This window comes from Hirundo rustica, chromosome 2, assembly GCF_015227805.2.
Source record: "Hirundo rustica isolate bHirRus1 chromosome 2, bHirRus1.pri.v3, whole genome shotgun sequence".
Classification (NCBI taxonomy): Eukaryota; Metazoa; Chordata; class Aves; order Passeriformes; family Hirundinidae; genus Hirundo; species Hirundo rustica.
In genome coordinates, this window is record NC_053451.1 from 96,783,881 (window position 1) to 97,072,238 (window position 288,358).

The window sequence follows — 288,358 nt, forward strand, 5'->3', positions numbered from 1 at the left end:
GGAAAACTTGCTATTTTCTTCAGCTCAGAGGAAGGACTACACTCTTGCTACGTTTGTCTTAGAGTTCCATTTTTCTCTAATGCATTTATTCCCACTGTTTACTGATTTTAGGTACATAATGCTTTGTTTTTTATGATAGAAGTTTTCTAAATTATGTTCAAGTGGTTTTATCCATTAAGATTTATTTCCAAAGGTTTTTTGCTGTTGTTATTGTGGGTTTCTTTCTTTTCTATTTCTTTTGTTTATATCTAGGCATGTTGAAAACCTATTAAGCAGTTAATTTTTTTCCCATAGTTCTTGCAAAATACGTTGTATAATAGCCTAAAGTTAATCTAATTTTCTCAAAACCTTATTTTTAAAATGTGTCAAGTTTGATTACAATTCTCAAATCTTCTCATGTTATTTTAAATGCTTTTTCTTTCTTTTCTTTTCTTTTCTTTTCTTTTCTTTTCTTTTCTTTTCTTTTCTTTTCTTTTCTTTTCTTTTCTTTTCTTTTCTTTTCTTTTTTTTCTTTTCTTTTCTTTTCTTTTCTTCTTGTGTCTTTAGTATTTCCTTTTTGAATGGGACCATTTGGGATACACTATGTTGTTGGGTTTCTTTCAAAGGTTTACAGAAATACTATGGACAAGGTCTATAAGTCTACCACCACCACTTTCAGACTCCTGGTCTCTACATACTCTTTATCATCTGATTTCTGGGTTTGCATGGAATTTCTGTAATGCAGCTAAGAAGGCTACAAAGGCACCGACCAAGATCCCTGTCTAGGGAATCAGTCCAACAAGGACTCTAGGACAAAACAGAGCATGTTTTCAATTTAGATCAGTTTATGCATACTGTAAAGAAATGGAGACCATTCTCCATTGTTCTATTTCTATAAAGAAAGAAGGTTCATCAAGTTGTTATTATGTATAAGACTTCCTCATGCATGATAGTTACTGATCAGATATATGTGGAACTGGCAAGCTCAGCTTTTATCTCAGAAACTCTTGTCTTAGATTTTTGGTAATGAAAGCACTAGAATTCTCTGCCACTTCTTCCTCCTGTGTGCTCACTTTTTATTCGTAAGCTGTAGTTGGTTTATAATACCTTTATAGTACCTTTCAGTTTTAAAATAGATATTTAATTAGAAGGACAGATAGATCTGATTTTATATATAAGTATATTGTATGTTTTTACTTGTCCTCTAGACATAAAACAAGTGATAAAACCAAACAAATAAACAAAACAAAAAGACCCCCCCAAACCAACAAAACTGCAAATCCACATTTCAGTGGAAGATTTAGAAAATACTTTTCTACAGCATTGGTCTATCAATTAATGTTTATATTTTGTACAATTAATTGCACTTCCAGCACAGACTTCAGCATTTAATAGTGTATTTCTTGCAATCCTTGATACAACTAGAAATAAAAAAAATTAATGCTAATCATTTAAGTTCTTGTTTCTTTCGGGTTTTGTGGTGGTTTCTTTTCTCAGATGAGTTCTGTTTAATATGTGCCTGAATAAGCCTGACTGATCTGGTTTTACTTACAATTCTAAAGTGGACAAGGAATTTAAGTGGTTAGAATAAATACTGTCCACTTTATAATGAGTGTTGTGGCAAGCAAACAATTTAAGTATTAACATAACTCAACTTCTAGTTCAAGATTTGTTTTTCTCTGTTCTCAGGAAATCCTAATGATGGAGTAGTAGAAAAAAATCTTTGCCCAGGAGTTTGTAGAACAGACGAGACAATGCACAGAACTCTCCTCTATCTGAATCAACTAATTTATTACTATGGTGCCAAGAAGGGCTAAAGAAATCACACTGGCTGGGGATGTTTTCCATTATTTCTTCTATCAGACATCTGCTATTAGATTTAATAGAATCTTCTCCAAGAGCAATTTACCAACCAGAAAATTGTGTTACAATTTAGTAAATGTTGTTCTTCCTCAGTTAATTCATTTTGTAACCTTCTTTATTCGTTATTTTTAAGATTTTAATCACATTTGCATAAATCCTAGAAAGGTCAATAGGAGAAATTGAAAATTTTTACTTTATTCCTATCTATCACTGAAGCCAAATCACTAGCAAGATAGAGCTCTGTGTAAAAACTACCATTTTACACTGGTGTGTTTTTTTATTCAATGATCAATTTTTCCTAGCTGGCTTTTACACCAATATACAGAATCTGTAATTTTGGCACTACCCCACATCCAAATGTCCCCATACAACAAATAATCACCCGCCCTGCCACAGTGGTTCATGATGAAATGGGGTTGACTGCTTCAGAGCCTGAGTATGGCTTGTTTAACTCACAATCCCTCAAGTGGTGACCATGCTGTCAGAAGCATCTTGTAAACTGTTTTTCTACATGTCTCTTATTCAAAAAGAAGTTTTCAAATAACAAGGGGGAATTATTTTAAAGAATCATTGACAAAATAATTTACCTACCCCAAGGGAAGGTTGTCATGCAGTGTCTTTAGCTGTCTCCCATAGAGATCCTTCTCTCAGCCCCCTGACACGTCAGTGGTGTAAGAGAAGGTGCGATATGGTAAAGAATGAAGCTCTGTCTTTGCCAATTTGCAAGTGAGAATTAATTTAATCCTATTTTCCTTATTCCATGAAGTAAGAACAGAAGACTGGCACTAAGAAGGTAAAGTCCTAATGGCATCAGCCTCTTGTCTTCCTGTAAAATGCTGAACATGTGTTCTAAAATGTGCAGCTATACATATTATTAAATTATTAAATTGAATTGAAAATGCAGGAAAAAATTAACTTCCTCAACCTCTTTATTTACTTGTCATTTAATTTTATATCTTTAATTGGCTTAAAGGGATTAATGAAGTATTTGATTACAGAAATTTGTGATTCAGCAGCTTTATAAAGCTGGAAAAAATAAATAGCTTTGAGAAGCAGGAGGAAGATGTCCATGTAACCTCATCATTATTTGGCACTCATGACTGTTGCAAGGAATTTGCTAACTTGCCAGCAGGCTTGAAGCCCTCCCTTTTGTTGTTTGTAAGTGTGAAGGGACAAGAGAATACATCTGGACCGGAAATAATTTCAGAAAGTTCCATTATACACATTGTCCTCTGCACTCTGGTGATCTGCCCAAAGAATCTGTGGACCAGTTAATACAGTTCAGAGCTGGATTAATTCTAAACACTGAACACAATGCTCTTCTGTAACTAAAAGGCTCATTTTTGATCCAACAGAGTTAAGGAAAATACTCCATAACAATAGAGATGCTCATTATGGGAAAATGTTCCTGCCTTGTTGCTTGGGAAATCAAACCTTGTACAATCAGGCCCTGTACTTCTTAAATTATTAATTTTCATTACACAAGTTTGATCTCATAATTTCTGCTGCTGGGTTTTTTTAATTGATAAATGCATCTACAGTAGCAGTATCTGCAGCAATATAATTTTTAAGGGCAAAGTTTTTGGGTTTCAAATGTCTTCTACATATTTTGACTGTACACATAGAGGATGAATGTATCTTGAAAGACTTTACAGTAATATGATATCACTTGTTTTCAGTAATAGTTTCATAAGCATGGTAATAAAACCTGTGAGTATAACTAGGTTTTGTCAAGTACTATCATAAATTTTAAGCCTAATACATTCATAGATTTTTGTTTTGCTTTGTTTTTTTGGGTGGTTGTGTTTGTTTTAGTTTTGTTTTTTTTTAATATATGTGTTGTATATATCAAGGATTATCAAATATTATATCTAAACTAGTGGGGAACCAATGGAGGCTTTATATAAATTTGTATATCAAAGCTGCCATATATAAATAATTAGATTTTTTTTCATTTTCTTTTTTTTTAGCTGCCAAAAATGCTAATAAAAATGAAGCAGAACTTTTACTGAAGTGATTTTTCAGGTATTGTAAAAAAATAGTCTGGGAAATTAGAATGTAACAGCATTTTGGGTTTGTTTGTCTGGAATTGAGGCATCTAGAAATATTAAGTAGTGCTTTTCATTTAAGCAAAGGGCAAGGACTAATTTGCATTCTTCTATGGCTCTTCCTATGAGCAGATCAACAAAGCAGTGTTGGCTTCAGTCCTGAGGATTCTGGCTGATGGCCTCACTTCCCTGGCTGCCTGGAGTGTGACTCATACATTTGCTAAGTGTATGAGGGATAAAGGGATTCATCCTGCACCCATTGACTTCAGTGGGACAGTATCAAACACAAAGACCTATTGAAACTCAATGGGACTTAGAATCCTAAGTAGCTCTGTACAAGAAACTGATTCTTTGGTTGTGCCACTGAATTTTTTAAATTAGGAATAAAAGAGGAAAAACTGGGATGATCAGAAACGTATCTGTGCTAATTTTCACAGAAATATCTAAGATTAAACAAAGAATTGCATTTTCCCTGAATACGTTCTCATTGTATAAGGGGAAAGAAAACATTTTTTTTTTTTTTTTGCAATTTAAAAATTTCAAACAGAAATATATGTTAAAAAAAGATAAATGTTTCACCTTGAACATGTCAATGTCAAACCCTCAATTATTTTTTTCTTACTGAATCTATTGATGAATTGTTTCAGTTTCTCCAGATTTCATATTTTAAAAATAGTTTATAGAAAAATGTATTATGAACCCTTCATACTACATTCCACTATCAAATTGGGATATACAGATTTGTTTACCAAGTAGAGCTGATTTGAGGTGAGGGTTTTTCCTTGTTTCACTGTAGTCTCTTCCCTTAGACATTCCTATTCTTATCACTAGCTGACTTCCAAAAATGTTACTGAAACATACCACGTTTTTAAAAAGAAACATGCACAGACTTTTGTCTTAATTAATATCTCAGGCTGTTAACTGTGCTAATTCAGGACTTCTCTCAGACAAAATGGATCAGTCTATGCAAGAAACAAGGTGGAAAAACCCAGGAGAAGAGGGGATAATTGGAGACACAATGACTTGCACTCTCACTGGATTTTCAACAGGACATTTTTTGTGAGTCAGAGCCTTAGAGCAGGTATTTCAAAGATGTTTAGTTAAATATTCCCATGGATTACAGTGGGATGTACTGACAGGTATCCACAGTGTGGTCTTAGACCTCAAAAGTCTTCACAGCTTTGTAATTTAAATATCTTTAATATTGGAGTCTAGTTGAACTAAGTATTTTTTTTCTAGCTTAGAATCCTCTCACTCCCCCTATTCTTGGTCTAGGAAAACATCAGGGCTTGTAAGTTTCCACTGGACTGGATGGGTTAATTTACAGGAACAAAGGCTTTTCATGACTTAAAGTCACCTCCGCCACTTTTTGTTTGGTAACTGCACTCATACATTACTCCTTTGAAAGAAGTAAGAACAGAGAGTTGGTATCTGGACCTTATCACAATCTCCTTGTAAAATTAAAATCAGTCAACTACAAAGTAAAACCTCTAAAAGACAAAACACTCTCAGTCATTTTTTATCCAGATTTAGGTTAGACATTTGACAAGGCATTTCCCAAGGGATATAAAAAAGATACTGCCGAGTTTATGAACTGACTTGGAACATCCTTCTAGATTGTCTCTTCTCAAGCTAAGACTCTGATAAATAGCTCTGATTTCAGAGTGTATCAGATGAAGAGATAAAGTGTTAAGAGACCTGTGGCATATTACTGGTTTTAGAAAATCTTTAATAAAAATAAGCATAAAATGCATTAACTAGTTTTTATAACTAATTTCAGAACAGTGTAAGAATAATTACCAAAAATAATAAAAAAATCTTTCATACTGTAATCTTCATATGAAAATTTAAAAAGTAAAAAGACCACTTACTATGTATGAATTTCTACATAATGACAAATTAACTACTCACATAATTAAGCAATCTGCTCGAAGTTCTCACTCTGATTTTTGAAGTGCTTGTAAAACTAAATTGCTCAAACCCAGGAAAGAAATTGATAAATGTGAGATGTTAATTAGGTGAAGACACGGATTTAAAGGAGAAGCAATGGGACACAGGGATTAAAAAAGAATAAATAAATATTTCAGTTGGGAATTAAAAATAATAGACAATAAGAAAGAGAAATCAAATAGGAATGAGCTAACAATATATAAATTTATTGTCCCCAAGTTACTTTAAAATATAAGATCTCACCTGTTTTAAGGTATGTTGCTGAAATAGCTCTATAACTTACAATTTACTGTAAGATGTTGAAAATACTGCAGGTGTTCAGATCTGCTAGGTGGCTCCATATCATCGTAGACATCAGGGATGAGACTCAGAACCAGGCTTCTGGAGCATAAATTTATGGGTAAAATGGCTCTGTAAATGTTGTATTCAAAAGCATATCATTGAAGGCTGAAAAAGCTCCTCAGGTGACCAGTGGGCTTATTTAAGATGAATACGCTGGTTCTGTAAGTTCAGCTGACTCTGTCCTAGACAAAAGTCTAGATGTGAATTCTACAGTGTAATGGAGCCTGATATTACAAACATCTACATTTAAGTATCTGATACTCAAGGGGAATTTCCATCCCTTTTTCCACTTGTTCTCAAAGGATGTTTGCAGAACATACAACACTGTCAAAATTAGCCTTGCATAGCAGATCACAGAAATACATGATTGTATTCTATTTCCTAAATATTTCTGCTTAATGGCCCTTAATATTTAATATACTTCTGTGCCCAGGAGGCTGGAGTATGAAGGACAAGATATATGGAAACCTTCACACTTGCAGAATGAACATGCCATGTGGTTGGAAAATACAGTGTCTCTTTCCTGAAATTCTTTTAGTAAAAGAAAAGGAGGTACAGCTGTTTGCCTGCTCCAGAGATGCACACAACTCAGCTTTCAAGGGCTCTTTACTGGGATATGCAGGAAGCACGTTCTGCTCAATTGCTGATTTTCACCATGTTTGACCCCAAGACATCCCTGTCATGTTTAGCCAGCCCAGCTAATGCTGTTTCCATTTCCTCCTCTAAAGTTCACTTTCCTTCCCTCATGAAGGCTTTATTTTTATTTTTTTTTCACGTTGTTATTCTGACCAGAGGTTTATGATCCACAATAGTCACAAAGCAATCTAGAACCTTAGACTGGTTTCTATGTGAAAAAAAAATAAAGAGGAACATATATATGGAAATGGGGACATAAAGAAAAGAAATCAGTGTAAAACAACAAAAATGTTTTACCAGAAAAGTATTTTTCCAAATAGTTTCTGTTTGGCAAAAAAAAACATTCAAAAAGTCACAGCTCCATCCATTCCAAGGCTCCATTCCCCGAATTTATAAAAATAACTGCTTTGAAACAGTTTGTTATCATCCTTGCCTACAGTATATCTGAATGCTCATCTCAGCCACACAGCATGCCCATGCATGTTGGTTGGAAGTTTTATCAAAAACATGGAACATTGACTCGCAGATGATTAACTCCTTCTACCACCTGTCTGCTGGGGGATAAACAATACTGCCCAGAAAATAATGTTCCTGCAAGTATGACTAGCCAAATGGAGTGGGAAGGACTTGCTACAGTGGAAACAGGTTGGAAAGTTCGGCAGTTCTTTCCATAAAAAGCTCATTAAATGCCTGATCCTCATGAAAAAAAGTGTATGTATGAGTCAGGACAAAATGAGTGACCTGATTTTGGAAATATTTTGGAGAAACATAATGGACTGGGCCCTAAAATAAATGACAGTATGAAAAATTAATGTCTACTAAATAAATTTAAATGTATTAATACATTAGAAGTTGCATGTTTTCAACTGCTTATTTCCTAGCAATATGTTTTTACACAAGGATTAGAAACAAGAATGATTCATAACATGGTTTATTATTAAATTAAAAACAAGCTGCTATGTTCATTTGCTATGAAATTTACTATGAAAATAATATTTAACATGGGGAAAAAAGCAACTAAAAATATGGTATTGTGGTGTTGTGTAAGTATGCTACATATCACTAAATCAATGCTGTATGAACATTTAGTATTTTTTGGTTACTCTGCTGAAAAAATATATTGAATATTTTTATTTACCTAGGAATAGGAGTAAAACCCTATTGAATGCTCTTTCTAAAGGAGAAATAGTGTAAATTACAAGATATCATATTTTTGATATTTATTAGAACTTTCTTTTTTAATCAGAAGTACTTTATATTCACAATTGCTACAGGTTGATTTCAAAATAGCAAATCAAAAAGTAAAACTATAAAATCCTGTACTTTGAAACCGATTTTTTTAACCTCTTATCTTTCCATCAGGACAAAATAATCATCAATCTGGAATGAGATGAGGGACAAGATGAGGGGTCAGATGTTCATCCATTTAATTCAGAACACTTTCAAAAATTTCAATTTTTTGCAGTCTCAAAGATATTTTTTTATAGGAAGCAATAGCTTGAGTGATTTGTATCTTTATTCAGAAGAAGGTACTTTATTTGTTTCAGTGACTCTTTTTTCTGTTTTCTTTGCCTGAGCAGCAGTAGTGGAGTTTATATTGCATGATATTAGTAGTTTACAATGCAAACTAGCATGATTGCAAAGCAGAAACCCAAGGCAAATCTGATTACTTTTGCAGGAGCACATTAATACTTTAACACAGACAACTTCAGAGAGGTAGGTATTCATTGCCATGTAAGGACAAATTATGAGAAACTACAGTAACAAGTAAAATGGTAAATGTAATTATGTGCAAAAGAAACGACAAAGCAAGACATCCTACTGATAAGATATATTGTTAATCTTTGAATTCCCAAGGGAATGAGACTAAAGTCTCATTGATCAAGCCACGTGATATTCAATCTGACAATATGTTAGTAAATACAGTATGAGAAATTATGCAGGATGGATTCCCTAGGGAATCTAACAAGATTATTTTTGATTTTATACTTTGTTGTTTCACAAATGTAACGGTCATTACAAATGATTTGTTTAACAGAACAATAAAACTTTTCTCCTGACAATCTATAAGGCTTTGTTTCTTTTTAAAATTGTTCTTCCTCATGCAAAAGACAGGAACAGAAATTAGAAGTTTGACAGTATCACTGAGAATATTCTTTATCTTTGTGCTTCTTTTGACTAACAATTTCTTTTTTAATATAAAAAACAGAGGGAGAGACAATCAGAATATTTTTACTTTCTTCAATAGCTGAACCATTACAATTTCTTTCTTCATTTCTTTTGTTTTGAAGAATACAATAGGAAGAGAGGAAAACCCTTCTGATGTTTTAATTTATTCATGATTTTTTAATAGTGTCTTGTATGGCAAGATAGCTGAAGGATAATATCTGAATGCATATTAAATTCTGGGGCTATTTTTATGTAGTTCCACAGAAGCAAGGTCTATGTTCAGTCTATTTAAATTCAAACCTTTAATTCAGATTATAAAGAGTATCTTGTATTACTGTAAAACAAAGATACAGATTGAATTTTCAGATAATGGAATTGATCTGTTTTAACATCAGACAATATATCAGAGAACAAAAATATCATGAAAAGAAAGGATTTCTGAGAGAAATGCATAGATAAGTCTATAATGTTTCTAAGATTCATCAAGTTTTTCAGTTACAGGCCTTACACAGTATACTCCAAAAGTGCTACTTGTTTTTCACATATTTTAAGTTTTCAGCAATACTGACAAGTTGAAGATTAGAGATGTGCTTGAGACTACTCAGTTTATTTTCAGCGAAGAAAATCAACATCACTTGCAGATATGTAAGTCTGATATAAAAAGGGTGGTTTAAGATTGTCTTAAGAGAAAGTTAAAAAGCTGAGAGGTATGGAGATGAAAAGAAAATAAGTTTCAGATTATCTAAAATTACTTCTTATCATCTATGGGTAAATGATGACATTAGGTTGTGAAGACTTTTTTGTCTTTTTCAAACATGAAGAATGATGGGTCACAGGATTAATGGTATTCATCAGCTGAAAGAATGAAGCTCTTGTTGCTGTTCTTATTTTACCATCACAACGGCTCTGCACAGATCTTACCGTCAGGGCATTGCAACAATCTAGCAAATTGCAAAATGCAACACAGCAGTGAGAAACTTGTTGGTGGTATGGCTTATCTGAATTGTTTGAGGGAAAGAAAATGAATAGAATGCAGTAAATACAGAAATCCTTTTATTTGTTTCTTTCACAATTAATAATAAATTTGTCTAAGTCCTTTAATAAGGACAGTGGGCTCTTAGGGGATTAAAAAAATTACAGAGTTTAATAACAAGGTTTGATTGCATGGCTTTGCTTCATTACTGACCTTATCTTAAGATACAAGTTTTAATGGTCCAAGAAAATTCAATTCCTTGCTAGAAATTACAGCTAACACATATCAGACTTGTAGGAGACTCTAGTAGTAACATAAGAAGTAGTCACTGTAAATTTGTAAGGAAAAAGTAAAGGACAAAATTTTAGAACTACAGGTCAAGGCACTGCTTTCCCAAATTCTCTCTGCCAAAGAACCTGGCCTTAGTAAAAATAAGCAGCAGTGTAACATAGTGTAGAATTTATTTGTTCAGGTAGTTGAAAATTTCTTTGAGAGAAAAATGATCATTGGTTTCCTTTGGAGACTGTGAAACAACCTTTGGAGAGGAAAGAGAGAGATCCTTTATAAGTAATGGACCAAATCCTGAAATATCCTGTGGTACATGACAGAAAGGTGATAGATACAAACCAAGGGGAATACACTGAAATTAATGGGGTTTTTTTCACTCTTATGTCTATTTTGGTGGGGTTTTTTTCACTCAGCCATCAGGTGGTGTCTGTCTCAAAGCACAGTGTAGAAATTCCATTATTTAGCACCTACAAGAAGCTTGATCTCCTTCCTTCTGGGGAAGATAAAGTATAAGTCTGTGTGAAGAAAACTGAAAGAGATATTTACAGATACAAACAAAATTTTCTACCTGGTTTTCATGCCTATGTTCTTCTGTATTCTACTACAAAGCACATGACCCTGAAGGCAAGCCAGGCAGACTTCTTTCTCCTCTAAAAACTTTAAGAAGTCCAGGAGAGCTGACATTTTCAAAACATCTTATAGGTCTCAAATGGGAATTAATTTTAATTTCTTTCCAAAGAAAAGCTTCTCAATAGGATGGAAAAGGGGTAATACTCCTGTTTTTTCTTTAAAGCTCTGTTTTTTCTTTAAAGAGTGAAGGTGCCAGGTTAACCAAATCAAGTTAATTTCAACCTTTCTATGATCCTCTGATTCTGTGAAGTGCAGGAGCAGTTTGTAGCAAAGATTCAAGTAGAATATACTTGCCCCTAAAAAGCAGATTATTTTATTAGGAAAGACTTGCCTACTTTGAGGAAGAACTGTAAGTCCTCAGTACTGTGAGACCTGAAACTTAGATGCAGAGAAGGACTGGAGAACAAACAGAGCAATTACTTTCATTCTGATATAAATATTTATCTCCTGCCCTCAAAGCAGGTTGTTTGGAGAATGGATGGTTATTTAGCAGATAACTATAGCTTGATATGATAAAAACCATGTTGTGGGTTTTTTTGGGTTTTTTTTTGTTTGTTTGTTTGTTTGTTTGTTTTTGGGTTGGTTTGGTTTGGTTTTTTTGTTTTTTTTTTTTCCCCCTGCTGTGATTTCATGCTGGAAACCTGATTTGAAGTCAAATAGTAAGGCAGTTGAGGGGTTTGGAGAAGAGATTATGTTTTATTCCTGAAAGAAACTGATTTTAGAGAATGAAAAGTGACTGAAAAATTGCTGAAATAGCACTAAAATAGCAACTTGTGAAACATCCCCCCGGGGGGGGGGAAAAAAAAAAAGAAGCCAGATAAAAAGCCTCCATTACTGTATCATGCATGATGCCAGTTACAATATAGCAGAATAGCCATGTAACAGTGAAAAAAATACCCCAAACCTGCTGCTAATTGGAGAGAAGAAATATGTGGCAAAGTTCTTATATGTCTGGTTAAGCTGACTTTGTACAGGGAAAGAAGTGTGGGGGAGAAAAAAAAAAAAAAAAAAAAAAAGCTCCTTGTTAAGAGCTATGCATGTTGTCAGTTGAGCTTCATGTTGCTTTATAGATTAATATACATCAATGAGCTACATATTACTCACTAAAATTGCCTCTCACTGGTGAAACAGAAGGGAAAACTGCCCTGAGAATTATAGTACTATAGGAAGTTGGGAATTTTCTATTATTTGCTTATGTTGTTTCAAAGCATAAAATAGAAGCAATTCTACTTTTCATTAACAGTAAGCAGATAAAAAAAAATCCAAGAAAAATTATGTACAGTAAATACATGGAAGGAAGAATGACTGTGACAAATCTTCACCCACCGTAAATGGGCAAATTCCACTTATTTCAATGGAGTGATTTATCCTATTTCAGTATCACAATTAGAAAAGTCCTGGGTGCCCTTCTGTTCTACATCTATACTAATTGTTATTGGGGCATAAATGTCCTTATCAAATCAAACCCACCTTTCAACATCCTCTGTCACATAATAGGCAAAAATGAATGATATTATTCTCTAGTATATGAGGACAATTTTTTTTTAGATATGTCACTAGTATGTAGAAAACTTTTTTTTTTTTTTTTTTTTTTAAATCAACTGGGATTTATTGCAGTTTTAAATACTCTTTAAAAATTGTCTTACTCACTTTGAAGGCAACAAATATTTAACACTAACATTAATACCATGGCATTTGTGATTTCTCTTGTTTTGTCCATTTATAAATTAATTTTTCAACTACAATTTGATGAGATACACCAACTACTTTATGTATTTTTTTTCTTTGTTCTTTTTGAGTTATATTGAAGCTATTAAGAATTCACTTGTCTATAAATCATGGTATAATGTGGGTTTGTTAATATCATGTTATGACTGTGATTTTGTTTCCTTGGTACTCCATTTTACTCTTTTATTAATGTTGCTTAATTCTTTGGGCCAAATGAAAATGTTTTGTGTATGATCCACAGGATAAACTGAGCAAATTTCTAGTTCACTGATTTTGGTCTTTTTTATGTTACTTTATGTCTTTATGCTGTCTCATGTTGTTTAAAAAAATAGAGCTCTGTTTTTAAAAAAAGTATAAAAAATAAAGGTCACGCTGATTTAATATTTTTTCAAAGATAACCAAATTTTATTGGTTTATTTCTGGAAAAAAAAATATACTGAAAATTTCAATATGAATACAATTCAATGGAAAATTTCTAGTGTAATAAAAGTTCAATCATTTTATCGTTCCCCCTTCCCTCATAGGAAATTCTTACAAACAACTACATGTTATTTATATGTGAAAAGAACCTAAGTGGCAAAATATAGACACTGACAGAAGCAGATTGATATTAAAATTTAAAGTTACATTCAATTTGCCTTTTGTCTAATTTTGTGGGTTTTATAACTTTCCTGACATGTTAGTCATCCCACTTTACTACAAATTAGAAAAAGTGAGAATTATGAAAACATACCAAACAAAGATATTACTTTTATAAATAGGAAATCTTTCTTACAGAAATATAAAATCTTTGACAAAATACAAAAAGAAAAGAAAAAAAAAATCCAAACCAAAATTCTCAAACAGAAGTTTTATTAGCACTGGAATATAATATTCTTTTGTGTCAGGGAAGAAGTTTAATGAAGTCTAAAGAACTCTTCGAAAAATAAGATTTTACCTGAGGCTTAATTTCCTTTTCTGAATGTGGTATTTCTGTAGAACTTTATCTAGCAAAGTGCCCTCCAAACTGAGTGTTATTTTGTAACAATCAACATTGTTCCCAATTGTCAGCGACAAATTATGACTCCAACATGACTTAAGTTTTGTGAATTCATATATGAATACCACTTGTAATGGATTCTTACTATTCTTAGCAATGGATTCTTACTATTCTTAGCAATGGATTCTTACTATTCTTAGCAAATTTTCTTACTAGTTTTATTAGAAACTTGACTGGTGTGTGTTTTAGACAGATGCAACTAAATCCTCCAAAGACTTCTTAACTGTAAATTTCTTTCTAGGAATAAGCTAAAGTTTGAATGTATCATGAGTACAACACCAACAATTTTTTTTTAGCTTCTAACAGAGAGGAAAAAACACACAAAAATTCCCTGTATTAACAAATGCAAAAGCAACTGCTACACATTTGTCTTGTTTTTAAGAAGACATGAGTATAGTTTTTGATTTACATTGTGGAATTCAGTGGAAATATTGCTATTGGTTTTAGAGGGAAGAAATTTTTAGGCCAATATGCACATCTGTGATTAAAGAACTATGGAAATTAGAGCTTTTCAGAAGAACACAGTGTGCTTTTCAAAGTTACAAACAGGCACATAGCTCTTCCAGGCTTTCTGTCTAAAAGTTATTTACTCATTTGACCTCATATGAGGAAACATTATAGTGACTGAATAAACAAAGATAAATGTTTTCTACAACACTTAATTGACTTCACAAGTTAATTTTGATGCAAATGCTTGCAGTATTTCCAAGTAAATTATACCAAATTATGAAGCACATATTTAAATGTAATATAGAAAGACGGGGGTCATAACAAAGGTCAGGTATTTTAAAAGGAGTTCAGTTTGAAGAATTATGGCTTTTATCCTCTTAGGGAGCGAATGGAAGAATTTTCTCAACTACACACTGTGGCCAAGACAGCCCTTGACAGACCAACACAGGCATGTGACATGTGGCACTGGGCCAAGGAGCACCTTAGGGCCTATTTAATAGGCATCTTACAGTAATGGTGGCTTGACAATGAACAAGCCAGGTCATGTATATTTTGTCCAGGCTGCCTCTGGATGTGTCCCTGGGTTTACATCCATGCTCAGTCTGACTAACCCAAGGCTAGATTAAAATGCATACCTGTATGTGTATGCAGAGAGGAAAAGGAAGAAAAGGTGAGCAAATAAATACTAGATACATAGCATAGCATAATGGGTGAAAAAAATAAACTAAAAAGAAATGCTGATTTTATTATTCACAAAGTGTGTGCTGGAAAAGTTGACTTTCAATAGTACTTAATATAGAAGGTATTTTAATTTTAATATGCTACAACTTAGAAAAAGGATGAGACTGTGATGATGACACATTAAAGTACACTGTATGTTTAGAAGAACAACTCTGAGCAGAACACAGTACCTTATTTTCTAGAGAAAGCAAAATTTCCTTTTACATCTTCTGGTTACAGTCTGGTTACAGTAGGAAACTGTGCATTTGTGGACTCACCAACCTCACCCATATGCCAATAAAAGCCACATGTTACCACAAGAAATAAGGAGAAAGAATCATAACAGTGTGTATGTGCATCCATTTTGCACAATATTATTGAATTAGGACCTTCTCACAAAATATGTGCTTCACCAGCCTCTGCTGACCATTAACGTTATAGTTATTACATACGTATCATATATACTTATTACATAGCTCTATGTAACATTTACACAATATTTGTACCTAAATGTAAGAGAAAGAATGCAGGAACTTTCTTCAGCCCCACAGTTTATCTTTTGCTGTTCTGTTTATTTCTAGTTTTCTGTTCTTTTTGTATATACTCTTTTCTACTACCTATCTCCATCATGATATCTCATATAGTATTTCATTATTCTGATTTGGGATGCATGGCCATTATTGTACCCTGTACATATAAACCCTGCTTTCACCTATTCTGAGGTTTTATGTCATAGTTTTTTCCTATCTTTACCCCCTGTCCCAACAGCAGTTTCTGTTCCTTTGTGAAGTTTCAACACAAGTACTGAGCTCACAGAATGCTGCTTCTGAAATTCTTGATACAGGCTGTATCATACCTTATCTTCCATTTTCAATTTCTCTCCCAAAAGTTCTCACAGCATTTAAATTACTCTTGGTGTAGTGGACTACTAGAAAATGGACTCGCTGAGTATGCAAATCATTGAGAAAGACTCCAGACTTAGCTTGTTCTGCTGAAGACCATGCACACTCAGACTGGTCTTCTAGATGAAGTCTCTGCATTACTTATCACACTTTCTGCTTACTGCTAGAGAAAACCACTACGGATATAAATTTACTTAAAAATATCTAGACAGTGTGGTTCTTGTCCCACTCTGCATGCACTTGTATCTTAGAGCCTTTAAAGATTCAACTCCATGTTCCAATCAGAGCCGGCCATGAATGTGATTTTTTTTACCTTCTGGAAATACATAATTTTGATTATTTATAGTTATATGGAAAAAAAATTAGACATCTTCACAAGTAATGTGATTTCCATTACTGAAAAAGATTTTTTTACCTAAACATCAAGTCAATGTTGCCCTCTGAGCTTCTATATCAGATCTCTCTGAATTTACCAGCTCTAGACCACAGTCTTTCACCTTTTCCACATCTCTTTCTCGGAGCCAAGTGATGTATCTATTTTGCTCCTACCTCCTCCATAGGTGTCTCTTCTCCCTAAGAATTACTATCCTTGCACATTTTTCTGTTCTTCCTTTTCTACTAAATAGCTGAATAACTCCAGGGTGGCAGAACTTCCCTGACACTCTCCATTCTCTATCCCATTACTATTTCTCTTTCCATTACATTTCTATTTGGTGTTAGTAGGGTACAGCTGTTCAATTTTGTTGCTTGATTTAAATTTGCTTTATGTAAATGACACTTTCACCCCTGGTATTCCTAAAATCTTGCATGGAGAGACAGATTTGCTCTAGCTTCCTCATTTACAACTGAATTAAAAACTCAAAGTGGTTATATTAGTGCAGGTTTGTGCATGTTTTTTTGGTTTTGTTTTTGGTTTGTTTTTGTTTTTGTTTTTATTTTTTTTTAACAAGTATCAGTGGAATTTGGGTATAAATTCATGCAATTTTTCCAAAAGTATGAGACATGGTAACTTGATGTACCCAGTTGTACTTTAATTCTTTAGACTTAAGAGTGATTTTCAGTAAATATTTTCTTCTGAAGTTTCATATGTATAGGAAGTTCTGAGAGCCTTTAAAAGTATAATTATTCAATAGATTATTCATTACCTCAAAAATTATTTTTCAGTACCTTAAAAAAATACCATATTCAAAAACTTTTATTTTAATCAATATTAATATCTATCTCAATCAGCAAGGAGAGTTTAATTTAAAAATGATGTTGATGATTTGTACTCCTGAAGTCTGTAGAAAATCTGTCTTAAGACTGCCGACTACTCAGCGTTAGTTGCAAATTTCATTTTTTCTGAGATTAGTGTGCCCTCTATAGATTTGTCCCCCATATATAGGTAAACATTTTTAGTTGGTGGGTTTTTTTTGTTTTGGGATTTTTTGTTCAAAGAATTTTTTGCTATTTAATTTATGGAATGAAAGAGAAATGTTTCAACATGCCTTTAAATTGAGAAAACCTCAAAATTTAAGCATTGCAGTACATGATGAAATATGAGTTCTCTCAATTGATGTGATAACAGAACTGTCATGGAAATATGGAAAGGATGTTGTGTCCCTCTCCTAGCTAAAACAGGGTCCTTTAATAGGACCTTGTAATAGCCAAGACTAAAATAATAAAATAATAAAAAGCCTAACTTTGACACCAAAATCCTTACTATGTCTGGTACAAAAAAGAAACCATAAACATATTTGTTTGGTTTTTTGGCAGAGCAGATTAAAAAATCTACTGGCTATGCCTGCAATATTTATTTAGAAGATATAAGCAGGGAAGAACCGTGAAATCACACGGAACTTCCTAATTCCTCCCACCATACTTTGTAACTAAATTAATTGCCAAATTGAGTATAATAGTGCTTCCAAATAGATTATGTTTTTCAGTGCCTAGATTTCACAGTGCAAAAGGATTAAAATCAAATGGGGCATTCAAAACACAAAACCCCCTTAAAATTGTGAAGTTCTTTTGTTTGTTTTGTCTTCTTTATTTGTCTTTTATATTGTTGGATATGTTCACTCTGAACATCTTCAAGTGTTTGGCATTTTAGGTCAGTGTTAGGAACATATGCCATAACACCATGGTTGCATATTCTCCCACTAAAACACTTTTAAAATTATTTTAGCTTTTTAAGAGGACAAAAGTAAATTTCATTGTATTGCTGAATCCTTAAACCACCAGCAGCAGAATTAGTTTTAGTATCAAGTGCATGCTTTCTTTATTTAAAAGAGAAAAGAAATATCCTTTCATCAATATTATCTACAAAGTCAATGGTGGGACCTGCCTTTTCCCTTTTTCATAGTTGTGAGCAGAATTAAAAAAATGAGCACGTGTTTTGTAAATGGTTTTAGAACTTGGCAGTTTAGTATGCGTTTTGGGACAGAAATCGAAGGCACTGCATCATGAACTGAACTTAGACAACAGGATCAATCAGCCTTGATGCAGTGGGAAAAGACTGTCATTTTTATGCCAGAGGCCATATAGCTGAATTGCTAGTCTGTTAAATAGAAGAGGGACCAAGGCTGATGCCAGGGCTGTGGGGGAGTGTCACAGTATTGTTTGCATCCACAAGGCTCAGTGGCATGCCTGGAGGCACGGGATGCATTAGTAGATCATAACTTTCAGTATATTCCTGCAAAAGGAATCCATCTCATCTGCTCCAAGATTGTTTGCAATGCACAACAAAGTTTAGTTTGTGAGGAAAGTTTAATTAATGGGGATTGGCATATTTCCTTTAACAATACATTCCTGAACCAAACAAAAATACGAATGTAAAACACAGCTTGGCAGTTTAGAGTTGTGTCTTTGTCCTGTGCACTATTTTCTGATCTTTTATTATCAGTATTATGGATTTTCTGGTTATTTTCCTGGTTTCTGGTTTATACTTTTCCTGAGTTCAGTTGATCCAGACTCAAACCACTTCCTGGCTCCTCCTCATGTGTCCTTGGTTAATGGCCACAATTCTTCTGCAGCTCCTGCCATCCTCTTCACTTATCTTTGTCCATTCTGCATAACTTGCTTTTACTCACATTTCTGTAACCTCATTTTTTACAGATTAATGGGATTTTTTCTTTTTTTTTCCTGAGGAACAACGTAGGTCTACATTCTGCAACAGAATTTTTGCAGTTGGGACGTTATTTTCACCAAGTGAGTTTAAATAAACAACTTATCTTCCATCTTTCCCTCAGCTGCATTTCTGTGTGAATCTTCAAAGCAAAAGCTTATGTAAACCTATGAAAAAAAAAAGGTTTTAAAAGAACCAGATACAAAATATCTGTAAAATGCATTAATATTTTTTGTATTCTATGAATTGTAAATAATTGAAAATAGCTCTTATAATATGACACTTAAAACTGGCAGTCAAGGAAGCATATAATAAGCATATATATATATGTCTTAAATAGATCTTCATATATAGATAGATGTAGAAACACATCCCAAATATCTAAATATGTAGACTTCTAAACTGAAATGCTAGCAAAATTCCTATAAAGGTGATGTATTTTCACATCCATCATCTTACTGCTTATTAAAACAATTGAGATGGTATATCTACCAAAAGCCTTCTTTCCCAAAATTACGTATCCTACAAAATTATATTGCTATCATATTTTCTTAATATTTCAAGGCTTGCAATGCAGAAACTGCTCTGAAAATAACTGCTAAATTTCTAATCACTTACAGTCAGAATTACAGATTTGGACAATTGTAAAAATCTGTGTGCTCAAACATACAGTCTCTCGACTTTACTGTCTTTTTCAGGCAATTGTTGAGATAGCTGAAAAGTATATATTTTCCCAGTGCTAATTATTCTATTTTTAAGGAAAGAGAGATCACAGTAGAGTAGAACTCCCCAAGTTCAGAGTGCATAAACTCCACAACTATCCAAAAGAACGTAAAACCAAATAATTCCAGGTGACAAATAAAGCTGAGATCAGATCTTGGATTAAAAATGGAGAATTATAGCCAGTTTAGTACAAATGCACACATCTGTGCAACAGTAAAAATGTGTACCTATTCCCTCCAGCATCACCTGTGCTTTCCAAATTATTTGTTACATGCCAGATTCACAAGGTTTTTTGGAAATTGGTGAAGTGCTTCTATATCACAGTGACCTTACTAACAGGAATTATCTTAAATTCTGTTTTGTGGTTGGTGTTATTTCTTACATGGTACCTAATGAATAGACTTCTCTGTTTCTGACCAGTCACCTATTAATAAACTACTGAGTGCCAAGGAAGTTTATAAACCTGATCTACAGAGGTCAGTGCAGTCACTGACATGTTGCCACCACCCTGAGGAGATATGTTTGTTTTCAATCTATTTTAGTCCTTAGTTACATGGCAGCCTTCTAGAAGAAGAAGCAGTTATTCACAAGAATAACACATTCATTACACATGAAATCTGGATGTAGTTTTGGCAGCCGGAACTGAAGAGGACCAGGTTCCTAACAGAAGCCTGGTCTCAGCTATCCAAAGTTCCAACAACTTCTGTCTTCATTTATCTTCAACTGTGGGCTGCAGGTCTGAGAGCTTCTAGAAGTTGTTGTGTGTGCCCTTGGTATACTTTACCTCACATTCTAAAAACTCAGCAAGAAAAGGTAAGTAACTTCAAACTTACTATTTATTGAAGCAGCAATGTGTGGAGCTGTTGCAAATGGAATCCCACTTTCTACCTTTGTGCATATGCACATGATGATTTATTCTCCTGCCTCCACCAGAAATCTCTGTTGTGTCTGATTTGGAGGCATAGTAAAACATCTGCAGTCAGATGAGAGGCTTAAGGTAATGCTGAGTATTACTTCTCTCACACATACTGGAGCTTTAGTTTTGATAGTTAAATTTTTATTTGATTAATTTTTAATCACTTTCTTACTGATTTTCTGCTATATTAATGGTGCAGAATTTACAGTCTGGGGAGCAGCATAGATTATTTTAAATTAACCCATTATAATGGGTGAAAAAGAGACTTTCAAGCCTCATGAATCAAGTCAGCAGTTGATTGTTGCCCATCTCCTGCAACTCCCTCACAGACCACTGCTCATTGTGTGCCTCCATTGCTTTTTTTCCCAGTCAGCTGAAAAGTAAGGTGCTTGGCTGGCCCTTCCCTGACTGCTGGGGTAAGTTAGCTGCACATCAGTCTTCACCTCTTAACTCTTTCTTATTCTCGTTCACCAAGAAGAGAAAAAAATTACTAATAAGAAGTAAACTGTTCATATTCCTTCTTTCTCAGTCCCAGTTCCAGCTTTGAGGAACCTCTATTACATCAGTTGTTGGTGATTTTAGAGGGCTCAAGGGCCTAGTGGAAAAGAGAATATTCCAAGGACATTTTATCCATGCACTCAGGAAAATGAAGAAAAAAGCAGATTTGAAACATGATTCCTCTCTTGGGCCTACATGCAGGGTGGCTATCCAGGCAGGACCTGCACCTGGCCTGTACTGTCATTCTTCCCTGGTTTTTTCAGTCTGTCACTTCATCTTACATAATTTCCTGAGAAATGTGCACATTTCACTTTTCTGTGTTATCTACAAAGGCAGCACTGTCTTCTGGTTAAAGTAGGGCATCTTGGGATCTAATTTTACTCTTCTCAATACCCAGATGAACATTGTAGATTATGTTCTGCATATCTAAATCCATATGGTATTCCTTTATGACACAACATCTCTGTTCAAAATTCCATTATAGTCTCATTTTCTGCAATGATTTAATTTGACTAGTCCCTGTAAAAAATTATCCTTTGAGATAATTTTCATTTTTCTATTGGCCTTTCACACAGAAGAAATCCATCACATTACTTTAAGGTCATTTCATATCACATAGTATCATATTTCTTCCTGTCAAATTAATTTAGAAACAATTTAGTTTTGACTCCTATTTATTTTAAAACACTCTTCCTGCAGTTTCTTTGCTGCTGCTGGTAGGCATTTTGAAAGCAGAAACCCCACTAAAAATACTTTTTGCACAGTCATCTTCATTTCCTGAAATCCTCAAATTCCAGTCTCGTTTCTGAAGTGAGATATCCATTGACTAAAGTGTACAAAGCACTCCTTCAGCTTAACCTGCAAATTGTTGCCTATGCAAAATAAACACCAGTGCAGGATACTAGTGCATTTTCTCTGAATTTTACCTTGGGTCTTGCTCACCGTTAATCTGATGTAATGAAATTTTGATGCATGAAAATGCTAATTGTATTTATTTTCCTGTGTATGTGAAACAAGTCCCCACCAAGTGGAAGGCAGCATAGCATGAATTCTTGTCCTACAAGGCTGACTGTGGCAGCCCCCTGTTCGTTTGCACCGATGGTAGAATCAGGAAATGTAATAGCTTAGAAAGGTTTTTATGTTTTAGTGGAACAATGCAATTAGCTGTATCTAAACAAGAATTACAAAGAACATAGGGTTTGACAATTCTTGCTGTGGAACAGAATGACATACTAACTTAATTTACCTTGGAGTAAAGATCAATGGAGAAAAGAAACAAACGCCAGCAGTGAATAATAACAATAATAAAAGCTGCAGAGTAACAGGAGAGCTGGCTGCAAGCTGGCACTTCCCACTAAGACATTCACCATGTCAAAGCAAAGCTGTTAGGCTGGCACAAAATGCAGTCATGGCGATCGATGCATTTCAAGGATGAAGAATACTGTCATGTAAATACCCCTTCAGGAGAACTTCTTAAACGCTAAAAGCAGCAAGGAAAATGCCAGATGAAAATACTCTCTCACAGTCATACAGTGCAGAACAGAACAAGTCTGAAGCCAAACTTAAATGTTGTGACAGAAGAAAAACCCCATGAAAACATTTCTGTATCTCTCGGAAAGCATCTAGCACAAAAAGAGATAAAAGATATGAGAGGACATGAAATGTGTGAGGGCTTTGAGTTAGGTACAGCAAAAAGCAAGATATCAGACATCAAAACTTGGGGGGAAAAAAAAAAGGTCTCTAGAAATGCAGCGTTTTAAAAATAAAACATAGAAATGCTCTCTTCTGTTTTTGTACCACATCTTTGGCTCTTGGAGAGAAATACAGCTGTGCTGCCTAGACTAAGTCAAAGCCAGTAGATGTCAGTCCTTTGTCTAGATTTTCCCTTTTGTTTAAACTTGGGGCCCTTGGAGTTGGGCTACTCTGAATACTGAATAGAAGGCACTAGAGGAAGAACATTTTATGTTTTCAGCACTTGAGGATCTTTACGTAGAGGAGAAAACAAAAAGAGGTTATCTATTTCATCCCTCATTTTCATATGTGGATATTCCAGAAAGTACTGTCTGAAAGGGTTTTGTTAGTTTATGTAGAGAAGGGGTGGAAAATGAAGTTAGTAAAATGTAGGTGTTGCAAAAATTTGTAAAGTTTCCACTATGAAAAATAGAACATACCTTATTTATTAGATGTTTATTTTACATTTGAATTGTTGGGCTATTACTGCATATTCTCTTTAATTACTACTGTGTCTTAGGGGAGTTGCAGTTCACTTGGTTTATGACAAATAATTCTGGTTTGGAATTTCTGACTGGATTGTGTCTAAGTCATCCCTGAGTGATCTGACTTTCTTTACATGGGTAAAAATTGTATGAAATAATTTGGCTAGGCAACAAAAGACTAAGCATAACTTCTTTAAAACATAACAACTTTTACAAGACACAGTGAGAAACTTAGTGCTGACTCTGGAACACCAAACAAAATGGCTTGAATCAAACCTTTATCCAAAAGTAAAATATTATTTATTATACTACAGCTCAAACAAGATGTTTAGATATTTTCCAAACCCCTTATTTATTTTTAATTTAATTTAATAAAAAGTTATTATCTTACTTTTCAGGCTAATTTGATGTGTTGAGGAGCTTTTAAAATATTATTATAATAAATTTATAATATCATAACTTCTAGTTTTTACCAGCTGCTAATGACCTCTGGAGAGATTCAGGCTGATGAGGCTTGTGATGCCAAACAGCTGTAGATGAAAATATGAAACAGTAGACAATAATTAAATAATACAAATGTAAAACCACAAGCACATAATTGTCATGGTATTATTTCATATGATTTTTATGTGATATTAAATACCATTAAATTGTAATACTCATAGCAAAGCCAAAATAGGAACATACTAATCTGCATATTCATACTTCAGGCAGTCAAGGAATAAAATAACACAGTGTTAAGTTAGAATGAACAAAGTTCTGAAGAAATTCTCTTTTTGAAATGTGAAACTCATTAGCTGAAAATAAGCTAATTTACTGAGTTCACCCAGACATTTAAGGGGAACAGAAATGGCACAATTGTAAACCCTTTTTGAGTGTATGAATTATCACAAGAAAGGTGTGGAATTTTGAAGTGTACCTGTAATTAGACATATTTGCTGAAAAACTCTAAATCTGCAGTTTATTTGCAAAAGCTTTATATACAAGTTCAACATTCAAAATTCAAGCTGCTTGATTAGGTCAGTAGGCGCATGTTTCTATCTCAGATGCTTGATTCTTCATATCAAAATTTCAATATGAATACTCCAGACTTTGATTTTTCAAATACTCTTCACTAATATGCTCAAAATTCATTGAAATTATTGTTAGTACCTCTATTCAGAAGAATAGTTACAGAAAGATAACAATACCCAGTTCAAATTACTGAAGTGTCTACATACCTTTCCAGTGAAAGGAAACCTGGTTGGATAAACAAAATCTGACATCATAAAAGAAAAATCTATTTACTTACTCAGCCTTTGAAGGAAGAATGATATTTACATCCTTGCAATATATGTAAATACTTTAAATGCATATGGGTCACATATGGTGTTATTCTTACATATTTTTTCCTAACAAAACTCATTCCTTATCTAAATTTAAAATATAAAAATGAAGTACATTGACTTGTGGAGCTTGACATATTAGATGTATCTGCATTGTTTTGATCCCTAATTTGGAAGATATATTTTTTGCATTTTTTAGCTGCTAAGCTATATACTAACATGGAAAACTGCTTACCCAAGATTTTTTTTTTTTTTTTTCCCCAGTACCTCAAAAAATAGTAACAAAACAATTAAACCATTACTTCAATGGGAATTGCAGTGCATACAAGTAATATATGGAGCTTATTTTCTTATATCTTTGTTGTCTGAGTTGTTTTCCTTTTACTGGCAGGCTTATAGAACTACAAAAGCCATGAAAACTCAATGCTAACTTAAAAGTGCAACCTCTGTTACTTTAATATTTTATACTGAATATCAAGGCATTGTTTACAGTAGATAATGAAATGGAGATAGGGCAGAAAACACACCTCTGAAAGACTTTCTACACAAAAGGATGAACACGTAGTTATTTGCACAAAGCATTAGAAAATACCGTGATATTTTATTATTAAAAATGCTGCTGAAAAGTTTATACATATGTGTCCAGCCATATATATCTTCTATCATTACTTAAGGCAAAAAAACCAAAAAAATTGCAAAACAATAACAGAAGAAATCATTGAACCCTGTGTGCCTCTTAAGGACAAGAATATAAGCCTGGGAAAGTATTTTGATTTTCTTTGACAGTTTCAAAGTATAGTTTGATATCATTATTATAGAATTCTATGAAGACCTTATAAATCTGTTCCCTCTATAAATCATACATCAGTCCAGATGTATCAAATTATTAAATCAACTTGATTGTAATTACTTTTAAAAGCTAAAATCATTCACTTACAGGAACTTTTTTTACCCAAATGTCACAAGCCTGACACAGTACTGTACATATTGCTAGCAGAAGACAATTGGAAGTACTAAACAAATACTGTAATTCACATTACAAACATACCCAACTGATTATGATGCTGTGCATCATTACCTTTTTTTACTTTTTTTTTTTTTTAACCTTTTTTTTAACCTTTTTTTTTTTAAGAGTTATGAGCTGCTGCATCTCAGCTGAGGCATTACATAGCTGGTGGAAATGGTCTAATATAGAGTCAGCATTAATATATAATGTGATGGATCAGTGAAGAAATAGAACAAAACCATTTTCCATTTTCTACTAGTTGTACTGTGGGGTTACTGCTTCATCACATTCCAACCTGAGCTGCCAGATCAGATTTATAGCACATTTGCTGCAGATAAAGATTATATCAGCCACATGTTGCATTTTTATATTTTCATTATCTTTTTATTTCTTTCCTTCAGAATTTGCTTTACTGCCTGCTACAACCAAGAGTTGTGCAGATGAACAGACCTCATTGAATAACTTTGTCTTTGATTTTATTTGTAGGGGTGACTATTTCAAGGTATTTTGTTAGAAAACAAAAAGTGTAGAAAACAAGAAGAGGTACAAGGCATCTTGTGTTAATTGTTATGGGATGTATGATATTGATGCAGTTTAGTTGTGAATTAACAATATAAAATACATCTGGAACAGTCACGTTCAAGTGCAGACCAATTTGTTCAAAGATCTTTGGTTACTGTTTCTCAATGATGGAGTAACTTTCAAAGACAAAATATAAAGCAATCTTCATCTGCAAAAACTATTTTCTAGCTTTTCACATTCAAATCAGATGTTTGAATCAAACTGCTAAGTTACTTTGATAGCTCTGCTTGGCCCCTGTTTTTCTAGTGAAGGAAAGGTAGAAGGGAATAACCAGCTAATAATTTTGCCTTTCCTGAGAGTGATGCTCTCTGGGATTTTCAGTTTTGTTCAAATGCAGAACAGCTGAGGATTTCTCTGCTTCTTTCTCCATAATGCTCACTGACTGTGGGACTGTGCAGTGAATCAGCAAATAAGAATTTTCTGACAGGTACACTCTCAAGCACAAAACAAGCTACTAGGCTCAGAAGTTCTTAACATACTCATCACTCTGAACAGTTTGAAAAACAGCAAGACAACCAACCCTGCATTTCCCAACTTTCAAATTGTAGTTTTATTTTTTTAGCAATGCTGGGGAGATGCTTTCTCAGCTGAGATTCCACTGCAAGTGCTGGTGAATATAGAGCTAGTTTTCCTTGAAGGAGGCTGACTAAAACACAGGCTTTCATTGCTTTGTCAGGGCACAAAACTCTTCCTAATGTATCACAATAACCAAGAACTACAAACTGGACTCCAAATATATATTTTTGGATGTTTCTTGGTTCAATTCAACAAGCTTAAAATAGTAACACTTTTCTTTTGTCTTTTTTCTCTTTGTTTTCCAATCCATTGCTGTGTTGGAATTTAACAAAGGCTAACACAAAATTAAATTATAGAAAAAATGTTTCAGAAAAGAACAATTGCCTATGAATACTTTAACATGCACTAGTGTAACCTGTAAGAGAAAATACACAGGTCACACAGACAACTGTATCCTCTGCATGACACCATGGCCTCATATAAATGAAACATGTTAGAAAAAACTCATGGTTTTTGTTAACCACTAGTAATTAAGAAGAAATTCCTCCTTTGGTCTTGGAGGAAACAGAGGTCATATGACTAATGTATATACACATAGGTCACAATTGAATGCACAATCTTTCTAAAAGCTCTTTTCAAACTGAAAACATCAATAAAAGCTGCTTTTTTTGTTTGTTTGTTTTTAAACTCACAGCTATGTACATTTTTACAAAGTTTCTTTAAATATAGTTCAGGCTGGCAAGTCATCTCTTTGCACAGAACTATACGTTTTACTGCATAGTCAGTCCTCTTCTTTTTTTTTTTTTCTCTCTTTTTTTTTTTTTTTTTAATTTTTCTTTTTAATAATAAAATTCTATTTTCCCCATCTGAATTACAGCTTCATATGTTGGGTAAAAGCCCATGGTGATGTCTTTGTTTTATCAATGGCCATTCATGGTATGGCACATAAAGAATATTTTTATAATTTTATTTATTAAAAACAAAACACCTGTACAGTCACTGGCTCTGTGTTCCAGAAGACTCTGCTTTTCTTGTTACACTTAAAACACCATTTTAAATTACTTCTTCTGGCCTCAACTTTCAATCAAAGTGGCTGAGATCTTAAAGCAGTATCGTAACAGCAATGTACACTTTTCACATTTCACAGGGTTTGTAGATGATCTTTAACATCTGTGAGTTTCTGTGGGAAGGATCAGTAAGAAAATAATGACTGTCCTTCTCTTTTACTTATTTTTACTGTAGATTTTGACAAGGTGTTCAATGGATGGTATATAACTTTTTCCTCTTCTTTTTTTTTTTTTTTTTTTTTTTTTTTTTTTTTTTTTTCTTTTTTTTTTCTTTCTTTCTTCCAAGTGGCTTGTGAGGGTTGATGGGGAAGGGCTGAGCTATACCCTAGTGGTCGAATGTCCATGGGGCAAATTTGTACTGTTTTGTCCTCCACTGAAGGTGTTGAAAGTATGCAAGGGCTGCATTCCTGTTAATGTATTTGGGATCATGGTTATGGTGTTGGGTGTCATTAGCGGGATGTCATCTGGGGACCTTCTCAAGGTGAGTGTGTAGTCAGGTGGACAGGTGAGCCTCAGTGTGTCATGGGCTTGCAGTGATTCACACTCGTGGTCATGTTCTAGCTGCTTCATCTGCAAGGACATGATCTCTTCATTTTGTATGTGTGCTATGTCATTGGTGGTGTTCCTCTGGGGGCTGGGGCGCCTATGAGTCTCATGACGCCGTTTGTCCTTCTTGTAATATAATGCAGCAAAAGCTAAAATATTGAGGAACAGCAAGGAGGCCCCCACAGCAATGGTGACACTCAGCTCTGTGGAGTAATCTCTCTTGTTTTCTATCAGAACTGTCGTATCCTCTGGAGCTGTTTTATGTGTGTCTTTTGAATGTTTGGGATTGTTGGCAGGTGTCATTGCTGGGCGTTTGGTGGCTGGCCATAATTTACCAGGAGAACGTCGGGTCACATACGGAAATGAGGTCATGTCAGGAGGGGGGACTTTAGTTGTTGTGGAAACGTACTGAAATATTTCATTCAGGTTGTGAAGGTGTGGTACGAGCTCCAACCAGAAAGCCACTTTTGTTGCTCGATAGTGATCACGAACTCGGGGTTTCAGGCCAATATGTAAATAAAGTTGGTCTTTAGGATTGTATTTGGACCAGGCCACTTCTTCAAAGCGGTTGGGTTTTGTGTGGATGAACTTTGTGTCCTGTGGAACAGGCTGGTTTGGATCTCTAAAAGAAAAGAAAGCAGACAATATTACGGCCATTAACCTTCCCACAAAAACCCAAAACAAAACAAAAGCAAACAAAACCCTCTCAGTCTTACAGTTAATAATTTATCCAATACTTACAGTAACCTAAAAGCAGAAGCTAAAAATCCTCCCTAACTGAAGAACAGCTGTTAATAATCAAAAGAAACTTACTGTACAGAGCATCTCAGATACTAAGATTTTTTTTTATTTTTTTTTTTTACATGAAAATGTAGAAACCATAGTGCTTCAGTTCCCAAAAGGTCATCTGAAGTTCTATGATCCACATAATTCTCCAAGGATTGTCTTAGAGACATACCATTTTAGAGAAGTACTAAATACTTCTTCCCATAGTAAATGTGTAGGTTCAACCCTTCTCCAGGTTTGACACTAACTTTCTCATTTACAGTACCACTACTTCCACTGCTGTAAGTAGTAAATATGGACACCTAAGTCCTGTGGCGATATTGGAAGTCCTTGTGAACACACAAAATTATACTGGCTGTGTATATTACAGGGAAAAATAAACCTCTTCAAAACTTGAAATAACAGGGCTAATACATGTACCTGGGAACATTTCTGATGGTTTTCCTTTACAGAGCTATTAGTTCTCCTGCATTTAAACATCAACTTGGGGAAAAAAAGCCCCAAATCTTTGAACTACATTTGTGTCACAAATCTTTCCATCATTTCCACTAGCAGATGACTATTTGAATGTGATCATTGCTGTGAAGTACTGTGTTTGGTGGCCAAACCAAGATGAGAAATATTTTAGTTGAGATCAACCAATTTTGTAGTACTTAAGCTGTAATAGAGATAAGAGTCAGAGTCAGAGAGAATTTCAAAATTGGTAAGCCAATTTTTTTATTTCTTTTTACTACAGGTTCAGAATAAAGTAAAGCCAATGCCACAAAGAGCATTAAGACATAGTTAATATATGCATAGCCTTATAATTTTAGTAAAAATTTAAAAAATAGCATGAAAAAATGCCTAAGGTAAAATTACTAAGTTTAATAGTAAGTTGCACATTAATTTGAATCATCTTTTTTAGCAATGAGTACTTTCTGTGACTTTGTGATATATTATACTGAGGGTACATTATTTATTTCCTGTGCATTACCCAGAACTTTTCATTCTCTTTTTTTTTCATTCATACATGTTGGTTTACTTCCTGTGAAAACAATTCTAACATTTTTCTTTTCTTCCAATATACAGTTATGTATATTCTGGAAATACCAAACCCCATCTTTATACATTTTAAAGTATCTTTTTTCTTTTTCCATTTTCAAAAGCCTGTGAATCTAATGGCCTACTTTAGCATTTCTTTGCTGTACATAAAGAGTTTATGCTCTTATATGTCTTAGTTCTTAAATGAGACAAGTAATTTGACTTTAATTATCTTATGAATCTTATATTCTTTTTTACCTGAAAGAGTGTATCTTACCTTTTTGGAGAGAAAATAATATTTTTTATATATAATTTTGGTATTTTGTCTTATTTATTCTTGTGGTTTTAGCATCTGGGTCTTTTTAGAGTTGTTTAGTGTGCTGAATTTTTTTTTAAATTATTGAAACATATCTAATCATTCCCATTTCAATAAGATATAAAGAATACAAACAAGGCATTCTGAAACTGCTACCACTTTCTTTCTTTCTTTCTCATTCTTTTTTTCTCATTCATTTCTTTCTTTTTTTCTTTTCTTTCTTATTCTTTTCATTCTCATTCTTTCTTTTCTTTCTTGTTCTTACTTTTCTTTCTTATTCTTTCTTTCTTCTCCCTCCTTCTCCTTCTCTCATTCTTTCACACTTTCTCTCTTTCTCTTTTAACAGTTAGCCAAATTGTGTAAGTTCAGGGAAAAAAGAAAGATAATTTATTCGTAGTTATTCATCCCAGTTCAAACTAGAGAAGTAATATCCCCTTCTAAGCAGTACAGAAATAGATGTATGCTGCTACTTTGAGGGATTCCAGCACGTACTGAAGAAAGAAATAAAATTATTTCTTTTGTTATTAAAGAACAGACTGAAAGATCTGGAAAATCTAAACACAAAGATATTGGCCCAATTCAATATATCTATTTTGAAAAACCTTTGGGGTTCAATAGATAAATTCTAAAGCAAATTAAAAAAAATCAACAAGTTTATCAAAATGCAAAATATTTTTCTTCTCAGAAACTCAAGATATTGCAAGAGTTGTGGCAAAAATCTTGTGTCATCCCCCCTTGCTGTTCCAATTCACATCCCAAAAGACTCTGGGAATGGTCCTAGAAAGAACTGATTTCTTAAGTTATCTCTTGTAAATGAGTTGCAGTTGCTACATGGTATAGGAGATGAAGAAGCTGACCACTCATTTTAAAAAGCAGCCAAGTTAGACATGCACTTTTAAAATTTTTAGTGGTCCTATATAAATGATTATTATCATCATAGCAGATTTTAACAAATAACTTTTTTTTTTTTTTTTAATTAACATTCTCGCTGTGGTCCCTTCCGACCTTACCCATTTTGTATCCTGCGATTCCTTCCCCTACATAAAGCCTACAAAACAAGTAAATATCAGCCTCCTCTTCCTTCTATTCCATCCTCTACTTCCATCTGTCATTTTTAACTATATTTATTTGGAGCAGCAAAATATGCTGCCGCCTCCTCCAAATGCAAGGGAGAAAATAACATTACATGAGTCTGGGCTTGTATTTGAATATTTACATGGCTCTGTGTGGGAGTGAAGTTGTCCATTGAAACACGGAACAGAGAAAAATCAGCCATCACTACAGACAAGTAATTACTTTGCTGAGGATATCACAGCTCTGCCATTGACATCAGCTCTAAGGTTGATCATAAATAAAATAGTCTGAATATTTTCTCTGGATTTGTAAGATAATTATCTAAATTATTTTGAGGGTTTTTTGTTTTTTTTTTTTTTTTAACAAGAAGTGTTAATAACTAAGTCAAATCCAAATAAAGGATCTAATAATGACCTTAGATCTTGGTTTTATAGACTGATGATCATTTGCCAAAAATATTTAGTAGATATAAACAAGAGAATTTTTACTTTCCTCGGTCATCCTACTATGTACACTGCAGAAAATTAATGAAGTTATAACTTATGACTTGTTGAGTTTTTTCCTGGGGTAGTTGGGCAGCTTATCCTACTATGAGCTATGTTCCAGTTTTATTGTTATACATAAAATGTAGATGTAGACAATCATTTCTCCTATCAAATCATCTGTTCAATAAAATTCTTGATATGTTTCTTTAATTTCAATTTTTCCCTTGCCTTTATCAAACTCTCAAAATTCCTTTGTGTTTCTAGATGCTCTTGAGGCTCAAGTGTGCAATTTTATAACAAAGGCTGCCAGGAAACCTTCCTTTAAAAATCCACTGCAATCATGATGGTAACAGTATAATCTGAACAATATATTTCCAGATCTGTACTTCTCACAGTATTGGCTCTTATAGGGGGGAGATTTCTTGTTTCCCAATTTGTCAGTTGTTAGGGAGGATTTTTCTTTTTTCATCCAACTATTATAAAAAGATTGATGATTATTGTTATTTTGCTCTCTCATTACTTATTTTTATCACCTTTTTATCACTAGAATTAAAACAGCCTATCCATAAAAAAATGTCTCCATCATGAAATGCCTGAACTTTTTTTTTTTCCTTTTGAGAGAAGATTGTGTCTTCTCTATGGTATATTTTTGTTAATGTGCAGAATAATTCCATTTCACCTGTCATTTTTTTCCTCCCACTTTCAGTCTGCACTAATTTTGCACAACTTAAGATGTTTTTGTATCTTGTCATTAAATTCACACCACATGAGCTAGAGATGTAAAGTCAAAACATCAGTTTTTTTCTGAGGTGATCTAAAGTAAATATTCCTGCAATGGATGTTAACTGAAGAGCAGCACACACTCCAATTCACAAGGCAGATTAATAACTGACCTGGAGGGCAAATGAAAGAACTGAGTATTTCATATCTGTTGACATTTTCATGGGAAGAATGGCGAATTTAAAGCTTTCTCATATCCCAAATTTCTTATAAGATGGTGAAACGCCATTTGTGTTTTAACTACTTCTGCCACAGCACTGATTATCACCCAGGACAATGGAACTGTTACATTAACATATTTGAAATATTTTCATTTTTCTGTCCTTCTCTATCTTCACTGGAGAGTAAAATGTCTTCACAATTAGATAATTCTTGCTTCAAACACTCTGAAAGTCCCCTAGATACTTTATTGTCTTGCAGGTGTAGTCTTTTCTATGATTTAAAAAAAAAAAAAAAAAAAAAAAAAAAAGGAGAAAAACTGGCTTTTCTTCATTCTTCTGTTGATTCTTTTCATGCTGTCACAATACTAATAATGACACAGCCATTCCTGCTTGAAGGACTGGTACACAGGCATATTTTCCCTTACCTCCTTTTCTGCTATCACCAGGTCCCACTGTTGCCATGCTCCCTGTCAGCTAAGGACTAATACCTAAGGACTCCTTATAAGAACTAAGGAACACAAGCCATAACTACACTGTTTTGTTTGACTAACACAGATTTGCCATTAGAGACAGTTATTTCTTCAGATGAGAACATCAGAAAGAAATGCAACAGTCTCATAAAAGAGTTAATTGAGAATTGACTTGAAAGTACACTTTAATAATTGCTAGTTTAATCATGTCTTCTATTAGAGACCCAAACTGCATATGAAACACAGACATTCTTAATAACTCATGTTTGTTCTTCAGAATCAATGGTAGCAAAATAATTCTGGAGTATTTACCTGAAATACAAAGAAAACAAGGATATATCCTCTAGACCTTAATCTTTCCCAATACCAGCAAAGGTAGAGCTGGAAGAACTGGAGCAAAAGTAGAGTACTGTGATTCCTCAAAACCAGGGCAATTTTTTGAAACCTAATAGATGCCTCTAATGAGAGCATTAGTGTGAGAGTATGAGAGAATCTAGTATGTGAAACTTCAAATCCTTCTTCACAAGAGCATAGCTGGCAGAGTATCTACGAAGGACTGGCATACATCCCCTCATGTTGTTCACTCTTCCCCTGCTGATGTGTCTACAAAGGAGGTAACATGACCCTAACAAACAGAACACTCGGCATATAAAATTACCATTACAGTTAGGAGAGAACTACTGACAGCAGACTGAAGCTCCAAGTGCACCTCTTAATGAAGCTCTCACATATAATTCTATGCATTGAGGAATTCAAAACTGTATTTTTGTGTCATTTTTGTATCCCAAATGTAGTATCTCAAACTTACTCTGTAATAAATTGTTTTCCTAGTTCTAAGACATGTTGGAAACACAGTTTTGAAAAGGTCAAGTGAAAAACTCTCAATAATCATCATCATCATCATAAAAATAGAATCATAGCTAGGTAGAGAATGGCGGATTAACAAAATGCATCTTCCAGGCATTCATTTCAAGCACAAACTATTTGCCATTAAACACTTTAATTGTCACCTCCTATTTGCTAACTTCAATAACCTACTTCCGAGTTAAACACAATAAAAGCACTGTACCCTGTGCTGTGTCTTTCACCTACTGATTTTACAAGATTGACCTGCCCTCCAAACGCAGCCTTGGCAGTGGGCCCATTAAAGAGTGTGTCCTTTTCATCAATGGATGGCCTGTCATTAAAAGTCTGGCAAAACCATCTGAATGATGCACCATCTGAGCCATAATTATACAATAAGTACCTGGATGCAGCCTCTGTGGGAGAGTAATAGAGACTGGAAAAGTCTCAAACACATTAAAAATAAATAAATATATCTGCAGTTTTAATGTGCAAATCTTACCTACAGGGAAATGTGAAATAATAAAATCTTCCACTTAAAAGATTTTTTTTTATGTGTTGCCATGGGTAAAAACACAAAGCAAGACAAGTTCTATCATAATAAGGATGGGAAATGATCAATAAAAAATAGGGAGGGGAAAAAAAAAAAAAAACCAACAAAGCAGAGCCCCCAGCAATGCAGTCTTGAACTATAACACTCATCTTGAGAGTTGAAGGACCTGAGTGGGTACAGAGATTCCAGATTGCAAGTGAATGAACAGAGTGGAGAACAGTTACCCCAGAGATCCCATTGCTCTAGGCTTTAGATGTTACAACCTTTGACTTTCTGTTTGAGGAACCAGAGGTGCAGAACACATGTAATCTTAAAATATTATTTGCCTCCAAGTATTCTCTTGTACTATTCAGAACAATTAATCATTGCTCACCAAAGCAAAGAAAAGACCCCATCAAGGTAATATGTATTGTGTTGCTCTTTTCCTTTGAAAACTGAAATTTTACAGCTAGAGGTAATTTCTAATGACACATCTTTAAGACTGCCTGTAAGGGAGTGAGTCTGTAATAGAATATATACTCGTTTCCTGTCTCATCAACAATGGAAAAGTTTCAGAAATGACTAATAGCTCTCCCAAAGCACCTGGTTTTGCTTTTAGGCATAGTATGACAATGGCTTTATAACCAGAGAACTTGGTATAGCCTGCTGAAATTAGTTTTCAAGTAACAACAGCTGGAAAGTGCTTGAAATTATGAGTAATGGTGGCAGCTGGGACTATGAGAAGCTCCTGTCAGCCTCAAAAATTGCTTAGATACAACTTCCTAATCTACAGGGAATAGTGATAAAGTAATTGCAAACAATAGTGAGACCATAGAGATCTTTCATCTCCATGATAATTCCAATGAGGTATATTTGTAAGGACCTGAAGTCCTCCATGTATATGTGGCAGTTCATCCACCAAAATAGACAGATTGATGGTGTCATCCTCTCTGAGCATGTGGTACAGCCATCATGCAGATTTGTCTGTCCATGAACCAAGATTTCATCACAAAGTTTGCTCATCCCAGTACTGATGACTTCTTGTTGCCAAATACTCCTAAATATTATGCAGTTCATTCACTTTTCTTGTTGAACTCCAGAGTTCCTGCATGTTTTTGTACCTGTTTGTCCGATATGCAGTGCGACAAAAGATTTTTTTTTTTCTTGTAAATTGACCTGAAATATTTGATTGGTTTTTGCTCAATTTGTGCTTGGGGTTCTTGTTAAGACTGTAGAATCTCTCTCCCTTGAACATCATGTAGATTCATGGAAAGCTACAAGGGCTGCTAAAGCCTCTGAATATTTCACAATAGGCATCTGAGTTTTTCTTATATAGCTGCACACCGTTCACTGCAGTGCAGTAAAGCTGCAGTTTCCAGAGCCCAATCCTGCCATTAAACATTCAGCGGAAAGATTTACAGCCCCTTTGTGCCACAAGTATCATTGTTTTAATTCAGTACTGAAGACTCAAGGTTAACAAAAAAAGCCCTTGCCGCTGAAGTAAAACACTGCAATACTCTTTAAAGGAATGTTATAGGAAGAGAACAGAATTTATTAATATTGCTCAAAGATTAAGCTGTTTTAAAGGTTGTTTCCTTGATGTTTACAACTCTATTTCAGCAAAATATTGATATTTTTATTTTGTTTCATAAGCAGAATTAATTTAATTTTTTAACCTTCTCAAAGCAAAGTTTATATCTAAGTCTCTTCTTCATTCCAGTCAAGTACTTATTATTGCCGTTATAGCCCTCAGAGGGAAAAAATTTTCCAGTGTCTGCCTTTCTGTCCTAATTCCTCCCTGAGTCCTCATCCCTGTGAAGGTCGCTGAAAAACAAGAACTTCCTTTCTTTTGTAGCAGATAAGTGCTATCTGCCTGACAGTTCTTTCTTCAAGTAGCAGACATGTTGCCTCTGATTTTTCAGTATCTTAGTGAACCACCTTTTCTCCAAGACATGTTTTTGTCTTAGTAATTGTCCTATTTTTGAACCAAAAATATAGTGTGTTATTATTCTCATTGAGCTACTGAAAGAAAATAATCGTTTGCGGGAACATACTAATTAAAAATCTAATAAATATGAATAGGCTTCATCTACCTCCTATCTTAACACAAATATTTCTATACTACTACTTCAAAATCAGATTCTGAGGCCACTAGAATGGGATACTGACTGTTTTAGAAGTATGCTATCAACAAAATGAATGCTGGGGTAAGACTTACCCAGTTTTGGCAAAGTTAGTCCAGTATGTCATAACAACTGCACTGAGCATGACATCATTCTTGGAAAAGTTGCAGTTGAAGAGCTCTGTAGGACCAATCATAGGGATCCCAAATACATAAGGGACTTCATCACCATGAGCTGAATCAGCCCAGCTGGGTTTCATTTCACTTTGGCAATGGTGATAAAATGCATAGAAATACGTTGGCGATCCATACTGGGCATGCAGGTCAGCCGTGGCAACAGCTGGAGCAACCCACTGGTGATCTGTAAAAAGAGCAACCAGGGTCTTCCGTCTTGTTTCGGGGTTTTCTTTGTCTGCCCAGTCAGTGTACATGAATTTAATAGTCTCTCGCAGTGTGTCTTTCCCTTCTGGATAACCGTATAGATTGTCCACAAAATTGGAGACAGAAAAGTCAAAATCATTGGGAGAAACACCATCTTCATTGTCTACAATGCCATCCACAAATTTTAAACCTTCCCCTTGATTCACACCCAGCATTATATCATAGTTAAGGAATTCCCCTTGCTCCATTAAAATCTGAGGGTCATCTGGAATCACATCTCCATCTATCACAGGCCCAAAGGCAATGTGGTATGTAGCTGGAGTGATAGTCTGTTGAATTAGTTCCTTGTAATTCTTATTCCGCAGACATTCAACCAAATCAGTGGTATCCAGCATGTCGCAGCCCACTTTATCTGCCAATATCCGAGTGTACTTGGCAGGCTGATAGTTCACTGCCCAGCTGGACAGGGCTGTTCCACTCTGTATGATTGCCTTTTGGAACAAACCTGCAGGTGAAAATTGTTTAAATACAGATCCAATTAGAAATTTGGGAAAAAAAAAAAAAAGTATATAAGAAAAAAAATTAAAAGTATTTCTTAGTAAGGAAAAAAAGCTTTGATTATTGAATCCCTAAAGGATACATACAATGAACTTTCAAATCAATTTCCATAGATCCTTCTCATTGCTCCCTTCTTATGCTGTGTAGAATAGGCTAATAATTAAAATCTCTCATGTTTTTGATGCTCACACACAAAAAGCATGAAGGTTTCAGGTTACTGTTTCAAGAACAAAGCTCATTCCTGTACTGCACTTTCCTTGTGGCTTTGATGGAAGTCCTCTGGCTTTACCACATTAGTACTCCTGTGAAAATTTCTTTGAAGGACTGGCATCTAAAAGCAATCAAATGCTCTTTGCCATGTAAATGACACTCATAAATGCGCCTTTCAGTAGTTTAAAGGTCAAATGAAAATTACACGTTCTCATTTCCTTCAGAAAAGCTATGCATTATACTAACTTGAAAAAAGCTGCTCTATTAAAAGCAATTTCATACATTTGAATCTTCTAGTCTGACATTATTTATTTACCATTTAATTTTTCAAATTTATTATTGTGTGTATATGTTAGCACTGTCTATATGTTAAATTTTGCGTGTGTGTAACCCTGCCTATATGTTGAATTAAAATATATTATTAAAATTAAATTGTTTTGCCAGAGAGGAAGATGATATTCAATGGTTCTTTCTAGTTGTTTATGTACACTAATATAAAGAGAAATGAAAACCCAGTGTGAAGAGTTTTGTTTTTTAAAGCACTGAAAGGCAAGGATAGCTTGCTGGTGAATCTGTCCCATCTGTTTTTCTGTTTTTATTTTTCTGATAAGACCACTAAAATGGCCTATTTTATATTTAAACTGAAATACTTGGGTGTCTTCTCCACACGGTTTCTACCTTCCAGTTCTCAAAATGTGAAAGACCGCAACAGCTACAAAAGAATGTGGGGTTTTTGTTGATAAACCTTTGAAGATGATTACTGAATGCACAAACTACAACATTTCCATTATTTGATCAGTTAAGTTTTTCATGGTTCCATCTGCTTGATTTTGGCATGGCTCACTCAGCAGTTATTAATTGAAATTTTATTTGGATCAATAGACAGAATTATCAGGCGTAGTTCTATGTATTTCAAAATTATGTGTCTTCCAGCCTCCCTGCTATAACTTCTGACTACTGCTTATCTGTTACAAATTTCTGTCTGTTTTAATGCAATAGAAACAGCATGGATTATTAAATACAATAGATACTTTGATGTTGTCTTTTATCAAGTCTTTGTAGATTTGGTCTTATCACCAGGAATATTTATTGTTTGCTACTGGTGCTGTACATTCTTGGAGTTTGGGTTTGGGTTTTTTTAGAGGGTGAGGTGTTGAGGGTAGTAATTCTATAGCTCACTTACCAAAATATAAGAACACTGTGCGGGATCATACAGTACTTGTAGGGAATTAAATACAGTTTTTAGTAAAGCTTAGTTATGTTTTTACTAAATAAGGAAAGCATCTATATATATGTTGGAAGTGCAGCCAAGAGTGTACAAAAAATCAAAAAGGTCATTGCTCTTTTCCATTTTAATTAGGGCAAATTCTTTGATAGAGGAGTCAGTGGAATCTGTTGATAAAGCTAGAAAAAGAATATTGCCCATGGCATGTGTTGCATGAGATTTATGCAGTAATAGCATTTAGTTTTCCTTATAAGGATATTTGAGTTGACTAATAGAAATCCAGAATTCAAACTAGCAGGTATTTTACAAAAATTATGTAATTCTAATTCAGCCTATCTTGTTTGGCAGTTTCACTACAGTTTAACATTATTAAAAAAAAAAAAAAAAATTGAAAAGTAAAGTACTTTGCCTAGAGGATTGTTACCTTCTGAATAGTGGGAGAGTGTCAGGAGACTGACACAGGATGCTCCTGCCCCAGATCCAAAAATAGTAACTCTCTTCGGGTCTCCTCCAAAAGATCCAATATTTTCTTCAATCCAACGTAAAGCTTGGATTTGGTCAAGCAATCCATAATTGCCTTTTGCAGCTTGGTCCCCAGTACTTAAAAAACCTATAAGGCAAAACCCCATAATTTTAGTTCACCAGATACAGAGTTAGCTACAGGGTATCTACATATTCACAACACATCTTCCCATATTTTCATCTTCTATGCTTTTTTTTTTTTCTTCCTCTTTTTAAAGGTCACAGTCCCAGTTAAATGTCTCCAGAGCAAGCAGAGAAATTCATTCTGTGTGCTGTTTAGCTTGAGTTTGTTTTCCCTTACTTCATAGGTCCCATTTATGAAGTATCACTGTTTCCTTTTTGAAATATTTCTGTAACAATGCAACAATACAGAAAAAAAATTTTAAACATTTTATAACTGGATGTGAGTGGGGTACAAAATCTTAGGAAATCATTTTAGGAAAAGATGTGAGACAACCAGTCTATAACTGAGAACAATGCTTCCTAACACATTAAATTAATTACTTCTTACCAAAATTTTCCTGAACTACATAGCGCTTTAAATTTCTGCACTTGTGATATGGATAAATGTAATCAGAAAGAGAAAAAAGGAAGGCTGAAGTAAATAGTAAAAAGAACATGAAAAAACCTAGGAAAAAAAATTACACTTCAATTTCACAGAGGACACATTAGGAAGATAGCAGGTAAATCCATGGCAATATAGCCTTTGCTGAGGAGATTTTATCTGAACAAATCAGGTCTTGTCGTTCTCTTTGGAAATTGCAGGAAAACTTCTGCCGCTGTTTTTTGTTCCTGCACTGTGCTTATCAGATTCTAGAAAAAAAGCATGACATGTTTGCTGCTTGTCTTGCAGCTGAGAACAAAATGACCATAAGATTAAGACTGAGATTAATTTTGTGTTTTTGAAACCAGCTAAGGTGAAACACTGCAGTTATCCCTGCTGTGTATCATTCACACTTAAGACCTTGTGCTATGTCCAAATTACCACATTGAGCCATGCACTCACAGTCCTCTCTTTAACTCCCCAAGACCTTTTCCTGTTAGACAGCTGCAAAGTCAGAAGTCTATTAGAAATGCCTTACAGTACATGGAAGTTTTCAGATAGACATTACTGATTTAGGCACCAGTGACAGCCGACAAAGACAAAACAAGGACATCGCTTGCAGGTTTTTCCAGATAATTATCAGTTCAGAAAAATTGGCTAGAAGGGGGACTCAGGTGATCCATAGGTCTTGTGCAGTTTGAAAGGAAAGAGTGTTGTCATAAACCACCTGAGCCTGCTGTAACAAGACCGCCATGCTCCTGACTGGAAGGTGAGCCTTAAGTCCCTGGGGGAAAAGAGACATTGCAGTACGTTTTCCAGTCTTTGGCAAAGGGTAACAGATTTCTTTGCACTTGCTGTAATAATTCTTTTGCTGATAAGAAGAATGAAAATACACAGGGTCAAAGGTATTCACAATTATGAAGGAAGCAGAATAAAAATCATATCCATATTGCTAAAAAAGGCTTTTTTAAAAAAAAGGTACTAATGGCAAGCACAGTTGTAATAATGGCAGTAACCTTTTTTTTTTTCTCTTCTATACAAGTGGAGAAAAAATAAACACTTAATCCATAATTGTCTCAATTTATTTTTTTATTATCTTTTTCAGCCTGTCAAAGAAAGAATGACCCACTTGCTGGCTTTGTTGCTGCAGCTCACTGCAATATTCTATAATATTCTATAATTAAGGCTTTATTTCATCAGAACTATGACATCCATTGGATAAAGAGAGTGTTGTAACCTTTAAAGCTGGATGATAATTAATATTCAGAGCTTAAACCTGCTTTAGTTCTACTAGCAGCATCAAACTAAAGCTGTTTGAACTTTGTAATTTTGAATTCTAACCAAATGTACTAAAAGGTGAACTGGATAAAACTGCAGTCAATGAATATCTAATGTTCAACAGATGAAGTTTTCTGGTTTTTTTCTTTCCACAGTTGTCTGATGATTCTCATTAATTGCAAGAACATATTTTCTTAATTTGAAAACTAATCACCATGGCAAAGAGTTAGCCGCACATTACACAAACTGAATTCATAAATCTGTCTTTTCTTGATGAGTATATATTTTCTTTAATGCTCTGAATACCAGATCAAAATATTTCTTCAAAGCTATTTGAAGAAATTCAGGCTAATAGTAACTATTTTTCCAGAAATACCCAACACTAACATTTTTTTGGCTTTTTTTCTATATTACTTCAGTGAAGAGAAAAAAAATGTTTCTTTAAACTGAAGTTCTTGAAATAACTATTTTTATTTTTCTCTGACTCTATGAAGGAAAGCTTTCAAGAAAAATTCTTTAGTTTTAAACTACCAGATAGCAATAGTCAAGGAGAAAAAGATTAGAGGTGGAAATTGCTGGGAATTTTCCCGGGCATCTTCCAGCTGAGGCTCACCTGAAAGGGTCTAAGCAATAAGAAACTCTCTGCAATGTGAATGAATGTGCAAGAAGTGATGACAGTACTGAGATTTTCTGTGGAAATACACTCTTGATCTGAATTAAAACACTAGTGGGAAGAAATGGTCAGAATCAAAACCATATTTTCCCAACCACAGAACTTAAATCTAACATACACAGATTTAGGAAGAAATAAAGGCAATGGAGAAATTACCCTAAAATACCTTTTTGTTAAAGATGGTAAATTATGATCTGAGAACTATGACTTCACTCTTAGAGATAAATAAAATCACCAAGATAACTGCAATCTTGTAGCCATTTAATTTTTTTAAATTTATATTACCTTCTTTCTCATTATTTTTAAATTATATAAAAAAATATATATATACACAGCTTTCTTTTGACATTTTGCACACAGTAATACCCAATATTACATCACTGCAGGAAATGCCCATTCTTAATATTTTGGCCCCATGGGCCTAATGCATATCAAATCAATATGATAGCTGGCTGAAAGCCTAAATTTCAACTGTGAATGTTCCTCCACTGCTTTGTGCATTTTTCTCTCCCTCCTTTCCAACCCCCAAGCTGGAGGACAGCTTCCCACTCCAGGTGGGGTGAAAAAAGTAGGAAAATGCAAAAATGCAGCATTTAGTAAAAACTCCATGCCTACTAGGTTGCCAAACATCATGAACCAGTTAGAAAAGGAAATGTGATTTCGGATAGCAGACTTATGCAAGGACTCACAACAGGGAAAAGCATGTGCTTAACACATGAACATTAGCAGCAGTCTCACTTGTTTCTGTTCCATGGACAATCCTCACCCTCTTACACACAATTTTCTGTTGCAAGACAAAATCAGTTACTTCACTGGATTGTTTTGCTTCCTCTTCTCAGCTATATACAACCCCCCTTTTTTATTGCTTTCATAGCCTCAGTGATCCAGTCATTTAAACAGATATCAGAATATTTTAAACTATACTAAGACTATTCTAATTTAAACAACTCTAGAGAAACACCAAGCAAAACATCTATATCTATGATGTTTGCCAGAAGACTTTGACAAAGTGGGGGCATAAATCAGGCAGGTTTGTTTTTTTTTTTTTTTTCTTTCATAGTCTGAGACATTCCTTCAGCTTGGAAAAAAATATTGAAGAAAATAATGTTATGCTACAATCAATGAAAACATGCAGTTGCTTGATTGTTTTAGCACATTTTATCATACATTTTCTATAAAGCTCTGAATAAATCTGAAAGATCATGATCAGACTTGTCCTATAACATTATCATAACAGGTGAAATATTATTTTTGGTTTGTACCAGTTTTGATGATTTAAAGGATTTGACTGCACTTCTTAGTCAATAAAAGATTTTACAGGGCATTCTGTTAAGCTTATTCTCAAAAATGCTATATATATGCATAATTCACAAATATATAAAATAGACATAAACAACAATATAATCATTAAAATAAATTAGCAGGTGGAAATGGCCACTGTTCTATGAAGTGTGGTCCTGATGGGAGACTGTCCTAATCATTGTTCAATTTTTATTATCTGGAAGTATTTTTATCTTTCTATGTTATTCTTCATGTCATTAGGATATAATTTGATTTTAAAAGTTGTAATAACAAGGGAGCTAAATAAAATAAGATGAAAAAAACAACATTTAAATTTTGGACATTTTAATGAGTCACTTGTTGGTAGCTGAGTTTGCAGTACAATAGCTATCATTTCATAGGCACCACACAAACTTTCTTAAGTGGTATGTAACAGCTTCCTAATAGAATTACTTACTGGCCTTAGGGAGGAATTAGATTTTCAATTATTGCATTCATAATTTAGAAAAGGAAATGTTGATTAGATTTGTTTAATTTAATGTTCCAGGTAATGTGGGATTTTCCTCACTAATATATTTATTCTTGGGTTTGGGTTTTGGTGCTTTCTTCTGTGCTTTTCTGATTAATAATTTATGTTTTATAGCACTAAATCATTATAAAGGTTAACAGTAATGAACTATTATTCTCCTTCTTATTTGTTTGGGGGTTTTTTTATGAGCCTCAGGATACACTTACTTTGTCCAGGTAGTAGTAATGGTCTCAGTTATTACACTGTTTATATTTAAATATCCAAGTAGTAATTTGCAGACCATGTGAGAAAACCTGAATAAAGAACACTTGAATAGAGAGACTAAGATAGATTGATCTTTGAAACAGTTTGGGGATTTCTAAGTGTCTCCAAATTATGCTCTAGCTCTCATTTTTTTCTTCAGGAAGGATTCAATTTTGGTGATTTCTGAGAGATCACTGGAAATTATGAAGTGACAATTCCCAAGTGTCAGATATGATTTTTAGGTATACCTTCCACCTTGTCTCCCCAATGCTCACTGCTGTTGTACTCAAAATAATATCTTTCAAAAGCAAAGTAACTCAGTCCTTAATCAGTTGCCAGAAAATATTCACAACACTATCAATAATTTGGCCTCTCAGACAGAGATATGAATTGTAGAAGGACCCTACTCACAGGGGCAAACTTACAAACTTTTGTAAAGGAAAATGAGTCTTCAGAAGATCTTCTATTATAGACAGTGGCAGGAGAGAAAGAAAGAAAGAAAGAAAGAAAGAAAGAAAGAAAGAAAGAAAGAAAGAAAGAAAGAAAGAAAGAAAGAAAGAAAGAAAGAAAGAAAGAAAGAAAGAAAGAAAGAAAGAAAGAAAGAAAGAAAGAAAGAAAGAAAGAAAGACCCCAAACCAAAACAACAACAAAAAAACCCCAACACAACCACCAAAACCACAAAACCACCACCTTTTCTAGAAGCCAAATTAAAACACTGAGTCACAGTCTTGCTCTGATAGGCCACTAAGTCATCACTCTTCACAAGACAAGACAAGTTTGATAGGAATAATCTTTAAGGATGTGACAAGCACCACCTCATCTCCTCCTAATATGTGCCATCGGGGGTGCAAGGGAGGCATCCGCACAAGGGTGCTCCAGCAAGGTGGCATTGGAAGAGCAGGGAAGAAGGTGATGAGTTACTTTTTTTCTAAGGAAAGTACAAGAAAGTTGGAAACTACAGAGATCCCACTTGGGAGCAGTGCAGGTCAGAGGGATGGCTGGACAAACTGCTGTTCTCTGTCAGGGCAGAGCAAGGTTGTGACAGCAGTTCACATGCTTTGCTAATTTGTACTACCCTTTCTAAGAAAATTAAACATGCTATCAAAATCTTCGACATCAATCTTATTCCTGTGGAATCTGCCCAGCTCTCCTGGCATTAGCTGACATGCACTAGGGGCAGCAAATACTCTTGATTCACCTGCATTCAATATACCACTCCAAAAATTGTGTGTCTTTGCTAAATTCTACTACAAATGATCCTCAATGTGTTTGAAGGCAACTGAGATCCTCTATAAAACAAGCAAAGCTAAGAGGTTTCAGGGCTCAAATTCTATCAAAGTAGTTGTAAGAATATGATAATTATCAACCAGAAGCAGAAGGCATAAATGTTGAAGAAAGAAATCAACCTGCAGCAGAAGAAAATATGAGTGAATTTTATAAACTGGTAATATGACTGTATCCAAACTTTACTTTGGTTACTCCAGTGAGGAAAAGACAAATCTTCTGAAATAATTCTTCATAGCAGATGTATCTGAGAAGCCTGAAAAGCTTTGATTTAATTTGTTTATAAAGCCAAAAATATTTATTTCATAGAACTATTCAGATGCTTTCAAATTCTTTAACATAGCAAAAGACTAGGAGAGACAGTTCTAAAAGATGTATTAAATATACAGAAAAGCCCAAATTGCTTCTGGATTCGCACATACGTATCTTATTTTATGAAATGCAAATGCTGAGTATACGAACTTTGTTCTTTTCATCCTGAATTCTTCTGGTTATGAAACAGATGTTATTTGTGGAGAAAAAAAATATTAGACACTGCTAAATATTCATGTTTCGAATGTTTCAAAATAGTATTTGAGACCCAATAATTTTCTATTTGTTATTTTCAACAAGTGAATGTAATAAAAATAATCATTTCTTTAGAAACTAGTTTTGAGGGCTAGGAATTCCCATTCTGCAGTTTTGGCTAAGCTTTTAGGTTGGGTTCTATATCTTCATACTTCATATTTCCCTCTATTATCATGTATTCAAGAACATAATCCCAAAATTAAGAGTCTTGGTCCTCTGAGAGCTTACCAAAAAAACCCCCATTAACCACATTAAAAGCACTTCTGCTGCATGTTTTCTGTCCCTAGATTAATATTCAGCAGAATGAAGAATATTTAGGAATGACCAGACCCAACTTTTTTTTTTTTTTTTTTTTTCCCCATTCTATCCTGCTTCTAAAGAATACTGACAAGAAATACAATACAATGCTGCAAAGTATTAAATTAACTGAGGGGAAAAAAAGGAATTAATTTTTATATTTGGATCCCCAGAAGTTGCTGTTTCTCATCTGTCTAGGTAAAGCATTGATAGGAATGAAATTATTCCTCCCAATGAAGAAAAGCAAAAGTGAGGGTGACTATGTACAAAAGTTTCTTCAAGTTACACCATTAGAGAAAAAATCAAAGGATTTTTTCCTATATAAGTTTGTACTTTGTTGAAAGTTTTTAGTAAATCTAGTTATTGTTGACCCTTTATTCAAAAAAAAAAAAGTAATTTTTACTTCTCTTTCCTTTTACAGAAGGGTAAACCAGTAATTTATTTCTTCTGCAGTATGCACCTGTTTAAATGATTATTTACGTTCATACTTTAGTATTAAAATGGAGCAATTTTGTGTTGCCTAGATACAGATCAGAAGGCTACTTTATATAACTAATACACATGAACAAACAAAGCAATCACAGATGAAAATAATTCCTTATTCTAGTATTTTCTTTAACCTTCTTTGCCCTTTTTTGTTACCATTGCTTTGACAATAAAAACATTCTTACTGAAGATACCTACAACTCCAGCAGGATTTTATAGTCTTTTTTTCTATATTCAAAGCATTTCACTAGCTGTTTCTGAAATGGATTATTGTGCCTATTCACCAGATTGTTGGCACAAAGAAGACAATGAACTATGGCAATCAACATTTGTAGCTTTACTTACTGGTTTGGATTTATTTGGATGTAAATATGATGCAAAACATCTTACATCTTGCATCTATGCAACACATACGATTATCTAAAGTTGTATTTTCCTATTTAAAATTTATAATTTTAAAGAAACACTTTTTTTTCCAAATCTGTTCTTATTTAAAATGGCCATCATAAAGTAAAAAGTAATAGATTAATATATTATTTCATATATGTTTGCAGAACTTCATAACTTATTACACAGAAATTTTAATTCCATCTCTTCTTTTTAATTTGAACTATACTTTTTTTCCATGTGTTCCTCTACATATTGGTCTCCAGTGGAATTTTTATACGCAATAAATAAATAAATAAATAAATAAATAAATAAATACACAAGCACACACATGTGTTTGTGTATATGTATTTAGTGTTCATTAAGTACAAACTGAAAAATACAAATCTGTCTTTTGTCAAATATTTCAACTCCCTAAGTGATAATTATTGCTAGGAAAGTAGGAAAAAAAAAAAAAAAAAAAAAAAAAAAAAAAAAAAAAAAAAAAAAAAAGGAAACAAATTGCTAAATGGGAGAAGGTTGCAGAATCTACTTTCTGGGCTGTCACACAGTTTTGCTTTTCCCGTGGGAATTTAAAGAATAATGCAAATGAAACCTAAATAAAATGAAATTGTTTGCTCTGTTCCAATTATTTTCCCTTCTCTGAAAGTTTTCAATTATTCATGCACACAGCTTCCTTTTGCTTCTTTGTCTGATGGTCCCATGATTTTTCTAGCCTGTCTGAAGTCACCTCAGCTCACCAGAAATGAAATTCTATCTTCATTTGGAATATCTCTTTTGAGTAAGTTTGTAAAAGAGGTTTCTACATCTTGTATGAATACTATCAAGGTAAGATGAGAAACAGCTGTTTCTTCACACTGCCTGCTCGTGAATGCAAGCTTTACCAGCTCCTAAGGGGAAGGCTCCCAGCAGTGTCTGCTTCCTGTAGGATGGTTGCTTTGTCTTAATTAGGAAAAACTTGAGTAAGTAAAAGTCAGTTTTTCCTATGGTCTTCAGAGCTGCCTGTCCTTCTCCACTGACTGCCTTACTAATAAGCACCTAATTATTGTAGAATAGACCCTGAGTATGAAGTCAGGCCTCTTCAGGGACCACAGAAATACTGTTTGAGTTGAACATCTAATCAAACACAAGTAACTAATAGGCAGTGCTACCAAATAAGCATTCCAGCATCTCTACAAACATCTAAATTAAACTCTCTAGAAAGGATTTCCAGCACTTCTTACTACAGATTTTTTTTTTATTTTTATTTTTTTTCAGACTGTTTTTAGAAAGATTGTTTTAGAGCCACACACTTTGTGATGTAAAGAGGGCTTTGCTTTTGCAATGTAAATATATACAGAATACATGAATAGAAGTAAAACAGGTAGTGACAATTGGTATTTTACCTAAAAATTAATTAAAATTTTAATGTAGCTTGAATAGCGTATTCTTTTATGTAAACTGGTGAGTTGTTTGCCACCATTTGCTGAATTTGTTGTATTATGAACAGACACAATTTTGCTTGCGTGCTACTTTGGAACCAAAGCAATGACTCACAAGCACTATTTGTCTGCTTGCGACAACAAGTCTTTGTACCAATGCTCCTACTGAAGATTTCAGGGCTCCCAACAGGATGCAGAACTTTTTATGGTTCCTTTATCATTCCCGAACTATTTCATGGCAGGTCACCAAATATGTTTTTAAGTGGGTCATTCAGCCCATTCACAGTTTTTAAATTTTTTTCCTCTATTTTTATCCAAGATTTTTAACCACATCATTATCCTCCTGAGAAAGAGCTTTAAAGACACAACTTCAGTGCAGATACATTTTCTGTGTAGTTTGATACCAAGCATAGTGTCTGAGAATGAAGACTAGAAATCAGGAAAATACCCAACCTCCTGGACAGAAGTTCAGCACATTTTTAATGTTTGCTTGTTCTGAAATATTTAGCATACACATACACAAACCCACAAACACACACACATATTCAACACCCCCCCCCCCCCCCAAGAGCATATATCTCAATATACACAGTCTTCATTAAAATGAGAAGAGAGATGGATACAAGGCTCTTCACTTTCACAGGATGCTTTGAGAATGTTTTACTTCCTTGTTAGTGCCTCATTATTATTCCTTCTAGGGTCTTAAACTTTAGGTAATATCCATTCAATTTAACAGAATTTTTGAGCTACACAGAGGGATAGAAATCTGAAAGTTGCCTTGTACTTCCAGGCTCACAACTTTCTAACTTCATTGGTTGGATGTAAAAAAAATCCCCTTTTAGGATTTTAGGACCTAAGACCCATTTCATATCAAGCAAAATAGAGTATGTGAAATTGGGTAAAAAAAAAAAGACCAACAGACTTTTCTTTTTTGACGGATTAGTATCAAGGGATCTTTTCTTAAATTACCGGAAGTCTATGTCAGTGTTTCTTCTGTTATTGCTCAGATAATTAAGGTTGCAATAAGTACAAGTGCAGGAATCCCTACTGCTTTGCTCTTCTGGAAAAGGAACTGGTGGAAAAGGTGTAGCAGAGACATACAGCTGTGTATAAAGTGTTCTCTAGTCAAACTAGCCTCTGCTGAATGTAGGTCAACAGAGCAATTCCTGTGATAGGATTACTTTTGTCTCGCCCCTGCCTTCTCTTCACCTCTTATCTTGTACCAATGTTTTTTAAAATTTGTTTGTTTGTGGTTTTGTCTATTTATTTTTAATTTGTTTGGTTTTGTTTGGTTTTGGTTTTGTTTCATGTCATGGTACTTCTCTGAAAGAAAGAAAATACAATTATCCTTATTTTGCAAATGAAGAAAATGTAGAGAAACTGAAAACCCAAGAAACAGAGAAAACCACTTTTAGAATGAATTATAGGATAAAGAAGAATATGGCTTCCAGTTCTAATTCAGCATGATGTAAAGCAAATATTTTCATCAATGAAAGTAAATAGAAAATCACAGATGATAAATCTTACGGACAACTGATCTAAAGGGGATAAAATACCCAGGCAGCAAGCTACAAATACACTTAGTATTCTTCTCTTTTTCGTTCATACAAAAATTCTTTATCCAGAGCAAAGCACAGATTTATACAGGAGCATGGAATGGAAGCCATAGCTCTGGAATGTATGTGAATGTGAGAGGAGCTAGGGGCAGTAACCTACAAATCAATGAGCAGAAAAGCACCAAGGAGCTGGGGGTTTTTTTAGAGCAACCAAAGAGAAGATTCAAGTTTGGGTATTTAAGGAGGAAGCAGTTTGTAAGAAAAGAGAGATGACTTCATCCCTATGAAGAACACGATAATCCATTCTGAGGTTTTTAAGAGAGCAACAGTGTGAATGAAGGATGAGCCAAAAAATGCAGGATCTTAGGAGAATAGAAAAAAAAAAATAAATAGATTTCATCTCTTAGTTTCAAATATTGTCAGTGTAGAGAGCTGAGTTAGATCTCTAGGTGTCTCTTTAATTTTAAGGGTAATCAGTATCTACTACATTTAAGGCAAACCTGAGACATGACTTTAAAGAGTTAAGATTTTAGCTAAGGGTTAGAAGCAATTTATATTGATCAAGATGTAAGTTAGATTAGTAAATGATAGGTTAATGATCATTAGATGCCCAAGCTAGAGCTAACTGTCATATTATGAGCTTGTTTATAGAAAAAGTGGAGTAAGTGAACCGTCATAAGAACAGACTGAAACCAGTAAGAACAATGGCCAGCACCTGGACTTGGTATCAATCAATCACGAAGCAGGGGACCTTGGACAGTGCCAGAGGGTCACAGAGACCTGATGAAGACTCTCCTGACTTCATCCTTTGAGACCACTGACCCAATTCGAGACCACCGACCCAATTCGAGAGAAGAACTGCACACACGTGAAGGACTGATAGCCTCATTTTAATACAGAGCAGGGATGGGAGGTGCTGGGGTTATGCATATGTGTTGTATGTAAGATCTTGGAAAATAAATAGAGAGCAAAGAACCTTGTTCAGGGCGGCCACGCCTTTCGGAGATGACTCCTGTGCCACCCGCCGGTGAATAAACATACCACTTTCTAACTTTAACTAGTTAGAGGGTCTTTGTCCGTGACTATATCGGTTTTCAATGACTCAAACACACTTAATGAAATTCCATTCTTTAGATTTTGGAATCCAAGTCTGCTGAGGTTTTGAAAAAGAAAATTGAGACAGAACTTAATTGCAATGTAAAAATACCTTTATGATCACAAAAACTGTTGTGCAAGTATTGTTGATACTTTGATTTAAAGGTGAATGCATGATCCTGATACAACCCTTCTAAGAACAGATCTAGTAGCATAAAATTTATGTAATTATTTTATTTCAAAAACACATATCTGACAATTGAAAGGCAACTTTGAAGATGTTATGACTATACTATCATATTTTCAACACACACAGAACATTTTTTAATCCACTAATAAAGAAGGGAAGTGAAGTTTATATTCCAGTCTAGGATCAAGAGAGGATTCATTTAGATTACTGCAGACCCATTAAAAATTTTATATAAACCCCTATGTATAACTACTGAATGTTATAACTAACTATGAACTCACCAGCATCAGTTACTGGGGAATATCCTTAGAGTGAGAATTAGATTGGCAGCACTAACCAAAGTAATAGAATAAGAAATCCCTCATCAGATTTTACCTTTTTATTAAGTATTTCACTTTCATACATAGATGAAGATTTTTTATTATAAAAAGTAATTCTTATTTTAATTACTTTTTTTTTCTATTAATGTGCAACTATTTCATTTTTAAGCTATATTTTTTCTCACCAAATATTCCTTCCCTTCTACTATTGATCATACGAGAGGCCAGCCACTGAATTATATATTCAGTTTCACTTTCAGAAGCAGAGGTAGATGATCACAATGTTGTGAATGGTTACTGCTGTTGTTCTATAAAACAGTGATTTTCATATGGCAACTTCTAATTACCTATACAACAAAACTGGATAGTTTATCCATTCACCCTGTCCTTTTTTTAAGGTGACAGTTCAGCTGCCTTACATTATGCTATTAAATGAACAGTTCTATAAGAAATTATGCTTCTTTCAAAATCTCAGAGATGTTGCCTTTTTACTACAGCAATAAAAAACCAGTAATTCCATCTAGAAGGAAAATGTCATGTTTTATAACAAAGTGGATATTAGCTTTGCCCATGATTTCCTCTGAATGCATATTACAGCTAACCCAGTTTTCCTGGTGTCTTTTACAGGGACTCAGGGATTCCCAACAAGTGTAGCAGAGGACTACTTTCTTCTAATGATGACTCAATTTTTCTAAAACATGTATTATGTTCTGAGAAATAAAGAGAAAAAATCATAGACTAGTTTTTTTAACACATTTCAGGATGATTGGGGGAGGGAATAGAAGCCCATATTCCTTTCAAATCAGTAAATTTTGTTAATAGAAACACTGTAACACATTCTATGTTACTACTGAGCTGTGTATACACCAGAATTAATGCATATATTATTGATATGCTATGCATGTTCCTATTTATATGTTTCACCTGCCACTGAGGCAAACAAAAATATTTTACAGAGAAATTTACCCTTTATTAGTAAAATTTTTGAGAAATAGGACTTTAAAATAATTTAGTTTACACAAGGCACAATTATAAAGACAGCTAGACCACAAATGTAAATCAATGAAAAAAATATGGTTCAAATCTCTATGTTAAACTAGATTTCAACTCTTTCAAAGAAACAAAGGACGTAGAGACATGTCATGGAATGAAGAACAGTGAAAAAAGAATTACTTTTTAACCATGATTTTCAGTGTCTGGTTAATTAATTTCAAGAGAACAGCACAAGTTAATCTATCACAACCTTTAAGCTGAGCAGTTCATAGCAGAACTTCCTTGATTTTATCTACTTATTAGTGTCTCACAATGTTTGTGAAAAGGACATTGTCACAAGAATGCAAAACAATAAAATTAAAACAGAGCACAAAACAAATAACAGATTCATTATTGACTTAATAGGCCTCCTGTGTGAAACAAAATGATGAAATGTAGGATTACCTTCACCTTTTTAGCTTAGAAGAACTACAATAACTAGTTTGGGTTTTGTTGGCTTGTTTGTTTTTAAGGCAGAAAACATGTTTTAATTCCTGTCTTACAAATTCTTATGAAAAAGGAGCACTTTGCACCTATAATTAGGTCTTCTGAAATCAATGACTCCTCCTCATATTCATAAATGTTTGCAAAATCAGACCACATGTCCTGTAGGAGCCGTTTCCCAAATGCAAAATCCAGTAGCTGCAAAATTAATGTTTACCATCTGTGAGGAAAACAGATTTTATCTGAAAATACCAGAGTGCGATGCACTTTTCTCTAGACAAGGTTTTTTTCTATTACTTATTTCCCTGATTAGTCTAAAGCTAAATGAAGTGAAACTGTCTCTGCCTGTTGCAATCACATGTATGTAACAGGAAGAACATCTGTCTCAAATGGCAGCCTGTTTATCAAACCAAAGGAGGGTTAACAAACGGCTCTTCCGGCAGTAACCAAATCTATCAGACCTCAGGAGAAGCACCACAGCACAACATTCTTTTCAGAATAAACTTTACCAGTCTAAAAAGTTTCACAGGTAAGTCAATGAGATCACAGGAACTAAAGAATGAGAATTATTCCTGAGAAACTGACCCAAACTTGAAAGTTCATAAAAAGTAATGTTAGTATTAAATGAAAAAAAAATTAAAAATAATACTGCAATCATAATATATCAATGCAGAATACCTTAATTATATATATATACATATATAAATATATATATAAAATATCTTACATAAGATGTATTTTACATTTGACATAAAGACATTTGTGATATTTCTAAATTGCCGTGATCAGCCCTAAACAGAAGCAAGTCAATGGGAAGGTCAATATAAAATCAACAATTTGTAAGCAAACTCTGACAAGAGAAATAACTATAAATAAATCATGCAAAAGTATAATTAACAACACATTGAGGGTTTTGTACAGATCCCGTTATAGATGAGAATTATATCCCTCAAATTTCTAAGGAAAAATTCTTGCAAAACTACTCCTCCCGAGTGGTAAGCAACAATAAATTATATTCCAGATCTGAGTTATGGGCTAAGGGGAGAACATGGAAGAACTTCCTCTCACCCACAGCAGTATTAAAACATCACTTAAATTACAAAACTTATAATTTTAATCATGGTGATTTCATTTGATTTTGCTCTCTAATGGATGCAGAAGTACAGAATAGATGGGATACTATAAACTGGACTTTGAGGCAATAGGCACTGTCATTGGACAACTTTTAGTGGCCTTTCATGTGTGTTGTTTCATGTCTCTCTCTTTCTCTCGCTCCTAGTTATTCCCATGAAAGGCTAGTTTCTGAGTGTTACTAAAATGATCTAGAAAACCCTCTCTGAGAATAGCTTTTATTGAGAACTGAAAGAGATTTTGCTTCTTAAAGGATTAGGCAGTACCTGAATGGGGATTTCAAAAATAGAAGTTAGCCATTAATATTAATACTTACCTGCTTTAAATTGCATGCCTAGACTTCAGACAGATAAATTGAGCAATTTGTGAGAGAAATTGTAATCACCTCTCTATTACAGAAAAAGCAATGAGACATAGCTGTGCAACACAACAAAACTGAACTTTGGATCCATATATCCTTCTGTAAATAAATCCAAGATCAAGCGTAAGTCTGCAAATCTATGGAATTGAGCCCTATTCTGTCAGGCTTCACTGGAAGGGAGTTCTTCAGTGGCATAAATCCCACATCCATGCAAGTCCCTACAAAGATGCCCATTGACTCAAGAAGACATGGATAAAATAAACAAAATAACAGATGTAGTAGTTTTCATTCAGAATAAACTTCCTTAAAACAAATGAGAGTTTCATTCAAAACAATAAACAAAAAACATTAAGGACCATAAATGTTAGTAATATGAACTAAGCACAGGGACTGCATAGAATTATCTATCGATAAAGAGTTATCATATTATTAGCACAGGACTATTCCATTAAAAGGTGACTTTAGAGCTTTAACAGACTGTTCTATGGCCTTAATATTTTAAATGTCTCTACAGCCATCAACAGAAGACACAGGAGTACAAAAAAGCTAAACATCATTCATCAAAATGTCAATGTCAGCTCAAAGCCCCATAAAGACTGGAAAAGAAATTTCTTGCCTTGAAAATTGAAAATATGAGTCTGTTCAAACTTAGTATATAGTTTTGATGTGTTCTCAGTATTTTGGGGATGTACTTTTTGTTTTATTTCCATCATTTTTAATATAGAAAATGAAAATCAGATTGGAAATTTCATGTCTTCAATTGTCTTTTTTTCAAATTTTCACCATCCTCTTCTGCTTATGACTTTTCTATGCGTACTGAACACACACAGAACAGCAAACAATGAGGGTGCAGAGCTGAAATCCCTTCTCTACAGTGGACCTCAAAGTGCTCAGAGTGATGGAAATGATGTGTCTACCTAAGCTCAAATGAAGGTATTAAGGTATTATAAGAGCTTAACCAAACTTAGAGACTTCAGGGAAGATTTTAAGAATAGGATTCCTCTTCATCTAACTTTACTAAGGTTAAGAACCTTAGAGAATCTTATCATCTAGCTTTTTCTTGCAGCCAGTCAATGGAGACTGCCTAATGACAGCTCTGCCTATTTTTTTTTTTTTTTTTTAGCTGGGATAAGAGTTACTAGCCTTTGTTTTAGTTCTTCTGTGCTACAGTGAACAGCAAGGGATTACTACTAGATGCTCAAAATTTCTGAAGTGGATGGTGGAGTGAAAATACACAAGTGCTGTATGAGCATCTGCAGTTATAAATGTAAAATTTATACAATGAGTTCTATACAGGATCTTCAGAGCTCTCACAAACTCCTCCACTGGTCACTACAGCTGAAGGATTGCCAGCTGTAATTTATATGTATATATACATATGTATATATACATATATTGATACATCTTGAATTATGTTCTCTTTCACATTCCTGCCTGCTACACAGGAAAACAAGCAGTAGAGTAGCATGCTATGTAATCAGTGCTATAAAAAGATATTGTTTTCTTATCATCATGACTATGTATGAAAGAAATTGCTGAGTGTCCATATGATGTGTGGAAAAAGCAGAAAAGAACAAATGCAAGAAAAAAAAAAATCTTGAGGAAAATTGAAGTTGTTTGTATCATCTAAATAGGTAAGAAGAAAGAAGCTAAATATGCCTGCACAAAGATTGACTGGATGTTGGTTATAAAAGCTCTTCAGTATCTCATTCAAGATATCTCCCTGTGCAGACCCATTACCCTGAAATGGGAGTGGGGCTATTCTTTGCAATTGTTGGGTTTTTCACCTTCACTTTAGAGTTACTCTTATATCAACACAAGTTGTCTCACTTAAGAAGATGGGAATACAAATTTGTCCAAAAAAAAAAAAAAAAATCATTCATGCATTTCAAACCTGGAAATAATTTTTGCTGCAAGAAATAGATGATTTTCTGAGATTGTTGGTAAAACTGCTGTGCTCAGGGCTAGAAAATTATTTATACTATGTACACTGGTCATTATCAGCAACATTTCTCACTCAAGTCTTAACTAACACTAGAGAATACTAATATACACACTTAACAATAATGACATTTGGATGTCTATTTAATATCCATTATTAGAGGACTTAAGCTAAGAAGTAATTTTGTTCTTGCTCTACTTATTTTCTCTAGTAAAAATGTTTATTTCAAGTTCCATTTTATTTGCTACTTAATCCCTCACAAATACTCATGGTCAGATTATTTCTATATTTGACTGACTTCCACAGAAAACAAAGCATTACCAATGTCCTCTGATTAATTGTAGTATTGTGCTTTCAGAGTGAAATTGCTAAACAAACCTAGATTACATCAAAGTTTAAATGAATGTAAAGTTGACAGGACTTTTAAAAAACATATGGTGGGAGAGATATTATTGAATTCTCACATTATCTTTCTAAAACTATTTTTGTACAGGAGACTCTTAGAAGCATCTTACAAATTATTAATTATTATATATTTTTCTGATTAAATGGACACAAGAGAAATAGCAAAGTTTTCAGGTTAACTGTGTATTTGAATTCTTATAAAAAATAATTACTTGTAACTCCAAAAGGAAACAAAGAGAATCCTTGAAACAGAGAAGAAAAATTACAACATGAGAAAGACTTACATTTATTAAATCATTCATAAGTGAAAAAAAAAGGTCATATATTACTGTTATAAGAACAAACAACTTGTATCTTTCTCAAAAAACCCATGATGCTATGGGTGAGCAACTGGCCCACAGGACGGGCACTAAGTGTTACAGTGAATGGGTGATGTCAGACCAGTGACCTGTCACTTGTGGGGATCCACAGGACTCCATCATCAGCCCTGTACTCTTCATTGTCATGACTTGGATGCAGGACTGGAAGGGATACTAAGTTCACCGGCAGTGCAATACTGGGAGGAGGTGTTGACTCCCTCAAAGGCAGGGAGAGAGGTCCTGCAGAGAGTCCTCAACAAATTAGAGAGCCGGGCAATCACCAACCATAAAAAGTTCAACAAGGGAAGTGCTGGGCTGGGCACTTGAGATGGGGCACCCTGGCAGCCAGGACAGCCAAACCTTTACTGGGGACATCAGGCACAGCATGGCCAGCTGGGCAAGGGAGGGGATTCCTCTGCTCTGCTCTGGGGCAGCCCCACCTCCAGTGCTGGGGGCAGCTTTGAGTGCCACAATAAAAGGAAGACATTAAACTATTGGAGAGTGTCCAAAGGAAGGCAATGAGGATGGTGAAGAGCCTTGAAGGAAAGGCATATGAGGAGCAGCTGAGATCACCTGGTCTGTCCAGCCTGGAAAAGAGAAGACCGAGGGCAGACCTCATTCAGTTACAACCTCCTCGTGAGGTAAGCTGAGAGGCAGACACTGATCTCTTCCCTGTGGAGATCAGTGACAGGACCCAAGGGAATGGCCTAGACTTGGGTCAAGGAAGGTTTAGGCTGGACATTAGAAAAACGTTCTTCACCCAGGGAGTGGTTGGACACTGGAACAGGCTCCCTAGGGAAGCAGTCACAGCACGTAGCGAGACAGAATTCAAGAGGAATTTGGCAACATACTTGGGCACATGGTGTGATTTTTGGGGTGGCCCTATGCAGGGCCATGAGTTGAAACCCATGATCTTTGTTGGTCCCTTCCAACTCAGCAAATTCTGAGTGATTCTGGGTGATTTATCTTTTTTCACCTCTTGGTTTTTGGTGTTTTTTTGTTTTTGTTTTTTTTTTTTTTTGGAAATGTGTTTAAAAAATAGTATCTTGTTCTTTCTTCGTCAAGTATTGTTATATGCGAGCAGCACTGAGTTTTAGTGGAAGCCATATTTCAGAAACATCTAAATAGCAAAGATTTAATGTAACACTGAAAAAAAAAAAATTGATGAACCATCTGTATCAAATAGAAATATACTTTGTTTTTTCTTTTTGGTTTGGCAATATGCAGTAGTTAGCTCACTAGCATGTTATGTTATTCCATTACATTCCTATGCTATTTAGTCTTGATAATGATTTGTTGGTCTACAAACAAGACACTGCACACAGAGAAAAGACTGAAGAAAAGGACTAGCTGAAATTGGTCAGAGCACAAGAAACCAAACAAAAGGCTGCACTGCCCACAGACTCTCCTCCCACTGACAATCTCTTGAGGCAAGCTACTAAGACTCTCCCTAGATATAAAGACATTAAATGACCTTGTCCTTGGTCCTATGCTTGTTCCAGGAAAGCAAAGACAATGAAGAAGTCAGACTAGTAGATGCTACAGGTATGTAGAAATCAAATTTTGGGATGTAAATTATAAGCAGTTTTTGAATGAGATTTCTTTATCTATATATTTGTAAATTTTCTGCACCATTTTCACTTTTCTTAGCTGTCCTTTCTTTAGCACATTTGCTTCAGTTATCATTCTTTGTCTATTTCTTATTTCTTTCTGCTAGAATATCCTCCTAAGAATGATTTATCTTCAAATAAATTATCATCCATTACTCCTTCACCATATAACTCTGCTATCCTCTTCTCATTAGCCTGTGACTGCCTGTCTAAAATAACATTTTAGGAGAGAGAAATCCTAATGCTCTGTAGCTGTCCATTTACTAACAGGGCCAGGTATTATTTCTGTAAAGTCCCACAAGAATAAACTGTTATTAATCCTAAAGTCCAGTGATGCCTAAAGGAACCACAAATATCTGACACCACAATGGTTAGCCACATTCCTTAGCATATATTGAGTCTACATACAAGGATTACAGAAAAAAGAAAAAAGAAAAAAGAAAAAAAAAAAAACAAAAAAAAAAACAACAACAAAAAAAAAACAAAAAAAAACCAACCAACCAACCAACCAACACCACCACCACCACCACCACCACCACCAAAAAAAAAAAAAAAAAAAAAAAAAAAACACCACCACCCTCTAAAAAACCCCCAACCAAATCCCAAAGGAAAAAAAAAAAAAAAAAGAAACAAATACACAAAACCCAAAAAAACTCCCAAACCAACTAACCAAAACAGACAAAAAAAACCCCAAACCAAAACCCCAAATCAAAACCAGCAACAACAACAACAAAAAACAACCACAACAACAAAAAACAACCACAAAAAAACCCCACTCTCCAAAACCAATGACAAAGACAACCAAAATTCCTGCTTAGAGAAACTGAAGAAGAAGAAGTTATTCCATCCACTTTTTAAAAAGATTCTCAATCAGTTCTGTGGTAACTATGAACATGACATTGTCATTACTAAGAATATTGTGAGTCAAAGTCTTACATAGAAGGATATAAAGCAAAAAAACAAAGTAGATTTTTGGAAAATAGATCATCTAAAGGATGAATCTCTGACTGAATTATTAGAGGAATGCATACAGCAAAATTTATAAAGTTCATATACAAAAAAGAACTGCACTTTCAAATCTCACAAAAAATATTAAAATAGCATTTACAGCATTTACAGCTCTGACGATCAGTAGAATTTAATGATGCTTCATGTTTGTGAGAAATAGCTTCCTTGCCAATAGCTACAATGTGTTGTGCATGAAATCTTGCATCTTAAAGATATTAAATTAAATTTTCTGTGATAACGGAAATCTGTGTACCTACAACCAAAATATTACAGTTTAAGTAACACTATATAGCATTAGTAATAGTAACAATAGCACTATTTCAGTAGATTCTAAGTAAATCTAACTTCAGTAGATTTTAAGTAGGTTTTATTTAGTACAGAAAAGTATTTTGTTGCTTTTTGTCAGGTCAGGATTTTACCCACAATGTTTATACAAAGTCATGCAATTTCTTTGACTTAGATATTAAGAATGTTTTGATATGGTTATGAAGGCATTTTATATATTAGGACAATCAGTGGAAGATCTATTTATGTAAAATATTCTAGGGAGTGGGAGGGAAGTAATATTTTTATATACATTTTAGATGTTACTCTAATCCCACAATTTTTTCATGTCACAGTCCAAAGAACCATTTTCAGTTTCCAGGTAGCTTATTTGATCATTTTACTATATTGTGAATTTTTTTTTCTCAATTATCACAACAGTAAATTACTCAAAACTGTTTTGAGTAAGTATACTGCCGAAAAGCTGAGATGAACAATAGGTACTCATGAGTCAAATTTGAAAGCCACAGTTAAAACTTCAATGGTTCTATGCAATAAAAATGGAAAATAGGTGTGAAAATGAGTGTATAATCTGAAGAATTCTTCTTTATAGTGCTTAATATTTTATTTCAATGATGGAGAAGCACCATTTTCTTATAAATGAATACACATCCACTTTAAGCTTAAGGGCAATTTAAAGTTTAAATGCTGACTAATTTCAATGGGTATATTTAATTTGATTTTATATAGAAAAAATTCTTTTTTTTTTTTTAATAGAAATTCCTCATGATTTATGTTCACATATTCATAAAGAGCTTATAGATGGCATAAAGAGTTTGTGGATATTTTGCACTGTTTCTGAGGGGGAGAATCATGCAACATTTCCTTTTATGTAAAAGACGGAGGCTGCAGAGTAGCTGACTGTATATAATGATGAACAGCTGCACTGACAAACTGCTCTGGTGGGAAATCCCTCTACTAGGAAGCACCATTTTGCTGAATATTGCTAGCAGGTATTCTTCATGGATTCAAAGCCTCAGACCAACACCCTGTGCAGGTAAATTAGTGACTAATATAATTACTAACTCTATGAGGGCTTTAGATCATCATCTGATAAAGTGAAGGAGTCAATAACCTTGCATGCCTTAATAAATCTTGTAACATATATGGCTGAATATTTGGCCAAATTTTCTGCTGATGTAAATAATAGTATTTCAGCTACATCAGCCTAGTTGTTTTATGATACTTTGGCAGAGAATGTTGTTCCTTTTGCACCATCATAAGGCAAAGGTCCAGTGTACCTGTGCCAAAGTAATGGAGTACTAATGAAAAAAAAAAAAAAAAAAAAAAAAAAAAAAGGAGTAAACTGGAGTAGAGTTGGTGGCAATAGTTGAGTCAGGGATCTTTTCGAAGCAACATAAATAATATGTGGATTGTGAAACAACATAATGGGACTTCTATATTCACATAGAATTCAAAATAATCTTTAAAAATCCCCCACAAACCACCAAATAACAAAATCCAGGTAAATAGAGAGGGACATCTCTATCATATCAAGTGAGTGTATTATAAGTATTGGATTTCGGTATTTTCCTGATATATCGAAGAAAATGCCAGTCATTTAACTAAATTATCTTTCTGGGTCAAGCTATGGAATATATAATGGACCCAGTACTTCTGTCAGATAGACTGAATTCCATCCTTCTATTTCCATCGTCTGTAATCCATTGGATGAACCTCTGCAGTCTTCAATGGAAGCTGAGATGCATGTCAGAAAAAAAAAAGACAAGCTCTCTCTCTGATTCTCAGTTCTGCTCAACCACATAGGAACTGAAATTCCATTTCCTACACTACTGTAGAGTGTCCCAGTCCAAAGAGCATTCTAGAAAAAAAATCCTTCTTACAGAAACAGTTTTCCTACTGACACCAAGCTGAACAAACAGGAATACAAGAGGCAGGAAGGAGACTCGCTAGAGCAAGAGAATGGAATAAACAGAAAATGTTCTAAACAGCTTAGATGTCTAATCCATTTGAATATATTTCTATCTAGGAAATAAAGTATTAAAAATCAACTGATGCACATTTTTAGGTGTGAAACAGACAGACTTGCACACATTACTGTGGCTGGTGTATTCTCCCATAAATAAAATTTGAAGCCTAAGTAGGCCAATCAACACAGTTTCAAAATTATTACTTCAAAATAATCCTGTGTAAGACAAAAAAAAAAAAACAACAAAAAAACAAAAAAACCCAAAACAAAACAAAAAAAAAAAACAACAACCAAATCATCGCCCCAAATACTATCAGTCGAGGCTAATTATGAGAATTTTTGACATTTATTACAATACAATTTTGAAATCAAATATTATTTATGATCTTGACATTCTATGATATTTATGAAGGATAACTGAATCCTTAATCTGTCTGAATACTTTTGCTGTCTAAACTGCATCTTTGCATTTTTGAGGGAAAATGATTATTTAGCCAGGAATAAGAAACAGGCTCCAATCTGAATCTTTACCACACAGTGATCATATTTTTTTTTAATTTTACTCAATTTGGTTGTTTAAGTTGATTTTATCTCAGGAATTATCTGTATCTTATACCTGGTTATTGAAAATGACCACATGATTTTTTTCACTCCATTAATATCACAGAATATTTATGTGCACTTTATTAATTTAATATAAAAAAATCTAAATTCAGTTCTCTACATGCCCAACCTTTATGAAGAACAGTATGATGTCCTGCTGGTTTCTGATGTGAAAAAGGTTGTAAGGGAGGTGCATTGTCAGAGTATTGCTCCAAGCTGGGCAGATCACATGCATAATCAGGTTTAAGATGTGATGAAACATAAGATTGATGCAAAGAGAATCTTGTTCATGAAGACATCACTTTCAACATGCTCATACCATTTATAAGCAGCTGTTAGCTCCTGTAATTTATGTTGGCTGCTTACATTGTTGTCAAGTTACTCCTGCAGACTAGGATTGACAGTGATGCTTGGTATTGCCCAATGTCCTGCACTTGTAGACAAAGATGAAGATGTCTTCAGAATCAGAAATATTCAAAATCTCATTAATATGCCCTGCACATTAGTATTTAATGGAGACACTGATGACTTTTTTTCTGTTTCTTTCCCATTTGCTGACCATCTTGAGATTATTTTAGTGTATTAAATGCTTTGCATAGCAATGCTGTTTTTAGTTAGAGCAAAGTAAAGAGCAGTGAAGCTGTAAATGTCATCATTTGTAAATGAAGAATGTCACCCATTTTCTTCAAGAGTATAATGCACTTACATAAATTTCCTCCAGAAATCTTTTGGGTAAAAAAAAACTGTCTCACAATTGTGTACACATTTCAATAAATCTTGGTAACAATCTGTCTTGGGGTATGTAACCTAAAAATGTGTATTCTATTTCATCTGGTGAAAGCTGTTGGGGAGAAGTTTTTTCCTTATCTCTTGTAACTCCAGGGGGGATACCTTCTGATAATGGCCCAGCCGTTAAATCCAGGTGGGACAGTGTTTCTTATCTTTTTCACCACCCCTCCATCCTCCAGGGGGACATCTTCTGATAATGGGCCATTAGGGCCCACCAATGACATGACACATTCCATCATCCCATTGGGAGATGCTCCACCCAGTGGGGGAGGAGCCAGCTGTTCCCAGCTAGATAAAAACTGGGATTGAAGGACACAAGGTATCCGGGTTTTCTGCTGGATGCTCAGAGGAAGACTGGACCCAACTCACCACCCCTGGACTTTCTACAGGACCACATCTGTTACTCCAGGAGGATTTAACTAGACTGCTTCTAACACCCTGACCAACAAGGTCTCAGGTCATATCCCTGACTCTGTCAGGTTTTTTTCCAGGATTTTTTGTTTGCTTGCTTGCTTGCTTGCTTGGTTTCTATTGTACCACAACATTTGTGGGGTGTGGGGTTTTTTTTGTTTGTTTGTTTTTTTTTTTGTTGTTTTTTTTTTTGTTTGTTTGTTTGTTTGTTTTGGTTTTTTTGTTTTTCTTTGTTGTTTTGTTTTTGTTTTTAATATTCCTAGTAAAGAACTGTTACTCCTGTTCCCATATCTTTGCCTGAAAGCCCCTAATTGCAAAATTATAATAATTTGGAGGGAAGAGGGTTTGCATTCTCCATTCTAAGGGAAGATCTAGCTTTACTGGGAGACAACTTGTCTTTCAAAACCAATACACTATCAATATTTATACAGAAAAATACATACAGATTTATCAATCAAAATTCAATTTCAGTCAAAACTATATGAGTTTTTAAAAGAAAATTGTCATGATTGAGATTCATCACTTTCTTCCATTTTAAAGGCCAGTCATCTTGGTCTGCAAATTCATTAGAATTCAAAATATCTCCCCAAATTGGAGAAAGGAGATAGAGTTTGAGTGCAGCACATAGTAGATGAATTCTATTAGAATAACTGAGGACAAAGAATTAAATGTATATTAAATTTATCACAGTAGCTTTTATGGAAGAAAACAATATATATAAGTAGGTACTTTATAACTGAAATTATCTCAGATTTGTGTGAAAACTTAAATTAGGTGTCTTAGAGAAAAATCAGACTATTTAGGTACTGCTATATCTCATACATTCTACTTTTATTTATTTAAAATACTGCCTTGCATTTGAAGGACAAAAGAAATGGCAACATTTTGTGTCCTTTTCATGACTCTAAGTTGCTATTTTCACCAATAACTCCATTTTCTTCCCCATTGGGACATAAGAAGATAAATCAATTTTAGCAATTCCAGTAATTAAAAACTGGACTTAGGTGGTCAAACTAACTTACAAAGAAATTGAGAAGCTAAAAGATTTTGCTTGTCTAGGGAAAATATTTATTACAGAAATGAAAACAAGTACAACCTGCTCTATATAGAATGCAAGTTATGAAAATAGCCACAAGGTAAAAAAATGTGTTCCTGACCCTCTTTTAGTCCAGTTTTCATTTTCCATGAGCTGCTCCAACATATTATGCATCAATTGAATGTAATAGTTAAACTACTTTTTACACAAAAGTATTTTTGAGGTGACTTACACTACAATACCTAATGTCATCTGAAAGTCATGCATGTAACATCTCAATGAGAAACTGAAAATTGCTACACATTCATAACAAAATAGGAAAATGATGTCTTAGATATATAATTTTATTATTCTGTCCTATTGCCTTTAGATATCTTTTCAGGACCTTTCAATAACAATGGAGATATTCTCCTCTGCTATATAAAGAGTTCTCTTGTTCATTGGTTTTATTGCAATACATCCAACTTCCTACAAGACCATTATGTGAGTAAGACATAGCTGCATGTGTGGTCATGCAAAAAATAAACTCCTTTTTTTTGCTTTCAAAGTATATTAATCTTTATAATATTTTTTAATATTCTATTTCTCTGGTATAATGTTTATTTGACATGTAATAATATAAATTGCCACATTTGGAAGGACAAATAATGAAAACCTAGTTTATCTACATATTTGTGTCCTATTCTGCCCCACATTTGATCATGCTGAAGGAAACGGTGACTCAGTCATCCCATTCTGACAAGTTCCTTTTATTCTTTGCATTTAATAACCCAGGAGGTCGACTTTTTTTTTAAGGTCAGATGTCATACACTAGAGCCTCATCTTCTGCTGTCAAAGCTGTTAGTGCTGTCAGGTCTTCTCCTTGTTTCTGAATTGGTGTGCAGTGGTTGCATTACCTGTGTACATTTCCTCTGTGAGTTGTGATTCCTTTTATTCAGTGTGTCTTACATTGTAAGTGACATCACTGTGTGTATCTCTATGACACTTCTATTTGGTGTTTCATGAGGTAATGTCATTTTTATCTCCAATATATCTACATTTCTTGTTAAAACTATTCCTTCAATTACCTCAGGGGAGAATACAAAGCTGAGCAGGCTGGTTAACAATATTGGATGACTATTGTAAAACAAGATTCCATGTTCTTTGGAACCTCACTTAACTAGTGCTTACTAGATTATCAAGTATTAAAAGAACAACTTACTCTAAAATAACTTACAGTTTTTAAATATGTTTGCATATTTTGCTCATTTGATTTGTTTTCTATTTGAAAATGATAAATCATTTCTTAAAAACAGAAACCACTTACTCTAATAATAAAAACCAACTTATTCTGGAGACTTCATCAGAAGTAAATATGTTTTGATTCTACATTTTTCAACCAATGTCTTTCTTTTCAGAGCTCCAAAAGTAGGAGAGTTTGTATTTCTAGATTTTTTTATTCAAACAGGTCAACAGTTCAAGTTTGAAAATAAACACACATTATAAAAAATGCAAAAGGTATTATCAGAGTTATAAGATCACATCATAATAAGAAACCAAAAAAATTATATCTGCATACTACAGTACCAAGTAGTGACATGGCTCAGTTCACATCATAGACAAAACAAATATTCCATGAGGAAAATGAAACATTTTCTTCAAGTTTTCATATTTGATAATCCATCAAAACATGCTGGTTACAGGGTTTAAAAAATATATCAGAACTCAAAAAACATATGTTTAAACAGCCAAAATAAGAGATAACCAGTCTGAAATACTATTTTAACAGTAGCAAGTAACAGCACGTCGTTCCTGTATCCCGAGAAACTCATCTGCAGTCCTTACTTACCCTTGTCTTGGACATTACACCTACAAAGAAGCTGAAAAGAGCTATCATGTCCAGTGACAAGACTGTGCTTTGAATTCCAGTACACACATATTGTAATATCCTAAACATTTCAGATCTTTTCAAGTTGTCTGGAGTATGGTTTTTCCTAGTTCAAATAGTTCTATCATTACTTGAATGTTGAATCAAATTGCTGGTTGCCATTACTTGAAAGTCACAGTGCTAGAAAAAGGGATTTTTTTTAACAGCTTTTAACAAGCTTATTATCTTTTAATTCCATTTAATATGATAAAAATACTCTCTTTTTAAATAAACATTCTGATTGCTCTTTTAATATAATCAGTTTTATCTACTGTAATTATGAATTTCTTAATAAGTTTCCGTAAGAATTCTAAAAAGTCAGTTGATATAATTTTAGCTGTTTTCAATTCCTTCTGATTAAAAAGGTCAGGGTATGTTTTAAAAATTATTTAAATTTATTTTTAAAGTGCTATTATTTTCACTTCTAACAGTTTTTTAAAACCCTTCAGGAAACAAAAATTCACTAGAACTGAGGTCATGTTTTGAATTCATGACAGCCAAGCTTCAAACATATTTTTTTTCTTAAGTTATTATCTGGCAGTGAAAGATCACTTTTTAAATCACCAGCTCCTAGAAGCTTTAAAGACTGGGCTTTGGTTATTTTTTTTGTTTGTTTGGGGTTTTTTTTTGTTTTGCTTTTTTCTTTGCTTCTTTTTTTCTTTGTTTTTCCTCTTGCTTCCTGAAGATGATAGAGTTATCAAAAAGAAATTTGTACTAGTGGCAGCAGTATAGAAGACATTGTTTTAGAAAAGTCATTGGGTCTTAAACGTGCTAAATATTTTCTCACAACTGACAATAATAATAATGGTATATCTCTTTCACTAGCAATTTTATGATGCTATGCACACTTCAACTTCTACTGCTGATTTCATATGAGCTACATATTCTTAAAAGTCTCAGTAACATAAAAAACAAAATGAAACAACAGTTTTATAGAGTGCATTTGACTGTACAAAAGCAAAATAATTACATTGCTAGCGTTAATTCATGTCTAAATGACGGGACTGAAAAAGAATAAACAAACTTGTAGAACACCAGTGCTACTAAAGTTTCAATTATTGAAAAGCATGCACAAAAGTCCCTGAAAGCAACTTCAAAACACCACAAATGTTGTAAATAGACACTAGATTAGACTCAGGAGAACATTTTGTGAACTTTCCGTAATACTACAACAACTTCAAATAATTTTTGATGGCAAAAAACAGTAAAGAAAAAATATGGTTTTAAAGAAGGTCACAATATTTAAGTGGAATATTATTTGTTAATACAAGGAAGGGTTTGCTAAATAACATCCTTTACATCTCAGAATCACAGAATTGTGAGAATATGAAGTTCTCTCTGGAGATCATCTAGCAACCCCCTTTGCTTAAGCAGGTTCACCTTGAGCAGTCCTCAATCCACCTCATTTTCCACTCATCTAACTCATGCGTCTTGACCTTACCAATGAGGATGTTATGGGAGGCAGTGTCAAAAGCCCTTCAGAAGTCAAGGTAGATGACATCTACTGCTCTCCCCAGGTATCTATCTCCCTGGAATATCTGAGCTGCCAAGACTTTATTTGCAGTAAGTTCAGAGAAGAAAGCAGTTGTAAAAGTTTGCCCACTTGTTAATTTATTGCTTAAAATTAATCAGATTAGTTTTACCTACCTCTACTATGAGGAGAGGATACACCCCATATAGATATATATCCAAGTTATGTAAGTTCCCCGTCTACTTAATGAGATGAACTCCCAACTAGACTTCACCTCCCAAGTCCCAAGAAGTGACAGTGTTGCCTCATGTAGAAAGTATTCCAGTGTCATCAATTACAGGTACAATTAACATCATTATATATTTGAGTAAAATTATTTTTAAGCAGGAACATTGAAAATTAGTAATTTTGAGAATCACATGTAGTATAAATGACTAGATGTTCTGTCAGAATTAAAAGGCTCTGCAAATTTATTTTCCATTTAATTCTCATATTTTCTTATTTAAACTTTGCACAGGTAGTCTGTTACGTCCATTATTTGACAAATATTTAACAAATTATTTAACAACCAATTTTTATTCATTCTGATTGAAAATCACTTTCAAAGGCAGGTAGTGTAATCTTCTGTCTTTAATTTAATATCTTAAGCCATTCTCCTAGATTCTGAAAGGTGATCCAGTCTACCCATGAGCCTTAACCACCAAGTATAGGAAATACCAAGGAATGTTATTTACTTCAGTCTAAGGTAGGAGGAAATGAAGTAAAACAAAGCAGTGGTTTCAGACAATGCAAAGGTGACACCATGTTTCCAGAAGTGTCCTATCCACCAAGACACATTAAATGCTTGCACAGGACTCTCCACTGTTTCTCTTCATCAAGCTGAGAAAACATGCAGCTGAGAATATGAGAAAAGGAAGAGTAGGCTGAAATTTAGGATAGAAAATATAAGAAACACACCTCAACAGAGAATTGCTGGTTTCCTTTTCCCTAAAGTTCAGCACAGGTGATGATGACCCCAGTTTCACTTTTCTGAAGTAACCATCACACTATTATCCAACACAACGACCAGGTCAAAAGAATCTAGTTTTAGGCGTGACATTGTCTGGTTTCTGCCGTGTCCCAAGAGATTTAGGTTCTCAGATCTTTATCCAAGACCTGCCTGTGTTGTATCTCAGTGCAGCAGGTAGGTAAGGAGGCAACATTTCACCCACCCCCTCGACCTCCAATTAGTCTTAGGTTTTGTGGTAATTATTTCCTTCTGTTCTTTCTCCCAACCTGGCTTGTTTGCAGTAAGAAAAGCAGTGAGTTTAAGCATGCTCGGGGTGGAGGTGGTTAGTTATTATTCAGTGTTTTGCTAGTCAGTATATTTTTCAGCTTCTGTTTTTTCTGTAATCTCTCACGTTCCCAAGAACTGAAAATATAAAAATATTATTTTATTTAGTGCTAGTTGACCTTTAGAGACTTAGCCCTTCCTTTTTGACTTTCCTATCACGAGTCTAGATAGACTTGAACCAGAAAAATATTCTAAATCAGAGAATCAAAGAACACATAATTAAAAAATTTGTTTCATGTTTACATATTTCAATAAAACAATGATAATACATAGCTGCTATATAACCTTTTAATAGAGTGATCTTTCAAAAATATTAGGTAAGAGAAGGCCCATTTCTGATAACAACAACTAAAAAAAGGGGGGCACGCAAGGACAAAAATATCTTCCTACCTAATTTAAAAAAAAAAAAAAAAGAAAAGAAAAAGAAAAAAAAAAGATTGAAAAGTTGTTTCAAATCAAATTTGCAGCAACCCCTTGCAGGTTTAAAAGAAAATCTTTACAAAACATAAAATGATTCTCTGAATAAATGAATCTTCTATAATTGCATCAGTGGGTTTAGAGGTTGTTTAGGTTTGGGATTTTTTTCCCCTTTTTATCTAACAATGAGTTCCCAGCATATTTTTAACAGACAGAGGTCTTAATGAGACTGAAGTATACGGGAGACATTTTGCTGAATCAGAGCAAACTGCTCAGCACTTCAGAGAATCAAGAGTCAAATTATTTTATTTGGTTATTGAGCCTATCATTTTGAAAAGAAAAGCTTTATATCTTTATGTGTAGTTTATCTAGTCTCTTTCTCTGACACAGCTGACTATGAATCAGCCTTGGAGAGAAAAAGAGAACAATTTGCCTTATGTATATATTTGTGTCTACAATACCAAGCATTTCTTGGGCCCTGCCAATCCAAACAGTCAGTTCCAGCTTCTGTGTGGTACTGCTCTTTTCTTTTTGATCAACTTGTTATAGAGATGTTGACTTTTTTTAGTATTTAAAAGAAATAAAATATAATACCATATCAGAAGTTCAGTGTATTTTAGACCAAGTCATTATCATTTGGACAGGACTTTTGCTTCCTGTTACTAATTTAAAATATTTTTCTGCAATTGTCTACCTTATATTTTCTTTTGTCTCCATTCTTTTGTGGTTTATGTCCAGCATAGCTGTCAGAGAAATATCAAAGCCTATGGAAATGTTGTCATTATCTTTCACTGCATTTTCATATCCCATAATCCTTCTCCCCCATTTTAACAATTCTTAGCTCCTATCAAATAATAATAAAAAAATAACAAAAGAAACCCACCAAAAACAACAGAGGACCAAAAGAACTGCATAGAAGTAAAACATTAAGTTTTCTTTTAAAGATTTTTTTAAAAGAAGAATGCTTGATTTCTTTTTATGTGAATAAACTAAATTTAAGTATTTCTGTAAGGAACATAGGGAGGTTTTGCTTTCCTAATACTGTTAGTGAGATTTGAGGGCTCTCCTAGGAAGAGCTTCACCTGAACTAGCCTCCTGCTCTGGAGCACTCCCTGAAGGAATCCCTTTTCCTTGCTAAATGCTTACTGCTTACAGAGCCTGCTGAGAAAAGGCTTCTGCTTGCACACCCTTCCTGTTTTCCAATCAACCCCTGGCTATAAAGTTACTGAAAGCCATAAAGGGGATTTCAAAATGAATCATGGTTCATGTTCATAGAAAGACCAACTCTAATTTTATGGGACTACTATTGTTCATACTTCAACCCTTTGGGGGACATAAAGAACTGAAAGACTTTCTAGTGGAACCTTAGATATATCCACAGAGAAAGTAAAAATAAAAAATTGTGTTTCAGAGTTTTTCTATTTACTCAGCAGCCATTTAAGGGCTCAGGAATCCCCTATAATGCACGTGTCCTCTGTCTTATCAGCAACCTCTTCCACGTCGTCTTGTTTCTGACTTCGGTTGTGAGACCCAAGGCCTCAGCCACAGTCCATTCACACCCACTGTCTCCTTTATTTTAAAGAACAAGTTGCCACCAAGGATCTTTAACGTGCACTTCTCCTTGGATTCTGTTAGCTTACTCTTCTGCATTTAGTTCCACTCAGTGGGATAAGACCAACCCTCCAGTCTTCTCGGCTAGCATGGAGATAAGCTCATGAGGCTCCCCATGTGAATAAAGGTATCTTGGGTAGAAAACAGAGTACATTATTGATGGCAAGGTAAAAGGATAAATTATATATTCTTCTACATTAAAGAAAATTTTAAGAAACTTGTCATATTACTTCTTTCTTTTTAGGCTATAATATTCTGTCAGTATTCATAGCACTGAAGAAGACTCTAATACACAACTTTTCTCTTTTTGTTCATACAGCAGTGTTCTCATAGGTAACATTCAGTGTAGTTTTTTCTGTTGTGTTTGAAGGCTCAGATTAGATTTTAGGATATAATCTGCACTCAGTAAATAAGGATCAATAAAGGTTAGAAAAGAATCTAATGTATCAATTCAACACATAAATTAGAGATAGACAGATTTTGAAAAGGGCATTTCTTCAATGTATTTAAATGCAATTCTCTTCAATTTGATCACAAAGACAATAATGAACAAACAAGCATGTATCAAGTTCTTATTCAGGTTTACCAAACCACTACTTCGAATAGTCATGGCTTGACTATTAAACACAGCTGTGATAGGTTTTTTTTGTCTGTTCCATGACCATAAAAATGTTCTGTCTTCTAAAGGCACCACTGAAATCCTTACTTCTTCATGGAAAACTTAATGTGCAGAGTTTGATCCTTCAACTTTGTGTTAATATTTACATGGGAAAAAACCCACAAAAAACAGCAAAAATTCAAAAGACAAGGTCGTTTATGGCAAATATTGCAGAACTATACAGAATGTGCTTAGAATGCATTTTAAAATTATTAAAATATCTTAATGCACTGATCTTTTGTATATCATGCAGTATATAAAACTGTTTTTTATCAATAATTCTAATTTTTAATACCAGTGAGGAAGGTAGTGATTCTCCCTGCACCAGACAGGTGCTTTTTAGAAACAGGCAACTGATTTTCTTCTATTGTTTCTCAAAGTCTTTGACAAGATTTTCTTTTCTATGAGGAAATAAATGTATGTTATGTCAGTCTATTCCAATACAATAATTATCATGGTATTTGTTAAAATTCACATACCTATCTGTGTACAGATGGTAGGCCAAGAAATATAGACGTGAAATTTGAGTCCAAAAAATTTGGTAGATAAGGATTAGAATCACTTAAGAAAATATATTACTGCTGAGAAGTATACATAAAAATTCCATTTTCCACATTCATGCAAAACCTAGAACTTGCTTACACAAAACCTTGATTTACACTATCGTGAATTAAGTTTGAATATTCTTATCTGGAAAATGTCCAGGGGATTTTCAAACAGATGATTTGAAGAAAAATGCAAGTACCATTTATAACAATGTAATTAGACTATGAAAAAATAAGGAAATCTCTCAAACATAACTAAACACCAGTACAGGCATGATTTCAGAAAAGTTAATGAAAAAGAAAATATATGCATGCATAATGTGTTGTTATTTATTCTTTCTTTCTTTTTAGAAAGCTGTTTTGAAAGTAAATAATATTTATTTATTTTTAATGTGTTTTTTTTTTTTCTTGGCACAAACCATGTTTTCCAGATCAGGCTATTTTCTAAACACGAGTTTCTCTTTTACTGGACAAGTTGGATGTCAGCTTAGTGCTATCTACATGTACAATACCTCTGTCAAAAATTGTAAGCCTTCCCTTCAGTGTACACTTACAGCTTTCATTCAGATACTCCTGTTGCTCAGCCTCTGCCATATAAAAGCACTGAAGCTTTAAATAATTAATAAATTAAAAACCAAACCAAACCAAACAAGCAAACAAACAAAAAATACACAACAAAACAATTGGGGGCAATCCGTGTAGAAAGTTAAAGGGCAGGATATTAAAAAAAAAACCAAACCAAACCAAACCAAACCAACAAAAAACCACAACCAACCAACCAAAACAAAACCAAACCCAAAAAAACACACAAAAAAAGCCCCCACAAAACTTAATATTTAATAACTACTCTAGCAATTGGAGGTCCTTTCTATTTAAGCCTTATCACCAAATTCAGCCTCATTTCCACATGGTGATTATCTAGTTCAGATTAGGTTGTGTCTGCCTATTTTTTACCTGGAGCCTGAGTATTTTATCTGTTCCTGGCATTAAATTTTGCTCTTTCCCATTTTTGTTTTAATTCTATTTTTAGAATTCAATCCCACTTTTAAACATAACTGTCCAGCCAGTCCATGTACAAAATACACAGCGAGCTTCAGAAAATGATTGTGGCACAATGTGCAATCAGACCTTGAAACCGTGTCAAAAGTAACCTTCAGCCCTTTCATCCTTAGGCAGTATGCAAGAACGTCTGATGCTCATACATACAAAACAGTCAGTTCTGACTAAGAGGATTTGAAGGTGATTTCTGGGTTACAAGGAAGAACAAAGATACATGGTATAAATAGGAGGAATACATGAAAGCAATCAACTTAAGGGAATATGGCATTTCATGTCCCTGCATCAATGGGTCAAAGATTACTGCTTTATGTGGCACAGGAGATAGAATACACTAAGGGCTAATGGATGAAAATGTTGGTGACTTTTAAAATTTTCTTTTCCATTTTGCACTGCAACTGGTAAATCCACTATTTAACATGGTCTGAGTATTACTTTGAAAACACTACGCAGAATAAATATATTCAGTGAAGTAATTAAAGTATAGTCAGATCTACAGAAAAAAATCAAACTGTTTCAAAGATGTCTTTTCATTTTTTACAAGTTTTACATTCATGATAATTTTGATTGCATTTGAGTAAGCAAGCATCTTTTCAGGGATGTGCACAAACTACCTTGTACCACAAGAACACATTATAAGAAATATGACAGTTACATGACAGCAGTATCTTTCAGAAAAAGTGATATAAGCTGGTGATCAAAGAATCTGATGACCACATAACATGGGTTGCACAGTTTCTGATGCTATCATGTTTATTTTCAGAAATTTATATTTATTATATTGGAAGCATCCAAGAATGGGACTCTTATCTATTCCTTTCATGTTATTTCTAAACTTCAGGCTACAAAACACCATTCCTGTTCTCTTGCATGTGCCAGTTCTGATTCAGCCATAAGTAAAATGGAGGAGTTTACTGGAGTTTACAACTATGATCTGCAGAAAGTGCTTTCAGTCTGATGTGTGAAATGCTTTCTCTCAGTTCAGAATTGCATGTTTGCTAGAACCGGTTGAAATAAGGAATTTTACCTCTGATTTACTCATTGCACAGTTTAAGGCAAGTTCTCCCAGTTCCCTATCCTGCGTTCTAATCTATCATTAAAAGGGAAATGGGAGAAGGAAAAATTCAGGGGTCAAAGATTTTGCAAGGATTTCAAGTCAGTAAACACTTCATATGATCTGAAATTTCCAGATAAAGTCATAAACAAGATATAACTTCTAAATAAAGCTGAATATAACAATAAAAAAGAATATGGAGAAACAGAACAATTACTATTTGAAATTACTCTTGTTGAAGGAATTGAGAATCGGGAATTATGGCTTTACATAAGATCTCACTCTTACACTTCAGGATGGAACAATTTTGGGGTTTTTTTATCCCCTTGAGCTAAACAGTGAATAATGTTAACTATGTTCCTTAAATACACATAAGTTTGGATGATTCCAAATATAAGGAATACTTGTCACCATTCAGTAATTTCTTGTCTTACAGGATAACAAATTATCTTTGCAGTAGTCTTGGATGCTTCAATATTAAAAGTGCTACTTTAATGAGGAAATCTTGAACTTTACAGGACAGAAAAGAATAAGTGCCCAAGGGAAATGTCCATGCAAGAAGAAATTTCTTGTAACAGCTGCTCTTAGAAATGTTTGACCTTATTTCCACTGTAGAAAAAATTAGGGAACAGTGTAAAACATAATAAAAAAAAAAAAAGTGTAGCAAAAGAGTAGCATAGGAAGAAATTACCATTCTACTCAACAGTTCTTCCCTTCTTCTCTGTTCTCTTGGCTATTAGGATCATCATTATTTTAAAGGCCAGTATTTTAATAATCACTGTATCTGCAAACCATACATTCTGCTTAGCAATATTATGTTATTCTGAAAGATAATAATTTAAAAAATGTTACAATTTAGGACTGCAAGAGATATAAAAAAGTTGGGTCTATTTTGTCAACTAGTCCATATTTTCCTAAAATTATTTGCTTTATATATATATATATATATATATATATATATATATATGAGGATATTCATTGAGAAATGGCATAACTCACACCTGCAATTTCTCCAAAAATTGTATTTTCTTAATTAAAAAATATACGATTGTTTAAAGTAAGAAAGGCTTATTATTTAATAACATACTTTTATCTATTTTAATATTCCTATCTTCAGGAATCTGACTAAATTACTAATAACAACTTTTATCTGCTTCTTATCAATTTTGTAAAAAAGAAATTTCTGTTCCAGATAAGCACCATTTTATACATACCAATTTGAAAAATAAACTGTGTACATTCCAGCAAATACTTACTTTTCTGTCTAGTAATTGAACAGGATGGGAGAAAGGCAGAGAAATATTAAAATATTTCCATTGTTTTTAAGAGTATCTGTTCTTTGCCTGGCCAAAATTGGAACTTCTTAAACTAATTTCCTGTTGAATTAAATAATCCCATATTGTATAAAAGGTCACCTATGGATACTTTATTAAAAACAAAATAAATATGTGTCCATTTTGACTGGGATAGAGTTAACTTTCTTCATAATGGCACTGTGTTTTGGATTTGTACTGAACAAAGGTTAATAGAGATGTTTTTCTTATTGCTGAGTGATAGTTACACAGAGCCAAGGCCTTTTCTGCTTTTTCCACAGCCACACTGGGGAGGAAGCTGGGGTTGTAAGGGAGACTGGGAGGAGACACAGATGGGACAGATGACCCCAACTGAAAAAAGCGATATTCTAGACCATACGACATCATGCTCAGCATATAAAGTGGAGGGAAGAAGAAGGGAGGGACATTAGGACTGATGGTGTTTTTCTTCCTAAATAACTGTAATGTGACGGCTCCCTGCTCTCCTGGAGATGGCTGAACACCTGTCTGCCCACGGGAAGCACTGAATTAAGGCTTTGCTTTGCTTTTGTGTGTGATTTTTGCTTTCGCTATTAAACTGTCTTTATCTCAACCCATGAGTTTCCTGGCTTTTATCCTTCCCGTTTTCTCCCTGATCTTACATGTACAGAAGTGAGTGTGGCTGAGTGGGGCTTGATGAAACCATGACAACATACTGAAATCCTTTATTTAAGGTAATTGACTGTCCATTTTTAAAGGAATTTTCCATACCTTTTGCGTTGATCATGTAGAAGGCTTCTATAACCGCGGTTTTCAAGTAGTCATTACTTATTACAGAATGTACTAGCCCAGCATTCAAAGAATGACACTTGTATTCTTGAATTCACCAGTGATGTTTTGAATGAAGTTATCAATTCTTGCTACTTCATTACTTCTGCTCCTTTTCAACATGAGTATACACATTTCTCTGTGAGGAAGTTCAGTAAATGAACAGCTTTATCTAAGATGATGTAGTCTGATTCCTAGTCCCCTGAGTGATACACAAAGTTCACAGGTCTGCTTAAATAAACCTCTTTTTTGTCTTGAAGAGTAAATTATACTTCAAAACATTTAATAATTTTCCATCTCACAACCACTATAAACAATAGAAGCAAATATGTTATAACTTTTGGGGTGTCTAATGTTCAAAATTCTGCATTGCCCCATAAACTCTAGCTCACAATGTATTCAAGAAGACGAAAAAAGTAGGTTTTGTCTTTAAGGACTGCTTCATTGATTTTTTATTTTTAAAGCTTAAGTTCTGGCAGCACTTACAGTACATCTCCAATACATTTTGTAAATATTTCAGACTATTGTCTTGCATGCCTAGGCAGGAGAGAACTGTGCAACTTCCCACACTTTAAAAGAATCTATGCATTTAGGATTCAAGTTGCATGGACAAACTGCCTACAGTCCTTAAACTAATGTTTTAGAATGTTTTGTAAATTCTGTAAAATGTCTCATTTGCTAAAGTACAGGTAGTTGCTTACAGGCAAGGTAACCAAATTTGTTTAACATCTGCCAGTCAGACTTGCCACATGTAGGATGACATAAGTGATTTTGATTGATTTTGATTGATTATTCTATTTCAGGGAAGTATCAAGAAAAATAAACCAGAAGAAATGGAAAATGATTACTTAGAATATAAACTTACAGCACACTGAATTGGATGTAGTTTTTTTGAATACTGGTATAGTTCAAGATCATCCTGCAGGAGTCCTTACAAATTAAAAACAAGGAAAGTCAGAAAATCACAATTTGCTGACACACGCTGACTCTAACTTTTGTTATTGTACTCTTCAGTACAGGAACTTTTTCTAAACCTATCTGCTTAAATTACATTTTTAACCAATGCTATGTGGTAGTAATCACTGTGACCAACCAAGGACTCTGCTCAGAATTTTTTAATGCAATTTTGCTTTTCCTATAATCAACAGTAAGCATGTTTCATTTTATCAGAAAAAAGGAGATGGTCAGTTCCTTCCTGAGTAAAATAAATTGTAAACATCTCAAACTACATTTGACAACATCACTAGTTCTTATTTTCTCAGCTCTGCCAAGAATGACTTAGGGGTGCTGGTGGGTGAAAGAATGGAGATTACCCTAAAAAGTGTGTTTGCCTTTCAGAGAGCCAGTAATATCATGGGCTGCATCAAAAGAGGCATGACCAGCAAGCTGAGGGAGGTGGTTTTGTCACTATACTCTGGTCTCTGGTGAGACCCCCCCTGGAATCCCCAGCACACGAAAGACATTGAGCTTTTTGAGTGAATCCAGAGGAGGGCTGCAAGGTTGATTAGAGGTATGGAGCACCTCTCCTATCAGGAGAATTGGGATTATTCATCCTGGGAAAAGGAAGGCTTTGGAGTGACCTAATTGTGTCCCACAAGAAAGATCTAGAGGGACTGTTATGAAAGCATGAAGTGACAGGACAGCTGGGAATGGTTTCAAACTGAGAGTAGGTTTAGATTAGATATTAGAAAAAAGTTCTTTACTGGGGATGGTGAAGGACTGGAACAGGCTGCCCAGAGAAGCTGTGAATGCCCCTTCACTGGCAGAATTCAAGGCCAGGTTGAATGGGGCTCTGAGTAACCTGGTCTAGTGGACGGTCTCCCTGCCTCTGTCATGGGGGTTGGAATGAAATGATCTTTAAGGTGCCTTCAAACCCAGGCCCTTCTATGAATTTATGACTGTATGATTTTTCTGACCTTGTCTTCTATTTACTTCTTCTTATAAATAGAAATTTGCATAGGTGATTAATCAGAATTTCTAAAGCAGTATCTCTCTACATATTATTTCCCTAAGACATCAATTTCATTTCCCTTAGGCAGGGTATATCAAAGTCATATATTCTGAGTACTGCCTTTGGTAAAAAAATTAAAATGTGGAAAGTGTAAAATGTCACCAATTTAGAACTTCTGTGTTGACTGGTCTTTTTATGTTTCTAAATGAAATGTCTCTTCATTGAGATGACATGGAAGGTGTTTCCATATATGAGAATTTTAATATATTCTTCTTTATGGTATCATCCTTTGGCAGGTACCAAGATGCAGGCAATTTTTGCTTCATGATTCAGCTATATAGCTAAATGATTACCAGACTGAGATACTTCTTTGTTGGAGTGATTTGCTTGCTCTTATGATCTTTGCAAATTATTGCAGATTCAAGTTATTAAAATAAAAGGAAGACCTTCTCTGCAATAAGAGAAGATACTGCATTTTATGGAAAACAATGTGAAGGTGAAAACTGGATACCTTAAATTGAAAGGCAAAAGCCCTACTGATTCAACAGCAGTAGGATTTCATCATGAATGTTTGAAAAAAATTGTCCCACAGGTTACTGAATATCTTGCATGCTGTTATGAAGAAGAAATAGTAGATCAAGGTCTGTGTTATTTTAGCAGAAATGCACAATGGATTTTTATCTTGCACATAAAGTTTCTCTTTCAGAAGACTGTATTTGAAGTAAATCTCTGGATTATTTTCTTGTAAGTGTTATCCATTTATATAACCTGTATGAAGGTCATAAGAGGGGCAATGTATTTTTAATAAAAAAATTGATTATGGAGATAAATTATTATTAAATAACTTTTTAAATATTAATAAAGGTGCCTAAGAGGCAAAACTTATTGAAAACTTATTGTTACTTATTGAAAAGTAGAAGTCTAGCTAGATTTTATTATCTCCTATCTGCCACAGGCATGACTAACTGGCTTCAATTGAGCCTTGACTAGAATCACAGGAAAAAAACACAGGTATACACTGGGAGAGGAACATCTGGAGAGCAGTCCTGCAGAAAGGGGTATGGGGATGCTGGTCAGCAGCAGGCTCAGCAGGAGTCAGCAGGGTGTCTGGGCAGCCAAGAGGGCAAACCCTACCCTGGGGTGCATCACCAGCTGCTCAAACCAGACAGTTATCCCACCTCATTCAGCCTCACCTTGAGTACAGTTCTGGGCCCTGTGATTTAGGAAGAAGGTGAAGGTCTTTGAATCCATACAGAGGATGGCATCAAAGCTGGTTTTAGGGCTCAAATGCATGAGAGAAAAGGCCCCTTTTTTCTTTTGTCATAAAATAACCAAATTATTTAAATTCTGCCATACTGAAAAACAGCAGAAACTTCCATGCATGAAGATAAGTGATTGAAATCTTTCTTTAAAAATGGATTTGCAGCATTTGAAGATGCAGATAAGACATTTTGAGAAAGAAACAATTTGTAGAGATCATGTTCATATATCTATATGCAGATACAAAGTGCCATGAGCTGGCTGTGCTTGCATAGAAAAAAAACATTTATTTTCCTGTCATTCTACTGCTATGAGCAAAGAAGGTGTTTTGGTTTTGGTTTTTTGGTTTTTTTTTTTTTGGTCACTCTCTAATCCACATTAGCAGAAAAGAGAAATCTTTTGCTTCGAGAAGTCATCAATTGAAGCAATGTAATTTCTCCCAAGAGCAAAGGAAAAGTAAAGATGAAATTAGGACCTTATGAGTCATAGCTTTTTCTCTCTTCTATTTTGGGAGCACAACATCTGTAAGCTACCCTTTATTCAAGGATATTCAGAATTTAATTCCTTGTATTTTTATCAAGGACTAATCCAAGTCCTTGATTAAAAACAATTAACAATCTAGGGCAGACTGTGTGTTTGATTCCTCCTACTTCCCACAGTAAAATAAAAATGACACACAGAAAGTGTGGGATTTTTTTGGGTGCTGGCTTGGTTTGTTTCCCTTCTGTCCAAGAAACCTGAATTGTTTTGATATTTTCTGGTAAAAGGAAAACTATACTGAATATAAGGAGCTTTGCAGTCAAATCTCCTAGAAGTTGACAGTAGCTAAGTCATCTGTATCAAAAACATAAAGTTTTAATGGCAGTATTTCTCCCTGAAAGGTTCTCAACAGAAGAAAATTTTCGCTGATTATGTCTTGCTGGGGACTAATGCAATCCCACTGAAAGTATAAAGGCATGAAATTTTTCTTATGATTAATTAGTCTCAGTGTGGTACTTGGTTGTGGGCTAGACAATCTCTGTAAATAAATGCTTTATTTGTTACCTTCTTATTTGACTGAAGTATCTTCTGATAGAAACTCAACTAGTCATTGCAGATGAGATTATAGCAGAGACATAATGCAGTTTGATACTTACTTGCTGTTAGAATGTGGAAATATTTTCAAGGAGCACAAATATATGCAATCAGACAAATTGTTTTACATGGAACACAAGTGAAATGTGAAAAATCATTAAATCATTAATTTTTTTTCAAAAAAGGTCACACCTGAGTAAGTGTTAAACACTGATTTAACAGTTCTAGCAGCAATGAAAACATACACATTTATTATACTTACTGAAATTGGTCTTGTTTCTTTACATCTCTAAGATCTGACATTATGCAAATTAAGATTGCATGACCAATGAAACTTAGGTACCTTTTGGTTTTATTCTTGTCTCTTAAATTCTTCTAAAGTATAAGTATTTATTTATTTTACCTTTTCCCCAATGCCAGAGGGGGTGTACTTAGTTTTAGGAAACATATGTAATACAATCCACAGATGATGTGAAAAAGGGGAGCAGAAAAATGGAAAATTCTTAAATAATTTTGTCCTTCTCACTTTTTCAACAGTAATTTTATTAAATCCATTTAATTTTATTAAATGTTGTGCTTTCTCCTAATCATTGTGAGCTTTAAATTAACAAGGGCTATCACAGGAGACTTTGCACTAATGAAAGCCAAAAGGACATATTATTTTCATTTCCTAAATGGAAACCATAATTTTCAATTAGGAAGCAGAAGTAAAAAGATGAAAATGGATGGCCTTTCTCAGCTGTTAACTTTTACCTGCAGATATCTATTGAAGAATGCACTTAACATCCATCCCCAGAAAAGCTTTATTTATTCAAAATTCTCAGATATTTTACAGAGGTTTTTGGAGATATTAAAGCAAAAAAATCCATCTTTTCTAAAATGAAAACTCCAAAACCACACTGGAAGCATGTTTTTAGCTCTCTATACTGTGTATTCATATACTATGTGAATAGGTATTGTAAAGCAGTAAAGGTATTTTGATCCTTCAACATCTGAAAGGCTGTCATTGAAAGAAATCACATGGGAAATATAAAATAATTCAGGAAAAAATGCATTTTGTTTTGTGCTATCCTTCCAAGAGCTGGTGCAATCATGCAACTTTTAAACTCTTTTGCTCCCCTCTCTCCTTGTGAGCAACATAATGACATTTACCTCACACAATCATAATTGCCATCCTGATTATGTTAACATGCTCATTTCCAGGGGTAGTTAGATTGAGTTACACTTCTCTTTTTTTTTCTTTTTTCCTACTAATTTCTGTATAAAATATTATCTCTTACAAAATGATAGGTTTAACATGCATTTCTTTAGGCCAGCCAGAATCTTCATAATAGTATTAAAAACATGTCTCTCACAGTATCTTTCTGGATAGCATGTCCAGCACACAGCTGGGTAAACACATCATGCATTGAGTTAGTAACTGGCTCACAGATCAGGTCCAAAGGATCCTTTTACACCGCCTTGTAGCTTTTTGTTCTGTTTTATATATAGGTTATGGTGAAAAAAAATTTGTAAGACTATGTTCTGCTGTCTTAGTCAACTGGGTCAATCCATCAAGCCTGGAGAAAGTGGGTTTTGCTGCACTTAGGGAAAAGGAGCTCTGTCAAAATTTTGACAATTACATTTCAACAATCAAACCTAATTTTCAAAGCTCTATGAATGTCTATGAGCTCACATAGCTTCTGATAACACTGTAACTTAAGTATTTGTTGCTTCTGATATTTGAAATGGAAGAGTCTGAATCAAGTGGTATATGGATACAGCTTACGAGCTGCATTTGCACAAATCTAATTTCTGAGACTGTAATACTAAAATAAAAATATGAGAAAAATGTAAGTTTTATCAAAAGAAAAAAAAAAATAAATATCGTATCTGCAATGTCTGCAAAAACATGTTGATAGTAGTGGGATTAACAGGTGTCGTTCTGGGAATTTAAGAATTACACCAAACTAGAAAATCAGCTGTGAAAACTGACATTAGCTAACTAACTGTTGGCCAACTGAGAAGAAACATGAGGAATCAAACTGGCTAGGAAATCTGCATGAAGCTTAGATAGATAAGTGAGGCAATGTAGAGAAATTTGTATTGGCTTCAACAATAGAAACAGTCACAATAAGCTTAAATTAGTCTAAATAAACCTCTTTCCTGTGTAAGCATGAAATTGATTTACTTAGCACATTCCAGCTCCTGGGTCATTCCCCATGTTTTATTACCTATGGCCTTTTCTACCAGGAGACCACCTTTAGGTTTCCAGTATTAGTGGAATCACACACACAGGAAGTAAAGAAGGGCTGTCCAGAGGCACAAAGGGAACAGATATCCGTATATTAAAATTTAAAATAATGAGTAATTCTGTACAGCACAATTGAAGATAAAGTTCAATGTCTTGTAGAATAATGTACACAAGACAAGAATCTGGCCCACGGGGTCATATTTTACTTGTTTTGATTGCTGCAGGATAGGATAGGACAGGACAGGACAGGACAGGACAGGACAGGATAGGATAGGATAGGATAGGATAGGATAGGATAGGATAGGATAGGATAGGATAGGATAGGATGTAGCTCGGTTGGAAGGGACCTATAATAAGCTGCCAATTCTTAAGCAGTTCCTTTACAACATACACTTTGTCAGAGTTGTAACTCGCACAATCGGCAGTCAGTGAAAGAGAACAAGCTGAGGTTCTCACTAACCTGAAGATGTATGGAGCTTCCTTGTAAACTTGATTTATATTGCACTAGATATAATTTCAGCTAAAAGGAAAGCTTCTAGCCTTTTCAGACAGAGTACTTAAAATGGATGCTTATTGCCAAAAAGGCAGATAGACGAGAGATGGTCTATTCTTATCTGTATGATTTAGAATTCTAAGAGGAAGAAAATGTTAAATTGCAAAGGGTCTCGGAAATGCTAAGTCAATTTTACAATTCTGAACTCTTAATGGGTCTCATTTTACTGCAGTAGATGTTTCATTTATCTCTGCCTTCCAAAATACCTCATTCATATTTCTAGAATTTATCTTACGTTTTGCATTTCTTGTTTTTCTGTAATAAGATTCTAGCTTCCAAATGCCTGATTCATTTGTCTAGAAATCATCTCTGGTTTTGTCTTCAATAGGTCACAGAAGAATATTCCTCTTTGAACATGGCAACTTTTTTGAAGAAAAAGCTTTAGCTTTTTCTCTTGAAAATGTGTAACACTGTGATTGAATTTAACTGCATAAAGAAATATTATAGGACTTTGATTTTATTGATTTGTGGTTTTGTTTTGCTTTTGGATTTTTTAAAATTTATTTCTTTTTCTTTTTTTTAGGGAGGGTGAGTTGTCATGTTTCCTTTCTGTTGTTAAAAAATCTAAACAGAGATTCAGCATATAGAAATCTCACCATGAGACAGATGATTCAGGTTATGTCTCTGTAAAACAATACTAAATATAAATCCCTTTTTTTGTATTTTTCCTGCCAACATAATTCTGCAAGAAGCACTAAAAGAGTGTTTATAGCTGTGTTGGAAAGATGTTGCTACTTCTAAAAGCATATCCACAAATACTAAGAAGGTAGATAATAAAGAGGAATTGAGCAGTATCTAGATTGAGTGAGTCAGGTGATTCAAACCATTCCATTTTTTGTAACACTAGAACATACTTTTAATTAGGATGCCAATTTTTCTTCTCACTCTCATAAAAGTCCATTATTTTTGTTAAATAACTCTCTATATAGCTTCTGAATTTTGAAAATTCAACTGAGTTTTTGAAAAACTTATTTGTACAATAAATTAGACAATGCTCGAAGCATGTAATGAGGGGTGGGGACCACCATGGGATTTACTACTTCTGTGTTTTTCAGGATTGAATTTTTTGATATACAGGAGCATTGCCTCACATTGAGACAATTTAGCAGCTTCCTCTAGCTCCAGCAGCATCTTCAGTCAGCAATGCGGTGAGGTATGAGTAAAACCTGAAACTGCCTAGCTAGGCAAGGGCAGGATACTCCAAAGCCTTGAAGTACACAAGAAGTTAAACTCAGCACCACAACACTCTTCAAATAGTGCCCACTACAATAAGTAGAAGAAAATGTTAATATTTTTATCTTATTGTCCCTAAAGTATCTTATCCATGGAATGCATTTTTATAAATGCATATACTTAAAGGGAAAATATGGCCTCCTAAGTAACAACAATCCATATTACTGCTGCACGCATTCTTGGGGATCTAGAAAACAGAGGAAATTCTAGAACTCAAAGGAAAGAAAGAGATAATTACAAAGCTGGAAAGTTTTGGGCCCATCTGTCTGCTGTTTTCTCATGGTGCTACTTAGAGAGAAAGAGAGAGATGTAGAAATTATTCCCAGAGTATCTCTGCAGTCCTTTACAACAGGGAGTATTTTGGAGTTACAGATAAGTATTGTTCAGCGCACAATCTAAACACTTATATTTTAGTCATATGCAAGGAGAAAAGATAGAGATGAAAATATTTATTTTTATGTTTCAATTAAAATGTTTTATAACCTCAAATGTCATGATGTTACAGCTACATTAACAAAAAGGTTTTTTCTGACTCTGATGACTATTTTCATTTACTGAAGACCAGAATTTTCCCTTTCTCAGTTGTAGTCATACTTTGGAGAAGTGGAATCAGGGACATATATCCTATGAAGAAGATAAAGATGCTATACTGATGTGTGGGGATGGAATCAGAAAAGCTAAGGCACAGCTGGAGCTGAATTTGGCAAGGAATATGAAGACTGACGAGAAGGACTTTTATAGATATATTGCTCAGAAAAGGAAGATGTAGTTCCCACAATAAGTAAGACAAGAGAACTATTTAAAAATGCCATGGAGAAGTTTGAGGTACTAAAACTACTTTTTTTTTTTTTCCTCCTCATTTGTCACTGGTAATCTTCTCTTCTTACATCTGTCAAATCCCCAAATTTTCAGGCAGAGATTGGGGGAATTAAGTCTCCACCATTGTAATAGGTCAGTTTTCAGATCACCTGAGGAACCTGAGCATACAGGAGTCTACGGAACCCCCCCAAAAAAAGGTCTTGAGGGAAATAAAAGATGTAGACATTAAGCCAATTTCCACCATATTGGAAAAAACAGGGAATCAGAGCAAGGCCCCAGTGACTGAGGGGATGCCACATCTGTTTTAAAAAGGATACTTAGGAGGACCATGGGAAGTACTGACCAGTCATCTTCCCCTCCACGCCCAATAAGATCACAGAACAGATCCTTATGGAAGTTATACTGAAGCCTGTGCAAGACAGAAATGTGAATAGAGACAGTATCATGGCTTCAGCAAGGGCAAATCACGCCTGGCTAATCTAGAATAATAAGAAGCCATGTACAATAACGTGACTCCATCAACAGCAAGCAAAGAGCAATCAGTGTTATCTGCCTGGATGTTTGAAATCCAAATTCTTCTTATCAAAGAAATTTGATAAGATTTCCCCATAACATTCTTGACAATAAATTGAAGGAAATAGGAGTTTTATGGATGGACCATTGGATGGATAAGGAACTGGATGAATAAGGATAAGGATAAGGATAAGGATAAGGATAAGGATAAGGATAAGGATAAGGATAAGGATAAGGATAAGGATAAAGAACAGTACTCAAAAGTTGCAGTCAACAGCTAAATATCCAAGTGGAAACCAATAACCAGCAGTGTACCTTAAAGGCTCATACTGGGACAAATACTATTTAATACCTTCATTAAAGACAGAGATAGTGGGATTAAATTCACCATCAGGAAGTGGGTGGGCAGCACAAAGATGTACTAGAGGGAAGAGATGACATGCAGAACGACTTCGAAAAGCTCAAAAAGTGGACCAGTGGGAACCTCAAGAAGATCAACAAAGCCAAGTGCAAATTACCAGACCTGGAAGAAACCCCAGTATTTTACAGACTAGGGATGAATGAGAGGGCTCAGGCATAATGGTGGATGAAAATATTGGACAATTGCAGCCCAGAAAGCTAACCACATCCTGGGCTGCATCAAAAGCAGTGTGGCCAGCAGGTTGATGGAGGTGATTCTGTCGCTCTATTCTGGTCTTGTAGGACCCCATCTGGAGGGCTGCATCCGGCTCTAGGGTCCCCAGCACAAGAAAGCCACGGATCTGTTAAGGTAGGTCCAGAGGAGGGCCACAAAAATTATCAGAAAAGCTGAACTGGGACTGTTCAAACTGGAGAAGAAAATGGTCCAAGGAGAGCAATTGTACAATTGCAATGTACAAAGGGTGCTTACAAGAAAGATGGAGAAACTTTTAACCTGGCCTACAGTGGCATGACAGGGGGCAAAAGAACTTTTTTTATTATGAGGGTGAGAAGACACTGGAAGAGGTTGCCTAGAGAAGTTGTAGATGCCTCATCATTGGAAACGTTCAAGGTCAGGTTGGATGGAGCTTTAAGCAACCTGATGTAACAGATGTCCCTTCCCATGACATCAGGGTTGGACTGGATGGTCTTGGAAGGTCCTTTTCAACACAAATTACTTATTGGTTCTATGATTTGTCTATCTAAGATCATCCATTAGTTAACTATGTGGTCCTAATACTTTTCCTATCTACTGCTATTAATGGCACACTGAAAGAAAAACACTGACACTGACTGAAAGAAAAATAATTTAATGTGCCTCAAGAACAGTACTCACATTGATAAGAGAGTATAAGATCCACTATTCATGTCTCTTCAAGTTACTTTTCCAGAGGAATTTAGTATTTCCAACAGTTCAGCACTGTGATCAATTTGATGTATATTCCTTCATTGCAGGATGAGATAATAGTGATAGAACTACACACCTCTGTCATTAACAAGAGGTTTGTATGTGACCTTGTGTATGCACTAACAAATCAAATGCCATTGAAACATACCAGATTTATGGAAATGTGACCTTCACTAACACAGACTACAAGAAATGGACACAAATATTGTTAATATTCCAACTGTATGTCATAATAATGACACTACTTTTTTAACTCTTATGAATAAAAAAATAATAAATAAAATAAAAAAAAAATTCTGTTTTCCACATGGTTGTTTTTCTGAAGAAATTTGTGGTGTGGGGTTTTTTTTTGTGTGTGTGTGTTTTTTATGGGTTTTTTTTGTTTGTTTGGGATGTTTTGTTTTGTTTTTGTTTTTGTTTGTGTGTGTGTGTGTGTGTTTTGGTTGCTTTTTTTTAACTTATGAAGCAAGTCAAAACTACATGGAATTCATCTAATATCTTCAATTGGCCAGGGAGAACCTAATAAATTCTCAATGATCACATTTACATTTCACCCACCAAGAAAAAATGTAAATATGTTCATAAAACACAGTTCCTGATTTTTAAGTGTGTACACATTTTCTGAATATCTTCTGGTGTTCTAATTCAAACATAGAATTCTGCAATAAAGAATAAATTCCATGGAGTCTTGAAAGTTACATTTGCCACTGTTGAGAAACAATATTTAATGTCAAACATTGTATTTTTCCTAATCCACTTAAAATCCTGATGACTATTACTTTTATGTTTCTCATATAAATGCCCATTTTGTGCCTTTTTTCCTCAATGCCACAATTTCAAAAAATGGCATTCTGACTATTTCTTCTATTTTGTTTGTTTTCAATATAAACATGTAAAATAGGAGTTCACCAATGCAAATACTAAATGTTTTCCTTTAGATTTATAAAATGCAGAGGGACAATGAAACATTTTAAACAGCTTGTAGTGGTTTACACACATCTGTATCTTCAACAATGTTCATTTTAAGAAACCAAGAGAAAACCTTTTAAAGAGATGCATTAAATAACCTTTTTTTTACAGATAAAAAACTATTACCAAGATTCTGGGTATAAATGTTATTTGACAACAACCAAAACAACAATTTGTTTTCTTGTGTCTTCAGTTCTTCCTTTTTTGCCTGTTTGTTTGTCTTTATTTGTTTGTTTAGTTTTGGAGGTTTTGGGTTTTTTGTTTGGATGTTTCTTAGTTCCAAGACTGCATGCATAAATATACTGAGATATCTTTTTAATATTTTTGGCTTTAAATGTAAATCTGTTTCCATCATAGAAAAAAATACTCTTTTGCATTCAAAGAATACTCAGAATTAGGGACAAGAAAAAAATTCTCAGTACTCTTATGAACTATAGAGTTGTTGAAACACATGAACAACATGAACAGATAACTCAGCAGAAGAAGACTTCTATGTTCCAAAACAGTACATGCCATAAATATAGATCAGCTTTGCTATTAAGAAAAACAAGATCAAAAATCCCTGTAAAAAGATACACAAACAAAATTACTGTGCCTTACCCTGTGTATATAAAATGCCAGAAATATGAACATTTGAGCATTCTGTATGCTGTTCTATACAAAATATAAGGTTTTTTCTTATTAAGATAACAAATGTTTCTAATGTCTGCCATTATCTGCCATTTTTTAGGTTTTATTTTTCTACGGAAAAGCAGAACACAAATAAATTAATAAACCTTATTTTGGACAAAATTTAGTAAATATTGTGAACGAGGATTATGGAGTTTCTTACATTTTTGAAGATAATGTCACTGTACTCCTTAAAATGCCTTGATTTCTAATTATGTGCAATACAAATTCCATCAGTGTATATGGCCTATTTTTTGTATGTATCTCTAAAAACCATTTTCCACATCACGCAAAAAAAATTACAGATAAATAGTAACAATTTCTTTCTTCTTGCCATTACCAACTGTTTTAAAACTGTGAGGACTCTTTCTTGATTGATTTCCTCTTTGATTTTTTTTCTTTTTAACAACGAATAGAAATTATTTAAGAAAAAGATACCAGTTCTCAAAATATTATACATTTCCAGTCATTTCTCTCTAAGGTGAAGGCAGTTGTCAAAAATTATGTAGTTTAGCCCAGCTTCCATAATAAATGAAAATGGACAGAATTCACAATCCATCAATGAGGTTGCTCTGTTTTAAAATCAAAAGCAAGCCAAATATTGATCCATGGAAAAATTCAGCAATCAAATATTTCCATGCAAATATTTCTATGCAGAAAAGAGTCACTTACCTAAAACACCCAGCCTGTAATTGATAGTAACAACAATGACATTTCCATAACTTGCGAGAATGCTGCCATCAATCATATTTCCAGTACCCTCCATGTAAGATCCACCATGGATGTAGACCATGACGGGTTTCTTGCTGTTCTGATCATGAATGTCTGAAAAAATTCAAGTAAGGAAAACACAATAAAATAATAAAAATATAAGGAAAATGGCATTAACAACTTTTAACAGCACTAAAAATCTTTATTTCTTCCTATGATTTCAATGTCACCAACACTATACCCGCTAGTTTATGCAATTTAGTATCATCCTACAAGTCTAATATTTAAAATTTCAAATTTCAGATTTCTTCTAAAATGGTCTCAGAACACTTCAAATGCATTCAGTATTAGAAGAAATTTAATTTTAATAGAAATGTCTTAAAGCATAAAAAAATATTATTAAGTAATCCTGGTTTCTTTAGAATACTAGTGTTCAAATATATATCAATTTAGAAGTATCTGTGCATCTCATAAAAAAATTACAGTAATGATCCATACTTTCTTATTTCTCATATTTCTCCAAATCATTGAAATTATATTCCCAGTAGTTCAGTAAGAGATAACATCACAAAATCTAGCTGTTCTGGTAGAAGAAAACATAGTGGACTGTTCCTTCTTTTAAACAGCCTAGGACTTAACAAACAGAGATGATTTATGTGTATTCATGCCTCATTTTTTTTTGTATTTAAATCAAATTTTGTCTTTTGTGTTGCACTTTTCCTGGTCTGGCAGGATCTAAGTCTCAAAGAACAGCCTTGAGTTAATAATATTGTTAGTCTTTTCTATATGTAGAAAATTCTTGATTACTTTAAAAAAGATAAACAGCTGGGTCTTTATCTCTAAAATAATGTTAAATGAAACTGACAGAATTAAAAATATTTAAAAGAAAGTTAAATTAATATTACATATTTAATAATAAGTTATAAAGATGTGCTAATCAATGGTTGGGATATATTTGGGATGAGATTAATCGAAAAAGTTCAGCTCTTGATGTCAGTGATGATTCAGAATACCTAAATCTGGAACAAATGATGCCTTAAGTTTTAGCTTTCACGCTTTTCAGATTCTGTGCTGCCTAGGTGTGTAGTTCTGAGCTTCATATTAAGTGTCAGTAAGCTCTCGTCACAGAGTAGGTAGACAAAACAAATCCTTTTCCTGCTGGAGACCAAGGACAATGGGTATACAAGTTTTCAGGCCCAAAAGCACAAACAGCGGCGAACTGAAGAGAGAAACAAGAAGGATGGGACTTCATAATTAAACAATTAAACCCCAACATGCAAATGGACCAAAACTTATAAAAAAGTGAGACCTCATGACCAATTGTCCATTTTGTGACCATTTGGGTCCATCTTGGGTGTAGCCCTGGCCAGGCTCTCGTACTGCCCACGGTGTATCCTTTAAGGCCTTTTAATAAATATCTACTTTATTTTCTTAGCTCTGTCTAGTCTCTGTTCTAGGTCAACCTTATCAAGGCATCATTTATGTTCTCTACAAAAACAGTGTGAAGACAGGCTAAGCTCCTTTATAAAGTAGAGGGCAATTCAGCAAGCTCCCATTAGGTATACAAATCTTTTGCAAATAATTCAGTGTATCTGCATGGAATTAGAGCACTTTTTTCAAGTATATAGCACAACACACAAGGAAAAGCAGAGTCTGATTATTCAACCAGGTTTTGAAAAAAAATCTTTTGGTTAGATATTTCTTGAAGAAAATTCTGACCTAAATACCTACAGGTGAAGGATCTGGGTCACCTTCCCTCCCCTCAGTCTTATTAGGAAATACTGAGACAAAAAATGTGATCAGCAATGAGGTACAAGATCTTCAGAGTTTTATATATGTGGAAATTATTAGAGCATACTTGAAGGTAAATTTTGACTGACAAACTCTTATGTCCCACTTTTGCTTTACTCATATGTATACACTACCTTAAATATCACAAATTTCCAGTTGAGTTCAGGAATTTCCAGGTTGCAATGTACACCTATTTACTTGTCAGAGTTTAAGGCTTGTCATTGATTCTGCTTCTTTTCTACAAAAAAATACATCCTTACACATTGTATTTTAAGTGTAGTTGAGCAGCAGAACAAAAGTTTTTGTGATGAGATCTTTTTAATTGTTGTGACTATAAGAATAGTATGGCAATTAAACAGATCATTTAAAGCAATGAGGTGCATTCTATTGGACTTTTTTTTTTTTTTTTTTTTTTAATTGACAGCATTTTCAGCAAAGGACATAAAAGTGCTTCTTCTCTGAAAGCACAGCTAAGCCCTCAAAAAACCTGAAAGCAGCAATTATTTAACAGAATTATTTGTGTTGCTGGATTACCTTTCCCTTCTCTCCTCAAAGTCTCATGGCACGATATTATGTATTTAATCGTTTCCTTATTACTTAGTTCTACCTCAGGGTTGAATCTTTCACTGATGAAGTCAATAGAAAGTTTCCCCTTCCCCTTCAATAAGAACATGATTATCTTTGACATGAAGGAAATTAGGTGAATGCTTTATATGCTTAGATCTAAAGTGGCTACCCTCGTTAATCATGAAATCCTACCATTTTAAAATTTTTTAAAAGGCTAAATTATAATGTGATCATATTCAAGTATTTATCATTACTTTTAAAGCAATTTTGGTTTTGCTTGTTATTTGTCCTTTACTTTAAAATTAACTTCAGAATCTGGTATAGAAAAGATATCACCATCATCTGAAAAAAGCATGTGTTGCACAGGAAAAGGAAGGTGATAATTGAAAATAACAGAGTAATTTTAGAGTACTCTGCACAGTATTTCTGTGCTGTAAGAAAAAGTGTAATTCATCAGTAAAGGTGGGGGAGTAGAGGGCAAGTGTGAATCAAAGACCCTGAGGTTTTTATTATGGTATTTTGTATGTAGACAGAGCAGCTACGACAGACCTGAACTCCCAGGAAAAGAGGTGATAGTATCCTCACTGCAGTGTGTATGATTCTAAGGGAAATAGGACATATTTTTCAAATCATTTGAAATTTTGTCAAATGGGAGAAAACAGGGAAAAAAAAAAGACATGGAGTAGCATCTTGGATTGGCCAAGCATGAGAGGATTAATAAACATGTTGCTCTGAAGCCAGACCAATAAACTACCAGAGTTTTTATCTTCTCATTTAATTTGAAAACACTTTTTTCTTAATTTGGTAAATTCATGTAAACTGACAATGTAACTTTAATGAAAAGGAAGGGTCAAAATAGAGGAAGATTTTATGACTTCTTTCTATTTCGGTGCATCCTAAATAGATTTGTTGTGTCAAGGAAAGGAAAAAAAAAAAGTGTTTCCATCTAAAACTTTTTTGAGGTGCTTCACTGTGAACTTTTAGCATTTCTTTTCAGGAAATCAAATCCAACTTTGAAAGAAGTCAATGAAAATGATTGTTACTGATTTCAGTGGGAATGTGGTCAGAGTCAGAATGAATGTGTCTCAGAGGCTAGCTGATTACAGGAAAAAAAACCAATAAAGCAACATCAACAACTTCCTTTATTTTTGTGTCCTGAAATAAACCACATCCTGTGAGGGAAAAAAAATAAATAAGTAAATAAAAATAGCAAAGACAAAGCACAATTCAACTGCATCAATGTACAGCATGTGCACTGGGGAAACGGTGGAAGTGAAAGGAAGGATATGTGTGATTTTTTTCATGAATTTCAAACAAGTGAATATACAAAATAAGTACAAGGGAAAAGAGTACATGCATGTTTTTAAATTCCATTTTCTCAACCTAAGAAAGAATAGAGGTGAAAAAATATATGGTTTCAAATAACATTTATGTTACTTCACACATATTTAGGAATAAACTTTACACCTATGTCACGGAGGAACTGCAGTCATCTATATGCTAATTTAGATTTTAAAAAGAAAAAAACAAAGTAAATTCTAAAGAAGAAAATAAAGAAGCACACTGATGTGAGCTTCTACAAATAAGAGATTAAAAATCATGTTGAAATAACAGCAATAATAATAACAATAATCATTCTTATTATAACAAAAATTGAAAAGTTTATGTTCATGCATCAGGGTCAGGCTTTGAAAAAACAAAAAATACCTTCATCTTCACCACGATCATTACTGGTTATATCATCTGCGCTTTTCTTTGTGTTGGCTCCTGGGTTCATATTGAGGAGGAGAATAAAGGGAAAAAAGAGAATTCAAAACCAGCAGGTTCTCAAAAATAAAAAAAACACTAGTACAAAAATGTAACAAAAATGTCAAAATCTGTTACATTTGAAATTGAAAAACAAAAAAGATGCAAACTGCACATAAACATAAAATGTCAAGAAGAACAAATTGAAAATATTTGAAAAAATGTATCATATTCTGTGACAATGCAGTACTTTAGTTAAAAGTGATTTCTCAAAAAAAAAAAAAAAAACCAAAAAAAACCAAATTAATGTGCTATCAAAAAAGAATAATACAAATAATAAAAAAAATTAGTTAAAAATCACCAAATTATTTTTTACATAAGAAGGCACTTTTTTTTTAAATTCTGTTCTGTAACCCTGAGGAAAGATTACCTTCAATTACTTTCTTCAATGACTTAACATATTATTCATCCTCATTAGAATTTTTGAAGAAATAGCCACCACCTGAATTCTGGGTGGAACTAATGCAAATAAAATTATCACTTGCGTTTTACACAACTTGACTGGACCAAGACAAACCATAAGGATCTCCTTAGAATTTAATCTTGCTTCCCATATGAGCAAAACTATATTTGAAACAAGACTATAACCAAAAGTGAAGCAGTTGATTCGATCTCAGACATGAAATTGGCCCAAAACCAGCCTTGGTTCCAAATATCCCACATTTCACGCTCTTTGGAAAAACCTAAAAATTGACTGAAAATATTTACTTACCATGATAAAGAACTTGCATTTCTTTATTAGAATATTTAACAAAGAATGTATTTTAATTTTCAATATGTTTTCTTAAAATACTTTTGAGGTGTACATATGCAGACACTCACAGAGGCACGCACACACATAAACATTTATGCTCATACATATCATGGCCTATGCTAATGGAAGCAAGAGGAAATAAACACAGTTTTCACCTTCCCCATCTTTGCGCAATACTTCTATTTTGTGACTAAAAAAATAAAAAAATCACCAAGCTATCATTGCACCCAGCATCCTATTATACTGTGCTTGCTCCTGTAGGAAGTAGCTCTCTGTAATGTAAACAGTTACTTGATAAGGAGTGAAACACCATTAGGAAACACAATTTATAAAGTAGCTTAGAAATTAACATAGCTACTAAAGAAATAAAATGGTCCAAGCATGTTATTCATTATTTTCTTGACTTTATTTTGAAGTGCCTTTTCAAGATATGCTGAAAAAGAACAGTATACCTTAACTTGTTCATGTCTGAAGTCTAAATTTGTCACAGACACATCATATTAAAATAAATATTATCTACCTCTTTCATTTGCCTATTTAAATTCTACTTTTAAACTACATTTACATCCCTCAAAATTCAAGGTTTCAATTATATCTTAGTCCATGATTGTAAGACAGAATATCTTCATTATTATTAAAGTATTTATGATTTTTTAATATATACAGTTTTGGGATCAGTGTACTAGTTTTTCTGTTTTCTAGATACACATTTTCTACAGGTATTTTTTGGAAGCACTGCCACTATATATGCAGTGATGATGATTAGTGAGTGAAAATGTGAAAAGCAGTGACTGATACTCTATCTCCACATAAAGCCTCCATCTTCAGTGCTGTTGTACAAAAGACATTGTTTATGCAGTACACCAGTGGATTCATTATATATATCCAGTACATAATTAACTGGGTAAAATATCTCTGTCAATGAAGTATAGATGCTCTCTAAAGTCTAATTTCTTTCAGAAGTAGTAGATACAGGCTCATAATCTAAGTCATCATCTGTGTTTTGTCTTTTTATTCAATATTGTTCCAAATCACTTATAGCCCAATGAAGGTTGAATGATTTCTCAGGTGATATGAAAATAAAGTTAATTTTTTATTTAAATAAACTAAGTACTCAACCTTGCCCTTAAACTATTTTTGATTCTTGTAAAAGATTTATGAGAAATAGTTATTTATTGTCAATGAATACATATAGACACAAGTTTGAATGCGCATAACAAATTTCAATGCTAGTTTCCAAAGGGAGCTAGTCTTCTAATTGTTTGAAAAAAAAATATTGTCATCATTTGGCAAACATAAAAACTACCACATATTTTTTATACCTATGAATTAAAAAACATCAAAATCTGTGTGACTCCATATATGCAGTACCTGTAGACAAAAACTGTGTGTACAATTATTAGGACTGTAAACCCTCTTTCAAGTATTTTTGAGTGAAAGGAGTCCCAAAACATTTTAGTTTGGATACTATCTCATCTCAAAATCTTCGATACACATATCAATAACATATTGCAAGGATTTTCTCTTTAATGTGCTTCCCAATGTGACTCTGGCTCAGTGTACTTCTGAAAAAAACAACACAAGTGTAATAAGAATTTAGAAAATGTGCTGAAACCATGTTGTTAGATGTATCACCTAACAAGGTGTGTGACATAAGGTTAGCTCTAATATTTGAAACATTCTTTATTCCTTTTTTATGTTCTTCAAAGATGTAAAATATCAAGATATAATCCATTTTCAGAATAAATTACTATAACTTAGTATGTATTTATTTAAAATGTGAGTGAGAATGCTGTTTCTACTACATTTTGTGAAACAATCATTTGCCTATCAGAAACTGGAACACACTTTTGTAACTAAGTTCTTGGGTTTAAGAGGATTTTATATTAATTTTGAGATTTGGTAAGATAGATTATATCAATGAGTTCTCAAACCAGATTTCTGTGTTCCTATCACATTGGATTGCTTTCATACTATGAATACCAGCCCCCAAAAAATAATGTAATCATGATAAGGCTGAAAAACATCATCAAGTCCAACTCTGGTCCTATGTGCCATATCTACAATCTTTTAAATTCCTCCAGGGACAGTGACTCAATGACTCCCCTGCACTGACTGTTCTAATGCCTGACCATCCGTTCCATGAAGAAGTTTTTTCCCCCAATATCCAATTTAAAAACCTGCTTGTGAAACTTGAGGCCATTTCCTCTCACCTTATGCCTTGTTACTTGGAAAAAGAGACCAAACCCCACCCGGCTACAAACTCCTTTCGGGTAGTTGTAGAGAGTGGTAAAATGTCCCCTGAGCTATTCTGCAAGTTAAACAATCCCAGCTCCCTCAGTTGCTCCTCAGACTTGTGGCCAGATGCTTCACCCCCCCTGCTGTCCTTCAATTACAGAGCAGAGCCTTAATGTTCTCCTTGTATTGAGGGACCCAGAAATGAGCACAGGATTTGAGGAGCAGCCTCACCAGTGGTGAGCACAGGAGGAACATCAGTACCCTGGTCCTGCTGACCACACTATTGCTGATACAAGCCATGTGGGTAATATTGTTTGCATGAAACAGTCTGAGGAGAACAGACATTATTGTTGGAATTATTTCAGTAGCTCCAAAACCACCTCCTAAATGCACTCAGGAGCATTGCTTAGAAAAATTATATGAATCTTTCAAAAATGTAAGTTTCCAGAAATATATGATCTCATGCAGAGAGCAAAAATTTGACTTTTCCAACCATGTTGTGTTTTTCTATTAGAAATATCAATTAATTTTCCTTAAACTTCTAAAAAGATGATAAACCCTGTCAGAAGATAAAAAAAGTTGCTATATCTCTAAGGTTAGTTTAAGGTTTCATTAATCTAGGAGACTGAATGGAATTATACCTCAGAAACTCCCATTGCTCAGAAAAACTGCCTGTCTGCAACAGCTGATTGTCCCACAGATCAACACTTGCCTCTGATTTGGGGCTTCTTGTGGGAGTGTTCATAGTTGAGTCAATTTTTTCCTCATATTCTCATTATCCCAAATCACTGCAATTTTAACCTTCCGTTCCCATACACCAAGTAAACACTATCACTCTATTACAGGATTTCGCCCTTCTAGAGGCTAAGAATGTTTACTCATTCACCCCACATGAAACATGGATGGTAAACTTCAACAACCCAGGATCCAGCAGCAGCAGCAATGATCTAGTGCACTAACGACTGAATTCCCTGAGTATCTCTATTGACTAACCTGGTGTTTGACCAGAGTTCTTGGTTTGTAAAGTTTGTGTTTCACTTTCCATGATACTGAAAAGTAACAGAGAAAAATGTATCAAAATGTAAAAATGATGGGATGGTCAAGGCTAGGAACTATTTAATTGCATATCTTAAATATGCTGTAGATAGCATAGCTCTACTGAAGAATACATTTGTATAAAGGTTAATGTTTTAGAAAAATATCTTACTGTTAATGATAATTACTAGAAAAATATGTGATTTTGTAACACATATATTAAAGGCCAGGTAACCTCTTTCTGTTTGTCCTATAATTCCATTCACTGCTGAGTGAAAAGAGCACAGCGCAATGTATTGCTGAACTTTGTCAAACCTCTTTCACAAAGGATTTTTGTCTGCCACAAATGTCTCCTTTTTCATATATATATACACACACACACATATATATGTATATATACATATATACATATATAATCTGCTTTTAAAACAGCTCCAGCCAATATGGTCATAACAAAGAAGGGGGTTTTGTGGGCTACTTTTTTTCCTCTCTAAGAAGCACTGCAAGTGATACAGTTATAAACATTTAGTCAGCAAAGATGTCTGAAAGGTTTTGATCTTGAAACAATGATCAAGGTGTTAATTAACTATTAAAAAAAAAAAAAAAAAGTTGATTTCATTTATCTATGGAGATAGTCACCTTGTATTCCCAGATTTGTTCTCAATGCCATGCACAAATCTATCACAAATTAAGAAGTCACCCTGATGTAAGTGTGTCCTCTGGCTCACATTTCCTTTGCATAATGAATAAAAACTCTCATTCAGAAACAGATTTTCTGGTTTTATAAGTTGTCCCAGTTGTATTGACAATTTATGCTACATCTTCCTCCATTCAGATATTATGAATCACATATATCTAGTATAGGCAGGTCCCACGCATGCAGTTTACCAGGCTTGCGTATTAGGTATTCACTCAGAAGCCTCTAATGGCAGCAAAAAATCTTCCACAACTGCTTAAGCTCATCCCATTTCTTTGCAGTTTATATGCAATTGCTCCATCTGTCACATAGTATACCTTTTGACCCCATTTAAATTTGGAAAAGGGCTCAGTTTTCAGAAATCACACAGCATATTATTAGTTGTATGACCTCCTAGTTTCACACAGCATATGCTTAACCTTCTGGAAATTTCCAGCCCAAAACAGATTAATACAGGATTTAATAGCAATTCTCTCTGTGATATGTCTTATTTATACAGCCATTTTAATAGAACTCTAAAGCTTTTGTTTTCCCATCCCATGAAAACTATTTTAATTTTACAATAAAATCAAGTCAAGTCAACAGTTCATTACAGTCTCAAAACAGCATTAGAAAAGCAAAATTTCCTTTCAGCATTTCTCCTGAGAGTGGTGGGATAACTTAGCCTTGAGTCTCACCTAGTGTGTAAGACTTGAGTCATTTCATGCCCAAGAAGAGGGGTTCATCAGTGGGGCAGTTTGGCTGTCATGACTCTACCTGGCTCATCCCTATGGCCAAGCTTCTATAGCTACCTTCACAGTTGTAACAAGAGGTTCTAATTTGGCAGCTGAAAAAAGATCAAATGAGGCATTTGACACTTCAAATAGAGTGGAGGAAAATGATTGTTTAGAATTTCAGCTTGTTAAAGTGATGTAGAAATTGACTGTGGAACCCCTATGTCAGGAAAGATCACAAAGGTAGGCGATAGATCTATATACCTGTTGTTTGGATGTCTGATTATTTAATCAAAGAAAGAAAAATATATTCATATTGCCTAGATTTAAATAAGTATTATTCTTAACTCTTTACTGAATAATGGCAACGTGTGTCTGTAACTGTGTGTGGGTGTACATATATAAGCAAGTATGTACAAATAAATGCACATGAAAAATCTCTATGCAGCTAATCAGCTTCCAGAAAGAAATCAGTTTTATTTTCTGGTACTCACTTCCCATAATCATGTTAGGATTAAGTTATAATATGTCAATAACAATGTGCATAGCTCCAGAAAACAGCAATGTTTATTGATTTCAGTGCAGTCCTTAGCCATAAATTAGACACCTATCTCTTTCCTAATAATATGAAGAGTTAGATTCCTACTGTTCTAGGTAGTTTTCAATGTGAAACTCAATGAAAGCTCTGAAATTTGCTTAAGTTTGCCTGAATGAAATGTTTTTAGTTTTGTTTTAATTCCTATATTATCAGTGAATAGCAGAAAACACATGATTCAAGTAGCCACTATTCTAATGCCATTAATAACAACCAAACAAAACCTTTTGGGTTGCAAATTCTAGCTCTGTAAAGCAGCAACATTTAACTAAGGAACATGGAACATAAGTGAATTCTTAATGTTCTTAATGACTCCAGATGCAGCACACACAAAAAATTTTGGGGATTCCAGAGAAAGCACATAGATGTTGTTGTATATCCAGGAAATGTTCCTTTTCAAGGAAAGAGAATTAAAGAACATTTTTGTGTGATATCCATAATTAGATGGACTGTAAGGAAGATCAGCTGAAATCCCTACAGTTTTGTGTTCCGTGCATTAATGAGGACTAAATCAGAAAGAAAATGCTGTTCCACAAGTTTTTCAAATAGTTTCAGAAAGAATAAAAAAATCTATTGAAAAAAAATTCTGAGGTTGAAAAAGAGGTTGTGTAAAAAATATGGGATTGTTATATTGCCTCAACTCTGTACTCTATGTTGCCTATAAGGTTTCATTACATGATTACACAAGCTTTTTTTTTTTTTTCCAAAAAACCCCCACCTTCTTAGCATCATTCTGGGCATTACATTTTTCCATGTACAATGAAAGTGGGATGATATTGTACAAATGGCAGTATGCTGAATATGAATGCTCTCTTTATTCTTACCAAATAAAAAAAAGAAATAATGACTAGACCATGCTCTAAATCAAGTGCTTCCCACAAGATGTTTTCCTGGACAATGGTAAATGCATTAAATCAGTCCATCACTCAGCTTCCCAAGCTTTAAATGAGGTTTTTATTTTTCAACAAGTTAATACAGGGCAATGGACTATATGAATTTTCACACAGAGTGACTCTAAGGTCCCATATAGTTCTACAAAAGACCACAAGTGCTTTTCAGAAGTAGGGATTTTCTGAATGCAATTATTCACTATGATTTAATAATAGTTATTAGATCTGTGATTGATATTGGAGTTCCTTTCCTTCTAAGTTTATTCCAAATCAGTATGCTGATATTGCTTCCACTAATGAAGAACTTATCCCACAGATTCTGAGGTAGGGAAAACCTTTAGACTATCCCTATAGATGATATGTATTTTGATCACTAGTTAGGACCAAAAAGAGCTTACAAAAAAATAGCAGCAACAGTTATTACTCAGGAGAGATGTTACATGAAGTTTTGGCAGATTGATTATATTATTCTCTGTTAAGCAAACAACTCATAATAGCTCTTATTCCATGTAAAAGAAAAAACTTTAAGTTATGTAACTGGGAAAATCAGGTTTCTTTCCTTTTCTTCAAAGTTTTCAATATACTTCAAATTTTTCCTCTATACTTCATTTTTGGAAAGCGAGCGATGTATTTTAAGAAGATTGTTAAAAATAGGTCTATGACAAAGATAAACACTGATGCTTATACTGTACACATGTTATGGTTACTGAAAGAAACACCTAAATGTTATTTCTTTTCTTTTTCTGAAAATATTTGCATTTACTTAGATTGTATTTATTCATCCTGGAAAAGAATTTATAAAAAGAATAAATATTTCAGCCCCTGTTAATTAATTTTTTCACAGTTTTTACCTCCTAAAATTGCTTTGAATAAAAATTACCAAGAATAATAATTTTTAAAGCAACTGAATTAACCTTTATTACATTGTTTTCATTCATATTAGTCATTAGTAAAAATATTGTTATTTTAGAGGAGTCATAACTAAAATAAAAATTAGGTTGCCACATAAATTCACTAATAGTATTTATAAGGTTTTTTGTCATACAAGTTACACCATAACTAGAACTTGTCATATTTGAAATACAGTACATTTCTCTTACAAAACAATCCATAATGGCTCAAAAGAAAGAGGGCATTGTGAAGCCTATCCTTTCAATGACCTCCTACAGATAAGAGGAGTGTTTCGTGCACTTCCAGTGTAACTGAATCTGCTTTATTTGACGGAAAACCAGACTAAGCCTGCAATTCTTACTGATTCAATAGTGAAAAATTAATTAAAATCATAAAACTATCATATAGTTAAATTAATTCAGAAAGAAGCACATATTTTTCTGTGCAAGCACACTGTCAGTATGAAAGCATAGCAGTGACCTCAAATAGCTGACATTTCTCTGCTGAAGTGATGCACTTGTGAAAGTGTGAATGTAGTAAAGCTGTGTCCTAGTTTTAGTGAGGATAGAATTAATTTTCTTCATAGTAACTTGTACAGTGTGATATTTTTGAATTTAGTAGAAGAATTGCTAACACACTGATGTTTTAGTTCTTACTGAGTAATACTTGCCCTAAGTCAAGGACTTCTCAGTTTCCCATGCTGTGTTGATGCCCAAGAAGCCAGAGGAGCATGGCCATATACTGATAGGATCTATAAATCCCACTGCAAATTTTGTTCAGAGTATATTAATAGTGCACTGTCAAGTCAGAGAGTGTAAGACAAAAGTTGAGTGCAATTATCTGCAGAGTGGAAAAAGGTTGTTGGCATGATGAGTATACTACAATTAAGTTGCTGATAATTACAAGATAATTCAACATTTATTAATAGTCAAAATTCCCACGCCTAGATGCAACTACGTTCTAGTTAATGTATACAAGTAGAATTTGCAGTAAGAATTCAGTAATGTTGACTCATTCCTACCTATAACTAAAGGGTGATTACTCTCAAATACACTTAAAAGAAGTAAGTACCTATGTGCAATTTCAAATGACTGTAAATGAACTCTTTCTGCATCTAGCAAATGCTGGTGAAGCTGGTTGTGCAAATTCTCCCTTTGGACATTTGTAGGACCCACTGGAAGCTGTGAACTGAATAATCAATTCTAAAGAATACATCTAATTATTTGATGCAGCTATTTAATTCCTCATTTTGAAAACTAGTTTGATTTGTGGTTGCCTTTGGAGAATTCAGGAAGTTATTTTGTTTGTCATGCCAGTGGATCCTGTGAAACTATAATTTTATTCCATTGTGATAGATAATAGTTTGGCACCCTATTTTGATGTTTACTGGACCTTTGTGGCCCATGTTTTTATCTGGAAATCTTGGGAGTGTTAGTTACAGGTAAATAGAAGGTCCATATGAGACATCCAACGGAAATAAAAAAATTGTGGGTTTGGGGTTTTTTTGTTGTTGTTTGTTTGTTTGTTTGTTTTTCTTGGTTAGTTTGGTTTGGGTTTAGCATATAGCTATGTTTTCAGATTTCTTTTTGTCTACTATATTTTAATGACATCTTCACCTACACACAACAATGTATTAAATCTTACTGGAATTTATTATACCAAGCCAAGTAAGCAATTAGTTTATCAAATAACTAAGTTGTTAATAAAAAGAATATAAATCTAAAATATAGAATAAAATATACTATAGATATTTCTGGGAAAATCAGATCTAAGTTGTGTATGATTAAAAGCTTTACAATGGGAAATAAGAATATATAATTATTCTAATACTTCCCAAAATAATACAGGCACATAAAATATTTTCCCTAGAATTGAAGAATAGTTGTATAGGAAATAAGACAGAACCTTGAATATAAAGTTCAGGCAAATATTTTGTTCATTATTACTCAGTATTGAAAATGTATATGGGTTTTCAAAACATAAATTAGTGTCCTTATCCCAAACAACTAGCAATACCTTTTTGTTATCAACTTGGTAAGAATTTTTTGTTTTCACAAAAAAATATTAGAGAAGAGGGATGAGGAACGGGAAATCACAGATGAAGCATTCTGTATTATTTACAGTCTAAATGCTTCCAATAATTAGTATTAGGCATATTATGAAGCTGTGATATTTTATCTACAATATTAAAGCAGAGCACAGACCATATGGATTCATACATGCTAGACAATTAATAATTACATTAAGCTAGCCTCAAAATTGGGGGTATGAATCGTGATTTAAACTCAAAATTCAGCAACACAGCAGTGAGCTCACAAGCATTCGATCCATCTAAACTCTGTTATTTTAAAATATCAGCTGGTTTTCAATGATTTGTGGATTATATACCTGTGCTGAAAAATATTTTGTCTAATGAACAAACTGGATGAGAACTCATATTTCATTTTGGCTTTCCATTTTGCAACGTTCCAAGCATAATTTACCTTTTGTACTTTCAGTGTTGGGGATGATGTTTTACTCAAAATTTAGAAAGGAATAACAGTGGCTTATCAATTATAATTAGCTGACAAAAGTAGGAAATTAGAACCAAGAAATAAAAAAACCCCTTTTTAATGTAAATACCACATGCCATGTGCCATTTGATATAATACAATATAAGAGAATGATATAATTTCAATATTGTATAATATTATTTACTATTCCATCTGAAGAAAGGCAAGTTAAATTTTGCTTTTCATAGGAATTATATATGAACTACATAGAATTAGATGTGAAATGATACAGCTTATGTATGCAACCACTTCTGAGAAATTGAATTCCAGTCATCTTTGACTAAATATAAGTAGCTCTTGTGAAAAGGAGCAGGTCAAGCTTTTCTTCTTTTGATGTATTTAAGCAATATTATTGTAGATGTGCTGATGTTATTTGTTGTTATATGCACCTTCAAGTCCTACAGACAAAAAAATTAGTTCTGCATTTGTATTCAGCTGTAGATGGGAGCTCAATGTTTCCTTTTCTCAATCAGTGCAATTTACAATTTAAAACACCTACCATCTATTTGAGGAAATTAGCTATAATTGGCAGTTTTGCTTGGGAAAATAAGCCACAGAGCTTGAGTCTGTTGAAGGTCACTGACAAAGTGATTTAGTGAGGTTGTCTGAAGGTAAAATTGGCACAACATCAAAATTATACTTGATTGTGTGCTGTTTTTACTCTGTCAGTCACACCAGGACTGAAATGCACTTACACGAACAAACCAGAAATAGTGGCACCACAGCCAACTTTCCTACCTCTAATGGCAACAAGAAAAAGGTATCAGAATTAAAAACACAGCAAAAACAGATTGCTGTGGTCAAATCTGTCAGGGTTTCTTCCCGGCACCAGCCAAACCTCCTGTCCAGGCTCAAAGCCTTCTGACAAAAACCACATGGTGCAGCAGATGAACTTACCCTATGCCTTTAAATGCTCCCCTCCCCTCTAAAGAGCACTCAGTTTCTGCCAACTGGTTTTCTCCTGAGGCCTAATTTGAAAAGAACAAAAGCACCAGGTGAAAGGTGATTTTTGTAGTAGTTGTTCCTCAGCTGGGCAGCTGCCAAAAGGCAAATTCCATTAGTTCCACTGTATGTGTATGTGGTTGTACATGTGTGACATTTACCAAGTTCTCACACTCTTTTTAAGCTTTCATGCCTGTATCCTTTAGCAAGAGAGGAAAAATCTGAGAACGTTCACTGTATTTTGCTTTTCAGGCACCACTGTGGGTAATTTCATACTTCTTACCAGTAAGCCCTAATAAAATTGGTTGTAGAAAATGGAGAATGGAAAAGAAAATCATCTGTACGTTATGCCTCACTAACCCAGCGGTCTTCCATGATTATCATGGGATAAGGGAAAAGCTATGGATGTTATCTATCTCTGCTTCTGAAAGGTCTTTGATATGGTTCCCTACAACAATCTCACTGATAAATTGGGGAATAAATATTTGATGGAAGGGCTATTTAGATGGATTAGGAATTGACTCCATGGCTGCTAACAAAAACAGTCAACAGCTCAATGTCCAAGTGGAAACCAGTAACCAGTGGTGTCCCTCAAGGGTCTGAATTAGGACCAATACTATTTAATATCTTCACCTACAACACAGTGTGTTGAGTGCACCACCAGCAAGTTTGCCGGCAGCACCAAGCTGTATGGTACAGTTGACACATGGAAGAGAAGGGCTGCCAGTCAGAAGGGCCTTGGCAGGCTTGAACTGTCAGCCAGTGTAATCCTCACGAAATTCAGTAAGGCCAAGTACAAGGTCCTGCACCTGGGTCTGGACATTCCAGTGTCAGTAGAGACTGGTAGATGAAAAAATTGGACATGAGATGTCAATGTGGGCTTGCAGCCCAGAAAGCAAATCAAAATCTGGGCTGCATAAAACCATGCATGTTCACCCTTACTGAGGGCTGTGGGTGTAATTTCCATGTTTTCTAAAATCTATGACACATTACGTTTGGAACAAGTTTAATAATTCTTGTACCAAATCTATGATGGGACATTCTGCAAAATTGCATATAAAGTTCAGTGTAAACAACTTTCTACATTTTAGCATTTCAAAATAAACCCCTGCTGTCATCCATATTTTAACTGTGGTGATATAATTTTCCTCATGTTCAAAGAGCACTGCCCTTCTCCATCCCATATTGACTTTACTACATTTCATTTTAGTATCTCATTTCACAGGTCTCTAAATAGATTTCCCTTGGAAGCTTGTTACAGACTTTTGTTAAAAGCAGCAATTCCAGTAACAACCCTTAATTTGTGATTCAGACTCTTGCCTTTGAAAATAGATTTCGAATTCATTAATATCAGCAGTATGGTACAAACAAGATCATTAAAGTAATTGATAATGTTCCCTTTCTCAAGAGTAGCTCTCAGATTTTCGCACCAAGAAACCAACATCATCCGACAAGTCATTATCTTCCGACTCTTCCTACTTTCCTTTGCGTGTTTTTGCATCTTCTGACGCCATTCTTTTCCTTCACAGTGGTTAAGCTTTCTGAAGTGATGTTCTTCTCTTTCCCTTACATGAATTTGGTTCTTCTTCTCCCTCATTTTTTTTGTGTCATTATGTTTTAATTTGTCCATAAATTTTACCCAAGGATCATGCTTATCTACCCACAATATGTACTTTACTACTCCCGCACACTTTGTTTGGGGTAGAGATAATTTTCCCTCCAGTAGCTTGCATGGGTTGTGTTTTGGAGTTGTGCTGGAAACTGTTGGTAATGCAGGGATGTTTGAGCTATTGCTGAGCAGAGCTTGCACAGAGTCAAGACCTTTTCCACTTCTCACCCCACCCTAGTCCACCAGCATGGGGACCAAGGATGCACGAAGAGCTGGGAGGGGACACAGCCAGGGACAGAAGAGCCCAACTGACCCAAGCGATACCCCACAGCATATGGTTCAGCATATAAAGCAGGGCACGAAGGAGGAAGGCAGGGGCATATTCAGTGGTGACATTTGTCTTCCAAAGTTGCTGTTACACATGATAGAGCCCAGTTTTCCTGGAGATGGCAGAACAACTGCCTGCACATGGGAAGCAGTGAGTGAATCCCTTGTTTTGTTTTGCGTGTGTGCACAGCTTTTGCTTTATGTTAAACTGTCTATTTCAACCCATGAATTTTCTCACTTTTACCCTTTCAATACAATCCTCCATCCCACTGGGGGAGGAATGAGTGAGCATGTCGGTGAGCCAGCTGGGTTTTACCATGACAACACCCTAGAATATCAAAATTTATTCAATCTCCTGCTCTCTTGAGTTACTCTCCATCTTTTAGCATTCAGTAATAATCGAATGCTATTTCAGTTTCTCTACTTAATTATTTTTAATATCACTTGTTCTACTCTCTTTTTCTTCTCTAGGTGTCTAGTTTTTCAAGAAGCAACAAGAGGATATGAATTTCTCTTAGAGTAGTCAGGAATTAAAGATGCATAAAAGAGAGCTAAACATGCCATATTTTGATAAACTGAACTGTCAGAATATACCACCTATATCCTTAGATGCATTAATTATAAGCCAGTATGTTATTCCCAAAAAGGGGATGAGAATAAAATTGCTGATTTCCCGGTGAAATGCTTCAGTGTTTAATTAAAATAAATTACTATAAGACATTATTGGGAACATATATGTGTTAAAATCAAGGCAAAAAGTTACTGTAGCCTAAGGAAAACAATAATTAGAAGCATCATAAAGCATTTACATGCATACACAGAAAATAAGCCATTGCTCTTTTTAAGGAACAAGCATCACTCTTTGATCAGCTAGAAATTTTGATTTTAAAATGTTGATAAAATTTATTTGGGTTTTCAAAAAAACCCCCAAACTTTCATTAACCATTTTCCATGAGATACTGAGAACATAACTTTCACACGGAAAGAGGTGAAGTAATGTCATGGATTAAAAACAAGCTATACAAGGTCAGAGGTCAATTTTCAATCTAGCATAAGATTAATGGTCTAGTGAAATATTCTGTATATTAATCTGATGTTGAATATTTTGTTAAAGATCTAGAAAAGAGGATGAATTATCACATTGTACAATTTGCCAGGCACAGAAACTACATGAGCCAAGGCTAGAAAGAATATGAATATCTTCAAAGACAGTTTATAAACCTAAGGAAATGAGGGAGCTATGTTTTTTAAACTTAAGGAGCTATGGTTTTTAACTTATGTCGCGCAACTACATGGCTGTGAAATATGAGCTATTCACTCTGCAGCCTGTTGAGATAAGCAATGCCTGGACCACTTTGAGACAATTTCAAACAATGTCTTGATTTCTCTCTTTCTTTTCTTCTTTCTGAATAAAAAGTAAACAGTACAGAGCTGGATGTACTTCTAAAGTAGTATGTTTAAAAATTAATAGTCATGCACAGTAGAAGCAATAACTGGAGCCAGATACATAATTGTTAGTTTCCAAATTATCCATAATTTACAAAGAAAAAGGCTTGGACATTACTCTAGTCGTAACAATGAGAACCTTAAAAAAAGATTGCCAAGTGCAACACTCAGAATATCTAAGCACAGCATGAAATTATTCTGGAAATACAGAAATATTGTACACTAATATATAATAAGCAGGTATAGCGGGTTTTATCAGGAATGATGCATTCACATCCATATTCTTTTTTTGCCCAGCATATAGCAGAAAGTCTTCCATCAGTACTCTATAATTCTGGAAGACAAAAATGATTTTGTATGTGAAGAGATTCAGTTATAACCCTCAATTACATCCAGAGAACAGAAAAAATAACAGGAATTATAACATCGTTGAATTGGTCCTTTACACAGCTCATGTATGCAGTAAGCTGACTTTTGTGTGATAACAGTGTTGAATTCCTCTAAAGAACTGAATATATTTAAAAGCTATCAATCTTTAACAACTCAAAACCAATAAATGCTTTGAAAAAGTGACAAAGACATAATGTAATAAAATACCAAATATTTATTAGCATTTAGTGGTTTTATTAGCATTTAATCAGTTACACCACATGGCAGGCACCAATAACTCAAAAAAAGGCAAACCACACAGTTATGTCTAATTTAACTGAGATAAGTGGCACTGATTTATGTTCAAAATAAAATCGATGGTAAGACTGAAAACCACCAGACTCTCTGGGAAGAAATCACAGCAAAGTTTAGCTCACACAAAAGTCCCTTGCACCATTATGATTCCTTACCCTGATGCATGTGAGGACTGACACTTTGAAAGAAGGGAACAGGAAAAAAAATATTTTGTGTGGTCCTAAAACACTTTCAACCTCAGTTTTTAATGGTCTTGTGGAAAAGTTTGACTTTTGTAACAACATAATTATTTAGGATGCGGTAGCAGTGAAATCCTGATTTAGCACATGCTAAATCGATATTAGGATTAAAGAAGGACTAGTTACTGCTCCTTGTTCGCACATGAGGTCAGAAAATCCTAGAATTAAGTTTCCAAAAGGGTTGCTTTTGTTCTTGTTGATTTTAATCAATCTTTAAAGTTTGCTGTATTATTTGATCATACTCTGTTCCATCTTTATGATCATAAAATGAATAGCATTTTGTTAAGGGATAAAATGTGGGCCTCTGTTCACCCTTAGAAAATTACATGTGCTTCATATTTTTCTTAAAATAAACTTCCTTAAAGCATCAAAGTCAATCACACAATTACTTGTACACAAGTACACAAAAGAATTGCATCTCAGTTTCTAAGGTGAATTAAAATTTGCAGTATATGTTCCTGCTAACCTAGTTTCAGAATGGACACAGTAATAAAAGGAACATACAGAAGTCTGTCCTGAAAGCAGCAATAACAATAGGAAACAATTGTCGCAGGACAAATCACCCGAACATCCACACAGAAGACAGGCTGAACTGATTTAGAACTGCAGTGATGTTGCCAAAAATGAACCAAGTTGTAATAGAAAATATTTTTTTAAAAAAGCCAGGAGCCTGGTACAGCTTCCCACATGCAACTGTCAATACAAATCGAAGGTATTTCAACCTATGGTTTGGCTACACAACTCAAAATTGGAATAAATAATTTTTACCCTTCAGACCTGTGAAGCCTTTTTAAACACAGCACGACTAATTTTCTTTTAAATTTCCATCAAAAATCTATGATAAGTGACAGAGAGCAACTGTACCTATATATGTACATAGAATTAAAGTAACATCTCTTTTAAGGATTGAGGCTGCATTGTCCATAATTAGAAGGGAAAATATTACTATAACTAAGGAAAAGATTTAGAAATAATAATAATAATAATCAAATAAGAAGAAGAAGAAGAAGAAGAAGAAGACGAAGAATATGAAGAAGAAGAAGAAGAAGAAGAAGAAGAAGAAGAAGAAGAAGAAGAAGAAGAAGAAGAAGAAGAAGAAGAAGAAGAAGAAGAAGAAGAAGAAGAAGAAGAAGAAGAAGAATGAAGAAGAACAAGACATGAGCTTTCACAGACTCATGAGAGGCATTGGTTATTAACTACTAGACCATGAAAGAAAGTACATTCCTGGAAATGGGCAGAAGGAGAGAAGAGAATGCTGATGTTTCTGTAAATCTCCAATGTATCACGACGCTTACATCATGCTGCGTTGGGTTACATCATGTTACGACTAGTGATGTAACCCGTCGCAATGCAATGCACACATCGCATTCAGTCAGCACTTTTTCAGCTTGTCCACATGACCACCGTGGCCAAGAGTGGTCTGCTTGAGTTAATTAAAATTGTTGTATTTCTGTGGTATTTATGGTTAGTCATGAATAGAAACTTTCTTGGCTTAAGAAAATGCAGGAAGGAAAACAGAACTAGAAAGCTTCCTAAATATAAGAAAGACAAATGTGTAGAACATGCAGGAAGGCGTGTTCTGAGGATGATGCGAAAAGCCAATCACATGAATATATTATATTGTAAACGTAGGAGCAAGTAAATGAGGGGAGAAATATCAGATGGATCACTCTCACTATAAGCATATTTCCTCTTTTAAGATAAAATACATGTATGTGTTCAGTCAGGGGTGTTGTGGTTTTGCAGGGGGAAAGTTTTTTTTTTTTTTTTGTTTGTTTGTTTGTTTGTTTGTTTGGGGTTTTTTGTTTTTTTTTTTTTTTTTGGAATGGTGGTAAGTAGAACTTTAAGGCAGGATTTAAGGGTAAGCTTTTCCTACATGGTGTGGATGTTGTGCTCTTGTGCTCCCAAACTAGGCTTCAGCTTAGGTGAAGCAACAATTTCTACGTGGACTCAGGCTGCTGAAGCTAAGAGCAGTGTCATTGCCAGTGTCTCCAATGCACATTCTGGAGTCTGCAGCAGCTAAACTGTGGTTGATGGTGGAGCTGGTGCCCAGCAGAGTATTCAAATGGCTGGAACAGAAGCAGCAATTGTGATTAGAGCCAAATATTGCACATCAACCATAATCATTTGCCTAATTCTTTAAGACTAAAGCCAAACAAGTCTAATCTTTGTCTCACCTTATTCCTTCATTTCTTTTCTTAGTCTAGCCTTAATGCTAGTCCCTAAATCTTGAGCAGAAGCATCAGAATATAGGTATGGGCAATTTTTACTAGTATTGTCATTTTCAAAATATGACAGATATTTAAATGCATGATGGAAGCTTTTCCTTTTAATAGGCCACGGTAAGTTTATGTCCCACTTTTTTAGTTTTGTTTACACTATCCCATGGAAAGCACCCTTTTTTTCTAAATGCTTATACATAGGAAAGATAAACAGCATACTCACAGCATACTCAGAAAACCACTATTTTTTTTTATTAATCCTGTACTTCTTAATATTTATTTTTAGATGTAGAAATGGCCATGAGCATAGTATGCAAAAAACCTGGCCAGGAGAGTATGATGTCATATACTAGTACACTCTTTGTTTTTCTCTTGTAAGATTTGAGCATAAATGATGTCAAATTATGTTTATTGAAAACTTTGCATTTTCACTGTTGTTTTTATGTTTGGTTAATCTTTCTTCCATTCTGTCTATCCTTGCAGTAGGTATATACAGAAGATGCAGAGCCCTGGTAATTTTCCACTCTGCTCTCCACCCTGCACACACAGCTTGCTCAAACACACATGTACACAAAAAATATCTATTTCTGTCAAAGAACCGAATGTAAATGGAATAATTTTTTAAGGTTGGTCTTCAGTTTAGATGTGAAGAAAATGCATTCTCTTCCACTCTCAATTATAGTCAGGAAAGCATTTACCATTTCTTGACTAAATCCCACCCTTTCTGTCATCTGCTTATAGCTGTCTCCTTGCTAGAAGCTAATTCAACTGCACATGTGATTTCTTCAGAGCTCATCTCAGACAAAAATGTGTCAAGTTAACAAAGAATGACTCTTTAAACTGATAAAGCTAAAACACTCTGACTGAAATAGGTTAGGAGACAATCATTTGACTAGTTTCACGAGCAGAGGCAGGAATTTCTCTATTGAGGGTGGCAAGCTGTGATTTTCTTGGCTGGCACAGCTGCAGTATGAAGAGGATACATCCACTTCTCTGAAATACTTAAGCAGGTGAGAAGTTATTGGCAGAGAAGGAAGGATTAAGAATTTACTGAAGAAAGATAAGCACCAATTCAATCCCTAAGAGTGAAGTTAGAAAGCAGAGTGGTACTATGTCATCAGGAAGCAGGAACCACAATTGATAAAGCAGCTGTTGCCAATGAAGGCACTCAATACAATTGTTTTTCAAAAAATTTGTAACTCCAAATTGCAAAAGAAACATTTAATCTCATTTATCTTCATGTTCTTCCTAGTCCTTCACCTCTAATGATGAGACAAATCAAATTCCCCTATAGTAAAATAATACTAATTAAGCACTTGGAATCAGATCACAATACAGTCAAAGTGACTAACTATAACAGACAGAAGAAAGAGAAAGACATTTCTGGAATAAATCTTGATCCTGGTACTTCAGAAAAGTCTATATATGTACCAGACATATGGCCTCTCTGAAATAAGGCCAAACTACAGTTTTACTGCGAGTAGAATAAGAGTATAAAGCATTACAATCTTAAATGACCCATTCTAAAGGAAAACAAAACCAAAAACAATGTAAATGCAGTGGTGTAGGCAGAGTGATTGTATTAATATTGGTAGGTTTACATGGAGAATCTTTACATGGCATGTTTGAACAGCAATCGATTTTTAATGCCATTGTGTTAAAATAACTAAATCCCTGAAGCACAAAGTGAAGAAAAAGGAGACTGAGCTTGAAGGTTATTCCTAAGGCACTATACCTTCCAGGGCTCCTTCTGGGACAATGCTAATTATGAATCAGCTTTCACTCCAGGTTTTGCCTAAAGGCATAATCTAGCCATAAATAAATATTCATATCATTGAATCCAGCAAAGAATCATTTTTTCTAAAGCAAGAATGTTTCTAAGCAACTCTGAATGAGGTCAGAATCCCATAAACATCAAGTAAACTGAAAAAGCTTCCTTTGTAAATTATGTAAAGCCTTCAAGGGAAAAAATTAGATTTATGGATGAACTCACCCTAAGGCTTATGCTAAAATATCTACATTTCCTTATAATCCGTAAGACAATTTATCCTGTAATTTTCTACTATCTTAGTGAAAAGCATTATGTTCTTTCTGCACCCAAGGAGCAAGGATTCACAAAATGACAAGCTAAGTTTAAGTAATCAGGCTTCTGCTAGTAAGGAATAAGTGGAGTATTTCAGCAGAATCAAAACTTCAGCAGTTTTGTCACACACAAGAGAAGTTTTTGGCAAAATGATGCACCCTGGCATAAAAAACTAATTTATGAGTAAATAAGTATGTGTTGGGGGTTTTTTGGTGTGTTTTTTGTTGTTTGTTTGTTTACTGATACACAATTTTACAGATATTTGTTTATAGGCACAAAAATATATTTGCAAACTAACCTCACAGTCAAATTAATTGAAATTGAAGTACCTAAATAGTTGAAGCAAGTCCATGTGGAATAAAATGATGCCTTTAAAAGTTCCAGTTTCATGTAGTTTTGAACCCACTACATATTTTTTGTGTAACATGATTTACTATCTTGAATGCTGTAGATACACACTTATCACCATGATTTATCCTAAATCATTACACTGTCATTATTTTCACTGCTGTTATACTGAAGTCCTAACACCTATTTAAAACATGACAATCTTACTGTTCATTGCATTTGTAGAAATGCATCTTCACATAAGCAGCAAAGCAGCCACTGACTTTAACACAGGCAGAGATTACATTCAATAGCATTATGAAACAATATGTCTTGTTCTCATGCAAAATACTGTTAATATTTTGTGTAGATGGAGTGACTATGACAATTTTGTTGATCCATTTGGAGAAACAAGGTAATATTGGAGAAAAATGACAGCTTAGAAAAAATGAACTAGAAAAGGAAAAATTTAGCACATTAACAATTTGCCTTCTCAACCCTCATTAAATTTAGTATCTGCTCTTTTCTGGAACAGATTCTATTGCATGTGCAGATAAACGTGTGCTTGTGGATCCTAAAAGTTCTGAAAGGGCCAACAGGTATCAGGCAAACAGGTTATTTCATCTTTATGTTTCATCATACTGTGAGTAAAGCAAAGATTAATGTGAGCTTTTCTGTAAGACCTGTTAGGGTGACTGCCATATGTACTCTAAAAATGTACTCATTTCTAGAATGGCAGACCATAAGCATGTATACAGGTTCTGCTTGTTCCACTGCTTACGCACATGCTGCAAATGTAAAACTGGAAATGATACGAAGCGAAGCATGAGATTGATGGAGATCTATTATCTCAAATGCATCAAAGTGTAAGCTACAGTATTTGCATCCTCCTCACCTGTACTGTTCCATTCTTATTGCTCAGCGTAAACATACTCATTATTTATCTGTCTGTATTACTTTCAGACAGGTTCAGATCAGTGAAGTCCCCAAAGCCACACTCTTTTGCTATTCCTCAGTAACAACCACAGTGGCTTCACAATCTCTTGCTGTAATTACACCCTCCCACAGCCCTGGCATGGAGCAGTTCCAGTGTATGAACCTGCAGGGAGCTCAGTGGTGAAAGGATCACGGGTGGGCTGCAGGTGCCTGGCTCCTGCTCTGAGCCATACCCACGTCTCCTGCCCCGAGGCTATCTACCACAGCCAGCTCTATCTAGGATGGATGTCATGTGCAGCTCATATGGGCAGTCGTTTCTAATGTTGAGACTTTCTGATGTATATTCTTGGGTAACAACAAACAAGTCAACTATTCCAGCTGGTTAGATACAATTAAACAGTAGGGAAGGCTTGCCACAGATGCTTGAAGGACACAGATCTGACATACGCTCTTATAAATCCAGTGTCCTGCTTCATCTGACTTTGACTACCATTAAATTCTGTGGAAATACCTGCAACATTAGAGCTGAATATTTATACAAAGCTATCATACTAAGCCTTGAAGCTGGTATCGCCACAATGTTTTGTTTGTATTTTTGCTAGTTTGTTTTCATACTGGGTGCTCGTTACAAAAAAATCTCTTTTTTCATAAAAATCCTGACATAATTGCATCATTGGAATTACTGTTGTGTTCAGTTTGGTCAAAACCAACATAATAATAATAAAACACTAGTTCTACCATATCTTTTACCAAAATAGATAATAGTAAGCAAAATCCAATTTTTAACAAGAATTTATCCTTAGATCATAGTAAATATTTTATACAGGAAGTCAAGAAGTATTTTCTTACTGTAATTTCGCCATTAAAATTTTTTTCTATGCAAAAGCGTTTACTCTGCTGCTTTAATTAAAGCCTTAAATGAGAAAATAAAAGTCCTTTCAGCTCTATTCTGTATCTAATGTTGTTATCCATGTGATAGTTTTGTTCTTACATCACAGACAGAGAATAAATTTGTTCCATGAGAGTTCTGCTGCTCTCAGTTATTAGTAGTAATCAATACTGCCTTGTGTTACATGCATAATTGACAATTTCCTGGTGCTCTTTTGTACTAGATTACATATGCTATTCTTTACAAATAACACCTCTTTCATCAAGCAACTAATGTTTCCTCTGGGGAAAGCAAGGATTGACTCAGGAACTCTGCCTTCTCTACTACAACAATTGGCAGCCCTACCAGCACAACTGTATCAACCAGTGTAGACCAGCTGGTGTTAAAGTCAGGACTACCCAAAATTAAACCACCTCTTGCTGCCTTGAATTGTCACGTAGGACACAGAATGGTCTGTGAATATCGTGAAAGGCAGGGAGTCAGAGAGACTGAGTAGGAGACCAAATATACAAATGTCTAAGAAATGAGGTGTTTTGGTTTTTTTGGTACTCAAATTATTATTATTTATACAAGAGCTCTCATATTATTAAATATCTGAGAGGGCCAGTGAAGGGGCACAGAGAAGTTCTGCTCTCATAAGTTTCATCTGTTAATATACAAATTAAGATATGGTGATTCCTCAGAACCAAGTTAAAAGCAAGTTCTAACTTGTATTATGAAAAGCTTTTCATTTTTTTCTTTTATATTTTTCTTTTTATACACACTGGCAGTAGTGTTTTGCTCACAGAATTTAGCCCTTGTGGTCCACACAACAGCTGTTGGGAGTAAATAAATTATACTGTTCACACAGCCTGACTTCCTCTTTTTTGGATGCACTGCTCTTGTTCAATAGAAAAAGAAAGAAAAAGAAAGAAAAAGAAAGGAAAAAAAAGAAAAAAAAAAGCTTAAAAATGCAATAGATTCCAAGTATATAAAACTGGAACATAAATCTGCCAAGTCACATGACTACTAATAATACTAATTATTACAGTACTGTAATTATTGGCAATGTACATCCTTAATACAAGTACATTCTACTGAAGTAGATCCTGCTAGTTCTGAAGTTAAATTTAGACATACTGCTGTCAACAAAAAAGATCATTATTGACATTATATGCTGTATAGTTTAAACAGAAAATAACTGGAGGGAAGGAGTATATATATATTGAAGAAGTTTGCTTAAAAAAGACAAGAATAAAATAGAATTATATAAAGGCCTTCATAAAAATGGCTAAAACTGTCATACAACTTGAATGGTGCTCTGCAGGCTTTGAGTATTTTAGTCTGCTAACATACTCAGGTTTAAAGCTAATAGCTTTAAACACATATATTGTTCATGAATATGCTGCGCTGACAACTCTAATGGCAGAAATAATCTATTTATCTACAGGATGGGTAGAGCAAAAGAACATAAGTTTGATTTTACTGAGTCAGATCAAGGAGTGGAGTTTCTTACAGTGAAAAAATTCGCAGCAGTGAAATGACACTTGCAGTTTATTTCTCAGTAGTTATTTCCAATTACTTGCATGCCTGTGTTTGAAGAAATGGAGGTAAAAGAAAGAAATAAGCAAATAATTATTAAGTTGACTAATATTAACTAAGATACCTATTTTACAAAGGTATAAGTGTTCTTTAGCAGTCCAGTGGAATCTCAAAGACTGATACTGAATCCTCTTGTAAATGCAGTGCTGTAATTGGTAAGTAGGCAATCAAAGGGGATAAAAGGGAAAAACCTTGATAAGTTGTTTTATTTTCTTTTTTTTTTTTTTTAACACAAATATTCATTCTGTATTGTTAGTAAAGAAAAGGATGAATAAGTGGCTACTGATGTGCAACAGATAGACAGGTAGCCACTGTGTTCAAGAAAGGCCAGCAGTACTATTTCCAAATGGTTCAATCAGAAATTCTGAAAAAGAAGCCAATGAATTGAGGAAAAAAAATGTCCAATAGCAAATATGTAAGACAAAGCTTCTCAAAACTCCAGGAGTTACTAATGTTACTATAATAAAGTTCATATGAGATATCAATGAAGGCAAACAATTAAAAAAAAAATCATCTAGTATATCCTGCATAATACTACAACAGAAGAATAATGAGAATGAAAAATTCATGAGAGAATATGCAAGATGCTTAAAAGTTCAGAACATGAGAAGTTTCTAATCACCTGGTCAATAAATGGTCATTAATAACTGCAAAATTCATACATTCAATGCAAATGGAAGTAGGCTCCCTTGAATCTGTTCTTTACTGTGAGGGATGCCCAGAGGCTGTGGTGTCTCCTTCTCTGGAGATACTCAAAACCCACCTGGACACAGTCCCGTGCAACCTGCTCCAGGTGACCTTGCTTTAGCAGCAGTTAGACTAGAAGGTTTTCAGAGGTCCTTTCCAATCTCAAACATTCTCTGATTCTGTGAACTACTCAGATTTCATGAATCAAAGGAGTTATGATCTTCTCTCAGATGGAAATTTTGCTCCAACAATGAATAAGGTTGCAACTTCCTTTAAAATTTTTTATCTCAGTTTACTGAAGCATACACTAGATAAGAAGGAATTTTACAGAAAGTTATTATTAATTTATATGTACATATGTGTGTATGTATATACAAATACATGTGTGTGTGCATGTGTGTGTGTGGGTGTGTTTATACACTTGGGATATAGTAGATATTGTTTCCTCATGCAAAAGCCGATTTCAACTGTTCGTGAATCAAATACATTTGACCTAAGACAAAAACATATTTCTACTGATTGCAGCCTATTTAAAGTTTCTAAGCTTGACAAAATTCTTTAAAAGTCAATATTGTCCTATGATACAGCTTGCTTCAAAACTAACCACTATGCACATAAAATCCTAAGAAAATATAGCCATCCTATTATAGAGTAGATTATGACTTTTCTAGATAAAATGAATATACTTATGGCTAAACAGAGGATTGCTTTGGGCCTGCTCTAAAAGATGAAATAAAAACTACCAATTATGCCTACTCAGACTTGCGAATGTAAGTCCAAAAAGGGGAAAATAAAAAGCTAAGAGTTGATTCAGAAAAGTACCTTATTTGCAGAGGAAAAAAAAAAAAAAAGCAAAACAGATATAGTAAATGGAGCATAGCTAACAAATAGTGAAGATGCTGTGCTGCTTAGGAGAAAAAAGTGGGAAAGGTCATAATAAAATGTATGTATCCTACCACAACTGTTTTTATCCGTTTGTCCTCTACTATCTGTACTGTTATTTCTGGGAAAATGTAGGTAGGCTTTCTTTAGCAGCTTAGATCTACTTTGCCACGGTCCAGTCTCACCAGAGAGGATTAATGATGCTCTCTGTGTACTCTTTGTTCTGGTAGGAATTCAGGCCAGGCTTCCCTGTGATGGTGAAAATTGCTTTTTTTGCTGTCACTGTCGCTTCTTGCTTCAGCAACCTTGTCCAGCAAATCAGTCCTGCTCAGTGAGGTCCAAACCAGAGAAATGTATTGTCATGACCATTTGCTAAGTGTTAGCATTTCCCCCTTTTGCTAGAGCTTTGGATTGCTCCCTAAAGCAGCTTTCTCCATCATTAAGCCCAAGTATTTAACTTGGGCACAAAGCATGACTTGCAATCAGATATACCTTTATTGGATGTTCTGACAGCAGACTGAGCAAGAGTCCACTTACTGTCTGCTGGCCTTAAGAAAACAAATACAGTGTTTATATATCTAACAGAGCTTACAACTCCTCCCATGAGGGCTGCTGCACCCAGCAGAAATTTTTCTTTAGGTGGGGACTGGTGAAGTCTACCAGCTTCCATAAAATACTTTCCTCCAAGCTGAAACACTGACAGCCCTTGTAAGAGAAGAAAGGAACATTTTATTTTTCTCTACTCATTTCTTTAGTCAGTGACTTTATCTAAAAAATGTAACTTTTCAGCAAAAATATAGTTTGTCCTTATCTCTCTTACCTGAGAGCTTATCTATGGTACTCTATTATGCACATGGAATACTGAAGTACAATGTAAATTATCAGTGTATACAGGTAATTTTTCAGGAAATTTCAATCAAATATGAATGCAATTTTCAAAGCAATTATCAGGCAAAGAGGTTAGTGCATTTTAACTATTCATGAAAAAAATGCCCAAGGGTGTATATAATTTCTGGGCTACAGGCAAGCCAACATATTTTTGGAAAACAGTATGTAAGGCTCTTAAAACTCATAAAATTCAGGAATTATCGCAGGCTATATTTGAGTGGCATTAAGCATGCAGGAGTATGTAATGCTTTGTGCTGCTAAAAAAGAAGTGTTAATAAATTCAGCCCTAAAATTTCCACAAAGAACATAGGAAAACATAGGTACAATCTACCCGTGATTTCCAAGTTATAAAATCATATTATTGATTAAAAAATAATCCCAGAAAAGATTCTCACTTGCCTGCCAATATGTCACATGGGAGTGGCGCTCAACATGACTAATATGTCATTTTATGGTCATGAACATACAAGGGTGCTAGCCCTCACTGTTTTATTCTGCTTCACCTGTAGTTCACATTGTCTTCAGCTATGGATGGCATAGAATTACCAATTATATATTCATATGTTATCTTGATTATTAAAGCTGACACACACCTAAATTCTCAAGGTGTGAACCATTACCATTACAACAGATTAGATAAACTGGCTGTTCATAGTGTGTGTGCCTTAGATTCACAACTTGGATAAAATCCATTAGTTTAAGCATCCTCCATTAGGTTGTTTTTTTGTTTGGTTTGTTGTTGTTGTTGTTGTTGCTGTTTTTATACCTAGGTTAAAAGCCAGGGCATTTATAATGGACTAAGAAAGTGCATAGTCAACTCATGCAGCTATCTCTTATCCTGCAATAGCCCAATAGTGTTTGGAATTTTTTCAGTCTTTCTAAGTTGTGGGGAAGATGGAGAAATGCTCTTGCCAGTAGCAAGGGGACACATCCTCCATGGAACCATTTAGACTGTGGAATTATATCAAGGTTACAGACAAGGTTACAGCTAACTGATCAGGGGAATAAAGCCAGGGAATACACAACCACATGCTTTATCAAGTTAATGGGAACTGGGGAAAGGTGGGATATTTTTAATAAGACCTCCTGGGTTATGTACAAACCAAACATATTCTCGTTCAACACAAAGTGTTGCATGCAAAACATAATGTCTTTGAAGAATTAAACTCCAAAACCGAAGTAGTTGGTTGCTCCTTCAAGAATGGTTTAGCAGCCACAAGAAAGTAAAAAAGGTCCCTATGGGTTAGGGTCTTTGATCTACACAATCTTTGAAATGATTGAAAATGGCACTAAACAAGTTCTGTACATAAAGAATGCATCTGGTGTTCCCAATGTTCTGGACCCAGTGTAAAAGTATATATCCCATTAGGTCTGTTCTCAGGAGGGGGCTTGTAAGTCATGCAACGTTTTCATTTCAGAATGGTCTACAAGGGTTATGCCAGCTAGATCATAACCATCTGGCAGATTTATTAGAGCAAACACTTAATATTGTACTCAAGAGTAATTTCTTTATTAGTTTAGAGATAATGAAGAATTTTTAAGGACTCACAAAAGCATTCCAAGCCATTTGTTGCATCTGCAGAGAGCATACATTTTTTCCAAAATCCACTTTTGACTTCTTGGTTTCAGTAAACTTTATGAGAAACCTATTTACTCTGCATCATGTATTAGCAACAACTTTTTTTCATTCCTCGGATATTTAGCTGATCCCATCTGAGTTTAAACAGATTACACTGAGAGCTTATACGCCTTACCCAGTCACAAAGTTTTCCCCATCTTTCAGTATTTAAATACCTTGGGATTTTCTTCTGGCATAAATCCTATTTCCTTTTTTTTTTTTTTTTTCCTTTTAACTCTTGGGAAAATTCAATCTGCTGTCTCATTTCTAATTACTCTACAAATATTGAGAGTAAAGTATTAAATGCAAATTCTGATAGCAAGGCTTCAATCTTCCATCAGTACATGACCCACATCAATTTTGAGATGCCTTTGTTTTAAATGTCTTTACCCAATCATTTAAATTCATCATGATATAATGGCTCCCAAATCTATTACCTTTCAGAGTTTTGCTTGGAGGTTACAACACACTGCAATGATATGCAAAGCACTGCCAGTAAATGGGTCACCAAGGGGAGTAAGACAGATCCTAAAAAAAGCTATGCACACACACAAAAAAGGAATACAGTCTTTTAGGTTATAAATATATGGGAAGTAACTTGAGCCTTTTGTCACCCAGAGGCATTTCTTTCTTGCAGTTGTTTCTAATCTTAATCTGAAAAAACCCTAAAAAAAGCCAAAACCAAACAAACAAAAACCCCTCATTTTTTAAATGGAAAACCAAGGCACAAAGGCAACAGATGATCAATCTCACATCTCTCTCTATTAGACTTCAGAATGCCTCAGTGCCAGTGCATCTAAGCAATACAGTGGTTTTGGTAATTTATTAAAACAAAACAAAACAAAACCAACCAAACAAAAAAACCCACCAACAAACAAACCCCAAAAATACAGGCAATTTTACTTCACATCTCTGTATTAAACAAAAAGTCTTGTAATAAATTTATACAAGAAACTGAGAATTTGGTAGGTAAAGTGGTAGGTGTTTATAGTTCAAATTTAGGCTTAGAAAAGTAACAGAAAAGTCACAAAACAGAAAAAAAAATAAAGTTACTTGTGCTAAAATAATACTTTTGCTTAGTACATACTGAGAGAAAAAATGCTTAAGCTAAGTCCACTTATAATACAGAAATAACTGTTTTATAATTGGTTTTAGGAATTAACAGTGTCTATCTGCTCATTTGTGTTGAGACAAAATAGGAAAAAGATCACAAGAAGAAAAAGAACATTAATATAGACAATCAAATACAAAAGCTATATATTAGAATTTGAAATAATCAAGTTCATAATCCCAACACTAAGCCATTCTGATTTATTGTATTACATATGCAAAACAAGCTTGTCAAAGTAGCCTGCATTTAGAAGTTTGATACAGTATTATCAAGCAACAAATCCAGAAGTAGCACTCAAAAATGGAATAAACTATTAATTTCCTAATCTTTTAAAAAATGTGATACATGCTGGTACTTTCTAAATTTATAGTTATATACTAAATTCTTCATTTATTTAAGAATAATAGAAAATTAACTTAAACATTACAGGCCACACTTTCAAAGGTGCTAAAACCTGAAAATTACTCCTTGAACTAAAGCAGAATAAGGGTTACATGATGGAAATCTTTCATGGTCTTCCTAGACACTCAGGCAATTTTATACAAAACTGTATGCATTTAAAGAACAAACACTTAAGAAAACCCTCAAAAGTCAGTATCTGAACATAATCCATCCCCCTGTGTCTTGCAATATCCAAAATACTTTCTGGGTATATTTATACATGGAGTGTGGGGTGAACACTTCATGATGACAACTAAAATTCCACGAAGAACTGTTCAGCTAAAAATGAAAAATTGAAACAATAGCAAAGAACAGGTAAATTAAAGTAAACCCCAAATTACTACAGCAGGGTGCATTAAGATCCCCATGTACTATCCTATAAGCCAAATGCAGCTTGGTGAGCACAGCTGAGCATACTACTAAAGGAGTCTGGTACAGAAGGACTAATACATGAAAAATATTCAGGCTTTCTTTCTTTGTCTGATCCTTTCACATCCACTGCATATTGAATACATACAGAGTTACCCTTCCTAAAATTATTTAAGAATTATACCTGTTGTTTTCTCACCTACTGCTGCTTCTTGCGCGTGACTTCGATAAAAAAATAGATAAGGAAGAATATCCAAATAACACCATTTTTGGAAATGGAAATTGAGTTTACGCTTACTTTATAGTATTACTTTGTACAGTGAGCAAAGGGATACATTTATAAAATGATAGTGGCCAAAGTAGATAAGAAGAAGTGCTTACAAGGGATAGTGAAACTGGATAGAGAAGAAATAAAGCTTGAATATCTCTCAGGAGTTTATTGTGAAAATGGACTCAGTTAAGAAAAAAAAATTACCTATTTAATCCATCTACTGCAGTTTACCTCTGGGAATAACACTGAAGGCCTTATTGATAACCCCATGAGAATGAACATAAAGAATAAACTGCACAGTATGAATTTTAGAAACTTATCCCTCTCTTTAAGTTCACATTACTGCATTTATTTATATTCAGTTATTTCTTCAATTTGTTTTCACTAAAGTATTCCCACCGAGATTGTCGTATGGAGCTGCTCCTTTTGTGCAATGTTGTGTCATTTTCTTTGACTTAGGTATACTTTCAGGTAATTGTTAGTGACAAGGCATGGCAGTTAATCCATAGGGATGGTTTTATGCATCATCACAGTAAAAATCTGATTTGATCCAACTCCCAAGCACCCACCCTAGACATCAATTGCAAGTCAGCCTATTGCATCTAATCCCTGAAGGCAGAACAAGGTCTACGGTTTAGGTAAATGAGAAAAGAACCTCAAATCCTTAACACCATAAAAATACAGGTTTTTTGAGTCAGATACATTAATAAACTGAAAGCAAGGTATTTTGGAGGGGAACCCCCCCCAGCATTTGTGTAATTTGGCACTTTGTATGACATTATATAGCTTAGTCATATTGTTAATTCCAAGAAAGTGATCCAAGCAAAATCTTGAAAGATTCCTGAAGTTAGAATGAAACTTCAACATGCTTAACATTTTATCTCAGAGAAACAGAAGGAGGCAAAACACATTTGGCACTTTACATGATTGAGCTGCATAACTATAAAGCAGAAGATGGAAAGACAGCGGCTTTTATTAAAAAAAACAACATTCTTCATTCTTTATTTTTTGGTGTTGAAATCAAAGGACCAAATCAATACATTTTAAAGAGAGATATTTGTACTAACTCACCACAGCCAAGCAGATTGAATTCTCTACTTTGGAATCTTCTCTGCCATTGAATGCCTGGCGAACATTGTTCAGTTAAAAACTGTGCACTTTTAGTATGCTTATCACCCAAATATTTATTATTTTACAATAAAAATAATAGTTGTGTGTAAATTTGTCAGTGTGAGTGCATGTTTTGCTTGGAAAAATTCTATTCTCTTGTATAAATTCATCAGTTCACAACACCAGAATCAATACTGTCAACTTAATTATCTTTCAGCTTGGGAAAGGTGGAATCAGATCCCTTCCTATCTGTTTAAACAGTAAAAACGAGCACCTCTTTGCATGTTTTACTATTGCATTCACCAGCATGATTTGTGTCTCTTTCAGTGATTCCCAGGGACAGAAAAAAAGTAGTTTGCTGGAAACTTGCGCTCCCTCTGGTGTCTGAATCAAGCATGAAAAGCCAGCAAAAGCACTAACATGGGGTCAGTATTACAAGTGCAGAATGAATTTTTAGATTTCCTGGCCACCCTAAAAATGTTACATAAAAGATAATTTGATACCAATTTATTTGAAAGAGGATGAAGTGTATATATTTGGATTGGATTTTCATTTGCCCCACTGCATATTTAATAAAACAGACAATGTATCCATGATTTCCAGCTATGATGCCTTGTAAACATTACCAGTGACTAATTGAATAGTCATTTGAATCTGCACAAAGCAATTTCCCTCCGTTAGAGCAAACATGTCACATCCTGTCAATGAAAAATCTATTTAACATCAACCCCAATTACAAGCATTTTGGAATGAGGCACCAGAAATCTATTTGTAACTAAAAATCCCGGTATGTATAGTGTAGGAATTTGGCTTAACAACGCAAGTAAATTTATTCTTCACTAAAATTTTGCCTACAGCAAAAACTATAAAATAAAATTTTTCCTTCTATTATAATGGACTTTTAACACATCAATACCAGATAGCTATAGGCATTAGTTAATTTTCACGGTTTCATAATAATTATTTCTTATTGTTTGTCTCTTTGGGTACCAAGAGCGAGGTCCAGATTTAAAAAAGCCTTAAACCCCAAGAACATAAATTCATCCATATTCCTTCAGATGATAATATCACAAACACAAATGAAATTTGCTATCATTAACTTTCTTTATTTTTTTTTTCTTTTTTTTCCCCTTTGTTCTATTTGGATTACAACTAATACATTTAACTAACACTATCCTAAAATGTAAGCATGCATAATTGATTCTATGCCATTCTGAGAATTTTATCTGGACTTGAAAGCAAGAAGCACTGAATAAAGGCCAGAAACATTATTTCCCTTTAAAAATGATGGCAAACCAAACAAACGTGCAAAAAGCTGTCATGTTTGGGAGAAATTCTTGTCTTTGTTTCACTTATCTAGGAATCCTGGGGAGGAAAAATGAGCATCTGCTTTATTTCAAACATAGGTTAATTTATTTTGCAGATACCTACATATTTGTAGAAGAGAATTGTAAATTTTCCCAGTTGACAAACTACCTATGACTATCACATTGATGTGGGTACAGTTCCTTGAAATATTTTCACAGATTTGACTGATTTATGAGCCTTGTGATTTAGCTGAGCTATTCAGCACACGTCAGTTTTGTTTAAACCTGCAATTAATGTGCAAATTAAAGGAAACTGAACCAAATTTGAGTGAGGAGATACAAACAGCTTTCAAAACTTTCAGACCAATGCAAAAAATACCTGAAGGTAGACCAATGAGATCACAAAGCTTTAACAGGAAGTCAAAGCTAATACAAATGGTGTGGGCAAGACTCTGATCAGATCCGACTGCACATATTCTGCACTATTCACCACTCAAAGCCTGCCAAGGAGCCACTGCGCTGCTCTAGGACAGAGGCACTGCCTCAGTGTTAGCAGGTATCACACTGATTTGTGTTTTCACAGCAAGTAAGAAGACACGCAGAGAACAGCAGCAGCGTACAAAGGCACGATTTGCAGCTGTGAAGAGGAAAGTTGCATTTGAAAACAAAACAAAGTAACAAAACTCTCAAACAAAAGAGAAAATAAACCCCCAGCAAACACACATAAAAAAATCCAAACCAAAACAAAAAGCACCCTGAATAGACAAGTGGGGGTCAGTGGATAAAATGAAGTAAAATCTTATCCGTATCACTATCCTCATAACCAAAGACCTTTTTCTCTGTGTCACTGAGCCAAATGACCCAGCCTCCACAATTCCAAAGACACCATTCTTTAACTAAAAAGATAACACTGATTTGCCTTTGTACAAGAAATGTTAATTCATTGTGGTTTAAAGGCCATCCGCCGCCGCCCCCCATTCTGGCAGGTTTTTCAATATGAGGTAATGATGAGACTCTAGGAAATGGTCCTAAAAATCCTGTTGGGATTAAGTAAAGTCATACTGAATGCTGTCTTCTTGCTAGGCTTCACTGCATATCAGTTCCTGAGAAGGCCATTTGGGTGCAATCCTGTAAAGTGCCTGTGGATTGGGCAGCTCCTGGGGGAAAGGACAGCAATTTGAAATTAGCAACTAAATCTGAATTTATCTCTAAGGATTTAAGAACTTTATTTCATCTAGATTAGAGTCCTGTTCTTTGGTGTCAGAAGGTATTTGCGACTGTTAAAAGCAAGAATGTCAAATAAGGGCCTGGATTACCCACAGCTTTATCCTGGTAGGCAGAGAACAGCCAGACATATGCCTCCTTCTTTCTCACAGATGCCACAATATTTCTGGATTAGGAGGAGGGGATATATTGGACCCTAACAGTGAAAAAATTGGCTTGAGGAAGTCTGACACAACAGGGAGTTTATCTTTCACAATGGAGAGCAATTTTGTCTCTCATGCTAAAAAGTATATATTTATGTTCAACTGGTAGTATATGTAATAATTTCAACATTGTCATTTTGTATTGTAATTATTATCTATTGTAAATCCTTCTCACTCTGGAAAGTAATACAATCATTTTACAAAAGGATATATCTTATATTTTGTAATTTTTATATGTGTTTTTATAAGTTAAAATGCATTTACATAATACAATTTTAATAATTTTTAGTATTCCAAAGTAAACAAACTGACTGAATGGGTGTGGGTTAAAAATAAACCAGTCACTGATAAAACCTATGAAACTGAAAACAAAGTTTTATTATATTTCTTGGGGTTTTTTCAGAAGAACATTATTTGCAATATGAAACTGTTGAAACATTATTATCTACAGAAGTCCAAAGTATGATTTAAAACAGATTTGAAGTATTTTAGATGTAAATAAATATATTTAATTTGCTTTTAAAAAATACTTCAGAAAACATAAGTAAATCTTTATGTTTCTCTGCCAATTACTGAAATATGTAGTAAAATATGTAGTAAAAATTTTGAGGAACAATAAAAAAGTGTAAATATATAGACAAGAGATACTGAATTCTTAATTCCTTAAAGCTATATACATAAATCCTTGCTTTGATTTTTTAACTAGCCACTTAGATTTACAACAGTAGTGAAGAAATAATAGGACAATTAAAATTTTAAGATTAGCTGAAAAATATCTGATATATATCTACTGAAACCTAAAACTACATACAGTTTAAAATAATCTATTGTATAGAAAATTGAGTTTATTTGGAAATTTTGAAGTTTATCATGAAAGAAATACAAATTAAGTGTCTTTTCTAGTTTTGTGTTTGTTTTGGTTTTTTTTCTTGTACTTTTTTCCTCGGTTATGATAGGAGTTAACAATCTCCTTCAGAATCCACAGATTCAAATGATAAAGGCAAGGGATTAAGCACAGCCGATTAACAGTCTGTGTCCTCTTCAATTTAGCATTTCCACTGTAGATAAACCCATATTCAGACTGAAGTTATAATAAACACATTGTCCTCAATATCATTTCCCTAGATGACCTCCTCAAAACTGACATTCAAGTATTCTTATGGAAAATTACAGCTCACAGTAACAGAAAAAGTAGCCTAGACAATATACACCCACACAAATAATATTGCAAATTAAGCCAAATATGCAGAAAGCAAATGGATAAAATTATAGTTTCACTCTAAGTGTTTTATTTTCTTCAGTTCTGAGTAATTTATTATTACTATAGGTTTGCCATATAAAATAAATGAATTTTCTTTGATTTTCTTTATTGCTTGCATTGTAACTGCATTATTATTTATACTTATGACCAAAAAAATACAAAAAATCTCAATGGATCACAGTGGTTGCAATTTTTTTTCCCTTTCAAAGGCAAAAAAACCCCCAAAACCCCAAGAAAACAAACACAAACAAACAAACAAAACAAAACAAAACAAACAAACAAACAAACAAACAAACAAAAATCTCAGTGAAATTCTACAGCTACCTTAGATACTCTGAAATAGAAGTATTGCTGTAAGGAAAGGGATACCAAAAAACACTTGTCCAATGAAAAACAGCAAATGAATAAACATCTACATGGACAGAACTTCAGTAATATTCTGCTAGGTATGACTTCTGCTAGGTATGACTTTATGATTTTCACTTAAAATTTAAAAAGACAGCCCCTAAAAAGGAAGATAGATTTTGCTTTGTAAGGACATTTTAACATGGGGAATTCTGTCAGGATTCTCCTACTATCTCACATTTGAAATCCAGAATATTACGGGTGTAAAGAAATGCTAGTATTAATACAGACACAAACTGTGTAACAGGTTATATTAATATCTTAACCTGGAAGCTCAAACTATTTTAAGGAACTATAGATTTATATGTTATTTGACTTCTTCAGACAAAAACAGTAACACTTTCTACTATTTTATTGTAACTAACTAAACTCATCTACCTTGTTAAAGTGACTGTATTCTACTCTTATTTCCATTAGTTTATCTAATCACCACCCAGAGAAGGATTCCAGTGAAGCAATTCTGAAATAGGATGGAGGGATATGTGCATTTATTTATCAACTCTTTGGCTAAACTACAAAAATAAGAGACAGGTCATGCTATATACTGAAAAAGAACTGCAACAAACAAAACAAAACAAACAAACAAACAAACAAAAACCCACACAAAACCCCCTGAGCTTAATTTTGGTTAGTTTTTCACTAGAATTTATTTGAAGTAAGCATTGCAAATGACTGCAGTTAATTCATTTTTTTGTTTTATTGTTTTCACCAAACTTAAAAAAATGGTGCAAAAAATTATTCAGAGTAAGTTTCATAATCAGAGCATTTATTAGGTTTGGATGATCCCAGCCACCTTTTCTTCTAGAAACCAGTTTCAAAACTCTTTTAAATCAATCTGTACTGAAGAAAGAATTGAAAATATTAATTTAACCCAAAAACACTCACTTTGAAGTATTGCTTCAAAAACTAATTTCATGGTCTGTTTCCATAACAATGTAGATTATTTTTGTCAGCTAGGACTCATATAATGAAGCGTAACATCTTTAATCAGATTATATGGACTACTATTTAAGACTGTTTAGAGTGATTTGGAGACACACAAACTTACAGCATGTGATTTGTAGGTCAGTTTTCCTTAAGCATCTTTATGGGCAGAAGGTCACATATATTCCTCACCAAAAAAGCCACTGTGATTTACTAATTAGTGATAAGATATACAGCATATAATTAAAACATCATATACTTAAGTTATTCATTCTTATGCTTGTTTCCCAATAGAATCTTTAAAAAATGTTTATCATATTGTAAAGGAGAAACCTTACCTTCAGCTTATCACTAATAAAAACCTTGTCTTCTCATTCAGCTACATATTTTTATGCATGTGTTTATATTTTTATATTATAGAAGATATAAACCAAGTAGATACCATTTACATGCTATTTAGAGTAAAGAAAACCTAAAACCAGGAAGTGCAAACCACGCTTTTTGCAAAAGTAAGTGGACAAAAAGGTCTACAGAATGTAAAATTAAATTTATCAGCCTTTTCTTACTTTAAATCTAACAGCAAATGCCATTAGCTTTTATAGAAAGTTGAATGTTATTCATTGCTAGTCACTCAGCCCACAATATTTTATTATTTTTCATTTGATATCAAATATTCTTTTCCCAGACATTCACATATATTTTTCCATGTCTAGTTTCCTTCATTCCTTAATTAAGGAAACTTCTTTTTATTAGATTGGAGGAACTTATTATTTATTAAAACTGGCTTCTAAAATAAGACTGAGTTAGCGGAGCTGATGTTCCTTCAGTGAGAACAAATAAAATATTAACCCCCAATGCCCTCTCAGGGCAAGCTTACCCCAGTGAGTAATTAAAAGATGAAGGATAAAATCCAGAATATAAACAAATTTGGGAAGAAATTATCTATGTCATTATCCATGTAGTAAGAAGGAGTCCAATGAGAAAGGAAGAGGGAAAGAACAGAGTTGTTAAGACCCGCTCCTTTCTGTGCACACAGGGGTACACTCACACACACACACACGCACACACACTCGTGCACACAGAGCCACCATAAATATGGTTTTCCTCTCACAGTACTCCTCCTTTAAGCAGCTTGGTTGTATTTACGTTTGCAAAGCTCCCAGTATTCCCAAACCTTACCCCTTTATTTTTAGCTTTCAAGTTTTTGCTTCAGCTGATGAGAACAGGAAAAGAAGGTGGTATGTTTATTGCTGGCAGACAGCTTGGAAATTCTGAGTAAAGAAGCCAATCAAGGCAGAAGGATTATAAAAATCAAAGTAGAAAATTTGCATATTTAGAGTATGGTTACTGAGAAATAACAATGCCTTAATTGTGTAAATCAAACCCCCAGCAAAAGTGAAGGGATTTGCATATCTGGGAGAAATCTATCATGTTATACATCCATAACTGCATCCTAATTAGCAGAAAGCACTAGTTTTAGTGGAATATTAAATATAAGTACTAGTTGTGTTTTTATTTTCTTGTGAAATAATAGACTTAGCTTGTTTGGGGCCTGATAAGAACAGGTTTTCTTGCCTGCAGGAAGCAATACTATTCAAAGCGACCAAAGATATGTCATGCCATACAGCTACAATCTTTAAGATTAGGATTATATAAATGTTCAAAGAGTTCTGTATTACAAATTGTGTTCATCCTTTGTCTATAGAAAGTGGTTTAAAGAAGCCCTCTTGAGAAAGTATTGCACACAACAGATGAAAGTTTAAAGCCACCTGATTAAATCCGCATAATAAATCACCTTGACTTAATTTTAAATATAGTGAATGAAGAAAAATAAGTTGGACTGAAAAGTTTCACAGGCAAAAATCCTAAAAAAAAGCCCCTTCTGACTGAATTACTATAACGATTTTCTATTATCTATTAAAATCAAGCAAAGTTAATGGTAGACTCAGAAATTTTACAATAGAATAAAGAAAAAAATTAGGTAAATTCTCCTTTAAAAATTATCATGTAACTATATTTGTACCATTCATGCATGGAAGCAAAAAAACCCCTATATTACTTCAGATTAAAGTTTATTTCCCCTTTCCTCTCTTGTGAATGATTCTCAGCAGAATTTTAGATTAAACTTAAGGCTGGCTGACATATCCTGGCCACCACTTGCAATCAAGTGTTGCACTGAAATGTAAGAGAGAATCCATGCAAGCATATTCAATCTACAAAAAATTACTAATAATGCATGTTCAGAGGAATTATCCATTGCCACAGATAAAACAAGGATGAAAATCAGTCAGATGCTTTGAAGACCTAGGCACTTCTCATAGGCAGAACTGGTGAGCACACTGCAGAGAGGGTCTCAGGGTACTTACCATCCTCTGTGGGCACATAGATATTCAAATACAGACAGTCTTCATTTTGATCTTGAACATATGTCACCACAGTATCCAGATTGGCTGTAAACCAGACTGGCAGCATATCGTTGAGCAGTGACCTCTCATCCAGGTACTGCGGGCAGACAGCGGCGAACTGTGTGGCGTTGCGGACACCCGTCCAAGACGATGGTGGCTCCGGGGGCTGAAATCGCCTTTCTCCAGTTGGAGGAGAAGCATAAGGAACACCTAAGTACTGCTCCACTGGACCAAGGATCTCATTAGGCAAAGGTGTTCTTAAACCACGTATTTTGCCATAATTCGTAGTAACAACTGGGTATTGTGCTTGGCCATCAATGAGAGTAAATCTTATAGCTAGTGCAGTTATCCACAGGAGGAAGTTAGAATTCAACATGACACACACTGGTGTGAAGATCAAAGGCAGCCATAGGAGTCCCATTGGTTTCGACATTATTTAAATCAACATCAGCAGGGCTCTTTTTTCCGCAGCCAGGAGAAATTAATCAGTCAAGGAAAATGAAAACTAGTAAAAAAGTAGTCAAAAAGAGATGAAGTGAGGGAAAATGTTTCTTTGTTCAGGAAACAAAAAAACAAAAGCTGATGTGTGGTAGGTGCCTCAGCTGACTGGCTGTAGACAAATCCCAACGTCAGAAGAAACAAGGGAGTGTTTGCCCCTAAGGCCCATCCCAGACTTCTGTGTTGAATTAATTTTGGCAACGCACAGCACTTCCCAACAAGTAGAGTGGTGAGAGATCTGCAGTTATTCCACTGCCCCAGTGAAATGGCTCCTTCCAGTGAAATCCAGCCCACTCAGTCAGCCTGAGGCCAAGAGAAAACAAGCAATTCAAATCAACAGAGAAATTTATGTTGGCATAAACCTTAAAAAAAAAAAAAAAAAAAAAAAAAAAAAAAAAAAAAAAAAGATAAAGATAAAGATAAAATGCCACCCCAACATTATATTCACACAGTACTTCCATGCCAAAGCCCACAAATGTTTTTATGAGCTTTAGACATCATGGTTAGCTATGTGTTTGCAATGAAATGTAAGTTAAGAGAGCTAAACCTGAAGCCACAATCTCGTCAGAGGTTATACCACAAAACAAATGTTTCTGCTTCTCTGTATGCTTCCAAACCAAACCACAGCCCAAACACTTCTGATTTCAGGAAGAGTATCACATTTAATTGCTAGCTTGTGGATATTTTCTGCCCTAAATAAACAGAATCTTCATTTTTAAACATATTTGCGCTCTCACAGGAACAATTCATTACTTTTGTTTCCTGTATTGGATAATCTTTTTACTGTGAAATTACAAAAATACTACAGAATATTTTTCACAGACATGACTTTTTTTCTGTATAACAACCTAACTTACCTCCATCTTATTCAGAAATTCCAATGAATGCAATAAATAATTAGTTCAAATCAAGTGTGAGAACAGTCAAAATGAGATACGAATTTACTGGGTTTCATATCTTTTTTCTGTGTCTGACAAACAGAACAATGGAAAACTAAAAGAAAAAAAAAGCATGATACAATCTCTTAGGTCAGCTTTTGGCCTACATAGTGTTACAATTATGTAACATTACCTGCTTGCATTCTCCTACTTTTATTTTTAAATAGAAGGCAATTCATACAATAATTCTGTAAATTTTTAATGAAATACAAGTCACTTGCATGTCTATGTTAACCATTACAAAGTGTACAAATAAACACACATCAACATTCTTCTATATGTCCAAAGAAATTAAGGACTTGCTTTTTACCCATTACTCAACTCAAAAGCACATACAGAAATTCCACAGGTGAAATATTCCACAGGTAAAAGATTCCTTGTTATAGGAAGCTGACACTGATACCTTATATTTGGTAGGATAAACACAAATCTATATATCAAAATTAAGTGGACTAGCAAGTCCTGTTTTCAGTCAGGATTCAGACATGGAAAATAATTTGAAAGATATTTTATTCTCTCAGAAGTCCTGGAATTCTTCAATTACTTAATTTTAGCACTCTTACCACAAAATCATTGAAACACCAGAACACCAGAGACCAGAAAAATACCAGAGATATTACTTGTGATGGACCCAAATTTCTACCGGCATTTTCTCTAGGACTTGCAATTTTAGCACAATTTCTGAAGGACAAATCATTAAGAGCTCTAATTTTCATGTCCCCAAGAGGATGACCAGGGCCATCGGTCCCTGAGTTATGCTGCAGGAAGCCCTATGCCCAACCTCACACCCAACCTGTATCCTAGCCTCACTGAGCCCCCAGGTAGACCTTGGACCTGACTCCTCACCCCACCTGGCCTGATGATTATTGGCAGAGTCCTGCCCCTGTTCTCAGCCACACTCAAGGGGGGGCCTTAGGAGTTCAGAGTCTTGCCTGGCCACCTCTGTAGTGCCCACAGCTCTTGGGTGATCCTCCCCCATGGGCAGCCCCACTTCAGCTGCTCCCTGGCACTCAGAACAGTCAGCCAGCTATGGGTCACTCAAAATTCCTTCTCAAGTGTCACTTTCTCATCTGATTTTTGCTACCATCTTTAACAATGGAAATCAGTACCAGGTGATTGATTTTGAGTAGTATTCCTCTTGCTCTGTCCCATCCTGATTTTGGCACACTTTACTGATCAGGCAGCACAAATCAGTTTTTCCAGTTATAGCCAACTGAGGATTTAAACCGCGCTTAGGGAGGAGCAACAGATCTTATTGCCTTGACACTCACACTGCAGAACTTTGTAATGACATTCTAAGAAATGTGGAATACAGCACTAAGAAAATTGACAAGGTGGAAGGAAACACAGTGATCCAGATGATGAATAATGGGTAGAGAAAAAAAAAAATTCTGGGCAAACAGCAAGCAAAAAAAGAGGAAACAAAACAAGAAAATGGGAACAACAAATAAACAAGAGTGAACACATTACCATCAGGGAGAGAACCAAAAATGACAACATGAAGGAAATCCTCAGCTGATACAGAAGAGATAATATACAATTGTAAAAAAATGTGACATACTAAACAGCACGGCTTTCTTTGCCACCTGGGCAGATGCTGGCTCATATCCAGCCAGATTTCAGACAGCATCCCTAATTTCCCTTCAGCTGAGCAGCTTTCAAGACACTGTTCCACAAGCCTGGAGCACTGAATGGGGTTTTTGAAATCCAGCTGCAGGACCTGACTCTTGGCCTTATTGATCCTCATAGAACTGGTCTCAGTCAATCCAACCTGTTAAGTTCCTTTTGCAGAACCTTCCTATGCTCCAGCAGATTAGTACTCCCATACGATTTAGTATCGCCTGTGAATTTACTGAGGATGCACACGATTCCCTCATCCAAATCATCAATTGAGATATTAAACTGACCCCAATACTGAGCCCTAGGGAACGCCACTGGTGACTGGATTTAAATCGATTCACCACCGCCCTCTGGGCCTGACTATTCTGAGTTTTTCACCTAGTGAAGACTGCACCCATCCAAGCTATGAACATCCAGGAGAATGCTGTGGGAGACAGTATCCAAAGCTTTACTGAAGCCTGCATAAACAAACTCCATAGCCCTTCCCTCATCTACCAGCTAGATTACGTTATGACAGAAAGAGATCAAGTCAGTTAAACAGGATCTGCCTTCCGTAAACCCATCTGTGAGTATCATCTGGGCCTGATTTGCTGGCTGTCCTTCACACAGCACGTGATGACACTCAGGATGATCTGCCATGACCTTCCCCAGTATTGAGGTTAGGATGACAGGCCTGTAGCTCCCTGGGTCATCCTTCTAACCCTTCTTGTAGATGGACATTTGCTAATTTTCCATCAATCTGACCTTCTCCAGTTAACCAGGACTGCTGGTAAAAGGTTTAAAGTGGCTTGATAAACTTTCACCAGCTTCCTCAGGTGCATCCCATCTGAGCCCATAGACGTGTGTGTGTTTAATTTGCTATAGGTCAGTAAGTAGCAGGTCACTCCTCGATTAAGGGGACTTCACTTAGCTCTCAATACTACCCCACTTTCCAGCTCTGGGAGCTGTGCATCTGGAGGACAACTCATTTTGTTATTATACTGAGGCAAAAAACCCAGACTGAGGCAAGAAAAGCAAAAAAAAATCTTGTTTAGGGTGGGATTCCTGCCCAGTTAGGCAGAAAATTTCACACATTTCAGTTCATTGACATTACTAGAGGAATTACCATTTTCCTAAAGTTAGTTTCACATGTGGAATGTGTACAAGCTCATACACAGACAAAGACACACAAAATAATTTTCAGTAATAATATTGAGAGGTAAGGAAAAAGGCACGCCACCTATTGATTCGTGAACTTTGACGACTATGCTATGATGTTAGATACATCACTGAAAATGTTGGAAGATGGAAATAGACAGTCACAGATTTCAATTAGTGTTTAATCTTAAATAGAAAACCTATACGTATTATACCTATTATTAATTATACATATACAGTCAGCTATTTAATATACCTTTACATACTGAATCTAGTTGTCATGCCTTTGTTTATTATCACTAATAGTGTTGTACTTCTTCCATATTCTCTTTTACTGCTTCAAATGTTAGAAAATGCATACAAGCTTACTTGCAAAATGTTCCTAGTTGGAAGTATCGCTCACTCAATCGAAAACAATCAATCCAAGTCAGAATATACAGTTTAAAATGACAACTTCTGGCAGCACACCACACAAAGAGAAGTCAAGGAACATCTGAAATCACATATGTTCATACATGATTTTGTTATTGACAGAAGAGTGTAATTTGAGGCTAATGGGACGTTTATAGTCTTTGAAGAAAATACAGATTGAAGTTAACATGGATGTGTGTCTGGAAATACCACTTATTCTTGTTTATAAATCTGTGCCCCAAGACACTCTTAGAGATGCTTAAATAGGCTATGAATCAGGCCTTCAGGGCTGAACTGATGGTTTCCAGGATCTGCGGTTACCACTTTTTCAACCTGAGGAGAAGATTCTCAGTAGCTTCTTCTGTAGCTGCTTGGGAAATAGAAGACATGGCTTAGAAGTCCTCTTTTCTCCCATGTAGAATAGAAAACTAAAGTGATTTCAAGCTTTTGTTTTGTATTGAGGTTTTTGTTTTTTTTTTTTTCAAATCATCCTCTTGTCCAGGTCATAAACAGTTACAAGAAAACTAAACAGAAATATAAACTATATGAACACAGTAAACTGAAGACTCTGCAGATATCTTGGGGTTTCTCAGGCTTTGTCTAAAACAATTAGTGCAGAACAGTACACCTCAGTTTTAAGTCACTGACCACTTTGATTCTCTGTCCCTCCCTTCTGCTCATATTCCCAACGAGTTTATTGGGCACCTACATAGTTCTGACCTCAACAGGGAGTCAGGGTAAAAGACTCACATTCCTATCATTAGATATACACTCTGAAAGCATACAGTCAGCTTGACTAGCTGAAATGTAAGAGCAACCAGCTAGTCAGTAGGAAAAAACCTTACAAATTTTATAATCAATAAAATTTCAGATTTTCCTCATACTGACATTTTACTAAGTATTTAACGCATTTCACAGAATATGGGAATTCAAAAAATACTTCATTTACCAAGAACATGAGCTGTGCTTTTCTTCTTTCCATTTCCTTTGTCACCTTGAAATAAGAAATTTTGAAAGCTATTATGTGAAGTGGGTAAATATGGGGGTTTTCTTTGTTGTTTTAGCCTGTGTCTGTGTGTGTTTAGATGATTCTTTTTAAACAAAAGCAATTGAAATATTATCATATTGTAACAGATATAAATCTATTTAACAAACTAATGTTCTTGTATGATACTGGAAATAAGAACTATCCAACGCACAGATTTTTTAAACAGGCCTACAGTATTAATTTTAGCCATATGTGCATATAAATTGAAATATTTGCAGAAAACTAACTACATAGTTGTCTTCTGTAAAAGCTCTTCCCAAAGCAGGTTTAAATGCACCTCTACCTCATAATCAGCACTACATCCTCTTAATAGTCAGCATATTTAAATGTTCATTCAATAACAAAAGAGCAGTTTTTCCACATATCAGTGAATGCAACTGCACAATAAAGCAGAAAACTCCCTGACACATGGTCCAGTGTCTTTGTTCAGCCTTATGAGAACTTACAACAAACATCGTGCCCTGTACTGTGGCCATGAAACTTAGCATTATAAACTTCGCTAGGGATGAGTATCTGAATAATGTCTCACAGAATCACAGAATGGTTTAGGTGGGAATTACAACTTATTAATTCACAGTCAAAAATTTCCTCAAGATTATAAATTTAAACTGAGAAGAATGTGATGCTAATTTAAGAATTATGATGTATTCTTGCTTAAAGTGAAAATAAACACTAGCTATATAAACATCATGATTGACCTTGAAGTATGTCTTAGTTGTATGATTAGAAGTCAGTGAAGTCAAAGATATATTTTTTAAATAAATAATAATAATTTTAAATAAAGCCTGAAAAGAAATACAAATGGCATACAAACATTGAATTAAACAGGTTTTTGGTTTTGGGGTTTTTTTTGTTGTTGTTGTTTTTGGGTTCTTTTTAAGAATATGCTGTGTTTACCCTTCTATGAATTTCTCCAAGTGAGAGAAATAGGCTTGGACAGTGTCAGTAGATCCCTCAGGTTAGAAACTACAATCACCATTTATTTTTCAGAAAATGGGCACATATTTCTTTCATATCATTGCTTTTTGCCTGGAGCTACCACTCTTATTCTGAATTTTTAAGTCTCATACACTATCAAAAAGAACAACAGGATTATAAGAAAAACCTGTGTGGTCCCCACAATGTTTTTGAAAACTGCGATTCTCTTAATAATGAAAATGATTTGAAAAGCAAGCAGAGGGAAAGAAAAATGTGATGATCATTCCTTTCCAAGAAAAAACAAAGAAATTCACCTTAGCATTCTCAAAATATCACCTGTTTTGATTTAATTACAAGAGGTGGTTGTTGAACAATCACAGATATTATTTCCCTTATTTTTTCTGTATTTAAAATTATAAATAAAATGTATGGCCAGAAGGACCCAAGTCTAACTGGGAATGCTCAGTCATCTCACTGACTTCTTGAACAGTAATTTCAACTGCTATTACAGATAAGTATAGAAGAATTCCAGTGGTTAGACAATTTTCAGTACGCTTGCTGTTTCTTAGGATAAATTGATGAAGATTGCAAAAAAACATGAGGTTTCAATATTAGGAGGGAAAAACACGGCATAAAGTCCTTACAAACATAAGCCTGAAATAAGAATAATCCCAAAATTACAGGTGTGTTCCATTCAGCTCAAATTGTGGTCCGAATTTAAATTTCCCATGACTGAATTTACACTGTAGCTTTCGGTTGTAGTCTAATTGCAGCTGTGAAGTCATAAGAAAATACTACATTTCTAGTACATACGCTAGAGAAATGCACAAAAATTAGCAGCAGTACAGTCTAGCACAACCAATGACATCATTTCCAGCTTTTACTTCTGATATAACCTTGTAGAAGAAATGTAACACACTCTGGATCTCTCTTCGTTTCTTCTATGCACTTCTCTTTGCTTAAATTCAGATGTGTTACTACAAAAATAAAAAGATTATGATCTGAAACATAATGTTCAGCCTTGAGTTTCTTAAAGGCAAAAGCCCCTGTAGAGTAAAATCTCTTATGCACAGAGCAAACCCCTAATTTATGGATATGGAAAAAAAAAAAAAAAAAAAAAAAATGCACACAAAAATCAGTATTTTATACATTAGGTTTACAAAGTAGGTCTTCATAAGTTGAATAAACCCACAAAAAAATCAAAATTCACTACCCACTACCACTATAAGACCTCCAAAAGAATGCATTTGTAACATGGAATGAGTCTTATCTCCTCTCCAGTAAGAAAGGTCAAATGACTGAAAAGAAAAATTCTTAAGGAAGTCTAACAGGTTTTGTCTAAATATTATAAAAAGAAACTCACAGGTCTCAGTCCCCTCCTTCTTGTCTTCACCATTGAACTTAAGTGTATGCCCTTGTCAAGGATGAAAGAAACTAAAACTCTTGTCTGAACCAACTGAGAAACTGTCTAAGGGACTGATTGATATGCAATGTGATCTCTTGAGGCTATTTAATGATTAGAATTTGATATCTCCCTCTAGGTATTCTAGTCTCAGAAAGGAGACATTAAAAGAGTTACAATAACCAGAAACAGGGTGGAAAAAGCAATTTAAACCAGCTGGTCATGTGAACACACACAAACATATACACAACACACACACCCATAAGGTCATAACATATTATATGGCCAAAAAAAAGGTTGCTGCTTTATTATACAAATTCTTAGAACTTAATTACACAGGAGACATAAGCAGGACATTTTCATTGCATTACCTGGTTCAGTTAACCAGGTGGTGATACTGCCTTCATTCATATGATAATGTCACAATTACATATTCATTCTGGAAATGGGGAAGTTGAGTGGCTAACCTCATTAACCTGAAGAAATCTAAACCCACTACTCCCTCTTTCAAGTTACAAACATTAGCTTTCAAATAAGGCTGGGATAGCTATGAGAACTTTGTGAAGCATTATTCCTGAACCACAAGAGATTCTTCATTCTGAGATCCTTAGCCTTGGATTATGAGAAAACTCTAACATCAGATTCCTATAAAGTACAAATTTTCTTGGACAGGTATTCTCACTTTCAAGCAAGCCTTATGCAGTTTTTAGGAGAATTATTTCATAAAATAAAAATTGTGACTGGAGAATATCTTTACATCACCAAATTTTATCAAGTAAATCTTCCCCTTAAGTTTTCTTTATTTGTTTGAACGTGGACAACTTCACAAGCATAAGAGTGTCCTCCAGCTTCTCTTCCTACGTGTCTCTCCTCCTAACCTAGCGGGCTTTCACTTTTTAAATGCCGTCTTGAACCCCTTATTTAAGAGGTGAGAGAACATGCCTCAGCAAAATAAGTCTTCACAAAATATTGTGAAAAATGAGATCACCAAAATCACTCACTAGATCAATGTGCTTGATCAACAAAGCTGGTGAAGGGGCTGGAGCACAAGTCATATGAAAAGTGGCTGAGGAACCTGGGGTCATTTCACCGGGAGAAAAGGAAGCTGAGGGGTGGTCCTAATTGCTCTCTACAAATACCTGAAAGGACGCTCTAGCATGGTGGGGGGCAGCCTCTTCTTCCAAATAACAAGCAATAGGACAAGTGGAAATGGCCTCAAGTTGGAGTGGGGGAGGTTTAGATTCAATATTAGGAAATTTTTTTTCACTGAGAGGGTTGTTAAGCACTAGAATTAGCTGCCCACTGAAGTGATGGAATCACCATCCCTGGAGGCATTTGAAAGGAATGTGGATATGGCACTTAGGGACACTGTTTAGGGGTGGGTGTGGCAGTGCTGAATCCTAGAAATCTTTTCCAACTAAAAATATTTTATTATTTTATTATTTTAGACAACATCCTTGTTTAGACAACCATCCTTGCGCTGCCTGCTGCCTTCCCTTCTTCCTGGCAAACAGTTTAAAAGCTTGCCTAGAAGAGAGTCTGAGGCATATACTCTGCTTACTGTCCTGTCTATGCTGAATTCAATAATGAAGGATGAAATTCTTAACTTTCTAGCTGACATAAGTACCGGGAGCTGTGAATTATATTACATACTATGGACCCCTAAAAGCTAAGTATAATATTACCATACAGAAGTCCCACTATGGATCCATATCTTAAGCTGTTTTCAGGCCAACACAGTAAGCACTGGAATTCAGGGTCTAAGTGGTAAACTAGATAGGGCTAGAGCATGGACTCCAACATTGTCCTGCCCCAGTATTCATACCACCCAGCCAATGCACAGACACAAGAATATGCCAGAGGTATTCCTCAACGGACAACTCTTTTTAATTTCTTTTTAGTAAGAAAGATTTTCCCAATATGCAAGCTCTACTATGTTATATGGCCTCAGGGCCAGAGAACAGGACCTGGACCATTTTATTGACTAAGATACAACCTCATGGATAGAATCAGAGATACCTTCCCTCACCACTGATGAACATGCCAAAAAAGCAGGAAAGCTAAACTTGGAAAATATATCAAATCTTTCACAGGCAGTTTTCTGTTCAGCTAAAAAGGTCTTCCATTTCAAATACCACACTCCCAAATGATAAAAATCAAACCATCTTTCATGGTCTTTTAACAATTCCAAGAGAAAACCTAGAATAATACGTGATGCTTTTCTCTAAGGGGAAAAAAAAAAATTCTCAAAATTATCTTCATGACAATCCCTATCATTCTACTACATAAGAAACTTCAAAGCTATCTCACTTGTAATTATATTTTCTTGAATCAAAGGGTTTTCAGAAATCTAATGTAATCATATCATATCATATTTGCTTTGTAATGTGTAGAGTTGTATCTGAGTAGGAAATGGAAGCCAACAAAAAACATAGAAATTACTGTTTCTCCTCCTATTCAGTCAGATGTTCTGTCTATATCAGAAGCATAAATTTCAGGCAGCAGTTCTTCCTACTGTAATGTAGGTATTTAAAATCAAACATTAGTTGAAGTCGACCACTATGAAAGCATCCTGAAGATTATGTTGAAAAAGCCCAAGTGATTGCTGTCCTAGCAAGATGATTTTTTTTCACCTCTTACCAATATATACAGAATTATCTTTATAAACACAGAGCTAAGATTCTTTTAACTTTCTTGTTTGTTTCATACATGAACAAAGTTCTCACAACTAAAATCAGGAAGAGCTTATTCTGCTATGTGTTTCTTAAAGGTTTTCATCTGTTCCATCACTAACTGTGCTGACAGTTTATCCAATATGACATAGCATTCATTGGTAGGAAATTCAGTATACAAAGTTAAGACTAAAATTCAGATATTTTCTCATCTACCACTCAGTTAATTTTATTTTCTGGGGCTGTTTTTATTATTGTTGTCATTTATATTGTTATTCCCATAGCCACCTTCAAGTTATTTTAAAAACTCTTGCAATGAATCCTCCCCGGTGTAAAATCATATCTCAGAGAACATGTTTATCAATTTTTGCCATCTTCACCTGATACTAGCCTTTACCAACATATAACTGATAGGCTTGTGGAAAATGAGTATTATGTTACAAATATTTGGGTTATTTATTCTTAAAAAACATGTTTCCCATGATTTTTACTTGCAATGAATTGCAATTGAATAAACGAAACCATTTATGAATGACTTTCTAACAATACACCTAAATTATTATTACTATTATTATTATTATTACTTATCATTATTATCATTATTATTATATTATTTAGCACACCCTACCTGCTTTCAAAAGGCTCCAAAACTACATTGACATTTTTAAATATGAGGAAAAATATTTTTTAACAATATGATTCCATGACAAAACATCATGCCTGGGTACCTTTCCAAGACCCATCTTACTCTTGCTCTTCCCTGCTTGAAAATATCCTCTTATAAAAGTACCTTCTATACTTTCCCTCTTTTGCACATGCCTTCTCAGTTCTTTTCTAATTCTCAAATCTTTCTCATAGAGTGTACACTGCTAGTATGTTCTTTTCTCCAAATCATAATTTTTTCCTGTGACTTCCCTTCTCCTACATTGTTTTTAGGTTCCTTTTGTATACAGGAAAAATAATATGCCCATCAAATCAATCAATGTAAAATTGATTTTAATGTGTAGAAGGAATTTGCTTAACTTCTTTTGTAAAGGGTTTCTAGGTTTCTTTGTTTATTTGGTTCTGAGTTTGTTTTTTTCTCTTTGTTTTGTTGTTTTGTTTTATTTTTTTCTTGTATCATATCCATATGGGATAATATTGCAAGAAGAAAACAAAACAAAACACAGAAGACAATTTCCAGCTGCCAGGTTGACTAGGAAGGACTGATCTATTTTTTCCTGCCCTCGGTCAACTGATTTAGGGCAGGATTGAGAAAAAATATACCTCGTCACATGGCAGGTGTTACAGCTTCCTGTGTGCTTCTATTATATCATCATAAGAAATCTCACTAATAAAACATAATACCAACCAAAAATATCTACCACAAACTAATGCAGTCAATTAATAGAACAGATGGATGTCAGGATGGACAATTAAATCCCTTTGACAGAGGAAAAGATTATTCTACCTTATATTGGAGATATGTCAGTAATTCCTGTGTGATCTGACTTACACTTTATTCTTCAAAATAATTCCTTCCATAATGCCTTCTTTGGCATGAGAGAAAAAGATCTATCATCTAAAGGCCTTGCTTGAGGCTGCATATAATTATTTTTAAATGGTGGGAAAGTGCACACATGTTTTTTCAGCAGTATTCTTACTGATTCTCATAACAAGCAAATCAAATCTCCTTTTTGCCTTTATTTAGATAGCTGCTGCTCCTTGAAGTCTACCCCTCAAAAGGATGATACAGCTAGCACCTTGGCAAGGTGCTAACAACTTTTTTTGGAATTTAATATTGTCTTCTGTAGGTATCAAAGATAAAAATCCAGGAGTCCTGATTCATTATTTCTCTGGCCCTGAATTTCAGTATATTTGCAACAATTATCTTTCCTAAAGTCTTGCACCAAGATGGTTGTATTTCTGGACATTGGAGCTACACAGCCAATAATACAAACTGCTAAGAGTTGTTGCCATATTCTGGCAATATTGATTACTTATTTTGTGTTTCAAACTAAAAAGAAACTGAGCCTCTTTTTTTTTTTTTTTTTTTTTTTTTTTTCCCCTGATTTTGATGATTTGCATTATATAGATTTGAAATTATAAGTCATAAACAGCTATAGGGAAAAATTCTTCAGTTAAGGAATTAAATCAAGCTACCCATGACATATTTTTTTACATTAAAAAAAAAACCTCTGTACCAAATGAGTTCCAATTTGTTTTTTTGGTTTTTTTTTTTTTGTTTTGTTTTGTTTTGTTTTGTTTTTTAAGTCAACTCAAGTTTTGATAACTCTTTAACTCTTTTTTTTTTTTTTTTTTTTTTTTTTTTTTTTTTTTTTTTTTAAGTTATCCTCATAGCATACTGTGGTAAAATTTAAATGTCAAAAAGCTTGGGAGAAAGTTGCACTAATATTATACTAATATTTAAAAGCACTAAAAATCCATACTCCAAAAGACAATGAAGCTGCCAAGAGAGTGACCTGTTAGTGTAATTGCTCTGCCCCAGCTTCAATTTTCATTGGTGAAATTCTGATACATCCATTTTCTTTGTCAAGCCCATCTATTGAAACTCCTGCTTTGTAAATTAATAAACTCAGATTGCCTAATTACTGCACCGTCCTAAAAGCTTTGTTTTTCAGATACATATGCTTTAATGAATCCTGATTTCAAACTAATCTACATCTGATGCTGAATATATCAGATCTGAATTTCTTGTACCCTTATGTAACTTATTGTCTCATTGTTTATACATTTAATTTTGATGGCTTCTAACAAAAACAGATTATAGTTCTGCCATTGCTTGAACTGCATATTGCAGCCTTACACCATGCCACTCAATGAGTTGCATTTAACTAATACTTTATAAAAAACATGAAATAAAAACAATTTCAGTGGTCTTTAAAGTATTTACTTCTGTTTCATTTGGTCAAATAAAGTATATTTCTTTTAACTTTCTTCCTTTAAACAGAACTGTATTAAAACCAGAAATGCTAAGTCTCTAATTATTCATCACTTAACTTTTCAAGTGACTCAACATCATCATTTAAACTTGTAACATAACTGTTTTGGGTTTTTTCCATCCTTTTAAATACTTCCAAATAAGGAAAGTGAAAGGGTCAGAGTGTTATTATTTTAAATCCATGGAAATAAAAATTTAATTGCTCTTAAATGAAGATCACAGGTTCATAGATCGGCTGAAGTTGGAAGGGACCTCTGGGGTTCATCTAGTCCAACACCTCTGCTCGAGGAGGGATACCTGCAGCCTCTTTTGGTGACATTAAGTCACTGTTTAAGTAAGAACACACTGCATCTCATTATTCACAGCTAGTTTTCAAGGATTTGCATCTCATCTTTATGAATCAAATTCATGACCTATGTCTACCATTAATAACACTCACAACGGTACAATACAGCATAGGAAATACATTCCCTATGTACCCTTAAAGCCAAGCAAAAAGCCTCAAATGATAGAAGCAACAAAATTTTCAGTATAATTAACTCCATTGACTACAAACTACATTAGAATTAAATGGGTGAATTAGTGCCAGATAAAAAAGCTTTGTTTTCATCATGGAGAGAAAAACTATAATTTTAATAGATACTCAATTGCAGGTAATTGATTTCTTACACAAAGAAAAATATGCAGATTTTTAAGATTATAACTAGGCACCAAAATTTTTCAGTTACTTCCAGAAGTCATAGTGAAACATAAAAATTCAGGCTGTTTTTTCTAACATATTGTGAATAGTTGCATAAGCTTTAAATCCATGTTCATGCTGTCAGCGCAGAAACGCAAATCTCCATTGCTACTAATACAGCTGCAGCCAGGTGAAAAAGAGAATAGTACTACTTCATACATCTTCATATGAAATAGAGCCTATAATGAAAGCTGACAGAATCTGATTTTACTTAACTTGAGTAGTTTCACCTACACTCAGATATTTTGAGGGGTTTTTAAGTTGTGTATAACAATATTACCATATTTTTGTTGTGTTCTCTTTCTCTGTTTTTTTCCTTGGAAAAGAAAAATTTAATGCAAAGCAGTATACATGAAAGGAAATGTGTGGAGGGTGTTGATAATAAACCTGGTAGAAAGAGTGGTGTGATCGGGATACGCAAAGCAATCACACGGAGACGAGAGATTTCACAGGGCAGAGAGTTCCTCTGAGCGAGCTCAAGGCTGAGCCAAGGCCGAGAGCCTCTCTGCCTGTTTATTTCTTACTTTTTATACATTTGTGGGTCTGGCTGTGGATTGGCTTCTGGAATTATCACCTCCGAGCCGAATGGCCAGACCAACAGTCAGTTACAATTGTCTTCAGGTTAGAAATATGCAAGCAAAGGACAGAGAATGAAAAACAAAGGATTTGTTTATGTTACATGTGTGAGAAAGAGGCAGAAACTGCTCCTAATATTGTACAGTAGCTAAAAAGCCTGACTCCATTTTATGAACAATCAAAAGGCTTTAAAAAACTCAGAAAAACCAGGGCAAAAGAGTGGTTTAGATACTTTCAGCTTGCACACTTAAGATCCAATAGAAAATACTATGTGTGTGTGTGTATATATATATAATGTATATATTTTGCACAACATCAATAGAAAATAAAAAACAAAATAACACTCTAAAAATATTCTGTACCATACCAGCTATCAGGGTCTAAATTGGCATGCAATTAAAGCTAAATATATTTTATATTCATACATACAAACAAACATATTTACCTTTGGAATCAAATAGTGATTTTCAGTTCTAAGTAATTTCTACAAGCAGTTTGACTTCCTGCTGGCAAAAACATTTTTTTTTTTTTTTTTCCTTTCAAAAAAAGAAGTATGCCATCATCTTCCCTAGTCACTCAACAGATGTGTCAATTTGTTTTCAGGGCAGTGATTAGCATAATTGTGGTGGATTACTCGCATTTAGCATAGAATGGAATTCATTCAATATTTTAGCAGATACAGCATAGAATGTATGGGATATCCAAGCCCTCGGGAGTGGTGCTGGAAGTTTTTTTCCTAAAACTGTACTAAAAGCTTATTTTTAAAAATCCAAATCTGTCTGAAAGAACCAAAAACCTTAATCCATCTGATGTGTTGTTTGATAAACAATCTTTTACTATGTCTAGGGCACACAACCATTAAATCAGCTGCAAATAGCTACACTGAGGGCATTACTCAGAAGGGTTTCAGTGTGATATAATTTCTTTCTAAATCAGAAAAAAAAAAAAAAAGAAAATCAGAATGTGATTCTATTTATTACTTGTTTTCTACTTTATCTCCAAATTCCAATTACAATGCTGAGGTGCATTCAGCACTACCTTTAGTGCTACATGAGGGTTAAAATTGATCCATTATATATACTCAGCCAACGTTAATACTCTTGCAAGATTTACAAACATGCATAGACAGTCATTGTATGATATTATACAGAAATATCATAAAATTATAAAATGGTTTTGGCTGCAAGGGACCTTTAAGACTATCTAGTTCCAACCTCCCTGTCATGAGCAGAAATGCCACATACTAGATCAGGTTGTTCAAAACCACCTAACTGGTCTTCAGCACTTCTGGGGATGGGGCATCCACAACTTCTCTGGGAAACTGGTTCCTGTGTCTCCCAACCCTCACAATAAAGAACTTCTTCCTTATAGCCCCTCTAAACTTATACTTTTTTAGTTTAAAGTCATTCCCCTTTGCTCCCAGTCAGTATAGGCCCTGATAAAAAGTCTCTCTCCACATTTCTTACCACTCTTTTTTTATGTATTGAAAGGCTGCAGTAAGGTCTCATAAAAGCCTTCACCAGGCTGAACAACTCCAACTGTCTCAGTCTGTCTTCACAGGCAAGATGCTCCAGCCCTCTGATCATCTTTGTGGCCATCCTTTGGACTCACTCTAACGTGTCCATCTCTTTCTTGCATTGAGGACTTCAGAGATGGATGCAGCATTTCAAGGTGGAGTTTCACCAGAGCAGAATAAAGGGACAGAACCACCTCCATAAACATGTTGGCCACTTCTTTTGATGCAGCCCAGGATACAGTTGTATTTCTGGGCAGTAAGCACACATTCATCACTCATTAACAATTTCTCATCCACCAGAACCCCCTTCTTTGCAAAGTTATTTTTAATCCATACACCAACCAGACCCTGATGGTAATGGATATTGCCATGACACAGGTACAGGACCTCGTAATGGTCTTGTTGAACTTCATTAAGTTTTCATGGATCAGAGGTAGCTCTGGATGGCATTTCTTTCCTCAAGTGAATCAGCTGCACCAGTCATCCACAGACTTGCTGAGAGTGTATTTAGTCCCATTGTCTATGTTACTGATGATGATATTTAATAGCATTGTCCCAGTATGGACCTTTGAGAGACATAATTCATTACTGTTTTCCACCAGTAACCAATGTAGCCCTTGGTTTCAAAACCTAGATTGCAACCTGTATAAAAACCATTGTATGATATCGTCATCCCCTGTTATAGAAGCTGGTGTTTATGATCTCAGAAATTATCTTCTGTCAGTTGTTTCTAAAAGAAACTTCAGGGTGCAAAGCTCAAATTAAGTCATGGAGATTCCAAAAGGACACAAGATTTTGTTGTTACACAGGGTTTTTCCTTTTATATGAAAACTGAGGGAGATAACTGCTGAACAACAGGTAAAGGGATATTTATTAACAGATACAGATGGTCTTCCTTTCCCATCAGCTACTGAGTTGTCCAAAAAAACCAAACTGTGATCTTATGGTTAAAAATGAAGATGCAGTATGTTTTGGATCATGAAGAGGACAATTGCTTGCCTGTAATTCATTTACAGGGGAATCTTGTTCTTAAAAGCTTTATTGTTCTTAGGAAAACAAACAAACAACCAAACAACACCAATGAGTTATTATGAACTTCTCTTTAAGAGTTAAGAGTTCCCTGGAGGAATAGATATAATAGATATAACATCATTACCTGTTGTTCAGTACAGTAGATTTAAATTATACTAGTCACAGAGATGAAACATTTTCAAGTTTAAACACTGAGATCGTAAAATTTGCACTCCAGCTCTTTGAATTGAACAGGACTGAACTTTAAATGAGCTGTCTGTGCAAAACAGTGTGATTATTTTTTATTTCACGTTTACTTATTGCTTATGATGTTATGATTCAGGGAACTCCCATTATCCATGAAGTCTGTATAATGTCAAACTTACACAACTTTAACCATTCTCTGTTATTGTTGTACAATACTTTGTGTAATGTTATGTTAAAATTAATTTTCTACAAAATCAATTATATTTCTGGAAGCATTACTTAGATAAGAACATAGTGTATGAGTCTTAAAGATTTAAGACAATCATGACTCATATTTTTATAAAATTGTTTAATTATCTTCCCAAAGCTTTTAATGAAGATAATGAACTTAGGTAGAAAATTTTAAATTATTCAATTACACTGCCACCTGAAAGTAAATTTAATGACCTGAAAAGTTTTGGTCTTTGCCATTTCATATTTGAGTAATAGTTGAAAAATGCTTCATATTTCAATTTCTCACTTGGATTCTTAAGAAATTCACATACTGGTGGAGATCATTAGTTTACCTACTTTTAGATACTTTATGTCAGTCACACAGAAATACATAAATAAATGTTGGAATAAAAAATTAATGGATACATCATTTAGAATTAAAATGGAAGCAAGGAATTATTTATATTCATTAAAGAATCTCAATATTTTGTTTCCACTATTCACAGTATGTCTCTACCTTTAATGGAAAACATACCCTTATATTAGTGATGTAAAGGTTTTGTTAAGATTAGATTTAACAGTAACATCTCACAACAAAGCAGATGATGCAACTTGATTTATTTTTTCTAGATCAACTGAGAAACAGTTAACTACACTGGATTTAGGATTTCCGAATACTCTCCCTGGAAAAAAATTTGTAGATGCATAGAGAGCTGTGGAATATCCTATAACAAAATCTAGACAAACTCTCATTAAAGTCTGGTTACATTTCCAAACAGTAGGTGTTAAATTCAATTTACACTACTGGAATTTCTTGAAGAAGATACAGTTTCTAATTTGGAAACCTACTGAAATGGTGAGCATCAGCCTCAATTAATTGATGACATGATCAGACCATCAGTCTGGGTTCAGCCGGTAACTTCATTAGTCGCTCCTGTTTATCATTCACATTTCAGTATTGAAAACACACCTTCTATCTTTATAAAAGGGAAGAATTTTAAACTGAGTTCCTTCCTTCCTTCCTTCCTTCCTTCCTTCCTTCCTTTCCTTCCTTCCTTCCTTCCTTCCTTCCTTCCTTCCTTCCTTCCTTCCTTCCTTCCTTCCTTCCTTCCTTCCTTCCTTCCTTCCTTCCTTCCTTCCTTCCATTTCAAAATTAAGATCATTGGTAGAAAGAATGCACACTGTAATGTCAGCAGAGCCCATGTATCATAGCACAGGTCTTAGGAGCCTATGTAACTGATGAATTTCCATGCTAAAATTGTGCAGATATTTCACCAAGACAGAAAAAATGTGAGGAGCATTTTTGTTCCACCTAAGAGTATAAAATCAGTGAGAGACTAATAAGAAAACTGGAGGAGTTAAAGGCATTGATTTACCAGAGGTTGGACTGCTCTGCTAAGAGTACTTTCATGTACAGCCATAAACCCTGACAAGAGGAAGGCAAAGATTCTTACCTGAATCCCAACAGCTGAAAAGTAAACTGGGGAGAGCTGACAGCCCTAAGAATAAGAATTGCATTGTGCCCTGATTTTCCTTAGAGAATAAAGAGTTGATCTGTTTCCTAAACTCCCAAGAGTAAAACTGGAACAATTTATTCCTGCCTTCCAATATAAAGGTTTTATTTTTCCTTCACATTTGTTACCATAAATGATACAAGACAGAAGGTTTGATCAGAGTCTGAGAACATGATCAAGAATCTGACAGTATGTGGCTACATCAAAGGAACAACACAGCACTTCACAGACTACCACAGGGCCCCATCTGCACATTCAGCTGTCAGGTTGAGATCCTAGAATGAAATCCCACCATTTAAACTCGCTTACCCTTCTGATGAAAGATCAAAATCTGAGGACAAATCATGGGCCATTTGTTTGCTTCAATTTTTAATACTATATTGTTCATTTCCAGGAAACATATTGCATACTCCAAACATAAACTGATGCTTTCCATTCTTGAGAAAGATTATGGGTTTATCATGCTGAGGAATTTTATCTGGAATTATGCAAGTAAGCAGTTAAAGTGTTCAAGATGTAGGAATTTCCTTCTGTATTTCTCTTAAATATAAGAGTACAATATAGCCAAAGTAATACAATCTGTCTAAACTACCATCCCTAGTTACATTTTAAATTTTTTTTATTCTGTTCATCCAAATGAATACCTATTGTCTGCTGAAAATATAACTTCGAGGTTAGTTTGTCTTGGATTATGGATTATCTTGAAGTCCTTCGGATCCATTTCTATTTGTCTCCTGAAAAAATTCTCAATACAAACCTTTTCTGGACAAAACAAGAAATTAAAAAGTATTTCTGTATTTCAGTTTTGCATTTTGGAGTATGTCAGGGTTGGTAGTTGAACATAAATATTTGTTGCTATTTCAGAAAATTAGCAAGCAGAAAAGCAGAAATAAATTTTATGCTGATTTATAACTTCCTTTTTTTTTTTTTTTTTTTTTTTTTTTTTTTTTTTTTTTTTTTTTTTTTTTTTAATGGATAGTCCAATTATCACCTCCCAGGAACAAGAAAATTTTCAAAAGGCGCAGCTGGCTTCTGATGTTCACTAACTTGCAGTGTGAGTTAAAAGCCAGACATCAATAGGCTCCATCTCACTTTTCTGTTTTCATGTTGATTGCCTCCTTTTCTTCTCCTCCCTAACTTATCTGCTGTGCGTTATGAAGAACAAACAAAATGATGAGAAAACAGAGAAAAATAAAATCCCTCCATCCTTCAGTTTCCCCTTCAAAATCCTCCCCCCATCTTCTGTGGTCTATCTCAGCATACTGTGATAGATCTAGAGATGAGCATTTACCTTCTTGGAAAATTGGCTGTGGCTTATTCTAGTGCCAGCAAATGTACTACGAATTGTTAGTTCCAAAGAAATTAAGTTATTACTTCAACTTTGACTTCAGCTTTGCATGAGCCTTGTATTCTTTATATCAGTTGCTTGCCTCATTTCTGAAAAAAAAGTCAGGAGTTGTCTGAAGCAGAGTAAGTAATTGAATTCTATGTATGGCACTCATGCATATTGTCGTTCTCACTATATAACTCCTTAGAGTTCGGCTATTATCACAATCAGTGTGGATGCTAAACTGTTAAACAGGCCCCTGTTCATAAAGTATTTTTTATTCAATTACATGTTAATTGTTACAAGTTGGAATAAACATGGTTCAGTGATGCAAAAATCACAGGAATTTTCAAAGCTGTTATTTTCTTTGTCTGAATTTTACGCTTCACATAATGGTATCCTTGATTCTCATAACTAACCTGTCACACTCTGAGTTATTGCTTATTCACAGCTTTATTTTCACATCAGATATATTATTATTCCTTCTCTTTGAATTTAGGTCCCAGTGTCAAGGCAAAATGGAAACGTCATTGTACTAAAGCTAGTTCAATGATTACAGAAAAAGTCACATCTGCTTCGAAGTTCATGGATAATATAAAGCAAAAAGGAAGAAAGTGCACCAGAGAAACTTTCCTGGTCACTTGTACATCTCATTCCCTTCTCATTAATCAATATGTCAGGCACAGTATGAAAGAATGGTAATTAGATTAAGGTGCTTTATAAATGGAATATATTCTATGTATAGCTTTCTAATTTCACTTTCACTTTTCACATATTTCATATTGATATAAGAATATTTATATATCTGTGAGCATTTATGTACACATGCATATAACTATATGTGTTTATCTGTGCATATGCTGTGCATTAAAATATGTTCTCTCATATTTTGCTAACTGAGAGGAAAATATAGAACTTTATGGTAATAATATGAAACAGCAACAAAGCCTCTTTTTTAGTACAACCATATAACCCCTGTAACCCAACCTTGTCTTGCAAACCGAAGACAGTCAGCTCTGTCTGGTACAGTGTGGCCTGGAACCCCCAAACCTTACTGAGTAGTAGTGTCACAATAGCCAGGTTGAATCTCATATCTTTTAACTACAAACTGATTGGCATCATTCAACACCCATAGAGCTGAAAAATAATAACAATTCATGCTTATCATGAGCAAGCACATAAACAATGTTAATGCTTAGAATGAACAGTAGTCCACGTCCCATTGGATGAACGCACAGTAAACAAACATTTTAAATGGATGTATTTATTGCAAAGATATTTCAAGTACATTTAAGAACATCAGCAACAGAGACTTTACTTTTTTTACATATTTTTCCAAAAAAAAAAGGAATTGCTAAGAACATACTTTTAGTACTTACCACTGTGTTGCGTTTTTGAAAAGGCTTCAGCATTTCCCCATAGGAGGCAGCATGATGTCATTTTAATTATAGCAGAAATTTTTCCTGTTAGGAAAAAATACATAGTGCTCTTCAGCAAATTAAGAAAAGAAATGCATGCTTATGATTACTAATGGTAAAAGAAGAGCTTACTTAGTAAATCACCAGTAACACTCTTTTTCAAGATTACAAAAAGGAAATCACAATATTAATAACGACACAATAAATACTTTAAGCATAGTGTAATGATTTCTGTCATAAAAACTACTAGCAATATATTCTTTTCTTTGCAGATTGAATACTGCTACAAAGACAGAATTGTCTTTAAACCTATATATCGCAAAAGTTTACATTTTAGAGAACCCGTGAAGGCAAGTAAATATTTGAAATCCAAGCAGAAGTCATGACAAAACACTTTGGTTTTAAATATTCCTGTAAATATATATTAAGCATACCAAATATAAAATTTGAATAGTCAAATATATTAAAATATATTTAATTTAATTGAAATATAAATTTAAAAAATCAAAGCCATTTGGATATTGTTTCTTTCCTATGTGTAATTCAAAACTATAGTTTATATATCAAATGACATTTCAATGGATAGACTATTTCTGAATAACCTATCCATTGTAGATAGACTATTTAGAGAGATTAAATACCAGTATTTACCAATAGTCTCTTCAGTCCAGAGTATCTTGAGACATTGTGATTTAGAACTCAAACACTACTAATTCTAAGAAAGGTATTTCAGGAAATTTTAATAGTTTTCAAGACGTTAAGACCTTAAATACTTCTCTTCCCTTGAAAGCCAGCAGATTTTAATGGGATTTACTTATTCCCTGCACACATTTTGCAGGGGAACCATGCACTCTGTTGTTCTCTGTATGGCTCTTAAAGGCACTTCTTATCATTTATTCTTATTTTCATTAAGTTGATCAGCACACAGATTGTAGATTCTGCAATTTGAATCACAGGGAATACTTCCTCATGAATGGTTTCACTCTACAGCCAAACCACTCCCTGTAAGTGCAATTCACTGTAACAGCTGCAAACACGGGCTTCAATTATGTGTAAACATAGGGATTATGAGCTGAAAATAAGTACCAGTGGAAGGCTATGTGAATATGTGTCTGAAAAGGAGAAATTCTGAAATATGAAGAAAAGCAGGATACCTTATGAATAAAGAATTTGTGAAACACCCTAGCTAAACTGTCAAAGTGTCCATTTGCTGCAGGGGACACTGAGGGTTTTCATACACCCATTGAGGACAATCTTAATTCCAAGCTATAGTAATGTCTTAAATCTACCCATATGACAGTGGCAATTTACTGGAGATTTCACTGTTCACATGGATGGGCAGCCATTTCAATTCTCTATCAGTAGTATGTGACTAAACCTAGGATATAAGAAATAAGGAATGGCTGTCAATGGCAGTGAAAATCCACTAATGCTAACACAACTTCCCTTCTCAGTTATTTTAAACCTCCATTTCTTTATTTCAGTGTTCCTTTGTAGCTTAATTACTGCTACAGGAAGAGAAGAGAAAAGACAAGAGAGGGGAACTCAGCTTTACTGGTAAACACAGGCATTGCATTTACTGTATCTCCATGGTACCAAAATAATCCCCATTTTTAAAGCATAAAAATAAATTAAGAAAGTGCAATTTATGAACAAGTTTTTCCAAGTTTAGCTCTGTACCTATGTGCTTATCCTTTTCACCTTCATATTACCTTACACTGTCTTTTAGTTGTCCTTGGCAGACTGAATTTGATTGTAGATGACTAAGTTATAATTTAAACTTTATATATTTTAGTAAACCACAACATGTTTTTTTTACAGCTCATGTTTAGCATTTATCTCTGCAATAGTCAATTGCTTTCAAAAAAGCAACAGCTAATACCGCACTTCCTTTCTATCAGGAAGCATTGGCACACATTAAAATACAACTTCAATTCTAAGACAAAATATAGGCATTGTCTACACACTTTTTATCTTTTTTAAAAGAGCTATTTTGTCTTCATATCCATGACAACTGATTCCCTCATATTTTTAATAAAACTATTATGGGAACCTGGCAGTCCCTCTAAGCATATTTTTTGTGAAATATATAACAGGTTTGCTTACTGTTCCAAAGATGCATTTGTAACTTAAATCTGATGGTACTATAATGGCCCTGGTTTTAATGTTAACCAGTTTAAGCTTAATTACTTGAGTAATTTCTCAGATATACCACAGCTGTCTCTGACAGGGTTTTCTTTAGATGACACAACAAGAACCCAATAATACTGACTTTCTGTCATTATGTAAAGTTATCTTAGTTTACTTGAGTAATAAAATCTCTGTCTCATAAAAAAAAAAGCTTTGTTTTGAACATAATGACCCACTCTCTCCAGCTATTCCCAAAAACTCTGACAGCTCCTGGCAATACCTAAACATAAGCTAGAAAAATTTAGATATTCTTTGATGCTCAAATTTATTCAACACAATTACTCGACTATTGTAATTAACTTCTGTTTGAGCAGATAGTCTTATGATGTCTCCCTTATAAAATGTACCTTTTTGAATTCGATCATAGCATCTTTAAATACACCTTTACACATGTAACTTTATACACTCTTCCCTTTCAATTCAGTTTCATACCAAGTTCTTTCTTTTGAAAATTTTCAAAATAAACTCTCCCCACTGTTAAATTGAAAAATTTCATTTGTAGCAACAAATTTCACAGCAATTACATTTTTGAACTTTTTAACTGTAAAAAGAAAATCAGCGATTAAACAATGGGCAACAGAATATGCTGAGCTGGAAGGGATCCATCAGGATCATCAAGTCCAACTCCTGGTCCCATACAGAACACCCAAAGAATCACACCATGTGCCTGAGAGCATGGGCAAATGCATGCAGGCAGTTCTGTGATATTCCCTCAGTATCAATAGTCTAGAAGTCAGAATATCAAGTAAGCAGATGTTGCTATTTCAACTCTTTATTGCCTGGAGAGTTTGGGAGGAAGGCACTGTTCAGAATAGGAAAGCTAGCTAGAGCAGACGTCATAACAAGCAACAGACACAGACCAGCTAGAGGAGTATTAGAGCTATGCAAATGAAATGTTTTTTGGATTTTTTTTTTTACCATGTTAAAGTATATGAAAGCAAAATAACTAAATCTGGCCATAGGCTTCATTTGTACTTTACCAGGGGGAAAAAAGGCATTCCTGAACTGTACAAGACTTACTAATCTTCATGAGTCAAAGAGTGTGGGCTTCAAGTTAGAAAATGAACAAACTCTTCATATATACCAGCTGAGGTAATGTTGACTTGGAGATATCTAAGAAATGAGTTGTGGTATCTTATTTTCTTTACTTGAACCAAATATAATTAAGTACCAAAAAAAGCGCCAAGGTGGTGAAATGTAACTTTTCCTTTGCTGAATAGGCAGTAACTCTCTGCCTAAAGAGAAGAAATTCATCCAGGAAGAAACCTCCCATTTTGCAGACCCATTTTGCAACTTTAATCAAAAGCAGCACACCAGAAGACAGGATGCCTCTCACCCATACACTATCCCTCAATGTACATACTCTGAGTTACAGTCCTTGTCTTCAAGCTGATCAGAAAGAGATGTGAAACCTGTGCTTCTTCTTTTTCCCTGTGACATACATTCCTCATGATTCTCTGCCATCTATTTCTGTTTTAATAACTGAACCTCTGTACATTGAGACTTGATTTCTGCTTGTTTCATAAGGATATCCTTGTGGTAACAACAGTCAGAGAAAGCAGGAAGAAATAAAAAAAATTTACACTTCTCTGAAGCCAGAGGTGAAGGACTGTATCTTCAGCTACAAATAATTAAAATATCCCACAAAACAGGTGGTTGGCTTCAGAGAGAAACTACAAGAAAAAGAAAGATTAGGATTGTATAAATCTTGGCAAGGTCTAAGGGCAGGAAAAAGTCTAGCAGAGACCAAATATGAACAGAGGAAGTAGGCAGAACAGCCTAACACAAACAATAAACAGAGACTGCTCTTCAGAGAAAATGGGCTGCTACCAAAGATACCATGGCAGCAGCAAAGGAGCAATAGCACAGAAATGGAAAGGCTGAGGCCATCTCCACAGGATGCAGAGGGAGAGGAGAAATGAAGCTGTGTGTAAGGCATGATGGCAGCTAGAAACAAGTGATGTGAATTTGCAATGATGCTTATTTTTTCCATAAACTACTAACATTTCTTGAGAAATCATCTTGCCTTCAAAATTATTTGGATATGAATTTTTATTAATACAATTGACAAAACACAGATTAATTTCTTATGTGGGTTATATCAGAAAAATCCTGAACCACCTATAGAAAAAAAATATATAGATATATATTGTGTGATATAGCAGATAAAAATGATTTAAAAATCCTCCTCATCAGGAGAATAAATTAAGACAAGAATTTGAATAGATTATAATACATATTTCATTACAAAACAAAAGATGAAAGGATGACAATATTGGTGCAATGAGGTTCCCAAACAAACAATATAATTCGTACTACAGGTCAAAACCTGAAATTTTGCCAGAAAAAAAAATTATGCTGAGGGGGGAGGGGAAAAAAAAAAAGAAAAAAAAAGAAGAAGGCCAAAAATACAACAAGCAGGCTGGAAACAAAGACATTAGACTCAAAACAAAACAAATCCTCTGAAGAATTTGCAAACTGCTATGAGAAGTCAGGAAGAATTAAACTCATGAAGCCTAGACCCAAAACAGCGACACAGACCAGAGAAATGCTGGAGATGCAGAAGAGAGTAATTTTGCCATGTTAAGGAATTCTGAATGGCAAATGGAACGATAAATCCCCTTAGGGAAACTCCAGGCCAGAAAGTAACAATGCCAAAAAAAGCATGTAGAACAAGACACAGAAAAACTGGAGGACATAAGAAATGTTAAGTCTAAGGTCAAAGAGAAGTGGAGAGTGCCAGCCCTGTGTCAAAAGAAAAGGTTGAATCTCAAGCCATGGATAAGAGAAAGGCCAAGCCTCAGATTAAGGAGGAGGAGGAAAAGGAGGATGAGATACTGCTAAAGGAGAAAGACAGCAGAAAGCAGAGGGGAAAAGATCAACCTGAATTAAAAAAAAAAAAAAAAAAAATACTAAGGACAAAACTGAAGTCAAAGAAACAAAATCCAAAGAGAGCTTCAAGACCATGCTGTGACATATTGAAATTAAAGATCAGATGGAACAGCAAGAGCTCCACATAATAGCCCTCAAACTTATCAAGGTACAGCATTCAGAGATTGCAGATAGGGAATAAGATGAATCGGAGAGAGAATAATACACCCAGTGACATGGAGTTCACATCATCTTTCGGTCCTCACTTCAAGTATCTAGTTAAGTCTCCTTGGGCCTTTTAATATTATTTCTGTTTCTGAAACTAACAGCAAGAAATGTATGAAAAGACATTTAAACAGCTATTACAGCAAGGCTCTTGCTATGCTCGAGGTAATGTTAATTATCTCTGTCACTTCAAAGTTATTACTGGTAAAAAAATTACCTTTGATGAAATTATATATGCCTCTATGTACGAGCAAACTCTGATAAATATAACTTTCTACCTTATGACTTTTTTTAAGACCCTAGTGATTCAGGAAAAAATTCTCATAAAGCTTTCATAGCCGGAAAGACTGGAATAACTAAAAATGTGTTCAATAAAAACTCATACATGAAAATTCTCATAAGTGGAAAAGTTTTCAGCTTCCCATAGATGATGTGTCAGATACTACTATTGCTGGTTAAGCCACTGAGCTTGTTTTCACACACCCCATAAAAATGCAATGTAAGGTAACAGAAATTGCAATCTCATGCATCAAGGTGAAATCAGTGCATCAAAATCTGCCTTCACTTAGGTAATTGCCTACCTAGCTGCATAAATTTCCATTCCTATACTGTTGAACCACCTTTCCAATGGACAAAACATGCACAGGGAGGCTATTCCAGTTCAGTGTTGATGTAACTGGAAGTTGCCAAGGATACAAAACACAAGAGCCCGACTGACAGCAACAGAGGTTCTGAGACTTTCCTCTCTTGAAAACCGAGGTCTTACTCATTTTCACCTCCATGATGTTTACCAGTTCTCCTGAGCGAACCTAAAATGTCAGTAAGTAATTTCAGGGAATGTGACCTGTCTATACTCTCTCTCCAGAATGAACATTTTCAAAAGGCCTTTTAAGGTAGCACATCCCTGAGGACACCACCAGTGTCCCGGGACCCCGTCAGCCCCAGCCCGGCCGTGCCACAGTAGGGCGGGGCACAGCTGCTCACAGCCCGGCCATGGCCCCGCCGAGCCGGGCACAGCTCCTCACAGCCCGGCCATGGCCCCGCCGAGCCGGGCACAGCTCCTCACAGCCCGGCCATGGCCCCGCCGAGCCGGGCACAGCTCCTCACAGCCCGGCCATGGCCCCCCTGAGCCGGGCACAGCTCCTCACAGCCCGGCCATGGCCCCGCCGAGCCGGGCACAGCTCCTCACAGCCCGGCCATGGCCCCGCCGAGCCGGGCACAGCTCCTCACAGCCCGGCCATGGCCCCCCTGAGCCGGGCACAGCTCCTCACAGCCCGGCCATGGCCCCGCCGAGCCGGGCACAGCTCCTCACAGCCCGGCCATGGCCCCGCCGAGCCGGGCACAGCTCCTCACAGCCCGGCCATGGCCCCCCTGAGCCGGGCACAGCTCCTCACAGCCCGGCCATGGCCCCCCTGAGCCGGGCACAGCTCCTCACAGCCCGGCCATGGCCCCGCCGAGCCGGGCACAGCTCCTCACAGCCCGGCCATGGCCCCGCCGAGCCGGGCACAGCTCCTCACAGCCCGGCCATGGCCCCGCCGAGCCGGGCACAGCTCCTCACAGCCCGGCCATGGCCCCCCTGAGCCGGGCACAGCTCCTCACAGCCCGGCCATGGCCCCCCTGAGCCGGGCACAGCTCCTCACAGCCCGGCCATGGCCCCGCCGAGCCGGGCACAGCTCCTCACAGCCCGGCCATGGCCCCGCCGAGCCGGGCACAGCTCCTCACAGCCCGGCCATGGCCCCCCGGAGCCGGGCACAGCTCCTCACAGCCCGGCCATGGCCCCCCGGAGCCGGGCACAGCTCCTCACAGCCCGGCCATGGCCCCGCCGAGCCGGGCACAGCTCCTCACAGCTCAGCCATGGCCCCCCTGAGCCGGACAGACAGTCGGCCGATGGCCCGGCCTGGCCTCGACCCGCCAGAGAGGTTCCTGATGCTCGGGGCTGAAGCTGCCCCGGTGCCTTTGGCTATCCCGCTCCTGACTGGGGGGAACAGATCCTGGCTGACAGGCTCTGCCCTACTGCCCTCCATGAGGAGCCTTTAACATTTTTGCACCCTGTGATGCCATGACACAACGTTACCAAGGTGAATTAAATGTTCACATGGCAAAAATCCCTAACTGTGACCACATTATGACAGATAAATGAGGAACATATCCTTCTTTCAGCAGTCATCATTCCATACATAACATAATCAACAAAATCTGCATCTCCTGAGCCCATAATATCTTTCCCCAGTCACCATCATGACAACTATGTGGATTGAAGCAAAAATAGGAAAATAAACCCCCACCAACCACTGCAGCAGAAGAAACTCACACAATCTCTTGAGAAAGGAAACTAGTTACCAAGGATTTTTATAACATATCTTTTTCCTGTTTCTCCACCCAGACTACCACCTTTGAAATACATTACTAAGCACTAAATTCCTTAACTCTGAGTACTCAAGATTATAGATTCCACAGAGAAGTGAGTCTTACTCTTGTCTCTATTCCTCTTCCTCTTCTTTAGAGAAGCTTTCATTTTTTATGACCTATTTTCCCTCTTTTTTTTTACATTATTGAGACACCTTCTCAGCACTTACGCCTGCCACAGAGGTACTGCTTCTCAAATTGTCTAATTTGTAGATAAATATGTTGTTAAAGATTGAAAGGGGATATATATATATTTCCTTAGGAGGTGCTGCTTAGAACATTTGTTGCTAGCAAGCTGTCACTGTAAAGTTCACTAGTTTGGTTTCAGCCCCTTAGGAAATGGTCTTCTGCATCCAGAAGTTCAATATTTTATCTAAGTTTGGGTTTTGGTTTGTTTTTTCTTTTTAATTAAAATGAGTGATGGTAACTCTCTTTACAAACCTTGCTAAACTTTGAGATCACCTAACTGAAACTTTAACACAAGAACATGTCTTAAAATTTAGCAATCACAAATGAAATAAAGTAAGAATGGCTATTTTCCTAGTAGAAAGCATTATATAAAGAAAGAACAATGAAGTTACTAGTTCAATCATTCTGCATTTTGCATTAACTCACTAGGTAAAAATAAATGTCCAAACCACAATGATTGTATAGAGGCATCATCACTGGACTACAGTCTCAGATAATTTAGACATTCACCCTTTTGTTTACCTTGGTATTACATCTCTTTCCTTGTCACTGTCCTATAGTTTTCTAATACTTCTCAGTACTTCTCAGGGTCCTGCCCTGTGAAGGGTAAATGGCTTAAATCACATAATGAGATAACTTCCCTGGATATGCTTTGTAAAATAAAAGGTTTAATAACAAGGAAAATAATAAACATAAACAGATAAAGAAAACACAGGTCAAACACAATCCAGAGACCATTCTGACACTCTTATGGCAGTCCCAAAAAAGCTCTTTGTTTCTTTTGGGTAATCTCTTTAGTACTTACTAGTCTAGGTGGGTTCCACTGGTAAACTGCCAATAAGGAAAGGTACAGACTTTAAAGGACAGTGACAAGGTCCAAGAGGTGCTTCTCTCTTGGCATTGAGCCAATTTCAAAGAGAAAGACACAGAACTTTCTAGTTTGGTTTTCTTATATGTTTCAAGTAAGCTGAAACCCTTTTCCTTATACAGAAATGCTCACTTGGGAGTGGGGAGTGCATGACTACACTGTCCCTTCTCCTTCCAGAAGGTACTTAATAGTTTGTTTATTCTAAGCAGTATTTACCTTTGTAGAGATTATCATCAGAAACTAGGGGCAGACACGACCACATTCTACATTGACCTTATGGACTACAACCCACATGATTTTAGCTGCAAGAAATGTGTTTTTTCAACCTCCTTACTAGTCTCAAAATTATTGGTGAAAAAGAATGAATGGTATTTTCACAAGAAGCAGCTTGTGATGAAGCTGGGGAATAGAGACAAACCCAAAGTACAACAGCAGTCTGATAAGATGATTTTTAAAAACAATCAGTGTGATTAGAAGCATTCAAATATTGATTAAATAGATTCCTCTATAGATCTCATCTTTTCTCAATTCAAAATTTCAGGTACTGAATGGTGCTTAGTAACAGGACTGTAAGCAATGGGCACAAACAATCACAGGAATTTTCCTCTGAATATCAGGAAAGGCTTTCCAGTTGTGAGGGTGATCAAACACTGGCACAGGTTACTCTGAGAGGTTGTAGGATTCCCCTCCTTAGAGATAGTCAAACATTGTCTGGACACAGCCCTGGACAATCACTGTATGTGTCTCTGCCTGAGCATAGGATTTGAGAAAATGATCTCCACAGGACCCTTCAAAGATCAGTTAGTTATTCTATTCTCCTGTAAATACATGTACATTTTTCAAGAAAGACAGAATATGCTACCAACAGGACTGACTCAAGCTAGACTCCAGTTGCAAAGGTTATAGCAGATGTTCAGTGTTGGGTTTTGTCTAATTCATGCCAGTGAATCACTTCATCAATTACTCAGATCATTATTGCTTCTTGCAGAGCAGTGTCATTTAATATTAGCAACTAAAGAACAGCTTGAACTATAATCTCTGACATCTCAAGTGAATATCTTTTGTGAAAACTGAGCAAAAGCCTGATTGAAGTCAAGTAGAACAAGGATTGCTACAGTCTTATATCCTCAAGTGTTGTTCTATTCTCAAGAGACAAGGGAAGAAATTTTAAATCTTTCCTAATAGGTTTAAATCATCATACAGAATCACCTGCCTACCAATGGAAAGTCACAGAGTCAGAACAACAGAAAAGAAACAACTCCATCTTCTTCCAGGACCACAAAAAATTTAGTGATATGAAATGGGATGTAGGCACCCTTACACCTCTTTTAGCCTCCCTGACAAGAAGATAAAAAACACTTAAATCTCTATTCGGCAACCAAAACCTTGTGGGCAAACATAAACCCATATGTGACCCACAGGAATTTCACTCGATGTTTATGAAAGGCCCTCTGAGCTTGCAGCTTGTCTATCTCTATCGCCTTCATTCCCACAGTTGTCTACATCACAAAGCCTCCTAATAAAAACACAGTTCTCCTCCTTTTTGTATGTGTGTGGGGGGTTCCCTTTCAACAGATAAAATAACTCTAAGTAGGAGTAAACAGAAAGCCATGAAAGTAACTACTGATCTGTTCCAGATCATGGCTCAACCTGGGTCTTTAGCTGAGCCTGCCCCAATTGTTTCAAATCCTGCCCCAATTTCACAGTCTAAATACAGCCAGAATTTCCTTTGGTAACAAAGAGCAACAAGAGAAAATTGCAGAGAACTTACATCTTAGTTTCCAGTTCCTATTCCCTCAAATTCAATAAGGAGAAAATTCTTTCACTGGAAACCTTTCCTCCTCTAACTAAATTCCATTATGGTTTATTTGGGCTGCACTTAGAACAATCAGTTTTCCCTTCTCAGGGAAGTTTTGGCAGTTTACCAAAATCAAAGTATATAAAAAAATCAAATATTTTAAAATGTGTTTCCTTTTTTAGGGCTAAAATGTGACAGAACAGCAATAATGGCAGCCATTACTATTATGTCAGGAGTGCATGAGAAGACTACAAGAGAAGGGATCCTGTCTTGAAAGGAACCTCACGATCAACCCAATTCTTGATCTCGAGAAGCAAAAGAGGCAGTGACAGGGATGGATGGAAATGGATTTTTCTGGACAGAAAACTAAACTAGGTTCCCTCTACAACTGGAGCATGGCGCCTGCATTACAACCTCCCTGTTCACTACAGATTACTTTATTGTCAACTGAATGGTGTGAAGTCCTGTAGCTCAAGCAGCAATAGACCATATAGTCTTGAAATTTTGACTTAAGGTGTTTTACAGAAGGTGTGGTAAATGTATTTGGCATTGTAAGAGTTTGTTTTTGGTTGTTTTTTTTTTCTTTTCTTGTAACTTCAAATAGTCTGTGAAGACCACAGAAAAAACCAACAGAACACTAAAGTCAAAACATATATAAAAGATGAGAATGTGGCCTTAAATCCTTTTGATTAAGTTTAAGGCATTCAAAAGACCTTTGTGAAACAAATGCAGTTTGTTTAATGCTTCTACTAAGAACTGAGTCAAATGCAAAAAGTTAAATTCATTAATTACAACTTATTCATTATAGTTTTATTGTGCTGAATGAACCACGTACCAAATGTTAGATAAAGGTTAAGAGTTATGAGAGGTCCCTGGAATACCCACAAGAGAAGCATTAAAGCACGACAATGGATTGTGTCAATCCTCAGCTAAATAACAAACACAATAATAAGAACCTTCACATTTCCCCAATGCAGGAAATCAATATGTTGGTAAATTTATTTAAATACCATTACATGAACTGAGTAAGTTGCCTAAAATGTTTCAAGTGTCTTGGAATATTTGCTGAAGATTCTAAAGCTTCCCAAAAGTCAGAGAAATCCTCTCTTGTCTCCCATCAGAAAGAGAAATGAAAAGATTTCTCTCACTGTAGGGCTATACATAGAGTCATTGTTCTGTGTTAGAACATTCTGTTTTCAGCTAGATCTTGCTTGCTCTAGGCAGTCAGTTATCTTTAGATCTCCTGCCTATAATAGCAATAGGTTATATCATATGTTGTTGATTACAGGTCATAACAACCCCAAATTTATGATTGTCATGAGTATAATATCTCTACTCTTTCCATTTATCTGGTTGAGAAGTCAATTGCTTTTCTCTACCCTGCTGCTACTGGGAAGAATAAAGATATTCATGAGTGAATGAGCTATGAATATTTTGGCCTTTTACTGTTTCAATGTTAAAAATTGAAGAAAGGCTGCAGTTGCTTTGAGCAGAAACTGAGATTGATCCAGAGCCCTTCAAAGCCAATAAAAGTTCTCATGAGATCATTAAACTGCAGAAGTCAGTCCACATATCCAAGTCTCATACTTGCTGTCTCATACTTGACTGCAGTCTATTGGACACATAATTTTTGGAGGAAATTCTGACAATGGCTGGTAGCTGCTACTGGAAAATTATAAATCACACATAAAAGCATGGTTGTGACAGCAATAACTATTGCAAGGTCTCAAGCAGACCATTAAAGAGAAACATTTTAGAAATCTCTTCCACAAATGCAAAATTCCTGTCACTTTGCAAACCACAAGACAAATTTTACCTCAAAAAGCTCTAGGAAGAGATGATGTGGCATAGTGAAACAAAGATAACTCTGACCAAACTGGTATGTCACAATACTGCATTGTAGTGCTATGCAAAGACCATGGTTCTTATCCCAGAAGACTTTCTGCCAGAGCAAACCACCAGCCTCTGGAGGGCTGAAGAGCACTGTCATCTTCAGGTGACATATCACTGTGATGATCATGTCTTCACATCACTGTGAGGATGTGTACTGATCCAGTAACTTGAAGTTGTTGCACAGTGCTTTACAACATTTGTAGAAATACTCCTCTGAGTACACACAGACTCTGGAAACACACATATGCAGAAGTTATAAGCTGGAAGGATAATGACAAAGTGTAAGCTCATACCAGGCACCTAAGTGGCCTGTTCTTCAGGAGTTTGAAAATCTAATAGCTCAAAAAACCCCTTTGGTGACAAACCCCTGCAGCAATAAAATCCTTGTTTTTCTCAGGTACTGAAAGCTCTAAATGTTCTGGGTTTGGGGTGTTTGTTTGTTTGTTTGTTTGTTTGTTTGTTTGTTTGTTTGTTTTTAATAAGTAATTCCTTACTCGATAAAAAAAATTTCCAACCACAGGTAAATATGTTAATAAAGGCATTCTTCATGCAAGTAACAATTTGAAGTTTCTACAAAAAAATTAAATATTCCAAAAATTAAGTAATCCTTAAGTAATTTTTATTACAATCACTTACAAGCATTCAAATTTGCAGCTCTTTCTCATTCATCTTTTTTCCTATTCACATGTCTAAGATGAAATTGATACCCATAGATGGCTAAGTGATACATTTTTGTTGTAGTCATCATCTGGTTTTAGTTAATAGTTCAATTATTAGATTTCCTGAGTAAACAACAGGATATCAGAGCAAATATGTTGTTTTTAAATACTGTTAACTCTTCTAGGAGTTTTTAAGTAGAGCTTTTAACTTTTTTTTTTTTTTTTTTTTTTTTTAAATAATATTCTCAAGAGTTGAAAATTACCTTAAGATATCAAGAAAAAAATATCTTTGTGGAAAACACAGCTCATATGCTTTTGAAATTAGATTCTTGCCATGCAAGCACTTCCAACTGTGAACAGAGATTATCACAATCTGATTACTGGTGTATGACAAAATGCCAGTGTTTCACTCAAGAATCCACCTGCAATGCATGGCCTCATAAAAACAAACATCCCCTAGATGGTATTTAAGTGAGAGTTGTTCACAATAAAAGAATAGTTACAGATAATCTCTTTTTTTTTCTTTTTTTTTTTAAAAAGAATTTGAGTTTGCATTTGTTTCATTATTTTAAAATCTCTCATGAATAAAGGTCTACATTAAGGCCATCAAGATTATCAAGTGGACACATGCAATCTTTTTCTAGACAATAAAAAGCAGCAAACATTGAAATTAGTTGAAGAATACATGTACATATACATACACAAATTCTATTTTTATTAGAACCTGATTTTTTTTATTAGAAAAATATTTTTAACATGAGTTTCAATTAAAAAAAAATAATTAATCCATATACATCTAATTTTTTAACTCTTTCCATGTGAGAAATATTAACAGTTGCTGCTGAATGGAGAAACTTGTGCTGCAACAATGACTATATCAACTGTTCACTAGTACCCTTCAGTAAAATATTGAAACAGAATTATTTGTCATTAGAGTTATATCATGTACTCATTATGTGGAATGAAGCTAGTCTTCTGCTTCCAAATTTTCATACTGCAATTCATAATTCCAAAAAGAGTAGAGGGTTTAAAATATTCAGTATTAGCTAAAAATGAAAGCTTCTGGTTTTATTGTTGTTTTTGTAAGTTTAAATTTTATGTCTTGTGTTAAATACATTTAAGCAGGCAACCCACATGGATATTTTCCTTCTGAAATACATATGAAATTTCCAGTGATCATATTGTGAACTTAGTCCTCTAAATGTAAGTATTCTGCATTGCATTTCACCACCCCCAAAAAATTCATCCACATCTCCACCTTTTTCGGCTTAGCAAAACATCCAAAAGAATAAGAGATGATAGTCTGAGTCCTTAAGCTCAGCCACAGTAAAACATATCTATTATAATTATTTCAAATAGATGCTATACCCTGTGTATTTTTTTCACCCCTTTTACATTCAAAATAATTGAAAATCCTGTTAAACTCCTCCACACATTTCTTCAAAAGGTTGTCTCATACAGATTGTACTTGGAGGTAACCAGCGTAGAAAATACTCTATTTCTTTCATACATAACAATTTGCATATATCAAAACTGAGTCATTGATATTTTTTTACATACAACTAAAACCACTCAATGACAATGTTGCATAGAAGAATGAAATTTCCTGACACCAATAACCCACAAAAACCTGTCAAATGTGTTAGCATGAAGAAGTTCAGGAAGGAATATAGTCTAATGATTCAGGACTCTGCTACGTACAGTGATAACCTAAAATAAGGCTAGATCCTAGACTATCAATGGCATTCAAGTATATCAGACATGCAACAATCCCACAGCTTCCTATGGAAGTTCTGTTTGAGAATAAGGCAGGTATTCAAACATCAAGAAATGTAAGCCATGAAAACATCTTAAAACAAGACCTGTAACTTTATATAAATAGAAATAACAATAAAGCAATAAGTTGTAAGGGACCTTTGCTTCACCAATAATATAGATGTCTCAGACAGGCCTTAGAACAGGAAAGCAAATAGATCATAGTTTCTGGAACGAAGTAAAATTACCAAGATCCAGTTTCACCTGATTAAATTCATTTATTCGTTAATCACAAATGCTTAATCTCATTCTGAAGAAAACCTTAAAAAAAGTCAATTGCATCCCAAAATTCTTAATTATTCCTGTAAATTGCATTGAGCACCTAAAATAACTAATTTGAACACAACTGTCTTCAGTTTGAAAACAGATTTCTGGTATGCACAATGAACCAACTCACAGGGGACTCAAGCAAACACTATCCTTAAAATCTCAGAAAACTCTTACCAATCATCTGCATATACTCTTGATAATCCCACTAGACAGTTAATCTGGTCAGCATCTGAAAGCATCTGAATTGAAGGATGAGTAACAAATAACTTTAGCTATATTCTTTCAAAGCGAAAACCAAAACCTACAGCATTTCCAAGAGATTCAGAACTATAATTTTCAGCGGCATCAGAGCTAAACTAGTAGTAAATACTAGCAGGAAGTAAAGACCACTGGAGGACAGATAGTCCTCAGTGATCTGATAGGGATGTCTTTGAGAGAAAGATGCTCATCTAGTAGTAGGAAAATCCCTGAAATCCAGAGGTTGCTGGTGCCTTACTAAAGCTGAACCAGCTGTAGAAAAAATACAACATGAATTTTTTGTCATAAAGCTTAGCACGTGTGGGTATGAATTGATTATCTAGAATATGTGGACTAAAACTAAAATACATTCCTCTCTAGTTCTCCTAGTTTGTGCAATATATTCAGCAGACATTTGACAAAAAATGTTAAACATGGCCTTACTGAACAGATACAATTCATATTGGGAAACAGAGTAGCAACCCTCTGAAGATCTTTCATCAACCACTAATGAGTTAAGCATATGGTAAAAGAAGGGGCTTTGTTGGTTCTTTCTTTAGGGGTGGCAGGTGAGGTGGTGGTAGTGGGTTTTTCCCTATTTCTTATAGGAGAACAGTCCAGAACTAACAGTCAAATTTCTCAGCTTCTTCAGTTTGCATCAGCCAAACCCTAAGAATAATAAATCTGACATCCAGCCACTGAACAACTGATCTCATTGTCCAAAGTTGTTACCTGGACTGTTGAGGAACTTCTGTATGTTTTCAGTGTTTTGTCAAGAAAGAAAACTGAAGCTATGCTAAAAAAAATGTGATGAAAAAAAATTTTCCAGTGTTGAGAATAGTCTGAAAGACTGAATCAGTTGGTAACCACATCAAGAAATTCTGTGGGTATTGCTGTTTGCCACCAAGATCATCATGGATAACACTGTACTACCCGTTGTGGTACCTCATCTCCTAATGAATTTAGCCATCTGATTATGAAACATCATTCCTCAAAGTACAACCTTCTGAATGTGGCATTTCTGGGAGCAGCACCAAAATATGACAGCAATTACTGTATGTGTTGTTAATGCCTGTGGCTAGATTTCGTATTTTGAAATACCTTGAGGCATTGGGTAATGTGGATATCGGGCAATTCTTGTGATGATTTACAAAGTCATAGTACATCTAAATGTACCATGGCAATTACTGCTTGATAAATGATGTAGTCTTAGGAAGACAGGACATCCTTCCTTCCAAAGGATCTATTATGAATAATGGAAGTTATAAAGGGATACAAAAGTCACCTAGTACTTCAAAATAGCATACAAAAAAAGTACTGGTATTTTGATGAATATAGTAAAACATAAAGAAAATTATGGGATTGTGTTTTAAAAGATCACTACATAGTTTAAAAATAAAGGTACTTACTGATACACTACTTCTTTACCTAGAGCAAGGTAAAGACAAAAAAATACCCTTAGAATTCTCTATACCCTTCCTTTCTGAGAAAAAGAAAGTATCTGGGCAAAACCTCTATGTCTACATGATCCTAATTTTTACATCTCTGATGTTAGGTTTAAGTGATCCAATACAAATTTGGCATTCATGAACGCTGTTAAATCATGTTTTGCCTTGAGTAAATTAGTGTCTCAGCCTCAGTAATGTTAAGGGTCTGCAATTTGCAGCCCTGTAAGCTATCATCTAAGCTACCGGAGTGTTTTCCAGAACCCTCCATAACATCACTTTTCTTTTTCCCTTGAAGTTCTCACACTTTAGGTCTTGTGCTGTTATTATCACAGTCTTACAACTGCAAATACCACGAGTGTTGTATGGTAGGTAGTTGTGGGAAAAACCATCGCTACAGTGAGAATGGTCCCTCTTTTGTCCACCTTCCTGCTTCAGCTTTCCTTACATTTTGTTTTGTAGACTTTTACTTTACAGTACAGAAGGCTCATATGTAGTGCACAGACATGCAACACTTGAACCTAAAAATTACCACACTTCAATTGAACACTCTTTGTGTAACAATACATACGAAAATCTAGAATGAAAATTCTTTCCTCTTTCTACGCTGAAACCCTACATGGGGTTGTTGTGACTGAAGCGCAGGACCCGGCACTTCATTTTACTGAACTTCATAGAGCTGGCCTTGGCCCATCCATCCACGCTGTCTAGATCCCGCTGCAGAGCCTCCCTACCCTCTAGCAGATCAAAACTCCCACACAACCTGGTGTCCCCTGCAAACTTCTGAGAATGCACTTGATCATCGATAAAGATATGAAATAGGACTGGCCCCAACACTGAGCCCTCGGGAACACCACTTGTGGCCAGCTGACACGAGCATAACTCCACTCACCACCACACTCTCTCAACCCAGCCATCCAGTCATTTTTCAACCCAACCAAAAGTGCACCAGTCCAAGACACGGCTGCCGGTTTCCCTGAGAGAATGTTGGGTGACACAGTGTCAAAGGCTTTACTGAAATCCAAGCAGACTACAACTTTTCCCTCATCCACTAGGCAGGTAACCTGGTCATCAAAGGAGATCACATTGTTCAAGCAGGACCTACATTTCCTAAACCCATGCTAGCTGTGCCTAATCTTCTGGTTTTTCTGTATATGCCATGTCATGGCAGTCCATGAACATACAACTTTCAAAATCATGGAAGATAAGCAAGAGTGATTCCTGGCACGACATCAGCTACATCCAGATCAGAGAACCCCAAAGGATTTCCCAATCTAAGTGCTGGAGCTACATTCTGATTCTTTATTTGGACTAGACTCAAATCTTTACCTTCTACTCTCCTTCCCTACAGTGGCCATTTTGTGCATTTCTGAAGTAAAATTGAGTAGTGTTGCAGGCTGGGGTATATACCAGTCTTAGATATCTGAAATTAATTTTGCCTTATACAGTACATTAGCCAAAAAAAAATCCTAAACAAAGAAATAAAAAAGAAACAAAAATAAATAATAAATTAATTCCTTTGTTTCTTTCCTCTCTCCACCAAACAAACTATTCTCAAGATGTATGAAAGTCTCTGGATAGCATGTAACAATCTAGCAAAGCCTATATTCTTTATAGTTTTTTTTATTTTTTTGGTGAAAAAAAGAAACTATGTTTTTTGCAAATAAAGCCAATATATTGTTCTAGAAAGTTGAATTCTTCAGCCAAACTTTTATTAAACTTCCCTAGAAAACTACTACTAGTCTGAGATATCTTCTTATAGAAAATTCAGTGCTTATTTATTCATGGAAAGTATGTACTAAAAATAATCAATCCTGGTATACATGTCAGCAGAAAAAGAAATTGCTGTAAAGGAATAAAAAATGTTGTGATTAGGTTTTTTTTATCCATTTTCTTCCTTCTGTACCTGCAACTTCCGATGACTTATGTTTGTCTAAACATAAAATCTGAGTACATACTAGCGTGGATTAAGAACTAAAATTCTGATAAAAGATACTATTCCTGTTTAACAAGAATCATCTAAAGGGGGTAAATAAATTTAAAATATAAATTTATCTCTAAAAATCACTTAAGTTCTAAGCTTATTTACACACAGTAAAATGTGCATCCTGTTCAAGAATCTAATTTTCACCACCTCCTGTCATTCACCTCATCTTAACTTTTCAGAGTCACAATGTCAAGAAGGTTAATGCACTTACATGAATTTGTGATGGACAATTTCACTCAGATTCACTAAGGCAAACACATATAGCTGGCTGGTAAACAATTTACTCCACAGAGAACAAATTCTTCGTAGCTGAAAAGAGACACCTCTGCCAAATCAATACATTAAATGATGAGATATTAGCTGCAAAAGGAGGGGAAAATCCTGGAAAATTACTATCCTTTTTTTTAAGCACTAAATACTTCTAGACACTCAGATATTAGGCACAGTGTCACTGAAGACAATGGTATAAACCAATGCAACAGTGTTAATGAGATCTTAGACATGCTTGTAATCTTTTAAATACACAGTTCAAAGCAAGCAAAGAAAAATTGCTCTCAAAATCTCTGTTGTATGCAATATGTCCATTTATATAGATAGGGGAAAGTTGCTTATTAAGAACTTGAAAGACTAGCACTCTGAAACCTCTGAGGAAAAACTGCTTTCTTCTGTCTGCTTTACTTCTTAGCAAATTTTGAGCTAAGCAAAGTATATTCATTCTGTTTTATGAAGTGATCAGAAAAAAGTTTTATAACTATGAAATATAACTTAGATGTGAAATAATTGTTAAGCAGCAACTGCACAGTCTTTAACAACAATTACATTAATATCTTTAAGTGACGTATATGAGTAGGATGAAGGCTCATTTTACTCTAATTTTCTTTCCCTCACCCTCATGTACCAGTGACAGAACCATTAAAACCCACAGTTTATTAAGCCTACCTTTATATAATTCCAGGTAAATTTCTTCACATCCTTCATGCACTTCTCTGCAAAACTAGTTTCTCTGAGAAACGGCAAATTAATAGTAAAATTTGGCAGGTGGGGGTGAAAAAATCCAAACAAAAGCACACAGGCAAAAAACAAACAAACAAACAAACAAACAAAACCAAAACCAACAAACAAACAAAAAAAACCCACCCCAAAAAAACTCAACAAAACAAAACAAAAATCCAACACTCCAAAATGCTGAGTATGTGAAATGAAACAAAAAAGATGACTCTTTATAATTCTTGGGATAAACAGCATTAAAAAAAAAAAAAAAAAAAAAAAAAAAAAAAAAAAAAAGCCAAACAAGTAAACATTCCCAGCTAAAAAGATATTCATTGGTGATACCACTGGCTATGGTTTCTGTAAGAAGAAATGGCTTTATTTCATTAAATACTTTATTAGGGAAAAATAGAAATAAAATATTATTCAGAAGAAAACAGACTCAATTTCAAAGCTTCCAATCTAGATTTTTACAGAGGGATGATGATATTAAAAATTGTATTTTACCTTGACCAATAATTTCTACATTGTACCTCCTCAGACTAAACCAAACCCTCATGTCCAGAATCATCAGCTCCTGTTGTAAATCCAACTTGATTTATATGCTCCTTGTTTAAGTTCTCCAGAACACAGTATGTGAACTGCCACTCCTCCTGTTACTATACTCTCTATGCTCTTATGTGTGTACTATCCCTGTGTGTCATCATGTTCTTTTTCTTTGGAAGTTAATCTGTTAGCCTTCCTTTGAAACTGGTCATCAGTCCATAACTCAGTGCCTGTTTACAGACTGTGACTAGGATGGGGCTCTTGAGGCAGTAATAAACAAGAGAAGGAAAACCCCCACCATGCTGGGGATGATAAGTAAGAGAGGGAGAGGCTGGGTCATTTAGGAAGCATCCTCATCTTTCACAGAGAAGGTAAGAACTGGAATATGCAATCTCCTCAGCCTAGACATGAATATGCTTAGTGCTTAGCTTTCAGGCCTTAAGAGCTAGAAGTGGTGTTACAAGTGCTATCACTGCTGTTAAGAAAACCGTTTGCTGTCTCCCAAGATAGAACTGCCATCTCTCCATCATCTTTATTGATGTTTCAGGCTCCAGACAGTATCTTCTCCAATGTACATGTTTTGTTTCCTCTTGAAAAAACCAGTTCTAATTGGTTTCAGGAAGCAGTGAAGTATCAAGCCTCACCAAATGACCACTCTCCAGGGGCAAACAGAAAATTAAATCTACCACAGAAGGATGTTTCTGTGAAGTGTTATTATCCAGTGATCATTTACTTATATACAAAATGCAAGGTTTATTTAGATGTCCAATCTTACCTATTTAATAGCTAAGAGAATTCAACACATTGGCACTACTACAACTGCTTCCCATCTCCTATCATTTCTACAGCATTGCTAGTTTAACTTCTACATTGCTAATGTAATTTTCACTGCCAGAACAAGAAATCCTTCACTAAAAGACACTCAAATTCAGCATAAGAGAACTGCTAATGCAAATCACCCAAGAGTTAACGGGGTTTCTACTTTATTGATCAGCATATTGACCAGTATTACACCTTTATTATGTCATGAGTGGAAAACATTTCTAGGATGATAAGAAAACAAAACAAAACAAAACAACCAAAAAAAACCCCAACCAAACAAACAAAAAATTACAGAAAACAAACAACAACAACAACTTGCAGAAAGGGAAGAAAGAAAATAAAAGATTTTAACTGCATGCTCTAATTTCAGTTTTCTCAAGCTGAAAGTTTTATAGACAAGACAGATTTGGACAAGAGGACAATTCACTAGAACAGCTTATTTCCAAGGCCAACAGGAAAAAAGAAAATACAGATTGAAAATTACAAGGACAAATATACATTTGCTACTCTTCAGCACAAAAGAGGGTCAGTCAGCTTTTCTAGAGAGGAACTTTTGCTTCTGCTTCCATGCCTCTCTATGACCATAACAACTTGCTGTAAGAGTAATGGCACATGCTAACTGCACCATTAATCCCCTGCATTTCAGTAACATCACACCTCTGTACCAGATCAGGGCAGTTAAATCAAAGCAGCATGCCTTTCACAGTACAACAGTATAAAAAGTTTACTGGTTCTTCTAGTTTTTGTTTTGGGGGGTTTTTTGGGGGTTTTGTTTTTGGTGGGGTTTTTTTGTTTTTTTGTTTGTTTGTTTGGTTGGTTGGTTGGTGTTTTGTTGTGGTTTTTTTTGTTTTGTTTTGTGTTTTTTTTGTTTTTAATTTAAGTCCCAGGTGGCCTGCATCTCATATTCCTAAGGTACTGTATTTGAAACATCTCTGTGTAAAGATGACATCAAGCCAATATAAACAAGAACCATTTGTCTTCAAAAACACTAACAGTTAATTACAAGATCTTGAGAAAAATAAAGATATAATAAATATAAGATTAAATAAAGCAATGTATTTTCTTAATAGTTGTTAAGAGTCTTTAGATTTAAGCAGCAAGTCCACCTGCACTGTAACTTGTGTAGCTGATCTAAGTAAAATATTACCACAATAATACACTAGCTCTCTCATCCAGCTCCACAATTAATTTCCAGTTATGCCAACTGCTATTACTTAATACGTCAAAACCACTGGATCTACATCATCTGTCCTCAAATTCACCACCTGCACATTTGAAAACTACACAAACTGAATATTTCTAATTCAGGAAGCAGACCTACTGCTGGCTGTGTTAATATAAATTCACAGCCTCAGGCACCATAGCTCATCTGTCCGGCTGTGCATAATTTGCAGAAAGTTCTACTTCCCCTCTCACCATTGTGTACTGAGAACTTATCTTTGCTTTCCTGTAGATGATATAAAATGCAGTAGGCAGACATAATAATATCATTGGTAGAGATATATTTGGATTGGGAAACTATAGAAAGCAAATCAGTGACTACATATCTGACTTAGAAGAAACACTATGATGAATGCTTTCCTGAATTGCTGCATTGGATCATGTGCACTAATGTTTACATGAAGGGTAAATGTAAACATTACATTTCACACAGCAACAACTCACTAGCTGCTTCCTCTAGTCATTGCTATAATCTTTCTTTCATTCTTTGCCTAAGATATCCCATGAAATCCAGATACATTCCTACTAATTAAAAAAAGTCAGAGAGTTTTGGTAATGGCAGATGTCCCAAAGATTTACACAGGCTTCACCTCTTCTTGCATAAATCTTCTTGAATCCAGGAGAGGATTTTTGCCCCTTTTTTTGTCACAAATCAGCTGTAAAATAATAGAGAAATCTATGATCCAAAAACATTGCAACTGAACATCCAGGAGAATTATTTATCAGTGTTAAAATGCTAGTTTGGAGAGCTGGCAAAAACTTGAGCATCACCACAACTAATGAAATAACTAAATTAAAAAGTGAACAGATCGGATGTGAATAATTCATCTAACACAAGCCCAGTTTCTTTGACAAGCAAATCCAAGAAATTTCAGAAAGAAATCACAGATGGAACCAAGTCTGTATAACTATATCTATATATATATTTGTCTTTATAAACACAGTCACCAATAGTGACTTGAAATAGTGCATGGTCCTATATCATCTAGCATACTCTTTTAGTGTGCATAATCACCCATGCTTACAACAAGCTCTTCAAGGTAGGGAGGGAGATGCATTATTTTTCAGAGCCTATGCTTTCTTTTTTATTTTTCAAACAAAGGTTTGAAAGCAATTTCATTAGCAGAAGCTAATGGGAAGCTGGTAGAAAACTTATAAGCATTATATATGATATTGCCAGCTCTATGGAAATACTTTATACCATTTTATCCAAATACTACTTTCTCCAAGAACCTGACCAAAAGTGCCCTGAGATTAACAGGTATCTTTACAATGAATCCAACAGACCTCACTGCATGACACTAATCTGTTAATGGGTCATTTATCTTGGTCCTGTTGCACAGGTCTTTTCATGTTAATGGTTTATGCTATTTCCAGTAAAAAAAAATGAGTAAAAAAAGTATGGAACTTTAGAGAGCATATGGCTTATACCTTATATGGTGTTCTACATGAACAATAAATTAATTTTGTTTACTTGAAAAGATATATCTGGAAAACATTTGCAAGAGATCAGAAAAGGTGGAAACATGTCTCAAAGAATAAATATATTTGTTATACAATTTCAAGGTAATTTTTTCTGTATATGACCAAGTCATATACAATACCTCAAAAGACGTATTTCATGGATAAGTGATAAATTATATATATGTTGGAGGAAAGTAAATAAAGAAATGAAGAGAAAGGGGGATTGAGGGGGGAAGTAAAGCCTATTTATTTTAAGATAAAAAATTCTTAGTTGTATAAGTAAACTACTGATAATTGTTGAATAAACTCCTGCTCTTTTTCATTGCAGAGTTCTGTGTAGTGTCTGCAAAAAACTTTATTTAAGAGGAAAAGAACTGTCTGGCACATCTACTTCCAAGCATAAGATGTATGCAAAACGTAAGTCTAAAATCAGTATCACAAAAATCAGCATTAAAAAAAGATATATGGATAAACAATAGAAATTTGACTAGATTCAAAATTATTTTATTTTAAAAGAGACTGTCAGCTTTGTCCTGGTTTTTATTACATTTGGATGGATACAAAGTAAGGCTTTCATATATCAGAAGTCAAAATGTGATGTATTATGTAGTATTTGTTTATTAGAAAAGAACAAACAGATATTTGGAGATAATTACAGCGAAATCTGTTTCAGAGAAAAAAAATATACCAAGCAGGAGATTTATTGAAGTCTGTCCACTTACTTTCCACCAGTTTAGAACTGTAAAAGAAATCCAGTTACAGAAAATATAACTAATTTATTTGAGCATTCTCCATGCTATTCCTCTAAACAAATTTTTGAAAGACTTGGCATTAAACTACATTATCTTCTCGCTAAGGGTCCAAAGTGATGTTAACACATCAAGAAGCTTGATCACTAACCCAGCTTTGTCTGACATCAATATCACAAGATCACCACATGATGGCACTGACTAAGATCACTGGTCAGTCCTGGAAAGACCGTTAATCTGACAGCAACACTACTACAGAGTTTGAAACTCTGTTTGTTCTAGGTCTGTACTGGGCCTGCAGCCCACACAGACACTACAGTGACACCAATTTTCAAAATAATCAAGCCATTAGACCACTTCAATTAACACTTTGAGTCAGAAATCCTATTCATGATTGTCCTCTTTCATTTCTGGCTGCCCTAGACCTCTCCTAATTGGCGATGACTACCTCCAGTTGGAGGACAGAGGAAAGGTCTTACCTCTGAACTGTCTGAACAGAGACTCAGTGGTCCACCTTGTTTTGTCTACTGCATTCAACAGAAGCAAATCTGAAAAATACTGCTAGATGGAAGTTTGCTACCATCAAATCATGCCAGTATCATTTTATCTGTCATCTGTTATGGTGGAACATTGAAGGGGCTTAATCTTAATGAGTAAATTAACTGTGTAACTAAATCTCAGAAATTTTTTCAATTTATTTCAAAATAAATTCATAGACACACTAATCTCTATTTATATTCATACTATATATGAAATTGTAACAGTAACTGCAGAGTCAGTAAGAGTGCCACTCATTTTCAAAGCTTACCTCTCTTAAAAGGCTCAGCCTTCCCATCAGCACATAAATAACAGATGAGAGAAAAGCATGAAAAATCCTAACCCTCCACTCGAGCTCGCCAGTGGTATACACTTACTGAAATACGTCCTATGAAACTGAGCGGTGTGTGAGCTCAGCCCAGAAGAAAGCTGAAAGAATCATACATTGTGACATCAGTGACTGCAATTTATTTTTAGATTATTACAGTACAAATCTGAGCATTCCTAGCTAGGGATTGTTCCAGCATGTGGTAATGCATTCGGTTCGAATTAGCTGTGACACTGGTAAAGCCCCACTGCAGATCTCACAGGATAAGCCAGTGTTCTACAGGGGCTGATTCTGTTCAGACTCTCATGTCAGCTATGAGTGCAGGCCATAAAGTAACCCTGTGTCATATACAGCTTATTTTTAATGTCAAAACTCATCCCCGTTTGTTTACATGGGTTAAAAAACTCTGCAAACATTTCCAGAACAATTTCCTACTTTTTAAATTCAACCACTACTGACTGTCTATAATTCATCTTTCAGTTTTCTATTCTCTACCCATATATCCAAGTTATGAAAAGTTTATTACCATTGTGCCCTATCTTATTGCTAAAAATTTTCCAAGAATATTGCCAATAAACCTTGTTACTTGCTCTTCCTCCACTAGACAGCAAAGTGTTTTTTCTCATTGGTGTTTGGGGTTTTTTTATTGGTACTTTTTTATTTTTCTTTCAAATCCAATCTGGGAACTACTAAAACAAACACAATAGAAGTGGAGAACTATTAAAAGGTGACATAGTTGAGTACATAACCCTGTCAGATGTGAGGATAAAATGGCTCACAGCATAAATGCTTTACAAACATTGCTTGAAGGCACCAGAGTTGAACTGTGACAGAGGATAGCTGCAGCTGGACATGAGATACTTATATTGATTTGTGCAGCTTGTGTTTATGTTTTATTAGATTTTTATTTCTATAAAGACTCACAGCCTTGTAATTCTGTGCACAAAACTAACCAATTTACTCATGCAGAAAAGGTCCTGAATCCTGATGACAAGTCTTCAAGCGACAGAATGACTAAATTATATGCTGGTTATAGCATGATGCTTATTCCTGTCCTACCCAGGTGGAGCTGTTCTTTACACTATGTGATTCAGCTATCAAATAGCAGTGTGCATGTTTGAAAGGCCAAGAGGAGGCTGTATTGAGAACCTGTCAAAAACAAATGTGCAAACCTCTGTGTAGCAATCAGCAAGTGTTGCTGATTCAATCTTTTGTTAAAAAATAAAGGAGGCCAAAGAGATCCTTGTTTCTATACAATATTTTTAATACCAAGCTTTAGTTAAATGGGTTTTCTTTCTACCTCTTGCCTTCATCTCTGCGTGACAGGTCTCTAGCTGAAGGATGCTATTAGGATTGACATTTTTATCAAATGTAAGCATTTTCAGGTGAATGATCCACCCAAGAACATGGAATCAGCTAAAGATAAAGTATTTGGAAGACTACAAAATATATATGCTAGCATGGCATCTCCAGTAAACATACCAGTTTTATCACTTGTCCTAATTTAATCCAGTTGGCCTGTTCTGTTCACGCTATGAGGCTTGCTTTTGTTTGCTCGCATTGTGATGACTTTAAAAGAAATCACACTGATCACTGTGCTTTGCTGATCAAGACAAAAAAAATGAGAATTCTTGAATTTACAGTCTGCACTTCCGTTATACAGCACTGCATTTTAAAACAAGAGTGGGTAAGTAATCACTCCCTCCAGAAATGCAGAAGGAAAATGTATTTTCTTATCTATATCCATGTACTCCAGTAGAGATGAAAACTAAGGGATATTACATTCAATGAAAAATTAAAAACAAAGTAAATAATTCTAATTAGCTCTGAGTTAGCTTGGTCCTCTTGAGAACAAAGCTAATTCGGAGCTAATTTGAATTCTTTTGTTTTTTTACATTTTTCATTCAATATAAGACCAAAATGTTTTGGGTGTCAAACTGAATTTCAGTTTTAGTATTTGGCACAACTTAATAGGTTGTACTTGCACACGACCCACCAAAAATAATTGGAACTATACAATATACTGGCATATGAAGAGAGAAGAGAGAGTAAGGGTAATAGTAGCTGTATTTATAGACTAAGGACTAATAATTTCACAATTATAAATATTACATCAAAATTAAATTTCTTTTTCTATTCTTCTGAGAATAATATTTGCCCCCATAGACATTGCTGTTTTGAGTAACCAGAAACTGCATGACACGCTTTCACGGTTTCCAAATCTTAATGATTCATTGGAATATGGTTCATAAGACAATGCATGCAACCCTCTACTCAGCAATATAAGCAAAAAATACTCGGAATTTCCTGCCTTAATGCACATCCATACAAAGGCTACCTATACAGAAGCCTACATAGCTAACAATAGATGGAATATAAAGTACATATTTTGTAAGTAAAATGAAAATAAAATGCGGAGTTCATTTGACATATGAAATCAGCTTTTTTTTTTTTTTTTTTTTTTTTTTTTTTTTTTTTTTTTAAACAATGCAAAGCAGTGTTCTTACCTAGGAATTAAAACTAGTGGAAATAATTGCTTCTTAAGGTGACTAATAGTTTATTTCTTTAGTGCTGACGATTTATACGTCTAATAAAACCGTGATTTTTGACTCACATGATATGGGAAAAATATTACTCCTTAATACATGAGATATGCATTAGCAGTTGTATTTATGTTTTAGGAAGAGAAGAATAGCAGGGATTTCCATTATATTGTAACTGTAAATTCCTCCAATTAAGCTTTGAATTCTAATCTCCTAAACACACGCACCTATGTCTTTAACGTTTTTAATTTAAAACCAAACTAGGATTTTATCAGTGCTTCCTTCCAACATGGATCAACCATCAGGCTAAAGGGGTGTTGTGAGGGGTGGTGTGGGGGGTGTATTTTGGGTTTTTGTGGCGGCGTTGGTTTCTCTCCAAATACCAAACATCCGAACTTGGCCGTGCGTTTGAGCCATCCCTACGAAAGGCGGTAACTCCAGGGAGGCTGCAGGCGGGCAGCCGGGCACACAGGCACTCCGAAGCACGGCTCAGGCGCTGCCGTCCCTCCCTGCTCCCCGCCCGGCCGAGGCTCCTCACACCCGTTCGGGCCTGCGCTCGGCCGCCCGGCGCTCCCGGCGCCCCCCAGGCCCGGCGGCGCCTCAGACTCGCGCTCGGACCGCGGCGCGCGCGGGACGGCCCCGCGGCGGGGCGCGCGGCGCTGCGGCGCGGGGGGCGGCGGGCGCGCGGCTGGAAGGGCCCGCACCGCCACCTGGCGGCCGCGCCCCGCCTCTGCCGCCGCGTCCCCCGCAAACTTCTCTCCCCCCCAACGCCGGGCGCCCGGACCGGCCAAGTTTCCCGGCCGCGACGCCATCTATTCTTAGCTCCGCTCCAGGCACGACGGCGGGACGCCCGCCCCGCTCCGCTGCCGCGTCCCGCGTCCCGCGTCCCGCGTCCCGCGTCCCGCGTCCCGCGCCCTTCCGCAGCGGCTGCGCGGGACGCGCCCTGCCCGCCCCGACCCTGCGCGCCCGCGAGATGCGTGCGGGGGCGGGCGGGCGGAACGGCGGCTGCTCGGCCCCCTCCGCCAGGGCGGCTGCGGCGGGGCCGCCCCCGCTGCCCGGGGCGGTGCGGGGCTGCCGACGGCCTCTCCCGCGGGGAAGGGGCAATGCACGGCGGCCCCGGAGGCGCCTCACGCCGCCGGCCCCCGCCTCGCCAGCCCCCGCCCCAGCTTTGCAGAGAAGCCGATTTACTGCCGAGCTGGGGAGGAGTGTGCGTGTGGGGGTGAGCGGTGGCGGTGCTTGTCTCTTTTTTTCTCCTTTTCTTTTTCCCCCGCCCCCCGCCACCGGTCCGCGCACGCTGGCTCTCCCCAGCGCCAGTCCCCGCTCCATCACGTGCGGAAGCCCATGCCCATCACAAAAGCGGGCATTTTACCCGTGCCCGGAAAGGAAATAAAGAAAGAAAAAGAAGGGAGAAGGAGAAAAGAAAGAAAGAAAGGAAAGAGGAAAAAAAAAAAAAAAAAAAAGCGGGGGGGGGTGGGGGGAGGGTAAAAAAAGCCACCACGGAATAGCTTAAGCGAAAGCGGGTGAACCGCTTAATCCCGGAGATCCAAGATTTCCCCTGAGCAGCCGCCTCCCTTGTACCCCCCGCCCGTCCCTGTCCCTGTCTCTTTTTGATTTTCGTGGTTGTGGTAGTGGCAAGGAAAGTGGTTAACCAAAACCCTACGTGTTGGTTTTGTGTTTCCCTGAAAAACCACAGGCTCACACAGAGCATGAGGTACCGCTCCTGACCCTCTTCGCGCTTGCAAGAAACTGTGGCTTCGCTCTTTCTTTCCTCTGCCTGTATTGCAGATATTTTTCCCTCCTCTCCTCCACACTCTTCTGTTTATTTCCCTGTAAGGCAAAGCTACTTTGTAAACATCTCACACAGAACCTCAGAGCCTTTCCAAATAGCTGATTGCAGCAAAATGCTTCCAAACAAATTATGGTGCAAGGGGGTATAAGGGACGAGACCGAAGTGGGTAAAAAAGAAATAAATTTGCATAAATATGCATATGTGACAAGAAGATCGCGTATGATGGTGGAAATGTCAGAAAGAAAGTATCGCTTTATCATGATGGGAAAAGTAAAAGCACAGACGACTGCAGCAAACTGCTCGCCCTTTGCCAGAGTACCAACTGCAACACCTCTCCCTCTCTTCCCCCACCCTCGCCGAGAAAAAAAAAAAAAAAAAAAAAAAAAAAAAAAGGGGTGGGGGGAGTAGAACAGAAAAAACAACAGGGAAAAAAAAAAATAAAATGAACGATAAAACTGCAAAGCCGGTACTCCTACCTTAACACTGGGTAAGCTGCAGAAGCATAGGGGTCTTTTTTACACAGCCAGAATCTTTCAGGAAATCCTCTCGGGCTATCATGCAGCCAGGATTATTCACATACGGTTCCTGCTCGTCTTTTTGGAATCCAATGCGATCGGCTTCTCCAAAGGAATGCAACGACCACGAAAGGGGGGAAAAATTAAAAATAACAAGAAAGACTACAACACTGGATTTGAAGGAAACTCGTGTTCTCGGTTGTAAGCGACCTACATTCAGCCAGAAAATTCATTGCAATCAGTGCGAGAGGGAGAGTTGAGTCTGCAAGTAGGAGCTGTGATTGCCTGTGCAGAAAGACCGAGCCGCGGAGAGACTGATCTGCAAGGCAAGGCGAGCTGGGAGAGAGAGGGAGATGGGGGGGGGGGGGGGGAGAGAGAGAGAGGAGGGGGGGAGAGGTCCAGGCTGTACCAGGCGCTCTCCTCCCGCTATTGGACCAAACTGAATGAAATTCACAAAGCCGCCAGCCAATGGCTCCCCGCAGAAACCAGCCCAGCGCTACAGAAACCGCATCTCCATCCACAGCCCCCCGAGAAGGAGCGGCGCATCCCCGCGCGAAGCGGCGCCGGCAGAGCCGGGGCGGGCACCGGGGGCTGGACAGGTGGGCAATGCGCACACGGAGGAGTGAAGGTGTCCCTGCGTGTGTCCCTGTGTGTGTGCGTGTGTGTTCCGGAGGATCACACAATTCACACTGCCGATCTCTCTGCTCCGTGGTCATGTACAGCAAGTGCAGTCTTTGTTAACCCTTTACAGTAGCAGTTTCTACAGTACCAGCCTGTTGTTGCCATATTCACCCACATGCATTTTCGTGGAGCTGCACCAGGCGATTTTGTTCCTGTTCCCCATCCTGCCAGAAAAAAAAAAAAAAAAAAAAAAAAAAAAGCAAGCCACCAGCAAATAGACATTTGCCCCATGCACAATCACTTGAAACAGATTTCCTATTTTTTTTTCATAAGACCAGTAATTTGATGTTCTTATTTTAGTTAGCTAGCTACTAAACTAAGTAATGGTCAAGTGGGAGCCCTGTGGTTATTGTCATGGTTTCAGACTGAGGGTGGTGTAGCAAATATGTGCTTAGGCCTCCACAGATAGACCTTGTTCCACTCCACAGCATGTTTGCTTGATCAGTTTAATAACAGCACTTGTCACCATCCAAAGTGCAAGACCCTGCATAAGAACAGGTGAGCATTGCCTGACTTCACTGAGAACAGAGCAGAGAACAAAATAAGGGGGACTGAAGATCTTGCCATAATTTGAAACAAAAATCACATTCATACCTTTATGATATTTCCTTACACAAGAGTTGTGTTAGATTCCATAAACTGAGTTTTTGAGATTTTCAGTCCTGAAGAAAATAAAAAAATAATATCTGCAGCTCTTCTTTTCTAGATGCTTTGTTTCTGCCCCCATGTCAGATCCTCAGTAGAGAGCAGATAGTGCTTTGAATTCTCAAATCTGAATTGTGTGCGATATTTGACTTATCAATCACTTCTATGCTGTCTTGCTTCAAATGGTGAAGAAATACATACTATCTGATCTAGTCATCTAGGAGACAACTGTTGTGTGTCCATTCTTATATTTTTCTATATGATATGAAGGATACTTCCTTAAGTCGCTTATGGTATGTTTTGGTTTTAAATGTTGTAAATTTAAATACAGTTGTAATTCACTGACTTAAAACCACTTTAAGAATTGCAATAGCCATTGTTAACTTATTTGTCAGTGAAGTAATTATATTTATATTGCTTAATTATATGTTTTGGCTTACTTATATTAAGTCACTCTAACAGCAGGTGTTCTTCCAAGTGAATTTTACTGCTTTTGTTATTTTAATAATGCACCCACAATGTGCAACCAATCATATTGCTTGAATGAGTGAATATTTTGACACATTTAGAAAAGATGTCATCTTGCACTGCCATCTGTCCCAAATTTTGCAGGACAGTCTTTATTTTGATGAATATGTCATGGATTTTATGAGATTAATTTGGATGATATTGAAGTGTGTGCTAGTTCATCTGAATAATGATCTTCCACCTGTGTTGTACTATGAGGAAGCAATTTGTTACAGGTTACCACAGGATCATCTGTAATGTTTGCAATTATTATTTGCAACTATAACTTAAATATTCTAAACACAGCAGTAAAACTAAACTTTCCATAGACTGTACGCAAATTTGTGATCAAAGTACGTAAGTAAAAGGCCTTTGTTCGGAACAGCAGAATGTACTTTTCTCCTCTTACAACTTTCAAAAAGCTAAATGTACAGTTGGAATCTGTGGCTTATCTGCAGCAATCCACTGCATATTTATAACTCCAAGCAGGAGTCCAGGAGCAGTCATTCAGAGAGAAGGATTCCACTTGCTATACAACACCATCACTTCTTACAGGGTCACATTGTATTCTAGTATTAACCCATCTTTACTTGTTTTGCTGGTTTTGTCTGGAATAGAGTTAATTTGTTCATAGTATCTATCATGGGGCTATAATTTAGTTTTGTACTGGAAACAATGTTGATAACACAGGGTTGTTTTAGTTGTTGCTGAGCAGCTTCTTATCCCACCCCACCAGGGAGCAGGCTGGGGGTACACAAGGAGTTGAGAGAGGACAGAACAATGTGCTGACCCCAAAGGGATTTCCCACACTGTATGGCATCATGCTCAGCATATAAATCTGGGGAAGAAAAAGGAAAGGGCTTCAGGAGTGATGGTGTTTGTCTTCCAAAATCACGACTATGCGTGATGAATCTTGGCTTTCCTGACTGAACACCTGTCTGCCCATGGGAAGTCATGAGTGAAATCCTTGTTTTGCTTTGCTTGCATGTGCAGTTTTTGCTTTACCTATTAAACTGTCTTTACCTCAAGCCGTGAGCTTCTCACTTTCATCTTTATGCTTCTCTCCCCCTATCCTACATGGGGAGTGGGGGAATGGATGTGTGGGGCTTAGTTGCCAAATGGGGAGGGGGAGCATCTCAAATTTGTTTCTTTGGTTTTTTATTCATTCCAAACAGTTCATATTCAAAATTAACTAAATGGAACTAAATACATCTGGCAGCCGGTCACTAGTGGTGTTCCCCAGGGCTCATAATTTTGACCAGACCTGTTTAATACCTTTATCAATGGTTTGGACAACAGGATCATATGCATCCTCAGTAAGTTTGCAGGTGACACCAAGTTAGGTGGGAGTGTTGATCTGCTTGAGGGTGGGAAGGCTCTGCAGACATATCTGGGCAGGATGGATTGATGGGCCAAGACTAGCTATATGAGGTTCAATAAGGAAAAGTGCCAGGTCCTACCCTTGGGTTATGACAGTTCCATGCAGAGCTACCGCCCCAAGTAAGAGTATATTGAGAATTGCTCAGAGTATGGCCAGCAGTACTAGGAAATTTATTGTCCCCCTGTACTGAGCACTGGTCAGCCGACACCTCGAACCCTGAGGTCAGTTTTGGGTTGCTCACTTGAAAAAGGTGGTAAAGTGTGTCCCTAGAAGGGAAATAAAGCTGGTAAAGGGTCTAGAAAACATGTCCCATGAGGAGTGACTGACAGAGTAGGAGTGTTTAGTCTAAAGAAGAGGAAGGTCAGGGAAGGTCAGGGAAGACCTCATTGGTCTCTTCTGCCATATCTCAAGTGAAAGTACAAGAAGAATCGCCTTAAGTTGTACCAGGGGAGGTTCAGATTAGATATGAGGGGAAAAAAAAAAAAAAAAAAAAAAAAAAAAAAAAAAAAAAAAAATCACTAAAAGAGTAGTTGGACATTGGAATAAGTTGCCCAGTGAAGTGATGGAGTGACCATCTCTAGAAGTATTCAAGGTGTCTGCATGTTGCTTGGGGATATGGTTTAGGAAGAATTGTAGTGGTGCTGGGTTGATGGTGAGACTGGATAGCCCTGAAATTGGCTCAGTTGGTTGGAGATGGGTGAGAATAATGCCAAGTTTGTGGTCTCAATCCCTGCACGGGCCATTCACCCAAGAGTGGGGAATTGATGATCTTTGTGGCTCCCTTGCAACTCAGAATGTTCCGTGATTCTGTGAAGATGATCCTGAAGGTCTCTTTCAATGTTGCTCATTCTACGTGTGAAAATACTAACCTAATGCAGGGCAAGAAGGGCTTTCTACAATTGTTTGAACAAAAATTGACTCCTTACCCCTCTCTATTTCCTGTTTGATCTTCTTACTCCAATTTGTATAGTGTCAATGGACTTAGGTTTCTTTTTATGCAAGGATGAGGCAGCATGGTCTTGATACACTTTATGCAGGTGTAGTGTTATATTTCTCTAGCTTCACAGTGCAAAAGGCTCATCTTCAGTGGACCAGAATGAACCCCATATGAGTATGGGGTGAGTTTGCTTCCTGGGTGCAAGGTGATAACACACAGCAGACATTGTCCTTTATAAGATAAGACTCCAAGCAAATAAGAACTGCAAAAGAAATTAATGCCAAGCTGCAGGACATAAAACAAATTAAAAGCAAATAGAATGAGTTCACCATGTCCACCAAGGAAACAAGAAATATCCAGAGATTATTTTGAAATGGACATGCAGAAAACTAAGATTTGGGAAAAATAATAAATATCTCCTAGTTGAGTAGCCTCAAAATGGTGCTTATTAAATTTTAAGAAAGAAATTTAATAATAGGGCTTATCCTCTTACAATTTGCTCATGAAGGAGAAACTTGATTGATAACTATTTTCACAGAAAATTACAAAAGTAACAAAACTACTACACAGAAAAATCACATCTATATTTTCAAATTCAAAATATTTCATTTATAGTAAAATTAAATGCTTACTGCACTGCTGACTTTGCTACATGCCAGATAAATCAAAAATACACTGTAGAGTCCTACCTGTATGGCCAATGAGATCATTTCAGGGTAGTGTAATGTGAGAACTAATACACACTAGAGTTTCCCAAAGATATGGTATTTGTCAGGACACATGCCTTTCTAGTTACATTCTAATTGCACTGTCCTTGAAGTTTTTCACTAAAACTTTTAGTGTCGCTTTCGTCTTCTGTCAAAGGTCCAAAACCAAAACATTGCAGACATAGAAAATAATAACTAAGACCACTTCATGTATTTAATTTTTTATAGAGAACAAAATATGGGAATTTGTACTAAAAAGCTTCTGAGATGCAACATTAAGCTGCATGAGGCAGGTATAGACATTGACTTTAACAAACACAGTATTTCAATTCTGGTGAAGTGGAAGGAGTCCATGGGCTCTGGTTCACCTTGTGTAAAGACAGAGTTTAAAGACATGATTAAATTATCTACTGAGATGTTTAGTATCATTTGGCCCAAGTGTTTCATCTGGTTTGTATTTGGTTTGGTTTGATTTATTTTTTGATTTTGGAGGTGTTTTTTATTTGTTTGTTTGGGGTTTTGTCATTGCTTTGTTTTTTTTATGGAGCCTTTTACTTATTGTTGAACTAAAGTGAAAGAGGTCTTTTTTTTTTTTTTTTTTTTTTTTTTTTTTTTTTTTTTTTTTTTTTTTAAAGAGGTAGATATTTCTCATTGTGCAGAATCTACAATACCTGAGTAAATTTAACCAGTACTTAATTACTCTTACTCTTAAAGTCCCATTCCTGGCTTATAGTTTTAAAAAACTGAACTTCATTTTGGCTCCATACCTTCTTCTTTCAGCTTACATACTTCACAGATCATGATTAGCCAGCCTTCTAACCTTCTTATTGTTGAGTTAATCAGGTTCAGTTTTGCTAGTCTCTTACTACAAAGCAGGCTTTCCAGAGTATGATTCACCCTTGTTAGGATTTTCTCAACCTTCATCATTTATCAATATCCTTTTAAAAGTGTAAACTCTGGAAGAGGGTATGAAATTGTCACTGGACTCACATTAACACCATCTTTTACTCCAGATTCTTAGTTTTATTTTTAAAAGGAGCATGTTTGATCTTGGCCTTTATGTGAGCTGAAAACTCATGTTCTTAGTTACTAATTATGATTTCAATTCTTTTTTTTCTTGAGTTACAAAAAGGCAACTCTCCTCTTAAAGTGTGATCTATGTTCTCAGTTTTAACACAGTGTTCTGGCTTGAAGGCAAAAACCAGCAAGAGTCAGAAAAAACAATTTAATGGGAGAGGAAAAAAAAAGTTAAAATAAAATAAAATAAATGCAGTAGTACAAAAGATCACTGACAGAGTCAGAATACACCCTGATACGCTGTGGTGGTAGCATTCCAGATGAAGTGGTCTTGTTGAAGCAGTGGTCCTATAGAAAGGTCTGGTAGCTCTTGTCCTCGGGGAATCCAGAGGTGGGTAAGGCTGCCTGTGCTGTCCCAAATCCCAGGTTATATCCAGGTGGGAATGCTTGGCTCCTCCCCCTGGGCAGAGCATCTCACAATGGGCTGATATCATTCTGTGAGTCATGCAATGGGTCCTTGATTGCCCATTAAACAGAGATAGCTCCCAGAGGGAGTTATCTATGAGTCATGCAGCAGGGCACTGATGGGCCATTAACAGAATATAGTCTGGAGGGAGGGGGCGAGGGAAACAGTGCACAACTTAGTTTCAACAGGTCACGTAGATGGTGATAGAATACATACTTTGGACACATCTTACATTGCAACCTGTGTTATTCTATAAAGATATTGATTCACAGGAAGGTTTCCTAACATCTATAGAAAACTAGCTGTCAGTGATATTTTTCAGTAGAGATAGTATTTGCAAGCTTTTCCTGCAACTATTTAGCGTTTTTGTTGAGATCCTTGCTAAGATCTTACATGCTTAACCATTGCTGATTTTTTTTTTTTCCAGAAGAAAAAGGGATAATAATTTAAAAAGCTAACATTTGTTTTTTGAAGATCCTCCCTAAGTTAACAATGTGCTTTTCTGAACTGGAAACTGACTCCTGCTTTTGCATACCCTATCTTTTTTATTGATGAGCACTCAAAACAAGGTTCTTGCTTGCATCTGAAACCAGCCCTTATTAAGGAGTCAAACTTCTGATCAATATCTAACATTACCACAATACCAGTATTTCTATAGTGTAGCATCTTTATTTTTCAAAATACCATTCAGAAAAAGAAAAGTTAATAGTGGGATGAATTTAGTGTTTATTTTCATTTTACATGTTTGGATATATGCAAAAAGGATATACAGTGAATTTCTGTGTGATATATTCTGGACAGTTGAAACCTTGCTGTAACCATGCAATTTTTGCAGAAACCACAGCATCAGATCAACACAACAAGAGGCCTGAGGTGATATTTATAGCTGTAGTGAGTCAAGAAAATTCCTCTGCACTGTCATGGTCTACATTCCTACTGCCATTTAGGTCTGTACCTCTGCAGGATGAACCCACGTATCTTCTGAAATAGGCATTGTACAGGTATAGTGTAATCAGCCTCCTTGAGTGCTGTGGTAGTGAATATGATTAATAACATTAAGAAGCTTATACCTCAGACAAACAGATAAAAACATTCAATAGCAGGTCTAATTATTCCCTGTGCTAATATAATCATCACATTTTGGGGAGTTTGTATGGTCAGATTTTGATTCAGATTAATACTTTTGGGGCAATTCCTTGTACCACTTACATGGTAAGTGAAGTTTGCCCTACATACCCAGGGAAATCTTGATTTGGTCTTGACAAATGTGGTCAATAACTTTCATTGATATGAAAGATGATTCTAACTGAAGGCTACTAATCCATCCCCGCTTCTATTGTCTTTGAGATTAGAAATGTATACAAAGTACCTTGGAATTAATTTTTACAAGCTAAGTGCAAACTTTTCATTTTTAAAGTGCAATGCAGACTAATGAGTTATTAACATTAGAAAGAATTATTTATAGCATAATTTAAGGAGTACAGAAAAACATATGCTTAGTGCCATACCGGTTTACCAGTAAATATGTGGATCTGTAACTGCACTTGAATAGCACAGGAAGGAGAGCAGAAATAGCATTAAATTAAAGCAGAGAGAAATGAAATGAAGTGTCTAAATATCTGAGGCATATGTCACAGCTCGCATTCATTCACAAGTCAGCTCTCTTCAACAACTTTTAATCTACAGCCAATATTAAGAATCTGGATGTTCAAAACCAAATATAATAGCTCTGCAGGTAATTCCTTTGACAACTTGTGGTCTGTAAGATGTTGCTCATAGACCTGTGGACTTCAAAAGAACACTAGAGCTGCAAGCTTTAAACAGCAAGTAAATTTTCTGAAAAAATTATTCTTAGAAGCTGTTAGAAAATCTCTACCTTTGCACTACAACAAGAGGCAATTAGAAGATCAGAAGTGTTGGAACTATTTTCCTGTTTGCAAGATAATTACATAAAATGCGATCTCCGTAGTAGGTAGTGATATCTATTTCCAAATGCTTTTCTCGCTGGGTTGTATTGTTCATACTTTTCCTAGGCAAAATTATCCTGGGTTTTTTGCTACACAAAGTACAGTTTCAGCTGGAATGTGGAGAGTGCTTTCTACCCAAACTAGCATCTATTGTACTGCAGTCTATTGAGAATGTTTTTGAAAGTCCACAGACGGATGAAGGCATTGAATCCAAGTCTCACAACTTCTCTCACTGAATACTTCAGCAAAAAGAGCTACTACATAGTGACCAGGCAATTCTGGAAGCATTTATGTCTCTGACAGTGTTTTTATAAGAAGATATGGTTACACATAAATATTATTTGAAATGCTTCCAGTAGCAAGTCCCTTACCAGACCTGAGTGTGAGTTCCCCAAGCTGTGAGAGTGCTGTCAAGTTCTGCCTCTCAGCTGAGCCAGCTACTTATCAATACATTGTTAGCCCATCCCAAATGTGGGGCAATTTTCTTCACACAGATTTTAGGTGTCTTACTTTGTAATTTAAAGAGCTAAAGGCATTTACAGGCAAGCACTAGTGAAACTAACTCCAGCTTTAGTGCCATACCTCTACAGAGGTCATAATTCCCTGAAATTAAATTAGCAGAAGAAAAGTTTGCATATGCATTAACTACTTATCATAAGGCAACAGACTAGACTAAATGAGCAGTGAATAGGAGTTTAAACTAACCTGTAGGAGAAAAGGAATATTTATTCTGCCACACTGACTGCAAAGGATGATCTTCAGCAGCGGAAAAAGAGCAAACAATTTGGTATGTGGGAATGTCTCAAACTGTGTCTGTTGGTACTGTTTGCTAAATAAAAGAAAATCGGAGTGCTAACAGAGCACACAAGCTCAGCCAGTGTGATGTGGGTCATTAAGCCACAGAAATTTGGTAATATTTGTTTGTGTGCCCACAGCTAATTCTCTGGGGTTCTGGCCGAGTTTAGGAAGAGTCAGGTACAAGCCATTCATGCAGAGTCAGTCTGGAAAGACCAGAGGAAAACTCCTACATCTAAATGGGAAGTACCTCAAGAATTTAGGTACTTAAGAGTATAGGCAAACTCTTCTCAATAACAATTCTAAAGGTGTCTGACTTCCTCAGAAGCACTATGAGTCGTTTCTTTAAAAAAACTATTTGTCCTAATTTCAGATATAAAAAGACATAGGATTAGTTGACTGAAGAAGAATTTGAACAAATAACTGACATAAATAAACAAGCATATCAAAGTTACTGAATGGGTTAAATTTGTTATGTCCAAGACACTGCCAAATCTTGAGCTAAGAACAGAAAGTTTATTGGCAATTTGCTGAAAGAGAAGGAATCCAATCACAAAATGTGAGCCATTTGTCTTCCCAGCCATTAAAGGAAATTCACTTTAAGGATTTTTCTGGAGTAGTTGCTGCTGCTGCTGTGCCCACTATAATTTATCAGTATGTCTGCTGGTAATATTGTCATCAGTAGGAGCTCAGGTGGACTTCCATTACTGCTATCATAGTACTCATTGTCAAAATATTCCATTGACCTGGACAGGATATACCAAAAACTTTCAAAGTCTTGTCTGCTGTGAATATTTTTTTCTGCTAATTATTTTCAGCAATTGTGTAAGATAATTCCTCAGGATGAGTTATCTAGAGAAAAGCAGCTACAACAAACATAATTAAGAAATAAAACTGTGTCAGTCATCATCATGTTCATTTAATTGTAGGCCATAGCCTTCTCAACTTTCATCTTCTTGTGTGATATTTAGAATATAAACTCTCTGGCAGAGATAATTGCTTCCTGATCTCCACTCAGGTCTTATCTTTTACTGGCATCTTTAGACACCATCAGAATACACGTTTAAAACTAATATACCTATATGCAATAAATGTTACTAGGCACAGTTATTTAAACTTATGTTACATTAGTTTTATGGCTCTGTTGCTTGCTTTGACTTACAGCTGTGTTAAACTCATGGCAAGTAATGAAAAGTGGAGATTGCCTGGTTTCTTTTTCTTACGTAGCAGCACAAAGGAATTCCCGCCACTCCAGCCAGTTCACTGGCAGCCCACCTTAAATGCCTCTATGCAAACATAAGCAGCCATGGAGCATAAAAAAGGGGAATTAGAGATGTGACCGCACCTTCAAACTTATTGGCATTATGGAAATATTGTGGGATAGCTCCTATGACTGAAGTGTTGGAGTGGAAGAATACAGGCTCTTTAAAAAGGACAGGAAGGGGACACAAGGATGCGTCACCTGTGGTGGTGCAGAACTGTTTTATTAGGTTTTTATAAGAAGTTTATGTTATGGTTCATTTCACTGTATCCCCAATGTTGTAACCCTTTTTGTGTTGTCTGCATAACAAGGTGTTTTGTGTCAGTCCTCCCACCCCCCTCTGGGGCAGCTTGTCTGTCACTTTGAGGAGCCCTCCCAGGTTGCGAAATCTCAGGGAGAGGGCTTCAGGTGATGGGCCCCCTGGGGGGGAATTCCTTTAGCTTTGGATTTTAGTGGTCCAAGGCTTGGGGGTGGGCACACCTTGTTACCCCCTGAATCCCCTGATTTGTTGTCTTGTGGTACCCCCCTGGAAACCCTACCCTGCTTATAAGGGGTAGGAGGGAGGAAAAAACTCTCTCAGCATCTCTCTCAGCGTCTCAGCCTTGGAGCTCTCAGCTCTCAGCTCGGAGCCGCTCAGCTCCTCAGCTCTCGAGCTAATAAACATCTTTTAACCTGCAAAGCTGAGAGCCAGCCTTTTCTCTTCTGCTGCTGTTGCTGTCACAACACTTTTGGGGTCCAGCTGCTAAGCCGAGAAGCCGAAAGGAACCGGGACCTTCTGTGGCTGTGTTGACTCGAGCTAGCTGGAGGTCATCTCCCGCCCGGTGCGGGACGGAACCAGACACAGTCACCCTCTCTGTCAGTGACGACCTGGAGTTCATGGAGCTAGGCTTGGGGATGGATGAGGAGATGACTGAGACCTTGTGGGACAGGTTTAAAGGGAAGGCAGAGGCAGGTGACATTACAGGGGAGTCTGCTATGGCTGCCTGACCAGGAAGACTGAGTAGGTTCAGCCCTCTATGGACAGCTAGGAGTGCCTCACATTCACAAGCTCTGGTGGGTGGTTTCTGACCACCCCAATATCTGTTGGAGGGACAACGCAACTGTCTCTTAGCAGCTCTTGATCACTCAGTGGAATCAAGAGACCTCAAAGAAGGTAGTGGATTTCTATCACGTTTTTTCATAATTTACAAAACATTTTGTACCTTCAAAAGTTTATTCACCAGGAACAAAGGTGGGAAAAAATAAAGTTTTCCTCTTTACTTCAACTAACTCAGTAAAGCTAGCAAGGTGAGAAAGAAATGCTGCTCTGCAGTAAATGCTATCAGGGTGTGCATGATTTTCCTACACATTTTGAACAATTGTTGATTCAATACTTAAAAAAAGTTTTTCTTCTGCTCTTTTGGATAGTGATATATATAGAGATTATAACATACAGAACTATTTTCTTAAACTTGTATTCCTTGAAATATAATACAACAGGTAGCATTGCCACTGCTACTGCTGTTGCCTCCGCATGGCTTGATCTTCGCGGTTTGGGAGACCGCAGTGAATGTGGTAATTCTGTATTGATGTTCCATGTTAGAAACTGGAATAATCATCAAATAATTTGAGGGAACTACAAAGAGAGACATGACCTAGCTCTTAGTGAACTACTTTGTTAGTCCTCTTTAATGTGCAGAGTGAAATCAGCATAGCTGTGGTTTGGGGCACCTATAGGAATATAATAATAATAATAATAATAATAATAAAGTTGAAGACCCGTGTTACATGGAGTGACATGTGACTTGATAAGGTCACAGATTTTTTTTTTTTTAAGTGTGTTCACAAATTCTGCTTGATTTGGAGGAATCAGGTTTTCAGATAGGAGCTGATACATCTGAGTTATGCTAGCAGCTCTTAAGGTATAGTCAGAAGGTAATTTCGAAGTGTTCTGTCTTACAAGATCTGATTGTTCAGGAGATTATCACAGGTCCTGCCACTCTGTGAGGTGCTGACATATCATAGCAAGGTCAACAGAATGGGTAGCACATCTGGTCCTCAATTTTCAGTTAACTGTTTTTCTTTGTTATAAGTAACAACTTTTTTTTTTTTTTTTTTTTTTTTTTTTTTTTTTTTTTTTAACAAAAGTTTAAAGCAGTTTACCTGTGAATTGGGCTGTGAATGAATAATGCAAAAACCGCCTATTTATGAATCCCTTTGGACTTGACTTGACTTGCTGCAGGAACATTACATTCTTATCACAAATATCCATTCTTATCTTTAATCATTCCAGGCTTTGCCCCTCACAAATACAGCTTGTTTCACTCTGGCAATGTAAGGGAATTGAAAGATATCTTCAGGCAGGAGTATCTCAATGCAAGCAGCCATTGAATTTTTGCCAATGCCAGACATTTTAAGGATATGTCAGAGGTGGAAGGGGCTTGAGCAGTGGGCATTGGGTATTCCTTTCTGGCAGAGCAGGTCCTTTGGCATTTGTGTCTGTCAGTGCAGATGACATAAACCTGAAGGTTGTGCTAGAGGGCAGCCAGATCCAGACAGTACTCAAAATCTAATCTGCACGTTGAACATTGTGCATGGTATGGACGTGCCATGTGTGTCTACTGTTTGCCTCTACTGAGTAATTTCAGCCATAGGCAACTTTTCTGTTCTAAATACACACAAAATAACTGAAGATGATAACAGATTTGCTGGTTTGCCACAAGCTAACACATCTTCATGACTTTTTTCATGGTTTGTGCTTTCTAATCGCTCTAATTCCAGCTGAGAACTCAGATTTGTAAATAGTGATATAAAAATAATCTTATTTAGAATCTGTGCTACATTTGTCAGTAGCTGACTAACCTAATAACACACAGTAAGCAATATATGTGAATCAATTGACCTACAAATATTCAGACTTACAGACAAAAGGCGTATTATTTTGTTAGGTTATTATGTTACTTTCTCAGAGTATGGGAAAAAAAGAAAGAAAACCCAAAATCTAATATACCTTACAGTAAATATTTGGTACTAGCCTGTAAACAAACTCCAATATACAGGAATCCTATGGATTAATTACAAGTCTGAAGTATTGCAAAATACTTTTATTTGAACAGCCTTTCTCCTGTGTTTCATTCAAGCCTTTGTTAGAAAATAACCAATGGGAATCATATTAGCAAAGAAGCAAGAACGTTACAGTGTCAGACAAAACCATGTAGGATTACCTGTTAAACTGATATCGCCACTATTAAAGTCAGTATCAAGGGCAAGTTAATGAAAAACAGATTGGTGATTCAACTATCACAGAAAAGAGGAAAAAAGAATGGAAATATTTTAAGGCGCTGCTATTTATTTTCTTTTTCGTCACATAAGCCACACATTTGATTGAAAACCTGCTACTATTTTCTATGATAAAAGTATCTGTAGTAAGTAGTCAAGATTGACATCATATTTGCTTTGCGTGGTCTATACCTAACGAAAAGACAATCCCTATCCTAAAATCTCTATGATCCAACAACCTAATGCAAAGAGTAGTGGAAAGATTCCTTTTGACTTTAGCACACATTAAATTGTGCCCTAAGTATGGCTGGAATGTTTGACCATTTACTGTGCATGCTTTGGCAGGCCTGTGAATATGGACTGAGCAAGAAGACATTCTTCCTCCTAGGTCATGAATAATTATTACACTTCAAATATTTTCACTTGTTCTTTTGTTATGACTGTCAAAAAGATAATAGTTCTGTGCACTCAAAAAAACCCCAAAAAGACAAGAATATACAAATTAGTATCTGTGATATTTTATCATTCATTCTGGATATAATAAATTATTTTCCACCAGCATATTTCAAAACATTTGAAAAAACTTTCATATGGGAATCACTCATTTTATAAAATTTAAAAGCAATGATGATCAACTAATATTTATGATAGGGATTTGGTGATACTGAAGCTAAATACATACCCCAATCAATAAGTCTTTCATTTCACCTGATAGATCTAAGGTAATTGAATAATCATTGCTCAGGCAAAGCAAGTTTAGTCTTTTAATTTTCAGCTGTACTCTCTTCCTTTTTCAGAAGTTTCCAAAAGCTGAGATAGAGGATTGACAAAGGAAAACAAAAAGAAGATTGGTCAGATCCATTCAGTAGATCCTGCTGTGGCTAATTACTGTCACAAATTAAATAAGTAAAATGATAAAGTACTGGTTTTTGCTGACATCTTCTGTACAACGTACTGTGGTGGTTCTTTTTTTTTTTCCCCATTCTTTAATTTTGGCAATGGGTGAGTGCTAAATGACCATCATACTTAAAATTAAGGAAGTTTTAGAGGAAGGTTCATGACTGTTACTATATTCAACATATATTTGTGATCCTACAGGCTTACATTGATGAGATATACTCATGGGAAATTTAGTGATGTCCTCTCTTAATGCTCCTGGAGTCCAGATTTGATGAATAAATATATTTCATCATCAAATCTCAATCTTGAAGCAAGTATGATTGATCTTTTTAGATGAGTAGATATTGAGAATTTCAATCTTTGCAATACCCCAGCATTTCAGATAAAAAGCACAGTACGTGTCACTAAAACAGAGAAAATATAAAATTCCATTTTTGTTGCTTGCTCATTATCAAAGTGATCTATTATATTTCTTTAGTTAAAATATTGCACTCTGTGCATGATCATTCAGCATATACAACTGAGTCTGTGTGAAGAAATATTTACACTATATTAAAAATAAAATCCTGAAATATTTACATTTCTATTCATAACACTTAGAAACTTTCAAAAGTTGTTTGACAAGTATAGATATTTTGCACTGATGAAGGAATCTCATTTACTGCAATACTTCCCAATTACACAGAGTGTACAGGGCATTGCTAATGTTTAGAATATTCAGAAATTAAAAACAAACACAAGACAGTTTCCATTCTCTCTATTTTACAGCTGTATCAGAAGATAAAATGCTGACTTTTCAATCAGCCAAATGGACTAGAGAATTCATAGCATGTTTCTGATTCCCAGTTTGGAAATATCAACCTAAATTTGCCAGCAGCCTTGAGTCAGTGTGAATCCACTACCATGACACATGCGTTTAAGTACACAGGAACATCTTTTTGAGGTTAAATGACTTCTTTAAGGTCATGCCCCTGAAATAAATACTAAGTTGGTGAGTCATTGTATTATAGGCTAGTTCTTAAGGGCATATGATTCTCTCTTGGTCACTCACACTGTTTCAGCACAGGCTGGCTTGATATTGCCCAGCCCTGAAAATAATAAATAGAATAGAGTGAAAACGAAAGGCAAACATTATTTGGAAAGAAATGGAACCTAGTTATATTACATATAACATAAATATACATAACATGCATATTACAAAAGGAGCTCCCAGATCAAAAATGTGGTCCTTAGGATGCTGTCTTCAGAACAAGCAGGTTCTACCCATAAAGATATTCAATCTATTACTGAGTTGGACAAGCAGAAATATGGACAAATATGAATGTGTATATATATATACACACATAGACTTGTTTATATATTTTATGTATGAGTAGCATGATGGATACTCATGGTCACTATTTTTATTGCTCCTTTGTCATATGAAGAAAAGATCTAACATATTAGTTATATTAAGGTAGGAAATTCAAAGGATAATATTTTGAATAGTTTTTTTAATGAGATATTTTCATTAATTTAAAAACAATTATATACATATTTTAGATATGCAAGAATGTGTGTGGGCATATAAACAAACTCAGAATTGCACCAATTTTGTTTCAATTTTTGAATGTAAGATAATCTAACTATTCTGAATCTTAGTATCGTGTCCTGTGTCAATTAATTTGATTACTCAGTAAGGGTAAGATATTAATGCAGAAAATCAACCAGATAAAAAAGCAATTAATGTTTATTGTCTGAAAAGAGCGAGAGTCTGAGTTATAATAATTTCACCTCAAACAGTAGGTATATGTTTGCTGTTGATCACAAAGAGTAACTCTAACAAGGGCAGTATTTTTCTTTCAGCTTTTAATTTTATTTTTATTGTGAATACTAATTTGCCACATGATGTCCATTATTTTTCATTCTGAAATTATATTTTATACCTAGTATGAAATTTCAGGGATTCAAAAACTTGTCATCCCTATCATATAATACAGCATTTCTTCTTAAGGACATGAAAATATGCTTAAGCGAGGAGGATAAGTAAACTGATTTCAGAAATTTTTAGAAGGATTTCTGTGTATGGTTTCAGAAACTTTTAGGAGGATTTCTGTGTATGACTTCAGAAATCTTTGAAATACATTGTAGAACCCTGTAAGACATGGAATGTACCCAACTCATGCCTTACCCTGTCACAACCAGAGTGTGTGACTGCTGGTCCAATCTATGTAGAAAGAGCTGACTGGAGATGCATTGGTAGTAGGACATACAATCTTCAATTTAGCAGAATCAGAGTTGTGTAATCAGCAGCAGCTGTTAAGAAAATCTTGCAATTAGTTTCTGAAACTTTCCTTCAGTAACAATTTCATGATGTTACACTAATGAATTTATATGCTAGAAACAGAAATTAGAAGACACTACAAAGAAAACTTTAACTAAAAATATTGCAAAATCTTTAAAAGCCTTTTAAAAGAGATCACATTTCCATACTTTTACACTGCTTGGTGAAACATCAGCCAGACATGGCCTCAGTCCGGAAGGATTCTCTGCAAACTCAGAACAAGGGTTAAGTACATGACAATTGGAGCAGTGATACCTATGCACAAGTATGTTGCAGTATCTCTTTTTTTATCACCTTAGAGACATCCCAAATCTCATAATTGCACAAAGTGGAAACATAAATAAACCCATCAACTTAAATTCCACATGCTATTGAGTGTATTTCATGTGAAAAATGACAGTAGAATTTGTCTGGAATTTAAGAGAGCAGGTTAGACAAGACAGCAAGATAAACTATTGTCTGTTGCACAAAACCCCACCATTGCATGAAAACATCTGGACAGGTCCCTATTCTTACACAGTTAAAATCAAATATGCAAAGCCAATGATGAAAGTAGTATAGCTGTATCTATTATACATGTGGAAGAACTTTCACACCCTGCAGATGAAGTTACTATTATTATATCTTCTAGATATGTTAACAGTCTTACTCTTATATCAGTTAGAATTGCACTGTAGGTCTTAATAACATGGTAAATATTCTTGGCTGTAATATAAGACTGGTGATTGTCAGTACAAGATACTGGGTTTTTTTGTGTGGTATGTATTTCATCAATAGAGTTATGAGGACACATAATACCCTCCATATGTTTACTTCTAAATTATAAATGAATACATAAATATGGTAGCTGCATACAATAAATATCCCAGACCCCCCTGCCCAAGTCCCTAACCCTCCAGAGCAACCAAAAGAATGCCCTAGACTCCAACAAAAGGTGAGTGGAAGGAAATATTTACTGGCTACATTTCTATGAACAGAAAATAATTTTGCATCAAGATGGTACATTCATCTAAAAAACAGAATCATTTTTCAGTTTAAAGCTGTTGATTTTCTTTCAGTCAAAGAGCTGATGTAGTATAAAAACTAGAAACTACTACAAAATAAAACCTACAGTCTTAACTGAACTTTTTGTTTGAACAATTTTCGCAGTTTCTTTAAAAAAAAAATCAAAGTATGAATACTTGATAAGTTTAAGTGACAAGCATATGTAGTGCATTCATGAAAGGGGAATTAAAGAAAATTCCTTAATACCTTATGTAATACCTAGATCATATTTTCTTATGTAAGACAGAATTGATATTGGGCATATTAATGGGAAGAAGCTATACATAAAATAAGGAAATGCCTTACTGGGTCATCCCAATAGTCTCTGTAGCCAAATATTCACATCTGACACTAGCAAGAGGAAACTCTATCTAAACATATGACTGTGGTCACTTGCTGTGTTTCACTGCCTTTGTACTTACCCAGAATTTCTGTCTGTTGTGTTTGACAATCTAGATAGGTCAGCGCAGGCTGGTCCTTTCCATGTCCGTTTATTGATCTGCTGCACACAAATTTTTCTAGCCGCTTTATGACCCTCCTGATCACATCTGTCACCACAGTGGCAATAAAATAAAATGGAGGTTTTATTATAGTGAAAAAATGCTTAACAGAAAAATCCCAGTACAGTCTTGGGAATATAGAATATACATAAATCACTTGGTAATCACAGGTATTAAACCTTACCTAGAGCTCTCCTGTAGATGATGGGACTAGTTGTTCCATGGCCATATTTTTCTTCCTAGGGATTTGAAAATGCATCTTTTACAATGCAGGAGGTTTAATGCAGTTCAACTTTTTGAAGTGTTTTTGGATGCTACAGAAATACTAAATATACAAGTAAATACAAGCAAAATATATCCCCTGTTTTCCTTTCCGTGTTTGACCAACATGACCCCTTTGCTTTGGAAAAGGCTAGTGGACCGTATTCAAGATAACTTACTCACTAAGAGTTTAACTTAACGAGGCAAGAAAGAGCAAAAGGAAAATAAATCTGGGACCTCCATTTTTGGTTCGGAAAGATTTGCTCTATAGAAGCAAAACAAAGACTTTAGATGAAAATTGCAACACAGCAGCAAAGCTATTACTAAAGCCATTTGTTGTTAGATGATGAAGAAAGGGGAATGAAATATGGTGTTGCTAATAGGAAAATATTCAACAAATTTGTGACCTTTTTTTAGCAAAATGAAATGTTATTTCACCAAGAGCATTAATTTAGTGTTAGTATTGTTTTCAGTGTATGGTAACTGAACTGTCGAGGTTTAGAATATACACCTAAAGGAAAAATTCTTCATATTCGCAAAGAAGCATGGATTAGAGAAAAGATATAGGCCAAATCCCTAAGTCCTTACTTGGGCAAAGCTCCCATTTGTCTCAGCGCTGTTGCTACTCTGATAATTGTTGCATGCAGAGATTTTAATCTGATTAACGAGGTATGGAAATACATGCCACAGTAAGGCAGATAGACTGTCATAGATTTTCTGATTTCAGCACCAAAAATCAGGGTGGATAAGGGCTTCTATCACTTGGTATTATGCATTTACGTTTTCATATAATTATAGGTGTAAATGGCACGAACTTCAGAAGAGTTCCTTTAAAAGTAATAAGTTTTCTTCTATGACGGTATTTCAGCAATGCCTCTGTTACCAATTAAGACTGTATGAATCTGCCTCAGTCAGACAATAAGTGAATTAACCTGAACTTGTGGTCAAGTTCACATATCCCAGCCTAGACAGCAGCCAGTTTCTGTATTCCATGAATACTCATGCCTGTCACAAGCTGTCTGCATCCAGTTTCTGAGGAAATTGGTGCACAGACTGGCTCATTCCATATTTAACGCTAGCTTCAGCAGTAATTAAAAATTAGGAGAGATCTTCAGGAAATCAATTAATTATGCATGCAAAGTGCACCAACTAAATTTGGACGCACAATTACACGACTAATCATAGATTAAAAGGTTGAACATGGCAGTTGCACACTTAAAAGGATGTTGGTGACCAATTCTATCCCAGGTGCCCGTCCTTTCCTCTTTAGATCTACTAAGATCTGCTAGACAGATATTTGACACACCTGTAAAAACAGATAATGCCTGAAAAAGGTTTACACCAGCAATACCAGCAAATGTCAACATCAAGAGTCCAGAAACTTCAATATTCGAGTCTTTTTCTTAATAATAAGAATATCCCAAATTTTGCAAATGTGTCTCCAGAAACTTGTGCTTTTAATAAATCACTATTATCGAAAAATGAACTTTCATTTGAGCTGACATGCAAGGTTGTATTTATGTACATGAAACACAGGGGGGAATGAAAAATTGCATCTGTCCTGAAACTATTATGCCATTTCAAAAACAGTTATTTAAAGGAAAATATCAACAAATTTAGGAATAAACTGTTACTTCCAAAGCTGCATGTTCTGCTCTATTTCCCAGGGTGACATCACAACATGTTGATTTCTGTCCTTTGACAACTGTAATAAGCTACTGCCTAACCATCTGACTAACTGTCTTGGTTTTGAAAAGACAGGTGTCTGCTATGGAGAGGCAGGCCTCTCTAGGAAATGAGGAATTTGAATCTTTCCCTCCGTGTTATTATAATTTGGAAGATTAAGAATAAAACTTTTCAGTCAGAGCTATGGGAAAAAAGAATAACAGTCCTTTACTAGTAAATATAACAGGACAGACAAAAAAAACCAACAGCAATTATAACAATAGTAGAACAGAACCAAGAACCCCAAGGGCAAACGGTGGAGGCTCCGGCGCTGATGGCTGGAAGCCGGGCGCGGTGGACTGTCCTCCGCAGGCACGGGGTGTCCTCGGCAGGCAGAGGTGGCAGTGCCGGAGAAGCCGCAGCGGCGGGACCCGTTCTCACCCAAAATCCAGCAGGACAGTGAAGAAACTCCGAATTCCTGGGCACTTCAACAGATGATAGAATTCCCAGGACCAGACTCCTTCGTTAACTGTGGACTCTAGCAGCCAGCCGTGGCCCGATCCGTGCTCCCCCCCGGAAGAAGAAGAGCCCCGAGATCCCCCCACCCTCAGCTCTCTCCGGGAGCTTTTTTCCCCCTCCCCCAAATTAAGTTATCAGTTCTTTTGTCCAGGTTGAGCACTCAGCACTTAGTCTCTTAGCAACTTGGGAGGGGGAAAAAATTCTACAGGAGACTTAAACCTCAACACTAACTCACCCCAGAATAATTCCAGTTTTAACTTTTCAGGGATAACTTAATCTTCTGATGGAAGTTCCCAGTACAGTTAAATTTGGTTTCCATGAAAACTTCTGTTTTATAATATAATCAGTCTTGCCAGTTCAGAGGCTCTTTGAACATTTTTTGTTCTGTTTCACTTTGTTGTGTTTTGTTTAATAAGCCCATAACCAGATCGTTCAGACGCAGTGGAAGTGTGTCATTTCTCACTGTGTAAGTGTAGGCATGAAGTGCACAACAGCTGTCATCTGCGGTTAAAGGGGTTTCATTCAGCAGATTAAAGACACAGAACAGGGGTTCCTCAGGTCACAGAGCAACTGAGTGATAAGAGTGATGGCTAGCACTCCCTTCTCCCACAGTATGTTTCAGCTTCCACTGCTTTTCTACAGAAGAAATAGCTCTCTCATACATCTAACGATAGGAAAAAAAAAAAAAAAGGGCATGAATACTAAAAGGAAACAAACAAACAAACAAACAAACAAAAACAAACAAAAAAAACCCCTGCAAATAACAGAGCAGCAGGTTAGTTTTTTTGTTTTGGGGGTTTTGTTTGTTTGTGGGGTTTTTTGGGTGGTTTTTTTTGTTTGTTTGTTTGTTTGTTTGTTTGTTTCCTGGTAGTTTTGGTTTCACTGCTTTTGAAATCACCTGACATAACACCTGAGAAATATAGCCCTGAAGGGAGACTATGTATCTATTTAAGGAATTGTAAGTCACATTATATCCCAAAATATGATAGAGAACATCATATCCCAGTCAAGTGACTAACATCTGGGTAGGAAAAAGTGAAATTCTTAGTTTCACCGTTTGGCTATAACTATCTGTGAAAAGTATTTCCCATGAGAAATATCACTCTTGGTGTGATCAGGCTTGCCATTTTTGTGGCCTCTCCCTCCCTCCCATCAAAATGGAGAAGTATTAAGGACATAGGCCAAATTCCCATGCTGTAATCTACAACGAGTGGTATTTGACTATGAAAGTAATATTTAGTAATCATATTCTCTTGAATGGATCAATTTGAAAATAAAATATCAGCCAAGTCAGTCAGAATCTTTCTTTCTCTTTAGACAGAACAATGTTTCTGCAAGATCAGTGTTAACAAGATGGGAAAATTCCTTGGAGAAACCCCTCCAAGGGCATCTTTCTGCGCTATCAGAAATCTACCAAGTTAAACTGTATCTTTTTCACCAAGGAAATTTCATAACCTTCCCAACAATGTAGAACAGTAGAGCACAGGAATAAATTGAATAGGGCCATCAAGATCATATGTGAAGTTATTACAGGCAGGATATACAGAATCAAAATGCAAAGGATGTGAAACAATACACTGGGTGGATAGTGATTCCCTTGGTAAGGATTTTTTAAATCTCATTCTATTAAACATATAAAATCATATTAAACTCTATCTAATTCATCTTCCATCTAGAAGCTGAGCACAGTGACAATGTTGTGTTAGTCAATTTTCCATACCATATATGAGTCATACTTGTGATGTCCTGCAAATATGACTGAAGGCCCAAATCTGTCTCATTTATGTGCTGTGTTATTCTCCTCTACAATTTCCATGCAATGCAGTTCTGTATAATAAGGCAGATAAAGATTATTCACTTAAAACTTTCACTTAATGCTTTCTTTAAGGACTTCCCATACACTGGAAAATATTTTCATGGATTTTTATAAACTGAAAAAATGTTCTGAACACTTTAAGCATGCTATAATAACTTTGTTTTTACTAGTAACTAGAGCAATGGCAGAAGAGAAAGTAGACCTCAATATTTCCTTCTCCTGTATTGTGTGTGACTGGGGGGTTCCAGCAATGCCACTTAAGCACTGCTTTATTCTACAGAAAAATTTTCACCAGTGAGATGAAGTGCCTTCATCTAGCACATTTCTGAGATGTACATGTTTTTAATGTACTGACACCTCAGATGCACTACTAGTAATAAAAATACTTATACTTCTGTCAAGGTTGCAGAACAAAATAGTGTCAGACCATAAGACATAGAGATGCAGTGAAACTATTTTTATAGGGATTTGTTTGCTTCAAGCATTTTGTTACACTTTCAGTCTTCAGAAAGGCATATTTTACAATTTATTCTAAAAAAAAATTAACATCTGACTTAGGTGATTATCATAAAAGTCCAGTATTGCAGGCATATTTATTATTTTGGACTGAATGTTCAATACAGAAATGATGAAAGGAACAAGATATCAGGTAACACCTAAAAATTTCTGGCTGTACAGCACAAATAAAAGACAAATATTAACATAATGTGTACTTTAAAAATACCATTTCAAAACCCTTGGGTTTTCTTAGGTGGTTCTAGCCCATTTTTGTGGAATTTACAAGCAATTTATACTGTGGCTTGATGCTGCAAATTAAATAGATGGCAAGGACTATCAGTCCCACTACTATCAGTACCACCGCTATCTGTCCCTGATACGTTATTCTTTGCAAATTAAGTTGATGTTAGAGAACACTCTCCAATAATAAATGAACAAGAGTGCCAGACAGCCTTAGTGCAGCCCACAAGCCACTGTCTTAGCAGCACACTTACAGCTCGCGTCATGTGCCTTAGCTTATGCATGCCTATATTTTTATATATATCTATAGATACATATACCCCTTTCAGTGTTTAAATCTGTTCAAATTTAGATGACTAGAAGATATACAGCATCTGAAGAGATGACAAAAAATAAAAAAAAAAAAGATAAAACCAAAAAGCAGGGTACCAGGTGGCAGCCTTGTGGTTGCATCTATCTTACAAATAATGTGTCAAATTTTTTTTCTGTAACAAGCACATTCTGTATTGTGTGTGTCCACTCAGTCATTGATGGAATTTGTGTGCTTTTCCAATTTCTCACAATGACAATTTTTGATGCCATGATCACAGCTAAGAGCAGAAGTCACCACACTGCCTTCTAGACAACAATTTCAGGCATAGCAAAATAAAAGATGTGTCCATTTGTGTTTCATTGTTTTGGGAAGCAGGGGTTTCTTTTTTGTTTTAGTCTAAGCGACAGGCTTTCTGGGTGAAGCCACTCACCACCCACTCTTCCTCTTTTCATACACTTTGTGATAAAATTATATTTAGTTTTCCATTGTTACTTTTACATGCTCAATAGTTTAATTTGCTTTTTGTTCTAAAATGACAAATACTGCAAACTATTTTTATTTGCTATTGGCAGCATTAAAAAAGAAGACAGTCCTTTCTACTGTACCTTACCAAGGACTGTGTAATGGAACTTTGAAATAAAAATGGAGGGGGAAAAAAAAAAATAAATGTTCCCTTCTTCTTAATAACACATTGCTGCTCTTATCAGCAGCAGAGATAAATCATGGTATAAACTTCAGTAATGTCCACAAAGTTATTTTCCAAATATGAACAGCAGAAATTATCTCTGATATGCATTCATTTTTCTTTTCTAATTCTTTCTAGGTTTGCAGCACTTTGTCTTTCTACATAGCCTATAGTTAGTAAAATTAACTACCTCAGTCTCCCATTTGAGACCATAAGGTTCCTAATCTAAATTAATACAAAGTGAGCCTTTAAAGAGCCCCTGTTAGTTCATGTCATAGTCCTGAGATGATAAAAAAGATCAGAGGAAGTATATTTTTAATACTAAAATACTGATTAAGTCCAAAGTTTCCCTACAACCCAGTGATAGACCCTGAAATTAAGAGTCAGTAGTGGCAATGGATGTTCTGACATTCTTAAACAACCCAATCCCTTCCTATCAAGGTAGGATTTCCTATACTGTTTGTAGAGCCAGGTCATGCCATGATAAAGCAAATTCAGAAAACTCTAACTGACAGGTAGATCTCATTGAAGTCTTCCTACCATATTAATATCTTAATATGTTTGAAACCCATATAAGTATATGGGTTAATAGTGAAATATAAGATTAATATGCATTAAAGCACAATTTATTTCATCATAAGATGTGATAAACACTGATCAGAAAAAAAATATTTTTTAATTTCTGCACAACATATGTAATAGGTATAATAGGCACATATGGAAGAGGTTATTTAAACAAGCATATTTGATTAAATATAGCAGGAGCAGAGGAAATCAACATATTTTTACTATATGCTACTTCCTCTTTGGTCTCAAGTAAAAGTTATCCCCTAAATGTGTTAAATCAATTACATGAATATTACTGACCAGGCTGGTTTTCCTTCTTATTCTTCCTTAAGCTGAAAAATTGAAGCTTAAATATACCTCCATCAAAACATTGATTTATGCATGCACTTTCTGCCTCCTTTCAGTACAAATCTCTATCTAAACCTCCTTTTTAGCCGCCATGAAATCTGATTTTTTTTCTCCATTAGAAAGAGAAATAAAATATTTCCCATGAGAATTTTATTCATCAACTACTACATAAAATAACATTAGGCCCTTAGCACAGTATCTCTTTTAACTTCTCTTACATATGAATGTTCAACAAATACATGTAAACAAGTCTGAGTTACTTACACTGCATATCTTTACTCACCATCTTGGCCAGGATGCAGTAAAGCCCACAGAATGATTATTAATGGCTTTTTGGATCTATTTCTTTTCATTTGAGCAGGCTCATGAAAGAAGTATGAAACAGACAGATCTCCTTCAATGGCCAAATTTTTCCTTTCCACAACAAATGCTTCTTTTGCCTCCCTCTGAACTCAATAGTACAAACACAAAAGTACTAGACTTGTCCTGAATGTAGATAGTAGATATTTAAATGTTTTAGTAGATATTTAAATAGATAAATAAATGAATTAATTAAATCAAATTCTTATAAGAAATATAAGAAAACAGAAGAGACAGTTCAGAGAAAGTCTTAGACTTCTATTGAAAGCAACAAAAAGCAAGCCAAGTTCCTGAGCTGTCATTAGCTGTGCTAATGCAGGTAAAGCACATTTTAGGCTATTGAAAGTATCAAGATCAGCAGAGAGCCATACCAAGGCAGCTTTTCTTAGGAGAATTTTGTCTTATGAGAACTGAAGAAAAAGAGTGCAAAGAAAATTAAGTGACATACCAAAACAGAAGAAACTATAATGCTTACAAACTCTTAAATCTAGATCAATGCCTCTGTTGAAGAAGCTTAAGAAATACACCAGATTTTCCTTTAACAATAGGGCTGATCTTCTCTGCCAGAAGATACAATAGCATTTTTTACTACTTTAAAAAGTCTTAAGTTATGTATATCTTGCCGATTGTAATATTTTTGGCTAGATATGGCAATATTCCAAGCAGTGTGGGATTACTAGTGTTTGTTCAACGAATCCAAGTGATTTCCTTGCTGATACAGATTTCACAGTGAACATTTAAAATATGCAACATAAACAAGTATATGAGTAATTGCATACAAATGAAAAGAGTTTCCCCTGGGGAAAAAGCTATCCCTTTTCTAATACAGAGAGGGAACACATTTAAGGCTGCATCATTTTTATTCCAAAATCTAAAGTACCCAGGTTATTTTACTTCTTCGGAAAATAAAAAAGAACAGATTTCTGAGAACTCAATGCAAAAACGTCTTCAAAATATTTCTCCAGATGATTATGTTTTTAAAAATGTGATGATTTTCCTTGGTATATGAATAATGAGGAAGGAAAAGAAGGCAACTCCATCTTCTACTTCTCAGGGCATGCTACTGTGGGCTTTGATGAGTGAGGTGTTTATGTGGCTACAAAATAGCTCCTGGTCCTAAGGCTGTCAAATCAAGCACTTCCAAAGAAATTATGCCCAAAAGCTCTTTTGTTTTTTTCCTTAGTGGAAACCAGAAACCAAATGGAGCTCACATTCACGTTAATAAACTCCAAGTGTGCTCACAGCAGATGATTTTGGTGCCTTGCTGTGGTGTGATTTATGCTATTTTATCATATACATTCTTCCAGGTTCAAAATGCATATGATTTTTCATAACAATTAGCATAGGGACACCACAGATCCAACTGGGCATTTCACTCTGTTATTATCAGGTATGTTTTCAAAGTGCTATTTTATCTGTAAGGTCTCTGAAAACTGAACCTATCACCCCCACCACTCCTCCCATGCCCTTCTCCTTCCTCCTCCATTCAGCACCATGCTTCCTGAACATCTGTGGACAGATCCTTTGGTCCTTATTATTGCAACTTAAGCCTGGACAGTTAATGTCGTAGTACTCCGTATGCATGTACTTCTTTGTAGCTTATTAATGACAGCATTTTTCTTCTTAATATTCTGCCCATGTTCCTAGTCACAGGAAGGCTGAATGATGTAGATTGTTTCTTGAAATCTTTGCCTTGATGATTTTTGCTTTCTTTATTCACACCAACATGAGGTGCAATCAAGAATAAAAGCCAATTTTTGAGATATTGATAGGAACCGAACAGCGCTTGCCTCGTCACCCTTCCCTTGCAGCCTCTCAATTTTCTTTTTGGAACAAATGATAATTTTTATGTAGGTTTTTCTTTGGGAATCAGATTGATTTTGCCTTCCCATTCAGTGCTCATCTGTAAATCCTACCAAAGGGAAATCTGCATACAAGTCATCTTCTGAAAGTTCATTCTTCTTCTGAAACCTATTTCCCAGGCTTCTGCTTTTTGCAGGTATTGCTCTGCAGCTTCAATTTCCTCCCCACTCCCTCCCCACTGAAAATATGAAAACTATGCAACTGTCATGGGTTAGTACAGTTTGGTTTTTTAGTTATAGAAGAATGTAGAATAATTCTCCAGGTCAGGACCTGGGAATTGCTTTGGAAGAGACAGCAACCTATCAGAGAGTTAGTTGGAATATTGGCGTCTGTTCTAACCACTGAAATTGTTAGCTGCGACTTTGGGAAGTATCATATAAAACCCCGTGAATTTCCTGTAGGTGGGTCCTTTTTCTTCTTTCCTTTGGCCGGAGAGAGACAGGTAACATCGAGCTGGGCCTGCTGCTCCCCCCTTTTGGGGGAGCTGGCCTGAGGCCTGGCCGGATTCCATCGGCTCCGGGGTGAAGGGGGGAAGGAGAGGTTGCTGTTTTGTAACAGCTACTTGCTTCAGACTTCTCTAGAGCAGGGAGAGATCTCTGCTGGGCCCCTGATGGGAGCTATGGGCACCATTTAGGCTGAGGCCACCCTGGTTTGCACTGAGGGGTGGGCTGAGAAGGCATTTATGATCCTGCCTATTTTTTTGTAATTCCAGACTGCCCGGGTGCTGTGATCTCTGATGTTTCTGTGAGTTCTTCCTCCCTCACCAGCGCGGCCTTGAACATCTAACACCATGAGCTACAGAGAGAGAAAGACTCTGGGCAGGTTTAACTCTTTCTTAGCAACATGAAGCTTCTAGAGCTTAGCTCTTCTCTGAGAGAGTAAGGAAAGACAGAGTGAACATAAAGAACAACAGGATGAAGTCAGTAGAGCAAGAGTGAAGACTATTGGGACAGAGGGTTGAAGAGATGATTGTTCTATTCTTACTTGAGCCATTGAAATGAACTCTATATTTAGATCATTCCTTTAAATCATGGGAAAGATATGCATTTGGGGAGATGATTGTTTTAATTTGTGTGTGGATTCGAGCAAAAGTGTTTGTGATGAACTAAGTAATATCCTGTAAGATGCTTGAACAGAGGTAAAGATGAGAAGCCCCCTGTGCCTGTGAAGGAGTGGGAAGATATCTCTGTACCTTGAAGTGAAGAATCCTTTGCTTTGGAGTTATTCATCTTTAAAAGGTGACACCCCAGTATGCAAAAGTCCAAGACCCATGACCCATAAGCAGCTTGGGAACCTGCTCCTGGGAGGGTCAAAAAGGCAGGTTTCTCTGGGCGGTTGTTTTTGTGACAGTTAAAACCCACAAAAGAACTGTTCTGAGTTGTCAGTGGGATCCATTACTCTAGAAGATACTCTTCCCCTAATGAATTGATGAAAGATTATTGTCAGATAGTGAAACTGACTGAAAATTACAAGTTTTGTATCTTTATGTTGTTTTATAAGAAAGTGAGCAGTTTGTAAGGGGAGGGAAAAGTGATTTTGAAGTTTCATTCCATTCTAGGGTTTTTTTTTTTTTTCCAACTTTCTTTTTTTTCTATTCTTTTAGTGCATGTTAATGAAATTATTTGTTAATTTTTAAGGTTGAGCCTGCTTTGTTTTCCTCCTAGGCTCTCTCCCACAAAAAGAGTAAGTACCAAGACCAAAATTTAGTGAATGTGAAACAACTACAGCAGCTTTTTATGTTTCTGTCATGTGGAACTAGTAGAGTACATGATAATAATGCCACATACATTCAGCCTTCTGCAATGACCCACAATTTTTTTCTTCTTTTTCACCAAAAGCAGACAGTTAATAATTCTTTCTCTATAACTATTTTGGAATGAGTTTTATAAATTATTATAAAGGATTTTGTTAGCTACCAAGCTTTGCACAAGGAGTTTGCCACTCTGTGATATGGCAGGCATGTTTTCTTTTATCCTGCAAGCTCTACTGTGGTGGTGCAGAACTGTTTTATTAGGTTTTTATAAGAAGTTTATGTTATGGTTCATTTCACTGTATCCCCAATGTTGTAATCCTTTTTGTGTTTCCTGTATAACAAGGTGTTTTGTGTCAGTCCTCCCACCCCCCTTGCTCTGGGGCAGCTTGTCTCTCCAGGAGCCCTCCCAAGTTGCGAAATCTCAGGGAGAGGGCTTCAGGTGATAGGCCCCCTGGGGGGAATTCCCTTAGCTGTGGATTTTAGTGGTCCAAGGCTTGGGGGTGGGCACACCTTGTTACCCCCTGAATCCCCTGATTTGTTGTCTTGTAGTGTCCTCCCTGGAACCCGCCCCCCGCTTATAGGGGGTAGGAGGGAGGAAAAAACTCTCTCAGCCTCTCTCAGCATCTCAGCCTCGGAGCTCTCAGCTCGGAGCTTGGAGCCTCTCTGCTCCTCAGCTCTTGAGCTAATAAACATCTTTTAACCTGCAAAGCTGAGAGCCAGCCTTTTCTCTTCTGCTGCTGTTGCTGTCACAACACTTTTGGGGTCCAGCTGCTAAGCCGAGAAGCCGAAAGGAACCGGGACCATTCTGTGGCTGTGTTGACTCGAGCTAGCCAGAGGTCACCTCCCGCCCGGTGCGGGACGGAACAAGACACAGAGTTTGGCACTCCAACGTGGAGCAGACCGACACACTCTACTAAATAATATAAAATTATCAAAGAAAGAGTAAATAAACTACTAGATTTTCTTCAGTAAAAATCATATGCTTTATCTAAGTCTCAGATGAAAACTGTTCTTTAAAATGTCAAAATTTATTTTGCCCTAATTTTTGCTGGCAATAACCAGATTCACAGGCCCAGGAACATAATTTCTACAGAACTTGATTATTGATGTCATATATTTTATTCTTAATGAGCCAAACAGAAAGAGGATTTTCTTTGAATGAATGTCTTATGTTATTTTAAAGGCTCCCAAAAAGAGAACATGGACACAACACCCCAAGCATACCCAGGAGACTTTAAATCTGCCTGTTTGCCAACAAATGTATTCTAAAATATAACATTTAATTTTTTTTTTCTCTGAAATAGTACATGAAATAGAGAAAGACAATATTTGAGAAGATCAAACACTTACCTGTATCAAACAGTGAAAACAGAAGAAGAGCCTTGAATTCCTTATTAACATGGATGCAGGAGATGCTGGTGGTCTCTATCAAACACACATGCTCTGAAACAGGCTTGTGAACAGGCATTTGGGTCTGCTACAGATTGACAATTTTTTTTTTTTTCTTTTTTCTTTTTTTTTTTCCACAGAGTTGCTTACTAGGGCTCCTAAGGATATAAGGATCCTAAGGATCCTTAGGATTTACACTCCTCTATTCCTCTGGAGGGTGTATACATAGGAGGATAAGGAAGTCAATCTCTGGCTAATGGCAGTTTACGGTACAAATCTCACAACTGCAATCCTAACAGTTTAATGTCACTGCTGGCATGACATTGTGTGCACAGAACACATCCACTGTCATTGTCCCTTTCAACTTACCCTCTGCACGTGGCTGCTTCTTTGTTCACAATGATTAGCAATATTTGACATCTAGCAGGGTTGATCTAATAGGAGAAACTGATAAAGTGCCTCATGCAAAAAAACATACTCATAAACCTTGTTTCCCTAGATAAACAATTATCAAAAGTGGTCACTTCCTTCATTCATGCTATTGAGTTTATCCTTACAGAATATCCCGTACTGTGGCAATTCTGCTGCATATCTTCCTTACCTAGTTTACCAAAAGTCCTAACTCCATTTTTTTTTTTTTTTTTTTTGCGAAGACATCTTACATCTATCACAATTTCTCTTCTGATCAGGTTTTGCTGGGTAGTGCAAATCTGTGAATGTTAGCCACTACTATTTTTGTTTGTTTTCATCTCCAGTTGCTTCAATACATAAAGGAGCTAAAATTATTCTTACAATCTAGAAGCAAAACAACTTAATCATTTGCAATTGCCTCTGTAGCACACAACTTTAAGCATGCAATATAAATACAATTTCTTGATGCCTCTATTCTTTAAGAAACCTTTAAAAAATCTTTAAAAGGTTTAGAGATGTACTTGAGGTTATTGCACTTTCAAGAAAACAGTAGCTTTTTTTCAAACTGACCAAAGGGATCATATTAGTATGTTTCATACTCTGTTTATCTTGTGGAAATTAACTCAGAGTATTTTCACATGCAAATTATTCGAAACAGGCATGTTGTATTTTTTATATTACAAAATGCAGAGCTTATATATTTCAGCAGTAACTTCAATTAAAACATTATGCAAACACAAATTTGGTATCAAGCTACACAGGGGAATATTCTCCTAAAATTTCTCCTGTAAATTTGATCGGGGTTTTTTATGAACATATGTATGCATGCCAAAATTGTCGTATGATACGGGGACAGGGAAGACTGTCGCAGTGTCTGGTTTGCACTGACCAGCGCGGCCACAGGCTAGCTCAGTGGGTCTCACTGGGGCAACGTGATAAGGTCGGGGCGGCAGGCAGGGCGAGCCACCTCCTCCCTGTGGGAACTTGGATCCCACCACCAGCGACGGGCACATGGATGGAGCAAGCAACCGCGGCAGCTGAATGAAAGGCGGACTCCTCTGAGCAGGGTATTAAGGAGGGTTTATTGAAGGGGAGGGAGCACGGAGCTCTGCACCCCACTACCTGCTGCCCACAAGAGCCCCGAGAGCAAGAGTGTGGCAGTTTTTAAGGGGGGGTGGAAACGGGGGGTGGCGACAACCGGTCAGCCAGTCACAGGAATTGGGGGGTAACCAGGGGTGTGAACCATAGAACTGGGGACCAACCACAACACGATGGGAGGGGGTTTCCAGGGCCCCAGCCTATCACTCGATGCCCTTCCTGGATCTTTCCAGAAGCCAGGGAAGGGTCCCCGAGTGACAGACAGGACGACCACGAGGAGAGAGGGGGGGATTGACAGGGGCAGGTGTAGGGAAGGAATGACTGACAGAAAACGTCTGGTTAAACAACCTAACTCATAAGGGGAAAACCATTACAGAACACAGGGGTATACAGTGGATTAAACCATTACAAAAGTAACTCAAAAATCTTACAAAAATAACTTAATAACTTAATAAAACAACTCTCACATCACCACAGAAGACAAATCCCATTCGCAATCTATAATCACCTTGCTGAGAAATATAAGCCAGAAAAGCAAAATCTAAATGACAACATAATGGATCACTAGTGAACAGAATCCCTTCCTCAAAACAAGAGTTTTCAAAACCTGTCTTTAAAGCTTGTGATAGTTAATCTCATTGAAAACATGCTCTTCAAAAAACCTCAACAACAACAACAACAAAAAAAGGAAAAAAAAAAACCAACAACCCTGCCAATTTTAAGGCGTATGTGGATAGCATTGGTAAAAACTGCAAAAACATCCTGGATATTTTTTAAAGAATTTGAAGAAACACTGCAAAGGAGAAAAACAGATTTTAATGCTTTTCATAAGTACATTTGTCAGCATGGAATGTTGTTTTGTACAGGAAAGCAAACAAAAAATATTCCTAAGCCCTTTCATCTTCCTCTGATATGATAAATAGAATAGATTTTACTGTAAATCATAGCTAAATGGGAGGGCTCTTCACTGCAACTTCTCCACTCATTCTCCTTAATTTCCACAGTGCATTCCTGCTCTTTTGGCTGCATGTGGAGAATTTATAGTAAAGATATCAATTGAGTGGGATTTTTCTTTTGGATGTGGACAGTTAATTACTTTTTGAAAACATCAGAAAGTGAGGCATATCATAGAATCATAGAATCGGTAAGGTTGGAAGGGTCCTTATAGATCATCTAGTTCCAACCCCCTACCAAGGACAAAGACATCTTTCACTGATCCAGGTTGCTCAAAGCCCTGTCCAACCTGGCCTTGAACATTCCCAGGAATGAGGCCTTCACAACTTCTTCTTTGGGCAACCTGTTCCAGTTCCTCATGACCCATCCAGTAAAGAATCTTTTTCTAATATCTAAACCTACTCTCAGTTTAAAGCCATTCCCCCTTGTTCCGTTACTACATGCCCTTGAAAATAGTCTTGCTCTTCTCTCTTGTAGGCTCCTTTCAGGTGCTGGAAGGCCACAATTAGGTCACTACAAAGCCTTCTATTTTCCAGCCTGAACAACCCCAAATCTCTTTTTGTCATAGGAAAGGTGCTCCACCTCTCCCCTCACCTTGGTGGTCTCCTCTGAACTTGCTCCGAATGGTTGATGTCCTTCCTATGCTGGGGGCCCCCAGAATTTGAGGCAGCACTTGATGGGGTGTCACCAGAGAAGAGCAGAGGGGTAGAATCTCCTCCCTGGCCCTGCTGCCCACGATGCTTTGGATGCAGCCCAGGGTACATTTGGCTTTCTGGGCTGCGAGTGCACATGTTTGGGTCATGTTCAGCCTCTTATCCATCAGCACCCCCAAGTCCTTCTCAGCACAGCTGTTATGAATCAGCTTATCCCTCAGCTTGTATTGGTACCAGGGGTTGCCCTAACCCAGATGCAGCAGCTTGCACTTGGACTTGTTAAACCTCATGAGATTCCCAAGGGTCCACTTCTCAAGCTTGTCCAGCTCTCTTTTGATGGCATCTGATTTTTCAGGTGTGTCAACCACACCACTCAGGCTGGTCTCATCTGCAAATTTGCAAATAATCTATGTCATAAGTGAAGTTAAATAACACTGGTCCCAATACAGACCCCTGAGGAACACCATTTTTCACTGATGTCCATCAGGACTCTTGAGTCATTGACTGCTACCCTCTGAATGTGGCCATCCCATCCCTTTCTCATACATCTCTCAGTCCATCCATTGAATCCATATTTTTCCAATTTAGTGAGGGGGATGTTCCGGGGGACTGTGTCAAAGGCTTTACAAAAGTCCGGAAAAATTACCTCTGTAGCTCTTCCCTTGTCCACTAATGTCACTTCATTGTGTGGCCACTAGGTTGATAGGCAGGAGCTGCCCTTGGTGAAACCCTGATCGCTGTCTCAGACACCTCCCTGTACTCCATGTGCCTTTATCAGAGCTTCCAGTTCCGTGATCTTCCCAGGCACAGAGGTGATGCTGATAGATTGGTAATTCCCAGGATTATTCTTTCTACCCTTTTTTAAATTGGGGTATGATGTTTCCCTTTTTGAAGTCAGCTGGGACTTCACCTGACTCCCACGACTTCAGATATCATGGAGTGTGTCTTGGCAACTAGATCAGCTAATTCTCTCAGGACTCTGGAATACATGTGTTTGCCATCAGGCAGATGAGCACAAGCTTAAACAATCACTAAAAGGGAAAACTTTTGGTGGACAGAAGAGTAGTATATTTATTAACTGTGGTAAAGTGTGGATAGATTTCACGAATAAGTACAGTATTTGCAGTCAAACCGAAATATACAAGGGAAAATTAATTTCATGTTAAAGATCTTTCTTCAAATGGATGAGAAACTTTTCCCCAGGAAAGAAAATGGTATATTGTCACCCAAAACAGCCACTGTAGGGAAGTTTGTCACAAGCTAAATCTGCCTATATTTAGTTAGTTAGGTGCTGGGGGGAGGGGAAGCACCAAAATTAAAAGGGATAACTGTAAAATAATATAATACAGTTCTTTCTCTATAAGCTTGATTCCATTATCTATTTTGTTATTCTTTCAGAAACTGACTCCCTGCTTTGAGGAGTTTTCAAGAAATCTGCATTATAGTAATGGTTCACTATAGTTTTCTGCAAAGACCTCATAGAACTCCTTTTTTTTTTCTTTTTTGGTCCAGTTGCCATTGTTAATCCTGTGTGTTAACACAAGGACTCTGAATTAAACATATTTAATAAAACATCACAGAACTGAAATTATGTGACTTCTTGATGGTTTCATCAAACATTCCCTATGGGTGATAGCAACCAAAACTCAGTCAAGGAAGACTTCTGCTATATTTATAGACCTTCAGTCTTTGATTAGTGTTTGAAGAATTTCCAGAATATAGCTAGTATAAATTATTTACATTTATAATATCTTAGGATCTCTTCTATATTTTTTATCCTATTGAAATGTCAATTTTCTTCTAAATAATTTGGATTTATCTGGCTTCACACCACAAGAACTTGTTCTGTTTTCCTACTGAATTTCCTCTACAATATGAAATTTGATGGGTTTTTTTTAATATTGAGCAGGAAGTAAATGGCAATGTAATTTTTGTACAAAATTGTAAGTCATGATTTTACTCGATTCAATGAAAAACAGTAATTTCTTCTACTGGCAACAGGTTTAATTTAAAACTTTGTTTACTGAAAGTATTTCTGGTATTACTTTCCTGACTTGACAGCCTCTTTGTTTAGGATTGAATATACACTTAGGCATATACATATAGATCATACTTGTGAATGTCCATGAGATTTTATTGACCTAATCCAATATACCTGTAATTTCAAATAATTATTATAAGCCTCTTCACAGTCTCTCGAGGTAGCCTTAATGGATCAGGACAATCATGATAGGAACGTGGCTATTCTGTTTCCAAATGAAAGGCAGGGCCAGCTCAGATGTCTGCACCATCTTCCCATCTTGCATTCCAAGAAGGAGCATGAGATTTTTGGCAACTATGCATGAACAGGGCAGGCCGACTAAAAGATTTCTGAAGCTTCCCTGTAAATAACTGAATAAAATCTTGTATCGCCATTAGTAAGAGAAGAACTATAATACTAATTTAGGAATTAAAACTTTACTTTTTTTATTTTGATACATAATTTCATGCCATCACCTTTGGTTTAAAAAAACTAAGAAAAAAGTTATATGTAAGTATCAATCATTCTCAAAGAAATTTTAATCTTGAAACAAGTTTATCTGTGTAAAATATCCATCAAAATGGTTAAAATTCAGGATTTCAAAAAGCGTTAAGAAATGTTATTTCATCATCTAACATTTTCTGTCATGTAATGTAAATGTAGTGGGTCTTCTCGCTGACTGGCACTGAAAATAGTTAATACTCTGCTTTGTATCAGGTAAATGAAGGTGCTGGGGATTCACTGTCTGCAGTGATGATGTGAAAGTTGAGAAAAGCTAACTCTTGGAAGCCAAGAAACAGTCCTCCTTTCAAGATTACTCCAGATTACTCAAGAAGAATAACCAATAACAGGTTTAGCATATATGCATATTGGGTAAAAATATACACTTATTACAATCTCTTACTTGAATGTTCATTGCATGACCTTATTATCATCTCAGTATTTTTCCTACAAACCTATAAATACATATACAAAATAAAATGAAACAGAGTAACACTGGCTGGCTTCCTTTTCTGGTAAAGAACTGCTATAATCACTGAATCAACCTAAGTATTCTAAACAGATGATTATGTTAATTTAAAATGGCTTGGTTGATGTTTATGTAACATTTATGCTTGTACTTGTTTTATTATGAATGGTTTGTTAAACAGCTATAACTGGTCAACCAGCAGCACAAGTAAATTCATTTTAAGGATTATTACCTAATAAATAATTTGCTGAGGCTTATCTAAGCCCTATTTAATAAAATTCCTAACTCTTAAAATAGAGCATATCCATTTGTAGCAATTACTGATCGTTTAGACCTGTCATGGGCTCTGAATATTTTACCATAGACTTTATGATACTTACAAATAGGTAGCCAATAAAATTAAGCATTTTTATTATGCAGCTAGGTAGTTTCTAAAATTATGCATTTAGTATTTGTAGAAAAACAAAGTTTTGAATAATGTGTTCACATTATTTCAAGGATGCTTGGAAATAATATGTTACTTTTCTTCTAGAACAGAAGAAACAAAATTCAGCAACAGTTAAAATATTCACCAGCAAGAGTTGAGATAGTGCCACCTCTGGCTCCCTAGGCTTTAGGGTACTGGCAGATACAAGATGTACCTCTTAGACGTAAAATAAAAGGTAATGAAATACACCAGAAAAAGGATATTAAAGTACAACAACAGCAAAAAAAATCTTCAGTGGAAAACATGAGGCATTCATAGAATGATAACGATAAGGAAGGAAAATCTGTCCTTCTTAGGAACGAAAATAAAATACTCAATTAGCAGTATTGGAAGTAAACTTCCATGGCAGGTTCTGATTTATTTCCTTTATAAAACAAAGAATCCTGAAAAAATCTGGGACAATTTGAACCTTCTCTGCCCATGATTCTTAAAGTTCAAAGTAGGGTTATTAGAAAGACTTCTCCATTTCAGAAAGGTGGATCAGAGAGTAGACTTTGTTGGTGAAAAGCCTGGCCACATCCATTTTCTCTTCAGTGGGTATGTATTTTGAGATTGGCTTTTACTTTACAAGTTTCTGAACATAATAACACTGATATCTTTGAATGGGGAAAATTAAATTCACTGGCTTGGTTCTACTATGGTCTTGCTGTGTTTAGGTGCTTGATAACTTTTGCAATGTTTGGAACAAAAGCTTGATGAATTTATTTTGTCAGCTGAATGTAAGGTCATTTAACTACTTTCTCCTCACTCCCCCTCACTCCCTCTGAGAAGCCAATGATGGTCAAGATGCAGTTTGAATGCAGTAGAAAAGGTTTCTGAAATTACAAGGTGAAAACTCTGACTAGTGCTACCTGTTCTGCTGGTAAAATCAGAACACCTGTCAAGAAAATATGATAAATAGTAGATATATATGTTCCAGGGTTTTTTGAAGCACAAATCAATTATTACTAGACTAGAAAAAAGAAAACTAAATTGGTTATATATATGTTGTTAGACTATCCTGAATAATTTATGATTGTTACCTTGAGTTTCCTAAAATAATATATAATCTTCAAAATAATGAGATCTAAATGCAATACCAGTTTCTGAACTGTCCTACTTTGTTAATTGAAGAGATAAATTCATTTTTATATTGAATTATTACGATTGTAAATATAAATTGTAATTATCTTACCTGGATACTGCTATTGATCAAGAAAAAATTTAATCATTACAAGAACTACTTTTTTAAAAAACTTTTTTTTTTTTCTTCAAGGGAAACCCATATTAGTTAAAATCTAAAGACTTAACCATTCTGAAGATATTTTCTTTTCAGGAATGTCTTATTAATGGCTAAACTTATTCCATACAGAGAAAATTAAATTAGTACTATTTATTGTCTGAAAGTTTAATGATAACTTTTGCCTTAAATAAAGTCAGAAATCCTTCATATGTTGTTGTTGAAAAGGTAAATGTCTACCTAAAATTTTACACACCCTTATGGTTCTACACTTTGTCATTCTAATATCAAAGAACTAAGTGTGTAAGGTGTGGGGTTTTTTTCTCCTAATAATGCAACTTAGAAGCATGTAGTTTGGATGAAAATAATAGGTTTTTATCACCTTCCAAGTAGATACTTATTGTAAAGGGAAACTTTGAATATAATCTAAAGACATGCCCAGGGAAAGAGGAGCTAGTTGCCCTAATTTGGATGGGATACAAAATATGCGAAAGAATCAGAGCAGACAAAGTAAGCAGCTTTTAAAGTGGAATAACATTGCAGCTATAATTTAATTTACAGTCTTGTGGTGACTGCAAATTTTGGCGTTTGCCTATAAAATGATAACAAGTTTTGATAAAAAAACCTGTCAAATTTTGTTTATTTTCAAATAATTGTTGCTACTTATCAAACATTCAAAACCAGATTTTTCAGATTTAAAGACCTTGATGCTTTTTTTTTTTTTTCTTTCTTTTTAACAAACATATATGAAAGCTATGTGAAAAATCATCTTCTTTGCAGGTAATTCAGGGCAGAAGTCTAACACTTCCACTTCTTGCCCTTGATCATGGAAATGTCTTACCTCATGCAGACTCTTTAATTATATTTTTTCCTTCAACCATTTTCAAGAATGAGTATTTGTCTTTTTAACTTTTCCAATGTCGTAATCATATTATGATCTTAAATATTGGCACTCCATCTGTTAAATTATGTGGCAAATTTCATAAAAAGGAAGAAAATGCTGGGGGAAAAGAAAAAAGGGTGAGATATCTATTTCTGGTCTACAAGTGAGTCTATCTTTTGTTGTCTAAATAGACTTAAAGACGTCTGGGAGGCACATTGGTAAGACATCCCAGCTCTCCACTGAAACAGCAGCATGTAAGAAAGGAATATTAAGTAAATTTCAGTATTTTACCTCTAGACATAAAATTGTTCAGGTGAATCTCTGTTCTAGGAAACTTTACACATTGTAACATTAGAGGTGTGATTAGCCTTATTGAACACAAAGTACAGGGCTTAAGAAATAGATTAATAATTTAAAGAGTAGAGCCACATTTATTAAATAATTCAGAGATCTTTAAAGATCTTCAGAGGTCTTTAAAGATGAATACTGTTTCATAGACATTTGGTAAAAGCAGGATATTTTCTTTCCTCTTCTACGTAATGTTTTCTTCTGAAAAGTGTACAGCAAAAATGCTTTTAAAAAGCTCAAACAGTAGAAGCTAATTATATTAACCTGTAGACAGAAATGACTAGGAGCTTTGCAATGTAAAATTTTAAAGAAAGGAAGTAGAGATCAGTCTAAATCAAAATTTCTCCCACAGAAATTTAATCAAGAATGTTTTCTTACACTGAAGGTTTAATTCATAGAATAAAAAGAGATTGGGGAGACAAAAATGCAGACAATAGACTTCCAAATCAGATTAGTGCTGGGTAGTGGAGATTCAGTTCAGTTTGACACAGGCTGGAACTTATTTTACTTAATATATAGCTTAATAAATAGCTCTCTGTGCCACTACTGAAAACATTTTATAGATATACATGCCTATTTCTATATGGATTGGAATATATCTAATTTAATTTCTCATTTTATCGGAACAGTTGGCTTCATCATTAGGTAATAGAGAAACAGAAGCATGGAGTACTAGGGCTCACATCAGAAGACCAACCAATTTTGGTCTTCTGCTTCTGGACATGACATATATATGTTACATGACAGAAGTTTATGCAGCCTCTTCATAAATTATAAGAACCTTTTGTCAGGCAATCCACTTTGATAATCCACTGCTCTCCTTTCTGGAAAGATTTTCTCAAATTAAATAAATCTCCCTGACTTTAAATTAAACCTCTTGATCCTTGTTCTCTTTATCTTTGCTTATGACAATAGCTTTTACATGTTTACATAGTCATCTCATTTTTTCTTTCCGTCTGTGTCCATCTGTAAGCTAAAGAGACATAATTCTTTAATTTTCTGTTCATAGGCTGTATATTATAAACCTATGATCATTCTCTCAGCTGTACTCTGAACAACAAGTCAGCACCATCTTTATGTTTTGTGAAGTCTGACACAGAGAACTGGACACTTTGCTCTCAAAGTTCTTCGCTCACTTTATCGACTGGGTAAGCAGCCTAGAATCATCTGGGTTTTATCAGATGATTTACTGATTTATTAGAGTTCCTAACAAATCCATGCTGTCTTTCAGTGGTTGTATTGCTATTCATACAAATCAATTGGTAACCATTCCAGTATTCCTCTTGGAACTAAAGTAAATCTAAAGAAATTTTCTTGGCTCACTTTTGCAGTGACTTTCTCTGTGACATAAACCTGGCCACACATTGTCTGCTCTCAATATACAGGGATGCTATATGCGCATATTAGAATGGAATTTCGTCTTAATTGTCTCGCTGGCTACTATTACATGAGTAATTTTTTTTTTTTTTTTGCTAGTTGCCCCGTGTACAGAAATGAGGGGGTAGAACTTCTAGCACTATCTTTTCAATACTACCTAAACCACTTATAGTTGTGGTTAAAAAGCCAAGTTTGTTGGGCTTTCTCTGGAGAATTTTTGATTGGACCACTATTGCTATTGCCACACTGCTGTCATCCCCAGGGAGAAAGCCCCTGCCGTGGGGCCCGAGTCACACAGAGTCACCATTTCAGCACCACAGCTCTTCATTTTGATAAACTAGCTTTGCTTTTTATGTTTTGTCCCTGCTTTCAGTTGTTTTCAGGCTGGGGGTGCAGGTAGTTAAGCCACAAGAGCCTCCCTGACATATCATTTTAGTTTTCCTGAATACCATGTGGCCATAGCACAGGGCCAGTGGCCATTTTGCCTTTGTCTGGGAAACTACGCTGGATACTGTCTTTCGGAAGTGTTTTTGTTTGTTTGGCAGTGAATATCCCTTTGTGGGTAAAACTCCCTCTTTTGTATGCTCTTTTGTTAATATTTTTGAGGTTATTTGGATTCTTCAGTAAATTGTGATTCCAGCTTATAATGTCTCCTAGTGTTTCTTCATCATTGGAAGGGGTAGGGGGGGTAAAGAGCGCGGCCTAAGTGGGTTTAATTTTCTAGCTGGATTTTAAACCAACACACTAGTTAAATTGACAGAGTTGTCTATAATCACCATGTACCTTAAAAAAAATTACCATTATTTTATTGGTCTCCTTTCCTACCTAGACTTCTCTAATTCTAGAATCTCACAAATAACAACTTCCTCTTCTGATACAAATCCTCATGGAAGTCACATTGAAGCATATGGAAGACAGAGAAGTGAGTAGAGATAGTTACATGGCTACAACAAAGGCAAATCTGGAGTTGTGCTGCTGGGCTAATCTGGTGGCCTTATGGTATTGTGACTGCATCCGAAAGGAAGGAAAGATAAACTGATGTTATTTACCTTTTTAAAGCCTTTGGCATGGTCTCCCATCACATTCTTGATGCTAAATTGGAGAGATCATGAGTTTGATGGATATACTCTTAGATGGATAAGGATCTGACTGGAGAGTCACATTCAAAGAGTTACAGTCCATGACTCAGTGTTCAAGTGGAAATCAGTAACCAGTGGTGTTCCTCAAGAGTCCATATGGATACCAAAGCTATTTTACATCTTCATTGATGGCACAGACCAATGGGGTTGAGTACACTCTCATCAAGATTTTGGATAACAGCAAGATGAATGGTACAGTTGATATATTAGAGGGAAGGAACACCATCCTGATGGACGTTAATAGGCTTGAGGAGTGGGACTGTATGAATCTCATGAATATCAACAAGACTGATGCAAGGTCCTGCACCTGGGTCATGTCAAACTCAAACATCAGTGCAGACTGGAGGAGGAATGGATTGAGACCAGTCCAGAGGAGAGGGACTTAAAGTCCACCACCCTTGTGGATGAAAAAATTGAATGTGACACAGCAATGTGTACTTGCAGCCTAGGTATCATATGCTGGGCTGCATAAAAAAAAGTGTAGTCAGCAGGTCAAGAGAGGTGATTCTTCTTCTTTATGCTGCTCTTATGAGACCCCACATGCAGTACTGTGTCCAGCTCTGGGATCTTCAGCACAGGAAAGATGCATGAATATGTTAGAGCAAATCTAGAGGCAGGACACAAAAATCATCAGAGGGCTGGAACACCTCTCCTGTGGAAGGCTCAAAGACCTGGGGTTGTTCATCCATGAAAAAAGAGAGGCAGTACTGCATCCTTTCAATACTTTATTTAAGTTATAAGTAATATAGAGAGAGCATTTTTACCAGGGCCTGTAGCTACGGAACAAGACTCATTGGTTAAAATAGAAAAAAAGATTTATATTGGGTGGAAGGACAACATTTTTTACAATGACTGTTGGGAGACACTGAAACAGGTTGCCCAGATAAGATTTGGATGCCTCATCCCTGGAAGTGTCCAAAATCATGTTGGACAAGGCCTTAAGCAATGTAATCTGTTGAAAGATGTTCCTTATCCATAGCATGGAGTATGGACTAGATTGTTTTTGAAGGTCCTTTGCTATGTAAACCAGTTTATTATTCAGTGCCATTATGACTTAGTATTTGAAATACATAGTTTCAGAAAACTTTGTCAAGTGACAAAATCAAAGGACAAGGTAGACTGGAAATCATAAGAACAAATAAATCCTGAAGCATTTAAAGGTCTCTTTTTTAACATTCCAGGTGCTACTATATACCAGATATAGTCCTACAATCAGGCAAAAAAGCTCTTAAAATACTGATATTCAGATAGAATAGAGGACAACGGATTTATTAGGGAATAATTAAGTCATTGGCTACAACAATGAGAAAATATATATTCATAAATTCATTTTGATATTACTGAGATTTAACAACTACATAATTATATAGTCTTAGGCAAATATATTAAAGTAGAAGGAGATTTAAGTAGGACATGGCTTTATGCTGCTTTTCTGTATATGTGGGAGTTTGTCTACATGCATTTAGAAAATATGAATTCCTAATGTGCCATTTGAGCTGCTGTGTAATCTGCTTAGAGAAATATAGTTTCATTAGAGCTTTGTCAAGGTATCAGATAGAATAACAGAAGTGTAATGTCCTTGTATTCCTGAATTAAGATTAAATGAAAGCTGTAATTAAGATAACGGCTCCTTACTACTTTGTTAACTTGATTATTTAGTTAGGATAGAAAGGCATGCCATACTGAAACAGAATTTGAAGATTTAATCCTTTTTTGGGTAATTGTACTTTTTTAGGTTGCTGCGCAGCAAAACTGGTTATGATATGAATGTCTTTAAAATATCCTTTTTAAAATATTGCTCTTAAACACCCTGATTCAAAACTTGCCGCTGTTTGCAGTACTAAGTTGTTGTCATGCAAAATATTTAAAAAGATAAAGACAAAAATCCCCAGAAATTGGCCAGATAAAGGGGAAATGGATAACATAGATTTTTGTAATGTCTTTTTGTTGATTTTTTTGTTTTCTCAAAATGGACACTTCTAAAAGTTTGATTAATATATTTTCCCTAAGTTTTAAAAAAACCCTTGTGCTGAAATCCACAGAAGAATTTTATTTAGACCTTTTTTTTCAATCTCTAGTTAAAATCCAGCTCCATAATTCAGTAAAATGCATTTTTGGCTCTACATTTTTGAATCATGCTAATAAATCCTAAATACAAAGTTTGGATTTAAAAATCTTTCTTGCACTTGGGATAAAAAAGACAAATTTATGAATCATGACTTGAAAGATGTTGTTAAGACCAGCATTGTAAACTTCTATCAAATTTGGTGTTGACATTCCAAAACAGAACCCTTCAACGCTATGTATCAGTACTCACACAGCAAGCCACTTTAAAAAAGCACCTGTTTTTCAGGTGAACATTCTAACAGCGCTCTGTATGCATAAACTGAGGCAGAAAAACACTTATAAGACTGAATTATTTTCTTTGCAACTTTCAGTGTTTTAGAAAGCTGAGAGCATGGAAAGCTCAGTATATGATGAATTTTAAACAGCACTCTTCTAACCCTTGGTGCATATTCAAGCTGGAGAAATAGGGGCACAGTGGAGAAACTGTGCTTCTGGCTGTTGCTCAGGTACAGGAATTTTCTATTGAATGATCCAGCTGTCACAACCACCATGTACCCTGCCTCAAATTATATATGGTTCGGCACTTCTTCCACTCCCTTTGCTCTAAATCTGGGTTAGTATATTAAGGATGCCAAAACTGTGTAGGATCATTTATATTAGGGAAAATGGTCTGTGTCAGATGCTATTCCCTGTCACATAATAAACAGGAAAGGCATCAAAAAGTTCTGTAAGTTAGTTAGCCACCTGATGTCTTGCTCATGATGCTGTCTGGGTTGCCCAGAGTGTCTGCTTTAATCTCAGGTATGAGCTCTTTCCAAGGACTTTGGCTGGGATAGAAAATACAAAGGTAAAAACTGTATCTTTTTCATAAGGGTATTAATAAATATGTTGGTTATTTTGGTGACCTACCCTCATGTCTGAGAATCTGAGAGAATCTTTGCTGCCTCTGAGATATTTTATGTACTATAAAATACAATGAAATGGTATCAGAGGTAGAAATCTGTTACCACTTTAATATGAATGCTGGTGGCACTGCAAGTGATATTTTCAGAATAAAATTAATGTTCTTTCCTTATAAAACTCAATCTGTGAGGTGATTTTTTTTTTTTTCAGAAGTGTTGGAATGAACTGCTAAAACTGTGGTTAGAGTAAGAAAAGTGTCTGTCAATGTGGAGCCTGTTATTGAACATATCAGCTATTCTTTGGGTAAATCATGACTACTTTTATGTCAAAAGTGGGCTTTTACAACAGCTAACACTAAAGTAATAATTCAGCTATAGAAGACATTGGATTTCACTTCATTTCATGTATGTGTTATTTTTGTTGGTATTACATTTGATTGTGGTTCAAAAATTCTTTACTACAGATGAAAGTTCAGGAAAAAGGAGACAAAATAGACCAATTTTCTAACCCCAGTTTGAATTCATAGGTCTGACAAGGAGGAAAAAAATGAGAAAAAACAAGCATAAAACAAATCAAAAAGCCCAAAATCACTCTCACACACTGTGAAACCTGTCACTATCTTTTTTCATGCTCAAAATCAGTTTAATGATATTTTATCTGAATTCACCAATGTTAAATGTCCTATTTTTTCCTATAGGTTACATCTACATTACTAGAAATGAGCCAGCCATCTGTTTTCATAAAACACGCTTCATTCTCCCTCTCACCATTCTTCCCAATGCAAAAAAAAAAAAAAAAAAAAAAAAAAATCCTGTCTTCCATGCTACATATTAATATTTGGTCTATAATAATACCTCTTCTAGATACCCTCTTGGACAGAACTCACTGTCATGAGCCAAAACTATGCCAGAGATTAGATGAGGAGGAGTGATGTGGGGATCACAGCTTTAAAAGATGTAAATCAAAGTAAGTTGAAGCATTTTTGTCTGCAAATTACATTTTAGTGGCATCAAAAGATTTAAATCTTCTGAATATGTAATTTAAAATTTAAGCCAAAATTCTTATTCAATAAAAGAGTCTACTAGATACCTGAAATTAATGGAGATCAATGTCCATTGGTGCAAAGAATTACAAAGTAAGGCAATAAAAAATACTTTTTGACAAAATGCTAATTATTTCCTCATCAAAATTAACTCTGACTGGCTAAAGTAAAAATCCTAACCATTAAAATTTGAAAAAATAATATGGCTAAACAAGTTTTTGCTCTTTGGATGAACTTTTAAGTGCAGTGACTGTGTTAAGCATACCATTTTACTGCTTTTGAAGTGTGTATTGTTATAGCATATGGAGCATTATCTGGCATTGTACATCCAGTGTTTGCACACTTATTCAAGAGTCTGGATGGGGAGTGAGATGATATAGCTCAAGGACATTGAGAAGGTTGCTTCCTCTACCAGTCAGTCATCTACACCTTCTTCTGGTTCACAGTCAGCTGGCTTAGACATAGATAAGCTTCTGACTGCTAGAGTCCCGTGCATGGATCAAAGAGAAATCAAACAGCCCATGCAAAGGTTATAAGAGAAATTTAAACAGCTTAGGATTTGATTCCAATGAAACTTAACATGGGTGGAGGGCATAAACTTAAGGTATGACTTTGTCAGAAGTCTCAAGGTATGCTAATTAATTTTGCACAGCCAAGATCTTAGCTAAAAAACCCCACCCTTTCTAATAACTTTTTTTTTTTTTTTTTTTTTTTGGTCCAGAATGGAAGCTAAATTAATACTGCAAAAATCAGCTTTTGTTTCCTTAAAAAACTTTCTTGCAGCAACATTTGTGCCACTGTGAAGTGACATATTCATCTAAAAATAAGCTGAACTAATTTTCACTTTAATCCATTTTTCATATTGTCAGAATTGTATCAAAGGACTTTAATATAAAAAGCAATTGAGTCCTGATAGTGATCACTGTTTAAAAGCACACATCTAAAGTTCAGTATAAAAAAAAAATCATGTTTGTTCTCAAAAGAGTTTAGTTTTCTAAGCAATAAACATGAATGGTTAATTAATACTTAATTAAAGTTATCTGAATTTGAAGACAAGAAACAAATAATAGTAAAGTAATATGCAAAATTCCTGTGATAAAACATGGTTACAAATCATTTATGAAGTGTCTTGAAAGCTTCTTTTGTGATAAAGTGACATTATATTTCCATTGTTTTTCCTCTGAGATCAGTCAAGGTTCAAGCACTGTCAATAAAACGACATTCACAGTGACTTACTCATCCTTCATGTAGTGGCATACATCATCAATCATTTCCCCTTCAAGAAAAGTTCACATCTGTCTACGTGAGTTCTATTTGAGTGAACCTAACTATTGTACTTGAGTATCTTATAAAAAGGAACATTAAGACATGTCTGAACAAGTGAACTGTATTTATCCCTACTCTTCAAAAATTTAATGAGATCTATTTTTTCTTTTTTACTTCAGTCTGTATTTCTGTTTTGAGCTTCTTTTGCTACAGAATAAGCAAGTGTAATTTAGATTATGTTCTAATGATCCTATCATCTGTGACTTAACACTCTTTTGACTAACATGTTGCAGTTTATTTTTGCAATGTTGTAAAATGCAAGTCTGTGAGGAAATCAGAATCATTAATCAATAGAGACTTTTAAGTAACTTTCTATTTGTAAAGTAAAAATACTTTCAACAGCTCAGCATGGAAATTACTAGACATGCAGGCATTAAACAGTAAAAAGCAAAATAGCACTAGTGAAAGGAGTGGTATGGGGGTTTTTTTATCCTTTACTGTTTGAAAGCAAAGAACTTCTTTGATTAACAGTATTCCTCAAAAAGTACTATGGTGTAGTCATTAACAGATTTCAAGGTTTATTGTACTACTAGATACAGAGAATCACTACTGTCTCCTTCTTTGGAATAAAATGTTCTCATTATTTGTCTTCCACTTGTTGATTTCAGACTCTAGTGAAGATTACTAGCTGACAGTGATGCCCTGGCTACAAAACAACCTACTGCCTGTTGCCTGCTTGTGAAGAGACTATGTTAAAGCAGAGGCTGAAGAGTCTTCACTATAAGGAGAAGAAATTACCTTGAAGGGGAAGCAACTCATCCCTACTGTTATTGCAAAAGAAGTAATCAGATGAGATAGTCATTCAATGCATTAATTAAACTCTGCTCTTACCAATTCTATGAAGTAAATTTTTCATGATCCTGACTACCAGAGACTACTTAGAAACACTGATGTCCTCATGTTGGTCATCTAAATGAGGTTATTATCCAGTGTCCCCAGTATTATTTACTTTCTCTGACATAAACAGAATGTTCCTTGGGAATCATATAGCACAAGAGGGAAGGAAGAAAAACAGTTTTACAGTTACTTTGGAAAAAACAATGGATACTCACTAGTTGTAGATGAAACATGATTTTAAAGAGTTAAGATTTTAGCTAAGGGTTAGAAACAATTTATATTGATCAAGATGTAAGTTAGATTAGTAAATGGTAGGTTAATGATTATTAGATGTCTAAGCTAGAGCTAACTGTTATATTATGAGCTTGTTTATAGAAAAAGTGGAGTAAGTGAACCGTCATAAGAACAGATTGAAACCACTAAGAACAATGGCCAGCACCTGGACTTGGTATCAATCAATCACAAACCAGGGGACCTTGGATTGTGCCAGAGGGTCACAGAGACCTGACGAAGACTCTCCTGACTTCATCCTTTGAGACCACTGACCCAATTTGAGACCACCGACCCAATTCAAGAGAAGAATTGCACACACGTGAAGGACTGATAGCCTCATTTTAATACAGAGCGGGGATGGGAGGTGCTGGGGTTATGCATATGTATTGTATGTAAGATCTTGGAAAACAAATAGAGAGCAAAGAACCTTGTTCGGGGTGGCCACGCCTTTCGGAGATGACTCCTGTGCCGCCCACTGCTGAATAAACATACCACTTTCTAACTTTAATTAGTTAGAGGGTCTTTGTCCGTGACTATATCGGTTTTCAATGACTCATAGACACTCCAGACAGTTAACTTATTTTCAAACAACCAGAATTTTCTACATCCTATTCTAAAACATACCTTCACAGTTTATTTTGGAAAAGTCAGATGTGTCACAGATTTATTATGCTAGCCACAAGGAATGTGTTTCTGAATATCACATGGTTTCTGTCACACTTTTTATTTTAAAAGCCTCTGGTCTGGAAAGGTTTAAACTATTTCCTCATGGAATGATACCTGGCTATGGTTTTCCTAAAAGATTAACTCAGAATTTTAGACGTTTTCTCTAAGAAGCAGGCAGATAGCTTTTAACAATCTGAAGTAATGATTTTAGATCAGTGGACAAGTATTAGGACTTGTGCACGACTATTTGTATAGTTGAGCTATCAAAACCTCCTAGCAGTTTAGGATAGTAGCGCCAGTCAGGATTTCTACAAATAGCGCCATGCCATGCCACACTTAACAGTTATTTGATTTTATTTGTATATACAATTCTGGCCTGAAACAGACTCCTGGCAGGACTGGTGGACCTATGGAGAGAGGAACTGGAGCTGGTTTGCTGGAAGGACTAGTGAACCTGTGGAAAGGATACAAGCTGGGGAACTTTGTGGAAAAATGGAGACCCTGGGAAGGACTGACATTGGAGAAATTATTGGAGGACTCCCTCAGGTACACACCAGAGCAGGGAAAGAGTGTGAGGAGTACTTTCCCTGAAGACCAAGGAACAGCAAAGACAACTTGTGATAAACTGACCGCAACCCCCATTTCCTGTCTCCTGCACTGCTGGTGGGAAGAAATTAGAGATTTCATCCTTAAAGTTAAGCCCAAGAAGAACAGATGGGTTGGGGGAAGTTGTTTTTAAGATTTGGCTTTATTTTTCATTCCCCTACTCTTATTTGAGTGACACTAAATTAAACTAATATCCCAAAGTTGAGTCTGTTTTGCCTATGACAGTCACTGGTGAGTGTTGGCTTCCTGTCCATGGGTTATCTTGACCCATGAGCCTTTCATTATATTTTCTCTCCCTTGCCCAGCTGAGGAGAGGAGTGACATTGTGGCTTTGGTGACCACCTGACATCTAGCCAGGGTCAATCCAATACACATGGTCTCACCAAGGCAGAGGTGACTCCTTTTTTTTGAATCCTAACTAGGACTGTATATAGTGGACAGAGGCACCAACTTACCATGTAAGTCAAGAAAACAGAAATGCAGGAAATACAACCAAACTCTTAGAGAACAAACTGACATTTTTTAAAATGAAAAGGAGGTAGAAATCTTCTCAGGCAACAGAAAAGAAGAAGAATGAGATTAGCCTGCGACAACAAATGTCAGAGCATGTTTCCAAAATTATTTTAATTTAGAAGAGAATCTGAAGTTTCTGAATTCCACTGCTTTCTTTAGTTGAACGATTAGTACAGGAGAAGGCCTCATCCAAAGCTGATTGTAATGAACTGAAAATCTTCCACCAGTTACATTAGGCTTTGGAACAAACCCAGGTTTTATGATATATGTTCATAATTCGCAAAGTCCAATTTCCCTTTCAGTTATACTATCTCATAAGCCAGATCTTGTAGATAATTATACAGGCCTGAAATTCATAAGCAGTAGTCATAAAACTGTTAAACCCATCATGTAAAAAACCTTGGAAAAACAACTGCTCTGTGACTTTTCTGAGCTGTAGTCAGAACTGAAGCCTCTCTGTCGTTCTGCATCAGCCCCAGGCACAGTGCAACATGTCCTTATATCAGCTGCTGATGTGAGGCTGTGAGATTAGGGACATTAATGCACACAATGTCCATCTCACGTGAAAACTTATTCTTAGCATCACAAACAGTAAAAATATAAATGCATCAATAACTTAAGTGGAAAATGGATAGAAAGCTTTTCAAATGCACGAGTGGAGCTGGCTACTACCACTAGCGTCTTACACAAATCTTCCATATAATTTCTTTTTGTACTCCTAAATTATGGCTTGGCAGAAGAATATCTGCAAGTGAAATGTAGCAAGTAATAGGTTTTTATGTTATCCTCTATCAGATGCCATTTATAAAATGAGTTCTTTAAGGGGTTCTGAAAAAGGGCAAATCCCATTGATTGTTTATGTTTAAAACAGAAAAGCAAGCACCTGAATAACACAGAGAATAATTCTTTCCAGAGATAGAATTACTTCTTTTCTAGTTTGAACAATACACCATTTTGCTGTACTGATAACTTCTTGCAAGAATAATTAAGTCATGTGTTTTATTATATAAATTATGATTAAATTTTTAAAATCACAACATGTGGCTTAGGATATTCTTGCAATATAATTTATGCAGATTTTATTAAAGAGTCAGACTAATATCTTTCCAAAGATATAAAATAGTCACTTACACTGTAATTTCTAATGACTATGGGGAACTCTGAATGCTCGATGCCTAAAATTATAATGATGTGTTGCTGTAGTCATTATGTGAAGATTACCACTTTGATGGGGTGCAATGACCTCATTTTTATCATTGCCTCTCTTTTCTTTAAAGCCATCTCCACTATACATAACACAGAGATGTTTTTATAATACTTTGGAGATGAGGAATTTATTTTTACAAATAATGAGAATTTTTCTTTTTTATTCACATATCTTTTGAATCACATAAATCAGTGTGATAATTATAAGTTAAACATTTTTTAAACAGTATCTATTTGCTACATAAATTTTGAAACAAGCCTTTCATTGACTCTAACAACAGAATATGCACTGTGTTCTGAGATACAACTAGTCATTTTCTTATCTGCTGATACATGATTTATCAATGTTTACTGTCATTATCTAATCTATATGAGGAAAAAAGACTTTTCTGAATTAAATCTTCCTTCAGTGAAAATATGTCAGAAAAAATATTTATTCATTATATTGTTTGCCATTGATAGGGGTTTCAGCACACAATCTGATAATGGACCAGTGACAATGTAAACCTGCTGTGGTTAATAGCTGTCATTTTTTAAATCTTCACTGTATTTCAAGTCTGAATCTGTCCTGTTTTGAAATCATAAAGGAAGAGCAGCGTATTGATATTCACAAAATACATCTTTCAGGATACATTTTTTGAAGGTTCACATATTTTAATGGTTTTGCATACATATTTTAGGAAAAATACCCCCAAAAATTGCTTATGAGAGTCAAGAAGTTGATGGCAGCAACATTTGTCTTTTTTTATTTTTTTTTTTTTCTTTCTTGCATAGAATATGTAGGATTTTTCACCGAAGGCATTTTAAGTTGTTAATCAAGAGAATTGCACACCAATACTTCTTTATCAGAATGTAAGCAGACTAATGATCTTTTAATATAGGGTCCTTCACACCAAGATACCTTGACACTTTAATAAGTAATACCAGGAGGCTGCAATTTATTAGCCCTTGGAGGGTGGAATTTACTGGAACATAGATTAGGGTAACCAGCGGGAAAATTCTTAGGCCATTTCAGTTTAGCACAGCATAAATTCTCAAGCATGGGTCCCAGTGTTTTACTAAATAAAAATTGTCTCTTGAATTCAGGTTCTTTCCAGACAGTGATTTCCCAGCCTGCAATCAGTTTATATCATATATCGCCCAGCTTCAGTCCAACTTATCCAAGACAATCCAACAGCTGCAAGACTGAAAAACACATCAAGACTATTTGAAAACCATTGTCACCCAAAGCGTTGCTTTTTCTTTTTAGATTTTAAATAGGAACAGGTTTTGGAAATGTATAGCAGACAAAATAAATAAGTTTCAGAACACTGTAGCTTCATGAATTTTGACTTTAAGTCTTTCCTTTTTTTTCACCAATTAATATATTTTGAGATGGATAGCCATTGTCTCCAGATCATCAACCTGTTCCCATGGGTACAATGATGGTGAGCTAGGATATATAAAGCACTTTGTAGATTTAAAGCCAATTGTTAATTTATTAATAATCCTTGCAGAGCCATAGTATTGCTAACCTTAACAGAGGCATAAAGGTTTCTTGGGGGTGTGCTGATAAACAGTTGTGACATCCCTTTTTCCAAAAAAAATAATGCAATACTGTGACTGTTTTATCAAGTTCTTAAGTAATTTTGTAATTATAAGAAGTTTTATGTTAGCGTTCATTCGACTGTGCCCACATTTTCTGTATTGTTCTTCCCCTGTGAGTTTGCTGTATAGCAAGTTGTTTTATGTCAATCATCCCACCCCCCTCACCTGTCCTTGTCAATCCCCTCTCCCTCCAGCTCTGGGGCATCCTGTCTGTCACTTTGGGACCCCTCCCCGGGCTTGGGAAATTCCCAGGAGAGGCGTCCAGTGATAGGCTGGTGCCTGGGAAATCCCCTTTTCCGCCCTTGTGAGTGGTCCGATGTTTACAAGTGGACACCCCCTGTTATCCCCCCAAATTCCCTGATTTGCTGACCTGTTGTTGCCACCCCTGAATCCTCCCCCGTTTATAAGTTCGGGGAGGGAAATTCAAAGGGGCTCTCTCTCTGGGCAGTTTGAAGAGTGGCGGAGCTCCCGCCGCTCGGACTGTAATAAACCATCATTAAACCTGCCTAGCAAAGAGTCGACCTTTTGTCCGCCACAGTCACGACACAATTAAGGCCAGCCACCGGTGAGAAGCTGAGTCCCAGAGGAAAAGGTTGCTGGCTTGCAACCCCAACCAAAACGCTTTGGCCACTGTGCAGATCTGAACCAGCCAGGGGCCAGCGCCTGCCCGGCGTGGAGGACACAGCCACACAATGCTGTAAAATCACTTCTGTCATGGGAAGGCTTTCTTTCTATCATTTGAACAAGTGAAGCTTAAATCAAGTTTCTGATAAACCACATAAAGAAAAAGCAAAGTGACATCTTTCTAGGCAAATTATATCAAACCCCAGTTAAATAAATCTATGAGTAATAATCAATGATAAGAGGAAAAAGGTGTCATAAGCACAAACTGATTCAAAAGAAATTTAAATGGTTTAGGATTAACATATTTGAGGTTAATTTCTTAGGCTAGATTTGGGTTTTTGGGGTTTTTTTTGGTTTTTTTTTTTTTTTTTTTTTTTTTTTTTTTTTTTTTTTTTTTTGGGCAATCTTTAAACAAATTAAGACATTACCAGTTTTGAAGACATGGCAAATGAATATTATTTTTTAAAAAACCCACAAAAATCCAGTACAGATTTAGTTCTGAGGGGAAACAATCAAACAAACAATCCCACTAAACTCTCCCCTTTCCCCCCTCAACACAAGAATAAAACCTCCTACCTTTTTCACTGTGTATTTATAGAGAAATAGCTGATGTAGAAATATGCCTCTTCCTGCTGCTGAGGACTCCAGGACGGTGTAGATGAATGTAGACGAGAGATCTCTGAAGTTGGGTTTTAGAAGAAGGGGTTTATTGTATAAGATGGGAGGCCTTGCTCAGAGCCGCCAGGCGCAGCTGAAGCATGGCCTTGGAAGGTGGGGGTAGTGAGAGATAAGGAAATTCCAAGAGCAAGATGCAAGAGGTAAACAAAGAGATAAGAGAAGAAACAGAAGAGACAGAAGAAACAGAGAAGAGGCAGAAGAAGAGAAGAAGAGAGGCCCACTCTCGCAGCCCCCTGATAAGGGGTCTCGAGGTGGGCTGTAACAGGGTTGTGCCAATGGGGTTACAGATACTTGATACTTCAGGGGGGTGTTACAAGTGTGGGATAAATCATACATTGGGGGTTGTTTTCCTAGGCATCCAGCAGCTAGGACATCTCAAACATCAAAACTTACTTTCAATTCTATCTCAGTTACAGGTTTCACATTCTCAGAATCTAAGCAATCATATTTATAGGGCTTTCTGGCTTCATCCTTCCCAACAAGCTGAGAAGCTAGTTCTTCAGAGAATTCACCACTTTTCTATAGAGGAATCCTATCCTAACCTTTTCTTAAATGAACAAAATTTAAGGGTAGCTGCTAGATGATATTAAAAGATGAAGGAAAGAAACACTGTAATAGCTTTAATTTCGACAACCAGGCAGAAACACCAATTAATGTAGTGGTTCCACATTCACTAAATTCTGGTCTTATGTGGTGGTGCAGAACTGTTTTATTAGGTTTTTATAAGAAGTTTATGTAATGGTTCATTTCACTGTATCCCCAATTCTGTATCCCTTTTGTGTTTTCTGTATAACAAGGTGTTTTGCGTCAGTCCTCCCACTCCTCACCTGACTTGTAACATCCCCTCTGCCCCAACCCCCCTCTCTGGGGCAGCTTGTCTATCACTTTGAGGAGCCCTCCCAGGTTGTGAAATCTCAGGGAGAGGGCTTCAGGTGATAGGTGCCCTGGGGGGAATTCCTTTAGCTCTGGATTTTAGTGGTCCAAGGCTTGGGGGTGGGCACACCTTGTTACCCCCTGAATCCCCTGATTTGTTGTCTTGTTGTATCCTCCCTGGAACCCCTCCCCTGCTTATAGGGGGTAGGAGGGAGGAAAAAACTCTCTCAGCTCCCAGCCGCTCAGCTCTCAGCTCGGAGCTCTGAGCCTCTCTGCTCCTCAGCTCTTGAGCTAATAAACATCTTTTAACCTGCTAAGCTGAGAGCCAGCCTTTTCTCTTCTGCTGCTGTTGGCTGTCACGACACTATTGGGTCCAGCTGCTAAGCCGAGAAGCCGAAATGAACTGGGACCTTCTGTGGCTGTGTTGACTCGAGCTAGCCAGAGGTCATCTCCTGCCCAGTGCAGGACGGAACCAGACAAAGTCTTAGTACTCACTCTTTTTCTGTGGGAGAGAGACTAGGAGAAAAACAAAGCAGGCTCAACCTTAAAAATGAACAAATAATTTTATTAACACACACTAAAAGAATAGAAAAAGAAAGTTGGAAAAAAAACTAAAACAGAATGAAACTTCAAAAACACTCTTCCCTCCCCTTACAAACTGTTCACTTTCCTACAAAACAACATAAAGAGACAAAACTTGTAATTTTCAGTCAGTTTCACTATCTGACAATAGTATTTCATCAATTCATTAGGGGAAGAGTCTCTCTTAGAGTAATGGATCCCACTGACAACTCAGAACAGTTCTCTTGTGGGTTTTTTAACTGTCACAAAAACAACCGCCCAGAGAAACCTGCCTTTGTGACCCTCCCAGGAGCAGGTTCCCAAGCTGCTCATGGGTCATGGGTCTTGGACTTTTGCATACTGGGGCATCACTTTTTGAAGATGAATAACTCCAAAGCAAAGGATTCTTCATCTCAAGGTACAGAGATATCTTCTCACTTCTTCACTGGCACAGGGGGCTTCTCATCTTTATCTCTGTTCAAGCATCTTACAGGATATTACTCAGTTCATCACAAACACCTTTGCTCAAATCCACACACAAATTAAAACAATCATCTCCCCAAATGCATATCTTTCCCACGATTTAAATGAATGATCTAAATATAGAGTTCATTTCAATGGCTCAAGTAAGAATAGAACAACCATCTCTTCAACTCTCTGTCCCAATAGTCTTTTCACTCTTGCTCTACTGACTTCATGCTGTTTTTTCTTTATGTTCACTCTGTCCTTTCTTACTCTCTCAGAGAAGGGCCAAGCTCTGGAAGCTTCATGTTGCCAGGAAAGAGTTAAATCTGCTTGGAGTCTTTGTCTCTCCTTCTGTAGCTCATGGTGTTGGATGTTCAAGGCCGTGCTGGTGAGGGAGGCAGAACTCACAGAAACATCAGAGATCAGAGAACCTGGGCAGTCTGGAATCACAAAAAAACCAGGCAGGATCATAAATGCCTTCTCAGCCCACCCCTCAGTGTAAATTGGGGCGGCCTCAGCCTAAATGGTGCCCATAGCTCTTATCAGGGGCCCAGCAGAGATCTCTCCCTGCTCCAGGGAAGTTTGGAGAAAGCAGTTGTTGTAAAGCAGCGACCTCCCTTCCCGCCCCTTCACCTGGGAGCCGATGGAATCCGGCCAGGCCTCAGGCCAGCTCCCCCAAAAGGGGGGAGCAGCAGGCCCAGCTCGATGTTACCTGTCTCTCTCCGGCCAAAGGGAAGAAGAAAAAGGACCCACCTACAGGAAATTCACGGGGTTTTATATGGTACTTCCCAAAGTCATAGCCAATAATTTTAGTGGTCAAAACAGATGCCAATATTCCAACTAACCCTCTGATAGGTCCCTGTCCTTTCTAAAGCAGTTCCCAGGTCCTGACCTGGAGAATTATTCTACATTCTTCTATAACTAAAAAACCAAACTGTACTAACCCATGACAAACATAACTCCAGAAGCCCTCCTGGGGACAAATATAGAGCAGTTAAAGCTGAAGGACATGTAATCTGTGATGTGCTGACCCTGGCTGGACACCAGGTGTCCACCAAAGCTGCTCTATCACTCCCCTCCTCAGCTGAACAGGGGAGAGAAAATACAATGAATGGATGGTGGCTTGAGATAAGGACAGGGCAAAATCACTCAGCAGTTACCATCACTGGCAAAACAGATTTCACCAAGGGAAATTGGCTTAATTTATTGCCAGATAAGGAGTACTTAAGCAATTAGGAGTCATACATCACAAGACAAGCCATATGAAAGTTCATGGGACTTGGAGTGGACCACTCAGAGTGCTGAGTGCTCTGGGTAATTATGCTGGAAAGCTGTCATCTTTAAAGGGTGGCAATCACAGCAATCAAGGACAGTGCTTGGTGACCAGTCACTTCCAACCTACATGATTCTGTGGAGTTCAGTCACTCTTGGCCAAGGAATTTCAGTCTTCAGTCACTGGTAAAAAAAAAAAAAACAACAGAATGTGAAGGGGTTTCCCTTTTCTTTCATGGGAAAATGGGGGTTTCCATTTCCGTTTTCCACCAGATGAGGGCTAAGTAGTTTAATGTACAGGAATAGGTACTAAATGAGTTATGAATAGGGATGGCAGGTCATAAAAAATTCCTTTAAAAAGGTTTAAAGGAAAAAGTAGAAAAGCTAGAAACCAACCCTTTGTCATGCCTTTAAGAATAATTTGTTCTGGGTGTGATGAGAACTCTTGCAGAGCTTAAGAAAAAATAAAAATAGAGTTGCTGAACCCAGCATGCCAATTGCAAGAAGTTCTAAAATATATCAAGTTTGTTTTGCCTTCTAAACTTACAGAAAAACCAAATCTTATACAGTGTTAACTTACAAATTTGGTTGGCATGCCTATGAAACAAATTCTCAGATTTTTTTTGACATTTTTAAAGATAATCATTGGTGAAAAAGGCTTTGCGCCTTTTTTTTTTTTTTTTTTTTTTTTTTTTTTTTTTTTGCCTCTCCCAAGGTGAAATAATTTGTAGGATGCAACAATAAATTGCAATGCAGAAAAAAAAATCTTTTTTTTCCTGAAGTGATGTCTGATTTATATCTAGTGAGTCAGAAATGTGAAGGCCTTCATGTCCACACTCTCAGAGCAGTCCACACTTTGTTGCTTCTTACCACAACTCCCTGAAAAATAAGCTAAGGATGGCAGGAGCACTGCATAACATTTACATAGAAGGAATAATATGTGCTTAAAAAGACAGAATTTGGTTTTTTCTATGTATCCAAATTTTACAATAGAAAGTGAGTGGACACTGAATCATAAAGTTCAACTAAAAAGGATAGTACAGGGTCAAATGACCATTTTCTTACAAATAGTATAAAATTCTGATTTATTGCTGTAGAGATTAACTACTCAAACACTAGTATCAGTAGACAGAAATCTGACTTGCTTTCAGAAATTAAGTTAAAAATGTATTTTTTAGAAGTGGTATTTCTCTCACAAGTATCCTCCAATTTGTGCTGGAGGTTTTTTTGCTTATAAAGAATTATCTTATTTTTTTTCAGTGCGGTCCCTAAAAAGGTTGAAAGATAATCCTAACACTGATGATATTCCTATCTCTGAACCCAGGAAGCCAAAATATTTCCACATAGTTTTTCACCCAGAAAAGAAAAATGTCATATATGTCACACATAAATAAGGATATTACTTTTCCATGGAAGATAAAGCAATTGGATTGCAAGCTGAATTTTCCTTTTTTGAGAACAATAAAGAATTCCCTGTTTTTCACCCAGCCTTTTACTGGATGTATTTTGAGTTACTTTTCTTGGTTTAAACTTCTTGATCCTAAATGCTGACTGAAAAGGCCAAGTAAAACAAAATCCCAATATTGATTCTGAAAAGAAAATAACCACTACATCTAGAGTCTTTATTTAGTGCTACTTCTAGACACAAACTATCCTGAGGTCTTCAGCCCAAACATGAGGAAAACTGGGAGATTAAAATCCTACATTTGGAAATCAGCAACTTCACTTGAACAATTCTGAATCCAGTAGAAAACAAAAAGCCTAGAACTAAAGACAACCAAAAAACCAACCAACCAGGAAAACCAAGAGTAGTCTGGTAAATCCTTCACCCTATTTTTTGTTAAAGAAAACACATCAAATCATAATGCCTCAAGCTCAATATTTATTTTCTTTATGTATTTCTGTTATCAATAGCATTGTTACTAAGTAGCATTTTTGGTTGTACCTCAAAAAAAGTGTTATTATAATAAAGGAAGAAAAAAAAAAAGCCATATAGGAAAGCTTATTAAAATGCATATCAGGAGGTGCTTTAACTTGTGGGTGAATAAATCTACCAACATTTCAGCTTTCTAATGCAAATTCTTTATTTTATTGTTAAAATGGAAGATTAGCATCTTACAGAGTGGTCCATGAAAATTAAATCAGTGTTTCTTTTTCTGACAGATTGTTTTGAATGAGATTTTACTAACATTTTAATTACAAGAATAGAATGAAATGTAATATGAGCTTTACACACCTCTAGGTTCACAAGAAATGAAGTAGTTTTATTGAAGTTATATTTGAGAATGAAAAGGAGAGGAGCAATTTATTCCTTGAGATGGTGGCTGAACAGCTGTTATTTAAAGAAGCCTACTGAAGGAAAGTTTCCTAAATATAGCCTTTTATATATATATTATATACTAAGGTTTTTTTCAAACAATAAAAAATGTGTGCTTTGGCTAATAAATTTAAGAGTTTTGAATAAGAAAACCATTACAAAAATTGGAGTCCATATTAATAAAGAACCTGAATACTAGAGAATACAGAAATTGTAATAAATAGTTTGGGACAATATACTAAAGGCTAAAGTGCCCATAATTTCTTTTCAATATGTAATCCTAACCTGGTAGGTTAAACATGCTGTATATATGTTAATCACCATAGGCTGCCTTAATACTTGGTAGAAGGAAATTACTACTTTCAGGAATCTATTCTTCTCATCATAAAATCTGTACATATAATCTTGGAGAATTTTTCCTTTAATAATTTTTAGTCTATGATATTGGTTTTTAAGTAAGACTAAGGCGACTAATTTTATTTTAGAAATCTAATGACAGCAATTTAAAAACTCAGTTCTCATTGTTCTTCACTACAAAACTATTTCAGATGCATTTAACAATTTTATTGACACAGACATAAGCCTGTTAAAATAAGTTTGTTCATCTCTCCTATTCCAGATTCAAGATATCTGTATTCATCTTGGTTCTTTTCTGAGATAAATTCAGAAAGGAAAGATAAATCATTGGATTTTTAATTCAGCTACAAGACAGAAACTTACTTTAGTCAAAAATATTCAATTGTAATCTTGCCTGGATGTCAGATCTCATGCACCTCTGGATCAAAATTTTGCATTCTAAGCCCTTCATTTTTTCCCAAAACAGTAAGTACATTGACAAAGAAAATCTTACGTAAGTACAGGGTCTTTATACTAATATACTTACAGTTATTTACATGTGTGCATGTTGTGGGAATCAAGACATCTGTGAACTTTTACAGAAAGAATACATTGAGGAGAAATAAGAGCTGGACAAGAAGCACCCAGGGAGTTTGATCTAGTAACAAAAATAGTTGATGCAGGAATACATATATATTGTAGTTTCCTGTTATAGTTCTTTGTAGAAGCAAATGTCAGAATAGGAAATATGCAAAGGAATTGCATGTGTGAAGTTCTGGTTTTGGAATCTGTGCCAGGTTGAAAACAGATATGGCTTTGGACATTTTTCCTTACTGAAATGTGCAGAAAGAAATAATTCATCAGATCAAAGTTTTATTTATTCGTACTTGAAATGGGGATGTTTCTAACAATCTACTAAACTATAATTCTCAATACCTCAGCTATGGAATAAATTCATGTGAGCAAAGGCTCAATCAGAGAATTCAAGGGATTTACTCAAACGATGCAAGATTATGATGTAATTGCTGCCAATACTTGGCAAATGCAGCAAATTTCTATGAGTTGTTCTAAAATAAACTTCAATGGTCCTTGGGCTCCTGTTTTGATTTTTTTTGGGGGGGGGGGGGGGGGGGGGGGGGGGGGCGGGGGAGGGGGGTGGGGCTGGAAATTTACACTAATTCCTCTGTAAAAGGCAAGTATTTGAGTAAAATAATGTTAGAAAAATATTCTAGCTGATGGGACATTGGGTATAAATTAAGATAGTTACTAACTTTGAAATGTCTAAAATTACCTGAGGAAATGGGAAAATACAATTAATAATTCATTTGAGGTTTTGCAATCAACTAGTGTTAAAAATATTTGGAATATAACCTAATAAATCATATAATAAATGACTTAAAGAAAAACAACAGGATGAATGAATTCCCCTAAAGTGCTTGAATTAATGTTTTATATTAACTAAGTTTTTTACTCCTGCTCCTTCAAATAATAATTTTCAAAGGTAATGAAAAGAGATACACCAAATAATAAGGAAACAGCTACCATCACATTTTCTTCTTTCTTCTGTATGTGGCTCATTCTCTGCCTGCCTGGTGGTCCATGCCCAGACCTGGCACCTCCTGCTCATCAGCAGATCTAGCATGGACTTTGCTGCAATTAACACATATGGACACTCCCACCCAACAGTTTCTGAGATGATACAGACACTCCTGCCACACCATGTCAGCACCAGGCGGTGTCTCAGGCTGTGTGTGCTGCCCTGCTCCACCTGCTGCTGTGGAGACCCTCACTTCCCATGCTCACTGCAGGCTGTTGATGCCACTTGCCTGGGGTACCTGCACCCTCAACTGATGCTGGTCTCTGACCTCAAATCCACTCACACTTTTCCAGCAGCTGGTCTCTCATCCCTACGGCACTGGCTAGGGACACTGAGTGAGGAGGAGCACAGAGAGGTACTGCAGGACTGAAGAAGACAGACCAGCCTGGGGATGTGGGTCTCAGGGCCGGGTCAGACAAGCCTGCTGGCTGGCCAGAGTCTGCACACAGCCAGAACCTCTTACACACAGCCCTATCTGTCCCACATCACTTTGTTCTTCCCTATCCCCCTCCCCCACATGCTTCCTCCTAAGTTTTGCATAGACCCACTGACACTCGGTTCAAACATCACAATTATCCATGCTATTGTTTCCTCTTTCTTGTCATAGAATCATAGAATGGCTTGGATCTAAAGAGAGTTTAAAGATCGTCTAATTCAAAATCCCTGCCATGGGCAGAGACATCTTCCACTAGACCAGAGTACCTACAGGTCCATTCAACTTGGCCTTGAACACTCCCAGGAATGGGTCATCCACATTCTCTACACATTATCTAAGGGAATTTCTTATGACACTTCCTATAATTTTTATCCCTTATGCATACTGTAAAATCTTTGCCCATATAGAAGAATATAGCAATCATAATAGAAAATACATGTGGTATATTTTTACCAGAATAGTTTAGAAATATGATGAGATAGGAAAACTACCTTTTTATGTCTAGAGTGACCTATAAACAAGGCCATACATTTTCCAGTAAAAATTATTTAACTTCATAATAATCTCTTTCTTTCCTCACATGGGATGAAAACAGTGTCTTGAGAATAACAAGGTATATGGGAAATAGATATTTGTCAATAGAGTTATGGAAAAATACTGTTTTGAATAAGTGATAAAAGAAAGATCATATGCTGTTAATATTCTGGATTTCTTGCTTCTACCCTTTGAATTTAATTCCATTTCTTAGGAGTATTTTGTATATGGAGCCACCCAATTTTGTACATTGAGTGTTTTGCACAGTTCAGAGAGGAACCCTCTTTTCTTTGTGGTGCTTCAGCTGTTGTGTTCCTACTCATTTGTAACCCAAAGTTCTCTGGGCTTTTTTTGGCTGACGTCTTATACTCTGCTGCAGCTTCTTGAAGATGTGTGCTGTAACGGTTTTCACTATCATAGTTAATTTTGTAGACTCTCTTGCATTTTACATCTCTCTCATTTTGTTATGTCTCTCTTACTGTTTTGCATTTCCGTGGCTAACTTTCACTTTAGTATCTCTTTCCTATACTCTTCCAATCTCCAAATGTAACCATACTGTTAATGTAACCTGTTACCTCTATTTTTGCCATTTGACCGAATGAATACTGAAACATCACAATAATTTGAAAAAATTATATGATTTTTAGTACTTCTTCCTCTTCTTTAATTAACATATTAATATTAACATATTAAATAACACTGTGCAATAATTTAGCCTTACAAAACAGCAATTTATGTTTTAATTTACTTTTTTTTGTGAAATGTTATATTGTGTGCGTAATAATTATTAACACAACACTGTTGAAAATTTTAGAGCTTTCAAGCTGCTATGGGGCTGAGGGGACAGGGAGGTTCACTGGCCCTTGGCCAAATGTTGTAGTTCTGTATGCCGAAGTCCACTGAGCAGCAACAATGAGCCCAGCCTAACAAACACACACAGCAATAGCAAAGCCGACCACAAAGCTGACAGAGGCAGAGAACAGAACCTTTACAGGCATCTGCATAAACAGAAACAGGATAGATGCTAGAGTATTGTTTTTCCTCTCCAGTCAGGAATTAAGTCCACTGTACGACACATGAGTATTTCTCTGGGGGCCGGTTGTTGATACACAGTCCATCTAGTACCTATCCCCCAGTGTCTCTCTCTTCCAGTTCCTGATACCTGGTTCTTCCATGTAAGGGTATTGCATGGTCCTACTCCAGCAACTGGAGCTCAGACCTTCTTTCTTACTGTCTATGTTAAGGTTCACATGTGTTGACACACTCTCACAATGGACAGGGCAGCCACACAGAAGAAAGACAAGACTAGAATTTGATAAATTAAACAGAATGAGTGCACTGACCATATGCAGGTTTCTCACTCAGGTATACTGTCCAGAACCAGTTTATACACATCTGGACCCTTTAATCCCCTTTTCCATCTCTTTTTCCATACTTGTTCCTCCCTCGTCCACCTTGTTCCCTCCTTTTCCCTGTCTTTGTCCCTTCCCTTAAACATTCCATAATAAGATTTACTCTATCTAAAATGCACTTGCCTCTTGTCCCGTATAATAAGTCCTAAATCTTTTTAGGTGTTAACCTCCTTCAGTCTGGAATGGATTCTGGATTTGGGGTTTTTTTGTTGCCTCGTCTTTGTTGGCAGCTTAGAGATTTTTTTTTTTTTTTTTTTTTTTTTTTCCTTTGACAGTCTTAGGAACAGCTAAGTGAGCCAAGATTCTTCTGCAGGCCGTAGTGAGACCATGGTGAAGCAGCTGTGCCCCTACAGCCCATGGGGATCCATGGGGGATGCAGAGATTCCCCCACAGCCCTTGGGGTCCATGGGGGATGCAGAGAGCCACCCACAGCCTCTGGGGATCCATGGGGGATGCAGAGATCCCTCCACAGCCCCTGGGCGAGGTGCCCATGCTGGAGCAGGTGGATGCCTGGAGGAGGCTGTGATCCAGTGTGAGACCAGAGGAGAGAGGAGCCCTGCTTCCAGCCTGTCCTTGGAGGGCGGCACCCTGTGGAAGAGTGACCCACACCACAGCAGTTTTGGGAGGACTGTTTGCCCCTGGGGAGGATTCATGTTGCCACAGTTTTGGGAGGACTGCTGCTCGTGAGAGTGGAGCCATGATGGAGAGGTTCACGGAGGACTGTCTCCCATGGGGGGGGGGGGGGGGGAAATGGTGTGTTTAAGGGCTTTTTTTACAGCTCATTATCCTCCTCTGTTCTTGTTAGTAATAAATTCCCTTTGTAGCCCTAAGCCGAGCCCTAGGAGTAAAAGCCTTTGCCCTTGGAGTGTTTTCCCCCAGTCCTTAACTCATGAAACCTTCATTAAATTTTTCTCTCCTCTGCTCAGCTGTGAAGAGGATGAGTGAGCAACTTTTGTAGGTGCCTGGTGTTTGGCCGGTGTCAAACCATGACAACCTGGAACTACTTAGTTCATGATATATAATAAGTCCTACCTTATATGGGAAAGAACAATGAAAATTAAGCAACAGAGAAAATGAAACAACAGCGCAAATCCTGGTTTAGGATAGCCATATCTAAAGATGGTTAGTAGGTAAAATTCAGTGTTAACTAAGTACCAAATAATATACCTCTGATTATGCACCATGACAGACTGTAAATCAGATTTGATTTCCTGGGAAGGAAGGTCAGAGGGCAATACAGAGCACTGAACGACAACAGCTGCATCCTCTGTAATGGAGAGAGGTGGTGGTGAAGGGTAGAGGGTAGGGAGTGAGGGATGGAGAAGAAAAAAATCCTATAATATTGGAATAGAGAACAAGAACAAAATACAGACATGCCAATTGGCATCCACCCTGTATGCATGCTGAGAGGTAGGATTTCTGTGTCTCAGAAGGACGTAGCATGGAACAGATAGTTTTACAAAGGGACAAAAGACATGAGTAGGTGTAGGCCTGTCAGAAATGGGAACTTGTTGCAATTTCTATAACAACGTGTCTAAAAAAATTTTACAGGAAATGCTCATTTGCTAGTTGTAAAATACATTAAGTAGAAGAAAAAATTATGAGGCAGATTTTAATTTTTTTAAAGAAACAAAGGCATTGCTTCATTTAGGGCATATCTCACTCATGACAGTTGTTATTGGGCACTTTGAAGGTTCAAAATAGGGAGAGAGTGTCAGAAGGGTTATGAATTTTAGCAGAGGGTTTATGACTCCAAAAGCATCCAATATTGTGGATGCTGACATTTATTACTTTGTTATTATGCTCAATATTGACATTAAATTTGTCTTTTTGGATTCTAGCAATGGGAAATTTTCTACTAAAAATATTTCCCTTCCCTAAAACAGTGTTTTATTTTCAATACACCATGTATACATACACAGATATTTTAAGGAATACACCACTATGCATTGTTATGCACATACTGAAGAACTGTATGTAGTACTACTCCCAGGCTGGAACTGTATGTTGTTAGACTGGAAGATACTTTGTCAAATTTTTAAAAATCCTAATTTAATTAAGGTGGACAAGCACCAAAATGTACAACTGCAGCTGATGGACTAAAGACATAATCAGAAATACATCCTTGATACAAATTAGATATAAATGTATTTAGGAGACTGGCACCAGTAGTACATTTGCCACCTTGTTCCTGGTTCAGAGACAAATATTCTGTCAGAAAAAAGTTCAGCATGCAGTGAAGTGTGTGATTAGACTGTTATTTTTTTCCCCAGTCAGCTGCATGACTCTTAGCAGCCATTTAGATTGCTAAATATCTTCCCTTAGCAAGCAGAAGGTGGAAGTTGTTCTCCATTCCTGGTCCGACCTTATTCTAAGTGATATCAAACAAAAAATTACATTTTTCCTCTCAGAAGCTTGCAATGCAGACATCAGAGGCAACTTAAAGAAATATTTTTTGACTCATTAGCACCATCATAAACAGACTAAAGTCTGTTAAATAAAAGTTACTGAAATACTCATATCACCTAAGATTTTTGCTTTGGCAGATATATCAATCCAGTCATGGGTTCATCACAGGAAAATGAGGAAGATATTATGTCAGTATTATGAATGAAAAAAATGCAGTATATTAAATTTGTCACAGAAATGGAAGGCACAAAAGATATCTTCAGTTTAAATGTCTGACTTGCTTGTCTCCAGCAAGTGTATGACACAATTATTTTCTATATGCTGAAAAATATCACCAATCTTACATTTTTTTTTCCTCCACTCTTGTCTCCTAAAACTCCTTATAATTCTTCAGGATCTTCCTGAATGTCCTTATGTCTTCACTGAATTTTCTCAGGAAGATCTCCCTTTATCCTGTCTTAATGAGATTATCTAGACAGTTAACTCTTATTGCCTGTAATTAAAAAAATTAATTAGCAATTCAAAACTTGTGGGGGCAATTAATAGACCACCTGATGTACCTGGAAAAACAGGCTAATGTTTTGACCTGCAAGAACCTACTTAAGTCTTAGTACCTCTATTTTCTTTTATATATACACACACACACACACACACACACACACACACACACACACACACACACACACACACACACACACACACACACACACACACACACACACACACACACACACACACACACACACACACACACACACACACACACACACACACACACACATACACACATACATACATACATACATACATATATGGATGTTTGTTGGGTTGGTCTTTTTTTTCATTTTTTACATTATATTGTTTTGAAAGTAACTGAAATAGAACCTTTACTCTGCAATTTATTTTATTCAGTGTATGATCTATGAACTTTCAAAACCCTCATCTTTCAACACTTAAACTGAAAAATCTTTGAAAGAAAGCACCTTTGAAAGAATTGAATGAATCTTTGAGATAAAAGTCTTCATAATTACACATTGACTAAGTATCAGTAATCAAAGAGCAGTTTCTTCAAATATCTACTTCCTCTGATTGTCAGTTTAGTAAAGGGCTCTGGGATAGTGATGTTCTTTTAGAATAGAATAGTAATAAAATTACAAAGTTTTCCTTTTCTCTCTTGGATTATCCTAGACAATTTACCACTTTTGATTAGAAGTGATACACTGGTTAACCACTTGCCAGTCCCCTCCTTCGAGATGATTACAACTTATTTCACTCTGTATTGAAATACATATCTTCAGTTTATCATTTGTATAAACTGTGTAAAGTCTTTGGATTACTGCACATAATAACCTGTGATTAAAAAGAAACAACTTTTTCCATTAATATTCAGAACTCTTGACTAGCTTCAGCACTAATTACTCAGCTCTTCTGCCCATGAGCCATATTGCCAAGAGACACTGTGGTAATGGTGTTCAAACCAAAATTCAAGAAGAATTTGAGAGCAGGAAAATGGCTTGCTGTGAAATCCTACCTTCAAAAGAAAAGATTGAAGCATATTATCTTCAGACTATAATGGCAAAGATGCTTTTCTGTATAGAAGTTAAGTAGATCTTCAGTCCTAAGTGGTGAATGCTGATTACATTTCATCAGGGATGTGTCCGTGTTTTATTAACAACTGCTTTAGTAATACGTGAAATGGGGAAAAAAAATCAAGCAAGCTGAGTGAATAATACCTAAAAAGAACTGGAGTTCATAAGTTCTTAACCTGTAAATGATTGTGAATTATGAAAATCAAGAGCAACAAATCAACAAAAGAATACCTTTAATTTTCCTCTCTGTGATGTTAGCATAATAATTAAAAGATTAGAAAAAGAATTATTAATTATATAGGTACCTTAATGGTTTCTGTGGAGGTCAAATAGTGGTAAAGATATTACCATTCCTGGTCCAGCAGTTGGAGAAAATTGTTAAGAACATAACTAAACCCTTCCTCTGCGTTTAACTGAAAACTTATGGCAGAATTTTCTGTAAATTTGCCTTTGTAACTTGCAGCTTTTGTGAATTTCATTCTTAAATATGTAATTGTCCTTTGGCACTTTGCAGCTGTTCAGTATTGGCATACAATACAGTATGCTACAAAGTCAGTTATGTAATAAGAATTTCAACACACATGCCATTTTGAGGGTTGCTGCAATTCACCAAGACAGAAGTAGAAGATGATATCAGCTTTATATTAGTTTATAATTCACTAATTAGGTGAAGGTGCCATTTCATGCACAATTCCAAGGAAAAAATGAGCTGGATCATTGAATCATAGAATGGTTTAGGTTGGAAAGGGACTTCAAAGATCATATAGTCCAACCCCTTCTCTAAGAGCAGAGATATCTTTCACGAAACCATGTTGCTCAAAGACCCATCCAACATGGCCTTGAACACTTTGAGGGGTGGGGTGTGCACAATTACTCTATGCAACTTAGTTCAGTGTCTCATCATCTTCATCATAAAATAATATCTTCCTTATACCTCATTAAACACTACCCTCTTTCTATTTAAAACCTTTGTTCCTGCAAAAAAAATCTGCTTCCATTTCAAGTCCCCCATATATATCTGTCTCCACAGAGCCTTCTCTTCTCCACGATGAGCAACCCCAGCTCAGCCCTTTTTTTGGAGGAGAGGTTCTCCAGCTCTCTAATAATTTGCATGGCTCTCTCGTGAACTCGCTCACACATCTTTGCTGTGCTGAGGAGCCCAGAGCTGGATGCAGTACTCCAGCTGGAGTCTCATGAAAACAGAATCACCTTCCTCAAACTGCTTCTGTTTTGAGGTCCAATTTAAGAAGAAAAGAACAGATATTTATGGAAAGAATATCAATGAGAGTTAGAAAAGAGAGCTTCCAATTCAGATGGGCTTAATGTTGATTTTACTGACCTCAACATAAAGTGGAGGAAGCTTATGTCCTACAAAAGGAAACAGCATCTCTAACTGGATTAAGATGCTAAATTAAATAAAGTAAAAATACAATATGAGCAATTGAATCTATTGTAGTCAAATTATATTTGCTATATCATTTTAGAATCTTTATTCAACATGAAAGAAGGAATCCTCTGCTTAATAAGTAAGTTGCACTATTGAATAGAGCCAACAATCAATTAGGGGTCTAAAAGAATCATAAACAATTTAACAAAGTTTTGGGTATTTTAATTGCTTAAGCTTCTCTTTTATAATCACTTTAAAACAACTTGTGTTTTTCCAAGTGTCTGAATGTTGTGTACATTCTCTTGGGAAATCTGAAGCTAAATTAAATTTTCAATTATAAATAAAAACATCTGTGTCAGAAGCACTTATATGATAGCAAAAGATTTAGGATTTATTGTTCATGCCTTTTCTGTGTCTAAAAAAACAAAACACATATTCTTTATAAGCTTTCCCCCATCATATACAAGTAACTTTGCATATTAATTGATCCTTGTATCCTGAAAATAAAATGACAAGTGAGTTTTTAAAATATAATCATTTTTGCCTGTAAATATTCCAAGCATGATAAAATATGAACTCCCTAGTTTAATTTCTCCTAGGGGAACTTTATTTAGCATCTATACCTAGTATTAAAAAAAAATCATCAAAAATGTGAAAAAGATCAGTTTATAAATAGAATAAGCAAAATAGCTTGTGCACAATCCAGGCAATTTACCAGAGAAAAGACAATTAAAATTTTGTATTTTAACAACGAAAATGTTAGGTGGGCAGTCAGAATAAATCCATTTAATGCCTGATCACAGTAATGCTAGAGAATCAGCATCTTTCCAGTTCTCTTGTTTTATCTACAACATTCCAGGTTTTATCAACCATTCAAATATTATTAACATTTTGTTTTTTCTTTCTATGTTTTTTTTCCTTAATGAAAATAATGCAGCAAAAAGAGTGGCTAGGTGTGGGAAAACAAGAACTGCCGGGAGCTGACAGCTGTTCTTTACCTTTTTCTTTCATGGATAGTTGCAAGTTGCAATGCAGAATCATACAGACAAAGAATTTCCTTTAGCACTGCTCTGTTGTGCTATTTGAGATTTAGGAAAAGAAATCAGTCTGTTACTGACCCGCTAGAATTCAACAGATAACATCAAAAAATGGAGGTGATGGGAATGAAAAAAGTAATTACAGCTTTAAGATCCAAAATTCTCACAGCTGCAGTTTCCTAAAAGTGGATGTAAGTATCCTTGTGGATAGCACTATATCCAACGATGTTGCTGTAGAAAGTACATATTATATAGCCCAGTACAGTAAGAATTTTGAAATTTTGTATCCAGGTACAAGTTATCTATTTTCTGTGAGTCCAGAAAATAGATCTGTCTATGTACCACACTCCCCTGTGTCCTGTATCAGAACCTGACCACTTTAAGTCTTTATCTTTCCTCTAGGTTATGACTACAGATAGATTAAATTTACAGTCTGAAATTTATTCATCAAGTAGTGTAAGCTTTCCATTAACCAAATTATGACTTCCTGAATTATATGTGAATTTAATGAAAAGGCCCGGAGGGAAAGGAAATACGAGAAAGTAAAAGTAAAAGATGAGATATTCTACTTTCATTCAAATGTAATGGAATAAATAGCATTCTGAAACTTAGAATTTAAGGAAAACTAGCAAAGCCATAAAATATCAAGAAATTCTTAATCCCCTCTTCACATAAAGTAATATATTTTGTTAAAATTGAAGCAATTCCAGGGTAGTTTCTCGCATTCTGTCAATGGAAAAAAACAGGTTATTTAAACAACTTGAGTTACAGTATTGCATCTGCACTGCAGTCTGTCCAAGGCATTTTTCCGTTTTTTAGTGGGTTTTGGTTGTTTTAGTTGTTTTGTTTCTGGTTGGGTTTTGTGTTGTTGTTTAGTTTAGCTTAGTTTAGTTTATTATAGGTTTGATTTGGTTTGGGTTTTTTAGTGTTGATCAAAACCACCTAATTTGCAGTAGGTAACTTGCATTAAAAATAATATATGTATGAATGTTTTTGCAGATCTCTATCCAAAAGACTTTTGTCAGGACTTTCAAGCATTGGGCAGTGCAATACAGGCCCAAAACCAGTTCTGGCCTTCACAGACAGCTTCAACTTCTCAGTACCCCTCTGGCGTCCATGAAACTTTTAAGGTCACTTGGCAAACATGAAGACTTATCTCTACAAGTTCATATGATAATGGTAATGAATACACACATTCTCTTTTGATGTACATCCCACTGTGTGACTGTGAACTTCTAACTTAGCAGGAATACCTGCACTTTAGAGGTATCTGATTTTCATGTGCTTTCGATTGCATAACAAGGACAAGCCACTGAACCCTCATTCAGTCTACCAGTTCACTGGCTATGCTGAGACACAGGTTCTATCATAAAGTGTGTTTAAAACACAGAACAGCATCAGTAACAATACCATGATTCAATGCTGAGTGAGAAGAGTCATTGGAACTGGTAAAGAAGAATGCTTGTACAGATATTGGCACCAGCAGGTTGTGAGGAAAATACTGGCTGAGAAACTTTGCAGAGTAGTTCTGATATGCACAAAAAGTGTATTTAACCACATCTTACATTAAAGTGTAAAATAAACTTAAATCTTTTTTTTTTCCCAGGACAAGAAGATTCATTCAAACACAGATGAAAGTCACAGCTTCTGCTGAGATCATGGCTGAGAAGATACCTGTGTATAGGTGTCTCCATAGTACGCTGGTAAAACAACAGGCATCATCTCCAGCTTACTTCCCATGAACTTTGAAGGCCTAGGGAGTCATGGTGGGTGGATTACTCACAGATTCCTGTCTTAAAGTGCTTCCAAGTTGCCTGTGAATTGTGTTGGGTTATACACGGTCCTTTGAGACTGAAAGCACGTGCTCTAGATAGTCCTGTTGCTGTGATTATGGACTTTAATTCTGGATAATTAACACCCTCTTGAATATGATCTTGTGCTATGTTTATGAAAGAGAAAGATGCAGCCATAATTGCTTTGTATTATCCCTAAGCAATATCTACATATCGAGTTCAGAGCCTTAGCCATGCCCGAATAATGGAAGATAATACTAAAAAGCCCCTTGATCTTGCATTAAACAGCATAACTTGAAAGCAGTGCATGACCTGCTGCTATCATCACGTCTTCCTCTGACTAGCAAATCAAACAATGTCATTGTGGAAAGACTTTAGATATCATCTTTCTGCTCGTGATATCTTTGTAAAGGTGGTAGGTGAAGATGGGTAGCAGAAGAGAATGACGTCTCTGCAGGATATTTATCCTCTCCTTTACTACAGAATTTCTCTCTTTCCAAGTCTACATCGTTATCTCCTGCATTATCTACAGCAGTTGAAATGGTTTTACACTTTCACTCTTTCACTTTTTATTTTTTGTTTGTTGACAGAACATATCAGATTGTCAATAATGATAATAATGACAAGATTATGTTAAAAGAGAACAATTTGATTATCATTAGTCTTTCTAAATTGTCACATAATATCTCTGCATAATAAATACAAGTATATAAACTATCCTTATGGCTAAGGTTTCTTTCCTTACTGTGCAGGGGTTTGGGGCTCAATCTCCTTTTGAAAAAAAACTGTGGCCTGTGAAATTTCCCGGACATTGACTTGTGCCCATGTGGTGGTGCAAAAGTTATTTTATTAGGTTTTTAAGTGTTTTGTATAATTAATTTACAGTTTTTTATAAGAAGTTTTGTAAAATGGTTTGTTCCCTGTACCCCTGTTCTTCCCAATGGTTCTTACCCCTTATATTGCTGTCTATCCTCTCTCTCTCTCTCTCCTTGGACACCCTGTCTGTTACCTATGGACCCTTCCCCGAATTCTGGAAAGTTCCAGGGAGGGTGTCAAGTGATAGGCTGGTGCCCAGGGAATCCCTTTCCCCCATCGCAGAGTGGTTCTCCTGTTGAATGTTTACATCCCTAGTTCCACCCTGAGTTAACCTGGTTGGTTATTCTGTTGTTGCCACCTCTTGTTCCTCCCCCATTTAAAAGTTACCGCCCAACCATTGTACGGGGTCTCTCTCGAGTAGCAGTGGTCAGGTGTGGAGCTCCCCTCAATAAAACCCTGTTAATCCTGCTCAGAGAGTCGCCTTTCTATCCTTCACCGTGGTCGTGACTACCAGCAAGTCTGTCGCAGGGTGTGAGGAACCAAGATCCCAGAGGGAGGAGGGAGCTAGTGGAACTAGCGAATCCGACCTAAAGCACCTGTGCCATGATGTGGGACTGAGCTAGCCCGTGAGCCTGCGCTTCCACGCGCACAGTGGACACTGTGACATGCCCACACTTCAAAGCACTTGGAAAAGTTTCTATCTGGTTAAATGGCTGCAGGTCTTTGTGACACCATGTTCCTAGCACACAATATATATCATATGTTAAGGCACAAGAAATGCTGGAAGAAAGCCTGAAGACTGAGGTAGGTAGAAGGACTGAAATCTGAAATCATCTGGGTCTTATTGCTTGCAGGAACAATTGCTTTTTTTTCTCATAGTTGGAGTTATGTCCTTCCAGAAGGGATCCTGACAACCATCCAGCATGGAAGCACTGTAGGAAATTATGTGAGAGGACAAGAAAGATAAATTCTAAGCAGAAATTATAGAAAACCCTACAAGCTGAAGTTGTCGATGAAGTTATACGTAGCGTAAAAGCTACTTCTTTTCTTCATAGTGTTATGCTTCTGCCTACAAAAGCAGTAAGTAAACTGGTTTCTAATGAATGGAAGACATAAATGGCCAACAAAATGCATCCAGTTCCTTTCATGTTGTGAATTTATTCAAATTTACACAGGCTCCAGATGGACATCTCCATGACTGCAAACTGTTGTTCAGGTTTCATAACTGTTGCTTTTTTAAAGAGTATCTGAGGACTGATATGTGAGATAAGTTTTTATTCTTTTAAAAGACATTTAGAAAGAGAAAATTGCAGTCTAGTTTCTGTTTCATTTTGTTTTCCTATTTGATGCTAAATTACACTCAGAAAGATCTGCAGATTGTTTAGTCACCTGTTTAAAATGTGCAGGTATCTATTTGCAAATGTTGTAAAATGACTCAGGCATTAATTTTCCTTTTTGATCTATTTCCACTCTTAGTTATAAAATATAATTTCATGATCACTTTGAGAGACCTTTACCTGATTTATTTCTTCCTTCTGTAATGTTCTAATTTTGCTGTAGTAAACAGATTTACTTCAGTCTGAGTTTTGTTTTGAATGTACTTTGTTAGAGGGATAAGTTTATCTGTGGTAAATATGCTCTCCTCCAGGAAGTTAACTGTAATCACAAAGCATCTCTGAAGTTAGGTTGCAACTGCATTATTTCTGAGACACAGGCTCTGCAGTGGGTGATGGCACGTGAACCTTTCGCAGTTCTAAGAAAAAAAAAAAAAAAAGAGGTCCCAATCTTGGTAAGCATTATCATTAAATCTTTGAACAGGAAATCAGCAATGCTTAAAAATTGTGGGTGGAGGACACAGATCTCTTTCATTTCCTACTCTTGAAGTGATTTAATATTACTAGAGATTTTTCTTTCCAGCAAAAGCTTCTGTATAAAATGAAAGTTATGAATTATGACTGTATTTGGGAGAATACTGCTGTATACTAAGACAGGACTCACTTCAGATGTTCAAATGAGCATCTCACCTGGTTTCCTTCCAGACATGTCCTCCAGTTCCACACTGATGGTTCTCATGCAGCATGTATCTTCTTTTTGGCACCTTACTGGAGAAGATATCTAGTTCCAGAATTTTCCACTACTTTCTAGAGTCAAGGGAAAACAATACTGTGATTCTGTGGCAATTTCCAGATGAATGGAAGTATATACTTTGTTATTACCTTAGCATTATCAACATTACCATACTTATTGTCATTATTATTGTTGTCATTGTTGCTGTATCACTTTGGTTATTCATCAGTGTGATTCTTATTTTTAACACTGCAGGAAATCCCAATCTCATTTTTATTTTGCTGTTAAGTACAATTCTCAAAAAACTGTCTCTTAGGTAACATACCTAAATATAGTAAATACCTATCTAGTTGTATTTAGAACCTGCACTAACAGCTCTTCCACTTCTCACTTACTTTGTTTTGAAAATATACAATAGCTTTTAAGGTAAGATCATGGGAAATCACAGGTTGGGTGCAAGCCTGTAAGGAATCTCAGGATATTTCTCCAATTTGACTCAGAGTCAACTTTTTTTATTAAGGCTAGGGAAAAACAGCTCTTCCCTCAGCTATAAATACCTTTTCAAAATAACTTTTTTTTTTTTTTCCAAACCTTTTCATTAATTCCTGCAATTAAACATTCATTGCATCATTACAATATTAAATAGGAAATTAACTGGCAGTTAAATTACTTCTCAGCTAGCATACATTACAATTCAAATATACACTCTGTTGCAAAGAAAAGGCAAAAAAAATAAAAAAATGCACAGAGCCCCAAATAAAATAAAATAATATAAAATGTAAAAAGGAAGCCAAATCAAATGCTAATGATTTTTACATACAGATGAGTTGTATTTTGCAACACACTTTTTGAGACAAGATATGTAAACATTCTGAAAACCTTATCACTGTAAATGGTTATGGTATTTTTAAAAAATAATAAAACCACCAAAAATCTTTCACAAAAAATACTTGATATAGTGAATAGTACATTAGGATAAGAATTAATTTGAGAGCAGATTTTTGTTCATGAATGTTGAGGGTTAAGTTTTCTGTAGAATTTTTCTCCCCCATAAGTTGCTAGGAGACTAAATACTGATAATTAAAGGGTGCTCAGGTGCAAAGGAAGTTGATCACTTAGTTTTGGGGGAGGGAAAAAAGCTCCCGGGAGCAGAGGGTGGAGGGCTCACTGCTCTGGGTTTTCCGGGGAGCACGGTCGGGCGACTGGTAGCTGCCTGGAGTCCACGGTTAACGGAGGAGTCTGATCCTGGGAATTCTATCATCTGTTGGAGCGCCCAGGAATTGGGAGTTCTTCGCCTGCCCTGCTGGATTTTGGGTCAGCCCGGGTCCAGCCGCTGCAGGTCCTCCAGCACTGCCCACTCCGTCTGCCAGGGCACCCCCTGCCTGCCGAGGACAAATCCACCGCTTCCAGCCATCAGCGCCGGAGCTTCCACCGTTTGCCCTCGGGGTTCTTGGTTCTGTTTTACTATTATTATAATTGCTGTTGTTGTTTGTCTGTCCTGTTATATTTACCAGTAAAAGACTGTTATTCCTTTCCCCATAGCTCTGACTGAAATGCTTTTTTTTAATCTTCCAAATTATAATAACATGGAGGGAAGGATTTAATTCCTCATTTCCTAGAGAGGCCTGCCTCTCCTTAGCAGACACCTGTCTTTTAAAACCAAGACAATGAAAACTACTCAAGAAACTAATAGAGTGTTAATATTTATAACCTACAGTGAAGCTCCAGAAAACATCTTCCTAACTCTCCAGTGTAAAAGAACCTGCCGAGCTTAACTTAAGCAAAACACTTATAGCGCATTTATAAGCTACAAAATCATTGTGCCTTGTGATAAAATATTGTTAAGGGACTGAAGAGTACAGTAAGTCCTGCAAGACTGCAGCTGTCTGGATGCTTAGGAATTGCATAGATATTTGATTGTCTGCTGGTGGGAGAAATATATAAGAGGAAAATCACAGTGAGCTTGTTCTATGTTCCCCTGCCTAGGCTATGGTTCTTGACTGTTGCATATAGAGCCTTGGCCAGAGGAACTTTGGGTTCCCTTATTGAGTTACCATTTCCAACATGAAACCCACAGCCACCTGAGACACAACCAGATATTAGACAAAATTGATTAAAACCCATATATAATAACTTTGCAGTCGTTCCCTATGGGTTGTTACCCCAGAAGCATTGCCTTCCTTCTTCCACTATCTCATTCTATGTGAAGTTACCCACAGAGATGATATCCACCTCTCCTTTCCATCTGGGCAAGGAGTAATTTGTATTCCTTTAAGATTTGTCTCATCTCCCTTGCAAAAATCTTTTTCAAAAATATTTTAAAAATGTGTATCAAGTTAAATATTTAGTACCACTGAAATAAGAAAAAATGCACCCAAAAAAATCACATTATATATTACATTGATACCTTAATATTGTGGATAATTTTAATATCTAATATATTCTTAACGAAATAATTTTTTTAAAGTAACTATGTCTCTTCCCAGCTTATTCCTAAAGTTCATTTCTGCTCTTGAAATGCACCACAAATTGCCAATTCACTTGAAAAATATGTTGCTCTTCAGGCAAGTATAAACAGAATTGCTGATTTCCCCACATATCTTGCTTTTTGTTCATGGCTATTTCATACACACAGGCATATCGATATACTCATTAATTCTAAATATTGATGGAGATATTGAAAAAAAAATCCCTTCATTATCTTTTATATGATATTAAATAGGAGACTTAATTTTATGCATTTATAATGATGGATTATGAATTCAATCCATAAAAATAACATAATTAATAAACAGATCTAGTATTCTTTAATATGGAGAAATTGATATAAGACAATACAGAAAATATGACTATTATTAATCTTTAAATAACTTATTTTTATAATAATTCTCACAGAAAAAAAATGCAAATATATTTGGAAGCCATGTGGAACTTACAATGAATTGTACCCCCTCTATAGCCAGTTAAACCACAATGCACAGACCCCTAATACTGAGAACCCATCTGACCTACATAAAACTCATTTGTCATGATGCAAAGGACTATAAATAACTTCTTTCAAGTTTTCTGACTTAAAACCTGACAATTAACCTGGAAGAAATTGTAGTCCTGTATATTTTCCTTTTATCTTGTGCATTTTTTTTCTGGTTGACTCTTGAAGAAGAGCTGCATTAATGGGTACATTAAATAATAAAATGCAAATTTAACGTATAAGAACTATTAGAATTTTAGGGGCAACAAGTATTGCTCAGTGAATATGAATATGACATGGTAGTGGAAAGCTACTGATTTTACTGTAAAATAAATAATAATAAGACAATAGTAGCAAAATTGTGCTTCTAAGTGATGGAAATTAAGACACGACAGGAGCAAAAATTCATTTGAGTCATAATACAGGAGATTTTATAATCAAGTACTGCTTTTCAAACCCTAAATTTATGTATTTTGATATATTTCCTATGGGTAAACATTAAGAATATTTCTTTGTTTCCATGTTACAACATCAGTATATAAGTGTGCTTTGAAAGTATAAATTAAAAGTTCTTCAATCAAGTGGTTTCCCCATCTTCATTACTTCAAATTATCGCCCCAAATTTCACTAAGAAACTCAAATCCAAGTGGAGTACTTTTTTTTTTTTTTTAATCTTTTGACATTAAGAAATGAGACACTGAAACTTTCACTTATGACAGTAGTTTTTAATTTTTGCAGTTTTTTATCAAAACTCTGCTGTGTATGGATCACAGTATTTCCTCTTTAAAATGGATATGATAACTCTTCAAGGAAGGTGAAATCAATCTGAATAGTAATAAAAGTAATTTAGATTCAGACATACAAAACAGAAACAGAGACATGCAAGAGCAGCTTGTAAAAACTCAGGGATAATACAAGGATAAAACAAGGAGTTTTATTTCTGTGCTTCACAAAGAGTGTAATTTTTCTTTTGTACCTAAGTGTTATAAGACTAAAGACTGGCTGTAACATACTTTGTGGAAATGTATGCTGCCACTCTTAAAGGCTGATCCTGCAGCTGGAATGAGGCGTCAGCAGCAGCACAAGCAGCATTTAAATTAACAGGAAAGGCATGAGAGGGGGCATAAGGACTACAGAATAATCCATTTGATGGAAAATACAAATTCTATCTACTCAAGATATTACTTAAACAAACCATTCTTGCACACATTCACAGTCTTTAAAACATGTAATTTTATCAAAGTTTACCATTCTTGTTTGTGTATTTGCAATTGGCATGCTTTTTGTGAATCCCTTTTGGCAGAATGAATGAATGTCAGATTTCATTTTGAATTTCTGGTCCCTGTAATGAGTATGAAACATATGAATAACCAAAGTTGCTCTCTCATTCAGTCTTACTGAGGCTTTTCTACTTTGTTTATATAGATGAATATTCATTAGGTCAGAGAAAAAGACTAACTTTCTACTTTTCCAATAATGACAGTCATCTTGAATATAAAAGATGAAGGTTCAAAATTACCCTTCAAAATCATACAGAGCAGAAAGACAAACTCAGGTTTCCAGTGTTCCAGGTGAGTTACTTTTACACCCCTGGCTTAGTGACACATTAGGCTAACTCTTATTGCCTACCTCTTTTTATTTAAAATTTTATTTTGAACTGGAAATATTTCAGAGAGGAAAAATTGTGTTGGAATATGAGCATGTTTTGTGTAGTTAAAGGTTCTGATGTGATGCGCTATGTTGCCAGAAAAAAACCACACACACTACACACACATTCCCCACCCCCCAGCACTTAATTTTTACCTCAGCCTTTTTTACAAGACTCTATTATATTAAAAAGATGTATCACCACCAAAACAGTGTGGACCGTTTATAGATTTTTTCCTCGAGTTAACTTTTTAATTGGCAATCAACAAAAAGGAAAATACTGTTTGGAAATTCATTTAGTATTACATGTTCATTAGTTTCTGAAAAGAAATAGGATCATATGAACATTTTCATGGTAGACCAACCCATTCATTTATTTAACCCTTAATGGTATATCTGCCTCCGTCAACACAGTGATTTTTTCTGGTGCTCACCTGATCAGCTAGTGTTTATTCCAAGCCAGCCATGATACATCCCATGTCATGCATACCCTGTTTATACTTTAGGGAGAGAAAAACTTTTCTGAAATAATTTTTTAGGGAAAGGATTTCACGTGCATTTTACATTTGCACATGAGAAGAGAAAGAATGACAATGTATTTGTACAGAGACTTTCTGGATGTCGTTGTGAGAATAGCCATAATTAGGAAGGGAGTTTGTTGTCATCCTTCTCTCATTATCCAAACATATTCGCTCCCTTAGCTTCTGAGAGAAACACAGAGTGGCACAAGCTCATGTCTTGAAGATGCAATTTTCTTTTCTCCTACTCTTGGTCATATTTTTCATTGTATACAATTTTATTTAAGCTAAGACAGTAAACTACTTTTATGTCCCTCCTGTAAGTTATTTTAAATTAAATTTCTCTTGAGCTCTGTATGCATTTTAATCTTGGGAGTGCTTTTCTTTGCTTGTTTAATTAGGAAGAACAGAAAAATTGCTGAAGCATTATTGTATAAACTTCTGAAAATTAGAAAACCGGTCAGAATTTCTGTGTAGAATCTAATTTATTGATATTCAAGACTCATGAGCCAGATCTGTAACATTCAAAATATTTGATACTTTTTTTCTACTTGCTTATGAAATGCTTTTTCAGTTTACTATGCAAGAAGATTTTGGTTTGTTGCTCATCAGCGTTAAAGCTTGGAACACGGGCATGAAAATATCAGTTGTTGAAGAAAAAGATTGTATAGTTCTTTTGTTATAGATGTCTATTTTTCTTACTTGTCTCTGAGCTGTTTTATACAAACATTTATGAAGTGAAAGATAAAAAGATTAAGTTTAGAAGCGAACCCTAGTGCTTGTTAGATAAGTATAGTTCCTATTACAGTTAAGAAAAACTTTACTAGAGTAAGAGAAAAATAAAATAGTAATTCAAAAGAACCTGTTGCTTCAATGCCAGATACACATTCAAGTTAATTTTTGACAGACTAGATTTCTAAAAGAGTTTTGATTCCAGAGCTTCTTCATTCCTTCAAGACAATTCTTATCAGATCCAGTGCATAGGTACATTATAAGAAAATATGCATTTCAGCAAGTTATGAATGCCCATGTCATAGAAAAGAATTCTATCCCTGTACTATTTTCTCCAATGCAAAACAATTAGAATGTATTCAATCTAGTTGATTTTATCTATTTTTATTATTGATTTATTTCATATTTTGTAGTAACTGAAAAGAAATAGTTCTTGAATGATCTATACGGTCATGTGTTTTTAAAATTTAAATAAAACAATACATCTGGTATGAAAATGTTTCTTTCAGGAGTTTTTCAGTTTTATTTTCTCTTTACATAGTTATTTAGCTAAGTTCTTCATTATGGCCTGTTTGTATAAGCAAATGTATACACATTAAAAAAAAAGTGTACCCAATTGTTCTGGTTTCAGGCAGATTTTGGGAGAAACCCTCCCATGGGGCCCCCTCTTCTCCCCCAACTTGTTCAGGAAAAGACTTCCTCAGAGAGAAGTGGCAAAAACCTGTTTATTAAACAGGCAAAGCACTCCTAGCACAATACCCGATGACAAGAGCTTTGTGCCGCTTACGGAGGGATAACAAACTTAAAGAAAGTCTCCTCTTGAGGGTCGTCACTGTGCTCCGCCGCTCCATCTCCACTGGCGCTGGGAGAAAAGGAGATGTGCAGGGCTGGTCTTGGTGGGGTGGGTCCCCTGTGGAGGCCCCCGGTGCTTCCCCAGGTCCTTAGTCTGGAGAGGTCAGAACAGTTCCGAGGAGAGGGCAAAAAAAAGGAAAAAAAGGAGAAAAAAAGGGAAAAAAAAAAGCTTCAGCTATTCTACAGCGTCTAACTATGCTAGCGCTAAACTAAAACTAACTAACTGCTGGGGAAAAAAACAACAGAGCTTCTTTCATCTTGCAGCGTTCCAACTCCCCCACTTCAAGGTCACTCCGAGGAGCAGAGTTTTCCTGGGGAAAAACAAACGGCGCTTCCCTCCCCTTTGCACCCAATAGATGATTGGGGGATACACAGTCACCCTTGGACACCAATGTGTACTTACACCATGATTCACTTGAAGCATCCTACAGGGTCAAGGAGTTTAATTCCCATTCTTGAAACTGAATAACAGAATTGCTCATCCAAGATGACTGAAACCATCACACTGAAACAGCTTGAACATGCATCCTGGCAAAAGTAAAATTGTCACTGACGAGGAAAATCTTGATAAGTTATTTAATTGCTTTATTCCTTAAATTCTATTTATTTTCTTATATACTCATTAAAAGATTGACTCAAGTGTTTATAGCTCTCTTTTATTTTTGATAATTTTTAGTTTTCCCTTTTGCTAATTATAAGAAGGCCTGCCTTGATCAATCAATGGCCTCACCTAAAGGCCTCCAGCAACATGTTGTCACATGAGAAACAACTGCTTACGGTCAAGAGAAATGAAAACTGCTTGCTCAAGCTGTAACAACAGTTGGAACTGAAGCATTCAGAAAGAACCAAGAGTGTTGTGTTGCCTGCAATATCTTATCCTCTCAGTACTGTGCCCGTTGGTCAACAGGAGCTGGGTGTTTAAACAGATGGATTTTTTTCTTCAGGTTTTCATTATATTAGAATACTCTAAATGATAAAGGGCATAACATATATATCAAGCTATACTTGTACAGACATTAAAGTTCAGTGTAAAAAATCTATGGAATTTCTACTCAACAAATATAATTTTATAGCCAGTTGTAGTAATTTACTAACCTCCAAATTTGATATAGTTTTAAATGACTGGTGAATACTCTCCTAAAATAAAATAGAGTCCTTATACACAAGTTTCCTTGTGTCCTTATACTTTGTGTGCATGTTTATACCAACATATAAAAGCTATAAAATACACCTTTATTAACATTATTGCCTCTTCCGCATAGTAGTTTTGAAAACATTCTTACCATTGAAATTAGACAGCAATGGAGTACAGGTACTGGCCCAAACTGAATTCTGTCCTTTCTTCTTAATTAATGACATAGACGAAGAGATTAAGTGCACCCTAAGTGAATTTGTAGACGACACCAACCCAACTATTGGCTGAAACAACTGAAGGATGAGATGTCATCCAGAGAGAGATAGACAAGCTTGAGAAGTGGGTCCATGGTAATATCATGAGGTTTGAAAAGACCAAGTGCAAGGTGCTGTGCCAGAGTTAGGACAACTGCTGTTATCAACACAGCCTCGCGGGTGGACAGATCAAGAGCAGGCCTGCTGAGAAGGACTTGTGCGTACTGGTGGATGAAAGGCTGGACATGAACCAGCCATGTGTACTTGAATTCCAGAAAGCCAAATGTATCCTGGGCTGCCTCCAAAGCAGCCTGGCCATCATGACAAGGGAGGGGATTCTGCCCCTTTGCTCCACTCTTGTGTGACCTCACCTGGAGTGCTGCATCCAGCTCTGGGGTCCCAAAAAAAGGACATGGACCATTTGGAGCAAGTCCAGAGGGGCCCACCAAGATGATTAGCGAGATGGAACATCCCTCCCTCTAAGAAAATGTAGGCAGTTGTGTTTATTGAGCCTGGAAAAGAGAAGGTTTTGTCGTCATCTAGTTGCAGCCTTCCAAGTTGTTGGGGTTTGAGTCTCCGTAGAATTTTTCCCCCCTCCCAAGTTGCTAGGAGACTAAGTGCTGAGTGCTTAACGTGGACAAAAGAACTGATAACTTAGTTTTGGGGGAGGGAAAAAAGCTCCCGGAGAGAGCGGAGGGTGGGGGGATCTCGCGTTTTTTTTTTTTCTTCTTCTTCCGGGGGGGAGCACCGAGCGGGCCACGGTTGTTGGAGTCCACAGTTAACGAAGGAGTCTGGTCCTAGGAATTCTATTATCTGTTGGAGTATCCAGGAATTCGGAGTTTCTTCGCTGTCCTGCTGGATTTTGGGTGAGCCCGGGTCCCGCCGCTGCGGCTTCTCCGGCACTGCCACCTCTGCCTGCCGAGGACACCCCCTGCCTGCGGAGGACAGTCCACCGCACCCGGCTTCCAGCCATCAGCGCCGGAGCTTCCACCGTGTGCCCTCGGGGTTCTTAGTTCTGTTCTACTATTGTTATAATTGCTGTTGGTTTTTTTGTCTGTCCTGTTATATTTACTAGTAAAGGACTGTTATTCCTTTTCCCCATAGCTCTGACTGAAAAGTTTTATTTTTAATCTTCCAAATTATAATAACACGGAGGGAAGGATTCAAATTCCTCATTTCCTAGAGAGGCCTGCCTCTCCTTAGCAGACACCTGTCTTTTCAAAACCAAGACAGAATTTGGTGCCCAACGTGGGGCATTGAGAGAAAAAGGAATAACAGTTCTTAAGTGCCTACATTGCTGTGCACTGGATATCATGTGGTCTGGCTTAACCTGGTTTGGGTGGCATGTGGGTGTGGCCGTATTTCTCCCATTTGCAGGCCCTTTTCTAAACATGGGCCCTGTAACTAAGGTTACTGTAGCTGTCATCAATTTTGCTATATGGGTTAACGAAGTGAGGAAATCGTGGATTTTTAATTTCCTCTGGAAAGCAGGCACATGGATTCAAGGCTATCATACACTAACTGTGTGTTTCTGGAGTTACTTTAACAACGGTACCTACTGTGAAGAAATGACACCAGGGGAAATTTTTTCACAACCCTTCACCCAGCTCTTTAGGCCTACCCCACCAGTCTTTGAAGGGTTCAAATCTCTGAATGTTAATGACATCATACAGTGGTTGGTGTTGCTGGTATGCCTGTTCTGTTTAGCATTTAGAGATAAGGGGAGACTGACCTGGATAACCACCCTGATACCTACCCTAGAGAATAAGGATGCTGCCCCACAGCCTGAGCCCATCCCACAGCCTGACACTGCCCCGCAGCCTGACCCTGCCCCACAGCCTGAGCCCGTCCCACAGCCTGACCCTGCCCCACAACCTGACCCTGCCCCACAACCTGACCCTGCCCCACAGCCTGAGCCCGTCCCACAGCCTGACCCTGCCCCACAACCTGACACTGTCCCACAGCCTGCCTCAGGAATAAACCACCCAGACTGGGTGAAGGAGATCTGTGAGATGGGCCAGATGCTGAGGGAGTACCTTAGGAAACCCTCCCCCTGCCCCAACAAAGGAGAGTCTGATGGTGCAGCAGCAGAACCCACAGACGTTACAACCGTCCAGGTTCCAGCTGAAGCACAGGGGCAGCCACAGCCAGCAGCAGTGGCCCCTGTGGAAACAAAGAAGTATAAGGTGAAATCAGAGCACCCAGGCAACAAGGATAAGAAAGGAGGGCCCTCACAACCCGGGGAGGAGTCAGAGGTTGAGATCATCACTGAGTCCCTGACATATGAAAGTCTGCGTAATCTGCAAAAAGATCTTGCACGGCGGGGACGTGAGGCTTATACAGCCTGGTTACTTCGGGTCTGGGACCTTATAGGTACAGGTGTGCAGCTAGATAGTAGTGAGGCAAGGAATTTAGGACCCTTAACCCAGGACTCAGGTGTGAATCAGGTATTCGTAAAGAAGCCAGGGCCCCTTTCCCTTTGGGAGCGGCTTTTAATGAGTGTACGGGAGAGGTTTGTCCACAGAGACAGAATGCAGGAGCACCATCATAGAATGTGCTGGAAGACCCTTGAAGAAGGGATCCAACAGTTGAGAGAAGTGGCAGTATTGAAGGTACTCTTTAGGAGGGGTGGACAGCATTATAATGACCCCGACAAAGTCAAGTGCACAGGGCAAATGCTGTGGAATCTGGCAACTCTAAGACCATCTCAATACGCCACATACATTGCAACAATTCATCCTGATACCAACCGAAAGACAGTGGGTTCTGTAGCCAACAAGCTTAGAAATTATGAGAGTATCATCAATGGCCCAATGCAGGCTCAGGTCTCTGCCGTGGCTAAGGAACTCAGGGAGAGGATGGAGGAGGTGACAGAAGAGATGAGGGAGATGAGGGAGGAGATGAGGAGGAACAGTTCCCATGTGGCACCTGTGTGAGTTACGGGCCCCAGAGTCAGAGCTCAACAGCCCCCAGCTAGAGAGAGAGGGTACACCCCACGAGCTGACCTGTGGTACTTTCTGCGTGACCATGGGGAAGACATGGGAAGGTGGGATGGAAAACCCACTTCTGCCCTGGCAGCACGGGTGCGTGAGCTCAAGGAGAGAAACACTAACCGAGGGGGTTCCACTAAGATGAAGGTAGCCTCGACATCGCACGACCAGGCTGCCAGGTATTATAGAAGTGAGGATGATATGTCAGATCCCCATGAAGGAACCTCTACCATGTATGCTCAGGAGGGGAAAAATGACCGGTGCTAGAGGGGCCCTGCCTCTAGCCAGGGAGAGGCACGGGAAAACCGGGTCTATTGGACGGTGTAGATCCGATGGCCTAGCACATCAGAGCCACAGAAATATGAAGCTTTAGTTGATACTGGTTCTCAGTGTACCCTGATACCATCGGAATATGTGGGGACAAAACCTATTTCCATTGCTGGGGTGATGGGGGGATCACAGGAACTGACTCTGTTGGAAGCCGAGGTGAGCCTGACCGGGAAGGAGTGGCAGAAACATCCAATTGTGACTGGCTCAGGGGCCCCGTGTATTTTGGGCATAGACTTCCTCCGGAATGGTTATTACAAAGACTCTAAAGGATTCAGGTGGGCTTTTGAAATAGCAGCTGTGGAGGCAGAGGGCATTAAGAAATTGAATAGCTTGCCTGGACTGTCGGAGAACCCATCTGCAGTAGGACATCTAAAGGTAGAAGAGCAACGAGTTCCAGTTGCCACCTCGACGGTGCACCGCCGACAGTATCGGACAAATCGAGATGCCGTGATCCCCATCCACAAGATGATTCGAGAGCTGGAGAGCCAAGGGGTAGTCAGCAAAACCCACTCACCCTTCAACAGCCCCATCTAGCCTGTGCGCAAGCCTGACGGAGAATGGAGATTGACTGTGGACTACCGTGCCTTGAACGAAGTGACTCCACCATTGAGCGCTGCTGTGCCGGACATGCTGGAACTCCAGTACGAGCTGGAGTCCAAGGCAGCAAAATGGTACGCCACAATTGACATTGCTAATGCCTTTTTCTCCATTCCTCTGGCTGCAGAATGCAGGCCTCAGTTTGCTTTCACCTGGAGAGGAGTGCAGTACACCTGGAACCGACTGCCCCAGGGGTGGAAACACAGCCCCACCATCTGCCATGGACTGATCCAGGCTGCACTGGAAAAGGGTGAGGCTCCGGAGCACCTACAGTATATCGATGACATCATTGTGTGGGGGAACACGGCAATGGAAGTGTTTGAGAAAAGAGAGAAGATCATCCATATTCTCCTGAAAGCTGGTTTTGCCATCAAGCAGAGCAAGGTCAAGGGACCTGCCCGAGAGATCCAGTTCCTGGGAGTAAAGCGGCAAGATGGACGGCGGCAGATTCCCACTGAGGTCATCAATAAGATCACTGCAATGTCCCCACCAACCAGCAAAAAGGAGACACAAGCTTTCCTAGGCGCTATAGGATTCTGGAGGATGCACATTCCTGAGTACAGCCAGATTGTGAGCCCTCTCTACCTGGTCACCCGCAAGAAGAACGATTTCCACTGGGGCCCTAAACAACAACAAGCCTTTGCCCAGATCAAGCAGGAGATCGCTCATGCAGTAGCCCTTGGCCCAGTGAGGACGGGACCAGATGTGAAGAACGTGCTCTACTCAGCAGCTGGGAACAATAGCCTGTCCTGGAGCCTTTGGCAGAAGGGGCCTGGGGAGACTCGAGGCCGACCACTGGGATTCTGGAGCCGAAGCTACAGAGGATCCGAAGCCAACTACACTCCAACAGAAAAGGAAATCTTGGCCGCCTATGAAGGAGTTCAAGCTGCCTCAGAGGTGATTGGCACAGAAGCACAACTCCTCCTGGCACCCCGACTACCAGTGCTGGGGTGGATGTTTAAAGGAAAGGTTCCCTCCACGCATCATGCCACCGACGCCACGTAGAGCAAATGGATTGCCCTCATCACTCAGCGCGCCCGCATTGGAAACCCAAATCGCCCTGGGATTTTGGAGATAATTACAAACTGGCCAGAAGGTGAAAACTTTAGTCTCATGGATGAAGAGGAGCAGGAACAAGTGACACGTGCTGAAGAAGCTCCACCATACAACCAACTGCCAGCAGAAGAAACATGCTATGCTCTTTTCACTGACGGTTCCTGCCGTGTCGTAGGGATGAACCGGAAGTGAAAAGCAGCTGTATGGAGCCCCACACGACAGGTTGCACAAGCCACTGAAGGAGAAGGTGGGTCAAGCCAACTTGCTGAACTCAAAGCTGTTCAACTGGCCCTGGACATTGCTGAAAGAGAGAAGTGGCCAAAGCTCTACCTCTACACTGATTCGTGGATGGTGGCCAATGCTCTGTGGGGCTGGCTGGACAAGTAGAAAAAGGCCAACTGGCAGCGTAGGGGAAAGCCAATCTGGGCTGCAGATGAGTGGAAGGACATTGCCACTCGGGTAGAGAAGCTACCTGTGAGAGTCCGTCATGTAGATGCCCATGTCCCCAAGAGTCAGGCTAATGAGGAGCACCGAAACAACAAGCAGGTAGATCAAGCTGCAAAGATAGAGGTGTCAAAGATAGACTTAGATTAGCAACACAAGGGAGAGTTGTTTCTAGCTCGATAGGCCCATGATGCCTCAGGTCACCAGGGCAGAGATGCCACCTATAAGTGGGCACAAGACCGAGGGGTAGATCTAACCATGGACAGTATTTCTCAGGTTATCCATGACTGTGAGACGTGTGCTGCCATCAAGCAGGCCAAGCGGGTGAAGCCCCTGTGGTATGGCAGGCGATGGTCCAAGTATAAGTACGGGGAAGCCTGGCAGATTGACTACATCACCCTTCCCCAAACCCGCCAAAGCAAGCACTACGTGCTGACCATGGTGGAAGCCACCACTGGATGGTTAGAGACCTACCCTGTGCCCCATGCTACTGCCCGGAACACCATCCTGGGCCTTAAAAAGCAAATCCTGTGGAGACATGGTACCCCTGAGAGGATTGAGTCTGACAACGGGACTCATTTCAAGAACAGCCTTATAAACACCTGGGCTAGAGAACATGGCATTGAGTGGGTGTACCATATTCCTTATCATGCGCCAGCAGCCGGGAAGGTTGAACGATGCAATGGCCTGCTTAAAACCACTTTAAAGGCACAAGGTGCGGGGACTTTTAAGAACTGGGAGAATAATTTAGCAAAAGCCACCTGGTTAGTGAACACTCGAAGTTCCACCAACCGAGCAGGCCCCGCCCAATCTGAGCCCCTGGGAACAAGAGATGGAGATAAAGTTCCCGTAGTACACATGAGAGGTATGCTGAGAAAAACTGTTTGGATTAATTCTGCCTCCAGCAAAGACAATCCCACTCCTGGGGTTGTTTTTGCTCAGGGACCTGGCTGCACATGGTGGGTGATGCAAAAGGATGGAGGGACCCGCTGCATACCTCAAGGGGACCTTGTTTTTCGGTGAACACTGTGACTGTGCCTGTATTTATATTCACATGTATATATATGTATATTATTTAAAAATTTAAATTCAATATAATATGTTGGTGTGGGAAAAAATTCGGGGTGGATAATGTTGGGGTTTGAGTCTCCGTAGAATTTTTCCCCCCTCCCAAGTTGCTAGGAGACTAAGTGCTGAGTGCTTAACGTGGACAAAAGAACTGATAACTTAGTTTTGGGGGAGGGAAAAAAGCTCCCGGAGAGAGCGGAGGGTGGGGGGATCTCGCGTTTTTTTTTTTTTTCTTCTTCCGGGGGGGAGCACCGAGCGGGCCACGGTTGTTGGAGTCCACAGTTAACGAAGGAGTCTGGTCCTAGGAATTCTATTATCTGTTGGAGTATCCAGGAATTCGGAGTTTCTTCGCTGTCCTGCTGGATTTTGGGTGAGCCCGGGTCCCGCCGCTGCGGCTTCTCCGGCACTGCCACCTCTGCCTGCCGAGGACACCCCCTGCCTGCGGAGGACAGTCCGCCGCGCCCGGCTTCCAGCCATCAGCGCCGGAGCTTCCACCGTGTGCCCTCGGGGTTCTTGGTTCTGTTCTACTATTGTTATAATTGCTGTTGGTTTTTTTGTCTGCCCTGTTATATTTACTAGTAAAGGACTGTTATTCCTTTTCCCCATAGCTCTGACTGAAAAGTTTTATTTTTAATCTTCCAAATTATAATAACACGGAGGGAAGGATTCAAATTCCTCATTTCCTAGAGAGGCCTGCCTCTCCTTAGCAGACACCTGTCTTTTCAAAACCAAGACACAGGTACCTGAAGGAAGCCTACAAGAAAGGGACTATTTACAAGAGCATGTAGTGGCAGGACAGGGGGTAATATCTTTAAACTGAAAGATGATAGGTTTAAATTAGATATTAAGAAAAAATTATTTACAATGAAGGCAGCGAGGCACTGCAACAGGATGCCCAGAGAAGTTATGCATGTCCCATTCCCGGAGTTCAAGACCAGGGTGGATGGGGGTCTGAGCAAGTAGTCCTATGGAAGATATCCCTGTCCCTGACAGCGTATTGGAAGCAGATGATCTTTAAGATCCTTTCCAACTCAAACCATTCCATGATTCTATGATTCTATGATCAATTGACAATGTAAAATACCTTGGAAATATTACAAATAGCCACTCACAAACAGATTGTGATGTCTTCTGTTGCAATACATATCTTGTGAACTTTTAAATAAGAGCAATCTGTGTAAGCCAGAAACTCCAAAAGTTCGTTTTCATACCAATAGTACCGTGTGTGCTATATTTTTCATCCCCTGTTCTCTTATATTGAGGATAATATTTAATGCTATAAATTATTCTATACCTTGTTAGTTTATAGTTTATCCAATTGTCTCTCAAATTCTGCTAGAATGCAACAGAAACTTATGGCCCCAGTACACGTCTTGTCTTACTTCCCCACACTTGTTTGGGGTCACCACAATGTGTCATTTTCCCTCTTGCCTTAAATCACATCATTCCTTGATCTTCAAAAAGCTAAAATCAGAACAAAACACAGCTTGGGAGGGACAATGGGTTTATTAGACTCATATATATATATATATATATATATATATATATATATATATTCCCAAATATTTTGAATGTTGAGTTAAAATTAATTGCATTTGGAGAGGCTTGGAGGCATTTTTGTTTATGTGTTTCTTTTGAGGGTTGGGGGGGGGGTTGGTTTGTTTGTTTGTTTTTGTCATTTTATTGTGGGTTTGGGGATTTTTTGCTTCTGTTTTTGCTTTTTATGTGAGCCAAAGGGCACTGTCTCATTAATGACTTTTTTCCCCTGAGACCATAATTAAGGGTCACTAAGCCTATCCTGTAGTCCCTGAGGGACAAGGGATTTCAAAAGAGTATGAATTAATATGTTAATATCTGATTAGAAAAGAGACGACCTTGGTTCAGAGAGATGTTTTCATGCTCTGCTATAGCACTGCTGATACTGGTCTTTAATTTTCATTTAGAAATACACAGAATTTCAGGGCTTGAACTCAATAATTAGAGGCATTTAATCCCTAGAGATACACAGCCCACACACACCTCTGAAGATCATTCACCATTCACCATTCAGCATATTCAAAGATCTATAGGCTTAAAAAATTTCAAAAATCTGTGACAATTTTAGGGCATTACCATGAACTATTTTAATATATAAATATAATTTCTTCCTTGCTGATGTAAACAAAAAAAATTAAAAACCCAAATAAAAAAAATATTTTTCTAAGGGGTACTCGAAGTTCTATTTTAAAAGGATAGGATGATATCTAATGACTGTAATTAGTTTTTCATATTTAGTTTCCTCAGAAAGGAAACCTTTTCACAAAGACAGCAGCCATGTTGTTTCCTCCTACTTTTTAAAATTGTAGCCAAAACTAACCAGAAAGAAATGAATAAAAGAACCTTTAAAATGTGTTCTCTATCAGCTACATAGTGATCAAGAGGATGGCTTTCTTCTACTGGAGACACATGACAGTATAAGAAGTCATTTAGATGTCTTATAAGAAAATAGATGCCTCAGATTTTGACAAATGAAGTACTTTATATTTTAGTGCCAGTATTTTCTTAATATAAAATGATTAGGTTCATATCATATTGATGTTTGAGCCCTATTGTAAAGATTTATGTTCTTGCTTCGAGAAGTCCAAGCAGACTTTCCTGGGAGTACTTAGAATACGTACAATTAAACTTGCAAAATCAACTTTCAGGGTAGTATTTTGTATTCTACTTTCAACATTGATGTAGGTCTTGAGCTCTACTTATACCTAAGACTTAATCCACTTTCAGGTTTTCTTTGTCTCAAAATTTACTGCATAAAACTTTTCTTCTGTTGCATCACCAATAAATAACCTGCTTTTGCATTTACATGTATTTCTTCAGTATTTTTAAAAATTTTTAATATTTTTTCTTAACAATACAAAAAAAAAAAAAAAAAAAAAAGAAAAAGCAACAGCATAAATACATACTACAGAGACAGCCTTTGACCCAGTTGTTTTAAAATTTGATGTAAAACAAAGTGATGAAATAAAACTAATTTACACTGTTTTGTTTTCAAACAGCTGTTAGATTACAAAGGGTGAGTCTTTAAATGCTCAGTAACATAATATAGCAAAAAGCATTTATACTGCTTGCAATTAATAGAGAAATTTACTTCCCTTTCATAGAAAAGCATATAAATATCTACATATTCATAATTTGTCAATATTCATTCAGCAGGAAACAGTATTGTGGTTTATGGCTTTCATTCTAATTGGAAATTAACAGCTTCTAGATAGTAATATCTAGAAGATCATTAAGGTACAGTAACACAAATGCAGTAGCAAAATAAACTCTTGATAAGTTCTTATTTTCTTATCCTTATCAGGTTTACTTCAATATGTAGATTTGAAAAGTAAGTAAATGAAATCACAAGAGAGTGATTCCTTGTAGTACCTGCCTGTACTAAGATACTGCGTGTCTTAGGCTCTTAGTTGCTTGGTTGCAAACTAGGCGGCCATATGTGCTTTGCAGATGCTTATGGTAACACAACAATGTTGGGGGTTTGGTTTTGTTTTCTTTCCCTATAGAATTTTTCTCCCAAAAGTTGCTAAGAGACTAAATATTGATGCTTAGAGGGCGCTTGACCCAAACAAAAGAAGTGGCGAAGGGAGGGGGAAAATCACTTAAGTTTGGGGGAGGGAAAAGGACTGGGCCTGGGGAACGCTCAGGAGCTGAGCGCTCTCTTCCTGCTCTCAGCATTGGAGAGGCACGGTCAGGCTGCTGCTCGCTGCATGAGGAGTCCACTGTTAACGGAAGTTCCAGTCCTGGGAATTATTCCATCATCCATCATCTGCTGGAGTGCCCAGGAATTCAGAGCCCCCTTCGCCTGCCCTTCTGGAGCTGGGCCAGCCCTGCCCAGCCAACGCAGCTCCTTCAGCACTGCTCACTTTGCCGGGACACCCCCTGCCTGCTGGGGACCCCCGCTGTTCCATCCACCAGCCCGGGAGTTTCCACCATTCCAGCTTGGTGCTCTCGGGGTCCCAAGAGATCAGACTGCCCCGGGCTTTGTGAAAAAAAGCCCCTCGAGGTTCCTGGTTCTGTTATTATTAAGGGTGTCGTTGTTTTTTGCCTTGTTATACTTACTAGTAAAGAACTGTTATTCCTTTCCCCATAGCTCTGACTGAAAAGCCTCTTTAATCTTCTAAATTATATTAACTTGGAGGGAAGGTATTGGAATTCCCCACTCCTAGAGAGGCCCCGTCCCTCCCTAGCATATACCTGTTTTTCAAACCAAGGCAAAAAATTAGCTGTGTTTGCCACTTCAGTCACAAAAAATATTTTAATATGATATTTTATTCTGTTTAGTTGATCACATTTAGTTAGTCAGTACAATGCAGATTCTGTGAAATTAAGGAAATGTACTAGAAAGAGTATAAAATAGACTATTTTATGAGTTTTCTATATTTTAATCATTTGCTCAAACACAATACCATGTTTAAGAAAGTTTTGTTAACACTTTATACAGCTATATATCAGAACTAAAATCTGCAGCAGCATATTCATACTTGTATGGGAGAGCAGCAATTTCTCAGCAGACATTTTTAAACCACTGGATAACAAAAATTATGAATATTTTTCTGAAATATGTTATATTGTCATAAAGTTCTTCAGTTATCATGCTTATCTTCAGGGAATGCATGAAAAAAATTGCAATAAACAGATTTCTTAGTAAAAGAGAAGAAATTTCTTCTTAGTTTGTGACAAAGTCTAATCTTAGGTCTGTTTGAATAATTCCTTTTAAACTTGTAGAAGTACTGCATGAGCTTGTAAAAGTCAACCTTATGCCAGGATTGAGGCTATGTATTTGATTTTACATCATTTTACCTTTTTTGTTTTGGTGGTACTGCCACAACATTAGTTGTTTTCAATTGTACAATGCCCCCATTAAATTAGATCAGAAATAACAAATGATGGGTCTACTTTTACTACCATGAAAGTCCCCATTGCCAACATAAATATTATATTATATATAAAATTTATTAAATAAATATTAGCACAGTTTAAAATTTGGAGACTTTTCTTCACCAGTTAAGTTATATTTGGGCAAGATGCACAACTCCATTTCCATCATAAGCAGCAAGTAAGAAATATGACTCACAAAGTTTGACTTCCAAAGTAAGGAATCATGTTATCTCAGAAGCTTAGGGGAAAAAAAAAAAAAAAAAAAAAAAAAAAAAAAAAAAAAAAAAAAAAAAAATCTTGTTCACTCCTCCCTGAATAGCTAGTCCCCATGAAATTCCTAGGAGCCACTCTCCTTAGAATTGGAAAGTAATTCTTCTCTAAAATTGGAAAATTATACCTGTTGCCATATTCTGTTAGCCTTCTGAATTGTTTACATTTCTGTAGTGGAGTTTCTCATGCTTGTAACATAAACAAAGTAGTTGTTTTTGCACTCCTCTCTGATGAGGGACAATTAATGGACTTCTAGTCTGGCCAGTAGGGTGGAGAGGTGGCAACCTTCTTCTACAATCCCTGGTCATTGTCCAGAATCTATATAAACGAGTTGGTGTAAATAAACTGCCTTTTTTTGCCCTGACATACAGACTGTGTATCTTTCTCTTTGTGTCCTCTAGCGACATATACCTATATATTCTTCTTCTTCCTCTTCTTCTCCTTCTCTTTCTTCTTCTCCTCTGAGTCACTCTATAGTTGATCTATACTTTTTGCAATATCATCAGTAAACATATGCAATAATCAGAGTCACAGAATCACAGTATTACAGAATCACAGAATCACAAAATCACAGAATATTTTGGGTTGGGAGGGACCTTAAAGTTCACCTAGTACCTCTGCCATGGGTAGGGATGCTTACCACACAATCACTAAGGAGATTGTTTTTATCAGCAGACTTCTTTCTTAAAACTTTGTGCCTTTGGCCACCGTTGCAGTTTTAGACTGACCAGTATGGCAGCCAGTGAGAACCATAACTGGCAGCAGGTAACCACAAGACCTGTGCAATCCCCAGCCCTTTGTGAATATTCAAAAAGTTTACCCATGTTTCACAGACTCACAGAATCATCAAGGTTGGAAAAGACTTTCAAGATCACCTACTCCAAATGTAACCCATAATCAGTACTAAATGATATCCCCAAATGGAACGTTGAGTAATATCATTTACAACTCTTGAACTCTTACAAAGAAGATGATTCCATCACCTCCCTGGGCAACATATTCCAACACCTAACTATTCTTCCGGTGATTTTTATTTCCTAATATCTAATTTGAACTTCTTCTGGCACACTTTAAGGCCATTTCCTCTTGTGCTTTCACTTGAGATATGGCAGAAGAGACCAACCCCTACCTCAATACAATCTTCTTTCAGACAGCGGTATGAGGTTTGCTCTGCATCTCTTCTGGAGAACACCACATTTCCATCAACCATTCCGCATGGGATATGTTTTGCAGACCCTTCACCAGCTCTATTTCACTTCAAGGTTTTCTTCTTTAGGCTAATTAGTACCAGTGATATCAAGTGTTTCTCATTTGTTGACACGTTCTACAGATGATGTCTGTCTGCATTTACAGTGAACAAAAGGGAAGAATTTTGCATATATTTTGACTGAATCATCTATTAATCTTCTTTTCCAGTCTTTTCCTTATACTGTCATGATCTCCTTGATTTCAATCCTGTTCTCCAGCATTGCTACAAGTCCTTCCTAATCTGCCTTCATCTAGAAATTTAGTACAACAGGAAGCAAGTCAGAGATAAAACCAGCAACATGAGACCTAAGACAGAACCTTGAGTAGCATTAGTCAATACATCCTTTCTAGAGAGAAAATAGCAACTCTTCTCTAGTTCACTCACTTACTTACAAGGCTTAACACAGAAAAGGTCCAAAATTCAAAATACATGACTATTGTTTCTTCTCTACCTAAAAAATTTGTTGCCTTGTTATGAAAGGATATAATTTACTCTTGACAAACCATGTTGATATTATCTCCATGTTATTCCTATATACTAAAAATTATTTTTTCCAGTTTCTGGAAAAATGTCTTTTTATCTAAACTTTCTAGTGTAATGGGCTATGGTGGGTCTCCCCAAACCTTGTTATTCTACAGTTTTCCCCCTGCCTTATTAACACTTATTAATTAGTGTGGCACTAATTAACAGCAAATTGCAAATGCAAAGTTAAGCATCACTAAAATGCATGAACCACTGAACTTTACCGTATAGCAATCTTATACACATTTTTTATTGTTGTTTTCCTAATAACAAGCAGTGTTTCTTGGAAAAGTTTCTTATTTTTATGTCAAATACCAGATGCTATTTTGGATGCAGAGGTTTGAAGTTATTTGTTTAACTGTTTGTAATGTATCACTGGCCATATATCATATTGTCATATGAAGGATGGGATTTCCTCTGATGCAATTACAGAATTTTAAAAATGTGGCAGCCAGTCTCCCTCTATAGGCACTGGAGAGAGAGAGGGGCCCCTCTCAAAGGCTTTTTCACCTTCAGATTTACACCTAAAATGTTCATCTTCATTGACTAGAGAAATAACTTTTTCATATTGCACTTGATGAAAAGGTCAGAGAAATGAATGCTAAGATGTAATGTGAAAGGTCGTACTTATCTCTGCTGATAGAATATCTAACTCTTAGTTGGTAGGAGATACACCACTTAGGCATTCCTAGGCTTCATGTGACATGACATCATTTATTTGTGTTTGTTAATGAACTGAAGCATTTCTGACGGAAACATGAATAATACTCTTAATCATGATTTGCACTTGTCTCCAGCTCCCTGTGGTATTGCATTGCAGAAGCTAAACAAGAGGAAAAATAATGTTAATAAACTTTTTTTTTATTGGACAAGAAATGGGATTTCCTTTTAAGAATGTTGGCACAAGGCAGCTCTTTACAGTTGTCATTTGATAGCCTTGACAGGGTTGGAAATAAAAAATAATTCTGTTAAAATGAATACTGTAGTAACATGTTTTAAAATGTAGTGCATTTGAATCTACTGCTTTAGAAATCTTCTTCCTAGAGGGGAATGTGGGAGTCTTGAAATACCCCACCAGAGTTTAATTCCAGATTCTCTGGAGATGTTGTGCCAGACTCTTGTGTTCCTTCCCTTTGATGCATTTAGTTTTGTAAAACTTGCAGTATATTATTAATAAATTATATAAGTAAGAAACAGAGGGAAAAAGATATTTAAAAAATTATGCCATATGAAACTTACACATTAAATAGATAGAAGTATCACCAAGTTCTGCTTACAGTAATTGTTGAAAGTTTTCTTTCTAGGAGAAGTTTGAGAGAAATCTTCTAACAAGTAGACTTGTATTTGAATCAAGGTTTTAGTTGATTTTACTGGCAGCTTTAGTTATCTGCTTTCCCTAGATTTTGGACTATTTACCAAATATTAGTAACCTTCATCATGTTACTTAGAAAACAATGAAGAGAGAATACGAATAGAAATGTATCCTTGAGCACAAACAGAAATGTCATCTGATATGCACAAGACTGTTTTTTTAAATTTGTGACAGAAAGTGCTTAAATGGAATAATTTTCAAAGTATATTTAGATATACTTTTCTTGGTTTTGCTGATTCTTTGTTAAAAATTAGACAAAACTCACAGACGTAAAAGCAATCCCTCTAGCATGTGTTGCAGTTCACGGCTTTGAACATTTAGATTTGCACGTCTTTTAAGGACTTGATTCTCTTATGCCGTTGTTTTCACCTCTGTAAAGCAGATAGCATCTGCTGTCATTTTGCCTAGGAAGCACTTTGCACAAGACACACACCGGGAGTAGATAGGCATGTATGACTGTTATGAAGTCTGTTGGGTTAAGTGAAATCACTCCTGGAGCAGGTCATTGTTTTCTATGGCTAAAGGTGCCAAAATGTAGTTCGCTCTGGCCTGATTTTGTTTTGTTTTGTTTTGTGCAGGTTGGCAATTACTTTGCGTTCAGTGTATATTAGCCTGAGATTATAGGCAAATCTCAAATTAGAGATTTGGACTAAATTTTAGAAAGGTTGTTAACATAGAAGACATAACCCATTACAGGAATGTATTACCAATTTTTCTTTCAAATTTTTAACTTTTTGACTTAGTTTCATAGCTTTTCTCATAACCCTAACCTTAACCTCCCTAAAGATAATTCCAGATTTTAATCAATATAATTATAGATATTTATAACTTTCATGATAATAGAGGTAGTTATTTATTTTGGTCCAAAAGAGTATTGACTTCACCTTTAAAATTTACTTTATTTCTTTTTTAAGGAATGCTAATAAAATAAAATAAATAAATAAGAGGAAGTTACTGATTTGCTGATCTTGAATTCAGGCTGATACCTTGGAGGATGTGTAATGTTTTGTTCCAAAATTTCCAAAGGTTTCAAAATTTCACTTTGAAAGCTGGTACTTGAATAAAAGTATGGGTCATTTTTTTGCCATGAAGGCAAAAAATAATGTACTTTCTTTGGACTTTTTAAAATCAGTTATTATTTTTTATTAGTTTAAAAATTTAGTACTGTGTATTTCATCTCTATGACTTCTAAGTTATCTTTAAAAACATCCAAAATTTGCACTTATAATATTGATCTCTGTGTGTGATAATAGAACAAAAAGTTCACCTCAGGTGATGGCTACTTTTCCCCCTGTTTTTGTAGACACTATCTGAAGACAGTATTTATCTCATTACCTTTCTCCAAGGAAGAGTACTTTTTAAAGGGTGGAATTATCTATGAGCACACAAAACCATAGAGTAATGCAAAGAAGAGCAAAGAAAAATGTTCAGGTCTATCAGAGTACAGACAGAGCTTACTTCTTTAGGAACACTAACTTTTCTAAGTGAAAAAAAAAAAAAAAAAAGGATGAAACATATCACATTCAAAAGCTTTTATGGTTTTAGGACAGAATAAATTACTTGCGAGGGAGCATTAGATTATTATGTAAGGGAAAATGTTACAGTTCTTATATGAAAAAGGGATTAGGACACTATTAACATCTGTCTCCACCATTTTGTTAGATTTATTTTTCTTTTTCTTTTCTTTTTTTTTTTAAGGATTTTTCTCTTTTTTTACTTGAGCAGAAAATGGATGGGAAAAAGTCAGTTTATGATATGGGCTGTAAGAGAAGCACTGTGAGTCCATACACTAAGAATGTGAGAACCATTCTGGCTTGGACAGGATTGTTCTAAAACCAAGAAGTACTTTCACCTGAATGCTCTGCCCTAAACACTTCATGTGGTTTGAAGGACAGAGACTATTTTCCTGGTTGTCTTTGCAGGCTTTTGGAGGAACACTGAAACAAAACTCATTCAAACCAATTGAAAGTGTCTAGAAGCTCATTCATTAAGAAGCTCTTCTTAGTGGGGCCAGTTTTCTAGGGAAGACTGTCTATCAAACCTCAAAATTAAAAAATATTTTAAAATAAAACAAGCTTGGAATTTAAAAAAAAAAAACAAAAACAAGAATCCCTATTTTTGTTGAAATAAATGAATAAATGTCTTTTTAAAAAGAAACCAATATTAGAGTTCTGTACATGTTTGTGTTTAGCATAAGTTGGTCCATAATTTTAAGTTCCATTGAAATCACTGCTGTTATCTAAGTTGATAATAAAGGCCATTAAATAAAATGAAAAATTGAGCAAAGAAAACAGTTACAAGAAGTAGGAAAAAGGAAGTTTGAGCAAGAAAATGTGGCCAAGTTATGTAAACAAAACTGTGAAATATATTGGTCGATCTAAGCCGGAATGGCATATAAGCTCAACTTTTTCCTGTGACTGTGCAAACAGTAATAAAAGGAAGTATTTTAGAAAGGACCAAGGGCCTTTACAATTTTTCTCAAGTGTATTTGTAGAATTAGATGATTAAGTTTACTAAATGAAACTAGGTATACAAATGAGGAACCAAATCCTTCAAAAGCCTTTCTCACACCTTTAAAAATCCAGTCAGCTTACCCCCCACCAAAAAATTTAGTAAGATTTAAATCTAAATAGCTGTTTATATTCATAACCTTGCATATATTATTTGGTCTTCAATACACAAAAATAATACATAACATCCTCCTCCCCCCCAAAAAAAACCACAAAAACCAAACAAAAAACCTAACAAAACCTTACAAAACAAACCAAACCCAACACCACGAAAAATACAAAGTTATTTGTTCTTTCTCTTAAATTAAAAAAAAAAAAAAAAAAAAAGAGAATTGAACTGCTCCCTACAGTTCTACAGTTAGTAACTGGTTATTCTTAGTGATTGTTTGAGAGCTGAATGAAAGCTGAATGGACATAGGAAGCAGGTGATAATCTTTTAAGTCATCTGCATGTACTATCATTTGACCGTGGTAGAGTTACTGTGCAGTAATATAATCCAGCACTGAGAAATCATGTATATCTACACAGTGCACTCTAAAGCATGATGACCACGTTAGACAGAACATGCAGCAAAGATAAGATCCTATTTCTAACCACAACTCATCAACCTTTAAAGGGTACTGCAACAATTCCACTATCCTGCATCTGCAGCAGGTTATTTATTCTGAGATATCTCAGTAATAGCATAGGCAACAGTGGCAACAGTGGCAGCCAAGTGAGGAAGCCATTTTTGCAGAAGTCTCTGGGCTCTCCTTCAGGAAGAGAAATGGCTGACACGAACCTCAGGAAGGTTAACAAGAGAAATTGCAAAGTTCTGCACCTACAGAGGAACAACCTAGGCACCAGTGATGGGGGCCACCCATCTGGGAAATAGTTTGGCAGAAAAGACCCTGTTAGACAGGAGATGAACCTGTCCCAGCAACGTGTTCTTGCTGTGAAGAAGGGAAGCAGTATCCTGGGCTACATGACTGCAGATGGAGGACAGTTATCCTTCCTCTTTGCTCAGCCCTGGTGAGGCCCTGGTGAGGCCATACCTGGAGTGCTGTGTCCAGTTCTGAGCTCCTCAGTACAAGAGAGACGTGGATATACTGGAGACAGTCCAAAAAAGGACACAAATATGATTCAGGGACTGGAGTATCTCTCTTTTGAGGAATGTCTGAGAGAGCTGAGACAGTTCAGCCTGGATAAAAGAAAGCTCAGGGACGATCTCTTCAATGTATACAAACTCCTGAAGGGAGGGTGCAAGAAGGACAGAACCAGGCTCCTTCCAGGGGTGCCAACTGACAGGATGAGATGTCCAGGCTCCCTCTGGACATCAGAAAACACTTTTTT

At 36.1% G+C, this 288,358-nt stretch overlaps 1 protein-coding gene across 2 annotated transcripts; it reads right to left on the bottom strand.

Moving 5' to 3' along the window:
* Nucleotides 1-25,079: 25,079 nt before the first annotated feature.
* On the bottom strand, nt 25,080-186,483 carry NLGN4X (neuroligin 4 X-linked). Of its 2 annotated transcripts, XM_040056254.2 has the most exons (8): nt 186,100-186,461; nt 155,746-155,829; nt 133,640-134,479; nt 94,824-94,883; nt 90,720-90,872; nt 39,603-39,788; nt 36,901-37,690; nt 25,080-28,837 (listed from the first exon to the last, which is right to left on the bottom strand). In XM_040056254.2, the coding sequence occupies exons 3-8, from the start codon at nt 134,109-134,111 to the stop codon at nt 27,988-27,990; spliced, it is 2,511 nt and encodes an 836-aa protein (XP_039912188.1). In that variant the 5' UTR covers nt 134,112-134,479; nt 155,746-155,829; nt 186,100-186,461; the 3' UTR covers nt 25,080-27,987. The 2 variants fall into 2 exon arrangements, with proteins under 2 accessions (XP_039912188.1, XP_039912189.1); XM_040056255.1 differs by lacking the exon at nt 94,824-94,883 and having other exon boundaries at nt 186,100-186,483.
* Nucleotides 186,484-288,358: the final 101,875 nt, after the last annotated feature.

Bases quoted from the DNA above. Each gene is read 5' to 3' on its own strand.
- NLGN4X (XM_040056254.2), bottom strand. From the start codon at position 134,111: ATGTCGAAACCAATGGGACTCCTATGGCTGCCTTTGATCTTCACACCA. The intron at 94,884-133,639 runs GTAAGTACCCTG...ATATGAACCCAG, and splicing joins CTATGTGCCCACAGAGGATG to GAGCCAACACAAAGAAAAGC. The intron at 90,873-94,823 runs GTATTTTTTGTT...GAATTTTTTCAG, and splicing joins TGATCGTGGTGAAGATGAAG to ACATTCATGATCAGAACAGC.